This window comes from Microtus oregoni, unplaced genomic scaffold, assembly GCF_018167655.1.
Source record: "Microtus oregoni isolate MIOR12 unplaced genomic scaffold, Mior012 000026F_ref0000081, whole genome shotgun sequence".
Taxonomy (NCBI): Eukaryota; Metazoa; Chordata; class Mammalia; order Rodentia; family Cricetidae; genus Microtus; species Microtus oregoni.
Genome location: NW_024543085.1, coordinates 15,497,709 through 15,786,066, shown reverse-complemented (window position 1 = coordinate 15,786,066; position 288,358 = coordinate 15,497,709). Strand labels below are relative to the sequence as shown.

The 288,358-nt window shown below is 35.5% G+C and overlaps 1 pseudogene; it reads left to right on the top strand.

Annotated features, from left to right (window-relative positions):
- Window positions 1-122,235: 122,235 nt before the first annotated feature.
- Window positions 122,236-227,219, top strand: LOC121463266 (annotated as a pseudogene).
- Window positions 227,220-288,358: the final 61,139 nt, after the last annotated feature.

The window sequence follows — 288,358 nt, the reverse complement described above, 5'->3', positions numbered from 1 at the left end:
GAACATTCAGTTAAAAGAATAAGTTCCAGAATTCAATAGAACAAAATTGTGAGCCCATTGAATAAAATAAATTGCATGATGGGAAAAATACTAAATATATGGGATTGAAAACATTTTGTGATAAAACCCTAACTATTTAAAAGAGAAGTGTAGCATTCCCAGAAGACAAAAAAATAATGACAGTGCCTCTGGTTTTCAAGTTCTAAAATGTATTTAAGGGCTTAGATATCATTTTCTCCTAAAATATTAGCAGAAATATTCAATCCCAGGTAATTATTAAAGTTCTCTTTCCTAAAGATTCTACATGTTGAATAATGTCTAATCATTAAGGAAAAACTCTGAAGAAACAAAAAACTACTCTCTTCATTCCCAATAGCACATATATTGGAATATTACATTAATAGGATAATTTATTGATATACACTAACAGATATCATCCGTATCAGAAAAATTAGTACATAATTAAAAAACAGTCATAAACTAATAGGAACTGTGTCATTATACACACATGAGTCAAATTCAGTGTCAGTCAAATAATCGATAATGACAGTAAACCATCAACAATAAATTGAGAGAAACAGGAAACAATCATGGAGTTATTATAAAAGTATAAGAAGAACATTCAGCATGGATGTGAATGCTGATTGCCTTCCACATGATGGGGGAGTGTCATATATCAATCTGTTGATTTCATTGGTTAAGCAATAAAGAAACTGCCAGGCCCATTTGATAGGCCCACCCTTAGGTGGGTGGAGTAAACAGACGGAATGCTGGGAGAAAGAAACTGAGTCAGGGAGTCGCCATGGTTCTCCCACTCCAGGCAGAGGCAGGCTAAGATCATTCCTGGTAAGCCAGCTCTTGGGCTACATAGATTATTAGAAATGGGCTAGTCCAGGTGCGAGAGCTAGCCTAGAAGAGGCTAGATAGAAATGGGCCAAGTGGTGTTTAAAAGAATACAGTTTCCATGTAATTATTTCGGGGCATAAGCCATATGGGCGGCTGGGGTGCTGGGGACGCAGCCCCGCACGTGGATATATTACTACATCCACATTGTCTTCTTCCTTCCTGGAAACTTTGTAGGAGATATTTTCCCAACTTAGCTAATAATAGGAGTTTTTTGAAGATCTCACACCAACTCATTAGACATGTACATCAAACACTCCCCATTGTTCTTTTCAATTGTTTTGCTTTCTATTATTGCTATTTATTATGTCACCAAGCATCAAATTGAGATCTAAAGATACAATTTCGTAGTCAAACTGTGGTTCTTAGAGTACGGAAATGGTGGATGGTGTTTTAGTTACTTTTCTCATGGCTATGGCAAAATAACTGACAGCACCCCTGAAGGGCGAAGGGTTCATTTACAGCATGAGTTCTGACCATTTCCGTCCATCACAGCAAGAAAGGCATGAGATGGGAGAATGACGAGACTGCTGATGCACATTGCAGCAAGCAAAGAATGCAGGCTGGAGCCAGGGTAAAATATAGTCATCAAAGTCTCTGCCCCTATTGATCTGACTCTGGACACTGCCACAAACTGAGGTCCAGGTGTTGGAATCCGTGAGCCTAAGAGAAAAATATTAGATATAAGCTGTTTTATTGTATGATGATAGTTATGTTGTGTTTGCATTTTAGATGGTATTTACTTCTGAAAGTGTGGGTATATAGACAGAGAAAACAAATATATATACATACATATATATATATATATAGTAAAACAGTTACACAATGCATATATATTTATATATGTATATACACACATACTTATAGGCATACATACATACATACATAAAATGCACATACATATATACATACTTATCCTATGGGGATGTACTATCATTGGTAAGAACTCCAATGTACCTTTTACTTCACCGTAACCAGCTTGTCTTCCTTTCACTCTTCTTTTCTAAATGGCTCTTTAGTCAGCTTCACTTGACTTAATATTTAATTGTATTTTCCATTGTTTCTATTTAAAAACTCCAGGTGACATAGAGTATAATTCTGTTTAAGTTTCTCCTCCTTTACCTAGTCCCAGTAAGTGTGTTTAAGATTAATATGCACAGAAAAACATATGTCTCTTATCCCCATGTATTTTATGACTAATGGGATTTTGGCTGATCTCTTCAGTGACCCAGATGCTAACCTTTAAAGCTTTTCAAATGTCATGGCTCATGCTCAGATATTTTCATATTTTAAATGTGCTCTACTTTCCTATCCATGCAATGACCCACTTGTTCCTCTATTAAAATTGTGCACTGCATTTCTTATCCTCTATTTAAATATTTTCATGGATCTGCATCTACCATTATCTAGTCTATTCACATTTAGCAATCTTTCCAATTTCTATATTACTTTACATTACTGGGCTGGCTATGTTATATTGTTCTACATAATTATTTCATTTCATTAAAAACATATCCCAGCATGTTTTACAATAACATTATTAAATATTTCTAACATTCTCCTCTTTGTTTCCTGGCAGATTCTTCCTAGGATAATTTATAGTCAATTTTCTTTGAGGTAAAGTAATGATGCCTCATAACAAGAGAGTGGATAATTGCAAATTTTGTCATTATATAGAATAGTGCAAAAAGATATATGGACACAAAGACTAGTTGAGCTGTTTTCACAATTTTGAGGACAGACAAATATTTCTTTATCTTTTCATTTCTAAAAAAGATGTAACTCTTGGCAGGTGATTTGTGTTTTGATATTTTTAAAGTTATACAGTTTTGAGAAGTTCTGTAACTCCTTGAAATAATTGACATATATTCACTTAAGTAAAGTGACAAACAACACCCTGATATGACATACCAGCTCTTGAGCTCTCTACTCTGGGTTCTATTTCTGCAATGCTTATATCTGTTCTAGATCTTATGTTAATAGAATATACCATTTGGTAATAGGAAGAAGGTGGTTCAAGATTTTAGTCAAAGATCAGCAGAAAACTCTATATTCTAACAATGGAAATTTCCGTACTTGTATAAGCATATTATGACCATACTCCATTTGATTCTTTTCCCTTTTCCCCTTGCTACACTCACTGACTTTGACGGCCAGTTGGACATCCTTCTGCTTCCATGCCTTCTGGCTTTGCTTTACAGATCTTCTGTAAGTGGTCCGCGCTGCTGTGTTGCTAAAGACATGGCCTCATATCCAGGAAAGAGGTAACGATTAGTTTTTCATGATCATTGTAGAAAAAAATCATTATCATATTAGAAGAATCTTGTGTGCATGAGTTTCTATGTGTGTGTGTTTGTGTGTTGTATTGTGTATGTTTTTGTATGTTGTGTTATGTATGTGAGAGAGAGAGAGAGATAGAGACAGAGAGAGACAGAAAAAGAGACCCACTGTACATATTTGTGTATTTGGCTTGGTATGTATTGAGACCATGACAACATCTGCTGTCATTAACCAGTCTTACTCACCTTGTGCTTTGAACCTGGGACACAAATAATCTAGGCTGATCTTGAATGAAGCTCAGTTATCTACCCATTTCTGATTCCCCAGATCTGAGATTATAAACTTACAACACCGAACTTGGCATTTTTACATGGAACCTGTAAAACAAAATCAAATCTTCAACTTTTCTAGCAAACAGTGTTAAACTTTCTCTCCAGTTCTGTGCATAATTCTTTAAATGGCCAATTGTGTTCTGTTAAAAATAATCTAGTGTTTGAAAAACATCATTTTTAATTGATTTTACTTTTGAGATTATATACATGTGTTTATGTGTACATGTGTATGTGTATACACATGTGTGTATGTGTACATAATACCTCCAGGTAGCCAGAAAAGGATGTCAGACTCCCTAAATCTAGAGTTATAGGCCATTGTCAATCTCCCAGTGTGAGTATCAAGAACTGAACTTGGGTCTCTACAAATCTGCAAGTACTCAAGAACTGAGCAATCTCTCAAGTCCCAGAAAGCAGTCATTTTACTATTGTAATGCTTTTTATATTCACAATAAGTTTTGACCTACATATTTTGAATTTTAGGTAAATTATTATTAATTATAATTAAACATTGTTGTAGTGTAAAATGTGATGATTCCATGTATGTGTACAGTAAAGGAAGGTGTATAACATATCAATCATCTTACTTATTGTCCACTTTTTAGTGAGAAATTTGAAGTCCCTACCTTACTAAACATTAAACCTATAACATTTATTTTTACATGTATAGATTAAATTATTCCAGTGATATTATTTGGCTATTAAGTCCTGTTCCTTTCTTGACTTCTGCCAGTCTCCAGAACTACCATCATCCTTTCTATAAAACGTGGTCACTCATATGATAGCTTCATTTCTATATTTTCAAAAATCTTCCTGAAATTTCTCATAAAGTTACACCAATAAATATTCTCACCAAGATTCTAAAAGTATTATTTAGTCGATGTTTCATCAGCACTTAATGTACTTACATTTAAATGTCTGAACAGCAAGAAAAAAAATTCAAATTTCTTGTGATAGCATAGTTCCATAAACTCATTCATTTTTTGACTATGTGATTATTAATTTTCAAATGTGGTTTTTATTATTACATTTTAAATAATTACACCATTTTCTCCCGTCACTTTTTCCCTTCCTCCTCTCATGTCTTTCCCTTCACCAATTCAAAGCCTCTTCTTCTTGTACCATTTTGTTTCATACAATACATATAAATGAATAAACATATAAATACAACCTGCTAAGTCCATTCAGTCTTCCCATTGCATGGATCTTCCTAGGCCTCTTGGAATTGGAAAACCAATCAGAGGACTCAAACCTGGTAAGATTAATCCTCTGTCTCTCTAAAGTTGTTAATTGGTTCATCAAGGGGCAGGGCCCTGTGAGATTTCTCTCCTCTAAGTTGGGGTATCAACTTCTGTTACGTTTTAAAGCTTTCACTACAACCTACATTCTACATCTCTTAAAAATATGAAACTTTAAATAGTTTTTGTTGATATGGGTGTTTGGCTTTATAGTATGGATTTTTATTTCAGTTTCATTTTAATAGATTTGTTATATAACTGACTTTTTTCAAACATCTCATGCATTTTAATACCTTGAGATCTCCATTTAAGATAAAGAAATTACATGTTATCATGTATTAAAATAACTTTTAATTGAGAACAGAAATTATTACAAATGTCACTTAGAATATATGGACATTGGACAATCAATCAACACCTAACAATTTTATAATAGTAGAACATTTATTTTATGAGAAAATATCCCAACTCTCTCTACTTCCTGTAGAATAGTGTCTTCTCTTATTCAGTACATCCTGACCAGTTTCACTCCCTCCATTTCTCCCAGCACCCCCATTCACATCTACTCTTCCACTCCCACTACAAACCTCATCTGAAAAGAGCAGGACTCCAAGAGACAACAAACAAACAATGAAAAAGCAAAATACAATAAAATATGGCAAAAGCCCTTATACCAAATAGGGATGAAGTAACCTCACAGGAAGAAAGAGTGCAAAGGTCAGACAAAACAGTGAGAGAGATACATGATCCCACAGTTAGGACTCCCAAAATCTCAGTACATAGAATATAAAAGTAATGGCTGTAACAGCAGTAAAATTAAATATTCTTAAAGCCTGATTTGTAAGATTTAACTCATAACAAAGAAGAAACAGAATTTATAGAATAAGAAAATTCACAAATTGACTAAAAGTGTGAAGACCTTAAGAAAGAGAGACTGCTAGAAACAGAATTAGAGTTGATGAGGGAGCCATGGAACTAGAGATCTGAGCATATATAACATAATAAAATACATCTGATACTATTCCTTAGAATCATCTGTCATTGTAATTTTTAAATTGATTTACTTTGTAAGTCAGTTAATAAAATTTAATAAACTAACAACTATACTAAAATAATACAAATCTCATTAAGATTAAAATTAATCTTTCAATTATTAGAATGAACTTGATAAACTCATGACAAAAATCTTAAGAAGTGTGTTATTGCTTCATGTGAAAAATCTGAAAGCGTCTGCAATTTTATTGACTAATAAAGTTTTAATTTTTTTTGCATAAAATGAAGATAAAAATAATAAACATTTGGCTAAAATATCATTTTATTACTCTGACTTATTCATTGTTGCAATTAAGTTTCATACCTTTTATTTTAATATAAACAATTGAAATATGAAAAAATCCACATAAATAATCAGAATTTAACCATTTTTGAATTTTGCATAATACATCATAGTTAATAAATCAACTTGGGTTATATTGAATTGTCCATTTTCCTAGACAGACATGAAGTCTATTTGCATAAAAAATGGTTCCACTAAACAAATTAATCAAAAGTCTATTTTTCTTAACTGTCATGTGATCTCCCAAAGCACGCTATTCCTAAAGCTAAAGATCAGTCCTGTTTTAAGGAAATTGAATGTTTTAGACTTAAAGTAGGAGGCATTTGTAAACCAAGTTATATATAAATATTGTAAGTCTCTTTTTTCATTCAATCAAAAAATCAAAGACATTCATAGCTTAGAACATATCAAATAGTTTTAAAGTAGTATAATCATGTGTTTAAATGCTCATTTTCACACTTTAGTTTATTACAAACAAAAAACTTTTTCTTCAAAATCACAATTTTCTATAGTACCTGATAACAGAAACATTATTATTGAGTACATGAGATACATAGAAGAGGTGTGGTCATTTTTTCAGATATGACAAGCCTCTGTGTTTGTCTCTAATTGGCTACATACTTTTCATCATTGACTGAAAAATAATGGCCAGATTTTAAAATTGTACTCTTAGAGAAAAAAATACATATTTATAGAGATTTTGTGATACAATGCATCTGACTCCCTGGTAATAAGCTGAAACATTTGTAAAAGATTACTAAATAAATCATCTATCAATGAAGAATAAATTTTAGAAGAAATGGATAAATTTCCAAAAATATAAAACTAAAAAGAAGAAAGAAAATTTGAACAAGACATTGAATGAAGAGAGTTATTAGCAGTAAATAAATTCTCAAAACAAAAAGGCTAATGCTGAAAGGTTTTGTAGGAAAATTTTGCATAAATAATCATTAGCACAATTATTTCTCAAACTCTATAAGAGGAAGGAACATTTCCAAATAAACATATAATATCAGTACTAACTATAGAGTAGAGTCATTGGACCACGGTTAGTAATTTGCTTGAATATGATAAAAGAGAATATATTTGCATAACTCAAGAATAGTGACTTTTATTTATTCTTTAAAATTATAATAAAAGATACAGTGAAGTCTACCACATGCCATAAATGATCAGGAAGGCTCTCTTGGGTAGAAGAAATTTCTGATCTACTTGCCTTACATGTGTCACAGTTAAAAATCTCAAGAACAGCCAATGTTGGGATTATACCCAACATTGAAAAATGTAGGTTGTTAGGACACAGCATTAAAAGGACCACCTGCTTCTAATGAGAAAATGAAATAGACTTTTGGTAAATCTAGCATGTCTCTTTTTACCATCATGGGATATTACCTTCTTGCCACTTGATATGGTATAGTTATTGTTGATATGTACAATTAAGAATGAACAAGAATGGGGCTGGTCCAAAGTTTAGAGAAATATTCTTTGCTATCTTGTACAAAAATGAACACTGAAATAACATATTTCTGATCAACACACAAGAAAAATTCCACAAGTAAGTTCTTTTTATGTATGTATGTATGCATATATGTATTTATTTGTATATTACCTACTAATCCCAGTTCCCCCTCCTTCTTCTTCTCCTGCCCCCTCTACTTTCTCCCTATCCCAATCCCAATCTACTCTTCAGGGAGCATAAGGACTCCCCTGGGAAGTCAACTCAGTGTGTTCAATCACCTTCTTGAGAAAGGACCAAGGTTCTTCCCCTATCCCCCATGCCTAAGATGAGCAAGGCATCTCTCTGTTGACTTGACAAAGTCAGTTCATGCTTTAGGGTTATGAACTAATACAATGTCATGGTAAATAAATTTGGATTCATGCTTACCAATCATGAATGTTTCAAAATGATATACACTTTAGAAACCTGAGGGCCAATGAAATGTCTCAGTATTTACATGTAAGTACTGAGGCATCCTAAGCAACCTGAGCTTGAAAACTGAGAACCATCTTGTGGAGAGAACAAAATTCCACAAAGTGTGCTCTGATTTATACATGTGCTTTGTGTCTCAGAGATGCTGCCCTAACCACTAACAAATATACAAATAAGTTTAATAAAGATAAGTAAATAAAAATGTCACATGTTAAATTGAAAATAGATGCATAAAATACACCCAGAAGACTTCAACGTCTATGATGTCTCAGGCTGACACAATGCTCAGTGATCAGTTCTTTGGTATCAGCTGTAGTGCCTATTCTTCCATTTATGATCTTATTGATTTGTACATTTCCACTTTGTTTTGATTTTCTGGATGTTTTTTTGGTCTTGTTGTTTCATTTCAGATTCATTTCTGTCTTTTTTCTTAATTTCTGTTTCATTTGTATAAAATTGAACCTTTATTTTTTCTTTTATTTACTGATGATGACATCAATAATCTATTTTTTAAGGTTCTCTAGAGAGGTGATGTAATTTAACTCATGATTTTCTTTTAATTAATCAGTTTAATTAACAAACAAAATCTGTGTTTGCTTGGTGGAAAATATAATTTTCTGGTATATGTACACATTAAAATGACTAAAGTCAACAGTACTTCATATACATATTATTTTTATGGTAAGTATATACAATATGTAAGCACTTTCATGTATTGAAAGCATTGTTATTAAGTACAGTCTTTATATTTTTGACTCTAGTTTAATTTATTAGTAACTGAAATTGATTAACTTTTGACCCACATTATGCAGTTCCCAGTTAAAACTTCATAAACACCACTTCCCTTCGTTTTCTGTTAGTTTTAATCATTAGAATGTGATTATTGTCATTGTCTTTCTTTGCTTGGCAAATCTCATTACCATAATGTTGTCTAAAAACATCTCTCTTACACGGTTGAACACTGTTTTGTAGGCATCATGTTTTCTTTATACATTCATTTGTTGACAATAATTTAAATTGATTGAATATCTTAATCATTGTGAATAATAATGCAAAAAATGTGTGACTACAGATATTACCTTGACATTATAATTTCATTCCCTTTGGATATATACCCAGCAGTCAGATGTCAGAAACATACATTGGTTTTGATTTTATTATAGGGTCCATTCCTTTCCATAAAGATGACACATACTCAAATCCCTACATACAATTTTAAGAGATACAGGATACATTTCTTTTTGTTGTGATAGAATTCCTAACAAAATCTAACCACAGAAGGGCTTATTTTGTCTCGCTTTTCATCTCATCTCAGTAATATTATTCTAGAAACTTACTCAGAAGATTGTCTCCCAGAACCTATTAAGGTGACAATAAACATTTATCATCATGTATTTGTACATTATTACAATTATTATATTATTAGCTGAGTATGTGAAAGGAAGGATAACATAGGAGTTGTAGAGGTAGGAGGGAGGGTTAAATAGCATTAAGCATGTTTCAAAAAGACACAGGTAGCATTATTTTATACGCTTACTAAAGTTTACATTACATATATCAATATGAAAACATACACATACATATTTGTAAAGGTGCCATGTTACATTAGGTGCTTATGTTATTTTCAACACACACACACACACACACATATATATATATATATATATATATATATATATATATATATATCAGCAACAACCTTGAGGGCAACATGGGAAACCTCTCCTTGAGTTATTAGTTAGGGGAAGACTAAAACAGATTATTGTCATTTGACCTTCGATGCCTTCTTCAACTTGAAAATCAGACCTTATTACTGAAGACACTATAGACTTCATTCAGAATATTTCAAGGAATAGAGCTGGATCTGATCTGGAACTTTTCTCCCTGAAAACTCTTTTCCTGATATCTGAAGATGCTACCAGTGAAGAAGAGAAATTGGCAGTCCTACCCTGCTGTAAAGTTTATAAACTTCAGCAATAACTGGTTGGGTAAGATACCCCTAATGATGCAATACTGATACTTTTATTTTGGAAGTTATTCTCCAATGGAGACATTCTCAATGGCAGGGAATTCATGCCTGTTTTTGCAAACCTAACCAATTGCCTATGGTTGTTGAATCCTTTCTGAAGGATTAACCACAATGTGAAGAACTGCAGCAAGCTATGGACTGCTGAGTGAGGGAGAATCAGATGCTAAAGAGGGTGTCCAATCCCAAGTGGTCAGCACAAACATAGAAGCTATACTCAGTGGACTCAGCAGGTCAAGCACCCCCCACACACACAAACACACACACACACAGACACATGAAAAAAATGGTAATATAGTAGAAAAATCTTAAGATGTGTCATTTAAATTATAAATAAACTTAATATAATACTTGGCTGTTAGTTAAGTGTCAGCATCTCCTGTGAAAAGAAATCAATTTTAAATTATGGAACCCATGGACTCCCTTACATCCACGGTGTGACATAGCTGGCCAATGTGGTAATACGCATAATGATGTCCATAGTGAAACTATGATCATAATGACTTATTGAAAACTCTCAGTCTCACATCAGTTGAGAGTTTTCCAATTAAATAAATAAGCAAGGAGTTGAGAAATGTGCACATAAATGTTATCGCACTCTCTGTTCCTGATGAGGCCAGAAAATGAGTTGGACGACAATACAATAAGAAAGAAAGATGTTTGTGAACTACTGCTCAGACTCAAGCCAGTTTTTGTTACTACAGAAACTGGACATAAGACTAGGTCATAGTAAGGAAGTATCGGAAGAAAAGTGGCGATCTGAATCCCCTCTGACTTTCAATTCTGTATAATTGGGTCAAGAAAGAGTAAGACAGAGTCAGTTGGGATCGCATATGCCCAGAGTTGCCAAGTTTCACTCCCTACCTTAGAGGATTCTAAAAACAAAACAAACAAACAAACAACAACACAGTCTGCAAGGATAAGATAGTAAGAACAGAGAGACATCAGAGAGTTCTGAAAGTTTCTAGACATTGCAAACCGTTCAGAGGGTGTTTAAACACTGATTGTCATCAAGTAGCATAGTCATATCAATATATGAGTACCATTGTTCTACCTACCAATTATTTTGCTATTCGAAGGTCAGCTTTTATTTCAAATATCCATTTTGAAATCTTCATTGACAAATCAGAATTTATTTCCCTATTCAAGAATTGTAATGATGAGCTTCATAGCTATCCCAAATCTGAAATGCTAGTTATTGCAATGTCCCATAGACTGTGGTGACTGGGTCTCTGAGACGGCGAGCAATGGAAGATTAAGAAAGACAGACAGGAATGGTGTAAAGCTGAGATCAGGTGGGTTGTGTGCTCAGATGGAGACACATTAATATCTGGGAGATTCAGAGTACTTATTACAGATAACTTGAAGGAAGAGGTGAGTTAATTTTTGCAGATGGTTTCAATAGGATAGCTGTCTTGGGGAGTGAGAGTAATTCCTGGATGAGTTAGCTGTGGCCAGTACTTTTTGCAATACTGTCTTTAGCTAAATGTAATCATTCATCAACAATATCCTTACTTGGACTAAAAAGAGGATGTGCAGTTCCCATGGGTCTGAGGCATGACATCATTGACATGGCTTGCTAATGTCATGAAAGCTCATTTACATAAAGGTATAATCACTCCTCACATTAGAATTTACTTCATTAGTCAAGAATCATGATAATGAGGCTTCCAGCTGCCATCCCAAATCTGAATTCCAGTTCTGTTTCTTTTGCTGTTACTGCCATGGAAACCATTGTCAGTAAAGCTGGCAATTTTTACGCCATTGGCAACATTCACAATTTCCATGGATTGAAAAGAAAAATTATTCCTTTAAAAAATGAATATGAACTAAGTTTTCATATTTGTTTAAAAATAACTCAAAGTACAGACCAAAATCGATATCACATATCATCCACATAATAGTATGATTGACAATAGTTATATTGTCGATACACTCCAAGTGTTCATATACAGGTCATTAGGTACATAAATGATATAAAAAATCCCATGAAATACTACTGAATTATAAAAATGACAAAATAATGACACTTGTTACAGAGATGAAGACATTGAAATTGTTTAATTAAACCAATCCAAAAATATTAATATTGTGTAATCCTGTACCTCTGAAGTACTTAAGCAGTCAGTTGCATAGACATGAAAAGTTAAATAATGGACAGATGGAGTAGGGGAGAAGGAACTGAGTAGTTAGTGAACACAGGTTTTCTTGCATGGGACATAATTTCTGGAGGTAAATTGTCACGGCACACACAAACAATATACAATCTCCCACTCATACGTGAGTGCGGCAGGCATGCACACACCACATCACAATAAAAGAAGGAGAATGAACTTTATGGTTTATATTCACAAAGTTTAAAGAGAACTCTTTGCTGCTGGAGACTGGTAATTCAGTCAGCAATACAGTTCTTTCACCGGATGGCCCAAATTTGAAGTTAACATCTCAGGCTGTGTCCCATGACCACAGAAGCACAACCTCTGCAGGGAGGCTCCAGTGTCTCCCTTACCAATGCAGTAAAGATTTCCTTTGCCCTTAAGAATCACAGTTCTTTCAATTCACTGTTTTATACTTGGGAGTTTTGCTGTGTCCGAACAAACCACTCAGATTTATGGTACAATTTATAAGTACCTAAGGACGTAAGCCTCTTGCCAAATGGGCTGACTTAACCACATTGCACTCTTTTCATTTCTTCTCTTCCTTGGGCATATATTGATCATGATAGTATGCAACTCATGGGGAAAATGGATCTGAAATATTTATCCCCATCTTTTTTTTATTAATGCCTATGATGGAAATGGGGGATTGAGAATCTCTCCAAAAATATCCGGCCCTAGTCATAAATGTGCACAACATGAGTCTAAGAGCCTCAAAAGTCTAGGTTCTAGTATTTTTAAATGAAATTTTGTAAATTTCAGAGTGTAGCAAATATGCAAGGTAGAAAAATTCAGATAAATTTGTTACTAGATTTTATTATAACAAGATTCACCTGCCTTCTTTTAATTCTTGTAATAGTTTTAATCAATACCCATTTTGTGCTTCCATCCATCCATTCACCCATCCATCCATTCATCCATCCACTAATCATAGAAGCTAGTCCCACCTTCCCCTATTGTATCATGTAAGCCACAGTATTTTAAATTTAAGAAATGACATCAAGAATATAATGATAAATAGAAACATGCAATAAGTAACTCAGTCTCTTAGGCCTTCCCAAATGTAACTTGTCCACTAATGCCAATAAAATTGTGTTGATCGTTTCAATGGGTCATTTATATGCACACTTGTTCTCACTGCTGAAGTATTTACCTTATAACTGTGCTGATCTTAATACACAGCAATACTGGAGATTTATTGGACAGATCCTGGTACTGATAGGATGTGCTGAGCTCAGCAGTTTGCCACAAAAAGCATAATATGAAGGCAGCGTGTTCCTCCATACAAAATATCTAAGTATATATCCCTGCAGAAATAATTTCCATAGATAAATGAATAATAAATATTTCTACAGATCAGTAGTACTGTCCATTCCTGGACAGACAAGATGTAAAAAGTGCATCATAAATAAAATGCAGCAGACCATGTGACTATCATCTCTAGATTTCTCACAGCTTTTCCTCTCTCCTTGCTATCTCTCCAAAGTTTACTGACTGAATGCTGACAGATTTGTTTTATTTTTTTTTTGTGCCTGAACTAGTTAAGAATAAAATATACAGGGGCTGGAGAAATGGCTCAGCGGTTGAGAGCACTGACTGATCTTCCAGAGGTCATGAGTTCAATTCCTAGCAACCACATGGTGGCTCACAATCATCTGTAATGAGATAAGGTGCCTTCTTCTGGCTTGCAGGTATACATGCAGACAGAACACTGTATACATAATAAATAAATAAATCTTTTAAAAAAAGAATAAAATATACAAATTAAGCATGTTCTAATTGACTTTGATGTGGACAGGATAAGGTATCTGCATTTGTGGCTAAGAATGAAGCACCTAAGTCGACTTCTACACTCATAAGGGTACCGTCTATTTTTAAAGTTCTTAGTGATGTTTTGGGGTGACAAGTTGACAAGGGATGGGCCTGTGGTAGTTAATTTTACTCCCAACTAATTTGAATTAAAAATAATCATGACATTACTGGATAATATCTTTGGTTTTATCGGTAAAAGGAATTCAGAAAGAATTACCTAAAAACCCAATTGCTCATGGGCAGTGCCAATGATGAGCAGGGGTTGTAAGTTGATTAAAACATGGACAAAAGGCAGAATCTAGCAAGTGGTATCATCCTTTTTTCTCTGCTCTTACAAAGGTCCCACCAAGGATCAAGTTGCTTTTCTTACTACACGTTGACTCCCATTACAAGCTGCATTCTTTTGAACCATGAACCAAAATAAACCTTCCCTCCCTGTGCTGCTGCCTGTCATTTATTTTTTTCTAGAGTTGAATAAATGAGTGAATAGAACTACAAATTATATGTCTCTCAATTATATTTCTCCTGGTGGTAGAGCTAGCACTAGAAAGAAGGGCACTCTGGGAGAGTTATGTAACTACCTTAAAGTACAATTTATAATTTAAAGTCACTTAGTGAAACTCATTAATTTTTAAAACGTAGGTACAACTGAATCATTTGTAAATGTATTTCATGAATATTGATAGATGATGTTAGATTAAAAGCAAAAGGAAATGTCAAAGTCATTCAGCCATAATTACATAAGACACCAAAAATTTATCTACAGTGCCTACATGCACCAAACACAGTAAATGCTGAGAAAGTGATTAAATGTGTCATTATTCTAAAATCACTGAAGAAATTTTTCTATAATTTAACTGTTTAGCATGTTGTGGTAAAATATATATTTCCCAACAGCCAACAATATTATCTGCAACTATATCTCAAAGATATCAGCTAACTTAGGTGAAAGTCTAGAAACAACTCTCTTCGTCTCTAAAATCTCATTTTCATATATTTAACTTTTACTCAAACATGAAAATAATAATGGGAAAGGATTATATGTAAATTTGTAGTTCATATTTAATGAGACACTTTGTAATCTATTCAAAATGTACCTAAAAATTATTTTCATAAACAAAAAACTGTTATTCTTGTAAACATTTTAGGTCTATATTCAGATTATTTTAACATTTGAATTGATACACATATAAAATACGTCTCAATATATATGTAGTTATTCATATGTTGATATCTATATCTACATGTTTATATTTGCAGATGTAGGTATATGTGTGTCATCACTCTGATTGAATATAAATATATAAAATATTTTGATGTTGTACAATAAATTACCCTATTTCTGTTAAACACAATAGATTTATATTTTATATATTTATATTTATTTTTTTAATTTTATTTTTTTAATTTATTAAAAATTTCCACCTCACCTTCTCCTCCCGTTTCCCTCCCCTTCCCTCTACCCCCTCACCCTCCCTCTCCAGTCAAAAGAGCAGCCAGGGTTCCCTGCCCTGTGGGAAGTCCAAGGTCCTCCTCCCTCCATCCAGGACTAGGAAGGTGAACATCCAAACAGACTAGGCTCCCACAAAGCCAGTACATGCAGTGGAATCAAAACCCAGTGCCATTGTCCTTGACTTCACAGTCAGCCCTCATTGACAACCACGTTCAGAAAGTCCGGTTTGATCACATGCTCCATCAGTCCCAGTCCAGCTGGCCTTGGTGAGCTTCCATTAAATCAGCCCCACCGTCTCAGTGGGTAGGTGCATCCCTGGCAGACCTGAATTCCTTGCTCATGTTCTCCCTCCTTCTGCTCCTCATTTGGACCTTGGGATCACAGTCCAGTGCTCCAATGTTGGTCTCTGTCTCTATCTCCGTCCATCGCCAGATGAAGGTTCTATGGTGATATGCAAGATATTCATCAGTATGGATATAGGATAGGTCCAGTTCAGGCTCCCTCTCCTCAGCTGTTAAAGGAACTAGCTGGGGGCATCTCCTTGGACACCTGGGAACCCCTCTAGAGTCAAGTCTCTTGCCAACCCTGAAATGGCACCCTTAATTAAGATATATACTTTCCTGCTCTCATATCTACCCTTTCTACCTCCCAACCATCCCCTTCCCCCAAGCTCTGCACATCTTCCCCTTCTCACTTTTCTCTCTCCATCAGCCATACCCCCACCCCAACCCCACTCCCTAGCTCCCAATATTTTCGTGGCAATCTTGTCTACTTCCATTATCCAGGAGGATAACTAGATGTTTTTCTTCGAGATCACCTTCTTATTTAGCTTCTCTAGGGTCACGAATTATAGGCTCAATGTCTTTTATTTATTTTTGTTAAGCAATCTATGTCTGCTGTGAATTCTCTGTTTGTACAAACTTCCAGGCCACAGAACTTTTGATCTTCTGGTCTAAGGTGAATGATGTTATAACTCTGCAGAGTTTTTTCATGATGACCAAGAGTGTTGTAGGTAGGCCCACTTGTTTTTTTCCTGGGTGCTTAGACCAAAATAACCACCCAGAAACCATATTATTTACAATACTTTTTGGCCAATGATTTAATCATATTTATGGCTAACTCATATCTTAAATTAACCCATCTCTATTAATCTGTATATTGCCACAAGGCTATGACTTACTAGATAAAGTTCCTGCATCTTTCTCTGGCAGTACTACATGGCTCGTCCCTGACTCTGCCTTCTATCTCCCAATATTCAGTTTAGTTTTCCAACCTAGCTCTGCTCTGCTCTGCTCTGCTATAGGCTCAAAGCAGTTTTTTTTTCTTTATTAACCAATAGTATTCACAGCATACAGAGGGGAATCCTACATCACCCCCCTTTTTCTGTTTAAATAAAGGGAAGATTTAATTTAACATAATATAATTACATATAAAAAACAGGTATCAAACCTTACAGTTTCAATATTTATATCTACTTTATCTTTTATCATACATAAGGAAAACTATAATTATAACTATCCATTCTTCAACACCATCAAAGTTTCCAGAAGGATATAATATTACCTAAGTTAACAGGAAGTGCATTATAAGCCACTTCCAAAACTCTACAATTGACAGAGACATCTTACTTCCTGGACAGTCACTCAAAGTTCTTCTGTAATGTTGGGGCACCCATGTTCAACCTACAGACCCACTGTGTCCAGCAGAATTTTCCATTAAACAAGAAATTTCAAAGGCAGTTTGTCAGTCACTAATGTCCAGTTCATACAGCATAGTATCAAGCAGTCCAGGAAAGAGGAGATACTTGTCCAAATGGCTAGCCAACACCATAAGACATCTCTTCGGTGCTAATCATCCTCTTGATGTTATTGGTGCTGCCAGGAGCAAATGCGTCTCACTGTCATGAAAAGTCCTAAATTTTTAAATATCTTAAATGCCATATTCTAAATGTCTCTGAAAGATATGAAGAGTACCTCTTTAAATGAAATATATCTCTATATATCTAGAAAATCTAACAATCATGACTACAAGCTTGACTATTATAGATGATTACCTATTAACCTTTGATTTAAACTATACATATATGTTTAAATTGACTGCACAAATACAATACCTTAATCAAGAGCAGAAATATACATATTACAAAATTGACCTTAACCAATGAAAAGTATCCATTTCTATAACACAAGAGCATATATTTGATTGATGAATATTTTAAAAATTATTAATTCATTTTTCATTTTAATTTTGAGAATATAATATAGTTATGTAACTTCTCCCATCTCCTTCCTCTCTCCACACCCTCTAATCTACGCACCCTGGTGTATTTACAAATTCATGATTCTTTTTTTATTAGTCATTACAGTCATATCTTTTAAAGCAAAAGAAAAATTAAAATTCTTTCCTTTTGCATTTTCCTGGTGTCTGTTACCATTCTTCCCATTTCCTATGCAACTTATACAGCAGGAACTATCATAACACAGGTGATTCTCAAAAAAAATGCTTCAAATAATGAACTTTCTTTTATAGACTAATCAATCACTTGTGGTAAAACACTCTGGTGATGCTGGGTGATAGAATCTGGTAGCTAGGTGAGCTACAGCTTCAGGTCATCAGCTCAGTATCTTAGGAGAACAGTGGCACACAAGGCCGGCTCTACAGTGTACTGTGTTGCTAAGCTGCAATGATCTGTAGATGAGTTACATTAAGTGCATTTTTCATTTGGGATATGTGGTCATCAGCCATCAACTCCACTGTAAGTCAGGAACATCTGCATTCTATTTTAAAATAGCTCGTATTAATTCACCAGGCTTGCATTATTGTCTATCACACCTTCTGTCTACTGTAGACAGATCTCATCCTGCCTACTGTAACCTGATAATGTTTTTATCACCATATCAGTTTTATAAAACTTATAATTGTTAATATTGTCTCTTTATATTTGAAGGAGTAACTGTTATCCTCCTTCCACTTTGACTATTCTTCCAATTATGTAGGCATTATCTCTTTGATGAAGGAAGAGAAAGCCCTTGACCCTAACTCATTTTGAGAGTATAGAACCTTAATCTCAATATGGGACAGATAGTAGATCAAGTCTAGCTTATGCTGATCCATATTTTCCTTGTTCCCTTTAATATTATTTTAGGTACTAACTCACCTCAAAACCAAAATCTTAAAAATACTATCCTCATTGTTTTCTCAGTGGAGCTGAGTTTAATGGCCCACCCACGAAATCACAATCTTGAATAAGGTTTTATTTTTTAATTATATTTGATAAAAAATATTTTTTGCTTTTTAAAATAGATTCTTGAACAAAAATTAGCTTCATTCTAACTGAATGAAAGATGAGGAATAAAACATGTATATTATGTAGTCCTTATATATGTAATAAAATATTTGCAAGATGTCACATGGTAGGCAAAAAAGACCTGTACTTCAGAAATTTAGATTTAGATGAAGAAAATGGCAGAACTTGAATACAAGCTTAGCCATTTAAGGGTAAACCCTGGAATTGCTTTGATTTCATCCAAGCTACTTTAGATTCCTTTGATATTCAGCAATTGAGAGAGGAGGGGTCCAAAGACCAAGACAGGCACACAAAGATTCCTGTCTTGCCTAAAAATGGCTCATTAAAAAACACTTCTAAACAATGCCATCATGATATATGAGCATATACAGGATAACCAAGTGATTATAAATCAACAAACCCAAACCTCTCCCAATGAATAATTTTAAATCTTAATAACAGTACCAGAACTATTATCCTTTTTTTCTACTTCATTTTAAACAGGGTTGCACTAGTCAACAAAAACTATTGAAAAGTTAATGGCCCAGGAGAAATCATTGATGGGCTTGTAAAATAAGAATACTCCCAAGTTTGGTCTGGGTAACATAGATCTATAATCACAACTACTAAAGAAGGTAGTGCAAGAGGATGGTATTTTGAGGCCTGCTTGGGCTATGGAATGAGTTGAAATCCAGTCTGGAGATCCTAGTGAGGTCATGTCTCAAAATCATGAAAAAGGAGAGCTAAGTATGCATCTCAGATACAGAAAATTTCTCTAGCTTCTTTTTTTTTTGGGGGGGGGGGGCTCTGGGTTTAATTTAGAGAAGTACAAAACAACAAAACAAAACAGGCAGCAATAGTTATAAGAATTGGAAAAACAAGTTCCCCAAATGAAATCAGCAGGGAATGGATACATTGGGAAACTGATACCAATATCAAAGTGTGAAGCGAAGGAACACAAAATTATAAGGCTGGACATTCCAGGTAGACAGTCATTGATTTCACAACTGCATCTAATGCAAATGTTATGGAATTCTGTTGAAATACAATACTCTGGACAGGTTATTTCCAACCAGGATTACTAATTTGAATATTATTCTTAGTTTGATAAAAATGTTTATGTATTGAAATAAGTCCTGTGGATAAAACTTGTTTTGACTTTAACTGCAATTTAAATTTTTATATGACTTAATGAATGTAGATTCCTGGAGTAAGAAAAATATGCAGGAGTTACACAGTACAACTACAACATTAAAAGAGAGAAAGAAACAAATGGAAAGGAGGAGAAAACGATTTAGCTGCAAATACAACACGCAAACCACAATGTAGTAATACGAGCGGCGGGGCTGCGTCCCCAGCACCCCGGCCACCTGCTAGCTTATGCCCCAAAATAACAACACACAAACTGTATTCTTTTAAACATTGCTTGGCCCATTAGCTCTAGCCCTTACTGGCTAATTCTGATATTCTGATCAACCCATCTCTAATAAACTGTGTAGCACGGGTCTTACTGGGAAAGATTCAGCATGTCTGACCTGGCGGCTTGCTTCATCCCGTGCATCTGCCGGGGAGAGGGGAGCATGGCCTCTGAGCTCACTTCCTCTTCCTCCCAGCATTCTGTTTTGTTTACTCCTCCCACCTATATTTTAACCTATGAGGCCAAGCAGTCTCTTTATTACTTAACCAATGACCTTCCTCCATCACCACAAATTGCATTAATTAGAAGTAGGCATACCTTGTTATATTATAATATATTATATTATAACCATGTTAATATTGTGCTATATTATAATGTTGAATGATATTACTAAAACTGCCAAGACAACTATCACACATGTTAGAGGTTATTTGCTGCTTATATAGGCAGTCTACATGATTTGATATAGCATATATTGTATACATCATAATGTAACCACAGAGAGAATTTTGTCATGGAATCTAGTGTCCATTTGGCACTTTGCTTATTTGTTATTTACAAGTTTCATTTTAATATAAGTGATATTGTGAAAGTTAACTTTAGCAAAACCATGTTACACATTTATTTATAACATTAATTATTTCTTAAAATAAAGTCTTTTGTAGACCATGTGAAGGCCTGTGCGAAGATGTAAAATGAATTTCTATTTATTTGAAAACTCAGCCATTCAAGTTTTCCAGATCAACTATCTACTTTTTCAAGTAAAATGAATAAATCATTACTTTTTCCTGAACTTCATCTAATATCTACTTCACAGAATATAATATATGCATTTCTTTAAAGTTTGTTTTCTATTAACCACTTGTGACTTTATTGAAAATTATTTATGTTTTACACATGGGATTAAACCTGGCTTTATAATTCAGTGTAAAGTTTCTAGAGCTACAAAATAAACTATTTGTACATGAAGCTTATGGGAGTTGTTATTCATACCAAAAATTTGACATTACTTAAATGCCTTATAATACGTGACTGATAAATTCCATTATACTGCATAAGGTTATCTAATCATCCAAATTTTATATTTTAGAGTAAGTACATCATGATCTGAGAATTGCTTATAGCAGATGGTAGAGTGAAAAGTCAGGCTATAGAATAATAAGCATCCAAAAGACTCCAGGCCAACATGTCACAGAAATACTTACACATCAATGTAAGGATAGATGAAATTTATTTTAAATGACTCATTACCTACTGACTTAAATAAAGTAAATCTGATTAATTAAAAACTGCCGATTCATCAGCCTAAACAAATTAAAAAGGCTTTTGGCAAGATTTACCCACATATTTGTTTTACATGTTTAAGTGTTCCATTCTATTCCACTTATTATCAATTCTTAAATAGGATATATCACATTCTCTCTCTTTTCTCTTATGTGATAGCTTTGACCCTTTAGACATGTATATTTCATTTGGAATATCCACAGTAATTAAAAAACTGGTAAGAAACTTTGGGGAAGGGGGAGTCTTCCAAGGAAAAAGGATAGAATTCAGTGACATAAATGGGAAATGAGGAATAATGGAATAAGACAGATAAAATGGCAGATTGAAAGGCAGGCAAGGGAAGAAATATGGATAGAAGTAATTAAATCTGAAGAAATTTTAAAGTATCAGATGAAATCCTACCACTGTTGTACCTTCTTACAATACATACATATGGAACATATATAACAAAAGTTTGAATGGTGTTATCCTATAACAAGGGGACAATACTCCAACTAGATACCACTTGTGTGAGAAAATAAAACCCAGAGCCATGAATGTGTTGTTGGCAAGTGAGGTGCCATACCTTCAAGTACTGAATACTGTTTCATTGTGCATATTTCAAGTGATATCCATGTAACTGAATAAAAACGTTTTCACCTGTCTTACCCATTTGGCAGCCCTGTGATTACAATAATGACTGTCCTGATAAGAAATATTCACAGGTACTAATACTGGTATTAATGATATGAATGTAATCAACCTTTCCGTGACTAAGACCTGCTCCATGAGATGCAATCTATACCTATTACCATCACTGAGACCAAGAACCTGTGTCTAGACAGGTTATAAGGGCTAGGATTGAAACTGTTTCTCTTATTCTTCTAAATATACTTTATATTAAAATAATTGTGAATGACACATTCTTCTAGGTCATAATAACCAGGTATACAAAGTCAAAATGTGACACAGTAAAGAGATTACCACCCTGTAGGGGGATCTTACTAACAAGGAGAAAGAACTGTAGCAGAAAATAACATACAAATTCACAATATGGGTAGACCAGGATGGAATGAAACAAAACTGAACTGAAATGCAAGGATCCTGCACGAAGGATTATAGCACATCCTGGATTGGGAATAGGGAAATCTGCGAGTAGTAATGAAAACCTTCCTAGGTTCTTAGTTTATGCTTTTAGTAGAGCCTTCCATAAGCAGGAGGAAATGAGTATGAAATCAGAGACTGAGCAGATTGGTGACAGTATGAGCTCTTACTTCTGAGAACTAAGTGCACAAGTTGAGAGACCAGGTGAGAGTAGTGTACCCAAAACTGGAAGGTCTAGTGTCTCTGAATTCCCAGCCAGTCTATGCACTCTCCTCTGGGCAATAAAAGATTTTGTTACTCTTTAGAAGCTAACATGAATGATTCATTAACTTTCCAACAGGAGAAAGAAGCAGCCATTGGCATCTATCTCAGGCTTGTGATGAGTGTATTATCCCTCACAAAGAGCTGAGAAAAGTTTACACACACAACCCAAACACACACACACACACACACACACACACACACACACATACACACACACAGTCACAAAGAAGAGATCTTTCCTATAATGCTATCCCAGACTAATCAGTAATGTCTCATGAGAAGGGAACTGATGTATTGTCATGAAAGTTAGGGAATGATAACAGTTACTACTCTTATGATCTTTTCTGTTAAATGCCGACAAATGTAAAATATCTAACAAGAACCTAGAACTATACAGAAATATACAACTCTGTGACATCTCATTAATAAGATAATTTTGAGGGTTGGATAGATGATTAAGTGGTTAAGAGTGCTTGCTCTTCCAGATGATAAAGGCTCGATTCCCAGCACATGCAACTGGGTCACTGTAACATGAGGGCTGGCTTGTTGGGGTTTCTGTCCCACCCGGTACCACACAGCCGGAAAGTTCCAAAGAAAATCACACAGAGATCTCCATAAGTTATAAAACTGATTGGCCCATTAGCTCAGGCTTCTTATTAGCTCTTATAGCTTATATTAACCTATTATTCTTATCTATTTTAGCCATGTGGCTCAGTACGTTCTTCAGTGGGGCAGATTACATCCTACTGCTTTGGTGGTCTGGGAAGGAGTGAGAAAAATGGGTTTCCTCCTTCCCAGAATTCTGTTCTCATTGCCCCGCCTCTACCTCCTATCTGATTGACAAACCTATACTTCCTGCGTGGCCAATCAGCATTTATTCAAAATAAACAGATTGATAAAATACAGACAATTCTCCTGTACCAAGTCACCATCATCCATAATGGCAGCCCCAGTGGTCAAAAACTATTCTAGCTTCTAAGAACATGTTACATAGTTATACAAGCAAGTGAAGTGTCCATATGCATAAATTAAACAATAATTATAAACAAAGTCTGAGTGGACTGCTTCAATGGGATTCCTAATGCAACATGTTCATTCATATATTATTTTTCTTCACACTAATGTGTCACTGGCACAGATTCAATCAGAATGTCAACTCAATAATTATTTTAAAGAAATCACATAAAATTTCATCAGAACAAATAGTAGTATGGAATGTTTTAGAAATTTTGATAATGAAGGAATTGAGTTTCAGAAAATCAAAATATGGATTCTATTGCAAGAAATACAAATAGTAATGACATAGAAATTTTATTGATTAAAAAGTGTTTTTTTAGATCATAACTTCATCATTCCTCCCTTTCTTCTCTCCAAACATTTCTATATACCCATCCTTTCTCTCTTTAAAATCCATGACCTCTGTTTTTATTAATACAACCTACTCAGTCTATAACATTACTTGCACATGTTTTCAGATCTGAATATTTTGTACTGGAATTATAACTTGTTGAAGGAACATTAAGGTTTTCTAACATCATAGTTTTGTGATCCATGTATAAGATATTATGTCTTTATAAAACTGTGCTAGGTCCTCTGTATATATGCTATGCTTGAGTTTGCAGGACTGGTAACAGTGGAGATGTTTCTGAGCCTCTTTTTCCAGATCTTGGGACCATTTTACTCCAACTTGGTTGCCCTATCTGACTTGATATCAAGGTTTGTATCTTGTCTTATTACCTTTTTGTATTGCAATGGTTGGTTAATATTACTGAGAGTTGTGATCTTTTCTGAAGTGAAACAGGGAAGTAGTAGATCAGGAGGGAGATAAGAGGTGGAAGGCACTTAAAGGAAAAGAAGCAGAGGAAATGATCATAGGGATGTATTGTATAAGAGAAGAATGTATAAAATGGCAAAAAAGAAAAGTATTCTGTACCTTTTTCATAGATTCTTGTTTTACTTTTCCCTGAGTCCATTGGATTGGAATTGTTTTCGTGGTCTCCAAAATACCAATAAGGAAAGCTTTTAATTAATAAGAGAATGAATGATTTCTAAGGGACAAATAAATATTCATAAACAATACCTGTAATAATATTCTGTGCTTATCCAATAAAATTCATAGTTTCTGAAATAACCAAAGAATTTAAAAGCATACTTGTACTACCAAACGAGGAACAGGGATGAAGTTGCTGTGATGTCTGTCATTATGGAAAGTATATATTTTTTTTCAAGAGTAGCTTTTATGAAGAATCACAAACTAGTAATAAAACTGAAATAAAATAAATACACTACCTCAAAAACCTAGAGGCTATCTACTGAGATCAAGGAGTCAGCTCACCTAGAATTTTCTTTAGGCCATAAAAATGATCTATTTCATGCTGGCTTCCTGATTTTAATGGTTTCTTTGTAATTTTTAGTGTTCACTCAATTTAACTTCATGATTGATTTTTTCCTTCTTGTTCATGTCATGTTTCTTTGTTTATATCTATTATTAAGAGCTCCCTTTTCACATAGATACTAGTCATATTGGCTAAGAGGATTGCTGTTCACTGGTATGACCCTATTTTAACTAATAAAACATACAGAGATCCTATTTCCAAATAACATTTTGAGATCAAATAATTTCAACATCTGAATTCTGAGAGAGGCAAAACAACTCATAACAGTGAACAAGCAATTGCAACAAATGCAAATTAAATATTTTTACCTCTAGTTATATTTAGTAACACATACTGTTTAATATTTGTAATCAATTATAAGTATGTGATATATAGCATGAACTATGTCAATCTAAAATCTCCAAAAGTCCTTTGTTATAACTCTTCTCGTGCAGACAAGTGCAAATGACCATTCCAGCTCTTGGTGGCAAGAAAGTAAAGTCACAACGATGAATGACTGTTTTTATACTCTCCTGTTGGACTTGCTTCAGTTTATAGAGCTGAAATAAACATTGCTTTTAAATACAGCTAAATGATTAAGCTTGTGAAACAGCTGTTCTTCATTTCCAGGATTTCTTGTCTTGTTTTCCACACAAACTGAGAGCATAACACTAGAAAGAGGGATATTTAGTTATTCTTCTAGAACATGTTGTGGACCCAAATACTCAAGATAAGAAAGGATATACTTGTTTGTATTTTGCTGCTTTTGGACAAAACATGATTACTAACAGTACTTAAATTAGATTCAGCAGTCTGAATAATCTTAGATTTTTAAGATCACATGACCAATACTTATTAATCTGCAACAATAAATTCTTCTCTTGCTTTTATAGAGTCTGGATGAATGTGCGAATATTCCTGGAGCTCATTCTTCTGCCAATCAATTGACTTTCCAGTTCTCATTCCTGCCCTCACTACCACACATTAAGAGTTAAAAGAAATTTACATAGTGATAACTGAGGACTTGGAAAACCATGTGGAGATCTGCACCCCCAGAGCCATAAGTGTTTGCTTGTTTAGAAAGGGGTCCTTGCGATCAATCCGACACCAGGGCAAGATCAGTTTAGAACCCCTCTCCTCTATTGTTTAGGGCCTTAGCTGGGGTCATCCTTGTGGATTTCTGGGAATTTCTCTAGTGTTAGGTTTCTTGACTGCCCCATAAGGCTCCAAATGCCACCACAGAGCCTTCATTTCTTTCCAAGAGTACCAAGTGAGGAGAAATAGAAATCCATACATCACAATATATACCCTGCAGACAAAAGTTTACCACTGCAGAGACTTTGAAAATCAAATTTTCCTTAGGAGGCAATACACAAAAAGTAGGCTTTGCTCACTGTAATACACTAGGATGATAGATATAGAGAATATTTGAGTAAGAATAAGTCACTCAGCATAATAAGCCAAATACCCAGATTAAAACAAAAATTACTGTCTCCCTAATAACACTGAAAAGAACAACTTAAATGAAAAGCCACAGAGAAGACTCAAACCAAGAAGGTAAATTTTGCGTAGTAATATCTGCCTGCTTTTCTTTTAGAGACACAAATTTGTTGATGTCAATACAAAATTTCTATAATAACCTGGAGCAAATTTTGAAGAATTACAAATCAAAGGAAGTAAATTCAAGTGAAAACCTTTGTAAGCAAACTAAATTGAATAAAGACAGTCAAAATGTATCAAAATAAAAATTAATTCATCTTTTAGTAAGTATCACTGTAAGTCAACCAAGAGAAATGACAATTTTAAAGTCCATGTGTTTAAATTTGTCAAGTATGTGAGCCCACTTAGAGTTTTCATCAACTCAGAAAAGAGTTCTGTGTTGAAAATTCCTTTTCTCTAGATTAAATCTGTACTGTACGTATATGCATTTTATATACATTTAACCTCAATTGTAAATAAATAATCATTAATCCAATATTGCACATAGTTTCATGAAATAGAGTTCCATACAAAATGATTAGAGATAGAAATGTAAGAAATCAAATTTATAAATTAAAAGTTAATTTTAAGACTAAACATAAAAATTAATTAAACAGCTGTTAAATCAGTTATAAGTGAATAAGTTAAGGTTTGCAAACAAAAGAACACGTGCATTTACATGCCAGGCTTTGACCTGGGGCACTGCTAATATGTCATAGTCTAGCAATTCCAGAAATGTTTTGCTATAGAACTTCATTTCCATAATGAAAAGAGACCAATTTTTGTAGTATAGAATCCCATCCTATAAGATTTATAAAGTAAAAAACTAACAAGTCTCAGGAAGTCCATGGAACTTGCCATATTCACAAGGCTTCTCCTAAGTAAACAAGAAAAACAAAACAAAACAAAACACTCCAGGGAAAAGAGAGCAATCTTTGGCCTGTGGAGGTGCTTGCTTCCTTTGATGACAGCGTCAAGAATGTAGGTCTCCTGAAATGGCACCAAGACTGGAGTAGGCTTTTTGGTGGCACATTTGCTTTTGAGCCATGCTCCTGAAAGCATGACTTACACACACCCCCATCCAACCCTCACTCACATCCCTGTAGGTAATCCTAATTTTGTTATTTATTCACAATGATGAACTTGGAATCATTTTTTTTATTTAAATTTGGTAGAGGATTGTTAGTGTTTCTCCAGGAAAAGTAACATAGCAATAGTATAGGTAGCAATAATTGCCTCAGCACTATACTAATAGAATTATAAAAAACAAAACCAATAACCAAAGAAAATCTAGTATATTAATTAGAAAATGAGAAATTCTCACAATAAAATTAACAAATAGGTTACATAAGTAAATGCAATAAATATGATAAATAGTACAAAATTAAGCATTTCTATTATCATAGTCTTTCAAAAGCAATAAAACTAATTAAATTATATCACAAAAATTAGAAATTATAGCTTGAGTTAGATAAATATGACTACAATATTATCTCTGGCTTTTAATAGAAGCAGGTCTTCTCCATATGAGAATTCTATCATTGATTAACCTTTAAATCAAGAAAAATGTTAGTTAATTATGGGCTCTGATTCTTTGCTAGACATAATCCTGTGCATTTGCCCTGTTTCACATTATAAGAGGATGGTGGCAGGGTTCTCCACTGTGACTTTTCTTTATGTAATGAGTAAGTTCTTCTCACAAATAAAACCACAGTCAGTTTTAATATGTTTACATCCCAACCAGCTATTTTTTATAACTTTCTTAGTTTTTGATGTGCGGGATTTAGAGAACACATATAGATTACATTTTCTATTTATTAATTCCCACAAGGCAGATCATTAATCTTCCACAGATCATTTCTTGAGCTTCCAGAGCCAAGTTTTCAGGCCAGTGTGTTTACTACATTCCATCTGTAGGAGCATAATAAACAGCATGACATTTTCAGCCAGCATTCTGGTTACTGTTTTCTTTTGGGCATGTTGTCTAGTTAAGTGTTCATAACACTTGCTTTGTCAAACTGTTATCTACAAGTCACTTGGCTGTATTTCTCTGAAATTATATCTCTTCTAAGCATACCATAGGGACCAGTAAGTTTATCTCAATATGTCTGTGTTTAACAGAGACAAATTCCATTTGTTGTGAGTACTACTAAACATTTGTGTTTCTACATGGATCTCCTTTTAGGTGTTCTGCCCAACATTGTCTGTAACACGAGGGCCTGCTTGTTGGGGTTTCTGTCTTGCCCAGTTCCCACAGTTGTTAGGTCCCAAAGAATCACACAGAAGATCTACATACGTTATAAAACTGATTGGCCCATTAGCTCAGGATTTTTACTAATTCTTAAACTTACATTAACACATTATTCTAGTATATGTTAGACACATGGCTGATACCATAATTTGGTGTTACAGCAACTATTTATTGCATTCAAGAAGCTTTAAATGGTTTCTCTAGACTAAAAGGCAAAGAGATGCTTTGTCCTTTGTGCACATGGACTTGCAAGTACCTGTAGACTAAAGGCCTAAAGAAGCCCCAGATCCTGTGAAATTGGAGTGTGTTGGGAACTCAACTCAGAACCTCTAAAAGAGATAATTTTTCTTAATTACTAAGTCATCTCTCTAGCGCAAGTGAACACTTTATAGAAATCTAATAAGAATAAAAAGAAAATGCATGTGTTATTAAGATAACAGATCTCTATAAATTTATAAAATTTTATTTTACCAACTGGAGTAGCACCTTACCTTCACAAATGGAAAGACTTAGCTGTGCAATAATGATAAACTTTCTCTCAAAATTACATTGAAGTTTAGTAATGTCTAATTAAAATCATCAAAAATATCATTTAAAATGATTTGGCATACTTATATATGAATGAACTTGTGAAAATAATTGTTTCAGATGAAGAAAATAAAAGGTAATTTGATTTGGTTTAGGAGATAGAAAGAATATATATATATATATATATATATATATATATATATATATACACACACACACACACACACACACACTGTGGGAAGGATATTTTAAAATGTTGATTCTTATAATTTTATTCTTATTCTTATATTCTTCATATCTATTCTATAATTACATAGTCTTCATTACATTGTGTCATTTAATCAATCTTTATGTTTTGATCCCCACCCATGCAGATCTGAATAATCAGAAACTATATTAATTGCCACACTGTTTGATCTATTAGCTCAGGTTTCTTATTAACTAACTCTTACATCTTAAATTAACCAATTTCGATTAATCTGTGTATCAACATGAGGCTGTGGCTTACTCTAATGATCTGGCATCTGTCTCCTACAGCAGCTCCATGGTGTCTCCAACTCCACATTATTCTCTCTATATATCTCTCTTCTCTGCTCAGATTTCCCTCCTGGCTTTACTCTGCCAAACCATTGGCTGAAACAGCTTTATTCCTCAACTGATAAAAGCAATACATATACAGAAGAACATCCATATCATTTTTCAGTATTTTAAACCTCATCTTTACATTAAGTCTTTTAGCATCACACATCTTGTTATGATATCTTTTATTGAATCTTTGGTCTCCTATTACTTTATAGTGCTTCACTGGAATTGCTGTATATTTTGGGGAAAATAAGTAAACAGGACATAAATTTCTAAACCCAAGGAATAGTAATTAACATTGACCCTACAGATGGTAATGCCACTATGACTCAAATGAGGTCATTATCTATTTCTTCATAAGGGTATCATTTTATAATATGATGACTCTTACATCATTCCTACCTCTTCATAAACTGGTAGCATAAATCTTCCCTTATTACTCCTCAGGGAAGGAAATTAAACCCTCAGATATAGACTATATCACTACTGTTAAACCAAAGCCATTTATCAAAATTTTTGCTAGATGTAATTACAAGGCATGTAAGAGTCACATGGCACAGAGCAGAGAAAACAGATGCCTGAATGTCAAATCTATAGAAAAGGGCACTGGATTCCTAAGGAAAATCTTGTATCCCTGCCTGTTTTAGAAGATTTCAGATGGAATCCTTTTTTTTTTCCCATTTTTTTATTGAGAAAAGGAGAAAAAAAACAAGTTTCCACCTCCTCCCAGCCTCCCATTTCCCTCCCCCTCCTCCAACCCTTCTCCCTCTCCACCCACCCCTCTCCCCCTCCCTCTCCAGTCCAAAGAGCAGTCAGGGTTCCCTGCCCTGTGGTAAGTCCTAGGTCCTCCCCTCTCCGTCCATTTCTAGGAAGGTGAACATCCAAACTGGCTAGGCTCCCACAAAGCCAGCACATTACGTAGGTTCAAAAACCCGTGCCATTGTCCTTGGCTTCTCATCAGCACTCATTGTTCGCCATGCTCAGAGAGTCCAGTTTTATCCCATGCTTTTTCAGTCACAGTCCAGCTGGCCTTGGTGAGCTCCCAATAGATCAGCTCCACTGTCTCAGTGGGTGGGTGCACCCCTCGTGGTCCCGACTTCTTTGCTCATCTTCTCCCTCCTTCTGCTCCTCATTGGGACCTTGGGAACTCAGTCCAGTGCTCCAGTGTGGGTCTCTGTCTCTATCTCCATCCATCACCAGATGAAGGTTCTATTATGATATGCAAGATATTCGTCAGTATTGCTATAGGATAGGGTCATTTCAGGTTCCCTATCCTCAGCTGCCCAGGGAACTAACTGGGGACCTTGGCTTGGGCATCTGGGAGCCACTCTAGGTTCAAGTCTCTTGCCAACTCTAAGGTGAATATACCCAAAAGATGCCCTATCATATGACAAGAGCATTTGTCCAACTATGTTCATAGCAGTATTATTTGTAATAGCCAGAACCTGGAAACAACCTAGATGCCCTTCAATGGAAGAATGGATGAAGAAAGTGTGGAATATCTACACATTAGAGTACTACGCTGCGGTAAAAAACAATGACTTCTCAAATTTTGCATGCAAATGGATGGAAATAGAAAACACTATCCTGAGTGAGGTAACCCAGACCCAAAAAGATGAATATGGGATGTACTCACTCATAATTGGTTTCTAGCCATAAACAAGGGTCACGGAGACTACAATTGGTGATCCCAAAGAAGCTAAGTAAGAAGGTGAACCAAAGGAAAAACATATAGTTGTCCTCTTGGCTATGGGAAGTAGACAAAATGGCCGGGGAGAAAATTGAGATCTTTGGGGTGGGGTGGGATGGGGGTAAGGGGAGATGGGGAGAGAAAAGGGAGAAGGGGAGAATGGGGGGAACTTGGGGAAAAAGGAGGATTGGGATAAAGGAAGGTTGGATAGGGGAGCACGGAGGCAGATGGAATCCTTTAGTGAGGTCAAGTCATAAGTAAGGACAGCTGCCAGATTTCCAAGTAGGGCACTGAAGAATCCAAGCCTTCCAGGGTTGTCAGGAAAACAGTCAGATATCTTTATTCTCCAGGATGTAGTAGAGAGATGGCCAAGAAAGAGAGGTGGAACCCTAAATAAAATTTGGCGACTGAACAAAGTAAGTGTAGGTAGTGAACTATGACAACTAAGTTAGATAGACTACCAAACAGATGCAGATGCTAATGGTCATCACTGGGGAAAATAAAATCGCCTGTAGACCCATAAAACCTCTCAACAAGCAGAAGAAAGAAAACACAGTTTGAATACTGCACAACTGTTAGACATGATGCACATATCAGTAAATCTTCTAAAATAAGAAAAGAAATGCAAAGGAGAAAGAAACCCCATTCTTTGGCATACCCAATCGTCTTGAGTGAGGCAGTAACTAGTCCTCAAAGCAGGTTTTCATTTGTTACACGTCATTGTTAATCCTAAATGCAATGCTATTAGGGAAATCTCCTCTGTTCATTAATTTGTTTTAACCACAGCATAACTAGGTATCTCTTTGTTGGGCTTGTAGCTCAGTTATACAGTGCTTCTGCAGCTTGCTGGTAGTCTTTGATTAGATTCCCAGGACCACGTAAATCTGGTAAGGTGTTCAAACATATAATCTTAATACCTGGGTAATACAAACTAGACAGTAATAAATTGAAAAAGTTCAAGTAATCATCATCTACAAAATAAGTTTGTGGTCAGTATAGGATAAGTAAAACTGTCTTTAAAAATAAAGTTTTTTTTTTTTGTTATGGATGACATATTTGGTCACCAATACTATTTGCTAGTTTTATGTTGCTATAATCAAAATAACTGACAAAAACAAGCATAGAAAGAGAGAAAAATCATTTGGGCTTCTAATTTCAGAATGTTTTGGTCCATTATGTAGTTAAAGGTTTACATCAGCAGTTCAGTTCCAAGGACCTGTGGCAGAGGCTAGTTCCCATAAGGCAGACCAAGAAGCTGAGAACAAGGCAGGAAGTCGACCTGGCTGTAAGAAAAGCCAGGTCCAAGTGACTTACTTCTACCAGCAATAACTTTCCATCAAAATTTTCGTATTTTCCCAAAAGAAAGACAGGAGATGGAGGAAAAACTTTAAAATGTAAGTTTTAGGGCATGTTTAATAATCAAATCATAAAATGTGCTATATGTTTTAAATGATTTAATTTCAGGTAGATGGCACCCCGGTTCCTGAACAAGATGTATCCGTATCAAACAATTGAAAGGTATTTATTGAGATCTTTTAAATTTTCATATATGATTCAGAGAGGAAGACATCATTTACAAAAGCAGTATTTTTTCTCCCTTAACCAGCCCTAAGATAAAGCAGTGGGACTTCAGAGGAAGGAGTGGGTACTGGAGAGAGTATTCACCTCTTTGCTTTCAAGAAGAAAAATCAGACTTTTCCTTTCAATTTGTATTAGACCTGAGCCACTCCTCTTTTTGTTACCATAAAATAATACCAGTCCAATTTTGGATGTATCTCTATTGCTGAGACTACATACCTCTTGGCGAATGACTGCAGTCCAAATGGGTAACAAAATCATAATAAAATACAAAACAAGGAAATCATTAGAATTGCAATAGGATATAATTTAAAATTTATATTCCAGTGCTTTAGGGAAGAAACTTATGTATATCATAGAGCAATGATGAATGATTAAATTAGATTCTTGATAAACAATGCATAAACATTTTTCTCAGTGATACATTAGTTTAACAAATGGCTGTTCTTGTTGTTTTCTTTCTAAATCATTCATTAAATACTTTTTTTTGTAGTTGCTTTAAGTTTTACGAGTCCAACCTTTAAAAGAAGCCTAATTGTTGAGCATGACATTTTAAAGCAGTTGATGGTTTTGTAAAGCCTGGTAAATTCCTCCAGATTCCTCAATTAATAAGTGACAACATGCCTTCATGATGATTTAAGCCCTTTAGTAACTGCGTCATCCTTTCAAATACTGTTTTTCAGGTACAAAATACAAAGATGTTCATAGTTAATATCTATATAAAGTTTTATTTAGAGACACTTTTACAGGCATACACATTAGTAATATGCAAGACCCTAACTACTTCAGTTTCAAGTCCTTCAGAGCCAGGGATGGGGAGATGGCTCAGTGGATAAGAATACAGGGTGCTCTTCCAGGGGACATGAGTTCAATACCCACCAACCACATGGTAATTCACAACCATCTCCAATGAAATAGAGTGCCCTCTTCTGGTGTTTAGATGTATATACAGACAAAGCACTCATATTTAAATATATTTAAATAACTAAATCTTTTAAAATAAATAAGTCCTACAGATCTGACCCTCTCATGCTACATAACACCACCACCCCCTTTAGCAACCCCTTTAACTTGTGATCTTGGCCTCATAGAGTAAATGAATGCAGTAGTTTTGATAACCTTGATAGATTTGGGGATACAATGCTTTCTGAATGCAAAATTCAAAAAATAATTCAAAATCAAGCATTAAGTGAAACTGAGGTGTTTCTGTATAATCTATCTCATGTTGCTGCATACAAAATGCTAAACTGGTTTTGAACTCAGCATGTACAATTTACATGACACCTGCCACGAAGCCACACACTGTGCTAAACACACTTCTGCCACTATGTAAATGTATTCTATACATAAGCATTGCTGATTATAAGTCCAAAACATTGATCTTCTCTGAAAAAGAAAGGAAAGTCTACATTCTACAGCATCAAAAGGTCATCCAAATTGTTATTATTTATTCAAAAATGAAAAGTTACATTGATCTTAATATTCATCCAAACTGAAGAAATATACCTTCTCAGCACCTCATGAAACTTCTCAAAAATTGACCACATAGTCAGTAACAAAATAAACCTCAACAAATACAAAAAATTTGAAATAATCTACCGTATCTTATCAGATCACCATGGCTTAAAACTAGAAGTTAACAGCAATACTAATTCCAGAAAGCCCACAAACACATGCACACTAAACAATGCTCACATTAATTATCAATAGGTCAAGGAAGAAATAAAGAGAGAAATTAAAGACTTCCTAAAATTCAATGAAAATGACCACACAACATTTCCAAATTTTTTTTTTTTTTTTTTTTTGGTTTTTCGAGACAGGGTTTCTCTGTGGTTTTGGAGCCTGTCCTTGAACTAGCTCTTGTAGACCAGGCTGGTCTCGAACTCACAGAGATCCGCCTGCCTCTGCCTCCCGAGTGCTGGGATTAAAGGTGTGCGCCACCACCGCCCGGCCAACATTTCCAAATTTATGGGACACAATGAAAGCAATGTTAAGAGAAAAGTTCATAGAACTAAATGCCTAAATAAAGAAGCTGGAAAAATCCTATACTAGTGAATTAACAGAACATTTGAAAACTTTAGAACAAAAAGAAGCAAACTCACCCAAGAGAACTAGACAGCAGGAAATAATCAAATTGAGAGCTGAAATCAACAAAATAGAAACAAAGAAAACAATACAAAGAATCAATGACGCAAAGAGTTGGTTCTTCAAGAAAATCAACAAAATAGACAAACCTTTATCCAAACTAACTAAAAGACACAGAGAGAATATCCAAATTAACAAAATCAGAAATGAAAAGAACATAGCAATAGACACGGAGAAAATACAAAGAATATGTAAATTATTTTTATTCTTAAAAAGTGCTTAGTTGAATTTCAAATAATGATTGTTAATTGTGTTTCTGTTGTTGGAGGCCACTTGTTCATATCCTGGCCACCTAGACCCAAATAATCACTTAAGCATATTGCTAGCTAGCTCTTATATCTTTAGTTAACCCATTTCTATTATTTTATATTTTACCATGAAGCTCATGGCCTACAAGCAAGGTTCTGGCTCATCTGTCCTTGACAGCAGCTTCATGGTGTCTCACTCTGTCTTCTTTCCCCCAGCATTCAGTTTAGTATTCCCACCTCATTCTATTCTGCCCTATCACAGGCCAAAAGAGCTTTTTTATTCATTAACCAATAAAAGCAACTCATATACAGCAGGACTTCCCACACCACCTTTCTTTATTCTTTCTCACTAGTAAATATGTCAATTAGTAATATATTTATATTTTTACATCTTAAATAACTAAAATCAAGAGTTGAGTGAAAATTTCATGAGTAAAAAGGAGTCATTAGAAGCTAGAAATTGCAAAATTGGAGGGCCCATTCATGCAACCAGGTTTAAGACTAAAGGGCAGAGAGTTCATTGGAAAAATCTCTTCTGTGAGTCTGAGTTCAAAGGCCTAAAACCAGGAGTCAGATTTCCTAAACATGACAGGCCAGTGGCTTTCATATTTACATATCGTGTGAATTTCTCTCCTCACCAGATTTGTTCTACTCAGGCGTCCAGCCAGCATGTGGTGTTGCTCAAATCTGAGTGTTTTCTGCCCTTGTTTTGTAGACATATATGTCACTCTTCTCTGGAAAAATGCTCACAGACATATCTGGAAGTGTGCTTGGCCAATGTTCTAGATGTCTTACAATCCAATTGCTTTGCAACTGCAATTAACCATTATATTTGCTGTTTATTGTCCTTGTAGGTAAATGAAACTTATGTCCATTTATTTTAGTCTTTATTTCTAATCAAATAATTTAACAATTTAGAGTTCTAATCCATAAACACACACACACACACACACACACACATATATATATATATATATATATATACACAGAGACATATGTACCATATTTATACAGATGTTTGTTAGATAGAGACAGAGATCCTATTAAATTGACAATATTAACTATCACGCCAATAGTATATATTGTCTCCATTTTTATACATCTATTTAATGAGCTTTGTGTTTGTCTGTTTTTGTTTCTTATTCTAATTACAGTAAGCAGTTACCTCACTGTAGTTCTGATGTAGAATTCCCTATATATACATGACACCCTCTGTACAACTTTCATTTTTTCAACTTATCATTTGTAATTCCTTTTCCTTATTTTGAGATTGTTTGACTTGGTTTTCTACTTTGTTATTTTGCTACTATTGTTTGGGAATTTCTAAAATATATTATGTAGGTGTTTTTTTTTTTTCCTTCCTGATGTCCCTTACTTTTTTTTTTTTTTTTTTTTTTTTGGTTAACAGCAAATAGCATAGAAAATGTAGCCTCCCCCCCATCTTTACATTTAACTCATTTGTGTGTATAACAGTTGCCAGGACCCACAAGGTTTGTTCCTGCTGAAGGAATGAAGAGAAAAGATGTGTCTGATATCTGATGGAGTTATCTAAGGGTACCACTACACCTCAATCTCAGTGCTTATTAGGTAAAGCTCAGGGGCAGGAGGGAATTTGTCTTCAAAGGAGGTCAATAAGTAAGTAAATCCAGGCTGTAAACATCCTGATGAGAAAGCTGTAGTTGCTACGCTTTGCCACACTGATAATCATTCATAAACACTCAGTTTTAGACTCCACATGAAAGTTTTGCCACCACTCTTCTTAATCCTGGCCCATATTAGTAACTGCTTTGCCAATTTACCATGTGCCAATAGGTCTCTGAGTCTTTGGCAGACATTGCCCACCTTAAAATATACATTCCCCCAAAACGCATTCACTCAAGGCTTCCTTTGCTCCCTAAGTAGTTCAAAATCCTTCCCTTTAAAACTTGGAATGTATGTCACTAATTTCTAGAATTTAGTGTCAGGATGTGAATTAAAGTTATTGATATTCTTAAGATATTCACTGTCCTCACTCTTCCTCTCCTCCCTTCCCTGCCATCTCTCTTTTAATTTCCTTCTCTCTCTCTCTCTCTCTCTCTCTCTCTCTCTGTTGGTCTCTCTCTCTCTGTCTCTGTCTCTCTCTCTCTCACACACACACACATTGCGTTTTATTTGTTCTTCACTGAAGTTTGTATTCCAGATTAATAATTCAGTCCCTAACTATAGTTATACCGCATTACTATTGATGTCCCTCAATACCTCAGTACCTCAGCAAACAGTATCTGAATTGTGTTGTTCTTATTACTTTATATTCAATGTACTTTCAATTTTGAACATTATTTTAGTCTTTAGTTTGCTTTCCTAATTTTTTCTCTTTTAATTTTCAAGACAGATTTTACTCCTTTTTATTTTCTTTCTGGTATCTATTGATAGTTGTTATAATGTATTTTAAAAATGTAAAGAACAATCAGTATTTCAGACAATCTTTTCCACTTAGATTCAGAGTGGTGGTGTCTAAAACAGTTTTTGGGAGAAGTATTGAGGTGACTCCGAAAATGAAAGCACTTGTAGTGCAAATCTTATGACCTGAGCTGGTTCCTGGACCCACATCAGTACTGAAGGAGAGAACTGGCTGCAAAGCTGTCCTCTGATCAGCTCATGTCTACATATTTTGGCATACATGTGCTGCACCTTAACTCACTTGAACACATACATACACACACACGAACACACATGCCTGCATCTTCACACACAAAGGGTGAAGCTGAGACATACACATTTAGACAGAAATGGAAAAATTTGGGAAGTTCAAACAGGAAAAGTTCTCAGAATGAGTAAGAAAATTCGGCAAATTGACTTATTTTTTTCTCCTTCCTTCTTCCCTTTCTCCTCCTTCTCCCTTCCTTCCTTTTTTTATTTCTTTCTAATTTTGAGCAAGCATGTGTGGAGAAGTGCATGTGCCAGAGTATGCCTGTGGAGTCAGTAGGCAACTCTCAGGAGTCAGTTATCTCTTGGCAGCTTGTGGACCTGGGTGTTGAGTTCGGGTCTTCAGCACTACATGCAAGCTCCTTTATCCAAAGAACCATGATCTCATTGGACACATAATTGATGATTTATTGATGGCAGAAGAAATAACATTGTCCTACTATTTATTGAAAACTATGACTGTATACAATTAAATTGAAAATTGAACATGGAACTTTAACAATTGCTGCTACTTAAATCTTACCCCACAAGCAATGATGTAGTTCTGCCCTTTAGTTGTTCATTCTTGCTCTCTCTCTCTCTCTCTCTCTCTCTCTCTCTCTCTCTCTCTCTCTCTGTGTGTGTGTGTGTGTGTGTGTGTGTGTGTGTGTTGTTGGGCCTCGAACTCACTGTTTCATACCTTTAAGCATCCTGGCACACCCTGAGTCACATACTCAGTGCATTTCTAGGTTATTATCACTTCCGTGATTATGTTTTTCCTCGATATACTATGCATTCTGCTGAATGTTTTCACTTCTAGCAGACACTGTTTGAGGTTACTGACCTTTCCACCACACAATTCATATGTAACTCTCTGGTGAAGTCTCGAGACCAACCACTACTGACATAGGTTGCAGAGCAATGAAGCAATGATGCTCAATACTGAAGTAACTAAAACAATCTAATCATGTCTTTAGGTTAAAGGGAAAGTGTTCAATCGCTAGAAGTTCTCTGTGTGATTCTTTTGATATTAAAGACAAGAGTATTGTGTGAGAACACCTTACGATTATACCACTCAGTATTTAACATGTATAGGAATTGCAGGCAGTATTGAGAAAGCAGATGCCGGTTACTTAGGCTTTTGGCATAAGGTTGTTCTATCCCCATCACAGTCTGTGACTGTGCTGCCAGTTGGCTGCTAGTTGTCAAGACTGTAGACCTTATTGTGGGAAATACTAAGTCCAGAGGTTTGTTTGTCATTATTCTGACCCCCTGGCTATATATTACCTCCAAATTTCTTAAAAATTTTGTTTTAGAAATAGTACCTATCCCTTCTATTTTTAAATTCTGAAGACTTGTTATTCCTTTCATTCACAAACAATAGCAACAATAAAAACTGTAACTATAGCTTACTTTTCTGTCCTTTAAACAGCATTTGAAAATGTAAAATTCCAAATATCTGTAATTAATTAACTACCTTGAAACAGAAGACACAGTGATTAAGTAAATATCAATCTTTCCTTTTCAAAAAAAATTTTTTAACAAATGTGTGCATCTCTATAAAAATCTAAACGATTTTATGCAGATTTTTTTCAAGTGAAAATTAAGTAATTATTAGAAACTTGGAGATAAAAAGGGGTCATTTACCTTTAGGGAAAACTAAGATGAAAAAGGCACATATGGAGAACTGATCTTGCATATTAAAACTTAATTAAAGTTCTAAATTGGCATCGAAATGTGCCAGCTATACAAAATAAGATACTGTGTAGATGTGCACTACTTTAATGAACTTGTTCGTTAAAGAAGTCAAACCATTCTATCTATGTCCTGGGGATATGTTATTTGCAAATTACAGAAACTCTAGTAAAAAAAAAAAGAGAGAAAATAGAGTTTGTTAGTTGATACAAAAAGTCTATATGGCTTAGAATGCAAAATATTATAAATGCATGGGGAAGTATCTGAATCTTATGAGACAAGATTAAAGACCAAAGTTTTACATGTCTAGCTTAATGCAGAATAATTCCAAAGCACAATTAGCTTTCTTTGTCCAGGCATTTTGTTCTCACAATTCCGAGAAGCACTTCTCAATCTGTGAATCACAACCCCTTTTGGGATCACACTGCCCTTCCACAGGGGTCATATATCAGGTATCCTGCATATTAAATATTTACATTATGGTTTATTTTAAGTGTATGAATATCTTTCTGCATGCGTGTCTGTACACCACATATGTGCAGTGCTCTCAGAAACTGGAAGAGGGTGTCAAATCTCCTGAGACTGGAGTACCAAATGTTTATGAGTTACCCTGTGGATGCTGGAAACTGTACCTGTGTCCTCTGCAAAAGTAGCCAGTACTGTTGACCACTGAGCAATCTGTTCAGCTACAATATTACAATTAATATCCGTAGCAAAATTACAGTAATGAAGTAACAAGAAAATAATTTTTTGGTTGGGGGTGACCACAACATGAGTAACTGCCATTAAATAGTCACAACATTGGGAATTGAGAACAGCTGATTTGGTGGAAATGACATCAAACTGTCATGACACTATAAAAGTCTTCCAATATATCCCTAAAGACATGTTAGAGCAGAAGTGTATTTTTATAAACTTAGATAGGGACGGGATTCTTAAAGTGCATCAGTTCTATAGTTTCCATAATGGAATCACAACATCTCTGAAAAGTAACAAAAACATTTGGGGACTAGTAAGACTAACAACAAATAAACGCCCTAGGGCTGGTAGCTAGCATGGAGACCAACCAGGCATCCTGTACTCTGAGTTATATCCTTTTGTCGCTGGGACTGCTGAGGTGGTGGTGTTGAAAAGCCCAAGTCTCAGAGTCTAGGTCCTGTCATTCACTTTTAATTCATGCTTGAGAAGAGTTTAAATAACTTTCTCCATTTAACTCCAATACCAAGTAACAGAACCATTTACAGATTGACAAATAACAGTTGACCAGTATCTTGCTTTCCCTTCAAAGTGGAGTTTTATCTTCCTCAGGTAGTTCACCTGCCCCATCTCAGGAGTTTACTGAAATTCAGTTTCCCGATCTCACCCTGAACTACTGAGTCAGGATGGCTAGATATGAATCCTGAGAATTAATACATGAAAGACTACTTTTTTGTAGATTAAGATAAGATCTAGTTAAATTTATCAGAAAAATTCTCAACATTTTAAAATTTAATCTAACTTTTATAGAAACCAGAGTTACTTTAAGAAGTCTCACTTCAGTAAATCTTCCAACAATTTCATGTGATGTATATATTTATTATTCTTACTTTATAATGAATGAATACATGTTAGGTTTCACGTAAATATACACATTCCTATAAGCCTTTAATGCTACCAAGTGTTCAACAAGGTACTTCTAGTTTGCAACCAAATATTCTTGAAAATGATCCTTGATAGTTAATATCATGTAGCTTATTGACTTATGTATTTACAGGTAAACTTTTTTTATTTTTTTTTTATTTTTTTATTGAGCTATATATTTTACTCTGTTCTGCTCCCTTCTTCTCTCCTTCCCTTTTACCCTCTTTCATGATCCCCATGAAGATCTTGTCTTTTTATACTTCCCATGTACCTCAGATACCTGTATGTCTCTTTTATGGTTCTCTTTATGTTTTAAGTTCTCTGAGGTTGTGAATTTTAGGCTGCATTTTCTTTGCTTTATATCTAAAAGCCACTTATGAGTGAGTCCATATTATAATTGTTTTGCTGGGTCTGGGTTACTTCATTCAGTATGGTGTTTTATAGATCCATTCATTTGCCTGCAAGTTTCAAGATGCCATTTTCTTTTTTTTGCACAGTGTAGTATGCCATTATGTAAATATACCACATTTTTCTTATCCATTCTGCAATTGAGAGGCATTTAGGTTGTTTCTAGGTTCTGTCTATTACAAACAATACCGCTATGAACATAGTTGAGAACAAATCCTTGTGGGATGGTTGAGTATCCTTTGAGTATATACCCAAAAGTGGTACTATGGGGTCCAGAGGTAAAATAGAAAATAGAAAAATGAAAACATATCAACAGATGGTGCTGGCATAACATAATATCAACATATAGAAGAATGAAAATAGATCCATAATATCACCATGCACAAACTTAAGTCCAAGTGAATCAAAGATCTAAAAATAAAACCAACCACAATGAACTTCATAGAAGAGAAATGAAAGTACATTGAACACACTGGCACAGGAGACCACTTCCTAAATATAACCCCAGGAGCACAGTAGCATACTGGGAGCAACAATTAACAAATGGGACCTCCTGAAACTGAGAAGCTTCTGTAAAGCAAAGGACATGGTCAACAAGACAAAATGGGAGCCTACGGAATGAGAAAAGATTTTCACAAACCCCACATTGGACAGAGGGTTGATTTGCAAAATAGTCAAGGACCTCAAGATACTAACTGGTCATCTAAATAACAAATAATCCAATAAAAAATGGGGTACAGACTCAAACAGAAAACTCTCAACAAAAGAATCTAAAATGGCTGAAAGACACTTAAGGAATTCCTCAACATCCTTAGTCATCAGAGAAATGCATATCTAAACAACTTTGAGATTCCATCTTACACCTGTCAGAATGACCAAGATCAAAAACACTGAACAGTTTATGCTGGAGAGGATGTGAGATAAAGGTAACACTCCTCCAGTGCTGGTAAGAGTGCAAACTGGTACAGCCCCTTTGGAAATCAGTATGGCCATTTATCAGAATATAGGTAAACTTTTCATTTGAAATATTATTTTTAATTTTTAAAAATTTATTTTATTGCTTTTAAAGTTTGTGCACATGTGTATTTGTCTGTGTGGCATCTCTGTGTGAGGATACATGCAAAGGTTAAAGGACAATGTCAATTCCCATGGAATTAGAGCTACATATGGTTGCAAGCTACCTGAAAAGCTAGTAATGAACTCAGTTTCTCTATAAGACTCTTAAGCACTGAGCTGTTTCTCCAACACCCTTTTCTATTTTTTTTATAAGATTACAGGCCCACAGTACATTTGTGGTATGTTATTTCATAGGAGAAACTAAGTATAGCAATCTGTGATGTGAACCAGAGAGGGCAGGTTTATCCAATGAATGAGTCAAAAAGGCCTGGACTCAAACCCCTTGGGTAAGCAATAAATTTCATCTTTTCCAATGGAGATCAATTATCACATATCTTGGTACCAAATGGTTAAATCATTCCACCTTCTAAGAATGTTTACAATACTGTTTCTTTTTTTATTTGACTAAAATAAAGTATATATTCATATAATTTATTATCTTTTATTTCCACAAACTCAATAATTTTCAGGAGTTTCATGAAACCTTTTCAAAAAATAGTCAGTGGTGACCTAATACATGGTTTCAAAAGGATCCATAAGAAGTTCTGTACTAAAAATATGTAAATTCTAAACCAATGCTATTTAATAAGAAGACTTCTTTGCTAACCATCTGTATGACACACAAGAACATATATATCAGATAAATGGAAATGTATGGCTTTCAAAACATGCCTGATCACTTGTACTGGAGGATGACTTTTAACTGACCAATTCCTTGAATTCTTTATGCTAGAGACTCTTATTTGGTAAAATGGAACAACACCCAGGAATTTCAGTAACTATAGAAAGACATCTGATAACCCCACACCTGCATAACCAAAACACTACTACCAAAAAGTAACCAGAGTTAACAACCACTGATTACTAATATTGCTTAATATCAATGAGCTCAATTCACCTATAAAAAGACACAGGCTAAGAAAATGGATACAAAAACAGGGTCCAAACTTCTGCTGTTTACAAGAAACACACCTCAACCTCAAAGACAGACACTACGTCAATGTAAAAAAAAATGGGAAAAGGTTTTCCAATGAAATGGACCTAAGAAACAAGCAGGTGTGGCTATCCTAATATCTAACAAAATTGATTTCAAACTAAAATCAATCAGAAGAGATTGAAAAGGACACTTTATACTCATAACAGGAACAATTCATTAAGATGAAGCCTCAGTACTAAATATCTATGCCCTAATACAAGATCAACCACATATGTAAAAAAATTACTAAATCTTAAATCACACATTAATAGTAGGAGATTTCAACACTCCTCTCTTGCCAATAGATAGGTCAAGCAATCAGAAACTTAACAGAGAAATATGAGAACTAACAGATGTAATGAATCAAATGGACTTAACAAACATCTATAGAACATTCCACCTAAACAAAAAAAAATATACTTTCTTCTTAGCATCTCATGGAACCTTCTCTAAAGTTGATCACATACATGGTAACAAAGCAAGCATCCACAGATACAAAAAAATTGGAGTAACCACCCCTGCCTTATGGGATCACCACGAAGTAAAGTTAAAATTTAACAAAACTTCTTTCAGAAAGCCTACAAACTTAAGGAAACTGAACAGTCAACTACTGAAACACCCCTGGGTCAAGAAAGAAATAAAAAAAGAAATTAAAGTCTTCTTTAAATTTAATGAAAATGAAGGCACAACATATCTAAACTTATGGGACACCATGAAAGCAGTGCTAAGAGGGAAGTTCATAGAACTAAATGCACACATAAAAAATGGAGAATGCTCACATTAGCAACTTAACAGCACACCTGAAAGCTCTAGAAAAAAAAAAAAGAAGACTCCCAGGAGGAGTAGAAGACTGGAAATAATCAAATTGAGGGCTGAAATCAACAAAATAGAAACACAGAAAACAGTGCAAAAAAAATCAATGAAACAAAGATCTGGTTCTTTGAGAAAATCAAAAAGATTGACAAACCCTTTTCAAAACTAATCAAAAAGTGGAGAGAATATCCAAATTAACAAAATCAGAAATAGAAAGGGGGACATAACAACAGAAACTGAGGAAATTCAGAAAATCATTAGGTCTTACTGCAAAAACCTGTACAACAAAATTGGAAAATGTAAAAGAAATGGACAAGTTTTTTAGATAGACGCCATTACCAAATTAAATCAAGACCAGGTGAGCAATTTCAATAGACCTATAAGCCGTGAGTAAATAGAAGCTGTCATCAAAAAACCCCCAAACAAAAAAAGTCTAGGGCCAGATGGTTTTAGTGCAAAATTCTACAAGAACTTTCAAGAAAAGCTAATATCTATTACTCAAAATGGAAACAGAAGGGTCATTGCCAAATTTTTTTATGAGGCTACAGTTACCCCGATACCAAAACCAAACACAGACTCAACCTAGAAGGAGAATTACAGACAAATCTCACTCATGAACATGGAGGCAAAAGTTCTCAATAAAATTCTGGCAAACTGGATACAAGAACACATCAAAAAAATCATCCATTATGATCAAGTAGGCTTCATCCCAGAAATGCAGGGCTGGTTCAACATATGAAAATCTATCAGTGAAATCCATCATATGAATAAACTTAAAGAAAAAAAACATATGATCATTTTATTAGATGCTGAAAAAGCATTTGACAAAATTCAACACCCCTTCATGATAAAGGTCTTGGAGAGATTAGGGATACAAGAATCATATCTAAATATAATAAAAATAATACACACCAAGCTGACAGCTAACATCAAATTAAATTGAGAGAAACTCAAAGTGATTCCACTAAAATCAGGGAAAGACAAGGCTGTCTACTCTTTACATATCTCTTCAACATAGTTCTTAAAGTTTTCAGAATAGCAATAAGACAATATAAGGAGATCAAGGGGATTCAAAATGGAAAGGACAAAGTCAAATTTTTGGTATTTGAAGATGATGTGATAGTGTACATAAGTGCCTCCAAAAACTCTAGTACAGAATTCCTACAGTTGATAAATACCTTCAGTGATGTGGCAGGATACAAGATCAACTTAAAAAAATCAGTAGCCCTCTTCTACACAAAGGATAAAGAAGCTGGGAGGGCAATCAGAAAGCATAACCTTTCACAATAGCCACAAATCACATAAAATATCTTGGGTAACACTAACCAAGGAAGTGAAAGACCTATTTGATGAGAACTTTAAGTCTTTGAAGAAAGAAATTAAAGAATACACCAGAAAATGGAAAGATCTCTCATGTTCTTGGATAGAAATGAGCAACATAATAAAAATGGCAATCCTACCAGTAGCGATGTAAAGATTGAATGCATCCCCATCAAAATCCCAACACAGTTCTTCACAGACCTTGAAACAACAATAGTCAACTTCATAGGGAAAAACAAAAAACCCAGGATAACCCAAACAATCCCATACAATAAAGGAATTTCCAAGGCATCACTATCCCTGACATTAAGTTCTATTACAGAGCTACAGTAATGAAAATAGCTTGGTATTGCATAAAAACAGTGATGTTGACCAATGGAAGCACATTGAAAACCCTGATGTTAATCCACACAACCACGAACATTTAATTTTTGACAAAGAAGCTAAAACTATGCAATGGAAACAACAACAACAAAAAAAAAAATCTTCAACAAATGATGCTGGCAAAACTGGATGTCAACCTGTAGAAGAATGAAAATAGATCCATATCTATCACCATTCACAAAAGTCAAGCCTAAATGGATTAAAGACCTCAATATAAATCTGACCACACTGAACCTGACAAAAGAAATATTCGGAAGCAGCCTGTAATGCATGGGCACAAGAGACCACTTCCTTAACATAAACACAGACAATAAGAGCAACAATAAATAATTGGGACCTCCCAAAACTGAAAGGCTTCTGTAAAGCAAAGACATGGTCAATAACACAAAAGGCAGCCTACTAAATGATAAAAGATCTTCACCAACCCCACATCAGACAAAAGACTGATCTACAAAATATCAAGAACTCAAGAATTTAAAATTCTAAATATCCCAATTAAAAATGGGGTACTCAACTAAACAGAGAATTCTCAACAGATTTCAAATGGCTAAAAGATAATTAAGGACATGTTAATCTTCCTTAGCTATCAGGGAAATGCAAATCAAAACAACTCTGAGATACCATCTTACACTTGTCAAATGGCTAAGATGAAAAACACCAATGATAGCTTTTGCTGGAAAGGATGTGGAATAAGCGGAACACTCATCCATTGCTGGTGGGAATGCAAATTTGTGCAACCACCATAGAAATCAGTATGAAGGTTTCTCAGAAAACTGGGAGTCAACCTATCTCTGGACCCAGCAATACCACTCTTGGCAATATACTCAAAAGATGCTCAATCATACTACAAAAGAATTTGTTCAACTATGTCATAGCAGCATTATTTGTAATATCCAGAATTTGGAAACAACCTAGATGCTCCTCAACTGAAGAATGGATAAAGAAAGTGTGGCACATATACACATTAGAGTATATTACTTAGCAGTAAAAATCAATGACATCATGAATTTTGCATGCAAATGGAAGGAATTAGAAAACACTCTCCTGAGTGAGGTAACAAAGACCCAAAAACATGAGATGGTATGTACTCCCTCATAAGTAGATACTAGCCATAAACAAAAGACATTGAACCTATAGTTCATGATCCTATAGAAGCTAAGTAAAAAGGTGAACCCCCCAAAAAACATAAATAGGCCTACCATGGATTTTGAAACAGACAAGATTGACTGAAAAAAAATGAAAGCATAGGGGCAGGGGGTAGAAGGAAGGGGAGACGGGAAGGTTGAGAAGAACTTGAGGGAATGGGATAGTTGAGATGGAGGAAAGACAGATATGAGAGCAAGGAAAGAGATATCTTGATTGAAGGATCCATTACAGGGTTAGCAGAAATCTGGCTATAGAGAAATTCCCAGGAATCCACAAGATTGACCCTAGCTAAGACCTAAAGCAAGGGAGAAAGTGTGCCTGAACTGGCCTTGCCCTGTAGTCAAACTGATCATTATCTTAAATATCACCTTAGAACCTTCATCAAACAACTGATGGAAACAGAGGCAAAGACCCACATCAGAGCACTGGACTGATCTCCCAAGGTCCAGCTGAAGAGTGGAAGGGGTGAGAGTATGAGCAAGGAGGTCAAGACCATGAAGGGTTCATCCACAGAGACTGTTTACCTGAGCTAATGGGAGCTCATCAACTCCAGCTGGACTGAGAGTGAATGAGCATGGGATCAAACTAGTCCCTCTGAATGTTGTTGACAATTGGAGCAGACTGAGGGGCCACTGACAGTGGCACTAGAATTAGTCTCTACTGCATGTACTGGCTTTTTGAGATCCTATTCTCTTTTGATGTAAACATTGCTCAACCTAGATGTAGTAGGGAGGGGGTGCCTTGCCCTCTCTTAGGATTGGCCGGGGAGGGGTTGGAGGGTGTTTGAAGGGAGTGGGATGAGGGGAAGTAATGGAAATTTGGATTCGTATTTTTTAAAGTAATAAAATAATAAAAAATAAAATAAAAATGATCAAGTGATGCTGAATGTACCTCAGATGTGGTAAAGAATTGCCCACGTGACATGAAGTATATGAAGAGTTATCTTTCCAAACTTCCTACTTTTATTCTTGGCACAATTTTTTTTGTTGAGAGGATACCACTATGAAAGCTCTTATTATATGTTTACAATCACATTTTCTTCTCTCAGTCATGCTTGACAACAAAATCAAGGCATAATGAATAATTCTAAACACAGACAACTGAAATTCTTAAGGGTTAGTCCTAGAAAATATCATTCTTATTGACCTTAGGAAGGAATATTTTAAAGCCATGTGTGGTAGTCTGTGCTTTTAATCCCAACTGAGCAGAAAAATCATCTTGTTTTCAGGAACAGCTGTGTTAATGACAAGAGCACAGCCAGCATGAGCGATATAGAGATGATCCCTTCTCTACTGTAGTCCACAGTGAAAAAGACAAGTGGGACTTTTTTGTTTTTAATACAATGTTCTGTATAAGTTAAGCATATTATTTAACCTTCTCACTGAGGTAACTTTAAGGCCTGGGGCACAATATTCTATAATAAACCCTACTTATTTTCTATCATGTGGCAATGCAAGATAAATTTCTAAATCAAATTCAATACCTATCTTTTTTTCTTTTACCATGTACAAGATTAAATATTAATTAGAATTTTTTTATTGAGTATACAGTGGCCTCAAAATCCTTACAGAGAAGGGCAATTACTAGCAAAGACAAAGAGGATTGATGAGTAGTGCAATAAGGATAAGACAGAGGAAGGCAAGGCAAAAATATAATTAACTATATTCCATACATGCTTAGATGAAAGATCACACTGGAATTCATGATTTGATTTTGCTCATTAACATCAATAATTAATCTTAATAAAACTTTCTCCTTAGGGGTATCAGTCTCTCCACTGTCAAAGATGAATGAACTTTTGGGGTGTGTGTGTGTGTGTGTGTGTGTGTGTGTGTGTGTGTGTCTGTGTGTGTCTGTGTGTGTGTGTGTGCTATCTCTGTATATTTTAAAACAAATAATGATAGTTAATCCTCCAAGTCAACTTGGCAGTATTTAGAATCAACCTAATCAACCTAGAAAGTAAATCTTGTACTTAAGGGCCTTTCCAAAGAAGTTTAATTGGAATAAGAACTTCCACCCTAAATGTTGGTGGTACCGTAGGATGGCCTGGAATTCTGAATAAAATAAAAAGAAGTAACGATTACAAATATTCATCTCTGTACTTCCTCCTTATCATGTTATGATGTGAGCAGTTACCTTAAGCTCTTCTTTCTGTGCATTCTCCACTATGAGGACCTGGCACATACTTGAGAAAGGTTAACCTGTGGGACATGAATGAGAAGCCCCTCATGCTAGAATCTGGATGAAGTGTCTTGCCAGGAAACAATAAAGATGAATTTCACCACAATTAACAACTGTTTATGACCAGCAGAATGGTGCAGTGAGTAAAATACTTGTCATAAAAACCCAGCAACTTGAGTTCGAGCCATGGAACTAATACAAATATGATAGAAGAAAACTAACTTCACAGGGTTTTGCTCTGTGGCATTCATGGCCACCTACACACGTCATAATCTCACCCAATACTAACAAATTAAAATTTCAAAAGTAACTACACAGTTGATAGTCTTTATTCCTTTCAAACTCTAACCAGTAATTTTCTAAGAATTTCACCAGAAGTCACATTTATAGGAAAAGGCAATGAACTATATCCTTTTTCTGATCTAATGTTTCCTGGTTACCTTACCCAAGTCCAAAGTTACTTCATATATCTTCCTATTGATACTGAAAAGGATATCACACAACAAACATTTTTTTTTTAGAAATTTTTTGAAGATGTGACTTGAAAGCCTCCAAGAGATTATACACACACAGAGACAAACACACACACACACACACACACACACACACACACACACACACACACACACACTTCTATATGTATATATATGTATACATACATGGTTGACATATACATGTCAAACATGAAGAGCCATGCACATTCTCTCACATGTATCATATTTTTCTCTGTGCTCTTCTCATTTTTCATCCCTCCTGCTTAAGCCAATAGTAAAATTTCTTAAATTCAAATTTCCAAATCTCCTTTGTTGTGCCAGGTAACCTTGAAATTCTTTTCAACAATGTCAGGAATTCCAGTTTGATTTGCATCTGGGTCCTTGACAGTCTGAGGAACTTCTTTGGCGCCTAAAGATGGTGGTAGGCATGGAGCTCAGAAAATCCCCCCAGCTACCCACTGCTCTGTTTTCTACTAATTGGGATCAAGTCTCCAGGATCTCGGCTCTTGTGTAAGATTAGAGCTGTCTCTCTTCCCTTTTAAATCAAGTCTCAGTTTTGTGAGTGAGTGTGTATGTACGAGTGTATGCTATTTTCCTTTGAAATTTTGTAGATAACTGAGATAGAAAAATCAGATAAATGGAAAAATTAGCATATTATTTTAAAATGACTAACATATTAATTAGTATAACTTCCAACAAGTAGATGAAGCAGTACCAAGTAAGACTTTGTGTTTTGGGTTTATGTCATTTGAGCTGAGTTCTCCTTCTGAGAACTTAATTACATCATTTTGTTGAGCTTAAGCTTCTGAAAATACTGTGCTTTTGAGTATAAGAAAATTATAATGAAACTTCCGAAACATTTCTTAAACTAAAAATGACGTATTAATTATACATTTACCGCTGCATATCAAATTATTACAAAATTGATGGATTAAACAACACATTTGCCACACAATAGAGCCTGTGGGTGAGAAGTCTAGCTCTTGCTTAGTCAGCTTCTTTCTTTAGTTTTCAAGATGACTGCATTAACATGCCACAAAAAGTTGATGGCCCACCGAATAAAGCATGGGGAAGTTTCTGCATTCTGTGTATGATTGTTTCAGCTTTACCTTTCATAACTGTCAGGTGTACAGAAGTTTGCTTCTTTCATGAACATAATGTGTTGAGATTCTTCACTGTTAATTTACTTACATCATAAAATTGTGCTATCTTTTATGGACATACCATTTCTGTTAATCCTTTCAAACTGCTATTTGGAATGCTTCCTTTGAGGGCTGTTATACAGGATCTATGTAATGAATATGTAGCTTCTCTGTGGACAGTTTTTTATCATTTCTCTATGGCAAGTATTTTTTTTTGAAGAATGTTTGCATAAATTTGCCGGGACTTTGGTTAACAACTGTTTCATTGCTTGATTCCGATCTAGTGCCAGCAGAAATCAAGCCCTTATTAGAGGGAACATCCACCATGATATTCTGCTGCCATGAATTTGGTTTTCATGGCTTAGTTTTTTTTTTATGGCTTAGTTTTTTTTATTAAAAGTGATTCATATGTAGAATTGAAATGAAAATGTTATATTGTTGGTAGAAGTAATTTCCACATAAATGTGAAAACATTTCTTCCTTCAAAGCAGAGTAAATGTTGTTCTGCAGCATTAAAATCAGCTGATTTTTAAGGCAAAGACAGTAGAAAAATTGAACACATAGAAAATTAACCAATAGAGGTTATACATTAGTACAAGTCACATTGAGATCAAATATTAAATTACATTCAGTTTTCTTATTTTCAATAGTATTAAAATGATTTTGTATCAAAGATTGAAAAACACATTACTGATAAGGAAACTTTCTTTACCATTTGAATTAATATAAGAATAAGATTTTATTAAATTAAACTTCAACGATTCAGAACTTGAAAGAATCTAGACAAGAATAAAAATGTAGCTTAAATTCAAAGCATTCATTATGAAAAGGTTTTTAAATATAAATGTAGTATTATATTTAGAATGATTGTTCCCTGAATGTTTGTGTCTCCCCAAAAGCTATGTTTGTATCCTGTCCTACTGTAAAGCAGCAGTTGAAGGCAGAACCTCTAGATAACAATGAGATAAGAGATTCCAATGGGTTCCCATGAGTGGATGAATAACCCTTTAAGGAAAACAACGTTTGTCTTTGACTCTCTCTCTCTCTCTCTCTCTCTCTCTCTTTCTTTCTTTCTCTCTCTCCTATGTTAAGACATGGGCAAGACTATTGCCAAAAATATAACAATGAAGATTTCAGATTTCACTAGAAGTTGTACCTGCTACTCTCTTTATCTGGACTCAAGTGAATATCCCCATATTTGCATGTTTGTGTGTCCCTTTGGAGGTCAAATATTAGTTATCTGTATTGCTCTGGGTTTCAGTTTTCAGACAGTGTCCACCAGTGAACTCGGAACTCTCCTATGTTACTAACCCGTCTGGTCATCAAACCATGGGTCTTAACGTACCATCCTTCCTACTATTCTCACTTTGGGGATTATAGGGAAATCCATAACCCCTTCTTATATGGAGTTGGAGGTCAAGTTCAGGTCCCGTTTTGCATGTTCAAACATTTTGCCATCACAGTCATCTCTCTAGTTTGATCTGCTCATAAAATTTTATGTATTATTGAAAATTATTTACTTTCTCCAATCCATACCAGACACGGACTCAAGTAGTTTACACTCACTCTCTTTTATGTCCTCTCTGAGCATATGCATAGTAAGACCACCAGCCCTGTAATGACATGATCGTAGCTGCTCCTATCCCTACCTTAGCTTCATTTACTGGAGACTCCAGCTCTTGGTACAGACTCAGGTTTCCCCTAGAATTTTCAGCCTTGTCTCTCCTGATTATTTTTTTTCAATAGATCTATTTATCAATAGATCAACAGATTGAATTAAAATATAGGATCTGTTTATTGCTTTATTCAAGAAACATACCTTACCTCAAGGAAAGACATGATCACATGGAGAAAGATTGGAAATATATATTCCTAGCAAATGGAATTAAGAAGCAATCTGGTTAAGTCACACATTAGCTATTATACCGTGATAGTTGGAGACATTAATACCATACTCTTACCAATATATTGGTCGTCCAGACAAAAGTTAAGCAGAGAAATCCTGGAGCTAAATGTCACCATAAATCAAAGGAAACTAGCAAATATTTACAGAATGTTTTACCCAAATACACACACACACACACAATTGCCTTCTTCTCATAACCTCATGAAACTTACTCTAAAACTGACCACAAAAACAAAGCAGGTCTATATAAATACAAGAAAATCGAGATCTGACCACCAGGGTTTAAAGTTGAATAGCAACAAGAGAAACAAAAGAAAATCTAAAGTGACAATTTATTACTGAATAAAAATGAGGTCACTACAGCAATCAAGAAGAAAACTATAATCTTTTTTTGAATTGAATGAAAATAAAATTATAACACACCCAAACGAAGTGGTGCACAATTAATTGGTTTTAAAATGCAAGTTCGTATCACTGTCTACATAAGAAATGAATAAATCTCATATTAGTAACTTGACAGCACATAGGTTAAAGAGTGGGAGAAGATATTTACCAATTATACATTGAGTAGAGGGTAAATATTAGAAACTTATAGAGAACTTAAAGATTTGACATCAAGAAACAAATGACACTTTGTTAGGGCTTCAAAATAAGTAGAATTTTCTAAAGACGAAACACAAATGGCCAAGAAATTCTAAAAGAAATGATCAACATCCTTAGTAAATGGATAATGGAGGATTAACACTATTTTAAGATTTCATTTTATACCAACCAGAATGGCCAAGATCAATAAAACAAATTATAGCACAGACTGTTGAGGATGTGGGGTAATGTGAACACTCTTCTACTACTGGTGGTAATGGAAAATTGTACAACTGTTCTGGAAATAAATGTGCTAATTCACTTTTGGGTATTTACCCAAAGGATGTGTCATCTGACTACAGAAACTTCATCAACCACTTTCATTATAGTCTAGATGTCTATCAACTGATGAAGCATGATTAATAAAAACTCAGAAACAGAAATTGGGGTCCAACCTGAAGATGCAAAAAGCAAATCAGCCAGCCACTGACTCTTACCTTGACCTTAGTCTGAAAATGGTGACCCTGTCTCTAGGAATCTCAGAATGAGACTGTCTGTGAGTTGTCTCCTCCCCTCTTATTTTCCTCTCTAGGGCTGGGATTAAAGGCATGCACCACTTGGATTAAAGGTATGCTCTGTCCAGTTTCTATGGAAAACTAGTGTGGCTACTGGGATTAAAGGTGCGTGATACCATTGTGAGGTTTGTAGGGCTTTTAAACTCTCTGATCTTCAGGCAAGTTTTATGTATTAAAATACAAATAAAATGCCACTACAAAGTGATAAATAGATAATGAAAACCTTATAAATATACAGAACAGCGTATTATTCAACGTTTAACAAAAACAAAATAAGGAAATTTTAGTTAAATGCAGGAGTTACCCAAGTAAGGTAACACAGAGCTCAAAAGGCAAATATTGTTTGTATATCTTTTAAGTGGATGCCAGTTTTGAACATTCAATAAGCACGTTACAATCTGTATAACACAGTTCATATTGAGTAGGCAACTAGAGGAGAGGGGATGTTCTCCCAAAGAAGAACGTATTGGGACTGTAACTGAAAAATTAAAAATTGTTGGAAAAAGGAGCCCCATGGGTGCTCCCAAAGAATTCATGCTATTGCCATAGCTACTGCTTGCTCTACACAAACTGAGAGCTGATCCTATTGCTGAAAACCGTACTTGTTTATCTCATTGAACACAGAAAAGTTGAGCTGGTGTCCCCCTAGAGCCCTCACCACTCCTACTGACTGGTATTCATGATATCTGAGGTTACTCCTCATGCCAACAGAGGAGAAAGGCAACCACTAACCCATCTACAAATCCTGTGATCTGTAACAGTGTCCTGATACAAGATAGGTTGGTGTGGTAGGGGCACAAACACTACTGGACTAACTACCACTACTTGATTGGATTCAAGATCCACTCCATGAGATGAAACCCATGATGTTTGGGTAGCAAAAAGCATGAAACTATGTGGGTAATAAGCTGGGGGATGATCAAAATACTTTTGTTCTGACAAAGGAACACAGAAATAAAATGTCTCCGATCCACATTGTGCTTTACCCATAGATCACTATCTGGGCCAGTCATCATCTTGCAGTTGCTGAGAAGAAATAGAGACCTACAAATGAACAGTACACATAGACTGAGAGATAGTTTGAAACACTCAGTACTACATGGGTATTGGCAGGTGGTCAATTGAATTAACCAGACGAGCTTTATTATAAAATATTCAGCTTTAGTAAGGGTAAGAAAAGGGGGACTTACAAAGCCAGAGTTCCCTCGAAGCACAGGAAAAACAAAGAGAGAAAACAAGAGCATATCAATGGTTTTATAGGCTATTTGGCTCCCTGGGGTACACACCCCACAAACAAGGTGATTGGTTGAGATTCCCCATCACATAGGAAATCTTCTTTAAAGCTTTCTCGTAGGTCTCAGGAATCTATGCAGAAGAGGAAGCAGAAAGAATGTTAGAGATAGAGGTGGTGGGTGACACCAAGATATCTGTGTCTGCAAGACAAAATAAAATTGTTACACATATGAACTCATAGAGACTACAGAAACATGCCCTAGGGCCTACACATATTCAGGTCAGATTGGGCCCCAGTGCAGACAGAATGAAGGAACTGCAACCCCTCATGAAGAAGTTACCTGCGATTCCATCAAACACAAAAGAAAAATTGGTTTCCTGCAATCGAGTCTCATTGTTGATATTAACTCCACTAATGAGAGGCCCCATTCCTACCAATATATGGCAAACAAAAATGAACTCAAAGGTATTTTTGTAGACTTGTCTCATGTCACTTTTTTGGCACTTTTCTTCTTCTTACTGGCCTTTTGTTGTATATTATGATTTATGATTTTGTATTACTATAGTAGGTGTATATTTTTGTTAGTTGTGCTTTCTCTTTGATATTATTTTGTATTTGGATATTTTCATTTCTGTTTCTGTATGAGGAAGAAAGAAAGCATGGAGTTGAGTGGGTATAGAGAAGAGGAAAATTTGGAAGAAACTATGGAGAAAAATTATGATCAATCTATATAGCATGAAATTAATTTTCAATTAAAAATATTTTTAAAAGATTATTTCCGAGCCAGACATGATGGGTCAAAAGGGAATTGACTATAAATGAAATTGAAGGTAAAAAGGATACTTCATTAAATTGTTGATTTTCTTTGCTCCTATGTTTTGTAAGAACTGGATGTGGTAGAATGTATAGATGGAACATGAGTTAAAATGCTAGAGAACAGGGGAAATACTTTTAGATTCTGTTTCAAAATACCCGCTGCTTATGGTACTTGAGACAAAGTGCTTCAAGTAGAATAGAAAGATTGGTGGTCAGTGTTGTGTGTATGTCAGAAATGTGAACATGAACCAACATAATGACACAGAATATCTGGAATAGAAAAGCTAGATGAAATTCTTCCTGGAGTGATTGATGGTTACACCCTCTTGATAAACCTGATAATGGAAAATTAATTCACAGTATAGAGTAAAAAAAGCAATAAAATGCTGACTGCTTCTACCTGAAAAAAAATTGTTGGTCAAACATCATTTTCATCATTATGGGTGTAACCCTGACTTTCTATTCTGCTGACTTGTTCTCTAAAGTTGTTTAACTACTGAGGTAGATTTTACTCATTTCTTTATTGATCATAAGATGTTTTAAAAGAAATATTTTCACCTTAATAATTTAGACAATTGTATGTGATATACTTTAATATATATCAGAATACTTCCTAATAAGTTTTTTATTTTATTATTTAGAACTCAATGTATATAACAAACAACTGCAAGTGAACATTATGTTTAGGTAAAACATATTACTATTTATTGATTCATAATGGCTTGTCATTACATATTTAAATTTACCTAGTACAACCCAAAAGCTTATTAAATTATGTTATGAAGCAGATTATATAAAATTAAGAGGTTTCATTTATAAGTAGGAAAATAAGAATCTTCTATCCCCTCCCCGACCTCTTCTCTGACCTTCATTCACTTCTTCTCAGACTAAATTCAGAAAGGAGCAGGCATTCCATGGGTGTCAACAAAGCATGGATCATCACGTTGAGGCAGAACCAAGCTCCTACCATTGTATCAAGCGAACCCATTATGAGAAATTCACCCACAAAAGCCAGCTCAAGGGCCAGGGACAGGCTCTGTTCCCCCTTATATGAACCCCAGAAACAGAGAAAGCAACACAACTATCACATATGTATTTATGTGCCCAAGCCTACATGTGAAAAGCAGGAACCAAGCTTAGGTAATCAGGCTTGGTGACAAATATGGGTTACACATTGAGCTGTCTCACTTCATCTCATACTATTATAATTTTAATAAAAATATATCATCCGTCATTTTAAAATTTATATTCACCTCAAAGATATTGTCACACAATTGAACTTTTTTTGTTGTTTTTTGCTAATTTCTTTGAAGTCCAAGTTCTTGTCTATGAAGTACATCGGCAGCAGTGTGTTGAATTGCATAGAAAAACAATCCAAGGTCTACTATCAATAGTATATTTATTCATTCCTTCTTGGGTGAATTTTTAGAATTCCTTTGTACCTGTATTTTTTGTGTGTGTGTGTGTGTGTATTCATGTGTCTGAGTTGGGTACATGAACATCAATACAGTGACTATAAATGCCAAAAGAAAGCATCAGGTTTCCTGGCTTGGAATTATAGCTAGTTGAGTGCTGAAAATCAAGAATATTGGAATTGAACTTGGACACTTCTTCTATGGCTTTTTAAGATCAAATTAAAAATTCTTGTTTTAAAAAAAGAATTGGAGTGTTCTTACTTGAGAAACTGAAATGTGTTTCCCAAAACCATACAAGAAATGTGGATTTCAAATAATGTCATTTCATTTTAGGACTGCTATTCTTTGAATAATGAATTTTATAAAAAGTAGAAAATTATGAAGGTTTCCAGTTCATGCATAAGTGTTATATCTATAGTTGCAGCCTACCAGCTTTAACAGTAACATGATAGATAGATAGATAGATAGATAGATAGATAGATAGATAGATAGATGATATAGATAGATGATAGATAGAAATATAGATATAGATATGCCAATATTTCTCAGAAATTTGATAGTTGTCAAATATAGTTTTCCACAGTGTGATGTTCAACTAAAAATATAAGCAAATTTGTACAGCCTAAAAGATTTATTGATTTAGAATATTCACAAGTAAAAACTGGAAATCGTAGGTATCTTTTATAAGAAATTCTAAGAAGTATCACACACAGGTTTGATATTGAGCAGGTTGTTTTACTTATTAATGTTCAATGTCATTTGAAGTTTATAACTAATAGGCACTGGTAAAGCTCTATGTGTTGCATCTCTACATCTGTCCTAAAATTATGTGAGAGGTCCTTCTGTCTATGTGTTGCTTTTATTGGTTAATGAATTGAAAATTGCTTTGAGCCTTTGGCAAGGATGAACAGAACTAGGCAGGGAAAGTTAGGCTGTATGCTGGGAGAAAGAAGGGCGGAGTCAGAGAGATGCGATAGAGCCACTGCCAGAGTCAGACATGCAGAAACTTTGCCGATAAGCTACTGCCTCTTGGTGATACACAGATTAATAGAAATGGGTTAAATTAATATAAGAATTAGACAATAAGAAGCAAGAGCCAATGTGCCAAGAACTGATTTCATTAATAAAAAGATTCTTTGTGATTCTTTCAGGTCTAAGCTAGCTGGGCATCTGGGAACCAACAAGCTACCTGTCTCCAATCCTAAAATCTTCTGCTTTTTATAGTCTAGCACTGAGTTCACATGTTTGACCCGATTCCCTTCATCCCTTTGACAATGTTCAGCACCTTTCCATAAATAGTTTATTCAATTGTATAATAAGTCTGAAGACTCATGCAAAATATAGCTTAATAATAACCCTAACCATAACTCTAAAATTGTACTCTGACTTAAAGTTGATTATTATATTTTATAACAAGATTAAGATTTTGATTATCTTAATACAGGTAAAATTATAAAGAAATGAGTAATAATTCAAATATCAATACTAATACTAGCATCATAGTTTCTCCTTTCTAGAAAAAACATTTTATTTAAGATATATTTAGATATTTTAAAGAATATTCTCTGATTAATCTGTAATATTGATAATAAAAGCTCACTTTACATCATCTAAGTTTGTTATCACTCACACAATAGTATTTACTCTAATTCAATTAAGAAAAACATTGGTCATGTGACCTATTTCTTTTAACACAAATATTTTAAAAATGAAATATTTTTTCTGTGTGTAGTAAAGCCATTTACAGACTCCATCAGCTTTTCATTTTTCCAGTAGCTGAGACAATGGTCTCTATCCAGACATGAAATCAGCCCCTCATACTTTATCTAAGAGTACTTCAAGCTTTACTCAAAGATCAGAGGATATTTACCTTATCAAGTTGCTGATGTGATGAATTAAGAGAAGAAAAATGTGTCCTACATCAGATATTTTCAAACAGCACTCGTTTCTGGGTCACAATATTAAAATTTGCTAGACACTAATACATATTATACCAACGTACCATAATTTTACACTGAGTGATATATACCATTCCAAAAAAGTCTTTTCAGTTATATGTGAACATAAAATACTGATTCTCATTTAGGGAATCATTTTATTCTTGTCATATATACATTCACACACATATTAATTTCTGATCTGATGAACTTCAAGGAAGAGATATGTGCATTTATCTATGACAGAATTCCACAGAATGAGAAAACTAAAATTTATTGTTTGGTACAAAATGTCCTTGAAATTTATTCAGTGTACATGCAACATATCAATTAAATTCATACAAATTATTGCTAAAATGGAAAATACTATAGGTATTAAAACATAGATATAATGGAGACATTCTAAATATAAAATAATGTGTTTGCATCCATTTGTGTTTCAATAGATCTATACAAATTGAAAATGTAACTTATGTTTAAAGCTTCAAAGCATTTTGATGTATATGAAAATATTTTTTGTCCATTGGATCCTAGAAAGTCAATGACAAATGTTGGTGTCTTCAGAACAATTATGTATTTCACTGATTTATTTTAATGACAATTTCAGTATGTGAAATGTGTTTTTAATGTACTATATTGAATCTGATTTTCCCAAACAATCACCAAATAATTCTCAATTTTCAGCTGAATTTTGTTTTGTTTTTGTTTCACAAATATACCAAAACTAACTAGTGGCATACATAGAATGCTCTTTTTTACATTTTCAAATTCACTCTTGGCTGAATGTTGATCAGTATTAATTATCCAAATGTGAAATACATGTTTACATAAAAAACTTTTTTTTCAATTTAAATGAAATTCAAAACTGTGTGTATATACATATATATCGTCTCATGTCTAATTTTTAGATTACACCCAATCTCAGATTTCAAAATAATTTAGAACTAGTATTCAGGTTATCATTAATGCCATATGTAACATAATAATTCTAACTTTTTATGATTTTGTTCTTTATAACACTTTAATTTTTGTGTTTATAATCAGAAGACATATAAATTAGTTTTCTCAAATAGTATACACATGACTATCTTAAGCTTTTCATAGATCTCTGGATTTTTTTTTCGTTTTCTTTGTTAGCTTGTTTTGTACCCTTATTAACTTAGTATCAACCAAAGCAATCTTAAGTAGACATATTTTTCCTTAATAATGACCCAAATTCAATCTTTTCTTCAGGCTTCTCAATCCAAAGTAAGAATGCCTGGACCTCAGATTTTTAGATACTGTTTCCTCTTTCTTCTAGGACTGTACATATTATGCCTCTATCTGTTCAATATTTCTGCTTAACTGTCTGATAAGAATTCCACCTTCATATGCTATAAAGAAAAGCACTTCTCCCCTTTAAAAAAATATGCTTTTTGTACAATCCATTTACTTTTATTGACATCATCAGCATACTCAAGCCTTAAATTTTGGTGTTATCTTTACTTTTACTTTACCGTGTTCTACCTTATGCACTGCATCCAATATCTTTGACAAATTATCCTATTGTAGTTTCATTATAATATGACTTTGACTAACAAAACTAGCTGTTGTTTTTTGATGCAACCATAATCACACTTGAATAATCATGCCGTTGTTTCTTCAACCTTAGCACCAACTATGATTTAACCACACATCCAACATGTCTGAATCTGTCAAATTATTCCCATTAGACTAGAATGAAGAGCAGTATTTATATGAAGAATTTAAAAATGAGTGTCATCTACTGCTTTGAAATTTCTGTCCCTTATCACAGTCTTGCGAAATCAAGCCATGTGCCCTTTCTCAAAACACAGGAAATGTTTCCCCCTCAATACTACTCAGTAATTCCTCACAATTTCTTGTGTTATTCCTTGTTTTGCCTTCTTCCAAGTGTACCATTTTCCCTCATTTTACTCAAATCTCTGCTCAAATATTGCCTTTCTCCAGAAGCTTTGCATGATTCTCTCTCTTCTCAAATACACTGTTTATTATTTTGTATCTTCTTGCTCTATTTTTATATTCTCCTTCCACTGGTATTTTGATGGAGAAGTTAATTTCATTGGTTAATAAAGAAACTGCCTTGGCCCATTTGATAGGCCAGCTCTTAGGTAGGTGGAGTAGACAAAACAGAGTGCTGGGTAGAAAGAAGTGAGCTCAGACATGATGGAGCAAGCCGCCAGGTCAGACATGCTGAATCTTTCCCGGTAAGACACCACCTTGTGGTGCTACACAGATTATTAGGAATGGGTTAAGCAAGATATGAGAGTTAGCCAAGAAGAGGGTAGATATAATGGGCCAGGCAGTGTTTATATGAATACAGTTTGTGTGTTGTTATTTAGGGATATAAGCTAGCCAGGCGGCCAGGAGCTGGGTGGCAGAAACGCAGCCCACTGCTCCTTCTACAGTATTTAAATAATGTTGGTTTAGTGTGTTTCTTCTCATTTCTTGCTGCCTCCAGTGGCATAAGTAAATCCTGGTAGGGAAATGTACCAGGCTTTTTCTTTTGGGTCACCAACCAACTTCCAAAGCGTGACACAGAAATTTATCATTAGTATTCAATGCTCAGCATAGCTTAGGCACATTTATGTCTGGGTCTTTTAACTTAAAATTACCTCTTTCTCTTTATTTACCTTTTGCATCAGGACTTATTAACTTTTTTACTTCTGCATATTTTACTTTCACTGATTCTTTGTGTCTGGCTGTCTGGCAGCAAATGCCATGTTTCTTGTATCTCCTTTATTTTCTCCTCCATCTCTTGTTCTTCCATATTGCTCAAACCTAGGTTTATCCCCCTACTCATTCTCTCTGCCTACCATCCCCATCTATCCTTTCTCCTTCTAGCTATTGTATCTTTATTAGAGCAATTAGGGACATTAGGCAGGCAAGGTGAAACAAATGCAAAACAACTTATAATAATTAAATAAATGCAACATAAATGAATATAACTCAACTTTCTACACCAAAAGTCATATTCTGCAACACAAAAATGCAATATATCTTTGCTTAATTAAAGTAATATTTGACATTTCTGCATTTTGACTAAAATCAAAAATTTTAACTTTAATGTATCAATGCCTTATATACCATGAAAAATTATTAAACAATGATTACATTCACAATGTTCAGTCCCTTTGTATTTAGCATATCCAATGAAAATATTCCGTTATTTATCCTATCTTTGTGAGACCAAAGTTTTGTACCTAAAACACCTTCAGAACTAAGGAAAATTATAATTATAATTACATGGTGTCCGTCAAGGACCTCAGAAGGATATAATGTTACCTCAGTGAACAAGGAGTAAAATGAAAGCAAATTTGAAATTATAGAACGAACAGAGACATCTGGCGGCCTGGACAATCACCCAAGATTTCTTTGCAACTTTGGAACATCCTTCAGTACTTATTTTTTTGTGTGTGTGTCCTTCAGAATGTCTGGCAGATTTTTCTATGAAGCAGGAATTTTGAAGAACTGCCCAACCTTGTTTTGGCAAATTTCAGCAGTCTATTTCCTTTGTGCCCTGGCTTTTTCAGTTTTTACAGCATACTGTCAGCAGTCAAGGGAACAGCAGTTTCTTGCCCACATGACTAGTTTTCAACACAGTGAAAACAAATTCCGTATGTAGTTTGTTCCATGCCCATCATCTTCTCTGAAGGAAATTGGTACTGCCAGGAGCAGACGTGTCTTACTGCCAGAAATAGTATCAGGTTATTAAGCATCTTAAATGCCATATGCTATATACCTTAAGTATTTGAAGACTATGTATCTATCTAATTATACCTGTTTAATCTTGAAACCATAACTAATACAACACATTTGATTATTGCAGATGAATAAATATTACCTTACATTTCTTAATTATACATTACATTTTTAAATGATCTCCATAAGCACAATATCTTAAACAAGAATTGAAACATACATACAGTATAACAGAACAACTTTAAATTTGTATCAATATAACAAAATCTATACCAATGAAAGATAGTTAAAATTAGTAAATGTCTTTTTTATCTTTATTCATATATTGGCAATAAATAATAACAAATGCCTACAACCCATCAAACAATAAAAATCACCCACTTCAACTTTTGGGATCTGAGAGTTTTGTTCTATAGACTGCTTTCTGTTGTCTGGGCAGCATGACATCTTTAAGAAACTTGAGAAAATTTAGATAATGGTCAACTCCCAGGAAAACCAGCTATAACATACATTGTTCAATCTCTGTGCAAGAGAAAAGCATAAGGCTTATCTGCATTTCTTGCTAGAATGGTTTGTGAGGTTGGACCTTCTCAGCCAACAGCCTTGGAGCTGTTCTTGATGCAGAATTTTGAAGAAGCTGCAACAGGGGCACTCTGAGAGATTGAATCACCTGACTCTCCTATTTTCATTGTTGCTAGGTCCTTTTGCTCTGAAAACACTCAAACTTTTAAAGATAACATGTATATTTGCATTAACACAAGCATGGCCTGCCTGTGTGTTGTACACAAGTCAGCAAAAATGATTGTTTTGTTTTATGTTTGAACAAGTAAAGTGCATTGTATCTATGTTGTAAGGGTTTTTTTTTTTTCTTGGTTTGTTTCTTTATATCTCTAATCAGAGTTTTCTGGGGGTCTTCCCTGATCAAATCTAATCTATGTCTAGAATCAATCCACAGCATTTTGTTTCCTGTAGAAACAAAAGAATAACCTCTTCCCCAAAGCCTCCTTTTTAAAATTAAGGCATTCTTAAAGTATCTAGGCTGGTTTATTTCAAAAGTCCCTTGAATAGTTCCATGCCTCTAAGCAATAGGTATTATCACCTCAGCATTCAAAACTTTCAAAGACAACACAATATCATACAGGATCAAGTCTCCCTGTGTATTTTCATCTTTATATGGCTGATTGTTTTTATATTAATTTACTTCTTCCTTTAAAAACCTTAATTTTTTCTTTCAAGATAGTGTTTCTCTGTATAACAAGCAGGGCTTTGTGGAATTTGTTTTGTAGAATAGGCAGATCTCAAAGTCACTGAGACCCACCTCCCTGTGCCTCCAAAGAGTTTGAATTAAAGTTGTGTGCCACCACTGACAGGAAACTTTATTATTTTTAAACTACTCTTTTCCTATGACTATCTATAATATTTTTCTGATGGAGGAAGGTCATTGGCTAATAAAGGAACTGCCTTGGCCCATTTTATTGGTTGAAAGATATGTGGGAGGAGGAGACAGAACAGGACGCTGGGAGGAAGAGGAAGTGAGCCCAGTCTCGACAGCTCTCCTCTCTGAAGCAAACGCCTGAGAGAGACACCATGTCCTGCTCCCGGGATGAAGCTCCGACCCAGGACGGACATAGGCTAGAATCTTCCCGGTAAGCGCACCTTGAGGTTCTACAAACAGATGATTAGAAATGGGCTAAATTAATATGTGAGAATTAGGGCCAAGAGTATGGGCCAAGCAGTGTTTAAATGAATATAGTTTGTGTGTTGTTATTTTGGGCATAAGCTAGCTGAGCAGGCAGCCAGAGTGCTGGGGACGCAGCCCCGCCGCCCTTATTACTACATTTTTCTTTTCTTTCTTATACATATTCACATTTTAAAACACACTATAACCTGTTTGGAGTTTTTTTTTTTTTCTGTATGAACCTGTTTTACTACAAATCTCTAGCCTCTTTTATTTGCACAAGCTAATCAAACTGCTAAGCTACCACTGGGTTCTCTGCTGCAGCTTTGATGGCTATTTCTGACCCCTTCTCTGCTCTATGATAGACAAGATCTATACCCCAGAACTAGCCAAGAGCTGAGATTTTTCTAATGTTTAATTGCATTCAATTGCTCCAACTCTGGGATGCATGTACTTACTGCATTTTTTCCAGCTTTATTTTTTCTTCAAGTGAAGAAGACTGTTTAAGAGCTCTGCTACAAGGCAGAGTTTCTTAAAGGAGTTGTATCAGTTTTTTTTTTTTTTCTCATCCTTCTCATACCCTTGTTGGAAATACAGGTCTCATGTTGAACGCCAAATGTACCAGGCTTTTACTTTTTTTTAGGACATCAAACAGCTCCCAAATCCTGACATAGAGACTTATTATTTTTTGAATGCTTTGCCTACTTAGGCACATTTATGGCTAGCTCTTTTAACTTAAAATAACCTGTTTTTCCTTATCTACCTTTTGCCCTAGAGCTTATTACCTTTCTTACTTTTGTATAACTTACTTTCACTATTTCTCTATGTCTGGCTGTCTGGTAGTGGCTGACTAATTTGATGGTCCTGAATATCTCCCTCATTCATTCTCTCCTCCTCCTTCTCTTGTTCTTCCTTTTTCAAGCCTAGATTTTTCTTTCTACTTATTCTCTATGTCAACCAGTCTGACTTCTCCTTTCTCCAGCCTAGCTATTGGCCATTTAGCTCTTTTTTAGATTTTAGGTAGGTGAAACAAAAGCAACATATCTTGTCATAATTAATCAAATGCAGCATAAATAAATGCAACACATCTTTACACTCTGAAAGTAATATTCTGCCACATAAATAAATGCAACACATTTTGCCTAGTTAAAATATTTCACAACAAATTTGTAAGTTAAGTTTCATATTTTTATATCAACATCTAGAAGGTCTGATAGCCAGAAGTACATGTAATATGTTGCCCAACATTCAATGGACAGAGAGATGACTGTATTTTATGACCTCTTATTTTTTGAATAGTTGAGTCAGCATTTTCTCTCTAACTACACATATGCTTCTTCAAAAATTGCTGAATTTTCTTAGAATTGATTGTGTGGTTTTATTGTACTATGCATGTCTGAATAAGCAGTAAAAACATTCATCATAAAATCATTTATCTTTTAGATCTTTCTAGTACTTTAATCTGCCGTTTAAAAGAATACTGATTTAAGAAAATTATTTGTTTATTTTCCTAAAATTTAAAACAAAAAAGTAAGGTAAGTATATTTGTCATTGGCCATTACTCTTTGCTGGCTGATCAAGGGGTTGTAGTGAGCCTACAAACAATGGTTTTATGGAATAGCAGAACAAATGTATATGTTATCAGTTGACATTTAAGTGGAGGTATTGAACAGATACTTGCAATATTTGTACAGTTCTAGAATGAAAAGGTATCAGATTCTAAAAATTTGAGAGTTAAACACTCTTATCGTAGAGCTCTATTCTAATGTATATACTGCCTTTAACTTTGGGATTTTCTTCTTATTTATTTGTGTTACTCAATGTTTCTACCTTGCCTATGTTTTCTATGTCTTTGTTGTGTGATGTTACATATTTCTGGGGAATATGGCTTCCCAAAATAAAACTACTGCTATGTTTTTAGGAAATTTGAGATTTTTTTTCCTACATTATCTTTGAAAACATTGTGATAATAGGGTAAGAACAAAGGCCCAGGGGCTAAAAACACTTTCTGGTCTTCCAGAGAATCAGAGTTCAGTTTTTGACATCCACATCAGGCAGCTCACAACCACTTCTAATTTCAGCTCAGTGTAATTCAAACCATCTTCTGGTTATACATACCAATCCAGACTTGTCATTTCTACTCCTCCTACATATTCATATAAGTAAAAATATAAAAGTCTATGAGAATTAGTAGCAGTGCTTAATGTAATTCTAAGGTGTTTCCATACATTTGAAGACAGGTGGACCTATGCTAAACTAGTATCATTGCTTTCATTCTTTTCCTATTTTGAATTATTTTATCTTTAAATAAGATTTTTAAGTTCCAAAAATCCTGAAACTGTACCTCCATACTGAAATTTTTTATATTATAAATACACAAGCCAATCATAGCCAGATCATGCATGTAAACAGCTCTAAAGAAACCTTCCCAGAAGTCTACCCCCAATCTCAGAGATTCAGGACTGTCCAGCAATTATCAGCCACCTCGCTTTGACCTCAGGTCATCTACGTCCATGTCTTTCACATCTGAAGACTAAAAGAATTAATTATATTAATTTTAAAAGAAAATGTATCATTACTGGAAATATCCATTTCAGTCCCTTTGCCATTATTATTATACAATAAAAATTAACAAAAATTTAATTTACTTGTATGAGGCTTTATAAATAATCTAGCCATGATGTTAGGAAAATATTTAGAAGAATATGCGTAAGTTATAAAAAGATGACGCACAGCTGTACGTAAGGCATTTGAGCACTGTACATTTTGACATTTACAGGCTTCTCCATGCTGAAACCTGCTATATTCCATTAGAGTCTAGCAAGAGCCCTAAATTTATTTTTTCTAAGAAACATTTCCCATTGCTTGCTCTGTCTTCGAGTCTCTGCCAAATGCAAATTCTGGTGGCTGATTTTCTTGCTATGGCAAGTTTGAATCAATAGCTTTTGTTTATTGTCATTTTATAGCCATCACTGATTTCTACATTTACATTAGTCACTTACACTTACGCAAATACACTTCACTTACTTCATTTTGTGTATGTATGGTACAATTTAAGATAATTTCTCCTGTGGATTTTACATTTACGTTATTTATTAGCTTCATTAGCTTTACTAGTAGAAAGTGGAGTATGCATCCCTTTAATATAGCTTCCTGGAAAATAGATGGGTTTGTTTAATAGCATTATATTCAAAATAAGATAGAAGTATACCTATCATACATGGCTTATAGATTTCATTGGTAACATAAAAGTACATAAATGTTTCATTACTGGCAGCACCTGTTTCTTTAGATATTATGTCTGTTGAGATAAGCTCATGATATACAATGACTATAGTCATACTCCTAAAATTACCTAGTAAATGAGTTGAGAGTACCTGTAAGGTCAGCATTTGGATGGAGGCAGAAGCATTAAAATTCAAAATCATCTTTCGCCTACATAGTAACTTTTAGAACAGCATAGGCTGCATAATCTCTGCCTCAATATAAATAAAAATAAACAAATAACAACAACAAAACAACATAAAGAATAAGTCTAGTTAATTTTGACCTCTGGGTAAGACTACTTTTGTTTCTAAAACAATTTCAACTTATCCTAGTAATTTTTCTGTTCAGTGAAGAGACACCATGACCAAGGCAGCTTATAGAAGCAAGAGTTTGTTGGGAGTTTTCAGTTTCAAGGGTGAGTCTATGGCCATTAAAGTAGGCAGACAGGCAGGTATGATGCAGCCGCAATAGCTGAGAGCTTACTTCCTATATCCACAGCAGAAAGAAGAGAGAGCCACTGAGTGTGGTTTTTGTGAGCTTGTTGCTCCTTCCTGTTGTGTGATCCCTATTTCCTAAGGGGGATGGTAGGGGGTGAGAAGCCACAGAGGCAATGACATAGACTCCCAGATATTCCAATGCAAAAGCTCTTTATTGTAAAAAACTTTTTTATTTTTTTTAAATGGGGTTAGGGAAATTAAGCTGCTGCAGGAATATTTCTGGTTGGTTCTTGAAACTGGCAGTCACTGCTGGTGAGTTGTAATTGGTTATGAGTAAGCATCATTAGTTACCATGCTTTTGGCCTGCTGACAGGTTCTCTTGCCCAATTTTACACACTCATTGTGAGTTTGCATGCACTTTCTTGTGTTTGTGTTATTGCCCTGCCTCAACTAGAAATGACTTCTGTCTTTAAAAACCTCAGAGCCTATCCTCAATGACACATTGCTAACAAGCCCATAATTCCCAATCCTTCTCAAGAACCTCCATCAACTAGAGATCGATCAACCAAATACATAAGCCTTCGGTGGACGATTCTTATTTAAATTGCCCATATATACAAAACTTGAAGGAAAATCACATTGACGAAGCTTGTGTGACTAGTCGGCTGCAATAATATTGAAAGTATGAGATGTAGCTCTCAGTCCTACTACTATTTTTCGAGTTCCTTTCATATCCAAGCATAATCATTGATCATGATTATTAAAGTTTTTCTGAAGTATATGTGTTGTTCCTTGTTACAATCAATTCACAAAAGTTTAAATATGTTTATACTGTAAGAATAAATCAATGATATTCAATTGCTAAATTATAGCATTTTATACAAATTATTACAATGGTGTCAAACATTACAATATAATTCTTGAAATACTAATATGTAAAACAATTCCTAAGACTTTTCTATCCAGAATCTATCACCCCTCTTCATACTGTTTTCAGATGATGATCATATTTCATATTTTACTGAGAATATGAAGGATACAATAAAGTGCTTCCCATGTTTGTATAATAAAATCTGCAAATCATTTATGCTTAATATATTCTTTTTTTTAAACATGGAGAAAACCATCATCAGCTCCTGCTCATGGCTTTAAAATCCCATCCGTATTTATCTTTTCAGAAGTTTAAAACCCTTTTTATTATCCATATTCTATTCTATATCATTAATCTCTCACTGATTCATTCTCATTTACACACATATTAATAAAGATTGTTGTTAAACACACACACACACACACACACACACACACACTCATGGTAATACCCAGATTAGTGGAAATGGATTAATTTAAGATATGAATTTGACAGAAATATGCTTAAGCTATTGGCCAAACAGTATTGCAAATAATAGTTTCTGTGTGGTTATTTTGGGGTTGAGCAGCCAGGAACAAACAAATGACCTCCTACTACATACTTGTGAAAGACCCTCCAAGAGTGTCTTTCCTCTGGGGAGACCCTTCCCAAGGAACAGTGAGACCACTTGTACAGATGCAAACAGCAAGAGGTTTATTCAGACACACAGGTACCTGGGGCGACAAAGTCTCTCAGAGCACTTGTGCACTTTTACGTCGGGGTAATGGGTTTATATATGTTTTGGGGAGCAAAAAGCGCGGTACAGAAGCGAGAAGCATAGTTACAGGGTTTTCATTGGTCAGTTTGAATGTGGCTGAGTTCAGGTCGGGACAAGGTCTCTAGTTCCCGAGAATTCAGATATGGGCTGCCTTGGCTCTTATCTAGGGCAGACTTCACCATTCCTCCCCGCCTGGGACAGATGGTGCCTAGCCATATTCTCGGTATTCCCGTCCCTCCCCCGGCCCAGCCACAGGTGTCTCTAGCTCGTTTTGGCAGCTTTTAAACTGCCCTTTGTTCAAACCCTGAATATTCAGTACAAGCCTTGTAAAATGGCGTTACCGGTGCTAAGTTGTTTAATAAACTGGGCGGGGGGGGGGGGGTCTTTCACTTGTAAATGAAAATAATGCATTAAATAAAAAAACACAATGAGAGACATGTATTTTCATTTTTGGACATTTAAGGAGGGTTAGAGGAGTCTTCTGTTTGATTAATAATTTCTTTCTTATCCCTCTTCAGGAGCCTCATTCATGTTTCTGAAATCTTCATCTTATAAAAGAGACACTTTAAAAAAAATTAAAAAGAAAAAACCAGATATGTAGGTCTATGGGAAGCAACTCCTGATCTTGCATAGACAATTCCTGTAAAAGAAATTGGCAAAGCTCTAGAATAAGGGCACTGTGCCTTACCACCAGATGCACATGACTGTTGGCAGCTTAGTAATCACGTGTACCACATTTGTTGCAGTGAATGTTATATATCAGGAGAGGTGATGATTATTGATCTCTGAATTCTCTTAGCCTCAGGAAAGACATTTCTTCTCTTAGGATGGTATCTATTTGAAAATTCATTCAAGAATCCTGCATTGGTACTGGACTTCACATTCTAGATATACTGTCTTTTCTAGTAGAGATAATATGGTAAATTTCTCAGTAACTATTTATCCTTGGCTTCATAGTACTGGCTCAGAAGTCAGCCCATGAAAATAGGATTGTGTAAGGACAGAGATAATTTCTTCAAAAGTGTTGGACTTCTGGATAGTCACCTTATTTATATGAGGCAAAGCCACCTATGTACAGACACAAAATCTCTGAATTTCCATTCTATGCCATTTAAAATTAGCTCAATTTTAGGAATCAAATGACCAAATGCATGTTAACTGGAATGAATTCTTAGACAAATCTCTTTCTCTACATACCTGTCATTCAGCCCACAACTTCTTAAACTATGTAGGATATAGACCCTGCTTAAGATTTTATCAATGAGTATATGGAGTATGAAAAACTCAGCAATGGTAAGAAACTTATGAATGCACAAATGCCAAAATAAATTTAAAAAATGCATAATATATCCCATGTGTTCCTGGCAGTGTTCATTTGAGTTGCATTATACAGCTTAATTATAGTCTTGAATCTGAAAACAAAACATATACACTTGCACAGTGCATCCCATAATTCCATGGAATGGTCAACAAATGCTTATTGAAATACCTCTGCTCATATTTGAGATATTGCATAATATCACCTACAGTTAGGTCTGTGTTTATTCAGGCATATTAGTTTATTTCGGGAAAAAACATTTTTAGTATATACTAAGCATAATTCTTTACCATATATCAAATTAGTACATAATCTGTCAAAGATTGAATAGCTATTTTTTTCCATTTTTTTTATTGAGAAATGGAGAAAAAAAAAACAAGTTTCCACCTCCTCCCAGCCTCCCATTTCCCTCCCCCTCCTCCCACCCTTCTCCCCCTTCCCCCACTCCTCTCCCCCTCCCTCTCCACGAGGGGTGCACCCACCCACTGAGACAGTGGAGCTGATCTATTGGGAGCTCACCAAGGCCAGCTGGACTGTGACTGAAAAAGCATGGGATAAAACTGGACTCTCTGAGCATGGCGAACAATGAGGGCTGATGAGAAGCCAAGGACAAGGGCACGGGGTTTTGAACCTATGTAATGTGCTGGCTTTGTGGGAGCCTAGCCAGTTTGGATGTTCACCTTCCTAGGAATGGACGAATAGCTATTTTTTTATACTTGTTCATCAGGGAGTGACACTACTTCAGAAGGATTGGGAGGTGTGACCTTGTTGGAGTAGATATAGGCATTTTGGAATAAATGTGTAAATGTGTGTGGGCTTTAGGTTTTCAAAAGTATACACCAGTTCCCAAGTCTCTCTCTCTTCCTCTTGCCTGAAGATCCAGATATAACATTCTTAAGCTACTTCTCCAGTACAATGTCTGCATGCATACTGCATGACCTGCAACGACAATGAGCTTAACCTCTGAAACTGTATGCCAATTAAATGTTTTCCTTTATAAGAGTTGTTATAGTCATGATGAGTATTCAGAGCAGTAGACACTAAGACAGAAGTTCATACCAGGGAGCAGAGTAATGCTTTGACAGACCTGACCATGATGCTTACTGATGGAATGTGGACATCGGGTTTTGAATTAGAAAAGTAGTTCAATGCTTTTTAAGCAGAGTTTCTGGGCCATCCAAGCAGTAGCATAGCAGACAGTGCAGAGGGTCATTTGTGCTTTGGGGAATGAACTCAAGAAGTGTTGAAATAGGAGCGGTGGGCTGCGTCCCTGGCACCCGGCCGCCAGCACGGCTAGCTTTACCCGAAATAATTACATGGAAACTGTATTCTTTTAAACACTGTCTGCCCCATTGGTTCCAGTTTCTTATTGGCTAGCTCTTACATATCAATCTAACCCATTTCTAATAATGTGTGTAGCTCCACGAGCTGGCTTACCAGGAAAGATCTTAACCTGCATCTGTCAGGAGTGGGAGAATCATGGCTACTCTTTGACTCAGGTTCTTCTTTCTCCCAGCATTCTGTTCTGTTTACTCCACCTACCTAATTTTATGTCCTATTAAAGGGCCAAGGCAATCTATTTATTTAACCAATGAAATTAACACAAGCCAGAAGACTGTCCCCAATCAAAGAAGTTTAAGGGGGAAGTAATATTAGTGGCCTAGAATCTATTCTTGTGATGTTTTGCCAAAGAAGGTAGCTGTATATTTCCCTTGTCCTAAAGATCTTCCTGAGACTAAACTGAAGAGGTTTGGAGGACTAAAGTTGACAAAGAAGATTTCAAGACAAAGGGAGATTTCACAGCCCATTTCTTATATCCTTGAATCTAAACCCAGAATCATGGAGGGCCAAAATTGCCAGGTTCGACTGCTTGCTGGAACTAAAACTCACCCCCTCACTCAAGGGTATTTTCACCAGCTCTCTGCCTTTAATTGGTTCTTTCACTGCTTAAGTTTTTTTTGTTTATTTTTTTTTTTCAATTTCAAACCTGATCTGATTAGGGTCTTTCATTGATGTCACAACTCCCTTCATTCCATTTAGGAGCAAGCTTTTCTATAAAAGTTCATAGCACTGAAATTGCTCTACTGCCTTTCTTTTTCTTCTCAAACTGTACATTTTGTAATTTTTTACTTGCTCAGCAGCTTTCTCCTTTTTATTTTAGATCTGCATAAAAGTAGCCACCAATAAGCAAAAAATATGGTCAATATAGGATTTTATTGGGAGACTCCCAGATGTTGGGGACGACAAAGTCATGGGATACCTGTAGAACTAGCTCAAGAAAAGAAAATGCATTACATACAAAGCTGAAATGAATTGGAGACCTGGAGAGCTCTTTACCATTAGACAAGAGGTGCAGATTTGAGAGTTTATCCTGCTGATTTCAGGTCTTGCTTTGATCATATATTCCCTCACTATGCTCCTCTTTCTCTCATTCTGAATGAGAATGTGCATTCTGTAACATTCTATTGTAAATGTAATCTTTGTTTTAATTTTAAAGGGGGCTAAGTCATTACCATGAGTCTCATAACAGACTTTGAATTTTAAATAGTCTTAAGACTGATGGACTATGGGAACTTTTCAAGTTGGAATAAATACATTTTTTGCATTATGATCTGGGGGCTAGCTAGCCTATGGGGACCATGGAGTAGAATATGGTACTTTGTAAAAGAATGCCCTCTATGAGTGAGTATATATTTGATTTGCCTTTCTGTGTCTGAGTTACCTCACTCAGTATGATGTTTTTTTGATCCATCCATTTACCTGCAAATCTCAAGATGTCATTATTTTTCTCTGTTGTGTAGTACTCCACTGTATCAATGTACCATATTTTCCTTATCCCTTCTTCGGTTGAGGGGCATTTAGGTTGTTTTTCAGGGCTTTTAGACATAAAGCAAAGAAAACCATCCTACAAATCCCAATCCCAGAAAACCTAGACAACAATGAAGACCCTAAGAGAGACATAACATACATGGATATAATCTACATGAGAAGTAGAAAAAGGGAAGATCTCCTGAGTAAAATGAGAGCATGTAGACCATGGGAGAGGGCAGAAGAAGGGGGAAGCAAATGGAGTGAGCAGAGAAAAAAAAGGGTATAGTTCAGTAAAATCAATAAAAATATTTTTAAAAAAGGAATGGCCTCTATCGAGTCATATATTTGAATGCTTGGTCACCAAGGAGTAGCATTACTTTGGTGGGATTAGGGGGAATGGCCTTGTTGAAGTAGGTGTGGGCTTGTTGAAGGAATTGTATCACTGGGGTTGACTTTGGGATTTCAAAAGGCCATGCCAGTCCCAGAATTTGTTCCTTCCTGCTGCCTACAGATCTAGTTGTAAAATTCTTTAACTAATTCTCCAACACCACATCTGACTACATGCCACCATGATAATAAACTAAACCTCTGTAACGTTAAAATAAACTCAATTAAATGCTTTCCTTTATAAGAGCTGCTGTGTTCAAGGTATCTTTTCACAGATTCACAAAAGCAGACACTACGACATTAGTAGATTGTGTTATAGTAAAATACTTGATTGCTAATTTTTGTTTAAATATTATTTTTAATTTTCTGTTTGCTTCTTTGTGTCAAGAGAAGGTCTCATGCATTAGAAGCTGTTTGTTTTGATTTTTTTTTTACCTTGTTATGTAGTTAATGATGATCGTGCACTTTGGATCTCCCTGACACTACCTCTGTATTAATTGTGTGCCAGAAGCCAGAGGCCTTGAACCTGGCCAACAATACATTACACACAATGAACACTTGCAAGTGAATCTGTTTGGATAAAAGGGCATACTGTGTAATATACAGCAGCTCCCAATGCCTCTATGAGGAATGGAAAGGTGGTGGAGAGGTATGAAAGATGGGAGTAAAGTGATTATTTTTGGTGGTATTGTGATATAGATATGAATAATTTGAATTGATATAGTTCATGGTTTATTGGTACAAATTAAAGGTCAATTCTGTTATATGTATATGCATTTCTGATCTTGATTAAGGTATTACATTTGTGTAGCTCGTTTAAAAATGTAATGTATAATTAAGAAATATAAGTTAATAGATAATCATCTTTAATATTCAAGCTTGTAGTCATGTTAGTTTGATTTTATAGATGTATAGAGATATATTTCAGCTAAGTAGGTATTCTTCAAATCTTTCAGAGACCTTCAGATTATGGCATTTAAAATGTTTAAAAACTTAAGACTTTTTATGACAACGAGACACATCTGCTCCTGGTGGCACAGGCTGCTTCAAAAGGAAAATGGGCATTGAAGAGGCTCCTTATGGAGTTTGCTAGACATTTGGGCAAGAAATTCCTCTTGCCTAGACTTCTTAACTGGACCTGCAAGACCCGCAGAGAAATGATTGCTCGCCTGAAGGTGAGACAGTCCTTTAGGGTTCCTGCTTCATGAAAGAGTCCGCTAGACATTCTGGAGGACACAGAAAATAAAGTCACTGACAAACAGTCAATAAAGGGAGAAATGTCTTTGAAATTTCCTACTTCATAGGAAAATCTGCCAGCTGCTATGGGCCTGTAAGATGAAGATGGATGCCTCAATGATACAAAAAAACTTTGGGTGACTGTCCAGATAGTGAGATATCTCTGTCAATTCTGGAGTTTTGAAAGTTGCTTACAATTAACTTATTGTTTACTTAGGTAATATTATATCCTTCTGGAGTCTTTGATGGAGTTGAAAATTTTATAGTTATAGTTACAGTTTTTCTTAGTTATGATAAAAGTTAAGTAGATATAAATATTGTAACTGTAATTCTTCTTTGATACCTGTTTTATATGCAATTATACTATGTTAAAGTTAAAACCCTCCCTTTTATTTAAACAGAGAAGGGGAGATGATGTGGGAGTCCTTTCTGTGCTGTGATTACCATTAATGAATAAAGAAACTCCTTTGGACCTATAACAAGGCAGAATTTAGGTAGGTAGGCAAAGATAGGCTGAATGCTGAGAAGAGGAAGGGCGGAGTCAGAGAGAAGCCATGGAGCCACTGGAGACAGATGCTGAGAGCTTTAGCCAGTAGGCCACTGTAATGTGACAATACACAGATTAACAGAAATGGATTAAATTAATGTAATAGCCAATAAAAGGCTAGAGTTAATGGGCCAAGTGATGATTTAATCAATACAGTTTCTGTGTGATTATTTTGGGTTAAGTTAGCTGGGTGGCCAAAAACCAACAAGCAGCCTCCTCAAACAGTATTGTTCATTTTTGTTAATTTGTTTTTATTTGCTTGCTCGCTCAATTAATATTCTTATTGGTATTTTTATTTGTTTTATTTTTATGATTTGTTTTTCAGTTTTCCTTTTATGAGAATGCTACAAGGGTTGGAGGGTGGATACAGATGGACTGGAAATTAATAAGATTGGGGTTCATAATGTGAAATTCCCACAGAATCAACAAAAGTTTGTTTAGAATAACTCATATACCTTTTTTTTTTTTACAAAGTTCTGGGAATTGAAACCTGGGTTTTGTACAAATATTCTAACAAAACAACTATGTCATATTTCCAATCCTGACTGCTTGATATTTAAAATTTGTTGCTTGAATCACTCACTTGAATGTCACTAAAAATCATTCTAAGTATTTTGATTTGCATTAAGAATAGAATTTCCAACATAGTTCAGTTGGTAAAATACTTACCTAAAATGTATGAGGCCAAACATTCTATCTCTAGCAACATGTGATACCTGGTGTAAGGCAAATCCCAGGTCTCAGGGAGCAGAGGAAGAAACAACATTAATTCAAGATCCTACTCACATGTTTAAGGCTAGCTTGTACTACATGAGACCATGAGAGAATCTGTCTTTTTTTTTCTTTTTTTAGGAAATTTCATATATTTAATCTCATTTAACCATGAAAATCACTGTGACAGTATGGTGTTTGTTTGTTGATTGGTTTTTATTGATTTTATTGAGCTATACATTTTTCTCTCTCCTCTCCCTCCCTCTCTCCTCCCCTTCAACACACTCCCATGGTGCTCATGCTCACAATTTATTCAGGAGAGCTTGTCTTTTTCTATTTCCCATGTAGATTAGATCCAAGTCTCTTTTAGAGTCCTCATTGGTGTCTAGGTTCTCTGGCTTGAAAGAAACTATGAACAGATAATAAAAACAACAAAGAAAATCCAGTCTCTCTTCCCCTCTTTCTTATCCCCTTTTATATATTTGTTAATTTATGTTTAGATATTGCTCTCCTTTGAACTGCAGTTTTCTGTTATCTTTATGATAGAAACAGACCAAATTCTATAAATGTAATCTTTACTTCTCTACATCTGTGAATGATAGGTGAAATGTATGTATTCCATAATATGTACTATTATGTGATTTATTGCCTCAATAATCCATTCATTGTTTACAAGTGTTTCTTAGAAGAGCAAACATGCATGCACATGTGCACGCACACACACACACACACACACAACACACACACACACATTTGCATTGTAAGCAGTCCAAATCCATTTTTCTGATCTTTGCGTGGTATGTGAGTTTACTCAGAGTCTGGGTCCAGAAATAATATTTAGATTTCACTTAATAATTTCCACTTAGCAGGTAAATTCATAAGAGTCCAACTGAAATATAAACCACAAGATTTTAAATAATATTTACTAAAAACAGAATATGTTTTAAATGAGTCCTAGTTATAAATTTATTTTCACATTCTTTGTAAATTACACATAAACCTTTATTTAAAATTTGAGTATACATGAGCTGAAAAATATCCAATGATTTGGGGTTTAAAGTGACCATTAATTTCACTTGCTTAATCCTTAAACCCAGGAACAAATTTCTGAGTATTATGTGATTATATTTCTTGATGTAACACAAAGTATATTCTAGAGATGGTTGCTACTGAATGCATCTCTTTACCAAGATGTTAGTCTGACAGACATGGAAGTTCTTGGAAGACCTTCAATAACTCCATGTTGTAGCTTGTAGAATTGTCATTCTAGCTTTGAAACTGTACCATTGTTTTACTGCTTTTGCTTATGAACTCATCCTGGAACTTTTATGCCCATTGTTCTTGACAGACCTCAATTCTCTTAAAAATTACAGCTACAAAATCACAAGAAACAATTTTTTATTTTCCTAGAAGTGTTTCTGACTAACTATTGCTGATTTAGACTCTTTTTTCCTTTTAGGTTCTATGAAAAAAATTCCTCCTGCAGGTAGAGAAAGGGCTTCTCAATTAAATTTGATGCATCAGGAGCTATGGTTGATTTTCTTTCATAAATAACAGAAAACAATTGTCATTTGTATGCTATACCAAGGCCTGTCAAAACATGAAAATTTTAATGACATATTGTTTATGCATCATTATTTTTCTTTGCATTTAGTTGATTAAATAAAGAACCATATATATATATATATATATATATATATATATATATATATATATATATTGCATTGTGTTAAACTTTAAGGATTCAGGTAGTTTGGTCATTATAAGCCATGTAGCCAATAGTAGCTATATATAATGTGTGTGCATGTATGTATTTGTTTGTTAGATGTTATTATTGATTATTTAGAATAATTGTTGTGTAAACCCAGTGACCATTTACAATGCCTTAATCATATTTCATATGATTATTTTTATTTAGTGTTTCATACTCCTTGATTCTTCTCTTGTAGAAATATTTGTTTATACTCAATTTGCTATTGTTTAACTCCATTTGCTTAGTTGACTCTGTTTTTTCTCTTCAAACGTTAATCATTTAAAATGAATAGATTCTATTTTGTTTATATTTTTAGGTCAGTACCTAAAAGATATTTAGCATAGGCTAGTGGATTCATTAATACATAAATACATGAAGTTAGATAAACCAAATATACATGAAAGTTAGGAGGTAATCACAAGATGAATTAGAGTTTATAAAGATATATCAAAATACCTATAGTGAACCAGTGAACAGTAGTGAGAGTTGAGAAGATAAACAATAAATCTTAAGGGCTATTTTTCTACACTGAACAGTAGGATAGAAGATACAAATTTTTCTGTGTGTATGGTTTTATTTTTTAGTATCCTATTCTAAAGATTTCTATTGCAAGATCTCTTAACACCAGATTACTGGTTGCTTGCTAATATACCTTGGGTCTGAATCTGCAATTCTTCACCTAAAGGTAATATTGTTTAAGTTTTCAGAGGCAATAGCTCCAAGGAAGATAAAGATACCATTATCTCCTTTCTCTTGCATCATTAACTTTCCTCATGAGTGGCACACATTATTTAATCCCTCTTCTTCAGGTAGCTCAGGTGGAAAATTAGGTGGAAAACTATAACTGATGGTCCACAGGAATTGTGTGATTAAAGATGCCCAAGCAAATTAAGTGAGACTGAAGTTAAAGGACCCCGGAGACGGGAATGAACTCAGACTAAATACTTCACAAAGTTGTCGAAGGGTCTGTAGCTCTCAGAAAATTACTGTATTTCTCTTGAAGTTCCATATGTTACTAGGATAAAAGCATATTGATAATGTCAATTTGTTTTCCTGAAGGATGCTCTGTCTACAGGTTTTTTTTTTCTTCCTGAGAAGCTCTGGGTCTCTTGCTTTACATATCACGGCAAATCTGACATAACCAACTCTTAGTGTGTTCTCTGGTGATTTCAGGTTTTCCCGACTCTTGCCTTTCTTCTCATCCCCTCTCCTAACATTTTCTATAGATTCCTATTGTAAAGGCCTTTCCCAGTCACTTTCCCTTGCTCCCTCCCTATGCTGTCCTCTTTCTTCTCTTTATTTATACCTCCTCGTCGTCTTCCTTTGATGTCATTTAACGTTTCTGTCTTTTATGCAGACATTATATTTAATGACTATAAAGCTAGAAAAATAATAAATTCAAAAGCGTGAATATTTTTAAAAATATAGTACATCATCTCTTTCCACAGCTGCCACTAAAGGAAAGGCCCAAGGAAAAAAAAAGCAAAGAAAAACCGGTGAAAAAAGCCTAACAAGATGGAACAAGTTCATTTCATAAGTTAAAGACAGTCAAATTTAACACCTTATCTTTCTTTTTTTTCTGAAAAAAAACCTTATAATTATTATACTTTTATCAGAGATCTCAGATGACCTTTTTTTAATTAAACATATCATTTTGGCTGGAAATGTGAATGTGTTATTCTGGCTTTGTTAATTACTAGAAGTAGAATTCAGTAGAGACCTAGAGAGTTGCAGCCATGAACAGCTCAGTGCATTCATTAAACTGAGTTTAAAAGGTAATTGTATATTTAGATTTAACTTTTGACAACATCTCAGCATTTCGAAAGTTTACTTTAACTTTATGTGATCTTTAAGCTGACCACGTTAAAGGACACAAAGGGCTTAAAATAGCAGAAGTTTCGATTAAGGGCAAAAAAACATTTTGCTCTAATTAGGGTGTGTGACTTGGCTTTGTTTTGTTTTTTATCACACAGGCTATCTGACTTTATTTTCACTTCTATGGTTAAACCCTATGCCTCAGTGTATCTCCTGACATGGATGGAAAGATATTTATTTAAATGCAACCTCACACATAAATTTCAATAAAATTTATACCTAGACTGCTATGAATACAGTGTAATAAAACACTTCTCAGATACCTGGTCCCTTGGAGGCTTCTGTAAGTATTTTGTACAGTAGTATATCCTCATATGATTTCGTGACTATCAAGCAGTTATTTGAGAGATTTTTAAATGAATGACATCAAAAAGATGTTTCCAAATTCGATCAGATCTCGAATAAAGCAGGTAAAACGATAAGAAGATATGGGGATGGTATCAATATAAAGGCACTGTCCAGATAAATTGTTTGACTCCTCAATTTGAATGTCAAAGACATTGTATATCTGTTTTAGGGCCTAAAATATTCTTATTGAAAAATATTTTAGAAACAAATATTTCTGAGTGAGTTTTTTTTATTTTTTTTATTGAGAAAAGGAGAAAAAAAAACAAGTTTCCACCTCCTCCCAGCCTCCCATTTCCCTCCCCCTCCTCCCCCCCTACGCCCCCTCCTCCCACCCTTCTCCCCCTCCCCCCACTCCTTTCCCCCTCCCTCTCCAGTCCAAAGAGCAGTCAGGGTTTTCTGCCCTGTGGTAAGACCTAGGACCTCCCACCTCCGTCCATATCTAGGAAGGTGAACATCCAAACTGGCTGGGCTCCCACAAAGCCATCACATTACGTAGGATCAAACCCCCGTGCCATTGTCCTTTGCGTCTCATCAGCCCTCATAGTTCGCCATGTTCAGAGAGTCCAGTTTTATCCCATGCTTTTTCAGTCACAGTCCAGCTGGTCTTGGTGAGCTCTCAATAGATCAGCTCCACTGTTTCAGTGGGTGGGTGCATCCCTCGTGGTCCCGACTTCTTTGCTCATGTTCTCCCTCCTTCTGTTCCTCATTGGGACTTTGGGAGCTCAGTCCAGTGCTCCAGTGTGGGTCTCTGTCTCTATCTCCATCCATCACCAGATGAAGGTTCTATGATGATATGCAAGATATTCGTCAGTATTGCTCAAGGATAGGGTCATTTCAGGTTCCCTATTCTCAACTGCCCAAGGAACTAACTGGGGACCTCAGCTTGGGCACCTGGGAGCCCCTCTAGGGTCAGGTCTCTTGCCAACCCTAAAGTGGTTCCCTTAACTAAGAATTGTGGTTCCGTGCTCCCCTGTCCAACCTTCCTTTATCCCAATCCTCCTGCTTTCCCAAGGCCCGACCTCCTTCCCTTCTAACTTTTCTCTCCCCATCTCCCCTTACCCATATCCCACCCCACCCCAAGATCCCAATTTTCTCCCCGGCAATTTTGTCTACTTCCCTTAGCCAAGAGGATAACTATATGCTTTTCCTTGGGTTCCCCTTCTTACTTAGCTTCTTTAGATTCACCTATTGTAGACTCCGTGACCCTTATTTATGGCTAGAAACCAATTATGAGTGAGTACATCCCATGTTCATCTTTTTGGGTCTGGGATACTTCACTCAGGATAGTGTTTTCTATTTCCATCCATTTGCATGCAAAATTCGAGAAGTCATTGTTTTTTACCGCTGAGTAGTACTCTAATGTGTAGATATTCGCCAGGCTTCCTGCACGCTCCTGGATACCCCCCCCCCCTGCTCCATTCATCCAGTTGCTGAGTGAGTTTTAGTAGGTCACATAATAACACCATTTGATTCTTGGTAACTTGCTACATTTTTCTGACTTAACTTACTTTATTGTGGATGAATCAAGTATTTTCTGTGTTCTTAATTATAAAAATGACAATTTACTCAGCCTGCCAAGTTTTTATCTTGAAGTTTCTCTTTCTTCAATCCATCACTTTTAGATTAAGTGAAACCACAATTAACTAGTTTTAATATTCCTTAAATCAATTTCTCTTCATTTTTTTCTTTGATATTCTTCTAGTCAGTGACATTTTCATAGCTGTTTTGTGCTTACCTCTTTCTTTGTGACTGTCAGTGCTGAGGTTTTGCAGGCAGAATCCTACTGATTGTGCACTATTAAGCCAAGTGTCCTATTACCAATTTCAATTTCACGCTTGCTCTCTCTATTGCATGTCCTATGGACATAGCAAACATTTGATATTTTGTTTTATGCATTTTTCCCAAAGGACCTCAAAATAAAAATAGTTTTTGAGAATCTTTTCTTGATGGAGGAAGGTCATTGGCTAATAAAGGCACTGCCCTGGCCCATTTTATTGGTTAGAGGATAGGTGGGAGGAGTAAACAGAACAGGACTCTGGGAGGAAGAGGAAGTGAGCTCAGACTCCACAGCTCTGCTCTCTGGAGCAGACCCCTCAGCAGAGAAGCCATGCCCCACTCCCGGGATGAAGCTCCGACCCAGGATGGACTAGGCTAGAATTTCCCCGGTAAGCGCACCTTGGGGTGCTACACACAGATGATTAGAAATGAGCTAAATTAATATGTGAGAATTAGCCTAGAAGAGATTGGGCCAAGCAGTGTTTAAAAGAATACAGTGTCCATGTAATTATTTCGGGGCATAAGCTAGCCGGGCAGGCGGCTGGGGTGTTGGGGATGCAGCCCCGCCGCCGCCCTTACTACTTCATTTTCTGCCTTCCTTTGAGGAGTTAACAAAGGTTAATCTAAGCCATTACAGAAGAAATCTAGATTCGTGCCAATATATGAGCTCTAGAAGAGACCTCTTCCTTTATCATGAAGCTTCATTTATTCAGAAGTCAAGAAACTTTCTACATATGCTAATGCTTGGCAAATGCATACAGTGGGAATCTTGGTCCCTTTCCTGGGGAAAATTGGTTGAATAAAATTATTTCTGACCAAGCATGTGGCCAAGAGAGCAGGGAAACTCAAGTGTGCATCCACTCCACTGAAAGTTTCCCAGCAACATTGCATTGTCCTTTTGCCATGTGTTCAAAGTCCATCTTTCCCTTAACAACAAATATTTGCCATTCATAGAAAATCGTACCACTAATCAACAAATGCTTTCAACCGTGAACCAGAGACCCTCCCTGCATTACTCTACCCCCTTTAGTTCCATAGTATAACAATCATCCTATTCAATAAATTAAACAGTAAATCTTAACCAGCTTTTTGTCATCCTCTCTACTGCATCCCTATGCCCATATTCAGCACCATTGTTTCTAACCGTAATTCTTACAAAAATGTCTTAACTGGTACTTGTTTTCTAGACTCCCCATCCTCAGCTCAGGTTGCAAGCAACAAAGGTTTATAGTCTAAATATAAACTCTGTGTTTCTTATGTTAAAAGCAGTCAAACCACTATTGTTAAATTAGTATTCATATTATGGCATATTAAATTTCCATGTGAACTCTAGTTTTTTTTAAGCTTATTTTATGTTCTTCTAGCCATCTCTGAACCTCAGCAATTTTTTTCTTCTTTTCCTTGAAAGTGTTGCATGCTTTCCTATTGGCCTTAATTTTCATTCTGTTGCTATGATACAATTCTCCAGATATAAGCAACCTCAAAGAAGGAATAATTTTAGCTCAAAATTCCTAGTTACAATATATCTTAACAGGAGAGTCAAGGTGTGATGTGGGACAATGGTCTGCATTCTATCAATTATATTTTAAATAAACACTGATTGTCCAGTAGCCAGGCAGGAAGTATAGGCAAGACAATCAGACAGGAAGTAGAGGTGGGTCAAGGAAAACAGTAGAATTCTGGGAAGAGGATAGCTTGGTATGCAGTCCTGTCCCAGCCACAGAAGAAGAAAGATGTGACTGCCTCGCCGAATAAGGTATCAAGCCATATGGCTAACATAAACAAGACTAATGGGATAAGTTATAAGAGTTAATAAGAAGGCTGAGCTAATGGACCAATCAGTTTATAACTAATGTAAACCTTTGTGTGATTTCATTGGGACTTAATGACTGTGGAAACCAGGAAGGACAGAAACTTCAGGACAACAAAGGTGTCAGGAACTAAAAACAGCTGGTCCCATCATATCCATACTCAAGAGAAAAGTTACATGATCACATGCACACTTACTGACCTGCTGACTTGAATGGGCCAAAACCTGAGAAATAGTGCCCCACAACTGGAAAGGTCTTCCCACACTAATAAATTTCTCAAAATACTCCTTCACACACACGTCCAGAGTCAATATGATCTAGATAAACCACATGAGACTTTCTTCCCAGAAGACTTTACACTGTGTTAAATTGACAAATTTCACCATCATATTACTTAAGCATTTCCATGTAGGCTATCTTTGATATTGATAAATATGTCTACCCAAGAGCACATACTCTTGGCCATTTGCTGCCACTCACATATTTCAATTGCAAAAGTGTTCATTAATGATACATATTTTAAAAAAACCCATTTTAATAAGACACTTCCATAGTTATACTTTGTAAATTATGTTCTCTTTTAATTTTTAATTTTTTATTAATAATTTCTGCCTCCTCCCCGCCTGTGCCTCCCATTTCCCTCCCCCTCCCTCACCCCCCTACCCCTCCCTCTCCAGCCCAAAGAGCAGTCAGGGTTCCCTGCCCTGTGGGAAGTCCAAGGTCCTCCCCCATCCATCCAGGTCTAGGAAGGTGAACATCCAAACTGGCTAGGCTCCTACAAAGCCAGTACATGCAGTAGGATCAAAACCCAGTGCTATTGTCCTTGGCTTCTCAGCGGCCCTCATTTTCCACCATGTTCAGAGAGTCTGGTTTTATCCCCTGCTTTTTTAGACCAGTCCAGCTGACCTTGGTGAGTTACCTATAGATCAGCCCCATCGTCTCAGCTACTATTCTATTTCAACATTGTTTGATTTTTTTTATTAGTAAGTATGTTTGGATATAGTATTTGTCCACATTTTTTTTCATATTCATTCACTGGATTATAAGATCCATGTACTAATGTCTTACTCAGAGTTGAAAATTTATCGTCATATAATAAAATATATTTGTAAATAATTTAAATGATTAAAGGTCTGCTTTATTGTAATATGCAAGAAGTCATGAGTAGAATACTTTGACAAAATTTAAAACTTGAAAGGTTATTTACGGTACACTATCAAATAAGATTTTCATTAGTATCATTTGCATAAAATTATCCAAAACAGCATAAAAGAACATTTTACAAGTTAATTCCAATAACCCTTTTTTAAAATGGAATTATTTGTAGTGTTTTCACTTCCTAAAAAGCATTAATCTTAGTCTATGTGGTTTCAAATATTTTCAGGTATTCTCTGAAGATGACTCAAATGTTTCTTAACCAACTTCATTGTTAATATACAGAGAAAGAAACCCCAGGGACTAAAATAAAGAGGTCAATCTTTCTTTTATTTGCTAATCTGTTCAAGTTCCTCTCTATTATCATGCTCTTTGGACTCTGTTGTAAACGATGATTATTACAAGAAAATAGGCACTCAGTTTTAGTGAAAATTTACAACTGTGTTATTTTCTATATCCAGAAAACTATAAAGACTTCATGTTTATCCTCAGTATACTACTGTTTGCTTGGCTTATACAGTTTCATTTTGTTTTGATTTATCTTGTTTTATTTCCTGATTTAAAACAGAGACTTGTGATGTAGCTGGGACTTACCCTGTACTCACTGCATTGCCTGGGCTGACATTGAACTCATGACATCCCTCCTGTCCCAGCTTTCCAAGTACTGGAATTTCAAGTGTCCTTCACTTTGCCCTTATATGTACTTAATCTTACATACTCTGTCAGTTTCCTTCTTCAGCATGGCTTGGGCAAAGTTCTTTTTCTAAAAGACAGAAAGAATGCAAAGTTCAAATGTTTTCAGATAAAAAAGATGTATTGTGCAACCTGATCATACTTGACATTGCTAATTCACTGAGTTCTGATATGATAATATATATCCAGAAAAACTTTACTTTAAAAATAAAGTGGTTACAACAGTTGACATTTGCCACCATAACATATATAAAGGTGCCACTCATTTGACCACTAGAACTTCTGCTAAATCTTTTAACTACTTGTTGACTAATGATATCATTCAGCAGATCATAGCAAGTAAAGTTATATTCAGAGGAAATGTCTGTGTTCCTTTCATATCTCAAGTAAAAATTTGCTACTCTTTTGAAGAAACCTGAAGGATAAAATACTGCTGCTATTTTTAGCTCGTGGACATTACAAAAGAGCAGAAACACAGGCGAATTGTGGCAGAAAAGATGAAAGAAGGCCTTTATCAAAGAGTAAGTGATCACTAGAGGCACTTAAGTAGAGTGCTCTGGAAGTTAACCTCCTCAGATGTAGTCATTGTCAACTTCAAGGCTACCAAGGGCAATTTAGCTAGATCTTGCTTCGAGATACATTTAACTGATACATTTACATGTAACTCAGTGGTAGAGTCCTATATCCTGGATTCAATCCCAGCACAAAAATGAACAAACACACAAGCAAGAAAATAATATAAATAACACACATAATATCTCTAAAATACATTATATACATCTGTAGTATAAATGCACACATATTATACATATATAGTATATATTATATACATAAACATGCAAATGCTTAGGCTTTGAGAATCAGTCTGAAGTGCTATAAAAATGTTGGTTGAAAGAATTACTGAACCACAGTAAATTAAATTTTTTAGGACATTTTAATACCCAAGCTGATGTCACTCCGTGCTGCATTTTACATAGGGTAAAGCATAGGGTAAATGATCATTTTAATCATTTTTAAGAAAATATGACTCAAATTAAACTATCAAAAACTTTACTATTTCTATTAAACTCTGAAACTTTAGGAAAGTTTATTGCAAATTACACTACTGAATTTCATTTTATTTAGTGTTTTTTTTCCTCCAAATAATTTACCTGGATTTGCAACTTTTTATTAAGAAAAATTTTTAATACAGTCTTTTCTTTTTTTACATAGCTATCCCTGCTACTGCTCCCTCCCCTCCTCCTACCCCACAGTTTCCCCTACACCCCCCATTCACTCCTTAGAAAGGGTAAGGTTCCCATGGGAAGTCAACAAAGTCTGACACTTCACTTTGAGGCACGACCAAGGCCCTCCCCCTTATAGCTAGGCTGAGCAAGGTATCCCTTCAAAGAGAATGTGCTCCTAGATACCAGTTCAAGCATTAGGGATAAATCCTGGTCCCACTCCAGTGGCCCCACAGGCTGCCCAAGCCTCACAACTGTTCCCCATATTCAGAGGATATAATTTAGTCCTATGCAGGTTTGGCACTATCAGTCCAAAGTCAGTGAGCTTTCACTAGCTCATGCCAGCTGTTTTTGTGGGTATCACCAGCATAGCTTGAACCATTTGCTCATATTACTCCTACTTCCCTTGGACTGGTCTCAGGTAGCTTAGCCCAGTACCATCTTACCCTGGCCAGAAAGGCTAAAATAAAACAAAACAAAACAAAACAAAACAAAACAAACACTTAGGTTACTTAATGCTAGGGAGATGTCGAGTAAGGGGAACACTCCTCCATTGCTTCTGGGAGTACAACCTTGTACAGCAACTTTGGAAATCAGTATGGCAATTTCTCAGAAAATTGGGAATCAGTCTACCTCAGTACCCAGCAATAACATTCTTGGGCATAAATGCAAAGGATGTACACTCATACCACAACTTTTAAATGTTTATTTAGAGTTTATTCCAAGAATATTTCATGACTTTTTTTTTCATCTTTTACTGAGATAGTGTTGAGAAGATACTGTGTTATATACTTTCCTGTATGAATTTTTGGAGTCATGCTTGGTTTTTGTATGGTTTTTGGTAAAGGGGATTTCTTATCTTATACCATAAAGTAGACTGAGAAATGTATTTATCTTACCAAAACTGCTGCTGTTGGAGACTGTCTCAGGAGTGACTCTAGAGATAATAGTGTGTCCATGCTTTAGAACAGTAATTCTCCACCTTCCTAATGTAGTTCCTCATTAATACTTATTAGTACAGTTCCTTGTGTTGTTGTGACACCCAAACATAACTGTATTAGTGTTGCTACTTCATAACTGTAATTTTGCTACTGTTATGAATCTTAATGTAAGTAGTTTTGGAGGTAGAGGTTTGCCAAAGTGTTGGCAATCCACAGACTGAAAGTCCTTGCATTAGAGCCTCACAGGAGATGTCTGCTCCAAAGGGAGCGGTGTAGTTTGAAAATCAAGGTAGTTTCAGAGTCAGGGAACTGGATAGTACAGGGTTGATTGGCAGAGGGAAAGCAGGGATGTAACTGATGCTATACCTGGGGTCTAGAGCTGTGAATATAGAATAGAAGAGAAAGGAATCACAGGGAATGATACTAAGGAAGATAACCCAGATTCAGAAAGATAGGTACCATGTACTCTTCATATGTGAAACTTAGTAGTAAACATTTGAATATGCAAACTCCTGTGGGAGTAAACCTGCATCGATATTAGGAAAGTAGCAAGGGGCCATGCTAATTGGAAAAGAAAGCTTTAATTAAAGTGGTTAGGGAAGACAATAGAACAATATGGAAGGGAGGAGATAGTCAAGAAGATGAATGGGAAACAGAAGGGAGGAAATCAAGCAAAATTAGAAGTACATATGGAAACCTATTATTTCACAAACTATTTTTTTTTGTAGTCTGTATTGTTTTTAGGATTTGTCTTCTCCAAAAATATGCACTGCTGGTATTTTGCCATGCTTACTCTGAGAGGTGATATCCTCCAAGCCCTGTACTCCTGTTGTGTACTCTGTTCATCTGATAGACTAGGCAGACTTTAACTGACTACAGGCTTCTTGGAGCACCCTCTCCCATTCTCAACCACCATGATTGTTCGTCAAATGAATTTTCTTGTTATTCCAATTAGACTATATTTAAAATGTGTCAGGAGCCAATTTCCTCCTAAAATCATTACAGTAACCATCACCCTGGGGAGTCTGCAGAGAACCCCACACCCCTAATTGTTCTATTGACAGAGCCTACTCCACACCCAAATTGGCTGTTTATGGAGAGCTATCTGTTAGCGGAACCCATCCCACATTCCAAACTATCTAAAGATCTAGGTGTGTCAACTCGTGACTTCTTGGCCTACAGTGACCTGACCGAAGACAACCTCCTGCCTACGGGACCAACTCAGACCATGTGACCAACGTGAACCACGCAGCAAGAGCCCAGGCATTTGTGCCCACCCCCAACTCCTTACCCTATATAAAGCTGTACCCCATCTCTAATAAACAGAGGCTCTAACAAACTTAGCATGGCCTTCTTCCTCTCTCTCAGCTCATATCTTACAGATAGTGCCTCTCCGGGACCCTGGAATAACTGACTACAGGGTGGGTTACAACCCCTAGACTGAGTAGCCCACCCAAAGCAGTCAACAAAAATGTCTGTTAATAATGAAAATGATAAACTATTAATTAAAGAAGAACTAAAGTGACACAGCTCTTCATACCCTTTAGAACTATTGTTATTGTTTGCAAACCTGGAACAAGTCGCACTGGGAGAACGCATAATCCCTGTGCAATGCTTGGGAGAAAGAAAACTAATGCAAGGATACATAACAAATATGGGATGTTCTTAAAAATCTGAGACTGTATGACCATATATATATATATATACATATATTATCCAGCAAATTCAATGTTCTCAGAAAACCATGTTCATAATGTCTTCATGTTTACTTAGATGTAGGTATGTATGTGCTGGTATATATGCATGTGTAGGTGCATAGATATAGGGCCTGGAGAACAACCTTGGTGCTGTTCCTTAGGAATCATCCACATTATTTATTTGAATTTATTTATTTATTTATTTACTGTGAAGCAGGCTCAGTCACTGTCTTTTCACTCACCAAGAACAACAGGACAATATGTCACGAGCCCTAGGTATTCTCCTGCATCTGTTTCCCCAGCATTAAAATCACACATAAACTTGTCAATATTGAAAAAAAAATGTTTTCAAGAAATAGCTGTTCATAATCACAGCAGTATTAGTCATAATAGCAAAACCACACACACACACACACACACACACACACACACGCATACACATTACAATACTGGACATTATACTAATTAAAACAGGAAGATCATAAAGGGATTAATTAGAGTCATCGAAGATACCTAAGACACTCAAAGTAATCAATATAGAAATCAGTGTCTAAATAAAATCCAAACTCTCACCCTAAAAGAAGTATGAGATTTATTCGGGAAACATTTTGAGTGACCAAGGTCTGGGAACATTTTGAAATCTGCATTTAAACATAAAAGAAATTTCATGAACTTTTAAAGTTTAACACACAAAAAAGTCATAAATCAAGACAATTTTAAAATGTTTTGGAGGGCACATCAGAGATACAGTTACAGCAAAGATGAGGGCAGCTTTTCCAGAGGCCCCTGATGCTATCTCATGATATAATTTGTTGCTTCTGGATTGATAGAAGCCCCTGGTCTCCTAAGAAAATAGATTTCAAAAGGTTTTTATTTTTTGGTCACAAGATGTTTGCTCCAGCACAGAGGAGGAGCGGTATAACTATTCAGGAAACCAACATTAGCCCAAGATGAGGTTATCAGCCTCTGACTTGCAGAATCCCAACCTCACCACATCACCGTGGTTTTAACAAGCACATCATTTTTGGCAAACAGAGCATCGTTCTAAGGATTCTCATTCACGGTGGAAAAGTGGCTGCCAGGTGCTGGAAGCAGAATAAGTAGCATAATGTTAACAGAATTTTGGTTTTGCAAGATGAATAATATTGTCTCAGGGTTGCCATAACAATATAAATATTCTTAACACTAATGAATTCTATACTGAATAATTGAAATGCTAATTTTATGTCCTGTTACGTTACCATAATTAAGAACATAAAAATAAAATACAGAGCCATGATTGAAAAAGAAAAAAAAACTACTTTATAGCAAGTACACTGTACAGTGTGGAAAGTATAATAATGTAATACTGTACTTTTGAAAAATCACTGAGTAAATTTTAAATATTTATAACTAAACACCTAAATATTATAGCTGAAATATATCATTTACATGTGTAATTAACACTTTATTCAAATAGTATAGCTTTTCTATACTTAAATTACATTTTATTCTCAAAATACATGTAGCAGGAATTGATCAATTTATTATTAAGAAATAAAAATCTTTTTAAAAATTGGGGAAAGTTGGCATGGGACTACCACTACAAACTGGCATTCCAATGTGTGCTAGCTAAATTCACAAAACCTGAGAGGTGGCTTGGAAAGAAATTCTACACACTAAAAAACAAAGTTTAGCCACGTTCTTTGTTCAGGTGAGCTCTGCTTGCTGGCAGCATGCTGCACCTCCTCTAAGAGAGGTTTTCCTTATTGAGTGGTAGCAGGAAAAAAAACCCTGAAGTTTTGAAATGATGAATTCCTAGGCCATGTTGTCAGCACTAACTCAGTCTCTTTCAGGAGACTGAGCATTTAAATGGGTTCTGTAAGCAGAGTGATACAACTTGCTTAATGGAAACATAGACCCACTGTGTGCCTAAATATAGGGCAATGTACATGGCTTTCAGAGGGAGCTAACAGCTCTGCCATGGTGGACTGGGTGGAGCAAGCCGGCAGGACCATGTTGATGATGGTACATAGTAATAAAAAAAAATGCCCTTCTGGTTCACAAAATAATTATAGATATACAATAAAAACATTTTCAGATGTAAAAGTCCTCTAAATGGGTCACAGTAATGGATAAATGTACGTAGACTTGGGAGAAAGGAAGAAGAGTATAGAGAGTTATGAAAGGAAGTAAATGGTTTTTAAAAATAAATCAAAATCTTTAAAGGGACAAAGTAAACTTGTATAAAAATTAATAGAGTAAAAAAAATAAGCCATGTAAATATGGAATATACACAGATAGTTTGAATTATGTATATTATTGTGTTTTCTTTGAATTTTTTGACTGGGAAGGCACTAAATACAGAGAGACATTTCATTGTATGGTCTGCCAAACTAAACCAACAGATATACTTTAGAAGTATCTTGATTTAGAAATTTGGGTCTTAGGATATGTATGCTGCTTTGGAAAAGAGGTTCTTCTTTTGTTTCCTCAAAAGATGAGAACCTATGGAATCCTTCCAGACTCCTGAGGTTTTATGTATGAAACCCGCAAATTACTTTACCCATAAAAAGCAGGAAGCAATTTGAAGAGAGCAACACCCAAATTCCTAAAATGCTTATTAATGTTTGCTTACATTTAAAGGGGAATATGCTATAAAGAATTGCATTGGTATGGTTCTTTGTGTAGCCTGATAAAGTAGTTATATACATTAAATGTAAAAATTGTCAGGGATGGGCATATGTTAATTATGTTCTAGTTGATATGGTAGATATAACTGATTATAAAGGCATCGATGGATTAATCTATTGGGGAATTCATAGGTGAGCTGTGATCTAATTGGTGTTAGTGGGCCATAATAGAGGCAACTGGGTTTGCAGAAGATGTTTGTCACATATTGTTTGACATAGTAATCAAGATTTCAACTAGACAGATTGTGATATAATCTTAGACTTCCTGGAAAATTTAAACTAAGAGTAAGATACTTCATAGCTACCAAAATATAGACTATATATCATTTTACATCATTGTGAAAATATACCTGACAAAAAATGATTACAAGGATAAAAAGGTTTATTTTGGTTAAAAATTTCAGATTAAAATTGTTTTCTCCTGTCTTACAGATCAGTACATAATGAGTATTTATGACACAGAAGACTTATTCAACTCATGATGTCCTGGAAGAAAATAGAGGAAGAAAAAAATGGAAAGGATTGCATTAACAATTCAAGGACATGCCCCAAATAACCTCTCTCCTACTGGGCTACTTTTTATCTGCTCCGTAACTTCCCAGTATACTATCAGCAAATGACAAAACCTTCAACCCATGTGACAAGCCTTTTAGTGTACATAAAATATTCAACCTCTAGCTGACAAAACTTAAGAAACTAGTTTCAATCATCTACGTGTTCAATACAGAGAAAGAAATCATTCAAGTTTTGACCCTGTATATTTTGACATTTGGGCTAAGAAAGAGAGATGGCAATAGGAAAGCAGGAATAACTGAAAGTAATGCCTCATATAGTTGGACAGACTGAGTCTAATAAAAGCATGCTTCCCTGGAAGGCAAGTCGAGACTGATGTCTAATATGTAGCTTACTGAGTGAGTCATAAGTCCTTATCCAAGGCTATATATTCACAAGAAATTTTTTTTATGAATTTTATGTAGCTGTCTTATTATAGAGAAAAAATGCCTCATTGACACTAACATTAAATGGGCATTGCATTTCAAGTCAAAGTTAGCGTTTTATATAAAATGCTGCCTACTGTTAGTAAGCTCATATTTATTTCTTGACCACTGTTTTTGGATATATGTTTGTGAATCAGAGAAAAAGATAAAAAGTAATAAATATGGTATAAATATGAAAGAATGTTTGTTTTAAAGAGCAACAAAGAAAATGGGGATCACAGAGACAGATAAAGGACTCAATAGATAACAGAAGATTATGATTGTAATTGATATGTAAAATATGGTCTAAAGAAAGTAAGGGAAAAATTGTGACCCCTGAGCACTGAAGATGCGATGAATTCTCAACAAAATTGAAACTGTAGCCTTCAAAAACAAAGATGGGCATGTGGTCAACAGTACCATAAAGAAGACTAAATTTATGTATTTTTAGGGAATAGCATATACATGGTTTTGCAATCCCATGGAAGTTGTTTTGCAATAATTTTATTTTCTCAGTAGAAAAGCTATTGAAAGTCATGAGCTGAGTAAAATGAGTTAGGAGTTTATAAAGGTTTTATTAGACAGAAAATATGAAAATACTTTCCTAGTAAAGTGGAAAGTGTATGCAATGAGTATATTTATAGACCTACAAAAGTTACTAGCTGTAAATATAAAATGATATCAATATTCATGGTTTGGTTCTTCTTCAAAGGCATATTCATCTGCCTTGGCTTACACACAAAGTAGATTGAATGAGATATAGTCAAGCATATATATATATATATATATATATATATATATATATATATATATATATTGGACTGACCACAATTATCAATTTTTAAGATAATTAGTGATATGCTAGAACAGTTATGAGCACTACAGGAAGCATAGTAAGAAATTGGAACTTTCAGCGGCCAAACACTTTCTGGAGCTAAAATGTTAGAAATATCAAGATTTGAGGTGTAACTTTCAGTTGATAGAAACTTGAATGGTGGGCCTATATAAATAACCACCTTGTGATAGTCTTGGTAACTTTTATTCTAATTCATTAGATTGAGGTTTTGACACAAAGAAGCAAGGGCAGCATGTGCACAGTCAACAATGTGAGACAAGTGAAAAAGACTGATCATTTTAGGAGTACAATTTCAAAGAATATAGTCCACTGAATCATCTAAGGAGGACTTTCATGGGCTTACAATGATTTAAGTGGCAAGCACAAGCCCTGCATAGGTCTGCACCATGTCCTCTGAATATATGCTGTGACTTGGAGTTTTTCTGGGACTCCTAACTTTGGGAGTGGGTAAGTCAACGATTCTTTTGCATGCTCTAGGTACTCTTTTCTTCTATTGGTTGCCTTGTTTGGCCTTGATATGAGGGCTCTTACCTTGTCTTATTTTATCTTGTTTTATCCTGTTTTGTTGATGTCTCTTAGAGGCCCTTTCTTTCTGAAAAGAAAGAGAAGGAGAGTTGATCTGGGGGAGAGGGGAGACGGGGGGGGGCAAAGTTGGGAGGAATGAATGGATGGGAAAATGTGGCTGAGATGTACTGTATAAGAGAAGAATCTGTTTTCAATTTTAAATAGTGTACAAAAAAGAATTCCCTTTTCCTGACACTGCCTTAAGAGAGAAAAACTAAGAAACCTGGGTTACACTTGGGTCTATGATGAACATGGAACATTTCCATAGGAACCAAATCTTGCTAAGCCCCCTTATACATCAAATAAGGACAAAGATTTTCTATAAGACAAGGATATATACAAGTTTTGGCAAGGCATTTAAATGAGTGGAGATCAACGTATTTCAATGTAACTGGAGAGTAGGAAAACAGACAAGAAAAGACAATATGTTAATATCGCTGGGAGTTATAGTGTGAAAAGTTGAGTGACTTATCTTCAGGCACTATTTCTCAGGAGATGTGAGGAAATGTCTATTCATTCAGAAAGAAAAAATGACTACAGACCAAAGTACAGATAGTTCCAAAGCAGCTCGATACAGCAATGTGTTTCATTTGGGTTATTTTCAGAAATATGCATGAGGGGTCACTTAAAGGAACAGAAATAACTCAGTGATAGTTGAACCACCATAACAAACCACAGCAGGAGTGACAACATGCAAAAGTTTGAAACCTGGAATACAATATGTAGCCTTTAAGCAGTCCAATGGGTGGAGAGTGTCCTTAGTAGATAGCTCAATTTGTTGACTCTCTTCCAGGTGGCTCATCATGGCTGGTCTCAGTTTCTTCTAGGTCTTCTTGGCAGTGTGTCTACCTGAGAATGACTCTGATCAGTTCTTCCTATTGATATATGATTGATGAGAAAAGAGTTGGCTAGTGAATCAGACCATTCTCATGGACTTTATGAAACTATTTTTAGTTACTTCGTGTCTTAAAGAGATCTCTGCAGAGTGGAGCCTTTCATCTTTCTATAAACATTCTGTTTTTAAATATCCTGTTGTTTCAACTTCCCATTTATAGCTTATTTCTTATGAAGTTTCTTTCCAATACAAAAGGAAACTGCTCCACAACAGGACTGATGGCAAGAAAGTTGGATGAACTGGGGCAAGATGAGGCTATTGTAAAACTTAACAATTTAAATCATGAAATAGAGTACAGAAGAGAAGTCTTAAAGTTTAAGAGTGTTCAGATGCATGCTGGTACTCAATTGATCTCTCCTTTCTGGAGTCCAGACCAGGCTATAGGGACAGTGATGACAATGTTAAGAGTGGCTTCCGCACCTTCCAAGTTTTTAAACTCTATAACAGACAAGCACAGAGGTTGTCTTCTAGGTGATCGTATATCCTGTCGATTTTACAGTCAATATGAACTAGCATAATGCCCATTAAATATTAGTGAGTTTATAAATAAATAAGAAATCTTCAGAGAAACCCTCAATACACCTACCCACATACACACCCACACACAATTTGTTTTATGCTTGTTACATGCATTAATTAAATGTAAACCAATAAATATTAACAAACATGAACAGGCCTCAAGGCAGTACACTTTTGTTTTATGTCTTCAGTAGCAATAATTTCTATTTGTTCATAAAGAGAAAATCCATAAATCAAATGTGCTGGAGCTTTTGGCAGGATGATATGTGTATTATTCCTATCTTCTTAAATCTTACACAAGCTTTAGTCTAGCATGCACAGCTGCTAAATCATTATCCTTTGCATGAGTAATTGTTGCAGATGTTCATGCTGATTAATGGAGAACAGCTATATTTATGGTGGTTCCAGTATGGAAAGTACACCATTATGACTGCTTAAAGCACAAAAGCTACTGTGCTGTGATGCTCTGTTGTGAGGCTCTGTGTGGAGGCCATGAGTCACTACCATAGATCTGCAGGGCCGCTTTCCAGTGCTGTGCTTTCCTAACACTGAAAGGATCTTACTCTCAACCACACATATTTTATAGAAGGACTATGTTATGCTACTTTAAGTATGTTTAATATTACAGATAAGTTTTCTTTTTTCTTAAAACTTAACCACAAATGCAGTGATAAAACAACCACCAGTAAATGATCATTTCACACCTTCACTGTTATGTTTTTTTTTAACTTACTGACAAGACAAACATTAGGGAAAAAACAAAGTGTTAGATCAGTTAGATAAACCAGGAGACAGCATAGTGTACAATAAAACACATTTTTAAATCTTTTTGCTTTTAATTTGCTTCCTTATATGTAGTTTTGGCTCTTACTAGTCATTGAGTGATCAGTTCTCCCAATTGCCTTGAGATTAATGGAGTTTCAGGGTAAAGTGACTTCTCAGAGCAAATTTGCTCATTCCTGAGCAAATTCTTCGACAATAACAATATTTCAAGATGTTACAAGTGTTCTACAGACAAGTATTGATCATGCACAACTTTAACCCTACTATTTGGTCAGGAGAGATGGACTGCACTCTAGAATTGAGAGAGAGAGAGAGAGAGAGAGAGAGAGAGAGAGAGAGAGAGAGAGAAAGGGGGGGGCGGAGAGTGGAAGAGGAAGGGGGTACCAGTCTAATCATGCAACAGTACCCAAGGACCAGAAGATAACTCCTTGGTTATGGTCACTTTGGACATTCAAATAAATGTTTTCTCCTCCCTACAGTGAGGACAACCGATTTGCAGCTATGAAAAACTACAAGCAGATTATAAAGCAGAAAGAAAATAATATAGATCATACTTATTTGGAAACTGCCACCATAGTCCACTCATACACCATAACAGTCACTAGGATGCTTCTGATTCACAGGGAAAGGCAACATGAGGCAGAACTCGCACAGAGTGGAATTTAGGAAAGGAAACAAATATAGCTTGCCATGCCCCTGTTCCTTCAGAAGGCTCTGGGGCTAGTAAAGACAGAAGGCAGGTACTGTCTCCATGCAGTTGTGAGTAGCAAGGATAATCCTGAGAGCTTGGGGCACAAAGTCCCCTCTACAGTAACTCTCTACTGTATTCAAATATGGTGGGAGACTGTAGGTAGTGAGAATTTCACATTGAAAATCCCTTAATAATATATAAAGTGACCCTCCCCCCCCAAAAAGAAAATAATAATACAGGGTAACATATTGTACTGGAACCTGGTCTAAAATGTTCATAGTGATAATTAGGAAGTTGAGGAAGTGGAAAGGAATTCATCCTCCGTTTTGTTGACAATGAGGTTTGTAGCAGAAGCAGCAGCTGCTTCAGTCTGCAGGGATCCCCCTAGGGGACAGGGTTTTGAAGAACACTGAACACTTCCAACTGAGCAGTGTAATCATTTAATCTAAACCTGATCCTGGATACCTGGATCCTTGCCGTAGATCAAGCAACTGCCACTTGGCAGTTGTACCTGACGTGGTTGCCTGCTGGGTGCTTTCCTGTGTTATTTATTGTCCCTGTTGTGGGCTTGGTTTGCTGGCATCCTTGTTGCTCAGCATAAGCCCTGAATTTGATGTCCTGGCCTCAAATGACAATGTCTGTAAATTTGGCTGAAAACATCTCCAGTTTACAGATTAGGAGTCTATGAAAGAGGAGGAGACGGGTAATTGTCATCACTGGGTAGCAAATGAACAATTTTAAGCAAAGCTAATAGTTCCTTTGGCAGCATGTTAAAGTCCCGAGACACGCTGGCCAGGTAATAATGCAAGCCACTGCACCTGAGCAGTGACATGTTTGTAGGTTTGTGAGATGCATTGTCTTCTTTCTTTCTTTCATTCTTTTTCTTTTTTTCTCAAAAAGATGTGTTTTTGTCTACAGCAGTTGCTTGCTTTTAACTTCATAGTTTCGGTAGAGTAAGAAGAAAAATGTGTGTTTATCGATTGATTTAGAGGTTTACTGAAGTCTTGCAAACTTAAATTAAAAGCAAGTCAATTGAAAAATGATGTGTTTTGGCATAGTAAGGGTAATTCCAACGAATGAGGAGATGCTGAGTTACCAGCACGAGGGCTAAAAACAGAGGCTGGGGTAAAATTCGAACGGTAGGATGGAATCCAGTTTATGCTGGATGAGCTGTTTGCATCTGTTCATCTCCCTCTATCTACCTCCATTTCTTCACTCTTACATGGTGGTAACAATTTTAGTAATGGCACCATCTATTTTAGTTTATATGTTTAACATAGTTAGAAGGTTTAGTTTGGTTCCTCTACCTAAAAACTGTTAGAGGGATATCTGTATCTTAGTCAAGGGTGCTTATTCCTCAAATTTACTAATTATTTGTTTAGGTGAATCTATTTTATCACATTACTATATCAACTTATAGTCAATGGATACTGTTTTTAAACATAAAAGAGTCCTCTGTCATGATCCAGGGAGTATTTTAACTTATGAAAAAATGTGATGTGACCTATGACCTGTGCATCAATTACATGAAAAAGTTCCTCACTCCTTTTTAAATTCACAGTATTTTCTGAAAGGCCGAGCTGGATATATACCAGTATGGGAAATTTGTGTGGTGCACTTATTTAATTGCTCCAAATTATTGGTTTCTAATTGACATGAACATGCATTTCACATTATCAGAATATAACATCACAAATCATTAGGTAAATACAAATACAAATCAAATGATATACTGTCTCACTTGAGTTCAACAAAAAGACCCAAAATGTAAGAAATATCAGTGAGGACTGACGGAAGGAGAGCACATATATATTTGGCACAGTTATAAATTAGTAAGACATCACTAATGTTTCCTGAAAAGATTCTATGCACTTTGATACTCTATTTATGTACTTACTAGCATTTATGTGTCTTCTTTGATAAAGAAAGGTCTATAAGGACCATTGGGTATTTTTATTAAATTCTTTGCTTTTGTTTGTCTGTGGAGTTATTTGTATTTCTCATATATTTTGTATATTAATCCTTCACAAAATAAATAATATATAAGTGTTTTCCCCATTTTTTAACCTGTATCTCTATATTATTCAGTTTATTTTCTTTGCTATAAATAAGCTTCTGAAAGTCAAGTGTCTGAAGGTATGAAGACTTATGTCTAGATCTTCAGCTCTAATTCCTATGTCATGTTTTCAACTCTTATGTCAATAGATGATTGCTTTTATTACTATCGCTCTGTGGTATAACTGAAAGTCAAGGATAAAGGTGATCCCTCCACAGCTCTTTTATATTTCAGTATTGCTTTAACTACATTAAGGTTTTTGAGTTTACCTATTGTTTAAGATTATTTTGATAAAAAACTGTTTGAAAGTTTTTTTTTTAATTTTTAAAAATGGATTTCTTTACATCCCGACCATAGGTTAACCTCCCTCTTCTTCTCCCAATAACTCCCCAGCTCCTCTCTGCCCGCTCCTGTAAAAGATACTTAAAAGAAATCCCACACTAACTCAGAATTGAGAAATAGGTGGTTATTTATTTAGGGGTAAACTCACAAATCAGAATCCTCTGCTGGAATGGAGATCAGAAACCAAAATCCACAACCAGAATTGAGAGACTGGAAAAGAGAGGGGACACAGGCTCTTCATCAGCATATATAGTAAAAGAGGCCATGTCCAAGTAGGTGGGTAAACACAAGCTGTAAAAATTCCTACAGCACCACCCCCTTTTGTTTAAATAAGAGAGTTTTAAGCCTAATACAAAACTTTATACAATAAAACAAGTATATTTAATAATTATCCTCTCCTTACTAGCTTAAGTCTTGTATAATAACTTGGTGAAGTCATGAAAGGAAAGCAACTACAGCTATGCCCATATTCCCAAATATTGTTTATAAACATTCTTTTACATTTAAAGGGGGAATGATATAGATATGAATAGTTTGCATTGGTATGGATCTTGGTTCATTGATACAAATTTAAGGTCAATTTTGTTATATGCATTTTCCTGCTCTTGATTAAGGTATTGTGATTGTGTAGTTCATTTAAAATTGTAACATACAATTAAAAATGTAAGTTAATAGATACTGATCTATAATAGTCAAGCTTGTAGTCATGTTAGTTAGATTTTCTAGATATATAGAAATATATTTCAGTTAGACAGGTATTCTTCAAATCTTTCAGAAACCTTCAGAATATGGCATTTAAAATGTTTTAAAAACTTAGGACTTTTCATGACAGTGAGACACATCTACTCCTGACAGCACCAAGCTACTTCAAAAGGATGATGGGCATTGAAGGGGCTCTTTATGGAGATAGTTAGCCATTTGGACAAGAAACTGCTCTTGCCTGGACTGCTTCACTGGACATGCAGGACCCACAGAGAAATGACTGCTAAACTTGCTTAACGGTGAGATGATCCTTCAGGGTTCCTGCTTCATGAAAGAGTCTGTGAGACATCCTGCAAGATACAGAAGAAAGTGACTGAAGTGTCTTTGAAATTTCTGGTGGATACTATGAGCCTGTAGACTGAAGGTGGATGCCCAGTGCTATAGAAAAACTTTGGGTGACTGTCCAGGCAGCAAGATGTCTCTGTCAATTTTAGAATTTTGGAAGTTGCTTGCAATGCACTTCCTGTTTATTTAGGTAATATTGTATCCTTCTGGAGTCTTTGATGGAGTTGAAGAATAGATAGCTATTATTATAGTTTTCCTCAGTTATGATAAAAGATAAAATAGATATAAATATTGTAGCTATAGTTTTTGCTTGATACCTATTTTGTTATATGTAATTTTACTATGTTAAAATTAAAGCCTTCTATTTTGTTTAAACAGAAAAGGGGAAATGGAGTAGTTGTTCCTTCTGTTTGTATGTTGTTTTCATTTGTTAATAAAATAAAAAAAAACTGATTTGGCCCAGTTTATAAGGCAGACTTAGGTAGGCAGAGAAGACAAAACTGAATGCTGGGAGGAAGAAAGGCAGAGTAGGAGAGAGACACCATGGAGCCACCAGAGACAGACATGCTGAATCTTTCCCAGTAAGCCACTGACTGCCACATGGCGATATACAGATTAATAGAAACAGATTAAACTGAGATGTAAGAGTTAGCCAATAAGAATTTAGAGCTAAGGGGCCAAACAGTGTTTTAATTAATACAGTTTCTGTGTGGTTATTTTGGGTGTAAGCTAGCTGGATGGCTTGGATGAAAAAGCAGGCCCTTCTCCCTAAAACACGCTCCGCTCATATATTCACCTCCTCTATTTCTATTAAAAATAAGGGAAGGCTTCTCATAGATATCAACAAAACATTGCATATCAGGCTGCAGTAGCATAAAGAACCTTCCTTGTACTGAGGTTAGGCAAGGCAACCCAATGTGAAAAATAGGATCCCAAAAGCCTGCAAAAGGCTCTAAGACAGTCCCTCCTCCATTTTAGAAGTCCCACAAAAAGACCAAGCTATGTCACTGTCCCTTATCTGCAGAAGGCCCAGGAAGTTCCCACGCAACCTCCCTGGTTGTAGATTCAGTCTCTGTGAGCTTCTAAGAGCCCAGATTAATTGATTCTGTGGGCTTTCTTCTAATGTCCTTGAACCCTCTGGCACCACAATCCTTCCTCCAAGATTCTCTGAGCTCATACTAATGTTTGGCTATGTGTCGCTGTATTTGTTTCCAATAGATGCTGGATGAAGCCTCTCTGATGACAACTGTGTGAGGCACCAATTTATGAGTACAATAGAATATCATTAGTCATCATTATACTGACAATTTTCACCTCTTTTAGTAGGGATTACAATGAATCTGCAGGATGCTTTTAGTAGTATGACTATTTTCACAATATTAAACCTACCAATTTATAGCACAGGATGTCTTTCCATCACCTTATGTCTTCTTCAATTTATTATTTTTACAACAAGATTTTTATTACAAAAGTCTTTCACTTCCTCAATTAAAATGCTATAGCAAATGGTGTTGTTTAACAGATTCCTTTTTTCTGTATGTCTTCCATTTATATTAAAAAAGGCTACCACTTTTTGTGTATTAATTTTGCATCCTGCTATTTTGCTGACTATACTTATCAACCCTAGAAATTTGCTGATGGGGTCTTAAGGGTCTTTTATGTATAAAATGATATCACTATAAAAAGAATGCCATGTTTTGCCAATATTTCCAGAACTTCTGACAAAGTGTGTAAATTTATCATTGTTAAATGAAGGATTAGAAATTACCAGTGGTTATATATTTTTCCCCAAGTCTTTGGTACTTTCACTTAAAAACATCACAAACAAACACCATTTAGTTATTATACATAGTATTCTTACTCTGTTATGACTGTGCTTTCCTATGAATTCATTCAGAGAAGTTTATATATAGACAGTCTGTAGGCTGATACAATCATATTTTCTCATTTTGTTACATATATGCATACATGTGTGTTTGTGTGTGTGGTGTGTTTGTATCTCTGTCCATCTTATTTTCTTTAAGATGTGCTATATTTAAAATATACATGAGAACATTGAATTTGCAAATGTATTTATTTAAAATGGAAAAGAACTCATTACATTTATATACTATACACATGACTGAAAAGTATATATTTGAGGGATTATGTTTCAGTTAGAAAATATAAACTAAAATAAAACTTCTGACATCCTATACATCTTCATATATGTGAGCTTCTACTATAGTTTGTTCAGCCTTGTATGTATAGCAAACATATATGTGTTAAAATAGATATGACTTTTCTATTTTGAGATTAGCATTTAAAAGCTCATATTCTAATTCTACTTGCACTTATCATGTGTGTGAGTTGATAGAGTTTAACAAAAGGGCTCGAAGGTGAGTTTTACCACAGTGGACAATGAACCAAGAAACAGTGCATTATCAGAACTTTTTAAAAGATGTATTTATATAATTCCAGGTCTTGGGCTTCAGAATCATGCCTAGACATGGTGAGGGAATGAAGAAAGGACATATACAAAGAGAAAATTGAAGCCAGGTGGGCTTTGCTCTTCAATGAAGCAGTATGTACTACTTCTAGAAGCTAGAACCTCACAGCTTTTATTAGCTCTGGAATAGGGGAAAGGCTGGACTAACTTTAGTAAGGAGATTTCTTTCATCATTCAGCCCCCGATTGTAAGTATCCAGAGAGATTATGCATCTGCAGTTACTAGATTTTGCACACATGTACACAAACTGACCAGTGCATGTAAACAAGTGTCTGGGCAGAGTCAGGCTTTCTCTTCTTGAATCAGACCCATATGGAAAATTGCTTTGCCAATTTCTATGGGTTCATGTACTTGGGGCCCTCAGCATGACTATGCCAATACTTCACTTTACTTAGTGATTTATTCACTAAAGGTTTCTTTCACTCCCCTCAATGTATGAAGTATTAAATTTGACTAAAATATATTTTGTCTATATGTTTGGCTCCTCGGAGGTAATCTTTACATACTTGCAATACTATGTCAGAGAAGAGTAATTTTGTTTACTTCTGTTTACCTGGGTTCTTTGGTTTAGGTAGTGTAAGGGAATGATTTAGAGATGACTGAAATGTAACATTAACTCTATTTTGGTCAATTGTCACTAAAATTTTTGACACTGTGCCTATAGCAAGTTTTCCTGGTTAGAATCATACTATGTGCGTCATCATACCAATGTTAAGGAATCAGCTCTGCCCAGGACAAGTTGGGGAAGACAAGTGGAATCCTTCTCCAGTGGAAATTTCCTTGACTCTGCTGAGTGTCTTTCTTCTATCCATAACTTTTCACTAGAGTAAACTCCATTCATCGCCAGAGCTCCCAAGGTCCATACGAAGGGCAGAAGGAGAGAAGAACAAGGAAGTCAGGACCGCAAGAGGTGCGTCCACCCAGTGAGACACGGGACTGATCTAATGGGAGCTCACCAAGGCCAGTTGGACTGGAACTGATGGAGCATGTGATCAAACCGGACTCTCTGAATGTGGCTGATGGTGGAGGCTGATGGAGAAGCCAAGGACAATGGCACTGGGTTTTGATTCTACTGCATGGACGGGCTTTGTGGGAGCCTAGTCTGTTTGGATGCTCACCTTCCTCGACCTGGGGGGAGCAGGGAGGACCTTGGACTTCCCATAGGGTAGGGAACCTTGACTGCTTTTTGGACTAGAGAAGGAGGTGGAGGGGGAGTGGGGGAAGGGGAGGGAAGTGGGAGGAGGTGAAAATTTTCAATAAAAAATAAAGTAATTAAAAAAATAGAAAATTCCATAATTACTCAACATTGGCTCATTGAATTTACATAATTAAAGCATGGATAAGAGCTTCTTTATAAAGATGTTTTGACTTAGAATTAGTTTTAAAACAACTGAGGACAATTTTGGAGGCTGCTCTGTAACCTTCCCAATGTTTTTTTCATACTTGTCTTTGCAATTTTACTGCTGAAAATCTTCAGAACATCAGTCAAGTTCAAAAAGATAATCATACATCTTCTCTCACATATACAAATTGAAAAAAATGACATGAGAGTAGAAGAGGAAATAATAGGGATTGATAAGGGGCTGTGGGGCAGGAACGAACAGGAAGGAGAAAGTAGAAGGACGGGTAGACATGATCATTGTATGACATATGCATATATGTAAATGTCAAAATAAGACTTAATAATATGTATAATTAATACAGGTTAATAAAAAGATGGCCTAAGCATTCTCTTTCTATGTAAGCATGTCCTATATAAATGAGAGTTGATGCATTTACAAAAAAAAAAAAGATAATTTAGCTTTTGCCTGGTGATCTTGTCTGCTTCCAATTGGGAGTATGAGGGTGGGACGGGAAGAAGAGAGGGGAAGAGAAAGGGGAGAAGGGGAGGGTTGGGGAGAGCTTGGGGTAGTGGGATGGTTGAGATGGAGGAAAGACGAATATGGGAGCAGGGAAGAAGATATCTTAATTAAGGGAGCCGTTTTGGGATTGGCAAGAGGTTTGGCTATGGAGGGGTTCCCAGGAGTCCACGGAGATGATCCCAGTTAGGACCCTGGGCAGTGGAGGAGAGGGTGCCTGAACTGGATTTGTCACATAGTCACACTGATGACTATCTTGAAAATCATGATAGCCGGGCGGTAGTGGCACACACTTTTAATCCCAGCACTCAGGAGGCAGAGGGAGGCGGATCTCTGTGAGTTCGAGGCCAGCCTGGTCTAGAAGAGCTAGTTCCAGGACAGGAACCAAAAGCTACAGAGAAACCCTATCTTGAAAATCCAAAAAGAAAAAGAAAATCACCATAGAACCTTCGTTGGAGATAGAGACAAGACCCACATCAGAGCACTGGATTGAGATCCCAAAGTCAAGTTGAAAAGCAGAAGGAAGGAAAATATGAGCAAGGAAGTCAGGACCACCAGGGGTTGATTCACCCACTGAGACAATGTGCCTGAGCTAATGAGAGCTCACCAGCTCCAGCTGGACTGGGACTGAACAAGCATGAGATGAAACTGGACCCTCTGAATGTGGCTGACAATTGGGGTAGACTGAAGGGCCAAGGATAATGGCACTGGGATTTGTCTTTACTGCACGTACTGGCTGTTTGAGATCCTATTCTCTTTGGATACATACCTTCCTAAGCCTGGAAGTAGGGGGGAGGGCCTTGGACTTACCACAGAGCAGGATACCTTGTCCTCTCTTAGGACTGGAGGGGGGTTGGGGGGAAGGGAGTGAGGGGGAGCGGGTGGGAGGTGGGAGGAGGGGAGGAAGTGGAAATTTTTATTGATATTATTTATAAAGTAATAAAAACAAAATTTAATAAAAATATATAAAAGATAATTTAAATACAACTATAGCTGTAGAAATTTTTTGATGGTCTTTGTCACAGAAAATTCTATTCAGAAGGATTTGTAGGAATTCAAACATCAAGACAATGCAGTTCTTTTGTTTCTTTCTGATTTTCCCTTATGAAGGAAAGTTAAAAGAAAACATGTTCTTCAAATCACCTGAATTAGAACTATGAGCCTTCAGCTGTAAATAGCAGTGAGGATTTATTTCTCATAAAGTATCTGTCTTTTCTTGATGATCACTGTTGTCCTTTGCTTCACACACATTTTTATTTTTTTTTAAAAAAAGCATTTTTCTTTAGCCTGTATTGACTATTTTAATAGTGACAAGAATTTAGAAGGAAATCCTGTTGTTTTCTTTCTAAACCATGTTTGCTGTTCTTAGGCACGTAACACGTCTTAAAAATAAATAAATGTGCCCTGTCATAAAAAGGGCCAACTTCATGCTAAGTAGATTTTATTTCTTCACATTAGGCTTTTGGCAACTAAAACAAACACTTCATTGATTTTATGTCACCATCTCTCAGACAAGAAAACAATGAGAACATAACAATGTATGTAGTCTTAGAAATCAGTGTTCTAAGCAGAAGGATCAGAAATAAAGCCAGGAAACTCGTTTATTTTGAATCAATCCATTTTGATGTCTTTTTCCTTTATAATTAAAATGATAATTTAAAATCACTTGTATGAATTGATTATAAATACGTTTTATACTGTTCTCAGAATCTAGTATCTTAAATACAGCAGTAATTTATATGCTGCTGTTGTGCACATAGTGTGTTTATATACATATTAATTTGCTATGGTTCCTGGAATAATTATCAGAGTTCTGATGAATGAATACAGAAGAAGTTTCTCATCTCACAGCTCAACATTCAGATGTGTGAATTTACTTTTCATGGCTTGAGAGTGCAATGAGTAAGATTCTTCTTATGATTTTTATGGGAGTGTCCTCTCCTCATTTCTTTTATCTTTTATTTTTTAATAGTGAAATATCTATTTTCTCCATATTATGACTGTAATGCATCTAAGATGTTCTTAGGTGGTGCTTGACTACTCAGCTCAAGATCCTTGCCATGAGCAAAGTATGAAGAGAGAAGCTAATATCTGTACACTAGGAAACCCCAGATAGGAAAATCATGAGTTCAAGTCTCGTGTTCAGTCAATAAGTGTTAGTAACATTGATGGAGGAGGGTCATTTGTCTATGTGTTACCTTCATTGGTTAATAAAGAAACTGCCTTGCCTTTGATAGGACAGAAGCTTAGATAGGTGGAGTAGACAGAACAGAATTCTGAGAAGAAGGGAAGTGAGGCAGACACTATAGCTCTCCTCTCCAAGATGGATGCAGATTAAGATACTTTTTGATAAGCCACCACCTCGTAGTGCTACACAGATTATTAGAAATGGGTTAATCAAGATGTGAGAATTTGCCAGTAAGAGGCTAGAGCTAATGGGCCAAACATTTAAAAGAATACAGTTTATGTGTATTTATATTGGTTAATGCTAGCCCGTGGCTGGGAGCCATCCCTGGGTAGCAGGAAGAGGCCCGCCGCTCCTTCTATATAACATGACTGGCCAAGGATACACGAAAGTTAGTCTAAAACCAGCCACCAACCAAACATACACACCAGGTCCTCTGTGTGTATATTATGTCTTCCAATTTAGTGTTTTTATGAAATTACTGAATGTGTGCATGAGTGACTGTCTCATTCCTCTGCTTTCTCTTGGAGGCTTTTCCTTCTGTTGGTCTCTTTTGTCCAACTTTGGTGTGATAGTTTTGCTTTATCTTAGTATATTTTATTTTGTTCAAGTTTTAAAACATGAACAAAAACACCTACTCACTAGGGTAAAGGTTAACAAATGAACTGTCCTTTATTTCTACTGGGAGAGGCAAAATTAGTTTTCACCAAAGGAGTGATACTGGTTATATCAAACATTATAGGTCAGACCTCATGTGCACTAGTAATTGACCAACATGCAATGGACTGCATAGATTTGTTTGTTTGTTGGGTTTTTAGTTTTGTTTCATTTAGTTTGTGTGTGTGTGTGTCTTTGTTTTCTTATTTTAGGGAGTTTATTACTATATGGAGTTGTTTTTTTTTTTGAGAAAGAGCTTAAAGTTGGGTGGGTAGAGAGGGGGAGAGGATCTGGAAGAACTTGGGGAAGGGGAAGAATATGATCAGAATATATTTAAATTTAAAAACTGTTTTACATAATGAAAATATGATTAAAAATAAAATAAAGGAAGAGGGAAAAGACAGAAAGGAAGGAAGGAAGGAAGGAAGGAAGGAAGGAAGGAAGAAGTCTATTATTCCATGTCTGCTGGCATGAAAATAAAAAACATAACCAACGAACAGACACAAGGCAGGAAGATTTTTAGGTAAAGGAGCTCAAGAAAAATACACTTTGGATGAAATATATTTACTTTCTGTTTATTATATGTGTGCATGTGTTTCTGAGTTTGTGTTTACCATGCTTGTGTGGGGGTATGTGGATGTATGCATGTGTGTGTGTGTTCTGGTAAGTGAACCCAGGCCCTCATGTTTTCAATGCAAGTACTTTATTCAACTATCTTCAAACCCACACATTTTATTTCTTATACAAGATTTAACCTTTTAAGTTCAAAACTTACATATTAAAATATATGTAACAGGATTTCATTTTGAGGTACTATTTAACTGTAGAACATTACATGAGCTATCTTATTTCATCAGTCACTTAAAATGTAATTATATTCTCAGAAAATATTGTTCCCCAAGATCACGTCATTTGGTATAAATTGAACTAAATTTAGAATTTAGGATTAATTCTTACATGTTAATTACACACATATTTAAATACTTGACATAAGAAAATATTTAAATCACTTACCCCAGTGTGTTCAGTCATCCTTCTATCAAGGAAACCTGTGAAAATGAAATTAAGTTGTTCTAAGATTGAAATAAAGTCAACTAAATTTGATGTATAGGCATTTATGCTCCAGTTTTTCATTCATAATTCATATTTTGAAGTAGTTATCTTTCACTACACCAGTATTTACGGAGCAACAGCTATTTGGAAGAGTATGTAGGAGCCACCATGGACCAGTTTTATCAAACCTTTGTGATGAGTTTATTCACAGGGCTTTGTTTGACACCAAGGGGAATTTCAGGGTGATTGCACATGTGTTACTGAGTCACACATTTTGTGACAAGTTTGATCTGAACTTCACTGTCTGTAAAAATACAATAAGAATGCCAATGTGGGGTTTTTCTAGAAGTACAACATGTATTTAAGCCAAATTTATTTCATCTTTTGAAGATCATTCATCTACCACATAAGAAAGCAAACACTTCACAGAACACTTTTAAATAGTTTAGGATAGAGTATCAGCATTTCATCTTCAATAATTTTAGTGTTATAGCTATGAAGGTGTGTGTATATATATATATATATTATGTATATATATAAATACATATATGTGTGTGTAGACCTACTTAATTTTGTTTATTCTCATTCACTTATTATACTTATAATAGTTCTCACAGATGCTTTGACACAATAGATGATCTGCAATTCTATTCTTTAAAAAAAATCTCGAATTAATAATAGATAATTATTCTGTGATGTTGTGCACAGACTGGAAATAACTGAATGGTCCATTTAATATTCATTCTAATACAAGATAAGTTTCATTTAATGGAGTATTTGTAAGTAGCTCAGAAATTTCAATTGTAGTTTTAAGAAAGTATCCACAAAGTGAGTTTGTACAGCTTCTTGTAAACACAGGAGGATTTAAAGTGACATTTGACTGTTGCTTTATAGAAGATGTCTTCACTTATAACACTATACTAATATGTAAAAAGGAATAGAAATTTGAGTATTTTGGCAAAAATCATTATGAATAATACTATCATATGAGGTAAAATAATGTTTGAAATATATTACTTATAGACCCCCTAATTGAAAATCTTACTTTTGTTAAACTACAAGATGTTCTCTAAGGCCTTTCCTTTGAACCCAAACCACCTGATTCTTACTAGACATTCTGAATGAATGCTCAATTTTATGTGGATTTTGGAATCTCATAATGGTAGAGCAGAGAATGAAAATATTTTCTGTCGTTTGAACAACTAATGAGAAAAAAAAATCCCTAGTTTTCTTTGTCTGTTTTAGTCAGACTTCCATCACTAAAGTAAAACATGACAAAATCAACATCTTATATGGAATTATTATTTTAGGCCACAGTTTTGGATGTTTCAGTTCATGGCTACAAACTCCTGTTGCTTTGGGGCTCAAAATAAGTCATAATAAGAGTGCATGGCAGAGTAAGTTGCCAACTTAGTTATTTCTTAGGATATTAGGAGAAAAATAAAAACTCACAATCCAGCTGGGCGGTGGTGGCGCACGCCTTTTATCCCAACACTCGGGAGGCAGAGGCAGGCGGATCTCTGTGAGTTCGAGGCCAGCCTGGTCTACAAAAGCTAGTTCCAGGACAGGAACAAAAAGCTACAGAGAAACCCTGTCTCGAAAATACAAAAAAAAAAATAGGAAAAAAGAAAAGAAAAAACTCACAGTCCACTTAAGGGCAGGAACCCAATGATCTGAAACATTCTATCAGATTCAGTTTCTTAAAGATCCACCTCCCCAAAAGGACACTCTGGGAAGTAAGATTTCAATAAATGGGCTTTGGTGATATTTAAGGTTAAGATTAAAGTGCAATCTGCTCTGTATGACTATTCCTGTTCCCATCATCAGTTTTGTTTGCTTGTTTCATTGACTAAGGTTATATCCTTATTGTAGGTTGAAAAATGTGGATATACATACATACATACATATCTAAATACTTTGAGAAAAAGGCCTAAAATTAACAAGAGCAAGTTCTCCTTTTGGCAAGGCCTCGGACAATTTTACCCATTTTTGGCAAGGTCAATGGGTGTTTGCCATATAATTCTGGGCATGACGCAATGAGCATGTGTGCTACCTGCTCTCCTTGCTATCTTCACACAAGTTCCTGCTGGTTGCCTTTAGTTTCAAGTTTTAGAGCCATATATGAAATGAATAGTCTATTAGGAAAACTTTCGCCTAATGTTTCTCCCCTGGGTAAACCAGAGTGGATGTTCTTCAAAATATACATTGGATATAACTTAGCCTCTAAAATCTTTAATGCTTAAGGTGTGTATCCATGAATTTAGGATTCTCAAGAACAGGATGTTGTCTTTCCAATGCACCTGTGCCTGGCCTGAAAGAGTCACAGAAGATCATGACAATATTATAAGTTTGCATAATTATTCCGGAAAGAATTATTTTAACCACAGAGTTTAGGAGAGATGTTAATAAGTAGATGATATCAAGAGATAATGGAGCAGTCTAGGAACAGGGAATGAAGCAGAACTATGGAAACCCACAATACCCTCATCTGCATAGCTGTGCCAATACTGTAGGTGCGAATACTGTAGGGTGCTAAAGGGAAGGGGATATGAGTTAAGAGATAAATAATGCTAACTATTAAGAGTAAGCTTTTAAGTTATGTAGTTTATAGAATGCTAGGAGAAAATTGGATATATCCCCTATAAAAGATAAAGTAGTATAGGCTGAAAAATGGATTGATTCAGCCTTGGCTGATGAGTGGATTGCCAGAGTTTAGATTTGACCAGAGGTAAACATTAACCATTAGAAGTAAACATTCACTTTGCATAATGCTGTAACCGCAAATGCTGCCAACTGGGCACAATGCTCCACCTGTAGGTGTGCCTGGTTAGAAAATTTCCTTTGTTGCTTGCTATACTGCTTATGCTTCTAATATCAAGGCTACAAATCAAGAAGGTAATGATTACCAGTGGGGAAGCTAAGGTAGGGAATGAGAAGGAGATAAGAGAACAAACTGACAGTTATTATAATTGTTATTAGACACTTAAGGAAACAAGAATGATTATAAAAACTCTTCGTGCAAACTATTGAAACTGTATAAATAAAAATGGCTTGGGCTTTCCGGGGCCACTTGTTTGAAACAGATGGTCAGTCTTTTCTTTGTTTCGCTGACTTCACATATCCTACCTAGGACATTGAACCCATTAAGAGCAAGGTTCTCAGCACACACTATTTTTCTTCATTTAATCTTCATCACGTTTTCATTTAGGCCCCACCTCTTGATGTGTTAGATTTCCTTTTATTACAAATTGTCACATGCTTTATTCTTTTAGACAAGAAACCTGTTTTTATTTTATAACCATAGAGGTCAAAGTCAAACCTGATCTTCTGGGCTACAATCCTGTTGTGGATTGCCTATTTCCCTTTATGAATACATCAAGATGGAATTTCTTTTCTTCCATTGATAACATTTTTTTAGTTAACTACATCCTTTGTCTCATGAGTTTCTGTATCTTCAAAGCCAACCATGGCCAACTGACTCTTACCATGATCATAAACAAATCTTTTGATCTGACACTTCTACCCTCTTCCAAATATAAGGATGTTTGAAGTTACAGTCACCTCAGATATCAAGAATAATTTATTAATGTCAGACTATTAAAATTCCACATTCCGTATTTTCCTTCTCCTTATCCATTTAACAAATCATGTCAATGTATACTGGTAGTCACGATAAGGACATTTTGGGGGACACCTTTGTCTAATAATTATAGGTGGCCTGCATGATTAATTACCTAATACAAAACATTGCTTTTTTTTATTTCAAGGCTCTGCCCTAAGACCGTCAGTCCCACTATTTAGTAGTTACCTTATTTGTCAAATAGTGAACTCTTCATAGAGCAAGTAGGATCCCCACGGTCATCTATGTGTCTTAAGCTTTTATGAGAGTGAGATATACTTTAAGTGTTGTACACAAACTATTACTTCATCTACTTACCTCTTAAATTCATATGTTAGGTAATTTCTGAGTAAAGTCTTCAGATATTAGGAAAAAAAATTAAAACAAGGAAACCATCTCTACGGCTGTCTTCACGTTTTAAAATTCAAGGTGTAAATATAAGTGTCAAACATATCTGCAACCATAGAGAATTCTTCTCCGAGAAATGCATACATTGAAAATCATTTTCATCAGAATTTAGTCATATTACTTAATCTTTTATTTCATCCAATTTGTCTGTTTTCTTTATGATGATGGTTTTTCTACATTTTGTTTATTTTCCTGCTCTCCTCACTCTTTCTCACTATTGCAAGCTTTTCAAGAAAGGATATAATCAACCTTCCAAGAGAGATGAAACCATGTATTATCTTAAGGAAAGAGTGAAGGAGAATGTTGGTGCATTCAGTTTATAGACAACAAATGAATATCAAGGCCTATTTCCTATGTGCTCAAGCTAAATGTATGGGATGTAATCTGGAAAACTTGAGTTCTTGAAAACTTCCTGTGAAAAGGACCTTTTCAGGTTTTATGACTTGCATAGTTTGGGCAGTGGATGTTTGGAGAGAAGATGTTTGATGCTTATGTACATAGGAATAAATAATTATTATATTTATATATATTATAGTGAATTATGAATTCACTAGATATGTCCAAAGGAAATCTCTAAAGTGAAGTGTCCCTATTACCCAAAGATCACACCACATGAGTCACTAACATTCTTAGGCTACACTTTGAAATTTTCCGCTTATTTCATCCTTTCTCCTTTCTCCTTATTTACCATGTCACATTCAATATGCAAAAATCTGCAAATATGTCAAAAATCTACAAATATAAGTATTTCTATCCTCACATTACTCACACTGGATAGCTAGCCCATGAATCAGTTATTAACTCTGAGTACTAGAAACAATGACAAATTTCTCTTAGCCTAAATTAACTGAACTGAATACTAAAATCGTCTGACATATGACAGAATTTATATATTGGAAACATAAGCATGTTACATTGAGAGACCTTTTACTAATTATCTTTTTTAATGTTCCATTTCTTCAAATAAATACATTTTTTCCTGGGAAAATAAAAATTACAGTTCCTAAATAAATACAATTTTTTCTGGTAAAAAAATTTAGTCTTAATAACTGTGAGAAATCAAACAATATAGTCATAGGAAAGGAAAAGAATCCACATGAGTTCAAGTACCTGAGAATTATTCTTACTAACACAGTAAGGGCATTATTATAGATAAAAATAGTACATGCAGATGTTATAGAAATTATTATATTGCATTTTTTAAAGTATAGGTTCAACATTGTGTTATTTGATTTTAACATGAAAATTTTAGAGACACGAGATTAAATAATAACAATAATGAAGAAAGGCAATGAATCTTAGGGACGTGTTTCCTTATGTTAAAAGGGATTATTTTGAGACATTCCTATTTAGGAGAATGAAAGCTTCATAAAATTTAGGTTAGCAAATTTAAATGCATTTTAACAGTTTAATACAATATTTTAGGTACTTTACCATTACAATTATCAAAATTTACTCTTCCATACCTACTATTATCCTTTACTATTCCTGCCATGAATGTCTGAAATATTTTTATATAATTCATTTGCACATTGCTTTTTTTCTTTGTTTGTTTGTACAATAAATCTCCCCATTCCAGGTGGTGAGTACTCCTTTATTTTAAATTTATTAACAGAAAATAAAATGAGAGGCTTCTGAACAGCAAATGAGACAATTAGTAGAGTGATAACACCACCTGACAGGATTTTAATCCTATTTAAAATAATCTTACTTAACTATATATGAGACTGTGTATTAATATTGTCTTTGTTCCTTTTCTGTGGCTGTGATATGACCAAGGCAACTTATAAGAGAACTAGTTTATCGGGGACTAACAGTTTCAGAGGGTAATTCCATGGCCATCATGACATCAAACAGGGCAGCAGGCCCTCAAGACAACCAATAGAATCCGATCTCAGTTCGAAGGTCAAAATCCACATTCAACTGGCCTCAGTGGACCAGAGAGTTCCCTGGCTGATTCAGGGGAAGTTCTAAGTGCACAATGAGGAGGAAGTGGAGGAGCAGGCAGTTGAGCAGCCTTTTCCATCTGGGAAGTGGAGAAAGAAGGGTGATTGTCTCTGGGTCACTCCGTTGAACTCTCAGACCTCGAGTTTTGTTTTTCAATAAAATAATTTCAAAAATAAGCTCAATATCAGGCCATCAACACACCACCTCTAGAATCTCCTACTGCTTCTCCAAAATTTCCATCAGCTATTTAGGGGGGAAGTATTTAAATATAGGACCCTACTGTATCCTTTACCATTCAAACCACCATAAATATTTAGGATATATATTTAAAAAAAAGAACAAAAAACACCATAAAATTTCAGTGAATAAATGAGGAAATGTAATAAATCTACAGTTCTCAAAGGAAGAAATAGAAATGGTGCATAGATACTTACCTGTTCAATCCTTATACATCATAGCAGTGCAGAATAAGGCTGTCAGAATGGTTATCATCAAGAATACAAGTGATATAAATGCTACAGTGATGTGGATGAAATGGATCCCTTATTCATTGCTGCTCTCAATATAAACCTCTGCCACTATTTAAATCATTAAAGAAGGTGATCAAAATAAGAACTGCAATGTGACCATCATATATTCCACTGTTTATATGTGAAGTGCTAAGACAACAGGGTACAGTGATATTTGAATATACATGTTGATAACTTCACTATCTATAATTGTCAAGAAATTTACATCTGACTAATTACCAATTCACAGACTGACAGATAAAGAATATGTATAAATACAAAATGAAATTTGTTTAGATGTAAATCAAAGTAAAATCACAGCACTTAGAGGAAAACAGATGTAACTGGAAATAAGTGAAATAATCCCAACACAGGAAAACTTCAACTTCCCTAACATGTCTTGCTTTTTGTTTCCTATACCTAACCACTTGAATTGTCTAGATTTAAGGTATGTAAAACTAACAGAATTTTAAAACCAAAACAAATTATGAATTTGAGTTTTGATTTTGCTATTTGTTATAATGTCATCTTTTCTTTTTAAAAATTATTTTCCTTTACTGTTGCATTTAATGTATTGTATGTTTTACCTGTATGTATATCTGTCCAGCATATTGATCAGTGCCTTCAGAGGACAGAAGTGGATGTTGGATCCACTGAAACTGGAGTTACAGACCATCAAGGATGCTGAAAAATTGAACAAGTGTTCCTAGAAGAGCAGGCAGTAGTCTTTTTGTTGTTTTTTTTTTTCTTTTTGATATTTGAAATAAGATTTCTCTGTATATCCTGCTTGTCCTGGAACTCACTCTGTAGGCCAGGCTTGCCTTGAACTAATAGAGATCTGCCTGCCTCTGCCTCCTGAGTGCTTGGATAAAGGCATGGGCCACCATGACCTGGCTAGGCAGTGCTCTTAATTACAGAGCCATATCTCCATGCTCTTCTTTATTTTTATAAATATTATTTAGTGTAAATTTTGTCATATCAGATAGATAGTGTATTCCCCATCACCTGTTGTAATTTGTGTTGGATCACTCAGTAGGAGTACAATAGGAATACTTCACAGGTTTTTCGTGATCTTTCTCATTTCAGTAAAGCTTCACAAATTTGAAGGTCCTATATCTTAACTATTTTAGAGCAGAATTATACATGATCAAGTATCACTGTATCTCTAATTACTAAACTTATCAATCACTTCTAACCATTCTTTAATGAACCATCAAAATAACCCTTCTGCATCACCCCTAAAAGGGATTTCATACAAAGTCACGTAATTCTGTTCAAATATTATTATGCAAACAACCACAGCAAAATAAAGTGTCTCAAAGATCTTCAAGCAGGACTTTCAGTTTTTAAAGTCTATGTCTAAATTTGCTACTTGATAGTACTACCAAGAACCATTTCATATATCAATTATATATCAGTTAGTAGAAAGTTAATGGTTTATGATGCCTATTACTGGTTATACTTAAGCTAAGAAAGGTCCTGTAGTTATTCTCTTATTATATCTGTGTGAAAAAAAATAGAGCTAAGAAAGGGTTTGAAAACTAAACACTGTAACATGAGGGCCTGCTTGTTGGGGTTTCTGTCTGCCCAGTTCCCACAGCCGGTAAGCCCCAAAGAAATTACACAGAGGTCTATATTAATGATAAACTGATTGATCCATTAGCTCAGGCTTCTTATTAACTCTTATAACTTATATTAGCCCATTGTTCTAGTATATGTTAGCCACATGGCTTGGTACCTTTTTCAGTAGGGCAGGTCAAATCTTCCTTCTTCAGTGTCTGGACAGGACTTCAGAAAGAGCTTCCTTTTTCCCAGAATACTCCTGTTCTCACTTCCCTGCCTCTACTTCCTGTATGGTTTTCCCACCTATATTTCCTACCAGCATTTATTTAAAACATTATTGACAGAATACAGAATTGTCCCTCACCAAAACATACCAGTAGAATTGGAACGGAGTAGATATTTCTAGAAATGATACAGTGAGCTTCTGTAATCAAGCACTTCTGATTAAAAGACTCAAGAAGCAGTATGAAAATGACAACATTGCAAGAGTTACCTCAGTGTTCAATTTTTTACACTTGCATTCTTTATATTTAGGATACTAAACTCAGAGAAATATTTGATTTAGCTTGAATGGCAAACCTCTTTCTCTAAATATTACAATGCCATTTATATTTTTCAAGGTTTAACAGTATAAATTTTTCTGTTCTAAATTAAAATTTCATTTCTGAATTTTCAGTTCAGAAATAGAACACTGTTCACAATTTCTCAAAACATTTTACTTTCAGGTTTAAGAATTCAACAAATAGTTATGGAGAAGTAAAGAGATTGCTGGTCAGTGAATCACCTAGCATCCAAGAGATACCCATAGGATCAAAGGATTATACATTTGCACACCTATATACATTCAAACAGAAAACAACAAACCTTTCTACTCTTGAGGTGGACTCTGATTAGTGTGCATTGTGGATCTGCACACACTGTAGGAACAATCATACATAAAAGCAAAGAATCCTTTACTTAACATCTTTGCACTTCTCCAAGTTTCTTTGCACAATGCATATGTCATATTAAAGAAAGAACATTAATTTGTCTTTAAAGAAAATTCAAACTTTGACATATTTTCTTTCTAATTGTCATTTCTTGAGTTTTTGAAAGTACTTGTGCCATTTATAAACTTGATCATTAGGCTTTCTGATTAAATGGACATACGAAGGTAATATTTCATTGGCTACATGTTCTGGAACTTTAAAGTTTTGGTCTCGATAGGCAGACGTCTACATTTTCTTCTATAGGCCTTGTAGATAGCACTTGGCAAAAAGATATTAATATTTTACTTAATTTATAGATTTGCTAAGAACTAGGTCCCACTCTGTGTGTCCACTTAGTCTTCCTTTGATATTTTCTTAAACTACTCACAAAATTTAAGTCTTTATCTAAGTTCCGTTGAGGGTATACAACTGTTTTAATAAGTTCTTTTTCATTATATTAAAAAGAATTGTCAAGCATTTGAGTACTATTCATTTTTCCTAAGGAACCAATTTTATTTTTCAGTAACAAATAGAAAGAATAGAGAAAAGCAAGATTAGGTGCCTTTTGTCTTTGCCAAATTGAGTATCTGGGGATTTTCTTTGTCATGCATTCTTCCTGTATCTTCTTTTCTTCATGTATTAAAGGTGGCAAGATTTTAAATGAAGAAATAGTAATGCTTCCTGAAGATGTGAATTGTATTCTCTTATATTTTAAAGCAAAGAAAAGTTGTTTTTGGTGAATTGATTCATCTGGAATCTGGATAAAGTACCTACATGAACATGAACCACCTGTTCTGAAGAGGGCAAATAACTTGATATTATTATTATGGGTCTCCATTGAACTTTTATAATTCTCTGCTACATGTTTTTTTACACTAAATTCGTTCTCACATAAAATAGCAGAGAATGAGATAAACAAAACAATGTTTACAGCATTTTTACAATGAATAAAAATGATTATTTAACAGAGACAAAGAGCCAAGAAAAAAAAATGTTCTCAATTATGTCCCAGCATTTGTTTTTCTGCTTGATTTTTAATGTATAGATCTTAAGTTTTCACACTCCTCAACAACTACAATTATTTTCATCACTCTTTTCTCCCATTAAAATTTTCAATCATGGGTATAGAATAATACTAGCTAGATTATCTTAGATAAAGAGAGGGGAGGACACAGACACACAACACACACACACACACACACACACACACACACACAGAGAGAGAGAGAGAGAGAGAGAGAGAGAGAGAGAGAGAGAGAAAGAGAGAAAGCTCTATCCCCATAAATGACCCCTGAGTCATACAAAGAGAAGCCAGAAAATATATGGCAGTAATAACATTTTGCTGTTAATGGGTATAACTTCTCAAGGCTAATTTGATCCTGGTATTCATGCGAAGATATCAATCAAACACCTACTACTTTAGAACATTTTCATTTGAAGAATTGTTTGGAAGAGTCTGAACCTTCAAGCCAGAAAAATTTTAAATCAACATCAAAATTGTATTTAATAGCATTTTTGTCAGAGTCAATACTTCTCAGCTAATAAAAAGTTTATTTGTGTTGTTAAATATTAGCAACTCTAAGAAGAAGATCACAGCCATCTTCAAAGCAGTGGAAAACAACTGGCAAAGAATATAGATTTTGTGATTGTTTGGAAGTTTACATTTTCCAGTGGTGATTTGTTTTTGTGTTTATTTTTCATATAAAAATTGATGGTGTCATGTATTTCCAATAAAGATCCACATTCTGGCAAATTAAAGTTATTTAAAAGTTCCTGAAAGCAAATATTCTAAATAATTGACCACATAATTTTTTCTTCATTTGATTATCATTTATTAAATCTGTAGTTTTTTGTGCAGTTGATTTCATAGAGTTCCATATCAATTAACATTTATTTTGTACTTTTAAAGTCTACTACCTCAATTAACTATATTAAAACCAAATTTAAAGTGCACACACACACACACACACACACACACACACACACGTGCAGACATGTACAGGCATCCATATTCAGACCAGGGCTTGTTGTAACAACTATCCACTTTGGCCTTTTGAAACAAGGTCTCTCAAAGGACCTGTGTTTATTAATAATCTAGGTTGACTGGCCAGAAAGTTTCACTAATTTACTCTCTGCTCCTGCCTACAGCACTACAATACTACCACTTTGTTATATTTTGAGTACTGGAGATCCAAATCCAAATCCAAATATTCGTTTCACAGGTAAAGTACAAAGCCCTCAACCCAATGAGTGCATTTTTCATACACAAGAACTATTCACTTTATTCATAAAATATCCAAGAGATTTTCTTCAGTACTTATCCCATTGCTATGTTAAAAACACTTTAACAAGACCTCTGGCCTCCTTAGATTCTACTGTGGTCAGCTTTTGCATTCTCTGTGAGTGGTTCTGCGGCTCTTAATGTGGTTTGTTCTGATAGAAGCTGCCATTTCATAAGCTTAAAGATGGTACCCATCATTGTGAAATGAGGTGAACAGGAGGATCTGGTGGTGACCATACTTTCTGAAGATGATACTGTGCAAGACCAAAATCCATTTCTCAAGACTCTCATAAGAGTGTTCCTTGAACACCAGAAATTAACTTAAATTTAAAGGCAAACTCAGAAGAAATGATGTTAAGCTTGTAGCTCTCCCTCTGAAACCACATATTGAAATCATGATGGGAAGTTATGAGAAGAGATTGGTAGACATTGTATATTGTTCACCTGACAACGATGTCATCAACAACATTGAAATTAAATATTGACATAGTTAAAGCAGAAAATTGGGGAGAAAACTTACTGAGGATCTTACAGAGTCAAGAAGTGCAAAGTGGAAATACTAAACTGCTCAGGGAAGAGAAAAAGTTTCTGGTGCTGGATATCAATTATACATTATTTGATAATAGATCTTGTGCGGAGACTGGGGTAGAGTTAATGAAACCATATCTCCAAGAATTTCTAACATCTGCATATGAAGATTATGACATTGTTATTTGGTGTGAAAGAAATATGAAGAGGATTTTAGCTAAAATGAAAGAACTGGGAGTGACCATAAATGCCAATTATAAGGTTACTGTCATGCTGGTCGGAGATACTATAACCTTATATATTCTAAGGAGAGAAGAGTCACTGATGTGAAGATATGACATCTCTTGGTGTCATTTGGGAAAAACTGAGTTCTACAGCAGTGTGTGTGTGTGTGTGTGTGTGTGTGTGTGTGTGTGTGTGTGTTTGATGACATAGAAAAAAATTATAATGGATCTATAGAATTAAATGAAGATAAGGAGGCCTTTCAAGAAAGCTCATCTAAATTGAAATAAAGATAGAAAACTGGTAAAACTCATTCAGTATCTCAGGGAGATAGCCAAGCCCTATGACTTTGTGTAGTTGAATCACAATACTGGGAAAGGCACCTTTCAAAGAAGCGAGGAGAACTGTATGTTTTTGTTTGGGTTCACCTTCTTATTTAGCTTCTCTAGGATCGCGAATTATAGGCTCAATGTCCTATATTTATGGCTAAAAACCAATTATAAGTGAGTACATACCATGTTAATCTTTATAGGTCTGGGTTACCTCACTCAGGATAGTGTTTTCTCATTTCCATCCATTTGCCTGCAAAATTCAAGAAGTCATTTTTTTTTTTTACTGATGAGTAGTACTCTCATATGTATATATTCCACATTTTCTTCATCCATTCTTCCATGTAAGGGCATCTAGGTTGTTTCCAGGTTCTGGCTATTACAAATAATGCTGTTATGAACATAGTTGAACAAATACTTTTATAGTATGATCGGGCATCTCTTGGGTATATTCCCAAGAGTGGTATTGCTGTGTCCAGGGGTAGGTTGATCCCAACTTTCCTGAGAAACTGCCACACTGCTTTCCATAGTGGATGCACAAGTTTGCATTCCCACCAGCAATGGATGAGTGTACCCCTTACTCCACAACCTCTCCAGCAAAGGCTATCATTGGTGTTTTTTATTTTAGCCATTCTGACAGGTGTAAGATGGTATCTCAAAGTTGTTTGATTTGCATTTCCCTGATCACTAAGGGGCTGATCATGATCTTAAGTGTCTTTTGGCCATTTGAACTTCTTCTGTTGAGAATTCTCTGTTCAGTTCAGTGCCCCATTTTTTAATTGGGTTAATTAGCATTTTAACGTCTAGTTTCTTGAGTTCTTTATATATTTTGGAGATCAGACCTTTGTCAGTTGCGGGGTTGGTGAAGATCTTCTCCCAGTCAGTGGGTTGCCTTTTTGTCTTAATGGCAGTGTCCTTTGCTTTACAGAAGCTTCTCAGTTTCAGGAGGTCTCATTTATTCAATGTTGTACTTAATGTCTGTGCTGCTGGGGTTATATGTAAGAAGTGGTCTCCTGTGCCCATATGTTGTAGAGTACTTCCCACTTTCTCTTCTATCAGGTTCAGTGTGTTCAGACTGATATTGAGGTCTTTAATCCATTTGGACTTGCGTTTTGTACATGGTGATAAATATGGATCTATTTTCATTCTTCTACAGGTTGACAACCAGTTCTGCCAGCACCATTTGTTGAAGATGCTCTCTTTCTTCCATTGTATACTTTTAGCTCCTTTATCAAAAATCAGGTGTTCATAGGTTTGTGGGTTAAAATTCAGGTCTTCTACTTGATTCCATTGATCGACTTTTCTGTTTTTATGCCAATATCAAGCTGTTTTTAATACTGAAGCTCTGTAATAGAGTTTGAAGTCAAAGATGGTAATGCTTCCAGATGTTCCTTTATTGCATAAGATTGTTTTGGCTATCCTGGGTTTTTCTTTTTTCCATATAAAGTTGATTATTGTCCTCTCAAGGTCTGTGAAGAATTTTGGGGGGATTTTGATTGGGATTGCATTGAATCTATAGATTGCTTTTGGGAGAATTGCTGTTTTTACTATGTTGATCCTCCCAATCCAAGAGCAAGGGAGATCCTTCCATTTTCTGGTATCCTCTTCAATTTCTTTCTTCAAAGACTTAAAGTTCTTGTCAAATAGATCTTTCACTTCCTTGGTCAGAGTTACCCCAAGATATTTTATGCTATTTGTAGCTATCATGAAAGGTGATGCTTCTCTGATTTCCCTCTCTGCTTCCTTATCCTTAGTCTATAGAAAGGCAACTGATTTTTTGGAGTTTATCTTGTATCCTGCCACATCACTAAAGGTGTTTATCAGCTGTAGGAGTTCTTTGGTAGAGATTTGGGGGTCGCTTATGTATACTATCATGTCATCTGCAAATGACGACAGTTTAACTTCTTCCTTTCCAATTCGAATCCCCTTGATTCCCTTATATTGTCTATTGCTAGAACTTCAAGAACTATATTGGAGAGGTATGGAGAGAGTGGACAGCCTTGTCATGTTCCTGATTTTAGTGGAACGGCTTTGAGTATCTCCCATTTAATTTGATGTTAGCTGTCTGCTTAGTGTAAATAGCTTTTATTATATTTAGATATGATCCTTGTATCCCTACTCTCTCCAAGACCTTTATCAGAAAGGGATGTTGAATTTTGTCAAGTGCTTTTTCAGCATCTAATGAAATGATCATATGTTTTTTTTTCTTGCAGTTTATTTATATGATGGATTACATTGATAGGTTTTTTTATATGTTGAACCAGCCCTGCATCTCTGGGATGAAGCCTACTTTATTATAATGGATAATTTTTCTAACCTGTTCTTGGATTTGGTTTGCCACTATTTCATTGAGAATTTTTCATCTTATGTTTTTGTCTCATCTGCCTGAGTCTCAGACTAAACCTATCTTGAAACTAGCTAGTTTTCCCCCACTTAAAACCATAAAGACCCAACCAGCTTTGAAATAATAACCCAGTTTGTTATGTCTCTCTTCAGTCATCACATGAAACACAGTTGAAAACAGGTATAAATAATAAGTGGCTCATTTTTAAAACATACTTTGACAAAACCAACTTAAGGTAAAGAAATTTATTTTGATTGATAATTTGAGGTTCTAGTCCATCGTAAAGAAGAAGCCACAAAAGCAGGACTCTGAGGCAGCTGGTCACTCACTGCCTGTGATGAATGCTCATTCTTAGCCCTCCTTTGTTTTTGACATAACCCAGCATCCTATCCAAGGGATTAGCACCACACACAGTGGACAGATATCAGATTGTTCCACCTCAATTGGCCTAATTAAAATAGACCTACACAGACATACCCAGAAAGCTATCTTTTCCCCTCTAGGTTACTCTAGCTCATCACATTGACAATAGACACTATTACAGATGCTATAATCAGTACATAACTGATGCTGATTTTCTCAACTATTCTCCAAATATTTTCTCCAGGAGCATTCAATAAGAATGGGAAATTATACTCTGAATAAAAGATGACTGCAGAAATGGTGTAAAACTGAGGAAAAATAAGATTGATATATTATTGACTCAATTTAGCACCATGAAAAATATCTTGTTTATTATATTGTTTTTGAAGACATTTTAATAGATTATTTAGTGAATATATAGCATCATTTTGCATTCTAGCAAAAAACTACACAATATGTGTGTGTGTGTGTGTGTGTGTGTGTGCGCGCATTCAAGATCTGAGATAGATTTCTATGTGTAATTTTAAAAACAATGTCTTTTGGAATTTTAGACTGCTCTGTTCAAATTGGATTGTGAAAATGAGCACTGTTGATAGAATTAGAGTAATAAAAGAAAAATATTTAACAGAATGAAATTTTCAGCTGGCATGATGGCACAGATGTCGCAAGGGGAGTATCTGGACGGTCAGTTTACTAAAACTCTCTATCAGAATAAAAATTATAAAACAAAATGGCACAGGGTTGTAGCTCATAGGTAGAGTAGTTGTCTTACATGTAAAGACCATGGTTTTAAGTCCAGGACTGACAAAAAACAACAATAAAATGTGTTCATTTATAAAGAAAATTGCTATTAAACTGCTAATTAAATACTACAATTTTGTAGTTTTATTGTTTCTTTTGGTTTTCATAACTTAATTACTTTCAATGATTTTTTTTCTTAGTGTACAACAGAAAAGAGAAAAAATTAAATTAAAATGCTTATAACTGAGGGTTGGTAATTGACCTACATCTACATTTAAAATGTTGTCTGTTAAAATTTTCCCTGACTCTGACTTTTAAAGTTTATGTCTTACAAAAATTGAAATCAGAATTTATTTTAATTGAAATCTTAGAAATATCTGAAACCAGTTTTCTATAGCAAATGTGTTCTCTAAAATGCAGAAAAAGACCACACACCAATAGACACACATAAAGACATGAATATGAAGATAGATAGATAGATAGATAGATAGATAGATAGATAGGTAGATAGATAGATAGATGATAGATGATAGATAGATAGATAGATAGATAGATAGATAGATAGATAGATTCTGGAAACTGAACTCCAATATATGTCTTAAAAATGGAAGGGTAACCATGTGAAAAAATAAACGAAACTAAGAAGAGGAAAGAAGAGGGAAAAAGGCTGAGGGAGAATCCACTCAAACTAATGAGATATTTGAATAAAATGTCATTCTGAAACCCAACTTTTGTCTAATGAATATACTACGGTTAAAAATAGCATCTCACTTTAAAACACCCTACATACATTTTGAAATTTTGAATGACAGATGTTTTTTTGGATTTTTGGAGTAATAAACACAGTGAGTGGATTCATTCCAAGTTCATAATGAATAAAATTTACAATAGTTTTATTGGCATGTTTATGTATATGGGCAGAGTTGATATATATGATTTATAATATGAACTAGTGAATCAACCACTGATCATGGAAAACAATAAGATGCCTATTTAAATAGTGACATGTTGTACATTACTAAGCTATAATCACATGCTTTATCAAGCAATATTTTAATAGGCCTCATCTTCAACTTCTTCATTTAGTTCTTATACTTAGGAATTATATATTGTGTTACCATCATTATTCTTAGAATAAAATTTTTTGGGGGGTCCTTTTTGCTTTGTTTTTCAAGACAAAGTTTTATGCAGCTTTGAGCCTGTTCTAACATTAGCTCTTTTAGATCAGGCTGGCCTTGAATTCACAGAGATCCAACTGTCTCTGCCACCCAGGTGCTGGGATTAAAGGCATGCGCCACCAGCAAATGAACTCTGCTCAGCCGGATTAATTGTAACCAGTGCTGGACCAGAACTTCTAGAGTCTGGCCCAGATCATTTTACTTTAGATATATTTAAGCACAGCACAATTTTCGAAAAAAATATTCACATAACTATTAATTCAGTCCCAAGTACACAACAATTTAAGATATGTTTCCATTGAGATTCCTTACAAAGTATATCGGACTTTTTTGCAAGACTGGAAATTCTTTTGACCCTAAGTGTTCTTATTTTGCCAAAACTTACTTTTCATGCTATTCTTCCCATTAGTTATTTGAACCCCTTTATAATCACCTCATTTAACGGTTTGTGGTTGTAATGAATACATGGATGTCAATACCTGAAACTTCAGCTTTTGAGAGGATTTTTGTTGTTATTGTTGTTGTTATTGCTTTACTTTGTTTTTGTTTTGTTTTTTGTTTTGTTGTTTGTTTTTTTTGGTTTTTCAGCTCAAGTGGACCAAGAAAAACTGTGGCCCAGCTGTTGTTCCTCTTTTCCATTGACTTTTGAATGAATGAAAGAAAAATTTGGAAATTTCCTGCTTTCAAATACAAGTGGGAATAGTGAGTTTTAGACTTCACTGTTCACCCTCTCACATGAGAAGCATCTTAAAAATAAAACCAAATATTCTGGAGAGACGGCTCAACAGTTCAGTGTCAGGTCTGCTCTTCCAGTGGATGGGAGCTCTGTTCCCAGCATCTGTATTGAGTAGTTCACAGCTGCCTGAACTTGGGCCTCAGGCTTCTGTATGCAACCTCAAATATTAGAAACACACCCACAACAGACACACAAACATGCACATGCTTGAAAATAAAATAAATAAATAAAACCCAGATATTCTCAACCCAAACCCAAAATTTCTGCTTCTCTACTCAAGAGATAGATTTCCCCAAGTAAATATTTTTATCAAATTCTCAGAGGTGGGTGGCTGCTATAATCTTGAGAACATGAGAAACTGCAACTTGGTGTCATTCTGTAAATTATTTTTGATTCTTGCCAGTAGGAGTCCCTAGACTCTCTGGGAACTGCATTGACTAAAAGGCCAGGATTTGTTTTTCTCCCTGTTCTAAATATTAAGTCTATCAGTTCATCTGCTAATTGGTATGCATACCTTGAAAACAGATTATTGGTGACATTTGTCTCTTGTCAGTTACCTAGCTGCCAGGTTTTAATTGGAAGCCAGAACTTCATGTTATACCCAAGCCAACATTTTTAGCAGTTTTCAAAATAACAACTTTATTTAATTATCTGATGGGTTCCAAAAGAGATTCCTCCATTACTGCTTGGTTTATGAAGGAATCAGAAGATAAAGAGGAAGTGAGAAATGCGTGCTATGGTTGCTCACCTTAGTGTTAACATTTGCAAAGGTGCAGCAGAAATCGTGTGCACAAGAGTAAAGTACATCCTTCCACACACTAAAAGGCAGCGCCATCTCTGTCTGACAACAGTAGGCTTCTTCCTTCCTAGAATCCCAGCGTTCTGAAGTGAAGAAAAACTGCTCTAGACCAGAGATTGGCTGGTAATCTGAGTTTCAACAGTGGCCAAATCTAATCACATGTCTTGAAAATAAAAATATATTTTCTTTGGTAGTAAGCTCCCGTATTGCTTGTGCATTACTTCCAGGCCTTTGAGCTACAGTGACAGATTTGAGAAGTTATGACTGAGAATGTATACTGGACAAGTCTACAATGCTTATTATGTCACCCACTAAAACTTGTTACAGGAGCATTATGTAGTCCCTAAACCACCATCACCATAATCACCCGAGGACCCATCCAAACTGAGATACAAGGTCTAACCTGATAACCACTAACTTTCAGCTTAACAGATAAGGCCCTTACAAGGTAGATTATGAAAAGATCGCTAAACAATGTAGAATTAGCTCAATGTTTATGATTATTGATACATAACATTATAATTGATAAAACATCACTCAAAATAAAATATATTTTATAAGACATGTGATGTCTCCCTTCTTGTTATGTAAAATATTGGCACAGCCAAGTACTGAATTAATGGTAAACTTTACAATGCAAGTCAACATAGTCAATAACCTTTACCCCAAATGTCAAAATCTGAAGCTGTAGCCTTACTTTCCCAAAATTGTTGAAAGAAAATTGTGCCTCAATTTGACCTGAACTTACTTACATTTTCTTTCATTTAGTTCAAATAATTGGGTATTTTGGTGTGGTAAGAAGTCATTTATTTTGCATCCAGCTCACGATGATAAATCTCAAATAGAGGCCTCTTCATAAAAGATGCTGTTCTGAGAGAGGATGAAACCCATGTCTACTGCGCAACTCAGAATGCTTTTCTTTCCAGTCCTCATAGAAATGCAGATCTGTGCACACCACCTTGTACTTAATGAGTTAAAATCTCGCCTATGTCATCTGGGTTATGTCCTGAACTTCTCAGCAGAATGTCAAATGAATTTGGAACCAGAAAGACACAAAATGAATGGAATGCATTCATGTATCAAAAAGAAGTGGAAATCAAAAATGATTATTCCATTGTTTCACTTTTTATATGAATTCAAGAGAATAAAATACTGTGATTAGTCAACTACTCAAATGAATAATTAACTCCTTTTCAAAGTACAGAGATCCTATAAAATATCATCACACCAGTTGAAATCTTTACTTTGTATTCAATCAATAAGAATATTCACAGTGTTTTAAGTCACAGCTTAGACGCAGATGCCTAGCACTAGTTATCAATACTCTAAATAAATGAAGCATATTTCACTATTCTCCTTTGATTTGCCTACTATTGTTGCATCTCTGTCTCCATATGATTTATGGCTGCCAAGTCTTGGAGGATTATGACCTCTATATAAGACCACTCAGCATACAAAGGGAGGGGTTCTGAAAAGTTCACTTCATTTCTTCTGGTCCTTTCCTTTATCATAAGAAAACCTGCTATTCAGTGGATATCTGGAGGTATTACTGATAGAAGTAAGTCCTTGTTAGCTCTTTAATTGCTTTTTGAGAAACGTATTAAGAAGACCATAACTGATACAACTATAGAATCACAGATGTTGACTTCTAGGTGGGCAAGGAAATGCTGCCATCTGATGTAATCATGAGCATTAATAAATTATTAAAAGCAATGTATTATCTAATGACTAAGAATGGTGCTGTGTTTGTCTCAAATTTTCCATAGCATTATATCCCAGTGAGATAAAAGCTAAATCTAAGACATTGTATTGATGTGTCCTTACTTCTGTTTGTTCAATGTCTCCATCTTTACTTTTCTAATTTTTCTTCAAAGACTGTCAATCAAAAATTTTAGTTTAAAAAGCTGTGTTTGGTATTTAACTCATAAAGAAAACAATTTCAGAAAACTAAGACATTTATTTAAAAACAAATAAATATACATTTGTATCAGTAGATATGTATTTTGGACATAAATATCTCAAAGTTCCTTCAGAGTATTTCAAACATCATTTATCCAGTGTTATGAGACTATTCAATTATTGGAAAATACTGACTATTTTTATATTTGAATCTCCAAATTCTTTGGAAATATTTTAACTATTTCAATATAAAAATAAATTAATTTATAGAAATATTCTGCATTTATGATAATTTTATTCCACATTAAAACTTAAGGTTTTATTACTTACCTTAAAATTACTCAAATATCAGAAGGGTGAAAACTTAAATATTAATGTTTAGCCCCACGTGAGAATAGGATCTAATGAGTAGCATTACATTTGTTGTTTTTTACCAGAGGGAAACATTTGCAGTAAAGATAGCTTCATTAAAAGAGCAATGTAGATGATCCTCAATGAAAACAGAAATGACATTTTTCATATAAATCTCCTTAATAACTTTTCTTTTCTGATGACAATCAGTTTATTGTTTGTTTCTTGGAATCTAAAATAAGTGAAGAAATTTCTCTCTTTGGAAAACAATCTTTATATATACTTATTTTGAAAAGTGACCTTTCTCATCAAGAAATTTGCTCCAGTCTCACTTGTAAGAGCAAATTCATAATTTAATCACTGCAGGAACTTACTTATGAATGCTAGAAGAATTACAGTGATTTGACACTAAGTTGTCATCAGATATAGATCATGCTCATGAATGTACCTGCTCTATAAATAGGTCAACATCAGAGCTCTAACTACAGTTGTATTTTTATCTTTTTAAATAATTTTGAAGTTTTTTTTCAAGTTTTACCAACTTGAAAAATTTTAAAATGCTAATATGCAATTTGCTAATTATGAAACTGATAGTCATCTCAAAATTACTATTTTTAAAGTGTTTATTTGTGAGCATTTCCATTCCCTGCTTCCGTAATAACAGGAATTAATGAGCATGAACAAGCAATCAAACATTACTGTGTTAAAGCATAAAGTGGAACATTGTGTCTCCTACTATACATTTTCCTGTCCATATGGTGGAGGTACAATATTGGCACTGAAGCCTGAAAGTCCATCTGGACTAATGCTAATTTTTCTGGATAAAGCAAAGCTTTCTAAATCAAACCATCTGTTTGTATGCCTTAAAAGGACCTGTAAATAAAATCAAGCAATATGTACATGTGAGAAGAGAGAGCAGGGTGAGCTTGACACTCATTACCCCAATATAAAGCCAATCTGAACACATTGACATTGCTGAAGGCAGTACTTTTGCTGCTTTCAACTAATAAATGTTACTTATGGTCTATAAAGACAACTCATTCACACATTAGTTATCAAGACTCAAAGCTCATAAAACTAACAAGACCATGGCATTTGTCAGTCAAGCCAGCTACTCTATTTTGAACGCTACCAGAAAAATGGTACCTTCTTCTTTTTGTTGTTGTTGTTGTTGTTGCTTCATTTTTAAAAACTTCCAGAAAAATTTATCAGGATAAGAATCAAAGTTTATGAAAGATAAACTTATCCCTTACATTTTGTTGTTTGAATAGATTACCTTGTGAAAAGATGTAGGAAGAGAGTTTTAGAAATTGTCATATTTACCTAGTATGAAGACATCTGATATATTGTAATTGTGAGATTCTAACATGGCTCCCTTGTGGTCACTTATGGGAACTAAGTATTAATCCTGTTAATTACATTCACTTCACATGGCTAAAGTTGCTTTTCCCAATATTCAATGCTAAATTGACCTTAAATAGTCAGCTTTTTAGATGTTTTTAGGTGTCATATTGTAAGGTCCCATCTCTGTGGGATCTCAGAAATAACAGCAACTGGTCAAAAGTTATCAAAAGAAAGACCAAAATAGGAAATTTAGACATGCAATTCAGAATCCATAGCAGACAAAAACACTTGGATAACATGCTGATTAAAAGCTGAGCAAGGAAACCATTTGTATCATGCTTGAGTACACAAAAACTGTGAAATCCCTCCATGTTAAGACTGCTATTTATGACGATTTGATGGAATGTAATTGAGAACTTGTGCAGTTATTTTTTATATGGTTTTCTGTGTTTTGTTCCGGAGACTTCTAGTAAATATTTGACTGTGTTGTCACATAATATATTCTTTCATATTAGAAAAAAATAACAAGTTTTGTCATGTGTAAGACAAACATTTGAATTAGACACAACTGTATGATGAGACTGAACAAAATAAAACAATAAATATTCCTCAATTTCTTTTTTGTGTAATTATTTGAGAAGAGAGTCTGTGGGAGGTGAGGGAAGAGGAAATTTGACAACATAGGCAAAGAAGATTGTGAGTGTGTGTGTGTGACAGCTTCAAATGAAATACATAATTTCACAGAATGAATATATACTAACAAGAATTACTAAAAAGAAGAGCCAGCAAAGATTACAGATTTATCAATATGGCTTGATTTTAGTAACAGAGAGAAATAAAATTCACATGGAAAGAGTTCTTAGTATTTCAAAAATGCATATATTTTGAATTATTACGGACAAAGCTTTGATTGTAGAATTGAATGATTAATTTTACTATACTTTTTAGAAACAGTAGAAATAAAACAAAGTACAAATTGTAATACATGTTTCTCTTTTACTCTAACATCAATGCAATGTTAGAGCATATCATGTCATATATTATGGAAATGGATGGACTTCGAATCCACCATAATTTTGGATTTGAACATAAACTGACAACAGTAACCTACTCCGCTAGAAATAGGTCACTGACCTAAAGCTGTATATGCAGCATCAATAAGCATATGTGTGTGTATAATATACACTGTAAATCATGTGAAATAATCAATCTGATATCCAAGTAGGTATATGTATAATAACTACTGCCAACCATGCTGTTAAAGCATAAATAGAATTTCATACTATTTGTCAAACCTCAAAACAAACATAATTGTCTAATTTTCAGGTTTTGTATATTTATTTGTAGAAATATATCACCAATTAACATAATAGTTTCTGCAAATCATTTATTTGTTCATACTTATCATAATAATTAGAATATTAATAATCAATGCTTGTGTAGTAGTACATATCTGTATACAGCACTGCGACATTAGAAGCAGGAAGAATCAAAAGTTCAAGAACAACTTACAGCCCCATGATGAACTTAAACTCAAGTGAGTTTAAGGACATGATAATCTATATGAAAACCTATATGAAAATCATAAATGCATTTTAAAAAATGATGATCATCCTAGCAGCAGATACTGATGATCACAGACAATTGGATTCTTCATTGCATTGCATTCTCTTGACTCCCAATGCTGTCTCCCTTTCTAATTAACTCCATCTTTTCCAACTTAGCATTTTATTCAAGACATCTCCATTTTGGGGAATAGTTTTCCTGGTCCATTTGGGGAAAAGAGTTGTGGGTCTTTAAGAAGTAAACACTAAGAGATAAATGATTTCATGGATAGAAGCAGCAGATGAGTTTTGTAGTACAATATAAAAAGGAGAAAAAAATCCTCTTCTTCTACTACAAATTAATATTAGAATCAGACATGAGCGTGCATGAGGCATCTTTAACTGCCCCACTAGCCTAAACTCTACAAACCAATCAATAATTTCATGAGATAGTTAAGAAGACAAACTCTCAGTATAAGTATTTTTTTATATCAGGATAAGGATAATTAAATGAATATGTATCATCAAAGAATCTATTCTCTCAATAAGGCAAAAGGCTTGCAAGCCACCAGGGTGCTGAATTGTAGAAAGCAAATTTGATTAAAGGTGATGAGAGACTAAAAAGGTAATGTCAGTGACTCTGAACAAATCACCTCACTCTAAGTGCTTTAGCGAATTGCTACCCTATTAATTTCAATTTGTGTAGGAAACAAAGGTGAATTCAAAGGGTAAATAAATGTCAGAATTTTGCAGACCCATGTGCCTGGGCAGTTTGTACAATGCTGTAGCTCACAAACAGCCTACCTTAACTACAGCAGGCAGAGGCAGCAAGTGTGCACTGCATACAGTCTTCTAAGGTAGCCATGGCTGTGCGCATTCTTATGTTTTAAAGACAGTAAATCATCCATCATTTTTTATGCAAGTAGACTCTGTGGCAAATATTAGTAATATAATTTTTGGACGTGTTCTTTGACCATAGGTCTACTGACCAGCTCTTGTGACTTAAAGGCAGACAGGAGACAGACAGACAGACAGACACACACACACACGTACATACACACACACACACACACACACACACACACACACCAGTGCATGGTCTATGAAGAAAAAAGAGTGATTATATTTCATATAGCTAACCCAAGGATAATTGAGCCCTAAGCCCTACCTGTTTTATTTATTAAAAAGCTAGTCAGCCTCCTGTATGTATGGTGAACATGAGCGACCCAAGAGAATGTTAATGAGGGGTGATATATATTTTGTTTTGGGATGTGGAAATACTGTGGGAAAGTGTTTTAATTTGATGACTCCTGTGTCAACCTGTAAAATGGGAGACATTATAAGGTATTTTAATAATTCCCAAGAGAGGCCTAGGTAAGCAGCCTACAGACCTTCCCTATTCTCTGTTTCACCAGACCCAGTTCTCAGGTCAGCCCTTACCACTGAAAGAGAATATCAACTACAGATTCCCTATATACCTTCTCTATACCTCCTTTGGATCTCACAAAACATCCCACCCTGTTTTTCCCTTCCTACTTCGTTGTTCCGTCCTAGACTCACTCAGTTGGACAGCTCATGCTCAACCACATGTCATTCCTTCCAAAATAGCAGGTAGTCTTCCTGTGTGTCTTGCTGACTTTCTGATACCCCAAAATCAATTTCTCAGGGACACTCCTGGAAGAGAATACCATGGGTAGTTTTTACTCACCCTGTTCATACCTCCAGGGGATCTCTCAAACAATCTTCCCATTACATTCACTCTTTCCTCAACCAGCAGCAGCAGCAAGCATTCCCCTTGAACCCACCACCAAAGCAGTCTAATGCAACAGGCAACTTTCAACCAACATACTCTCTGAATATCCAGAGAGGAAACAGAGACCAAGTACTAAAACTCCCACCCAACCAAGACAATTTCAGAAATCAGCACCTAGACCAATCATTTTCGGAGGTCAGGAAAATATACAGCATATGGCAATTGATAAATCAGGTATTGACTCACAAAACCCTGGTGGAGATAATCCTGTATAGCAAGACATAAAGGTCCACTGACTCTAAAAATCAGTTGCTTGTATCTGTAATTTCTCTCATGTGACAATGTGACACTTCATTTCTTCCCTAGAGTTTCTTTGGGTTTCTTTTTCACAGCTTATGTGCTTATCTCATGAAAATATTCCATATGATATATATATATATATATATATATATATATATATATATAGTCAAAATAATAACTTTTCATTTAGCTATATAGTTTTGATATAGACTACATACTAGGACATGCTTCATAACTGGATATTTTTGTCCCACAAGGACTGACACTTAACAGCGTGCCTTGTTTCTTTTGCTCAAACTAACAGCACACAATTAGCTCACTTTCACCCCAGAGCAAGTTCAAACCAGGCTAAAAGTCCTTTTGTAAATAGATCATAAATTTGAAACCTTGCAGCTATGTACAAGGTCAGAGCCACAGATCTTCAGCCAAGATTACTTTTTAAAAAAAGCATGCCAATTCTTCACTTGCTAGTCCAATAACAATGGATCTGTCTCAAAGATGTCATTGGGCACTTTGTCCTCCTCTGTCTGGTCACAGTTTTGCTCCTATGGCCTTTGGACCTTATGTTGCCATGGCAATGTCTCAGCTCCCTAATCACATATCCTAGCAATGTGCTCTTGATGAGTGGAAAGGTGGCTCTTGTAATTTCTTTATTGCTTAGAGGCTATTGTAGAAGTAAAGTTTTTAGAATAGAAGAAGAAGCTATAGAAAGAAGCTAGGAGCAATTAGAAGTAGGAGAAGATTATTAGAGTAGAAGCAGAACAATACAGAAACATGCAGAAAAGTATATAGTGGAGAATTTATTTGGCCATCAGAACTTTTTCAGTTAGGTCCCTCACCAGAATCTTAACTGGACCCTGAAGAAGTCTAAGGGGCTGGTTCCCGAAGAACCTCAATAGAAAATCACCTCAAATCGAGATGTCTAGACAGCAGCATAAGAAAACAATCAAAAATAGCCAAGTAGTAAATCTTCAACAGAATCTAGTTATCATATCACAACAGGTCCTAAATATTCCAGTAGAGCTGAAGCATAAGAAAGGGACCTGAAAAATAATTAAATGAAGATAATAGAAGTCTTTAAAGATGAAATGAATTAATTCTTAAAGAAATTCAGGGAAACACAAGTAAATTATTGAAAGAAATAAATTCTTCAAAGAAATCAGGGAAAACCTAAACAAAAAATTAAAGGAAATGAACAAATCTCTTAAAGAAAGACAAGAAAAAATTGAATGAAACATATAAGTCTGTTCAAGATATTAAAATGGAAAGAGAGGCAATAGATAAAACATAAATGGGGAGAATTCTGGGCATAAATAAATCAGAAATGTGAGCCAAAACAACAGAGGCAAGCTTTATCCACAGAATACAAGAAATGGCAGAGACAGTCTTAGATATTAAAAATGGAAAAAATGGATTCATTGGTCTAAGAAAATGTTAAATTTAAAAAATCTTGGCAAAAAACATCCAGGAACTCTGGGAAAGTAAGAAAAGACCAAACCTATGGATAATAGGGATAGAGGAAGGAGAAGAATACTAGCTCAAAAGCCCAGAAAATATTTTCAACACAATCATGGATAAAAATTTTCCTAATCCAAAAAAAAAAAAAGATACCTAAAAAACCACCAGGCACATACAGAACATCAGATAGATTGGATCAGAAAAAAAGCCACATTGCCATATAATAATCAAAATATTAAACATACAACCAAAGAATGTTGAAAGTTATAAGGTAAAAATACAAAGTAACGTAAAAAGACAGACCTATTAGAATTACACCTGACTTCTCAATGGAGACTCTAAAAGCAGAAGGGCAGGGACAAACGTGCTGCCTTTTCTAAGAAACCACAGAAGCCAGCCCAGATTACTAGACCCAACAAAACTTTTAATTAACATAGATAGAGAAAATAAGAATCCAATTATATAGAATATATCCAAAAGTCTAGTCATTCTTTTTTTAATAGGGCTGATGAGAAGCCAAGGACAATGGCAAGGGGTTTTGAACCTACGTAATGTGCTGGCTTTGTGGGAGCCTAGCCAGTTTGGATGTTCACCTTCCTAGATATGGATGGAGTGGGGAGGACCTAGGACTTACCACAGGGCAGGGAACCCTGACTGCTCTTTGGACTGGAGAGGGATGGGGAGAGGAGTGGGGGAGGGGGAGAAGGGTGAGAGGAGGGGGAGAAGGGTGGGAGGAGGGGGAGGGAAATGGGAGACTGGGAGGAGGTGGAAACTTTTTTTTCTCCTTTTCTCAATAAAAAAATGGAAAAAAAATTAAAAATTTCTGCCTCCTCCCCACCTCACATTTCCCTTCCCCTCCCCTCATTCCCCTCCCCCTCCTCCAGTCCAAAGAACAGTCAGGGTTCCCTGCCCTGCAGAAAGTCCAAGGTCCTCCCTGCTCCATGCAGGTCTAGCAAGGTGAGCATCAAAACAGACTAGGCTCCCACAAAGCCAGTACATGCAGTAGAATCAAAACCCAGTGCCATTGTCCTTGGCTTCTCAGTCAGCCCTCACTGACCTCCACGTTCAGAGTCTGGTTTGATCCCACGTTTTTCAGTTCCAGTCCAGGTGGCCTTGGTGTGCTCCCATTGGATAAGCCCCACCATCTCAGTGGGTGGATGCACCCCTTGCGGTCCTGACTTCCTTGCTCATGTTCTCCCTCTTTCTGCTCCTTATTTGGACCTTGGAAGCTCAGTTTGGTGCTCCAATGTGAGTATCTGTCTCTATCTCCATCCATCGCCAGATGAAGGTTCTATGGTGATATACAAGATATTCATCAGAATGGCTATAGGATCGGGCCATTTCAGGCGCCGTCTCCTCAGCTGTCCAAGGAACTAGCTGGGGGCATCTCCATGGACACCTGGGAACCCCTCTAGAGTCAAGTCTCTTGCCAACCCTAAAAAGGCTCCCTTAATTAAGATATATACTTCCCTGCTCCCATATCTACCCTTCCTCCATCCCAACCATCCCATTCCCCCAAGTTCTCCCCATCCTCCCCTTCTCACTTTTCTCTCCCTATTTCCCATTACCCCCTTCCTACCTCAATACCCAAATTCCCAATTTTTGCTAGGCAATCTTATCTACTTCCAGTATCTAGGAGGATAACTATATGGTTTTTTTTTTGGGGGGGGGGGGGTTCACCTTCTTATTCAGCTTCTCTAGGATCACGAACTATATAGGCTCAATGTCCTTTATTTATGGCTGGAATCCGCTTATGAGTGAGTACATACCATATTCCTCTTTTTGGGTCTAGGTTACCTCATTCAGGATAGTGTTTTCTATTTCCATTCATTTGCATGCAAAGTTCAAGATATCGTTTTTTTACCACTGAGTAGAACTCTAAAGTATATATGTGCCACACCTTCTTTATCCATTCTTCTATTGAGGGGCACTTGGATTGTTTCCAGGTTCTGGCTATTACAAATAGTGCCACTATGAACATAGTTGAACAAGATTGGGTATCTCTTGGGTATATTCCCAAGAGTGGTATTGCTTGATCCTGGGGTAGGTTGATTCCAAATTTCCTGAGAAACCGCCACATTGCTTTCCAAAGTGGTTGCACAAGCTTGCATTCCCACCAGCAATGGATGAGTGTACCCCTTACTCCACACTATGAATGTCACATATCAAATATCTTACATATCATATATTTATGTCATTATTAATAATAGTAACAAAATTACAATTATGAAGTAGTAACAAAATAATTTTATGGCTGGAAGTCACCACAATATGAGGAACTCTTCTAAAAGGCTACAAGGAAAAATCTAAATAAAGGGGGCTAATTCATGACATACATGGAAATACAGGAAATCAATGGGCTTGCATTATCAAATTCAGATGAACAGAAACACACACACACATACATACACTCCACCACCACCACTACCATCACCATCACCACCACCAACAACAAGATAACAAGAAGTAACAATCTCTCAATTACAGTGGTCTCAATTCCCCAATAAAGAGACACAGATTAACAGAAAAATGGATATGAATATAGGATTCATTTCTTTGCTTCATATAAGAAACTCACCTCACTACCAAGGATATACTTTACTTCAGGTTAAAGGGTTGGAAAAAGATATTTTTGAAAATGGATCTATAAAGCAAGATGATGTATTCACTTTAATATTAAAAAATAGAGTTCACATCAAAAATCATCAAAAGAGATAGGAAAGAACACGTCACACTCATCAAAGGAAATATCCAACAAGATGACATTTCAGCTATTAATATCCATGCTCCAGATACAAGGGAACTCATTTTTTGCAAAAAGAGATATCATCTTATAGCTTAAACCACATATAGACCCTAAAACATTGATAGTGGAGACTTCAATATATCACTCTTATCAATACACCGGTCATCCAAACAAAAATTAAACAGAGAAATTCCAGGACAAACTGACATTATAAAACAAATGAACATAACAGATACTTATAGAACATTCTACCCCTATAAAAGGAATATTTCTTATTCTCGGCACCCCATGAATTTTCTCCAAATTGACCATATACTCCAACATAAAGAAAGTCTCAATGGATATTAGAAGATTGAAATAACCCCCAGAATCTTATTAGGTGACCATGAATTGAAGCTATATCTTAACAACAACAGAAAACTTATTAAAAAATGATAAACAACTCTCTACTGAATAAAAAATGGATCAAGACAGAAATAAAGAAACTAAAAACTTTTAAGAATTCAATTAAAAATTAATATAACACATAACCAAACTTATGGGACAATGAAAAGAGTGTTAAGAACAATGTCCATAGCATTTAGTCCCAACACAAAAAAGTGGAAATATTGCATACTACCAACTGAACAGCACACCAGAATACTTTAGAATTAAAAGAAGTTTGCACATTCAAGAAGAGTAGATGACAAAAATTTCTCAAATTGAGGGCTGAAATCAATAAAATAGAAACAAAGACTACCAAGAAGATAGATAAACACCCATGCAAACTAATAAAAACAGAGAGCTAGCCAAACAAAAGCACAAACAAAAGGGGACACTGCAACACACACTGATAAAATCCAGATATGATAAGGAAATATTTTACACACTTATACTCTATCAAATTATAAACTCTCAATAGATGCAAAAGTTAAATCAAGTTCAGGTAACCAGTTTAAACAAATCCATAACCCCTAGTAATCGTATACATCTAAAATCAGAAGATTTTAGTGCAGAATTCTATCAGATGTACAAAGAAGAGTTAACACCAATACTCTTCAAATTATTACATCAAATAAAATCAGAAGAAATATAGTTCAGTTCATCTTATAAAGCCACAGTTACCATGATAGCCAAATCACATAAAAACTCAATAAATACATAGAATTACAGACTAGATTCCCTTATGAACATGGAGGCAAAATATTCAGTAAAATAATTGTGAATCAAACCCAAGAAGACATCAAAAAGATCATATATAATTATCAAATAGGCTTTATCCCAGAGGTGCAGGAATTTCAACATACAACAATCAGTAAATGTAATCTACCATATAAATAAACTAAAAGAAAAACAAGCAATCCAAACTCACATGATCATCTCATTAGATGTCAAAAATTGGGGCTGGAGAGATGGCTCAGAGGTTAAAAGCATTGACTGCTCCTCCTGAATCAATTCCCAGCAACCACATGGTGGCTCACAACCATCTGTAATGAGATCTGGTGCCCTCTTCTGGCATGCGGGCATACATGAAGGACGAACACTGTATACATAATAAATAAATAAATCTTTAGATGTCAAAAAAAATGACAAAATTCAACATCAGTTCAGGACAAAGGTCCTGGAGAGATTAGGGATACAAGGGGCATATATAACACAATAAATGTTGTTTACAACAAGACTTTAGCATACATAAAATTAAATGGAGATAAACTCTAAACAACTTTACAAAAGTCAGGAACATGACAGTGTTGTCTACTCTTTCCATATCTATTGAATATCATACTGGAAGTTTTATCTAGAGCAATAAGACACCATGAAATCAAGGGAAAAAATGGAAGTAAAAAATAAGTAGAGTTATTTGAATATGATATAATAGCATATATATGTGACCATAAAATTTCCTGTAGGGAACTCCTAGAGCTAGAAATCACTTTCCACAAAGTAGCTAGATACAAGATTAACTCAAGAAAAATTAGTAGCTTTCTTATAAACAAATGAAAAATGAAATGAAAAAGAGAGCAGGGAAATAACACTCTTCAGAATAGCCTCTAACATTATAAAATGTCTGGGTAACTCTAACTAAGCAAGTAAAAGATGTGTATCATAATAACTTCAAGTATTTAAAGAAAAAAATTGAAGAAGATATAAGAAAGTGGAAAGATCTCACATGCTGATGAATAGGTAGGATTAACATAGAAAAAATGGTCATCCTACCAAAAGCAACATACAAATTCAATACAATCTCTATCATATTTCTAACACAGTTCTTTTTTTTTTGTTGTTGTTGTTTTTGTTTTTTTGAGACAGGGTTTCTCCATAAGCTTTTTGGTTCCTGTCCTGGAACTAGCTCTTGTAGACCAGGCTGGCCTTGAGCTCACTCCCGAGTGCTGGAATTAAAGCCACCACCCCTAGGCTTCTAACACAATTTTTTACTGAACTTAAGGCAATTCTTAATTTCATATGGAAAAAGAAAAAACTCAGTATATCTAAAAAAATCTTGTACAATAAAAGAACTTTTGATTTCCAGTTGTACTACAGAACTATAGTAATAGAACCACATGATACTGGTGTAAAAACAGTCATGTAAATCAATGAAATCAAATTTAAGTCACAGGCAAAAATCCAGATACCTATGGGCACCTGATTTTTGATGAAGCCAGAAACAGACACTGAAAAAAAAAAGCATCTTCCACAAATGATGCTTGCTAAACTTGATGTCTGCATGTAGAAGAAAACAAATAAAATCATACTTATCACTCTGCACAAAACTCAAGTCTAAGTGTATCAAAGACCTCAATATAAAGCCAAGTGTTTCAAAGACCTCAACATAAGACACTGTAAATGAAAGAAGAGAACGTTTGTAACAGCCATGAACACATTGACACAGAATACATTTTTTTTCAGAAGAGAAGACAGATAATATAGGCGCTAAGATCAACAATTAATAAATGGGACTCCATGAAACTAAAAAGCTCTGTTGCAAAAGGACACCATCAATCATATAAAGAGGCAGTCTAAAGAATGGCAAAAGATTTTTTACCTTCTTCACTTCTGACAGAGGTCTAATATCCAAAATGTATGCACAACACAAGAAATTAGATACCAAAAAAAAATCTAACAATCCAATTAAAAATGGGGTACAGCTGAAAACAGGTAATTTTCAATACAGTAATCTCAAATAGCTGAGAAACACTAAGAAATGTTCAATAATTTTAGCCATCAGGGAAATGCAAATCAAAACAACTTTTAAATTCTCTCTTACACCAGTCAGAATGGCTAAGATCAATAACACAAGTGATGACTCAAGAGTGAGGATGTGGAGCCAGTAACACTCCTCCATTTCCTGTGGGAGTGAAAACTAAATGGCCACTATGGAAATCAATACGGCACTTCCTCAGAAAATTTGGAATCAATATAACTCAAGACCCAGCTATATCACTCTTGGGCATATACCCAAAGGAAACTTCATTTGATCATAAAAATACTTGTTCAACTAAGTTCAGAGCAGCTTTATTCATTATAAACTGAAACTGGAAGCAACCTACATATCTCTCAGTCAAAGAATGGTGAAGAAAATTTTGTGTCTTTATACAATGGAGAATTATTCAGTGATGTAAGAAGAATAACATCATAAGATAGCCAAATTTAAGCATCTTTATAAACATCTTGAGTGAGGTAATGCAGTCCTAGAAAGACAAATATGATATGTACTCACGTACAAGTGGAATAACTATTAAATAAATGTTATTCAAGCTATAATCCATAGACTTAGAGAGGTTAGGATAAGAGGAGTCCTGTAGGGAGAACACATAGAACTCCCTGGGAAGGGGAAATGGAATAGATTCTTTGGGTGTACTGAGTGTTTCTTGTTCCAAATAATGTTGCCACTGGCTCAATAAGCCCAATTAAGTCAAATTACCATTGTAGCAACAGATTTATTAAGAGAAAAGTGGCTCCCAGGAGAGTAACTGGTCTCAGAGAACTAACCAAAGATGCTGACCTCCAATCCCGAGGCAGAGAAGAAAGGTTTTATAGATTGTAGGTGAGCGGTGATGACCTGCCTGCCATAATCTGGATTTGTGTTTATGTATAGTCAAAAATTGAGCTGTTAGGAAATGTCAGAGAATAGGCAATGTAGGGATAAGCTTCACATTCCAGCTGCACACAGGGGATAGGTATAAATAGTAGTGGGAAAGATCAGGTTTGGGGATAGAAGGAGATAGTGTGGGTGAGACAGCTGGAATTGTGGAGAACTTAAGGAGAAGTGTAGAAAGCAAGTGCAGTAGAAATTTTCTGGAATAAATGAGGGTGACTCTAATGAAGACTCCTAACAATGAAGGATACAAAGTCTGAACTGGCCGTTTGTAGCCAGGCAAAGCTTCCAGTGGTGGGACTGGGTTGTGTTCAGTTGAGTTGTTGACCAATGAGGTCCTATTGAGATCTCTGAACAACCCCGACTGATACTAGGACTTTAGTTCACTCTTTAAAAATTAATAATTGGATCCCATAGCTGGGAACAACTTTTAAAAGCACATGAATCATAGAGAGGTCAAGCTGGTTTGGGCTTGGACCCTCCCCTCTATGCTCTATTTTCTTTGGGGCATGAAGGTACTCTGTTTCCTATACCAAGAAGAACACAGACAGCATCCCATCCAGAAAATATCCCACCTACAATTTGCTGTTCAGATGTGCTGGGGCGATGGTGGAGCAGAACTTGAAGGAGGGGCCAAACAATGTTTGGTGTAACTTGAAGCCCAAGTCATGAAACGGAGGTTATGACCTACACTGAATGGCCAGAACTTGAAGGGTCGATAACCCAAAGACAAAGGGTAAAGCTAAACCCAACCGGCCATGGAGAGATAGGGAAGAGGGAGACTGAAGGAGAGAGAGAGAGAGAGAGAGAGAGAGAGAGAGAGAGAGAGAGAGAGAGAACCTTCCTAGAAGAAGGAAGATATATCTCTTTTAAAGGAGGAATTTCAGAAGAGCCCTTCCACCCCTCTTTTCTTCTTATTTACGTAAAGAGAAAGAAGAAGGGTAAAATAAAGAGGGCAAGGCAGACATTTTATAGTCAAGATCTCTTCCGACCATTGAAGCTAAACATACTGTTTGCTTAAGACTTCTAGAAGGTCAGAGAGTTTAAATATTAGCTGAATGAATCATACGTGGGGAAATTGTGTTCTGACTAAAATGCCAGTTCTAAAACAGAAATTCAATACAATGCAATTTAAAGTAATTATGGAAGAAAATAAAATCATTTCAAACTGAAACTCTGCCATATTTTACTGATTAAAACAGAACACAAGGTCATTCATGAGCTTGTTGCTTTTATAAAGAACTTTTAGATATAAATACCCACTGTGTTAAATGATTCAGATATCTGACTATTAAAGATCATTGTATGTTGACCCTGTTCAGGCAGAACAGTAATATGAGCCCTCAGCAGGTCACAAAACAGGAATGCATAGATTCTTCCTGTTGTCTGAAAGTCTGTTTACTTGAAGGTAAGGAAGATTTAAAGGAAATGCAAAATGGAATTTAAAAACTAAATGAACATTAATAAATTTTTCAAATAAGCATGGAAAATAAACATGTGAACAGATAAATGACTGAAAAAAAATCACACTTTCTAATCATTCTTTTAAAATAAAGTTTAAGCTATTTGCTTGGTGTTCATGAGGTTTACATGAAAATATTAATATTTTGGTGGATTTAGTAGATGAATTGACTGTTTATGATTAAAAGAATATTTTCAAGCAACTCCATAAACTTTATTAAGTCAAAAATCTACATTTAAACTCTTATATTTATAACATAACGTCCCTCTTCAACTCTAAGACGTTGGACTATTTTCTCCTCTTATATGTTTACATTACTTTGTTCAGTTATTCCTGCACATGAGTTCAGAAAATCCAGTTTTGTAAAAATGTCTTAATTATATTTTTTTCTGTCAAGGTACAAAGCCTTGAAGCACATTATTTTAATTTTCCTTCATGTTTTTTTAATGTCTCTGCTTTTGCTGTTGAGCAGTAAAGATTTGGTGTCTCTTGCCTCAGTTTGTAGCTTGTACACACACATCCCTACTTCAGTAATGACAGTTTTATGTATAATTGCTAAAGTTCAGAGATGATTTTCTTTAAAGGTTATGTACTTTGTTTTTCATCTCTTAATGTTTTTAAAACAAACAAACAAACAAAAATTCTCAGATAAACCAAACAGGCAGAAAATATTAAATACAGGACAATTAGATTTAGATTCCTTATTGAAAAAAAGCATAGAAGTTTTAGCGGTTAGTCATGTGTTTTTTTTTTTTTTTTTTTTTTTTTTTTTTTTTTTTTTTTTTGCTTTGTAAGCTAAAGTAAATATCAGACTCCCAAGTATTGCTTCTAATATTTTCTGAGAATTTTCAGAGTTGAAACATCCGGTTATTTTTTACAGACCTGATATCACACAGTAAACAGAAGTGTACAGAAGATCTTTTTCCTGTTAAAGTGGCAAAGCTCTGTTAAAGAATTGATGTTGGACATATAATAATAATGAAAATCAAGAATTATGACCCATAGGAATTATTTACTAATATTTTTGTAAAATGCTTCCATAATTTGTAAAGTTTTTAGCTAATTTAATATATGAAGCAAAATATATACACATTTATATCAATATCAAACAGTAATAGTTCAATAATAGCAATGAATGCCTATCCACATATGTTTTGTTAGCTGTGGCTTAGTAAAAAGAGTGTCAGAGCAATGGTGTTTAAAGTTGTCCATCTAAACCCAATGTGATATTAAACACAGAACATAATTGATCTGAATGTCAGATACAATTTACAAAGGGAAGAATCACAACCCTTTAGTTTTCATTTTACATGAAAGTAAAGTTAAAAGAAACCACACAATGAAAATTAAGAATGAAATTTATTATATTTTCTCTGAGTATTCCTTTTGCCTTTATCATGTTCTGGTTTGATGGTTGTTTATTTAACCAAGATTACAAGTTGGGGAGTATTTAATGATTTCATAAACCTACAGTTGCATATTATATTTTATTTTGTTGTTTCAGAGATGAAACTTAGGTCCTCAAACACAATACATAAGTTCTCTGCCACTAATCTGTGCCACCCAGTCCCCTGTCCTTTAGGGTGTAATTTGCTTTTTTTATTGTTGTTGTTTGTTTATATTTATCACAGTACTTCATGCAAGAGATTGTTCATGTCAGATAAAGCTATATTAACATTCCTATTGAAGAATGGACACACATACACACACACAAAGGAAGACTGAAATTAAAGGGCTGGTAAGGCAGCTGTCAGTAAAATGCTTGCCACAAAAATATGAGGACCTGAGTTTGGTGGCAAACTCACATGTTAAAATCTAGGCTTGAGGAAACACACTTGTAATCTCAATGATTGGGTAGTTCAGGCAATTCCTGAACTCACTGGCCAGATGGTCTAGCAGCATTGGCAAACCCAGGTCACAATGGGAGACCTTGCTCTAAAAGATGAACCTTTCTTAGGGGAAAATATCTCAATCTGACCTGTGGCTCTCTCTCTCTCTGGCTCTCTCTCTCTGTCTCTGTCTCTCTCTCTCTCTGTCTCTGTCTCTCTGTCTCTGTCTCTCTGTCTCTGTCTCTCTCTCTCTCTTACACACACACACATACACACATACACACACACACACACATACACACACACACATACACACACAGAAACACATACTCTACATATAAAAATACTTTACACATAAAAGAGTATAATTTAAAAAGTCATCAATAAGTTATTTCAATCAGACTATCTTTACGGCTATACTTCAGGTAATACTAATTAACTTTAATTATTTTAATAATATACTAACTATATACTCAACCTCACTTTTACAGTTGAAGGTTAGAATTTGTAATGTTGGGAATTTGGGTTTAGACCTGCTATATTGTCTTCCTGGTAGAGTCTATTTCTTTCACCCTAAATAGAGAAACAACAATAGACCAAAGAAATTACGTCATCTGAGTCTGATTTGGTGAACGGGTGAATTTCTTGAGAGTGCCCTACAGGATCATGGGTAATGGGTTATTTACACTAAGCTGGATGACTTGGGCAATTGAATCATCATACTGCTGCCCAGCAAAGAGCGAGCACATGAAGCTGCATTTCTGGAGACCCTGCGTGAATTTCAGACAGCTATACCCATGGAAGACACACACACTCACACCAATTGTTTTCCACATAAGTATCTTTAGTAAGATGTATTGTCAACTTATTGTGCTTACTGAGCCTTCTGTGCCTCCTTGGTAACTCCATGAATTTCACTCTGGATTTAAAAAAAAAAACATGTACAACCACATCAGAGACCAAAATATTGAAATTATTCTGTTCTTATCTATGGTGAAATGAAGTAAAGCCAAACATAATGACATATGGCTGTAAACCTTCAGTGATTGAGAGTGAAAATCATAAGCTCAAGACTGACATTGGCTGCATTTAGATATTGTCTCAAAAACAAGAAAGAAAGAAGGATAGGAAGAGACAAGGCAAAGCGAGAGGGCTTCAATCTGTGTGAAGACTTGTGCATCTCTTTCACAATGCTGCAGTACAGTTCTGACATGTAGATCATAATAACCTATCTTCTTCCATTGATTAAACACAAAGTGGTAAAACATGAGGTCACCTTTTACTTTAGGGCTAACATAATTCAATCTCTGTCATAAAGGCACAGGGGATAGCTCTCATATATACACACATGTATAAGAGATTACATGTACATATTACATATATTATACAAACCCAAAGTTTGCATAAACACACACCTATGTGAATATAAATCTTGATTAAAGAAACATTGTTGTCTATCTTCCAAATGGTGTGGCTATGAGTTCTTGGACCAGAGTAACTGTATGACTCATTGAGACATGAAGGTTACTGCACCACATACCTCCTTTATCATCCTGACACAAAGCATAATTTTTCCAAATACAATTTTCTGAATATGTTTGGATTTTCTATGTAGTCAGCACTTGTGACTAAGAATAATTTAGATGAGACTTAAAGTCCTTGTCCAATACTCGCACAAACAGAATGTAACTAGAAAGTGATATTGCAATTAATTTAATCAAACAGATTAGATAATAACTAATAGAAAAAATAGGAATTAATGTCATTTCCCAAAAATCTACAAAAGCCCTGCAGTAAGAGACTAATTACAGCTGAATCATCATGCATGGAGATATCTTAGGTGCATGAAAAAGACTGGGATAATAATATGAAGCAGTGTGGTGTTGAAACTGAGCTCTGAACTCTATGTTTGAAGGATCATGGATGGAACCTCAGGAGAACCTGTCTCATATGCAAGGGTGATGGTGACGTTAAGAGGGAGATCATCTCATAAAACAGGCTTGTGTAACAAGACACCAGTCAGGAGAGTTTTCTGAACACCACAAGTACCTAGGACAGGAAGGCATATGTGCTCTGAGATTCAACTTTCTCATCTGGAATACGAAGTCCTTGGTTCAGATCACAGATAGTCACTTGAAATGCCCAGCACGATATAGAGAATCTGTTTAATATTCACTTGCAAAATAGGACTTCTTATCTGTCTAAGGTCCTGATTCTTGAAGACCCTGAGAGCTTTGGTTTTAGGTATCTCTCTAAGACATTGGGATAAGAATCTGTGGTTTGGGGATATGACAGCTGTGGGCACATTCATCCCAAGGTTATATGATTTACTCTGGCAAGTCGGGAAATGCTGTGGTCTTTCTTCATCTACTGCTCAAATTAGCTGCATCATTTGGCATTATCACGGTGCACTGAACCCTGAAGTAAGTAAAGTTTGCCTCTCCACTGCCCCTGTTAATTACAGCCTTGGTTTCCTCATTTATCCTAGGAAGAGTTCTGTGTTGGAAAAATGCCAGTGAAGCCTTTTCGACAGAGTGATGATTAATGCCAGACCTAGAAGTCTTGAAATTTCTGATTTAGGCATCACTTTATCTTTCTGTTTATCTCACAAAGAAGGGAGATTTTCTCTTTGCTATATCACCGGCTTCTTTTTTCAAACCCTATTTTTCAGAGTCAGAAAGGAGAAAATGTAATAGAACAAAAGTATTCTGTGGATATATTGAAGTGTATAACACATTTGAACTCCCAGGAAGAAGAAAACCATGTTGGCAGACTCAGAACTTAAATAAAAAATTGAAAAGAATTTGAAAACTAAAGATCTGTTTATAGTTCAGGGCCCAAAAAACCATGACCTGCCAGCCAGATACATCCCACTGGCTACTTTCTTAATGCATGTTTATTGGAATATAGAAACCCAAAAGTGTTTATATCATGTCTTTGGTACTGCAACGGTAGATTTCTTAGCTGCAGATTATTCCCTAATTGCAAATATTTACTGGCTATCCCTTTTAAGAACATGCTTACCAAACCTGCAGTAAGCTTTTTTTTGCACTGTTATACATTGTTGCAGGAAGCTGTGCATAGCATATATTTGTAGCAATTATGAGAACTGTATCTGGTCTCTTACTCTGCAAGCAGAGTAAGGCTGAAATAAATGTAAGGGAGATGTCATTGGCAAATGTGTTTGGGCTGCACATAGCAATACTGAGATAACTAGAATACTTAACAAGAAACATTATAGGCAGATAAAAAAAGGGTGATCTGCAAAGAAAGCTCAGCAATTATTGCAACTCTATAGCTATAAAAATCTATCTCCAACCTCAAGGCAATGCATTGTAACTTCTTTATACGAATCAGAGGGCTTCAAATATCTATTGTGATGACCTCAGGAAACTAAAACATAAGCATCCTCAGAAGGTAATAAATGGCTTCCAACAAAATTCCAAATGATCTGGAAGACCATACAATACTCTAAATCAATAACAAATGTATGCTTTGTTTTTCACTACCCACTGGAACAGATATGGTGATTTATTTGGTATAGTCATAACATCCTGCACATTTTCCGATGAGATTTCCTGCTGATTTTATGAGAGCTGTTTTCAGAAAAAGCTTTGTCAACATATTCATAGACCTTTTTATTAATCTGCACATTTCAAATACATTTGTACAGTCCCAGATATGCTGAGTTTTCTTCTTCATCAGTTTCAGTGTGATATAAGGTACCTCTCTTGATGATTCTCTTCCTACCAATCCCCAGACACATTTAGAATTTAAAATCAATGCTACTTCATTCATTTTTCATCAGACCATAGCAAACAAAGGACACACGATGTCCAGTTTGCTTTGACACTCAGGATTATAATGGGAAATGTGCTGATACAATCAAATAAACTAAATTTGGTTTAACCACAGGATAAGAAATTTCCCTCAAATCTTGTGAATTTCAGCTTGACAGAGCTGGTTATATTCTGGGTGAATGCATGATATTGCTCAGCCCAGTGGGTACAAACAGTAAAGCACTGGATAAAGAAAAGGAAATTGGGGAAGTAAACTGTACAAAATAAGACACAAATTTGAATTTTAAAATGACATCATTGTGAACAGACCTATAGAAAAATTTCCTCTATTATTAATGAGAAAACACACAAGATGAGGAACAGGTGAGATGCCATGCAAGGAATACCTTTAGGCATTTGTGATTATAAAATTATCTTTGAAAGCTATGGGGTTTAACATATTTATAATAATCAGAGGTTGTCAAATACAACAATCTGATCTCAAGGAGTTCATTTATATGAGAGACATTACATGCAATTACAGAAAAGTATTTCCTTCTAACCTGTGTAATTTGGCTTGATCTTAATGCAAACACTAATCTACTGTTCTTACCTGTGGCTCAGTTCTACTTATTTTACAGCTGCTGCTTACCCTCAATCTTAGTGCCTGGCCTTCTTTAACTTATTCCCCAGGGAATGGTGAGTGCCCACTCCACAGCCCCATGTTGCAGGACAATCAGATCCGCAGCCCCATGACACAGGACAATTAGATGTGATAGGGAGTCAAGTCAAAGCAGAAACTCAGTTTATCACTGTGAGTGTCAGCTTATATAGGTTAAATGACATTGTGTGATGTGGGGTATCTCTAGCCAATGAGAGACAGCCAAGCCCTCCATCAGAATGGAGGGGTGTCTACCTAGATTTTTCTGTCTCATCCTCCCTCAGTAGCTTTGAAACACTTCTTCAAACTTGAGCCAGGCTTTTCTCTGTCCTACATGCCTTGATGTACAGTCCCTGACATAATTTTGGTCCAACACCTTAGTACATTGCTGCTAGGAGATACTATCACTGTTAAAAGCCAGGCAAAATGCTTGGAACTTGATTGCTGCTTCAATGGACCCTATTAGGAAGTCCTTAAATGAGCAGAAACACTACTATTCCAGACTTTAAAATTGTGGAAAATGAGTCTTTTACTGATTTTTAATTATCCTTTTTCCTGTTTCCCTCTTAACTTTTGTGAAACACTTGTTGTTTCAAACTCTCACTTAAGCCTTTGCTTTCTATTCCACTGGTTGGGTAATTAGCATTATTGTGCATTACCTAATGTATGACCTATTCTCTATTTGTCTTACTCTGTCACAGGGTGACTTGCAGGACAATAAACAAGTCACAAAACACCTGTTTATTTTCTATATGTTTCTTAGCTTCCTTAACATTTTTAGTTTTGACAAAATAAAATAAATAAGATAAAGAAAAAACATTGTATCAAAGGTGGACAATGCAACTCAACAAAAGGAAGAGTCCCAAGAGCAGGCAAAAGAATCAGAGACCCATTCGTTTTTTCACACTCAGGAGTCCCATAAAAATATTAAGCTAAAAGTTAAAACATACACAGAGGGCCCATTGGAGAATCGTGAAGGCCTTGTGAGTGCTGCTTCGGTATCTTTTGGTAGCCTACAGAGTACCAACCCACAACAAAGAGATTAGGAATAAAGGCCTCTTGTAGGTACAAGCTCAACTTCTGCATGTTCAATGAGTTGTGTGGACATTGTCCTCATCAATAGGGACACACTGTCCATTTGTGAAGAACATCCATTGTCTTAGAAACAGCCTGGGTTGTTTGGGGATTTTCATGGAAACTCATAGGCCAACATCGCAAACAATTGAATACAAGCCATCCCACCACTGGAAAACTCATTTGGTGAAAATACATAGACATCTCTCCCATTATTAGGAGATTTTATTAGGATCATCTTCATATATGGTAGGAAGTTTCCACTACACTAGGTTTCAATATCATCCCTCAAATGCCCCTCAATCCAAACTGTCTCTCCCCATATTCATTCTCTTTACATTAATCCCCTCCCTCTCTACCTGATCCTCTCAATCTTGTTTTCATCTGCCCCCAGTACACCCAAATAATCTATTTCATTTGTCCCTTGCTAAGGGACAGGAGGAAAGAGAATACATGAGTATCAATCCATTCCCTTCTTGATTATATGGAGAAGTCTACATGAAGCAAAGAAGTGTAAGGGTTCAATGATTGCTGAAGAAAGACCTCAGACACCAATAGTGTGCAAGCGCAAACAGCATTTATACTGAAGAAATAGTCAGCAAGCAGGGATCAATCATCCACACAAAATGGTGATGACAACCCAAAATAAGGTGGACAGTCCTTTTTAAGGAGGGGAAGCTTGGGTAATTCTAAGTATCTCAGTTTCTGTTTGGCAGCAGGGGAGCTGTTATATGAGGTTCATAATGCTTGAATGGGGTTAACTGCAAGACTAGCATTAGTCATATACGGTCAGTAACTGCTCTATCCTGTAACTCTGAGAACTTTTGCCTTACAGGCTCAGGTTCTAAAACTATTTAGCTGACTGGTCAGACTTGGCTAAAGGAATTTCCTGATTTGGGGTTTAGGTCATTAATCATAAGGAGTTGTCCATGTCTAAAGTGGGGTCATATTTCAGCCCCTTTCAGAGGTGTACTGGTGAGTTTTCCTTGTCAATTGAATAACCAAGTGAATAAACTAATAATGTTCCTCAAGAAGAATAGTCCAAACTCCTGAGATATATTTATCAATATTTCTCTATATAAGGATTACTAATTTATATGACCCCAAGTCTACAGAGTATTGCTTTGTAGGGAAGCTGGAGGCCTGATGGTCTCTCTCAAGACAAATTGAAGAAAATGAGTAATTAAATACTCCTCAAAGAATAAGTTAGTCTGAAGATTCTTTCCTAAAAAAAGTATTCTTACACAAAAGGGAAAAAATCTTGGGGGAGATATTTGATACCTCATATGTTCACCTGAGAATGATTCTGGTAATCTATATAGACTTTAGTAAAAATTAATAGGAGTGTATTATTTGATATGATTTGATGATAAGATAGATGACTCAGTATTTTGGACTTTTTGGAACCTTGCTGGATGTTAAGTCACATTCTTTCAATTAATAATTATAATTTGAGATACCTTGCCTAATTTAAATCTTTCATTCTATTAATGTTTTCAAACTTACATATTGATATTAAATAATTCTACCTAAAGTTATCATTAGAAAAAATAACACAGGTAAAACAGGTACATTTGTGTCAAAGTATTCAAATTCAAATTTTGTTAAGTACCATTTAGTATAACATTTTCATTTTACATTTCCTATAGTATCTTAGACTTTTATAAGAATTTTTCTCTTGTGACAATGCACTAAAGTTTAGAGACACATTAGTATAATCACAAAAAGAAGGCTGAGAGTTAATTGATCATTCTGCATTTCCAAGTCATAATTTTCATCTGTTGTAAAATGTAGTTATTTATAATTCTTTCATATCAATTAATTTCTAGAATTATGCTACTCCAAATAAGATTACCACCTGTTTCTACCAGATTCTGAAAAAGACCATGGACATCCAAATTTCCATATCTTTCAAGATCCCTTGATAACTATTATTTATATTAAAGACTGAAAAATACACCCAGATCACAAGCCCATTCTCACAACACAGAACTGAGGGTGCTCAGCATTTCCTTTCTTTAGTTTCTTTTTCTCCACCCAAAGATTTGACAGAGAATGACATTAGACTCAATAATACCCTTCTCTGTCAGAATCAGTATTGCTGTGAGTTTTGTATCTTCCCCCATAATGTCATTTGACTTGATAAGTTTTAAATTTATAATCTATTATGATTATTCTAGTGTATATTAATTTTAATAATCATAAGTTTTCAGTAAGTTTAAGGTTTACTCTTTGTGTATGTATTGAAGGCCATTTCACTAATACAAGAGTACTGATAGTGGGAGTGGACATGATGAAATATATCTCTAATTCCAGGACCAGAAAGTTGGAAACACGAAGGTCAAGGTTCTATGTCCGTAATCACTAATTTTGAGGTCAGTGAGACATCATGAGACTATACTTCAACTCTTTTCCTCACTAGAAAAGAGGAGAAATAAGATAGAGTGAAAATAAAGGAGGAATTTTAATAAGTAGCATCTTTAATTAACTATTTACTAACAAACTAATCACTTAAACTAATGAAAATAAAAAATAATGATTCTGTCATTCATTTGATGGAATGATGCTAATTTCAAAGTGCATAGCTTTATTATCCATGGGACCAAAACAATTATTACTATAAAACTGATATAAAATGTAGCAAAACTCTCAGAAAGACAAGTGAAACTTGGAGAAAATAAGAGAAAACCACAGACTGGAATTGACCATAGTTTAAATGGATTCATGCAAAATTCAAGAATTCCTTGTTTTTTACTGCTGAGTAATACTCTAATATGTATATATTCCATACTTTCTTGATCCATTCTTCCGTTGAAGGGCATCTAGGTTGTTTCCAGGTTCTGGCTATTACAAACAATGCTGCCATGAACATAGTTGAGCATATACTTTTGTTGTATGATAGGGCCTCTCTTGGGTATATTCCCAAGAGTGGTATTGCTGGATCCAGGGGTAGGTTGATCCTGAATTTCCTGGGAAACCGAAACACTGCTTTCCAGAGTGGTTGCACAAGTTTGCATTTCCACCAGCAATGGGTGAGTGTACCCCTTTCTCCACAACCTCTCCAGCAAAGGCTATCATTGGTGTTTTTTATTTTAGCCATTCGAGAATTCAAGAACAATCGCATTGGGTTTTTGATCCTACTGCACATACTGGCTTTGTGGGAGCCTAGGCAGTTTGGATGCTCACCTGGAAAGAGGTGGGCAGTCCTTGGGCTTCCCACAGGTCAGGGAACCCTGATTGCTCTTTGAGCAGATGAGGGAGGAGGACTTGATCGGGGGAGGGGGAGGGAAATGGGAAGCGGTTGCGGGGACGAGGCTGAAATCCTTAATAAATAAATAAATTTAAAATAAAATAAAAAAATAAAATAAATGGATCCATGCTCAAAAAGGTGGTCTAGACTCTTCTAACATTCTAAATCAACCACAAAACACAACTCTTGTATAAGGGCAAGAACCTTATCGTGAGAACCTATTAAATTCAAATGGATGGGAGTTTTAACTCATGGGATCTTGATTAAGGATCACTGTTATGTGTTTATATGAATGGTTGCGGAGAGGAATGAAGAGAGAGTAGCTTGCTGTCATAGAAGGAGGGGAGAAACTGCTCTTGTGAGAAATATATGACGCTCAGACCAGTTTCTTCTAACTTAATGAGTGAAAACGTTGAAAAGCTCAAGGAAAGGCACTACAATAAAAGTATATTATTTGATATTAATTCTATTATATGAATAAATTTCCCGGGAAAATCTTCATTTTAGCTCAAATTTGCTCTAAGTGTTAGCAAATACATTATCATAAGGGTTACTATATGTCTCATGTAACTTTGTAGTATCCATAAAATGAAATTAAGCATATTAACTTTTTTCATTTTTTATATGTAAACTTCTTTATTAGACTGGCTTGCATATGGTCTGGATAATCTAGATAGTTTCTTGGCTGTCTTCATACTGGGAAGACTGGACACTCCACTCCACTAGGGTAGGTGACTTTGGGCATCTATAACATTTACCCAAGTTTGTGTTCTGTATTTCTGCTAGCTGTTCTCACATTTCTCCTTTCTCCATTCTTTTGTGTGCTCATATTGACAACTGAAGTGTAGGTCATTCACAAGCAAAGCTGTCTTCAAATGCAATTCGCAAATGCTTATATTCCAATAGCAGCTATTGTTTAGCTTGTATGCACTTTATTTAACTAGTTTAAGCATACTTGATTTGGTTTGATGTTTGTTGACTCTGGTAAATTACCAAAATAATATCAAAACACAAGATCAAGACTTTGTTGACTCCCCCATGGGAAGCCCTAATTTTTCTAAAGAGTGTATGGGGGCTTGAGTAGGGAGAAAGTGAGGGGAATTAGGAGGAGGGGTTGGAGGGTAGAACGGTGGTTGGTATGAAAAATGAAAATAAAGCTTTTAAATAAAAATTAAAAAATAATCTTCACAGAAGCTGTTTTATATCGCAAAGAAAAAAGAATTTTGCCTTTCTATGATGTTTTCCAACCATCTCTTCTACATAATAGACAAGAATATTAATAAAACTTTTTTATTACAAAAATGTCACACAAATTCTAGACATCATCTATCATAGTCTCAGGTGTATGATTTTATTATTTTTTTAATAAAACAATAATTCAAGTCCTTAAGAAGTGCATGTTAAAAGATACAGAAGATACAGAGTGAAAGAAAAGATGGAAGAAAAGATGTATCATGAGGGAGCCTGGCTATTGGGACCATAAAGATATTCATCCAGAGGCATCTTTGCACAGTTTTCAATGCTGGGCAAGTACCTGATATCTAAGTTATTGTAAAGAAGTCAGGCGCAAATGTGGACTAAGCAGGGAAGTCAACAATGGAGGAATTCCCCCTTAAGTAATACCTTGTAAGTAAACAATTATTTATAACTAGAGGGAAAAGATGGGAAGTACTGAAAGACTAAAAAATAAGAGCAATCATTATGATGCTTAGGACAGTTCACTGCTTAAAAATGGAAGATATTAGAGGCTATCAACTGATAAAATATTGTTTTATATATATGTATATACACTTATGAATCTGTCAATAAATAACTTGTGATTTAACTAAAAGTTGATAGTCACTGATTTTTAAGGCAAAGAAGCTGAATGTCTGCAACTTTTGTAAGTTTGTATCTTTGTCATTGACTTCCCCTCCCCCCCCTTTTTTTTTTGCTAAAATTGTAAGTGGTACATGTGAGATACCCTAAATTATCAGGCTAGGTTCTGCTTTATTTTATTCATTGAGAAAAAGATGGTGTGATTTGAAATTTTATGTCTGGCATAAATAAAATATAGATATTGGGAAATAACATATCAACACTGCTTATTGTAAAATTATTATACATGTTCATTAATGTGATCATCTATAGATGTATTTTTTTTTTTTTTTGGTTTTTCGAGACAGGGTTTCTCTGTGGTTTTGGAGCCTGTCCTGGAACTAGCTCTTGTAGACCAGGCTGGTCTCGAACTCACAGAGATCCGCCTGCCTCTGCCTCCCGAGTGCTGGGATGTAATTTTTATAGGCATGCCAGGTTTTTTTTTTTACCTTAATTTGTCTTTAATCATAAATTATTTAATTATTCACTTGATGCTTAACTTAAGCAATAGGAATAAAATGAGCTCTTATTTAATTCTAAAAAATTTAGTTTATCTTTCAAGACTTTCCAGACAATTTGAATCCTACCTAGACCTAAAAAATATCCTTCCACTATCAATATTAGTATCAAGCATATAATAGCTCAGTTTTCAAAAACTTTCTTATATCTGCCTTAGAACACAGAAGAAATAAACTGAGAGAAAATAGTTTTGCTTGGCTCTCGGAAACAAATAAAACTTGGAAATGTGCCTGTTAAAATGGCTCCAAGTATTTAAGGAGTGTTGTTCCTTTTGCGGACTACAGCTCCCAGCATCCCCCCTGGACTGGAAGCCGCAAAGGCACAGGGCATTTCTCCCAGATGCCCTTGTGTTCCCTGTTAAAAGTGGGGGTTGCCACGAGCCCTCTCTCTCTCCCCCTCTCTACCCCCCTCTCCTTTAGTCTCTGCACACCCATACCTTACTCGTTGTTACCCTCCCATTAAAGTGCACCCACATGGGACCGCCGTGTGTCCGTGTCTCCTTCCTAACCCTGCACCACCGTGTGTGTGTCTCGCATAATGTCTCCATTCTCTAACCACAGGAACAAGAAAGACAGGAACAAGAATAACAATTGTTGCCATGACTGTAATGGGAGTGGGCGTGGCTTGTCCCTTAAAGCGACAGAAAAGCACAACAAGGAAAATAAAAGAAGTATATGTTAAATCAAATAACTTGTATTTGGTAACTTATCTGTATTTGAGGAATGCATGCCAAGGCGGCATATATAAACTGTAGAGAGCTGCATGGAGCTTCCGCCCTCCATGATCCTGAAAGTGAGCACTCTCTGATAAACAACTCCTTATTTGGCTGAGGCTGGACCCTTGTGATCATCACCGGATGATCACAAGCTGCTTGTGTGAACATGGACCAATGCACGGCGCCCACGTGGCTATCCAGGGTTGGTAGCCCAGGCCTACTTAAGGGCTGGGAGAGGTTTGCCTGGAGAGAGAGAGTGATTTTTTCGATTGTCAAAAGTCCTGAATAAAACTGCTTGTAAGAAGAGCTCCTGTGTTGCATCATCCTTGCTGGACGAGGCGGTCGTGACAATAAACTAATCCTGTTTTCAATCTGAGAAATCCTGAGAACACCCTTTTAACTTTCACAGCCTTGCTGTGAATATATAATCTTTCTAGAAAATTCAAACTTAAAAATACATTAAGGTACTATAAGAAACCAAATATTTTCGAATTTTGTGTTTTTAGGTCCTCCCTAAGGTTCTCAGTGGCATATAAATACTGATAATTGGCAAAATCTTTTTATTCGAAAGTCTTTATAAGTGATATTCTCACAAAAATAATTTCACAAATTATATATTTCACAAATTATATAATTTTTCTAATTCTGAAAGCATCCTTTACTTTCCAAAATACATTGGGTTTTGTTTGATATAGCTTAACAGATTCATTAAACAGTGTTCTATTGGCAAAGTTCTCCACTTTCATACAGGTTGTGTGAATATACTTGGTATCACAAAACAAAATATACAATATGTGAAAATTTAAGTTAACTAACATTTGAAGTGCATTGGCTAGTGATAAAATAAACTTGATCAAACAGCGTCTTCGGCCCCCTTACCTAAATTTTTGCTTTAGCACTTCTCTGAAAGCAGTGTCTTTTAGTCCTGCATGTCTCTGTCCTTGGATCCATCTTTTGCCCAAAGATGTTCCTATGGGTTTTATCTCCTGCTCACAGCTTTCCTCAGTCACTGGGCCATGTCTGAGTTAGAATTTGTGCTTGAAATAGGAACTACAGATCATCTAGATCCCACACTGATGGATAATGAGAACCAGATGTGATCTAATAGTGGATCAAGTATAAGAAGAAAACATTAGATAAGGTCTTATAAGTTTGATTTCTAAACACGTTGTTATAAACACATAGTTTCTAAGAGAAACAGACAGGTAATGTCCCATATATATTTTTGAAATTAATACCATTGTAGTAATAACTAATACTCTGTAAGTAAACAATTTTATTTCTACAGTGGTGAAAGAAACTACTCAAACATTTTTAGGTTAGTTCCTACAAAGCAAAGACTAATAAAACTGTATTGTTAAAAGCTATCTGACTTCCCTCTTCAAGGCTTCAGGTTTCTGCTTTCATACAGAAAATGGACTTCCAGTTTTATTCTCAGAATGTAATTGTATTCACTTATTTTACTATATTTATGAAAACATTGTGGAACCCGATGGAAGAAATTTACTAGTCCTTGAGACAGAAAACAGTCTCATATATAATTAGATATTGTCATAATTCCTAATCAAATCGTTAGACGCTATGTGTATATACCATTTCAAAATATGTGTTACATTTCATTTTTCTTTTGAAGTACTCTTTAATTTCATAGTCATTTCTATCACTCTAAGTTTGTGTGTATGCTTTTGTTCAACTCAATCTACCTCCTCAGCATCTTCCTGAGCACCCATTGCTTTACTTTCAGCTGCTTGTGCATTCTGTATCTTTGCAAGTGATGAGCGCGAGCTTGGTGTGCACCCCAAACAGACCTTAGTCAGAGTACTATCAGGTTACCTCACTGCAAATAGGCCTTTCTGAGCCAGACAGTTTGAGGTGTTTCAGCCCTTCACCTCAATAGTATATGTCATGGTAAGAATATTAATTAGTGTGAATAGTTCCAACCGCTCCCCCAAACTGTGACCTATTGAACGGCACATATTGTGAATTAACTATGTATGCAGGCTCAGTGTAGAGAACTCAATACACTAAAAACCAGTTTAAGAAATCTGTACAAAAAGGAGATACTGGATTGGTTGCTTTATTGATAGGCGAGTTAAAAAAAAAAAAGACTGTAAGTTGATTCTTTACACTTCAGTTCTTTCTTTTACTAACATGGAAAGTGCTGTTTTAAGTAGTTTTGAGGTTCATTCTGAAACATATAACGTTACCATTTAAAGTAACTTTTGATTTAGCTTATATATTGTCTGAAAGGCAGTACAATTCATCTGTATGAGAATCATCAAATTTTTTTGACAGTGAACATCACTTGGATAAACCTTCTCTCATTTTCAGCTGCCAGACATAATATGCTAACAGATATTTATATGTACTGTCATGGATCATAATTGCTTTGAGAAAGATCTGCTATTTTGGTGAAAAAAGTCAGTTGGCTGCAGTTATGTGCTGAATGTAAATATGTGTATGTTCATTTCCATTCAGTGGGCAGAAAAGAGATGTTTCATGTTTTATATCACTGCATTGAGTGATTTTCCACATCCGTTTGAAAATAACTATTCTGTACTCTTTCCAGAAAGTGTACATATTTCAGATTCTAACTGTTTTTAGAGAAGTAATATGAATACACGTCTCCCTTCAACCTGAAACAAAAAGACTGCTTATCGCACCCTGTGATGGACGTAAGGCCAACTCCAACCCAAGTCTAAATAAATATGCCTTGTGTCATGTAGCAGCCTTATTTGTTTTCTTGAACAGCTTGAACTGGTTTCCTGTCAATGTTAAAATACTGCTTATTCAATAGAATAAGGTCACTAGTTAAGCGTGAAGAAATTTCAAGCTAGCTCCTATTAACATTTTGTTTCCTTATCTTTCTACAACAAATTATTTTTCCTTAGCCCTTATAATTGCATTTTCTTTCCTTTTGAAATTATTTGTATTAAATTGCTATAAACCTGTGCTTTGTCTATGAAAGAGACAATAGTCCATTAACAAGAATAAATGTTAGGTGATGTAAATGTAACTAAGCACAAACTCTATTGTATCTTATGCTTTCAAAGATGTAGAACGGTATTTCTCAAAGCCAATCCCATAAAACAGTAATGTGTTTGTAATATTTGAGTACTTATTTAATGATCAAATGCATTATAAGTATTGACTTTTTCATTCTTGAATCTTCTTACCTTAAGTTTATTCAACTTATCTCTTTTCCTTTTATTAATGATACATGTTATTCGACCTACAAAAATCAAAATGTATACACAAGTATAATTGTAAAAACTTTCCCAAGTACACCTTGACTCTTCCCACTCAGAGAGTTTCAACACTGCCAATTTTATCATTTTCCATGTTTCCTTTAAGAATAGATTAGGCAGAGAAAGGAATGGGAGACACATGAGCAAAGGAAACTAAGGTAAGTGGAAGACTTGTAGCACGTTCCTGTTAAGTATAATTATTATTAATAATAACAGTACAGTACAGATTTCCAGCAGCAAATAATACTGACAGTCATTTTTCATTTTTTTAATGAAAATAGATTTGTCTCTTATACAACATATCCTCACCACATTCCCCTCCTTCTACTCCTCTGAGATCCCTGCTTCCTCCCTTTTCCCCCATATCTACTCCTCAGCAAGATCCAATAAGACAAGGCAAAAACCCTGAGACTGGAAAAAAAATAAACAATCGATGCTTTATGAAATGAGCATGTTTAAACTGAATGAAATATTATACAATTAAGTACATAACATACCCTTTAAAGTGAACAATTGTAATGTTTCTTTATGTATATATTAATGATTTTAATTGAAAATTAAAAATTAGTTAAAGATATTATAGATGATTAAAATAGTAATACACAAATTAGAATATTTAAATACATAACAATTCAAAAAGAGTATTTTATAAATATTAACAAATCTGTATCTAGGTAGTTTCATGTATCTGTGTTTGTACAGTTGTATACAGTTCTGTCCTATGCTACTGATCAGTAATTTTGTATGCCTAGGAAGAGGTTTCTTAATAATGGAATTCTATTATTTAATTCTTGGGATCAATTCTTGTGCTACTGAAGCTTTGTCATTAAGTCCCTTCCTATGTTTATATCTAGGAAATTGTTTTCCCTGTGCTTGTGTCTAGCAGTTCCAAACTTCCAGGCTTACATAAAGATTTTTGTGCAGGTAAACCAAGGTATTCTTTCATTCTTAAACGTGTGAAGTTACAATTTTCTAGCAACGTTCAGTGTAAATGGATTTCTTCATATTTCTAGGCCTTGTCAATTATGTGACTGCAGGTATGTGGCTTATTCCTGAAAATTAGGTGACTGCAGGTATGTGGGTTATTTCTGAAAATTAGGTGACTATAGGTATGTGGCTTATTATTTCAAAAATTAGGTGACTCGGGGTATGTGACTGATTCCTGAGCCTTCCATTTCACTGTTTTCCCGTCTACTTTTGTGTCAGCGTCATATATTCCTTATGAGAGCTCAAAAATATTATTTGAGGTAGAGTGCTGTGAGGTCTCTGTCATTGCTTTGTTGTTGTTTTTATTTTGTGGGGAGACAGGACTTCGCTGTGTAAGAGCACTAGCTGTCATAGAACTAGCTGTTATAGACGAGGCTGGCCTTGAATTCACAGAGATCCACCTACCTTTAATGCTGGGATTAAAGACATGCACCACCACCATCCAGCATGTCAATGTCTTCTTGCTTGAAAATGCTTTGACTATTTGGGATCTTTCAACCTTCCATATACATGTTAAGAATGTTTTCTACTTCTCTGAAGAATTCCACTGGAATTTTTATTGGGTAAAATTTTATCTATAGATCATTATTTTTATACAATCATTTTTGGAATATTAATTTTGTCAATCCATGAGCATATGGAATCTTTCGTTGTTTGATTTTCTTCAATATTTTTTAGATCCTTACATTTTTGTAGCAACCTTTCACCTCCTTTATTAGTTTTACTCTGATGTATTTCTGCATATTAGCTAAGAAAGATATTCTTCCTCATCTTTTCGTGAATTCCTTACCCTTATATCGAAAACCTACTGACATTTATATATCGAGTTTATATACTGCTATTTTTCTGAAGATGTTTATCAGAGATGCGAGTTTTATGTATGGGATCATGTCTTCTGGAAATACAAGTAATTTGGTTTTCTTCCTTTCCTGTTTGAATTACTTTTATTTCATTCATGTTTTACAGTTATAAGATAATTTCATGGAATAAGAATTGAAATAGTGGGCACCCTCACTTAGTTTCTGTTATTAGAGGAATTGATTTGTTTTTATTTATGCATCATGCATATGTTTACCATGAACCATCATTTTTAATTTGAGGTATGTTCCCTGTATTCATAGATTTTGAATAATTTTGTGTTTGTGCTTGTCTGTGTACGTTTGTGTTTGTGTGTGTGTGTGTGTGTGTGTGTGTGTGTGTATGTTCCTGTAGCCTAGCATTTTTTTTTTTTTAGGTTGGAGGAAAATATTAGGTATCAGCCCTACTTTGTTTAAAGCAGGGACTCTTTCTTTTTTTTTTTTTGTTTTGTTTTTTGTTTTGTTTTTGGTTTTGGTTTTTGGTTTTTCGAGACAGGGTTTCTCTGTGGTTTTGGAGCCTGTCCTGGAACTAGCTCTTATAGACCAGGCTGGTCTCGAACTCACAGAGATCCGCCTGCCTCTGCCTCCCGAGTGCTGGGATTAAAGGCGTGCGCCACCACCACCCGGCTGGGACTCTTTCTTTTTTTTTTTTTTTTAATTTATTTATTTATTAAGGATTTCTGCCTCGTCCCCACAACCGCTTCCCATTTCCCTCCCCCTCCCCCGATCAAGTCCCCCCCCCCCCCCTCATCTGCTCGAAGAGCAATCAGGGTTCCCTGACCTGTGGGAAGCCCAAGGACTGCCCACCTCTATCCAGGTCTCGTAAGGTGTGCATTCAAACTGCCTAGGCTCCCACAAAGCCAGTACGTGCAGTAGGGTCAAAAACCCACTGCAATTGTTCTTGAATTCTCAGTATTCCTCATTGTCTGCTATGTTCAGCTAGTCCGGATTTATCCCATGCTTTTTCAGACCTAGGCCAGCTGGCCTTGGTGAGATCCCAATAGAACATCCCCATTGTCTTAGTGTGTGGGTGCACCCCTCGTGGTCCTGAGTTCCTTGCTCGTGCTCCGTCTCCTTCTGCTCCTGATTTGGACCTTGAGATTTCTGTCCGGTGCTCCCGTGTGGGTCTCTGTCTCTGTCTCCTTTCATCGCCTGATGAAGGTTAATATTCCTGAGGATGCCTATGTGTTTGTCTTTGGATTCACCTTATTTAGCTTCTTATTCGCTGCAGTATATTTCAGGCTTTCGAGCTTGTGAATTTCCATGGATTCTCCTAACTGCCAGAGGAGAACTGGGATTACAGCACTACCACACCTGGCTTTCTTTACATGGTGCACTGACTGGTTTTGTAGGTCAACCGGATACAAGTTAGAGTCTAGATTCACCAGAGAGGAAGGAACCTCACTTTAGGAAATGTCTCCATGAAATCCACCTGTAAGGCATTTTGCTAATAAGTAATCAATGATAGAGGGCTCAGCCCATGGTGGGCGGTGCCATCACTGGGCTGATGGTCTTGGGTTCTATAAGAAAGCAGGCTGAGGAAGCCAGGGGTAGCAAGCTAGTGAGCAGCATCCTCTGTGGACTCTACATCAGCTCCTGCCTCTAGGTTCCTGCCCTGCTTGAGTTCCTGTCCTGATTTCCTTTGAAGGTGGACTGCGGTGAGGAACCGTAACCGAATAAACCCTTTACTCCCCAAGGTGCTTTTTGGTTATTGTTGTTTTGTTACAGCAATTGCAACCTTAAATAATACACATGGATTGTGGATATTCAAACACAAGCCTTCATGCATGGCATCAGGTAGTCATTGATCCATTACTCATTGACTCACTACTCCTCTTTAGGTAATTTTGTCTTCATTGTGGTGATGGTGCACGCCTTTAAACCCAGCACTTGGGAGTCAGAGACAAGCGGGTCTCCATGAATTCGATGCCACCCTAGTCTACCAAGTAAGTTCCAGGACAGGGTCCAAAGATACAGAGAAACCTCGCCTCAAAAAACCAAATAAATAAAATAAAATAAAATTATTAAAGGCCTTTTCTATATCCATTGAGAGGAATGTGTTTCCTGCCCCCAAGTTTATGATTATTATGCTACCTTTGAATCGCATAAATTGAAAATCCCTATATACCTCTAGAGAAATCAATTTCGCTTCAGCTTATGAGTTTTTTTTTTAAATCATGTTTTAAAATTTGGATAGCAAGAATTTATTTGAGAATTTTGCATCCATGTGAAAGAAAAAAAATTGCCTAAAGATTCTATTTCATTGTATTCTTATTGATTTTTGGAATTCTGGTTAATAATTGCGATATAGAATGAGTTTTGTAGTGTTCATTCTCTTTCTATTTCATAGAACAGTTTGAGAAACATTAGTGCTAGCTCTTTTCAAGATTTGTTAAAATTGGCAGCAAATCCACCAGCTTCTGAGTTTGTCAGGAGACTTACCATGACTATTTCAATACCCTTGGTTCTTGCAGATTTGATGAAGAGGTTTATTGTTTCTGTCACTTAGGTAAATTTAGGTAAGTTGTATGTGCCCAGAATTAATTTTTTTGTCAGTTTTCCAGGTTTTCACAATAAACATTTTAAAATTTTCCATCTAATTATTTCCTTTATTAATATTCAATCTTATGACTAATTTTTAAATTTCCATAATCTTAATATTCTTACTGATTTCTTTCACATGTTGCGGATTTGTTCATCCTGATTACAGACTTTCTCATTAATTTTTACTTTTCTCTCTCTATTGTTTTGCTTTCAAGGTTCTAACTTAAATTAGTCTTCCTTCTATCTTCTCTAATTTTTTTTTATCATTTTTATTTCTCAGAGTTTTATCTAAGAGAGTAAGGATGATGACTCAGCAGTTAAAAGTAACTGTCAGGCAATTCTGATAACCTGACTTTAATTCCACGTAAAAATCCAGATTTGGTGGCAAGTACCTGTGTTCCTAACACTTCTGTGGCAGGATGTGAAACAGAGACAAGGGAATCAATCAGACATTCATGTGCCCGCTAACTGGAACACTTAGTGAAGCAACAGAAACAAAAGAAATCCTCCTTCAAGGTGGAAAGTGGGAACTGACTCATGAAGGTATTGCCTTAAATCCGCACGCATGCTGAAGCATGTGTGCCCAACCTGCCTTCCCCCTTACATAGGAACACACAAAAATAAATTTTTAGATCTTTATCAGGCACATTTCTCACATCTGTATTTTTGAATTCAATAGTTGAGGAGTTATTTTCATGTTCTTTCTGCTTTTATTTGATTGTTTCTTTTGGTGAGTTGTATGTGTGTGTGTGTACTTCTGTTAAAGTTGCACTTTAAGCATGTTGTGCTTTGAATATTTTTTTCAGTGTTTATTTAGAGATCTTATTGAGGGGCATAAACTTGAATATTAAATTCCTAATATCATAGGGCAAAACAAACTGAGGTTTCTTTTTCCTCTCTTCTGCTGTGAGCCATGTGTATGAACCTTAGTTTGGCTGCTAGTTTCTCTTTTACTGGACCATACCAAAGCAACATCGTCTTACCATTGAACCCATGATTCAATTACTGTGTTCTTTACTACTATGGTAACTACTGGACATGACAGACAGTATTGTATAAATGCTTAATAAATGGGTGAAATGTGAAAGACAAAAATGAATCTAACTGTGAAATTATTTTGAATTTGAAAATTACTCAAATTACAACAAAGAAAGTAATAATTGCATAGAATTAATAAACTGAAACTTTCAAACCTTAGTTGATTTCCTTCAATATACATTTGATAGGTCACCAGGCCAAGAAACACTGAGGCAAACCAATAAACCACAACATTAACAGAAGTGAAGTTAGAAAAATGACTCATGATTTTTAGTCTAATTTTATTTATATTATGCTATAGAATTGAAAGTAAGCATATGGATTTTTGCAATTTTGAATGCTAGGTATTTTGTATAGAAATAAATGTATACATTTTATGCATAATAATATATGCATTATGAGAAAGTATGGAAATGTTTCATGATTGCCTATGGTCATGAATTATGTCATTTGAAAATATGAAATATACATAGGGAGTTGATGTGTTATGAAAATACTTGTTATGTGAAAAAGCTTTTATCTAGATGTACATGTAAATGGAATACAAACTACCTTTTCACAAATAAAAGAATTTTCCCTCCACGCGATATTCTGTCCCAATAACTACTAATGCAAAATACAAAGAGTAGAAAATCAGGAAGTTTATCTATTTACTTTTAAATTTCACTATGGTGGATTAATCTGAATCTTAATCAATAGAGTCTTCTTCCTTGACCTCCTTAGATTTTACATATCTGTATCTATATGTCTATGTGTATTAATTTTTTTCTTGACCAGGGCATATTTAATAGCTTGTACTCATAAAAATGACAGAACAAATTTCATCTATTTAAATTATTTATGCTATAAATGTCAGTCTACTAAAGCCAAAGTTGAATAAAAGATGATATCCATATTTATCTCATGGAAAATATTAGAGTGTTTGCATAAAATATCACGACTCCTGGCTGTAGTTCATTCACTGTAACTACTGTGCCATTCCATGATTCTATTTGACAATGTTGACCTACTCTGAGCTCTGGAAATTAGGCATGCTTTCACCAATCCCGTTTGTGCAAAGTTCATGATGGATTTGGGAGTAGATGGATAGCTTGTACCATTCAAAGACATCTGATATTCTGGATATATCTACTTTCACACTGTGTAATTATTTGACTTGAGAAGGGTAGAAGCAATTAGTGAAGTACAGATTTTCTAATTCATTTATATATGTATGCATGGACATTATTTATTATACCTATACATGCTATACATATATATTTCATTATTCCTTTTAAAGATTTATTCATTTATTATACAAACAATATTCTGCTGGCATGCACATGCCAAACGAGAGCACCAGAACTCATTATAGGTGGTTGTCAGTCACGATGTGATTGCTGAAAATTGAATTCAGGCTCTCTGGACCAACAGCCAGTGCTCTTAAGTTCTGAGCCATATCTCCAGCACAACATATTTCATTATTCTTGAATTTTGGTAAAATAATGTAGTATTTTATAATGAAATTGATGGTTATATATAAAAAATTATTTCTTGTTGAATATTTGCTACAATAATATAATGTTCTGTAGAAGCCAGAATCATTTGAGGAAAGTCAAGACTCATGTTTTCTGTCCTTTTGAGCTACTAGATTTTCCCACATAACTGAATCAAATGTTTTGTTATGTTCTGCTATTATTTATCAGGAGATTTCATTATTTCCCTGTTGTTATAAGTACACTGTTTACACATTTTCTGAAAATTAAATTTCTGTAAAACTTAAATTTACCTTGCCTAATAATGAGCTCTTCAAAGAAATTGCTACTTCTCTGTGAGTTGAAATTTGTAGAACAAATAGAAAGTGGCTTAACACAAGTGGAGATACTGGTGAAGTACATCAAATATTTTAGGAAAAGAAGTTATTTTTTAAAAGACTTTAATTATAGGGAACCAACATGCCCCTAACACTAAACCAGAAAGGATAAATGAATGGCAAGGAAAGAAAAGTGCAGACCAGTATTTCTCAAATATATGAGAAAATTCAGCAAGAATGCCAAATGCAATCCAATTGTGTAAACAAAGATTGTGACCGGATAGGGTTTATTCCAAGTTTTTGAGTACAGTTTGACATTCTAAAATCAATTAATATAATGCAGCTGATCACATACAGAAATGTAAGAACAATATTTGTTGTAAAACCTTTCAGTATATTGTAGAAATCTAAGCACAACAATATGCTCTTCATTTGGGATATTCAACCTCTATCTATGAAATAAAAGCACTCACACTCACTGGAATGACTAAAATCCAAATGAGGGAGAACACCATTTCCTGCCAAGAATATGGAGCAGCTGGTCCTCTGGTCCTCAGACATTGAGGCTTGGAGATATACAACCATATATTCAATCTAGAAAATAGTTTCCTAGAAAATGAACTTATTCTTGCCATATGATCCATCAACATTATGCTTTGGTATTTGCACAAATGGGACTAAATATTTAATTCATGTGAAATTCACACTTTATAAGTAGAATGTATGTCACTTTCAAAAATTAGCAACAACTGGGTGTTGTCAGCAATTAAAAAGATAAATAAACTGTTGTGTTTGTCATACTGTTCAAAACTAAAAAGAAATGAACTATGTAGACAAGAATGGCCTGAGAGTCTGATTGTTCTACCAATCCTTCCATAGTGGGATTAAAGTTGTATACAACCAGACTCAGTTTGATTTTTACAAAATAAAGAGGTCCATGTAGATACAAACACAACTATCAAGGGAAACTGTGCAAATATAGAATGTTTATACAAGAATTCTCCACCATTTCTAGAAATTTTCCTTTCAAGGATTCTAGCTAAAATAGCCTGCTTTGTTGATTCATTTTATTTGAAAATTTTCTACATGTAAAAAAATATATTATGCCCTGCCCTCTGCTGTCTACTTCTCATCCCTAGGATCTACCATCCTCCATTGGTGTTAGTCACAAGATTGATGCCTTTGGATTAGTTTCCTGATCCATTTAGTTGAACCATTGGACTGGAACCATTGGACTGGCTTCTAGTGGGGTCGTCAGTGGCTCCTCAATTGATGGAATAATTTTTCCTGTCTCCAAGTCTACCAGTAGTCAATAATTTTTCAGTGAAGTGTCGGGTCCCTGAAGACTTAACTATGGATGCATATATTTAAAAAAAATGAAATTTATCTTTTTAAATAGATTTTTCTCATACAATATATTCTGATTACAATTTCCCATCATTTTACCCTTGTTTTTCCATACTTTGTAATGGTTTCATTGTGATGTTTGTTTCTGCTACTAATTAGAAGACAGAGTAAAATAGTACATGGATTGCATCCTCTATAAACCATACTACCTACTCCTTTGGTAAGTGTATTATTTAGGGTTTCTATTGCTATGAAGAGAGACCATGATCATGGAAACTCTTGTAAAGGAAAATATTTAATTGCAGTGTCTCACTGACACTTTCAGAGCTTCAGTGTATTATCCCATGGAGCATAGAAATGTTCAGGCAGATATGGTACAGGTTAAATAGCTGAGAATCCTACATCTTGCAGGTAACAAGAGTTGACCGATATACTGGATGGTATCCTGAGCATAGGAAACCTCACATTCTGTCCCACAGTGACACCCTTCCTCTAATAAGGCCATAACTACTCCAACAAAGCCACACTTCCTAATAGGGCGGGGCCACTACTTATGAGATTACAGTTACAATTACATACAAAGTACTACTCTCAGGCCACCATAAGCAAAATGCATTTAGTCCAATTCAAAAGTCCCAATAGTCTATCATAGTCTCAAAAACGTTTTAAAACCAAATTTGAAAATCTCTTCTGGGTTTCATGCATTCTCTTAATGGTAATCTCCTGTAGAATCAAAATAAAAAAGCAGATAATATATGTACTTATATAATGGTGCAGGATATACATTACCATTCCAAAACATATAGAAGAGAACATAATGAAGAAATACTAGACCAAAGCAAGACTGAAAGGCAACCTGGCAAACTTCAACTCTGCATCTCCATATCTGATGGCAAAACACACTTCTGGTCTCCAACACCATTCAGATTTATTGACTGCAACGCATTTCTGTTTCCTGGGCTGGATCCATTCCCTGTTAGCAGTCTCCTAGGCAAGTAACATGTGACTCTGGCATCTCAAACACCTCCAAGGCAATCCAAGCTTCAATTTCACAGCTTCACAGTGGCCTCTCTAGGCCTCCATTCAGAGACATCTCTGACACATGCCTGCCCTAGCAACTTTCCTTAGGCATGGGTGCAAATTTCTTAGGCCCTTTCTTCTATCCTTGATGCTAAAGCCAGAATCACATGACCAAGTTCTGCCAAGTTCTGCTGCTTGCTGGGACTGAAACATGGCTCCCTCATTGAATTACATCTTCATCACCTTTTTGTCTTTCACAGCGTAAGCTTGGTTGTTCTAAAACTTACTTTGTAAACCAAGCTGACTTCAAGCTCAGAGGTCTGCCAGCCTTTGACTCCCAAGTGCTGGGATTAAAGACATGTACCAGCACACGTGGCTCTAAACGTTTCATTAATTCCTTTTGCTAAGTTGGAAACTTAGCTCCCTGGGATCTTTTCTCTTCAAACACAGAATTTAACTCCATTCCATTTCCTGTGCCGCTTAATCTGTACGTTTTGTAATTTACTCTTGCTCAGCTTGCTCCTTTTCATTATAAATCTCTATTAGAGTTACCACTAATAGCCATACAACAGAGTCTATGCCGGGCTGTTTTGAGATTTCCTTTGCAAATGGAATTAATCCAAAACTCTTCAGTTTAGCCTCAGATATACTTTTTGGACAAAGGCTAAAAGCAGTCACATTCTTCACCAAAATATCACCAGAATGACCTTTCAGCTAATTACTAAAATTCCTGAAATAGCCCCACAATTCATCCAAGCACACTCGGTACCACTGTCTTCCATGTTCCTATTGGTATGTCCCATAAGCAGTACTAAAAGCATCCAACTGTTTAAAAAAAAAAACAAAAAACAAAAAACAAAACCAAAGTACTAAAATCAAAATTCCTCCAAAAACCAACCAAAAAACATGGGCAGGACTATCATAGCAATATCCCAGTCTCTGGTACCAGTTCTGTTTTAGGTAGAACAAATTGATTGCTGTGAAGAGACACCATGACCACAACAACTCTTTTTTATTTTATTTTACTAAGAAAACTATCAAAAATAGTTTTATATTTACATGCCAAATTTATTTCTCACTCACTCCCCTCCTTCTGCGCCCTCCACATTCCCCTACTCTCACCCCCATTCCACACCCCATCCACTCCTTAGAGAGTGTAAAGCTTCCCATGAGGCATCAACAAAGTCTAGCATATTACTTTGAGGCAAGACCAGGGCCCTCCCCACTATATCTAGGCTGAGGATGGCATCCCTCCAGAGAGAATGTGTTCCAAAATGTCAGAAAAAATCAGTAGGGATAAATCCTGGTCTCTCTGCCACAGTGGCCCCACAATCTGCTCCAGCCATACAAATGTTTCTCACATTCAAAACTTAGTTTGGTCCTATGCTGGTTCCTTTACTGTCAGGCCGAAGTTGGAAGGCTTCCATTAGCTCAGGTAAGCTGCTTCAGTGGGTGTCCCCATTATCGTCTTGACCTCTTTGTTTATATTTTCATTCCTCCCTCTCTTCGACTGGACTTTGGGAGCTCAGTCCACTGTGGTTCTCTGCATCTGCTTCTATCAGTTGCTGGATGTAGGTCCTATTATAACATTGAGATAATCATCAATCTGACTACAGAACAAGGTCAATTCAGGCATCCTCTACCTATTGCTTAGGGTCTTAGCTAGGGTTATCCTTTTAGATTCCTGGGAATTTCTCTAGTGTTCGGTTTCTTGCTGGCCCCATAGTGGTTCTGTCAATCAAGATAATCCTTTCCTTGTTCTCTGTCTCTGTATTTCCCCATCTGCACCATCTAGTACCCTCTAATTCTCCACTCCTTCTCCCCTGCTCCTTCCCTTCTCCCCCCCACTCCATCCTCCCAATTTTCTCAGGAGTTCTTGTCTATTGCCCTTTCCTAGAGTCGTCTATGTATGTTTCTCTTAGGGTTCTCCTTATTACTTAGCTATTCTGGGTACGTAGACTATTGGTTCCTTTTAAAGGAAAAAGCAAAGCATTTAATTGGGGTGGCTTTTTGCAGTTTCAGAGGTTTAGTTCATTATCATAATTGTGGGAGCATGGCTACATGGTGGACAAGTAGCTGAGAGTCCTAAATCTTGCAGGCAACAGGAAGTTGAATGAATCACTGGATGGTATACTGAGCATAGAAAACCTCAAAGCTTGCCCCCACCGTGACACATTTCCTCTAGCAAAGCCATATCCACTCCAAGAAAGCCACACATACTAAAATTGTCGCTTCCTAGGAGCTTATGGGAGCCAATTACATTCAATCTGCAACATAAGTTTTGCTTTATGACAGCATGAGTTAAACGTACGCTGCTTATCACGCTTCTTACCTCATTTCCTTTATGCATCTCATCTCTCCTTCATACTCAATATAGTTCTATAAAAGTTAAATTTATTTGGAACACAAAATTACCCAGAAGACTGAAGTAATGGCTTGTAAAATCATTGAAATCAAGCTATATCTTGTGTGTTCTTGCTTAGATTTTCATTAATGCTATCAAAAAATTCAAGAACCTTAGTGATAGGTATATCTTTTACAGAATGCAGTTGTTTTATGAGTGATATTCAGCTTCTATAGTTTTTCTTCTTGTTTCCAAAGTGGTAAATGATTTATGGATCATGCTAGCTCTTTACTAAAATATTTCAATCAATTTCTTTTTGAAGAAACCTTGTACTCAATGTTTTATGAGTAAAATGGCAGTGATTTTATTGCTTGTGGCCTTCATTTAAACATCTGCACAGTTGAATACTCTCTTTATACAGTTTGGAATTATGATGTGGGTTGAATTGAAGAAGACGACCTTTTCATTTAAGTCTTTGTGTAAACTGTTACTTCTTTGCAACAGCTGAGCCTACAGAACAAAAACGAGTCATTCAGATGCTTATTTTATAGAACATGATTATAGAAAGTGCATGTGTCATGCCATAGGCATATTTTCTTGTGAAAATACACTTGTTTTATGTAACTATACATTACCCAGGACATTTTTGGAACACAATTTGGTAATGGTAGCTATTGTTGATATTAGTAGGCATTTGCTTTCTGAATTTGTATATTAAACCTACAAATAACTATTTTTCAACAGATGATGCATGGTTACTATAGATAACAAGTTATGTTCATCAAAGTGTCAATACAGTTTGCAAAAAATGGAAGTTTGTAAAAAATGTGCACCTTTTGGAGATAAAGTGGTAGAGGGCTTGTGAGTCTATAGTGTAGAGTTATCTGGGAAAATACAATCATATTTTTGTTACTTGCTTTGTCTCATTTGAAAGGAAGTAAATGTTTTTGTGACTCCATGTCTTGAACTGTCAAACAAGGATAATATACCACGAACATCAGAAGTTGATTACAGTATTGATATAGGTCTGGCAGGGTGTAAACTAGCTGTCATGAAGTTATTGATAATGGTGATTGTGATAATGATGATGTCAAGGCTAATAATGTGGGTGACAATAATGGTGGTGGTCATAGAGATGGTAGTGATGATAATGGTGATGATAAAAATTGTTACTGTTCCTGGAAATAAAATTAAACATATCACTAAAGAGTTACATGTGGACAGCTGCTTTTAGAATCATGGATATTTTGTTTAGTAAAAGTAAAACAAGTAATTTGAACAAAGAAGATAAAACTATATATGTATCAAATTCTGCTGTTTCTTTTAGTTCTGTATTGGTAAGTGTGTTTTAATCCAGTAAAGATACACAACCAGAAATAATTTTTATTCTTTATTTTATTCAAATACATTTGAAAGAAATGGCAATTAAATATAGGAAAAGATATCTAGGATGTCATTTAAACACCCTCAGCTTCACAAGCGTTTTAATCTGTTTTTATACTGTATTGATATAGGTCTGGAAATTAGAGCTTGAATTTTATTACTGAAAATAGATAAGACAGACTATGAACAAAAGACTTCTGTTATATCTTTTAAAGATATTCTGGAGAATGAACTTAAGCAAATGATTAAAAGTTATTATTTATACTTGAGTAAACATTTTGGGAAGGTTGGAAGTTTAATTCCCTAGCACTATTAACTATCATATTAGAATAGCCCCTGAAATACTCTGAGAACAAACAAAGTTCTTTAGGTCTCAAGCAAAAAAACCTGTTTACTCACAAAATATATTAGCACTGTTTTTTCTACCAAGTGACATATCAGGATACATGTCATTCATGTGCAGATAGTTTTTTTAAAAAGTTAAAGAAACATTAGAATTACCAATTTCAGAGGGTTTTTTTTTTTGTAGGGATGTTGTATAATTTCTTTATTCTTCTCATCAAATAAGAAAGAGACATTTGTTCTCTAATCTCATTTAGGGAAAAAAGGTCGTTAGGCTATGATAGAATTTTACAATGTAGGCAAAAGACTAGGATGGTTATTTTAATCATAACCTGAAATGTGGCTAGATGGAGCTAAGAAGCTAAATCAGCCTTAGATGTTGAATTATCTTTCACTTTCAAGTAACATTTTCCATTCATTTAGTCTTCAAGCAAAGTTGTCAGTCATTCTTCTTAAGACAGCATTGATCATGCAGAAACATGAAAAAGTTATTGTTACACAGCAGGCATTCAGTGATCACTGCCTGATTGGAGATTGCTTGACAGAGCTAAAGTTTGCTGTTGTAGAATACATAGACATTGATGTGTTTATATATAGATGAGTCTTTTCTCACTCTGACTTAATGATCACAACAATGGCATTTTCTAATAGTGAACATGCATTTTATATTCTAGCCAAACTGGTTTACCCATCTTTTGGGGTTCATTGAGTTTCTTCTGACATTCTCCTGATTTACATATTTAGTCCCTGGATGTGTCATGACTATTTTCAATCTAATAAAAATTTTTATTCCTGTGTGAATTCCAGATTTTTCATTACAAAGTTGGTTGCCTTTCCTGTTTGTTCACACTGTGCTCTCTTTAAATCATAATATACCATCGATATCTATCAATACTTCACTGGCAGAAATTTAAAGTTTTACTCACAAAATTAATCACAAAGGAAATAAGTGTGGTTTTCCTAGATCCTGCCTGTGAATTTCTCTGAAGAGTTATAGCTTGGGTAGCTTTTATGGTCATATTTCTTTGTCATTTTTAAGCAAATCTCATGATCTACAAAAGACTAGGACAATTATGTACAACCCAAGGGACTACGTTAGTACTGTTAAGTAGAAGACAAAGAAGAACAATGGAGTTGGGTGAGGGAGTCTACAAGAAAGCCTTACCATCTGTGTTCCTAGCCAGTCTTGGAAAAAATTCTAAATCCCTGATTCATGATGCATCACTCTCTAAATAGAAGTGTCTTTACCTACAGATAAAAGGATAGTCTAATCAACTAACCATGATAAGCTCAAACACAAGGCTTTAGAGAAAGTTCAATAAATAATTTCTAACCCTTACCAATTCTGAGAAAACATATTTGGAGAAATGAGAGATACTTAAAGCCTGTTAATCAGAAGACAGATGATATAAACTACAACTAATAAAATATACAAAACTAAGAGACCAATGACCTTGAGTACCAAGTGCACCAACATCCTGTCTCTGGGGTGGTCTTCTCCTGGTGGGGTCATATTTCTATTTACATTTAATATACGATCTTTCTTTCTTCTTACAAATTGCCCTAACCCCTTTGTGTGCCTGCTTGTGTGTGTACAGGTGTCTCTGTTTGAGTTTGCGTCTATCTGTCTTTTTGTGTTTGTTATAGAGTTCTTCTTGATGAAACCAAACTAAGTAAAACACAATCGCCTAACAACATGGTACACTATTCATTAGTCAATTTCTGTAATATGTCAACATCCTCATTCTATTTTACTCTAAACATATTACATTTTATTCACTCAAAATAACCCCAGAGTATCTTTTCTTATTTGATTGAGTGTATGTATGTGTATGGAAAGAGCCTATATATGTATGTATTTGCATATGTGAGTTCATATGGAGGTCAGAAGATTATGTTGGGCACTTTCACTATGTATCATGTGACATGCCGGGCTACCTATTCAGTTTATTAGACAGTTTATTTATCTTTATAGTGTCATACAACAGGAAATATAAGAAAGATAAGGTAAACTACAGGTTTACAAGGTAAATTACTAAGTTTAAAAGTAAGCCTACCGTAATTGAGAGGAAAAACTGATATACTACATATTATCAAGAGCCTCAGAATCATATAATGTAGGACTAATTACCATTATAATAATAAAAATGGAAATGTAAAAACATATATCTAATCACCAAAATAAGTAAGAAAAGCAAAGGACCCAAAGTTTTAGTCCACTGTGTAGAACCAATGAAACTCACATATAGCCCTTATGGCACTGTGATATTTTCCCATTCTTTACAGAAATTACAACAAAGTTGATAGCAGTTAAAACCTATGATACAGTATTCCATTGTAGTTATATAGGCAATGCAAATTTGATATATGCCTAAGATGATCGTGTCTATTATAACACTATTTCGCAGCAATACCAATTTAAGGCAAACCAGATGTTCATCAACAGTAGAACGTACTTAGAGGATGATGAAATATTCAAAAGAATATAATTAACAGTACTAAAGAACACAAATGAGCCTTTACTAGGGATATCAGCATAGACGTGTCTCACAGACAGAATTTTGATGCCCAAAATTGTCAGTCCAAAAACAATACATTGCATGACTTCGTTTACTGAAAATGCTCTATAATAATAAAAATGAGAGTTGTGATCTTTCTTGAGAATTTACTAGCAAGATTTGTCTCATCAGTAGTGAGACAGCCTTTAAGAGATAAAACTAGAATAAATATGGTAGGAATAAAGCAAATATAAATCAAACTTATAGTTGGTTTTCATGAAAAATTAAGACTGAGCCCTAAAGTCTAATATCTTTATTCTCATTTAATGTTATTTTTAAAGCAGTTGTTCTATTGATGTTCACATTTTTTGTATAGTATTTAGAATCATTTAACATAATATCCATTGCAAATTATAAGTGCATTAATATGAGAAATCAACTTAGAGAAAATTGAAAGATCCAAAAGGCATATGTATCCTTTTTTAAAGTTTTTATCATTGTTCTCAAAATTACATATATGAGGCATGGGATTTTCAAGTACCAAAGATTGGTATTTTATAATAATTCCATTAGATATTTCTTGAAAAAAGTTTGCAACAGCTAGATATTCTTCAGAAAAAAAAATGATAAAAATAGAATAGCTCAAAGAATCTAAAACTGCAAAATTTTTGCTTCATTAAAAAATGGAAAACACCCTATCTTCATGACACCCATAGTAGGTTTTAAGAATATTTTTAATTTAGAGATGTTCATCCAAAATTTGTGTTTCTAGGGTATAAAGTAATTCCAGGTATTAAGCAATTAAGTGATCCAAGTAATCCAAGATATGAAGTGATTAAGTAGTAGAGACTTATAAGAATATCTTAAGTCATAAAAATATATCTAAGTTGCATTTTAATGAAGTGCATCTATATATGACGACATTATAAAATTGCTTTTGTTATTTGCCTAGGAAATTACTTAATTTCCTTGTCTGACATAAATTTCATCAATGTTTAAAATAGTATAAAGTTTTACATTCCCTAAATTGAAAAGCAGTGATTCACTGACCATAATCAAAATAATTTCAAATGTAAAACTTTTTATTTGAATTGAATGCACATTCCCTCATTCAGTGACATTTCTGTGCCCCATTTCCTTTCTCTTCTCCCTGTAAATACTGTTGTTATCATTAATGTAGAGCTGCTGCAACTAAATCTCTATTGGTTATTAATTTTACTAATGATTGCACGGGTGATGAGCATATAAAGACTTGTAACACTGTGAAACAGTGTATTTATTTGAATTGAATCAGACAAGGGGAGAGGGAGAGCTGTAAATACAGTTCATATTTTTATATTATTACAAACTTAAATGAAGGGATATTCATGTTATTTTATGCTGTGTATTGTAAGTATATGCACAAGTATATATTTTGTTAGGAAAAATTTCAATAATTTTGGAGAGTTTTAAATTGTGCTAATTTTCACAGGTTAAATATCAGAGTTTATGAAGCTATATTTAATATCAAAATACTATTATTAGAATTGTCATATTTGCCTGATTTGGGGAGGGAACTGTATATATGCTGATAATGTGATGCTGAGCTGAGAATGATTAAAACATTTCCCTTGGTTCTATGCTACTGAAGATATGTGTTCTCACTTTTTGCCCAACAATCCTGTAGAAGAAAAAAATTACAGATAATTCTATGAATGGTGTAATAAAGTTAATATCAATCCCATGTGAAAAGGAGATCCAGAAAATAGAAGAAACACTCTCAAGTTAATTTTATAGCCCGAGGACAAACCATATTTCCTGAAAAACAAAAACAAAAAAGCTTTATAGCCAAAATATAATTCTATAAATTAATACTAGATATATGCATCCAGAAGATTCACCCCTTGTCTCCGCAAAAACATGCCTTTTTAAAGTTGAAAATAGATTCTTCTCTGATACACTACATCCCAACCACAGTCTACTTCTCTCAGTTCCCTGTCCTTCTCCCCTCTTCCCTGGATCTATTTGCCTGCATTTCCACTTAGGAAAGAGATGAGACAGGCAAACATGACAAAGCAAAATACAATAAGACAAGGCAAAAGCCCTCACAAAGATGCTGGACAAGGCAAACCAATAGTTGAAAAAGAGTCCAAAGAACAGGCTGAAGTGCCAGAGACACAATCACTCCAACAGCTAACAGCCATAACCCCATGCTCCGCTTCAGACTCTGTGAACCCATGTGAGCCCTGATTAGTTGATTTGGTGGCCAATGTTCTGATGTCCTCTATACCCTCTAACAACTACAGTCTGTTCTTCCCTCTTCTGTCAGATCCACCTGTCTCGGAGAGAAGGATTTGATGAAGGCCTCCAACTAAGACTTTCGCAAACATAATGTCTGTCGTTGGATCTTTGTACCCACTCCCATCTACTGCTAGAGGAATCTTCTGTGATGACAACTAAACAAGACACTGATCTATGACTATAGCAGAATATCATTAGGAATCATTTCATTGATCATTGTTTTGGTTTTGTTGTTGTTGTTCGTTTGTTTTTGCTTTTTGTTTGTTCTGCTTTAAAATTCCCTTTGGGACTACCCTAGGTCTCTGAGCTACCCAGTTTCCTTTTCTTTTTTTTTTTTTTTTTTTTTTTGAGACAGGGTTTCTCTGTAGCTTTGGTGCCTGTCCTGGAACTAGCTCTTGTAGACCAGGCTGGCCTCGAACTCACAGAGATCCGCCTGCCTCTGCCTCCCGAGTGCTGGGATTAAAGGCATGTGCCACCACCGCCCGGCCAGTTTCCTGTTCTTGGACTTCCAGGGAGTGTCGGGTATTGGCTCCCACTGGTGGCAGGAGCCTCAAGTTAAATCAGACATTGGTTAGCCACTCCCACAAGTTCTTTGCCACCATTGCCCCAACACATCTTGCAGGCAGAACAGATTACAGATTGAGCATTTTGTGGCTGGTTTGGTGTCAAGATTTCTCTTTGTAGCCTGCAGAGTAGCTTCCTGCACCAAAGAGACTAGAACATAGGAGTGAGGTTCCGTGAAGGCATCAGATCACTTCACAATCAACCGGCTGTGGGAATGTTATCCTCACAAATGGGGAACCCGCTCTTAGTTTTCAGGGAAGAGACCCTCTATTCTACCATCAGACTTGGTTGTTTAGGGATTTCTACAGGACCCCATTGGTCAACAGCTCAACCGAATGTTACCCCTTCCTACCACTGGAAGCGTTGCCTGTCTAAAAAGATGACCAGTTCCAACTCCTCATTCTCCATTACTAGGACTCCTCTTCACTATGGTCACCCTCCTAGACTCCAGGAAGTTTCCACTACACCTGTTTTCCACAATGGCCCCCAACATACTTCTTAATGTAACCAGTGCCTGACTTTCACAGTTAAACACCTCTTTCCTGGTTTCGAACATTTTATGTATGTAACAAATAATGACATTGTTAGTTCTTTACTGTTTCCCTTATTTGATATTTTATTGTGATATTCTTATGCATATTTATGTAACTATATTGAACTTTAGCATAATTTCAAGTGCCTGTAAATATTCTTGGCCATATCCACTGTTGTCCATAGACATTTAGATTTATTAGGCATTAATTTACAGGGCCACAGTATATACATTTATTATAGTCTGGAAAAGACTGCCAGATTTACAGAATTATACAACTGAAACGTATAAATTTACTTTGCTTCATGTTCTAAGCAATATGTAATATTCATATATTTTGAATTTTTGTTATTTTGGTGAAAAAGTAATGATATCACAGTATTATATCAGAGAATGACTAATTCATATTTGTTTTTTTATCTTCAGTGGTCATTTAGATGGATATGCTTTGGTCTGTTAAGTACTAATTAAAGTATTTTGCTCATATATCTGCCAGTTTGTATATATTTTTCTCATTTAATTTAATATATATGCTAACTTATCTTTTCTTATTTATTTTTGAATGTGTATAGGAATATGAAAATATATGGAAATTTAATTTATGAATAAATCTAGGAGTATGGGTATATCATTATTTGTATACAATAATTTATATATATATATTAATTCATGTAGATTCAGAACTATAGATGAGTAAATATGTACTTATTACTTTGTCTGCTATTTTATTGACTATCTTTTCCCATAATGTGATTATATTTCTCAGTTTTAATATTCTTTTGGATCAGTTGAAGTGTTTTGTCTTAATGTAATCAATTTTTTAAGTTTTATTCCTGATAAGAAAACCTTGAATAATGGATTGTTTGTAATTTTAAACAACTACTGATTATTAAATTTGGTGACCTTTTGTATCTGTACTAGTCATTTTCATGTGTTTTTTATACAAATGCTTCTTCAAAATGTCAAAATTTTCTATTGTATTGCCATTTTTAAAAAGTTTAAAAAATGTTTTGAGAATTTGATGTATATAATTGTTATATGATCTTTTATCGCTATTATTCCCTTTAAACTCCTTCTAAGCTTGTTCTTCTTTTTTAATCCATTAAATCCAATTCCTGCTGTCCATATATGCAAGTGTATGCGGCAATCCCACTGGAGAATGGGCAATCTACCAGTCCATATCCTCAATAAACTGTAATTCTCTTTACTCAGCTATCTACTTCCAGACTTTCCTCAGTAGGAAGGAGTGGTCTGAAGACCATCTGCACCATTAATACTGGAACTGGGGCTAGTTTGCTTTCCTGTAGGTCTCAAGTCAGTAACCATAGCTGCTCTGGCATCATGAGAGGATAGCAAAGACATATCCAGAGAACAGCATTTTATTGTACTCTTCTTCCCTATTTTCCTCCTCTTACGTTCTTTCTGCCTCCTCTTCCATAAGATGTTTGTGCCTTTATGGTAGTGACAATAACACAGATGCACCATTTAAAGCTTAACAATTAATATCCTATTCTTAGCACTTTGACCAGTATTCTTTTGTCTATTGACTGCTGTACACTGCAAATAATTATTCTCTGACTAATATTGAGAGCAACCTAGATCTATGGGTACAAATATAACTATTTAGAGGATCTTGGCAACATGACCAGTTAATACATTCTATTGAAGGTCTATGAGATTTACAACCATTGGCATTTACCATGATCACAGTACAAAGTGTGAAGTTCCCTCCAATGAACAGATTCATACTCAATCAAAAAGCATTTAGTTACCCCATAAAAATCATTCCACTGGGCCGTGCGATGGTGGCGCATGCCTTTAATCCCAGCTCTCGGTAGGCAGAGGCAGGTGGATCTCTGTGAGTTAGAGGCCAGCCTGGTCTACAAGAGCTAGTTCCAGGACAGGAACCAAAAACTACGGAGAAACCCTGTCTCGAAAATTTAAAAAAAAACATCATACCACTGTTGCACCAGGAATCACATTTTACCTGGAGCTCGTGGTTTCAGTGCTTGATAATAACATTGATGTTGATGTCCTTTCTCATCCAGCAACCAGTAAAGCACCTTCAGACTACTAAAGCTAGGCATAGGAAGAAATTTTCCCAGTCAGTTTCAGTATAAGTGCGTGTGTGTGTGTGTGTGTGTGTGTGTGTGTGTGTGTGTGATCCTGCACATGTCTGTGCTCTCACACATGCCTTGATTTTGATTTTGCTTTTGTCCTTGTTTTATCACTGCGGTATTACAGTTATGACTTTTACCAAGAACAATGGCAATAACATGTGTTATTCTGGAGAACTTTGAGGCTTCCCAAACCATTAGCTTTTTAGTTAATAAGCTATGGCTCCTAGGACTGATATCATCCACCCAAGAAAAAGAATTTTGTTAAAAATTTTAAGTGTGTCTGCACGTGTGTGTGTGTGTGTGTGTGTGTGTGTGTGTGTGTATTTGTCCCAATACAAGATTTTGAAAATAAAAGAGAGAAAGAATGGGCAATTTGTTGTGTGCTTTGTGTATTTTTTTTAATCTACACTGTCTTTTTGCTTAGTAGGATTTCACCAGTTTAAAAAAAAATACAGAAACAAACACACCAAAACTTGGGGACAAAAGCATTTATTTTGGCTTATGGTTCCAGGGGATTAAGAATTTCTAATGGCAGAGGGGGATGGACAGCAGAAGGCCAGGGCAAGAAGCTGAAAGAGCACAATATAATTGCACACAGGACACAGACGCCAAACTGTCTGTTGGATGATTTCATAAAATCTCCAATCTGCCCTCGGTGACGTGTTTTATCTACCAAAGCTCCATATCATAAAGTTCCACAACTTGTCAAAACAGCACAACCAAACTAAGATGAATCAAATGTTTAAAAATAAGAGCAAATAGAACACACATCTATTTCAAGCTATCATATAGTAAGAATTATTTTACATAGCACTTTTTATTTCATTGTATTAAAATAAAACTATCTTTTTTATTTTACATACCAATCCCTGTATCCCAGTTCCCACTCTCTCCCCTCCTCTCATTCCCTCCACTTCAAAAGTACATTTTTATTTCATTAGTCTCATTAATCAAATGCTGTGCACGTGACAATAGAAAATGCATATCAGCTTTCCTTTTAATTTTTAGTTTTATATCCTGTACCTGAATGGCTACCATGTGATTACAAAGTAAGATCAATAAATATTGGTAGGTGGAACTAAAGTACATGAAGACATCAAAGTAATTCAAAGTGTGTGCTATTCTGGGTCTACTTATTAGATTGAATTTATCAGAAATTGAAGGGAAAAATCTACATATTTCCAATTTTCCTCTCCTGTGGAGATCTCACCTTAAGACTTAATATTACATCTTACCTTACCAACTAACACCAACATTTGAACTTAGTGTAAAAAAAGGCATGTTTGTGCCCATTGTAAATTAATTCAAATCAGTATCAATTTCCCAAATCTCTGCATGGTTTGAAAATATCATTTCCTCCCTTTCTTGGTATTCTACTAAATGAGTACAAAATTCTTTAGGACTTGTAGAAGAAAATTTTAATGAATTAATGTGTGGTCAGAATAGAGTCATTCTTCCCTGACTTTAGTGAAATTCAAGGGTCACGCAGTGGATGGCTTTTGTTATTATAGGTATAGGCATTGCATGAAATGAATAAAACAGTCTGGTAAATCATCAGAATTTTGTGGAACAAATTCTTTTTTTTTTAATTTTTTGAGTTTTTGAGGCAGATTTTCTCTGTTTAACAGCCCTAGCTGTCCTGGAAGTAGCTCTTGTAGACCAGTCTGGCCTTGAACTCAGAGAGATTCACCTGCCTCGGCTTCGCAAGTGCTGGGATTAAAGTTGTACACCACCCTGCCTAGTGAGGAACAAATCCTTAAGGTTTTTCTTACTTTGGGTGAGCTTCCTTCTAAATAGAAGTCATATTTGTTCCCTGTAGAAAGAAAAGTCAAATATTCACTAAGATGCATATCATGATTTTTGATGTGCATCTGCATCCGGTTATAATGAATGCACTTATAATGTCTGTAAATGAAGTGCTGCCATTGCGTTCTTCAACTTATCTAGGGAGATTATCCACACTCCCACAATCAGGTCTGCCTTGCACACAAGAGAAAAACTAGAGTTCTTTAGGAATGAGATTTTTCTCTTTATGTTCTTTCCAACCTAGTAAATCACCCTTTTAGTCTCGCCTTCTTTGGTTTTAGGTTTCTCGTGTAAATGAGGTCATGTTATAATTGTCTTTCCACCTGAGCGTTATCCTCAGTCATTTCCAGTTGTACTCATGTTTTCACAAATAACATAGTTTCTTTCCTTTTATGAATTAGTGGCACTAAAATGCATATATTACCACATTTTCTTTATAAATTTATCTACTAGTGAATTTTTATGCTATTTGGATTTCTTTTCTATTTTAAATTAATTAATGAAATGGATTTTTAAAAGGAAGTTCTGATATCTGCTTTTAGACAAAATAACAGAGACATAAAATTTACTCTATCAAACAGTTTTAGTTAAGTAGAAATTGTGGATCTGCTTGGTCCCTACTAAAAGTATAACCAAACACTGACAGTGTTTCAGTCTGTTAGTGATTCATTCTGATTACTGATGTGTCACTGTTCTCATTTAAAGAATTTGTATATGTGGGGAGGGTGTCTCTGTTGATACATGTCAGTATATAATTTTTTGCATTGAACACACATAGACAGAATCCTTATTAAAGCTAACAAAGGAGAAACAAGTGGATCTTCTATTTCTTCAACTTACTACCAAAAAAAAAAGTTTCCTGAATTCAGGAAAAGTATGAAACTTTAGCATCTAGTCAGTCACATTAAACTGAAGAGAATGCCTTAGAAGATGAGATAAACCATCACATCTATTGTACACAGGGCCTAGAAACAGATAAAGGAGAGACACATTTGGTCAAAGGCAGCCTCTCAAATCTACAAGTTGCCCTCCCTCTGTATTTAGATGAGTGACGTTATATCCAGCACATATGTAGAAGAAAACATTCAAAGAAAAATAACCACCCAAAGAAAATAATGAAGAGTGTTTTTAAAGATTTACTTCATGTCCCTACCAGCCAGAAAAGTGGGTCCTAAAATTCTCAAAATCATGTTATGTTGTAGATCAGACTACTGTCTCAGGCTTTTGAAAGCTTTGCTGGGATCACCTTTTCTTCTGTTTGGATCCTCGTCCCAAAAGACACCCTAGTTTATGAATGTCAAGTGCTATGCTGCCATCTGGCCATCTTCTAGAATGCAAAAATGATAACTATTTCCTGGCCCTCCCAAATAGGTCTTTGCAATATCTCCTTAACATGGTTTGAGATTCAAGTGATCCTAGGAATTAACCCAATGATCACAATACTGCTTTCTTATATCAGTTGGCATGCCAGTGACTTTGTGATTTTGAAGCACTCTACCTTTGAAAAACTAGTTGCAGTGTGAAGATTTTACTGTGTTTAGTCAATTATTACCATATATTCTGATTATGATCAATATAATATAGAATTTCAGTAGTCATTTTTTTAAAGATTATTTATTATGTATGCAGTGTTCTGCCTTCAGGCCAGAAAACGGCACCAGATCTCATTACAGATGGTTGTGAGCCACCATGTGGTTGCTAGAAATTGAACTCAGGATCTCTGGAAGAGCAGTCAGTGTTCTTAACCTCCGAGCCACCTCTCCAGCCCTTCAGTAGTCATTTTAAAAATATCTAAGATTACTAGTTCTATCAACTATTCAATATCGCCTAGATACACAAATGATTTGACTCACAGAATCTACTGCAGATGGTTTCGAGAGTAGTGTGTCAGCAAAAAGGCATGTACCATAATGTCTGTAATTTTCTTTTTTAATGATTCTCTGAATTTAAAGCAAATTGATTGTCTTCCAACTACACAATGGATGGATACTTTATGGTGCATTTGTACAATTGACCATTGTACAATAACAATAAGGAATAATTACTGATGAAAGCAATCATGGATGCAGCAGTCGTCCTGGTGAATATCTCTGTGGTACCATATATAAGTGACACTAATGTATGGTAACAGAAGTAAAATATAGCTATTATCTCTGGAGCCTATGATTTGAAGAGTCAAAATGGGAACTCCAAGATTTGGGGAATCATACAGGAAGTGATTCTACATTATATTAAACAACAAAGAGGCATCATGCTGTTCATTTTTCCTCTACCATTTATTTTTTTAAAAAGACAAAGTCTTGGATCCAGAACATCCACAGAAAACAAGTTTTGAACACTTACCACATTAATGGTATGCCATTCAAGGTAATCACTGAATACTTGCCTGAGTTGGGAACTAAATGGCTCAATGGTTAAGAGCGTTCTATTCAAATATGAAGACAAAATTTTGAATACTGAGAACACACACAAGTCTTGGGTAGTTGAGGCATCTTTCCCACAATTACAGAACCAAAATACAGAGAAAGGGTATCCCTAAAAAATTTAGCTGGCAAGTGTAGTCGTTTCAGTGAGCTTTGGGTTTACTTGAGAGACCATGACTCAATTATTAATGTGGAAAAGTGATAGACAATTGTTCTCAACATCAAACTAAGGACTATCCTAGAAGGTAATAGAAACACTAATATATGAGGACCAGATGGTGGAAATGAATCACAGGGGTAGAGTCTTTATGGTTTATAGCAATTCCTGTTTGGGGAAGATTCTCTTCTTCCTGATGTAAACAATATTTGCCACATGCTCCATGCCCCAAAGCTACCCACTGTTATTCCTTACCCAAACTTAATAGACTATATGCTTCTATTCAGTGAGACAAAATTAACATGCATCATGTTTCTTCTGGCCAATACGCTGCCATACCATTATATTGAGGAATGAATAAACCAAAACAAAGGTAAAAATTACTGTCTGTGGATTGGAAAGAAGACAGTGGTTAAGAGCACTAATGAATGGTGCCCAAATGCTTGGCAAATATTTCCACATAAATCTTGAGAAAGCTTTATTAAAAAAAAGGATTTTAGATAGACAGGAACAGAGTCAAGTGCAGTTTCTTGGTGGTGACTGTCTATTCTCCAATAGACTCTGTTTACTGGCAGCAAACAGAGGCTTGGCTTCTTTCTGAGAGGCTTCCTGACTCAATTTTAGTGGCAAAAAAAAACTCAAAAATCTTTTAAAAGGCTCTGCCACCAAACATTTAAATGGTGTTTATGAGCAGTCAGCATCAGGCTTTGTGGTGGCAGCCTATACCTAGAAACACAACAGAGTTGTGGCAATAAATGTGGCTCCCACCAGTACGTCTGCCATGAAGCTAGACTCTCAAAAGGCTAAGGAATGTGGTAGAGCCAGTAACCAAAGCCAAACCTTTAATCCTAGTCATATTGCTTAGGAGATTAAAGACTCATGTGCTCAGAAGAAAATAGAGATATACAGTAAAGATAGATTCAGATGAAAAATAAGCCTCTAAACAGTTTAGAGTGTGCTTAAAGGTATAAATAGTTATTGGAGAGAAAATTAAAAGAACAGAGAAAGTCCTTTTAAAGAAGAAATAGATTAGCTGAGCATGGAGGTGCACACCTTTAATCCTAGCTCTTAGCAGGCAGTGGTGGGTGGATCTCTATGAGTTCAAAGCTAGTCTGGTCTACACAGTGAGATCCAGTACAGCCAAAGGTGCACAGAGAAACCCTGCCTCAAAAAAACAAAAATTAAAAATTAAAATAGAATTACAAAAAGACATGCAAAGATGGAAAGTACATAGTCTAGATATTGTATGTTACTGTGTTGTCATTGAATTATTTGACTGCTGAAGAAGAAGCAACAGCTGCCAAAGAACATTTGATTATACTGATTATACATGCTGCTGGATTAGTCCAACCTATAGTTTTTGGAAATGCCTTGACTTTAAAATTTAAGTCAAAAGATATGTTACTTTGGAGGAGAGGTTTGACCAAGGAAGACCTTTTGAAAAATCTCCAATGGGAATGAATGTCCCAGATTATGCAACATTTCAGAGCATCTCTGTTGTAGTTTCTTCTGAGTTCTATATCCAGAACAGCTTCAAGGTGACTACTTGAGTTGATCCAGTCTCACAATATACTCCAGTAAAAATTTGACCATAATCCTACATTTTCTCCACATCCCTCAAAGATTGCCAGTGTCAGTAGTAAGTAGCCTAGAAAACTATGCCAACATTCAGAAAATAGGGATTATAGATGTTTGTCTTTGTTTACTGTGTTGATTACAAGTTGTTATGGGCAATGGTTAAGAAAAATGCTAAACAAAATGATTAGATTTGTTTTGAAGTAATTGTCTTGTTTTGAAAAGAACAAAAAAGAACTGTTATGAAATAATGCTTTTGTACACTTTAAAAGTTTGTTTTTCATATTGGTTTAATAAAATGCTGATTGACAAAAAGCAAGACAGGAAGTATAGTAACTTGACTAAGGGAATTTGGGGAAGAGGAAAGGTGAGACACAGTTACCCACCAGATGCAGAGGAAGTAAGATGAGGATGCCTAACTGAGAAAAGGTACCAAACCACGTCGCTAAACATAGAGAAGAATTATGGGTTAATTTACAATGTAAGAGCTAGTTAATAAAAAAACCCGAGCTAATAGGCCAAACAATTTATAATTAACATAAGCTTCTGTGTGTTTCTTTGGGAATGAATGGCTAAAGGACGAAGTGGGACAAAACTTCTGTCTACAAACTGCTCTTCCAGAGGACCCAGGATCAATTGCCAGCACCCACTCATTGACTAACAACCATTTGTAAGTACAGCTCCAGGACTAAGGACTCCCTTTATAGCACTGGCATGCACTGCATGAATGTGCTGCACAGGAATACATGCAGGCAAACCTATATAATTATTACACACATATATAAAAAAACCTACACAAACCTTTCGATAACTAAGTGCTGTAAACCTAGGTGCTGTCTTTCTGTCTTAATAGAGATCTGATTTAATGAAATCATTGCACATGGTATATTCTATTCATATCCATGAATAGCACTATAGAGTTCTTTCTCATTCTCATGGTGGGTAAGAAGAGGTTACTCATATTAGATACTCTGAAACTCCTTTAGATTATAATCTGCATTCAAATAGAGTATTTCCTTATTGCTTATGTTATATCTATTTCTGTAAGACTCAAAAAAAGATGATACCAATTCCTTCTAAAGCTCTTCTATTTAAAAAACCAAATAGAACAGGTCAGAGAAACTTCTGAGTAATCTTTTCTGAACTGTGTTCATGTGCCTGTGAGCAAAAAGTGATATGATTATGTTTAATGGTTTCTTTTTATTGTTTAAATGCAAGAATTGGTCTCCTTATCCAGTAACTATTTTGAATGAATGTAATTAAGTATTAAGATCTTATTATCATTGGGTTGTCTCAATATCTTATATACCTGAACTTGTGTAAAAAGCAAAGCTAGCCATTCCTTGCATGAGTTCATAGAATTTCCCTGTCTCTTTTCCTGTTTTTAAGCTTTCCTTTCAACTAGAGGCAGAGGCACTTGTCGAGAAACTCAGTAAATCATGCTGGTAGCTCAGCCTCATCATTTTATACACTTCCTCTTGAAACTTTAAATACGTACATAGAAATGTGTATAATCAAATCAAGGCACTTAAAACTTGGTGTGTATTGTTCAAAGATTAATTGTGTTTCCCATGCAACAGAAACTTCGTGGCTGAACAGGAGGACATACTTCAGGGGAAAGAAAGGGTTGGGACCAACTCTAGTTTACAGCACTCAAACTCAAAGTTGAAACTCTGACAAAGATATTCTGTTAAATCCATTGCTTTTTGTGAGTTAATTTTCCCGGGAACTTTGTCGACCAAGAGAACTTTGTAGCTGACACTGAACAACAGAATAACACTCAAGTTCCTTTATGCAGGAAACAGCAGCTTGATGTAGGATATTAAAATAAGACACAAAGAGTCCCTTGGAAAGTATGTGAAATACAGTGTTATAGAATATTAAATCTACTGTAGATAGCCAGCAGCATGGAAACAATATTAAAACTGAGTTGGAAGTTACAGACTGGGAAGCATTAATTTATTTCCTGTTAATGCCTCCTAAGGGACTTCTTTGAGGCCTTATATATTTTTTTTATTTTTTGAATAATGTTATTTCCTACAAACATACCATCCATCCACTAAATTTTTAAAGAAAAATCTCTTGGAAAAAATGTTCTTAAGAAAATGGGGCTCTTTCTGACAGCTGCTTCTTTAGCTTTATTTCTGTTTTGCTAAAACAAATACCCCAACAAATACACCGACAAAGCAAGGCAGGTGACAAAGTTTGATTTAGCTCACAATTACAGGGTACATTCCATCACATGGGAAGGCAAGACAGGAAATTAAGCACCGACCAACATAGTCAAGAAGAAAGAGAGAGATATGCATCCTTGCTCTCTCGTTCTCAGTTAGCTTCCTCCTCTATTGAGTTGCTCAGCATCATCCCACTGATGTGAAAAGTCCTTCTGTATATGGGTTGCTTTTATTGGTTAATGAATAAAGAAGCTTCTTTGGCCTGTGATAGGGCAGATCATAGCTGGGGGGGGGAACTAAACTGCATGCTGGGAGAGAATAGGAGAAGTCATTGAGAAGCCATGTAGCCACAATAGGAGACAGACGCCTCTACTGGAGCCCACTGAAACTTTGCCTATAGGCCATGACCTCGTAGTGATACATAGATTAATGGAGAGGGGTTAGTTTAGGATATAAGAACTAGTTAGAAATACACTTAAGCTATTGGCCAAACAGTATTGCAAATAATATTGTTTCTGTGTTATTATTTTGGACCAGGGTGGCAGGAAATGAACAAACAGCCTCCAACAGCAGCCCACTGTCTACAATGGGCTGGCCCTTGAAGCATTAATTAACAATTGATGCAGTTCCACACAGACATAAGCACTGGCTAATCATTTCTCATTAAGAGTCTCTTCTTGAGTGATTCTTCTTTGTGTCAATTTGACAATTAAAATTATTCAGCTTAGCCACTTTCTGCTCTCGCATCCTGAGTTCAAAATACTGTATACATTAAAAAAATTATAAACCTGATGTAAAGGGAGACACCAAGAAAATGTTTTTGAATTGTATAACAGAAAGTTTCTGAGTTCCTACGGGCACTGGATTAGCTAAGAAAAGCTATTACAAGTGTTAGAACCATTCACACAAATGAAACTACTAATATAAATAGAACATCTTCTCCTCTGGGTGCAGGATCAATTTATGTTACCAAACATTTTTAAAACATCAAGGCAGACTGAATTCATAAAGTCAATTCATTTATTTTGAAAGGAAGGAATATTAACATGGGTGCCTAGGGAATAATATTTTATCATTGTATGCATGGTGACATTCAGAGAACCTATTTTGTGATGCACTATATAAGCTGCTTCAAATATAGTGAAGCTTTAACTGAAATCCCAGTGTTAAATCCAACTGCATGTTTCTTTGTTGTCAACATAATACTAGCCTTTCTGCAATTCCTATAGGACCTGTGGCAGTGCTTATCTAAATTTCTCTAGAAGCTGCACCACATCTTATATTCAAACATATAAGCATGGATTTAACGTCACGAGTGAATTATCTAGACTGTATCTCAACTATCAACACTTGTGGATCTTTGGACAATCTATTACCATAACAGTAAGAATTGAATTTAAATTAAATTATCCCACTGTTTTGTGTAATGTTACTTTCATGGTATACAAATAGATAGATGATAGATAGATATAGATAGATAGATAGATAGATAGATAGATAGATAGATAGATAGATGATAGATAGATAGATGATAGATAGAAGATAGGATAGATAGATAGATATAAAGTTATATATGTATATTATATATTATAGTTATAAATAATTTAACATGGATATATGTAGTGTCTATAGTGACACATTTAGCTTTATATTAATGAAACCACTAAAATTCTAATACTTCAATTAGCCTACTAGCTCACTGATCAGAATCATAATATAGATTCCAAAGTTTTGCTTTGTATTTACTTAGATATAAAAATGTAAACCAGGCAGTGGTAGCACATGCCTTTAATCCCAGCACTTGGAAGGCAAAGACAGGTGGACCTCTATGAGTTTGAGACCAACCTTGTCTACAAGAGATAGTTCCAGGACAGGTACCAAAGCTGCAGAGAAACCCTGTCTTGAAAAACCCCCAAAGACTTTGGGAGCTCAGTCCAGTGCTCCAGTGTGGGTCTCTGTCTCTATCTCCATCCATCACCAGATGAAGGTTCTATGAAGATATGCAAGATATTCGTCAGTATTGCTCAAGGATAGGGTCATTTCAGGTTCCCTATTCTCAACTGCCCAAGGAACTAACTGGGGACCTCAGCTTGGGCACCTGGGAGCCCCTCTAGGGTCAGGTCTCTTGCCAACCCTAAAGTGGTTCCCTTAACTAAGAATTGTGGTTCCGTGCTCCCCTGTCCAACCTTCCTTTATCCCAATCCTCCTACTTTCCCAAGGCCCGACCTCCTTCCCTTCTAACTTTTCTCTCCCCATCTCCCCTTACCCCCAACCCACCCCAACCCAAGATCCCAATTTTCTCCCCGGCAATTTTGTCTACTTCCCTTAGCCAAGAGGATAACTATATGTTTTTCCTTGGGTTCCCCTTCTTACTTAGCTTCTTTAGATTCACCTATTGTAGACTCCGTGACCCTTATTTATGGCTAGAAACCAATTATGAGTGAGTACATCCCATGTTCATCTTTTTGGGTCTGGGATACCTCACTCAGGACAGTGTTTTCTATTTCCATCCATTTGCGTGCAAAACTCGAGAAGTCATTGTTTTTTACCGCTGAGTAGTACTCTAATGTGTAGATATTCCATACTTTCTTCATCCATTCTTCCATTGAAGGGCATCTAGGTTGTTTCTAGGTTCTGGTTATTACAAATAATACTGCTATGAACATAGTTGAACATATGCTTTTGTCATATGATAAGGCATTTCTTGGGTATATTCCCAAGAGTGGTATTGCTGGGTCCAGGGGTAGGTTGATCCCGAATTTCCTAAGAAACCGAAACACTGACTTCCATAGTGGTTGCACAAGATTGCATTCCCACCAGCAATGGATGAGGGTACCCCTTCCTCCACAACCTCTCCAGCAAAGGTTATCGTTGGTGTTTTTGACTTTAGCCATTCTCACAGGTGTAAGATGATATCTCAAAGTTGTTTTAATTTGCATTTCCCTGATTGCTAAGGAAGTTGAGCATGACCTTAAGTGTCTTTTGGCCATTTGAACTTCTTCTGTTGAGAATTCTCTGTTCAGATCAGTGCCCCATTTTTTAATTGGGTTAATTAGCATTTTAAAGTCTAGTTTCTTGAGTTCTCTATATATTTTGGAGATCAGGGAGAACATGAGCAAAGAAGTCGGGACCATGAGGGATGCACCCACCCACTGAGACAGTGGAGCTGATCTATTGAGAGCTCACCAAGACCAGCTGGACTGTGACTGAAAAAGCATGGGATAAAACTGGACTCTCTGAACATGGCGAACTATGAGGGCTGATGAGACGCAAAGGACAATGGCACGGGGTTTTGATCCTACGTAATGTGATGGCTTTGTGGGAGCCCAGCCAGTTTGGATGTTCACCTTCCTAGATATGGACGGAGGTGGGAGGTCCTAGGTCTTACCACAGGGCAGAAAACCCTGACTGCTCTTTGGACTGGAGAGGGAGGGGGAAAGGAGTGGGGGGAGGGGGAGAAGGGTGGGAGAAGGGGGCGTAGGGGGGGATGAGGGGGAGGGAAATGGGAGGCTGGGAGGAGGTGGAAACTTGTTTTTTTTTCTCCTTTTCTCAATTAAAAAAAAAGTCACAGAATCTAGTTAAAAGGAAATGATTATTGATAGTTATATGTAGAGGAAACAATAGGTTTGAGGATAAAATTATATATTTCTTCAAAATACAGCAATTGTGTATCACTTCAGAAAAAGTCAATAAGAGTTTAAGAGATTAATGTATGCTTCTTGTCTTGTTCCCCCCCTCCAGTTGTATTAAACCATTTAGCAATGTTTTGACATTAATAGCTATCTATAGAATTGAATTATCTGATTGGATTATATTAAATTTTTTGGTCTTAATGATGCTTATCAAATTATTTCATTAAAAAATCAGGCTAAATTTCAAAGTGCAAAAAAAAAAAACCCAAAGAATCAAAATGTATAGAAATATACCATGACTCCCTGTCTTGTATATAGAAAGAAATGCATTATCTTGAGAAATTTGTAATTCATTTATACATAATCACTATTCACTATAATATTTTAAGATCCCTTACCACCAAAAAACCAAATGAATTTTCAATTGTGAAATTTAGAAAATACAATTTGTTTTCTTATATGCTACACAATCCTCTAGGAAATAGGAAAGCTCCTTGATGAAGCTAACTTCTCTACATTTTCTCCATAAAAATAGCATCTTATTATATGTGTCTATTATGCGAGATGTATTCTACATGTTTTAATAATTTAAATAATACAATACTTAGCACATTCCAACCTATTTGGGAATATTAATATTCACATAGGAAGGATGACAAGATGCAAAAAAGTGAGCAATATCCAGAAAACAAGGTGAGTAGAAATTTGAGTAATGAATATATAAAAGACTCAGTTTGCTTTTAATGATTACATATTTTATTAAATATGCTTTATTACATATTATTATTATAAATATTTTACATGTGTTATTGCCTTTCCATTTCCCTGACTTCTCACTAGAATCAGCTAGGAAAATTTTTAAGTGCTATCTGATTCCCAAAGATCCTGTTTAAATTGTTGTGAGATGTGAACCAGGCAGGACTATTTTTTTAAGAAGATCTTATATTGATAATAATAAATTCTTGCAAGATTGAACAACCCTAGACCTGGAATAAATTCAGTGTCCCTTCTCCAGACACACAACACACACACACACACACACACACACACACACACACACACACAGAGAGAGAGAGAGAGAGAGAGAGAGAGAGAGAGAGAAATGATATTTCACAAACTATTCACTACAAAATGCATAATTATAAACAGAGATAAAATATATCTTCCATCCATTACCTTTGAATTGTCTATATGATATTAGCTATTTTCTCATATTGTTTCTTTTTTTTCAAGAATCCTACTTTGCTGAACTTTTCTGACTAAATGTAATCTAATCATATGCCTTGTGCTTAGGTAATAATTCTTGTTAAGATGTAATATATGCTCTTTTTTTTCCATTTGAAGACTTAGTGTTTACTTTCATAATCAGAATTGATGGCAAGGTGAATGTTTTTAGTGTTATAATTCGAATATTTTAGAATATTTTACTTGGTATATTGTAATGTTCTCTTTATTCTTCCATCCATCAACCTTCTTTACCTCTTCTGAATGATTTCTGACCTATTTATCTTGGTTTGAAGGTTATTTTGTGGCTAGTGTCCATGGAGTCACTGATGCATCACATTTTCATCCATTTTATTATTTTAATTAAATATGAAATAACATATTTTGGAATATTTTTCAATATATAGGAATAAAAATCTATTCTCAATAATCCTATTCTAAATCAGTGTTGAAAATGATTTTTCTATTTTAATTACTTATTGACCCCATTATAACTCTTTTATTCCTTATCTTCCAAAGGACCTCCGTTTCATTACATCGATGAACTGGCTACTAGCACATGCTACTGAAGAGATGAAGGGATGAGTAGCTATGGGACAGCTCATGGAGCACATTCTCAAAGAACTATCAGCTAATCAGAAGCTATGCTTTATCAAAGAATAAGTAAAGACAATAAAACAATTGGTCCAGTATAAGTCAAACACAGCCCTTGAACTCACTATTATTGCACATCTGTACATTTCACATCTGTGATCGTATGGAAATTTCTTTCCTATGTAAAGTTGTAGGAAAATGCTCTATACTGAGCTATGGTAAGCATTCCTGTGTATGTGTGAGCTTTCTATGGCTGATAATTACACACCTGACCCACCCAGCTTTCCTGTGGGCAGAGTGCACACAAATGAGAATTGTTTGAAGGGATATGAAGTAGTTTCACTTCTTAAAATCCAGATGTTTCATCAACTTGTGTGTGCACATTTACATATATGAGAAATGATAATGGCTCTTTGTGTGCACCTATTATATGTGTGTAGTGGGAGTATTCCATCTGAAGTAGGTGTTGCACTCACTTCTGGATACATGAGTACAAGATGAGCTCAGTGTCTGTCAATATATTCCTCTAAGATTATTTACATTATTTTTTCCTGGAGCACTGCCTATCACTAAACCTACAATCATCCCTTTGGCTAGATTGGCTGGCCACTGACCTATAGGATCTGCCTGTATTTGTGCCCAAGTGCTGGGGTTACAGGGGCTCACTGCATTCCTGATATTTTACATGATTGCTGGGTATCTAAATTTAGGTCTTCAAGCCTGCACAGCAAGCACAAGCCAATCAACAATTTATCTGCCCCAAGTCTTTTAAAAGAAAGCATGATAATCCAGTCCTGCTATACTTAAGAATTTACCACAGATTTTAGCAATTGTCAGTGATTATCTCATACAACGCTAGTACAATAATCTAACAGTTTCTATTTCATTCTATATTTCTATATTCTCATATTGAAGTTACTGAAATGAATACTGTCACATCTTCATTTTATCCACTTGGTGACATATTTTTATGAATTAAAATTATTTGTTTCATTTGAGGGTGGGTGGTTAGTATTATTATTTGATTATATTCTGCTGCTCAAATTTAGGGCTTTGAGCATTAAGCTCTTGTTTCTTGTTAGTATGTTCCTTTGCTTTTTATTTTTTTATTTTTTATTTTTATTTTTTTGGTTTTTTGAGACAGGGTTTCTCCGTGGTTTTGGAGCCTGTCCTGGAACTAGCTCTTGTAGACCAGGCTGGTCTCGAACTCACAGAGATCCACCTGCCTCTGCCTCCCGAGTGCTGGGATTAAAGGCATGCGCCACCACCACCCAGCTACTTTGCTTTTTATATATGCCAAATAGTGCTGAACATTTTTTTTTCTGATTTTACTCTTTGTTTTCTTGGCAACATAATATAGTTCAAGTCTTATTTTATGCTTTCTGCAAAACCAGGAATAGAAGAAGCCTTTCCCCAAGAAACAATATCCCTTTGTTGTAAAGGTATCATTGTTGTGAAGTCCTTTAAGCAGACAGACCTACCAAGCATTTGTCTTCATACAAAATCAGTTATACACGTATATCTCTTTCTATTGGGTAGCACTATATGCAAAATATTAAAAGAAAAATGAATTCTCACTTTTCTTTCTGGTTACAATCCAGTGAAACAATACCCATTCTATCACACATCTTATTTTTCCTTCTAGAAGCAATTGTTGACATTCATGACCAAAGCAGACATACGTGAAAACAGTTTCAAAAAGTGTGACTGATAACCAATTGAAGCAGTTTTTACAAATTTAGTATGAAATTTGCAAGAAGAATGCAGGATTTTTCACAGTTCTGTTTAGCTTTAGTTATAGGCCATCCAGAGAAACATCTTTCTGAAGAACTATAGGCCAATTCCTTTATACTGGTGGTAGACAAGCCTGTTGGCTGTTACAGTATCAGATCCATCTTGGATTTTTTCATAGACATACTGTCAGCCATCAGATTACAGCAGCTTCATCACATTTTGTTTTTTTGTGTTTTTTTTAAAGATCTTTCACTATATGGCATATTTTGGGGGGATGCTTTATTGCAAGTTTCAGTGAATCTTTTTAAAGTTCTTTTTCATATTCACACAATTTATTCTTTTTATTTGTTTTGCTCTATGTTATTTTTCCAAACACTTGAAATGCTTTCTAGCTCAAATTGCTTTTGTGATTTTTCTGATGTGATTTTCCTCAATGATATGATTTCCCTGTCAGTCATTTTATGTCATTATCCTTTATGCTAAACACTAGCCCAAATTTCTGCATCTCAACTTCACAATCCTCCATAGAGGATGATTTTACTGGAATTTTTTTTTTTAATTTGTGAAGAAATCATTGCTTAAAGTTTCATCTGCAAAGTGATTCAAACTATTGATTTATTCTAGTAAACATATTTGCTTTTATCTCATTAGAGAAATCTTCTATTAGTGATTTTTAATTACTGGCCACTGGATGATGAGTTCAATCTCCCTACCTCTCATGCTCTAAGCCTTGGGGGTAGATTAAAATTCATGATTCCATTAGCCTCTTTGTATCAGTTGCCATAAAGCAGGAGGTGGGAGATTAAAAAACACTGACTTCTGCAAATACTTTTTTTTCTTTTTATTTGTTCTTCTCTCAGACAATGCATTATTTCTCACCTCTGTTCCTTCCAGCACTCCCCCTACACACACATGCACACGTCCTCTCTCCCAGGTTCGTAGCTCCATTGTTTATTCTTTTCCTTCAAAACAGAGCAGGTCTCACAGGGTTATCAGCACAACACAGTATAACAAGATGCCTTAAGACTAGGCTCAAACCCTCATAACAAAGCTGGATAAGATAACCCAGTAAGATGAAGAGCATCCCAAGAGCAGGCAAAGAGTCACAGATGTTTCCCTCCCACTCTTAAGAGTCCTTCAGAAGCCTCAAGCTAAACAATCATAGCATATTTGCAGAAGACCCAGTTCAGGTCCAGGCAGGCTCCTTGATTGGTGTTTCAGTCAATGAACTGAGCTCCTATGAGCTCCACTTAGTTGATTCAGTGAATTTTCTTTTTTTTTTTTTTAGCTCAATACAGATTTATTGGTGCTCCCATATACTCCTGGTAGGTGGGAAATACCTTAAATAAAAATATACATAACATTTAGCTCTGTGGACCTTGTAGCTTAGCAGTAGACATGACCATCTGTAGAGGTCTTTCTTCTCATCAGAGGGCAGAGGGCCACGGTTCCCTGCTGCTGCCTGGATTCTCAGAGAAGGTCAGACTCACTATTAGCCCTGAGATAGCTCACAATGCAGAATCTAACAAATGGTTTATTCAATATATCACGTTGGTGTAGGGGAGATGGGGAGAGAAAAGGTAGAAGGGAAGGAGGGGGGACCTGGGAAACGGGAGAATTGGGATAAAGGAAAGGTGGATAGGGGAGCACGGAACCACAATTCTTAGTTAAGGGAGCCACTTTAGGGTGGGCAAGCGACTTGACCCTAGAGGGGCTCCCTAGTGCCCAAGATGAGGTTCCCAGTTAGCTCCTTGGGCAGCTGAGGATTGGGAACCTGAAATGACCCTATCCTAGAGCAATACTGACGAATATCTTGCATATCATCATAGAATCTTCATCTGGTGATGGACAGAGATCGAGACAGTGACCCACACAGGAGCACTGGACTGAGCTCCCAAGGTCCCAAGGAGGAGCAGAAGGAGGGAGAACATGAGCAAAGAATTCGGGACCACGAGGCGTGCATCCACCCACTGAGACAGAGGAGCTGATCTACGGGGAGCTCACCAAGGCCAGCTGGACTGTGACCGAAAAAGCATGGGATAAAACCGGACTCTCTGAACATGGCGAACAATGAGGGCTGATGAGACACCAAGGACAATGGCAGGGGGTTTTGATCCTACTTAATGTGCTGGCTTTGTGGGAGCCTAGCCAGTTTGGATGTTCACCTTCCTAGATATGGACGGAGGGGGGAGGACCTAGGACTTACCACAGGGCAGGGAACCCGGACTGCTCTGTGGACTGGAGAGGGAGGGGGAGAGGAGTGGGGGGAGGGGGAGAAGGGTGGGAGGAGGGGGAGAAGGGTGGGAGGAGGGGGAGAAGGGTGGGAGGAGGGGAAGGGAAATGGGAGGCTGGGAGGAGGTGGAAACTTGGTTTTTTGTTTATGTTTTTTTTTTTTCTTCAGTGAATTTTCTTATTTTGTTCTTGACTCCTTTGGCTTATACAATCCTTCCTCCATGTCTTCCATAAGGTTTCCCAAACTTCTCCTAAGGTTTCACTGTGGGTCTCTACATCTTTGTGTCTTTGCTTTTTCCAAAAAAGGGTTTCACCTGACTGCCCTGGAGGTCACTCTGTAGGTGACTGTGGCCTCACACTCAGAGGTTTACCTGTCTCTGTCTCCTTGGTGCTGGGATTAATGGTGAGTGCCAGCACCATCCAGCTGGAAATATGTCTTTATGGGTAATATTTACTGAAATCTCAGAGTTGTTGATCCCATTCAATAAAGAAGTGCCAGCAATCTCTGCCACATTCAGTTCCCTTTCATTACATTGATGGCCCCTGGCAGTTTGTATTTCTTACTTTTACAAAGTACTTTAATGTCGATAATTAGTGAGCCCTGATAGTGGTTCAACATAAAATTTGTTTAACTTGCTCACAGACAGTTTGAATGTAAACTTTGCATATTCTACCTTTATAAATCTGAATTTGAAATCTACTGCACATTGAGTCTTAATAGCAGCAACCAGTACCACACAGAGAATTGTAAAAAGAACAAAATCCTCCTTTTTACTGTACCCATGTTTAAATTGTATACGTGGCCTTTATATCAAACACATTTCTCAGAAACTAAAATTTGTTTTAAATCACTCTAAACTGAGAGTCCATAGTTAGGGACTCAGCATTTATTTTGTAAGCAAGTAATTATTTGACTTTGGAATAATCTTCTGTTCCGTCTGGGCATCAGTTTGTTTGGGGTTTTGTTGCTGTTGTTTTTGTTTTTCTTTACTGGCTAAAGATTTTGTCTGGTATGTATCAAGTCTCTTCCAACTGCATCTAATATTATGTTTTCAAAATCTTTTCAGCACTCCATTATATTACTAATCTTAAGATTAAATTTTACCCAATAATCTGTGAAGCCGGTTGTTGGCAACACAATTTCCCAGCTTTACCATGGGCAATTAGTCACTCCATTGAAAACCCATTACATCCACAAAATTTGCCTCTTCTTCCCCAGAGATGAGGTCATTTTTTGTCTCAGGGAAGTCTTTCTTAAGTATTTAATGCACTTAAGTGAACTTAACACATTGTTAAAACTCAAGCAAATAAAATCATAGCGATTTCTGTTGTTTTTCATATTTGTGTGCATGATTTTGCTTTAGATTGCAGCTATAAATTGAATGTGAAAACATTCTATGACAAATGCAGGTTCATTACCGGATGAAACTCACTCACTCCCCCTGAACAGACACATATAAATATGCAGGGTGTGACTATAATTATGATATATATTTTCAAAATAAATGAAATTTAAACTCTGGAATTGATACGTTTTGGTTAGAGTGAGAGCAAGGCAGAAATGTGCTACTTTGATTAGCAAGGCAAAGAGATTATTTGAATAGTAACCTATGTGTCTGAATTATCTAGGACTGTTTCAGGTTACTTTCTGGAAATGCTGACCCTATTTGTATAAAATCAATGGGAAATTATTATTTTGGACTATCAGCTCAAGGTTGAATTTCTGTTTGAAACAGCTGATCATTTCTGTAGGTCTTTTGCTCATCTCAGTAGCTTTTCGACAAACCCAGTATCAGAATCCAGTTCACATTAAGATTGAACCTACTAGTAGGTACCACATTGGATGTCCGTCACTGACCAATCCTTATTAATAGCCCTTATTTAGTCAATAACTGTAATTCTTATTAATTTACCATATCAGGCAATAGTACCAAGAACATGTAAAGTTGACCAGGCCAGCTGACCAAATTAGAGATTCCTCAAAGCTCATGACACTTTGGAATCTCACTAAAGCTTTTTAATCAAAAATGCAGTCAATTGCAACAATTGAATATATGTCATCAGACAATTTGTATTGTATTTTCTGTATTTGAAGGTCACCTACTTGGTGAAATACATATGTGCCTGTGATGGCTATTCTCAGTTTTCAAATTGACAACATCTGGAATTAACAAAAACCATGCACATCTGGGCACACCCATGAGGGATGTTTCATTAACTAAGTCATTTGAAGTGGGAAGTCCCACTTTTAGCTTTTAATCTCTGTTGTTATACCAAAGAGTTCCACAATGGCACGGAAAGGAGTAGAACAAAGGTTTATTTATTTGATACACTCACAGTAAGGGTAGCGATCTGCAGTTCTCTGTTTGCACTGGGAACTGGAACCAATTCCAAGAAAAAAAAGAGTTGCATATGATTTTTGTCTGCACTTATAGTGCATGAGACCACACCCAAAGAGGACTAGTAGCTTAAAGGCTATTGGCTGAAGGAGTTCTCACAGCATTTACCCCTTCTGTCTAAATAAGAGAGTTCTAAGCATAACTACATGTATAAGTTCTATACATAACTATATACAATAAGAAAAAATATCAAGTATTGTCCATGGGAAAGAAGAAGCAAAAACCTACAAAAAATTAGAATTACCAGCATGAACAACATCAAACAATAAACATATGCTAAAAATTTCAATATTTATCTTATCCTAAGAAGTCTATGTCTCTTATTAAAAATGGCTTTGCTAAGTCATGAGAGGAAATTAACTATGACTATTTAGTCTTCAATCCCATCAAATACCTGTAAAGGGAAATAACATTACCTCAATTACCCTAATAAACAGGAAGTGTAACCAAGCAACTTCCAAAGGGTGCAAGACTGGCTATCTAGGTATTCACCTAAAGTCTCATATGCAACATTGGGGCAACCAACTTTGGCTTAGGTCTAGAGTGTCTGACAGGCCATTTTCAGAGGCAGGAAAGTTTAAAAAACTGTCTTAGCCTGTCTTGGCAAAGTCTGACAGACTGTTTGCTTGTATCCTGCAAAGGTAGAGGCAGTTCTTTGCCCAATGGCATGTTTTGACAAGAAGAAAATTATCTCCAAGTGGGGTGTTTTTTGTGCCCAACATTCTCTCTAGAATAGATCAGTGCTGCTAGGAGCAATTGTGTCTCATGTCAACAGAATCCTAAGTTATTTAAATGCCATATTCTGCAGTTCTTTGAAGGGTTCGAAGATTACCTACCTATGTGGAATATAATCTCTATAAATCTAAAGAACCTGATTAGTCTGAGTATGACAAACATGGATGACTATTGTCCTGTAATTAATAATATTTATATAGCTTAAGTCTTCATATAAACTTTGACTTCATTAAAAATTAAACAATCTTTAAACAAATGTGCAGCAAATGAAGACAATTACCACATCAAAATGTAAATGATGTGTGTGTGTGTGTGTATCTTGATCAGTGGTAGAAATGTTTAGTGCAATATGATAAATATATCCTAAAATTTCATCAATATATAAAATATCTTAAGGAGAGGTAAAACCACACATATAATATGACAAAATAACTTTTCATAGGTACACAAATATTGTACAGAGAAAAAGAGCTTATTCACTATAACAAATATAATTCAAATTTGTATCAATAAAAAGCCAATGTAGACTGTTATTAATAATAGCTCACAAATAATCTCACTATTACTATTATTACTGTGAGTAAGCTAATAATAATTAGTAGCTAAGGCCGGGCGGTGGTGGCGCACGCCTTTAATCCCAGCACTCGGGAGGCAGAGGCAGGCGGATCTCTGTGAGTTCGAGACCAGCCTGGTCTACAAGAGCTAGTTCCAGGACAGGCTCCAAAACCACAGAGAAACCCTGTCTCGAAAAACCAAAAAAAAAAAAAATAATAATTAGTAGCTAATATTGTTGGATGCCAGAGGGGTAGTTCAGCTGTATGGGATGGGAGAAGGCCACAGGCAGGGTTCTTGGCAGAATACAGCAATGGTGTGGAGTCAGGACACATGGGGGCCCATTTATTGTCATACCAAAGAGTTCCACAATAGTCTGGAATAAATAATAAATGTTTATTTATTTGGGGATAAAGTCACAGTAATGAAAGTGATTCACAGTCTTCTGCATGTGCTAGAAACTGTATCAAATCCAGTAGCAAAAAGAGCTGAGCACACTTTTCATCTGCATTTATAGTACATGAGACTATGTCCCAAGGGTGTTGGCATCTTAATGGCTATTGGCTGAAGGAGTTCACACAATAATTCTGGATCATTTCAAGTAGAAAGATCCATCTTTAATTTTGATCTTTTGAGATGGAAAGAGCCAACTTTAATCGAAGGCTGACCTATTGCTAGCAGTCTGTATAAAGTACTTGGAAAACAAAGCTTGTTCTCTTTGACTTTTTGTACTCACTCTCACTGGCAAGTACATTCATTTACTGGCATTACTGAAGAACAGTTGAGATACACAGCCTCGTGAACTGAAAAGTGATAGATTCTTGAACCTTCTGTTGGTAGACAGCCATTGTTAGAGTGACTGTATCACAGCCTGTAAGCCATTCTAATAAATCCCAAATATGTCTGTGTGTAAATACATGTGTGTGTGTGTGTATATATATATATGCATGTATTCTATAAGCTCTGTTCCTATAGAGAACCCAGATTGGTATATCATTTGTTTCCACATACACATTCAGCACTAATACTGTATAAAGAGTACTTGTAAGCATAATTAAACAAGGTATATTTCTTGAAAGACACAAGACTTGAAGACATGTATACCATTAATATGCCAACAGTGTTTTACAGAAGAATATTATATGGTGCTTCAGCAGGCTGGAAGTGTTTTCAGTCATGGGCTTCTCTGTAAGTACATCCCTGGACATGGTTGTGTATACCATGTTATAGAATGGTAGTCTTTTCTTTACATCTAAATTCATAGTGTCTTTTCTTAAAATGATTTTGGTAGTTCTTTGGGGGGGGGATGCTGCAGGGATGAAGAGAGGATATGGAGGAACTGGGAAGGGAGTGGGATTGCGGCGTCTGTTGTGAAATTCCCAACAAATCATTGAGATATTATGTTATAAGAAAAAAGAAGAAAAAGTGAAATTGGATGGTTATTTTGAAATATACTACAATTTTATAAATTTAAGGTGTAAAGATGAAAATAAATTTTGAAATAAATTTATGTTTTGATAATTATTTTTATTATATAACTGACCAAAACAACACATTTTATTATACATATGACTATGACGTAGAGCTCAGGTGTCATTTTTATTGCAGTGTTGCTTAAGCATTTGTCTTTCCACTTTCCCTTCAATTTAAACTATTCAGTAAGGCCTCCCTGGATGATGGTGTTTCATAAGTCATTGCTATGTATTTAACTTTGAAATAGAACTACCCATGAACAAACCTATACAAATAATTCACTTAAATTATCTTTGCTGTATACAGCTGTTTAAAACATATTTTTGCTCAAGATTTATATCTCTACTTTTCTGTCTGAACCTTCTGGAACATAGAGCTAATAAAACGCAAAGCTGCCAGCCACTTATACTTCACCTGCTGTGTCTGTGAAATATAATTATATTGGAAGATATCATAGGGGAGTAGAGAATTAATGTAAAAAGTAGAATGAAGGAAGATCAAACAGAAAGCAAACAGACCTTGTTGTCATGCATTCTGTTTTTATTAAATATTTAATTAATATTCCTTCTCTTGTTAAACATTGTTCTTTTGATCCCCACTCAAAAAAGCATATTAGACAAAACTGAATTTTCCTAATATTAATAAAATTGATTCAAAACTGGTTTTATCTAAACTAATTATCTATATTAAGAATGTGTGAGTCCACATCATGTTTACAGTTAAATGTACAAATATCAGAACATAAAACTGAACTCTCATCTGGTCAATTATCTCTAACTCACAGATATAGAAAAAACCTTGAAGATTTCTGTAACATAAATATAAATACTTATGAGTATCTTAGATGTTCAAATTCCCTGAAATATTATTGACTCTATAAGGATATTTAGTTGAGATACAAGTATAGGAAAGAGTTTTAATCGTTAGTGTTTTGATTATACAAATAATTAAATACTATAATAACCATTAACATTTCCTTTTTATTTTAAAGTGGTCAGTCCTGTCCCAATTTCATTATCCATAACATAATATCTAATGGTTTTCTAAATAAATTCAGTATTATTATAAGCACTTAAAATAGTTCCTATCTTTATCATCAATGATTTCTTTCACTTAAAACAATGACTATTATTTCATCTTTAATAACCCATTCAATATTGCATAAATAAAGAAATATCAGTTTGGAAATCAGTATATTTACTTGTGAGAAACATAATTTTACAATCAAACACAAAAGACTTGCAATTCTAAACTGTATTTAATTTACAATTTATTTCCATTCATTTCTATTAGCCAACTGTTCACTAAAGTCTGCGTGTACTGATGAGGACTGATCAGCTTCATGTTCTGGTGGTGTTAATGATGATCACAGTTAATCTGGCATCAATATTTGAGTCACACAGTGTGCTGATTCTTCTAGCACGAAATAAAGATAATTTTCAGAAGAGTTGATCACAAAATAAATACCATGCAATTCTATATGCTTAGTAGAAATATTTTTTTTGTTTTTAGTAGAAATAACAGGGTTTTTTTTTTTTTTTAGAAAATTCTGTAAGTAAAAATTTGGGGTTAAACTTATCTACACATTTACTTATTCTTACTACATTTGATTGTCAATGACAGTGTAATTCTAGTCACATCATGAGTGTGTAATGAACAGTTTCTCTCCATTTTATGAAAGAACTATTAAAGATTTTTAATTTCTGTAGTTGGCTAGATGATACATTTCTTTTGAAAATTGATTTTAATCGTATTTCAGCTGCTTGTAGAATAACTTTGGTTTACTATTTTTCACGAATCAGTTTGCCTTGGTTATATGTATTTTTGTTTTGAATTAAAAATTTAATTCAAGTTATTGCAGTGCATTTGCATTCTTCAAATCTGAATGTAAACCTGTTAAGAATGGAATTGATTACCGGTTTGCATCGAGGCAGCTTTTAAAGTTGATCCTTGTCAATTTCTATATGGTAGTGCCCATTTATAATCCCATTATTCTGGAGGGATATGTAGAGTCTAAAATGCATGCTCATGCTCAGTCCGGCCTACATAAGATTAAGTGTCAAAAAACAACCTAAACAAGCAAATGCAGTAAGGCCTATAAAGCAGCACAGATTTATAACCTACTAGTAATCTATATAATCTATACCTAAACTTTCCAATAATAGCCTCTAATATGTGTTTGTGTATCCACACTCAATAATTTATTTCTTTAGTTGACATAAGAATATGTCACTTATTTTGGAGTCTGGAAACATCAGGTCCTACAGAAAGCTCATTTCTTACTAAGTGTTTACAGTATTGTAGAGGTGTCACATCATCCTAGCACAATTGCCATTTGGCACTCAATCATTTATTATGAGAGTGACATGAAAATGTTAATGACACAGGAATTATTAATTTCTTAAAATATTTTCCCTTAAAAATGCCCATGTTATCTGCCTTGTTATGTCTTTTATAAGTGGTATAAATATTTGCAGCACATAAGTGCTTCTCTGTCTACACAAGTGGGAGCATCTGTTTTCTGTCCGTTCTGATATTTACAAGAATCTGCAGTGTCAGCCCAGTGCTCTGTTGCGCATCTCTGTATCTGCAACCAACAGTTGCTGGATGAAGGTTCTATGATAACATTTAAGATAGTCATCAATCTGTCTAAAGAGCAAGGCCAGTTCAAGCATCCTCTCCACAGTTGCTTAGGGTCTTAGCTGGGGTCATCCTTGTAGAATCCTGGGAATTTCTCTAATGCCAAATTTCTTGCTAACACCGTAATGGCTCCTTCAATCAAGATAACACTTTCCTTGTTCTCCCTCTCTGTCCTTTCCCAACCTTGGCCACCCAATTCCTTTAAGTTCTTCTTCCCCCACTCATTTTCACCTCCTCTCAAAGTCCAGGTGAAGAGATGGAGGATCAAGATTACAAGCAATGGGGTCAAGGTCATGATGGCCTTACTCACTGAAACAATTTACCTGTGATAATGGGAGCTCATCAACTCTGGACTGACAGCAGGGAACTAGCACAGAACCAAACAAGGCCTTCTGAATTTGGGTGACAGTTTTATGTCTGACACAGACTGCGGGGTCCCTGGCAGTAAAACCAAAATTTATGCCTATTGCTTGTACTGTCTTTTGAACCCATTCTCTTTGGAGATATACCTTACTAAGTCTAGATATAGTGGGGAGGGCTTTGGTCCTGCCTCAAAGCAATGTGGTAGACTTTAGTGACTTTTCATGGGAAGCTCTACCCTCTCTGAGTAATATATGGGGGTGGGGTGGGGGAAAGATGGAGGAAACGGGAGGAGGGGAAGGAGTGAGAACTGGTACTTGTATATAAAATAAGAAAAATAGCTTTTTAAATAAATACATTTTTTTTCAAAATAGCAGAAAGAAATAAAATGAATATACAGTGTAGAATGGCAATCTAGAATAAAAGCTTGAAATACTGTGGAACTACAAAAAAAGAACCCCTCCTCCCCTTAGCATCAACGTTTCTTTATCTTTCAATATTTGTATTTCTATTGAGTCCTCATTTAAGCATCTTTAAACTCCATATATTTTAAAGCACTTCCTGAATATTATGAATTCAGTTGTGATCCCTGAAAGCAGTTGAGTTTAAGTTTTAACACTTAATGGAACCTTTAAAGAGGCATTTAAAACCAAGAGAGGCTTAAGAATAGACTCTTGCAGGATGGGGAAACCTCTTCATCTTTGAATCTACAACGAATTCACTTACTCCCCAAAAGGCTCATCAGTCACCAGCTGTGGGGCTATTGGCAGGTGGTAGAACATGTGAGAGAAAGAGCCTAGCAGAAAGAATTTAGGATTTTAGGGTCATGACCTTGAAGCATGCTTCTGCTAGCGCAAGCTTACCTTACCACAACAACGGAGAATCCAACCAACCATGCACTAAACGATGAGACACAGATTAGTCACAGAGATGAAGGAGAGACTCCAGGTTTCCTCAGTTGTGCAGAAAGAAAATGTATTATGAGCACACAACAAGAAGATAACAGAGTGTATACCAGAAGAAAATCTGTCCCACTGACACTTGGATGTTGGAAGTTCATTTAACAGAACTATGGAGTGAAGATTAGCTGTCCAAGATACCCAATCTGTTTCATTTTTTTTATGTCAAACTGATCAAACTAACAAAATAAGATATGTGATAAAAAATAATACTTCAACTAAATCAAAATTAACGAACTCTTTTGTGAGGAATTTCAATGTTAACTACTTTACCACTGCTTTGTTAGAAGGTATTGTGGGTGACTATTGCTAAGGAAAACTGAAGCAGCAAATGTTCACTACATCTCTGTTTTAACTTGCTTTGCAGTATCTACATATGTGATCTTTTATCATACTTTGTATTGAATTACTCAAAACCACCCTGCCAATTATGTTTATGATTTATTTTAAAAGTGAAAATGAAGAGGTGGAGTCAATGAGGAGCCATGTAGCTACCACAGGAGACAGATACCAGATGTTGGGTGGAACCTTACTGGTAGGTCACAACCATGTGGCAATACACAGATTAATAGAAATAGGTTGATTTAGGATGTAAGAGCTAGCTAGAAATATCCTAGAGTCATTGACCAAGCAGTGTTGTAATTAATACGGTTTCTTTGTGGTTACTTTGGGTCTGGGCAGCTGGGCAAAGAATGAGCAGTCTCTGCCAATACCTTAGAGCCATCCATCCTTGGTAGCTCTTACAGGATTTCTTCCACCTTTTCTGCATAGTTGCCAGAACCCTGGTTGATAACAACATCACAATTACAGCTTAGTATTCCAAAGTCTCCAACTTTGTGCACATTGTTCACTTGTGAATTTCCTTGTGATTTACCATTTGCTATGAGAAGAAGTATTTACTATGCTCTCATATATGATTATAGCAGTATGTCATTAGGTGTCACTTTATGATCATGCTCCTTTTGAAGAATAATAGTACTAGCTTTTCCCCTAGTGTCTATGACCTATATTGTCTCAAATGCTTGACCGCTTTAGCAGTGTCATGTCTGTGTTCCTTCTTGGATTTAAATACAATAAAAGTTGATTGGTTACTCCCATAACATTTGTGCCACTGTTGCACCAGTATATCTTTCAGGCAAGCAGTTGTTGTAGGTTTCAGTGTTCGTTCTCAAAAGAGGAAATAGTTACTGCTTCTTGAAGGTGAATAGTCTCATTCTCCATCTGTATTGCTATACAGACAGACTAGCTGAACTTGAGATTTTAAAAAAAGATTAAAATGTATCATTGAGTAAAATAAACATCTAAATCAAAACCTACAAGACAACAGTTATACAAATACATAAACAAAACCATCCATGGAGAACAATCCATGTGTCACCATTGGGAACAAATGCCTAGAAAATCTCAAGTAAAGCTTCCACCTGCACAGATGCGCCTAACCTTTCAACCAGAGAACACATATCTCTATATTAAATATTTTAGGCAATAAAGAAAAAACATAGTGAACAATGTATTAAAAATGGTTATGTTTAACCAAAATCAGTTTTGTTCTTCTGGTGTTTAGCTTAGATTAGTTTTAGAGTTTGTCTTGGGAATTAAAAGCTAGAGATAAATTAGGTTTTGAGTTTCACAAAGCTACATTGTGAACAGGGCACTGGAATGTGACCTGGTTGTGACAGCAAAATTGCTCCTAGGTGGATGGATGAAGAAAAGCACAGAAAATCTTTCACTTACTCTTTCTGTTTATAAGCTGGTTCAGCTAAGATAGGCATTGTTCCATAATTTGTGGTGGTCAAATTAAGTGTTTACATATAGGGAATGCTTAGAAGCAGAGCAAGGACATGGGCGACAGAAAAAGAACCAAAGATGAGGGAATACAGAGAAAGGATACAACTAAAGCTTGAGTAGTCACCTTCAATTATACCCCCAAATCTTAAGAAATTATGTCTTTAGACATGCCTATATACAAAACACATTAAAAAAATGTCAGGCTGTGAGGTTACACTATTGTTTTGTGTTTTCGAATTCTGAAAATTTAATAAAACAAAATTTAAAAAAATCATATTTAGCATAAATAGATCCTTCCTTGATTAGCATGCCAGCTAGATAATGATCATTCTTTTCATTAACTCATTAATTAGACACTTTAACAAGGGAGTTGTGCTTGACCAAGTGAAGTAGCAAACATTATTGGCTTACTGGACTTTTCATAAAGCACACTAAAGAGTAATAATGACTAGATAGATATATTTTCTCAGTGACACATCTGTATACTTTTTCTATGTATAATCTGCTGTGATTTGAGTATTTTCTTGTGTATATTGGACAAAGAAAATGTAGGAAAATATTATTGATAATTGATAATTATATGCATATTGTTTATTTTAAAATTAACTTCTTAACAAATTTTGTCTTTGGTTTAGGCCTCCATATTTTATTTTTGGATATTCCTCACCTGTCCACACTAATACACACAGTGTCCAAGAAGCTGCACATTCACAACACACAGCTACTAACTGTGCCAACATTTCTGCGGGGGTTATTTACGAAAAGTGTTATGAGTTTATAAAATTGGTAGGGAGTTATAAAGCTTCCAGACAGTGTGAAAGGACAAAAAAAGGAAAATACATAAAGAAATATGAGATTAGATTCAGGTGACATAATCTCAAAATCATTAGTTTTATGATATCTTGCTGGTAGGGAAAAATTACATTAGACTCAAATATAAAGGTGACATATTTTGGAATATAAAGCTGTCATCCTGCTTGCAAGGTAGGCTTAAATTACTTTTGTTTATAGCAATCTCAGTTATTTAATTTAATGATGATCTATGAAAACTCTTATTTGCTTCTGCAACCAGTTCTGCCATCTGCCACAATGTGAAAAGAAAACTGTCGGTATGAAGGGTTTACATTTAGGGCTGGAAAATTTTCTCTCCAACAAACTCATTGATTGGTGTTGTTCTTAACTCTAGGAAGTCTCTCATATGAAACAACTTTTATACTTTATATTATGGTGAGCCATTACCTAAGAAAGCAATAAGAAAAACAACAGGAACTTTCTCTGACAATCTCAACTGGTCATTGAAAGACTGCAATGGTTTTTCATATCTGCAAACCTTTTTGTATTCATTGATACACTAAGGATTATGCAAATTGTACCAATGAGGATCAGGCGAATGGTTATCTAAGTAAACTTATCTCTATTTGATCGAATAATACTTTTATTTAAGATTTTTTACTCTCTAGAAAGCTTGAAAAGAATTTAGTTGATCCACTTATCCTACAGGTGGATGTCACGCCCAGAACAATGTGGCATCCCTTCTTCACCTAGGACTTGAGTGATTGATAACTGGTTGTAAACCTTACCATTAAGCAATATCATATATCCATTCTCATTTGCATATAGATATGCTGGTGCACCTGCAGGACTTAGAAAATTAGTAATGTGAATGTACTGAATTGCTTGATAAGTATACTGTAGTATTTTATATATTCCAAACTCACTTTAATCCAGTAGATATGGCCATAATTTCAATATTTTGCTGCCTTGACATATCATAATTGTTTAAAACCCACTAAAAAGCTAACTTACGTTTTAAAGAAGACTACTCAAATTTAGTATAAAACAATTTTGTCATTGATAACCTAGTAACATTGAAACAACTGCTATAAACCTGACCAATGAGACTCTAAGCTGGGTAAATGCAGTACATATTGTGATAATGTTTCTATAAACACGAAATTGTGGCCGTTTCTCTGCTAAACTAGTAATCTTCCCTATTTTTGACAGAACCCTTTATTTGTTTTGGCTTGATTTTCAATATTCTGCAAAAGTATAAGCATCAGAGTCTTAGCCTCTTACAAGATCTCTGCATGCAGTAGAGTCTTTAAGTAGTGGCAGCCAAGCTGCCTTCCATGGGAATTGTGGAAGCCTTGTTTCTTCCTTTTGCTTTTCTGTTCCTGACTATAAGGCTTTAATTTCACTTGACTATACCCTTGTGCCATGATAGATTGCCTTCCTAGGGACTGAAGTGCAATTAAGTAAAATCAATTATAGACTAAAAATTCTAAGACAGTGATTCAAAATAAACTTTTCCCTAATAAGTTCATTATGTCATGTACTTTAATAGCCATGAGAAAGTGTATATATATATATATATATATATATATATATATATATATATATTATGTGATTGCTAGATCACATGGTAGTACAGTGATTATCAGAGTTTCTATACTGTTCCCATAGTGAATATGCCTCTTACAAGCCTAACAATTTAGGTAACTTTTATTTTTTTCCACATCTTTTTTTTTCATTTTTCTTCATAATTGTTTTTATTTTTGCATAAATATATTTCTTATTTTTTTCCATTCAAAAATTTTCACTTCCTCCCCTCCATTTCCCTCCCACTCCCCCATTCAATTCTTTATATCTGCTCTAGCTAGGTAGGATGATGGCTCAACACATTGAAGTTTCAATTCCTATTCCCCCGTTAGCTAAAGAAAATGTGGAAGTTAGAGATATAGCTCAGTGGTGACAGAGTTCAGTGTCATGTTTGATCGCCAACACATGCAAAATAACGCTTCCTATGCATCTGACACGGAGAGCATAAAGACATTCAACCAAAAGAAAGCATTGATTTACAGATATTCTTCCTCATAAGTGGACACTAGCTAAAAAACTTCTTTGTTTTATATGTTTAATTTGGAGTATATGATAAAGACAGAAAACTATGAGGGTGAAGGACTTTAGAGAGCTCTTTTGTGAATTATAAATGTCCTGGTTACTTTTTATGTCAACTAGACATATTTAATGTCAACTTTACATAAAAATTATGTAAAGCATGACTGTTAATCAAAAAATTGCCTTAATCAGAGTAACCTGTGACCATGCCTGTAAAAGAGATTATCTTGATTGACAATTGATGTGAAAGGGTACAGCCCACTATGGGAGGTGCCATACCTAGGCAAGTAAGCCTGGACTGTATAGTAAAGCTACCTGAGCCAATGAGAAAACAAGCAAAATTTTTCCATGGTTTCTAATCCAGATTCCTCCCTTGAATTCCTGTCCTGAATTCCTTCAATACTGTGGGGCCTAAAAGTATAAGATGAAATAACCTTTCTGCTTGAATTGTTTTTTTTTTCCATAGCAGTTTTTACAACAACTGGGTGGAAAATAGGGCAACAGATAACATTAAAGTAGAAATCAGGTGGCAGAAATTTTCAAGGATAAAGGAGCACGGAGGCTGGAAAAATGAAGTGTTGAAACAAGACTTGACCCCAAAAAGGTTTCAGGAAAAGCTACACAGAACATGTATGAACTTCTAATCCATGGGGAAAATTCATTTAGGGGAGTTGGTAGAACACAGGTACATGACAGATAGCAAGTCCATGACTGGAGGATTATTATACAAATGGGGGATAATAGGCTACTGGGGAATCTACTATTGTTGCTTTTGTAAATGGTCATGCTCTCAAACCGTGTTCTAGTATTCATACCCATAGATTTATGCTCTCACTTCGGTCAGAGAAGCTTCCTTTTGCAGTCAGTAGCAGTTGGTGCAGAATCATAACTGGCCACAGTGCTGAGTATAAAGAACACTGCATGCTCAGTTGTGGATGGGAAATATATATCAACATCCAAAGCTCAGTGGAGTTCAAGGAAGAGGGTCAGAAAGAACAGAAAAATATAGGAACCAGAGGACTGGGAGGATATGTAGAAAGAGGACTTTAGGTCATGACATTACTGTTGCACACAAGTCAAATCAGGTGTAATAATTTACACTAGAAAAGCAGAATATATTTTCCTTCCCTTGAACATATTTTTTTTCTCACATAGTATGCCTTAATTATGGTTTTCTCTTCTTCTGTCCCTCCCTCCAACTACCCTCGCATCTCCCCTCCTTTGTAAACCAACAGCCTTTCCGTCTCTCTTTAGAAAACAAACAGGCACCTAAGGAATAATAATAAAATATAATATAATGAAATAAGATAAAGAAAATACTAACAAATTATTAGAATTGAACAAAACAAACAGACAGAATGAAGATGATCCAACAGAAGGGGCAAGAATGAGAGATCCACCCATTCACACACTCAGGAATCCTATGAAAATTAAACTGGCTGTCATAATATATCTGCAAAGGACCTTGTGCAGACCATCAGGCTCTGTGTATGCTGCTTCACTCTCTGTGAGTTCATATGTGAAAAGCATCACTTCAAGTCAATCAAAGTTTTAGGCATGGATGGTATGAGTACCTTCAAGATCCAACTCTATCACAGTAGGTATGGGTAACTGAAAGTTGCTGAGAGGAGACTCACTTTTGCTTAAGGATGTGGCCACCAGGAGGTTGCTCATGAACAGTCACGCTGTCTGACTCTATTCTAAATATTTGTGATTATACTCACATGTTTCTGTTGCTCTCCATTTTGATCAGGAAAGCTTCTGAATGGGTAGTGTTAGAGACACAACTTTTCAAAGTACTGAGTATATATAACTGAGTGTCAGCTGGGGATGGGACAGCTATATCAACCATGTCCCACCCAAGGCTCAGGGAACTTCAAGAAAGATGGGATGGAGAGAAGAGAAGAGCTGGTGGATAGAGAGGAGAGCTGTGAAATGCCGACCACTGAACTTGACATAGTTGATGCGAACATCGATTTAAAGTATCTATGGCTTTGTGGTTGCTTGGGCAAGACCTACACAAGCTTGAGGCAGTAAAAAAGGCAATCATGGATAGGAGAGGGTCCTCTCCTTAGAAAAGAGCTATGGGAAGCTGATGGCTGCTAAAGGAACAAGAGTCCCTTTCTTTCGGGATTTGGCCACTGGTGTGCTCATCCTTAGTGTACACACATATTGGAGGCACTGTTTGGACTTGCGGGTTAATAATACCAATTATAAAAAAATTACATATTTTAAGGATGTAAAAAGAGGATCTCTAAGTATCCACACAAAAGTATAATTGAGAAGATGAAATGCAAATTATATTGATTAGGATATTATTTATATGTATTATTGTTAAAATGTAATATTGAGTCTGGCCTCGGGGTACATACCTTTAATCCTAATACTTGGGAGGCAAAGGTAAGTAGAACACTGTGAGTTCCATCCCAGTCAGGACTATATTGTGAGACCCTGTCTCAAAACTCAACCAAATAGACAAAAGTCACATTATGTTCTGAAATGTATATAAATTGCTACGTGTTACACAAAAATTATTTTCAGCCAGGTGATGGTGGCACAAGCATTTAATCCAAGCACTTGGGAGGCAGAGGCAGGCAGATCTCTGGGAGTTTGAGGCCAGCCTGGTCTACAAGAGCTAGTTCGAGGACAGGCTTTAAAGTTTCAGAGAAACCCTGTCTCAAAAAACCAAAAAAAAAAAAAAGTAAACACATTCCAGGCAATAAAATTTCTTCCTATCCTGATGTGATTATTATATATCACATACTTCAAATGAATTGTCAACCCATAAATCAATTTTTTAAAGTAATAATTTGGATACAAACTCATAGTACCTTTCTTTTAAATTATAAAACTACAGGAAGCAACATAAAAGAACAAATGTTTCTTGTGTGTTATTTTTAATCATTTTAAGTAAGCATCAGTAATATTACAACAAAGCAAACTGCAGGTGTTCACATCCTGTCTGCTGCTCCCTGTAACACTCACAGCTGCTGCCTCTCCAGCCACCTGACCAGGACACTTCCCCTGGAACACTGAGGTTAAGAAAATCATCCTGTTAAATGTTTACACTTGCAGCTTACCATTTTGTGTTGAAATTTTCCTCCCATGATAACATGCTGAATATGATCAAAGTTTCCTTAAAATTTTTTTTGATAAAGTTCTTCAAGTACTTAATTTTGAATTACAATTTGACATCAGGCATCAGTAAAGTAGAAGCTGGACGTACCATTCTTTCAGTGATAATTGGCAGATATTCCATGGTAATTTATTAAAATGTAATTATAGACAGAAAATAATTCTCTTATGTTGATCTATTGGAATCAGGGAGAGAACAATAAGAAAACAACAATTAACAAAATCGCTGAATAACGTACCATAGTTTGAGTAGATTTCTAGACTTGCAGGATTTTGAATTTGAATATAAACTGGCAAGGTGGTTGATTGCAGTATAATGTACTAAATTGGTCATCTCATTTTCTATGCTCTTTTATCCAAAATTTATGTATATTTTTTATTTTAATTCTTTCTAATATTTCAATGCCTAAGAACTTGTAAAGGAACAAACAGGATATCATTAAAAAGTAATACATTTTCCAAATAAAACATATTGAAAAATAGAAATGTTTAAAATGATTATGCCTTATCTATCTATGTTAAAAATACGCAGGAAATAAATTCTTGACTTTAAAAAAATAATAGTATAACATATACTCTAAGTGTCAGGAAAAAAAAAAACACAACTATAGCATCTTCCTGCTATAATGCTTAGTAGGTGCCTGAAGAACATGGACTTTCAAGATGCTTAATACGACTTTTTCAGCAGTACCTTACCTTGTGTGTTTCTGTCAATATTTTATGTGTTTTCTGCAACTGTGCAAAATACCGACATGTGCAGTTGTTCACAGTGGAACAAAATTCTATATATAGATGAGGGTAGCTTTCTGAGAAGAATCCTCACAGTACAGTGACTAAAGTCTGAGATCTGGCTTCATTTTGAGCTGCACTGCATTCTAATACCCACTGGTTCTCCAAGCTCGACTTAAAATATTTGTTTATCTTTTCTACCTATTTCTGTATCTACAAAACTGTCAGATACTCTTTGGTTAGTCAGGAACTTTGAAAAATATTTCAGCTAACCATTTTCCAAAGGAAGAGGATAAAAAGTACACCAGAATCAATGTTTTCGAAAGGGCACCCGCATCAATTGCCCAGACTCCATCATTAATTTGGCTTGGGCTATTATCAGTGGAGCTGGATGTTCATCACTCCAGGAAGCAATTCAGGTGCTGGTACAACAGAAAACACCATGCTCATTTTTCTTGATTTCAGAATGTCTCCTGAGTCACACATGAACAGAAACAGAGACAATTTGGTTTGTTCAGTCATTCTCAGTAACTAGAAAATCATCAATATTCTTCGAAACAGAAATAGTTTAAAAGTAACATGATTATCACAGTGTAATATTCAACTCATCTATGTTTATTGCAAGAAATCACTTAGTCAAAATGTCTGATTTCTCAGTTGCTAGGAGCACAGTTACCTGAGTAAAGGGTTGAAGATACCTCAATGAGGAAAAATGAGGAAACCATCTCAGTGTTTTACTGCTCCTTTCCTTGAAATCTGGCCTCTCCTTCAGTCAGCAATTCTCAAGTTTGAGAGCTATTGCAGGGTTGAAAAAACTTACTGTAAAATAAAACTTGAGTACTGTTCTCCATTATTTTGATCATTTATTCTTAATTTTTTGGTGGAAATTAAACTGATACCTTTATTGGATTTAGGCTCGTGTTTTGTTTTTTTTTGTTTTTTTTTTTTTTTTTTTTTTTTTTTTTTTTTTTTTTTGGTGGTGAATTTTTTTGTTTTTGGTTTTTCAAGACAGGGTTTCTCTGTAGCTTTGGTGCCTGTCCTAGAACTAGCTCTTGTAGACCAGGCTGGATTCGAATTCCCAGAGATCTGCCTGCCTCTGACTCCCGAGTGCTGGGATTAAAGGCTGCGGCACCAGCTACTGGCATGGTTTTCTTTTCTTGTCAATGTAACCAAATACATCCTAGAAGAAACTTAATAGACGAAATGTTTCACTTGGGGTCAAAGTTTGAGCATAGCGTCCATCATGACAATAAACACTTGGCAGTAGACTGGCTCTTGGCTGTGTCAGCAACTCACATTTTTCTAGAAAGAGATGGGAATGTGTGTGGATCTGTGCTGTAACTCCTAAAACCTTCAACCACCTACCACACACACTAATCCACTTACTTTGGCTATATGCATTTCCTCTCATCTTTCCACACCTTCCCAGACATTGTTAACAACTCAGCACCAATTACTTATACACAGAAGTCCCTGGAGCCTCTCTCACATTCAATGAAAAAAAGGATCAACAGCTTAATTAAGGGTATTGTGTTTTTTGAGTAATCACTTCAGTTCACAGCAGGAGAGGAAATGCTGTCTTCCCAACCATGTGACTCTTTAAGGCATTTGTGTATACCCACCATTGTTCCCATTTACTTTCTGTCATATCACTGTTTTTCATTCCCTCTTGCAACCACAGAGACCTCTTTGAACATTTAATATCTCTTACCACCAGGTTTAACAACATATTATGTATTGATAGTCAGTAGAATTCCCTGAAATTCTCATGTCTAAATCTCCTTACAATGCAAATTAATCTACACTAGGAGCTTATGTAGACTCCTTTAGCACATCTCTAAGATATGACTGAAAATTTCCTTTTACGATTTAACATGCCCCTTAAGGTAAAACCTTTTATAGATTGAACTGATCTTTCACCTAGCTGACATAGAACTTTTTGGGTGAGTATGTTTAAAGCTTGTTCATTGAGGATTAAACTACTGCAGTATACATTATAAGGAAAGTCTGAACACTTTTCCATTAGTTCTATCATGGTCAGAAGATTCTTCCACCTTTGCTTCCATGGGGATATGGTGGTGAGTTGAACCCTAGGTGAATATTCAACCATTTGTGCAGAAATCGAATACCATTTTGGCCATTCCTTGATGATTTAAGGAGGTTTGGATGATCATTTTTTCAAGGGATACTTCCTTCAACATTTTTTCTTTGTCTAAAAAAGACTGAATGATAATTGAAATTTGGAAACTAAGGGCCACTGAGCTACACAAAGGAGAAAAGATTTTTAAATTATATGTCGTCTAGAATCTTTATTAAAGTTTCATCTTAGGTTTGAAGATTGCATTTAAAAATCACCTCTGTTATGTTGGAATAAGATGTCAAAGATAGTGCTGCTGAAACCATTGCTTTTCTTTGTTTGCAGTACTAGGGTCTGAATCCAGGCCTCACACACGTGTGAGCCAATAGGTCTGCCATTGAGCTGCCATCCAATCCCACACGTCATGTTTTTAATGAAGCAGTAAGTTTTTAAAACATTGCAATGAATAACATTTCAAAAAATTTACTGTAGGAATTCCAGGTATGCCAGAAATGGACTTCTTATAGTTTGGGATCTCCTTTGAAGAAAACAGAAAATATGAAAATAGTCCTTGTTCAAAGTAAATATTTTTATAGAATGAAAAGTTGAAAGCAAACATTATTTTATTATTACTGATGGCTTAGAAAAATGCCACTTTCAACCTGTCTACTTATGCCTGGTAAAGTTGTATAAATTTTTAGGACTTTAGGAAATTTGTAATAGGTTTTATCGTTTTCTTTTCATTTATAGGCTGCATAATATCAGGTTTGAAGTTTCTTAACACACTCATTCATCAGCATCTCAGTGTTGTGAGCATTCTGTCCAGGAGATTCATTACTTTTAGCAGCAGGCTTTGTCTGGTCAAATGCTATACAATTGGAAAAATGAGGTTAAACATATTTGTTTAATAATGTTAGTGAATGTCAGAGAATGAACTACTTATGATCAATTTCACAAAAATCAAGAAAAAAAATTAATGCTATTTTTAAATGATAAATACCTGTTATTTGAGTTTCTAGCAGATGTGTAAATAAACACAATACTGTAAATATCAACCCATTTAAGGCAGAACTTCTTTACAGAGAAAAGGAGTGGCTTACTCACCCTTATGTTCCTGTGAAGAGACACCATGACAATAACAACTCTTATAAAGGGAAGCATTTAATTGGGACTAGCTTGCAGTTTCAGAGGTTTAGTCCATTATACCATAGTGGGGAGCGTAGGTACATGCAGGCAGACATGGTGCTGGAAGAGCACCTGAGATTTCTACATTAGATCCACAGGTAGCAGGAAGAGTCTCTAGCTTGGCACAGGATTTTAAAACCTCAAAGACCATTCCTAGTGATACACTGCCTCCAACAGGGCCATACCTTCTAATTATTTTAATTCCTTCAAATATCACCACTTCTTTTTAACTAAACCTTCAAATATATGACACTATAGGGGCCATTTTTATTCAAACCACCACAGTGAGTGCATGTAACTTTGGATTATGATGGTAAGAAGTAGAATTTAAATGCACATAGCTGTATAACTGTTGTCCTACAGAAAAATCAGTAACTCTCTTACACTTTATACTTTCTCATTATTTGAGAGATTGCTTTAAATGTACCTCAGAAGAAATAAATCCTATTCATGATATTTACTTTAATGTGAATTCAAAGGAAAATATGTAATTAACTTACAGTTTTCTTTTTGCTTAATAATTTTCTATAACACAAAAAACCAAATGGAAAAAAAAAACATGATTTTAAATCATTGATTGAATACCTGCCTTGGGACCTTGAAACAGACAACAGAAATCCTCAAATAGAATATCTACAAAAGAAGATAAAAGCCACATAACCAGAATAAAAAGAATAAGGCTTGCCAGGTCTATATGCATGTATTTATAACCAAAATAAGAATTAGCAACATTTTAGTAAATATTTCAGCCTTTTGTGCTAGCAGATAAAGGGTGCCAGTATCTACTTGCCTGCTGGTTTGCTTGTCCTGGTCGGATAATTCTTTCAGTTTTAAAAGAGTACATTGAGTACCTGAAGTCACTAACAATATTGTGATGATTTAAAGATGTCTATATGAATCTGATCATTCAGATATTTAAGAATATCTAGTACTATATTGTCCAAGTATTGCTGTGTATAAAAGTAAAGAAGAAAAGTGCATAGTTAGGAACTTCTGTTGGGGTATGATGAAATGGTTGGAATTCATCTCCCATTTTGAGTTTCCCACCATATGCAGAACTTCCTGCCCCATTTTGGCCTTGAGTTCTCTGCCAGTCAGAAAGGCTCTTCCAACTAGTGACAGGCAGAGTACCAGTGCAACCAAACCAGGGATGTACTTACATTATTGCAGGAACCAAAACAGAAGAGAATTTATTATTTTTTGATAGTCTTCCTGATTTGTTCTAAATCTCACCTTATTTATATAAATATGGACACTCCAGAACTGCAGTAAAAAGAAATGATGAGAGCTTGACAGAGGAGGAAGAAAAGGAAAAGCTCCGTGGAAACTCATCAAGATTCTTAAGTGACTCCTTGCATCTGAGGCTTCTAATGGGCAAGAATTAAACTCCAGCAGTTCTAGAATTCCTGGAGCAGCTTTGATAATGGGAACTCATTCCCGCCAAAGCCTCGAAGTCCCACACTGGGAGTTTGTTTCTCCAAGGACTTGTCACCTTCAAGGCCTGCCAGATATGGGCGAATTGCCACTTTCCCTATTCTTATATGTATGTAACCTGCTTTTTGCCCATTTGCTCAGTGAGGGTCTGCTCTCAAGTGGCCCCAGAAGTCCTCTGAGAACGTTTAGCTGTGACGCTTCTCCAAGTTGTAAGGGCTCTCTGCTAGTCTCCAGCTGCTATGGAGTTGTCAAACATGCCTTTGTTTTGTCAAAGCCCAGGTGGCAATCTGTTTAAGTTCAGTTGGTTAGTACTTTTAGTGAAAAATAACCACCGGTTTGGAATTTTTACTCACTATGATTTTACCCTATTCTTTAAGAAAGATAAGACAAGAACCAGGCTGAAGGAGATATTCTACCAAATTATTTCAATAGTATTGCGAGGAAAATAATATCCAACACAGCAAACTGAAGGCTAGATCCAGTTAGATAATAGAGATACGCCATGTCTTTGAAAGGTGAAAAAAACCAATGGGTGTGCTTTATGGACTGGGTGAGTGTTCTCCACTTACTTGCTTGGAAATACTAATGTGTTTCATTTGGAGATATCCTCTGTAAAAATCTAAATGAGATCATAAGCATAGGAGGGTCTAATAGGATTCTCCATTTTATAGTAAGAAGGTGGCTTGATATTTTTTTCTGTTGTGGTGATAAAATACTCTAACAAAAAAAAGAAAATGATTATTTTAGTTCACAGTTTCAGGATACAGTCTACTGTGGCTGGGAAGGCATGAGATATATTAATTGTGTCACTTAAGGTGAATACAGAATATTACCATGGTACAGACAGCAGAATCAGGAGAGAAGTAAGGTTTTTTAATGTATGACTAATATACAATGTGTACAAGATTATTTTTTTCGACAAAGTATGTCTTGCTATTAAAAGTAGAGAAAGAACCTAACAAAATATTAGGGATTAAAAGTGAGGCATTAACCATGGGGAAGATTTAGTACTGCCACACTGAATAAATGCCAAAGTAGGGACTCAACAGAAAATATTTACATAATGATTGTGGGGCATTTCACTTTTCTATTTCCATTTAAAATAGACATGCCATATCACATAATGCACTCTCTCAACTGTAAATTGTACTCTCTCAAAAAACATTTTTCAGAGGTAGATTTTGAAAGTATGCTATAAGATCTAGTAAGGATCGTACCTCCCAACCATTATTTTATATCAAAGTGTACAGAAAATGGGGAAAGCTTTAAGTATATAGATGAAGTAAACTTTGGCTATGGACAGAGTCCTGGGACTGAAAATCTCACCATTGCTGCAGGGTTTTTCAATAGTACCCACCAACCTCAAAGATGAGTTTAATTGGAGACAAAAATATGTATTTTGTCTTGAAAACAAGAAATTAAGTCAGTTTTACTGGGGTAGCTTCAAAATTTGAATTTCTAGATTTAGAAGGCAAAGTCTGAGTTCTGAAAACTTAATAAGACTACATATATGGAAAAGAAATAAATTGTAGATATGAGTAATTTGAGGTACATGGTTGATATGATACCAATGATGATTAATCCTAGATTTAACAGGCAAAAGTTAATTATAAAAGCACTGAAAACAGACACAAAAATTGGGAGTGAATATATTAACACAATTACTAAAAATATGAAGGAAATACAAGCTCTAGAAAATAACTTAGGGAATATTTAAAATGTTTGAGATAAATATACAATAAATTCCAAATAAAGTTATAAACACAATAAATGACGATCAATAAAGATGAAGAAGAAACATAATACTAACACTCTGAGTTTCTGTTCACTAGACAAGAAAAAGGAGACTACTGTGTAAAGGTAAAATGCACAAATCAGGAGAGTAGATGAATGAAAAGGTCGAGAGGTAGTAATCAGTTTCCATTGTTAAGAAAGGCACTTTTGCTTATTAAATACAAAGAGAAAGATATAAAATCATTTATAAATTAGTCAAAACTATATAAAAAGGGATACAAATGAAAGTACAGAGATTGTTGGTCCTGCATATAAATTTCTCTGGGACCATAAAATCTGAACTTGCCCACAAGGAAAAACAGATCACGTTCTAAAACGGACCAACTAGAAGTGGAGGAGGCTGAATATTCAAGCGATGTAAGTTTACGAGAAAGTTCTCGGCCATGTCCATGTGTCAGCCACCTTGGCATTGGAGTAAGAAATGCATGATTAGGTATTTCAAATTCTATAAATTGGTTTTGACCCTAAATGGTAAACAGCAGTGTGATATGCAAAGGTGATCTTTGTGTGAACCATATTTTGTAAACATTGTATGAACAGAACTGTTGTTAGAAACAGTCAAGCTACATGTGACCCTGCCATTTAGTCCAGAGTGGGGAGAGGTCGAAGCTAAAAAGCGAACATGTAAGGATGATAGCACTCCACAACTGAAGCTACCCACAAATGAATATAAACTTCTGGATGCTCAAAATGAAGAGCAGCAGTGAAGGCAAGTGAATACAACCTCTTGAATTACCAGGATGTCTTCTAAAATTACATTTTAAATTTTATGTTATCATGGCCTTCAGGCTATGTTCTTATTCTGTTGTCCTGCTATAACACAGAGGTAACAATGCTTATCATTGACAGGATTATTAGTGATAGTCATTGTGAGGATGTGACATAACCTGACACTGTGTGCTTAATAAACAGAACACTTGTGGTCACCAACACCATCACAATAGGTGTTGAAGATAAATATGTGGAAAAAAATGGAATATAACCCCCTCGTACAGCTGATCTATGCTTTTACAAATCTTGCTGTTGAATAGAAAATAATACACTAAGGACTTGTTACCTGCCCCTAAAAACAAAAGGCCAGATTTATTGGTCAGAGTAGAGAAATCACTGCCAGTCTGGAGCCATATGTATACTGATAAGTTAGTTTCACAGCTCACCTTGCCTTCTTCCAAACCTTGCTCTGAAATATAAATAGTATGTGTCTCCGGGTAGAGGACAATAAGATACAGTGTGTCTGTTTCCTGTGCATTTCTTACCATCCTGCAGACCTTGAAGTAACTAAATCAAAAGACAAAAGAAACTGAAAAATTACTAGATGACACAAAGTTTATTGGAAATTCAAGATATTAAGTTCCCTATTAGGTACAGAAATTGGAGATGCATGATCTAAATTAATTTTGTATCCAAGAATTTTATGTATTATTAAAATAAAACCTATCATATCTGGTATATAAATTACCATATATTAAAACCAACTAGGGAATGTGCTGCAATAAGCATAGGAAGGCAGAACAGAGATTGTGTTGCTTTGGGGAAAAAAAAGGAGCCTTCAAGGTGTTCAGAGGGAAAAAATTCTTGGAATATTAATGGGAAAGTTGAAAGAGAACAAAGAAAGATGATTTTTAGAACAAACTTTTTGAGCTCTGGACACGAAGACAGCAACGGCAGTTAGAAGTTCTAAAATATTTCTCACTTTAAGTGACTAATATTCTATCATGAAAGACAGAAATGTTAACTACAGAGTTGGTGATGGCAATGTGAATATGTAGAAAGCACATGGAAAGAGTAGATTGATGAATAAGTTTCACACAGATCTGAGGATATCACCTGATCATAAGATGTTAAAAGGAGCTATGCCAACGGAAGTTTGCCTTGAGCACAACCTAATTGACCTCCAGTGTCTATTACAGCCTCACTGGCCCTCTCCGTCTTGATTGAGTTGATACACTTTTGTCTTCTCCCTGTAGAAGCTGTACCTTCCTCAAGAACCGCATTTCCAAGTCTTTCCTCCAGGATGATCCCACAAGGTTTTTTAATATGATGATGTCCTGGGTTAATTGTCATAGTCTCGGAATCAGAACAAGTTTTCTTTAAGTCGTTACAAAATGTTGACCTTCACTGAAAACACAAAATATGATATTAATATGTTGCTTGCATCCATGGAGCTGAAAACTTTGAAAGTACTTTGTATCAGCTTCTCAGCATTGCTTTTGATAACCATGGAAGGGCATGAGCCTATTCTCATGAAAGATCACTGCCTTTTGAGCCCTATTACAATGTTATGGTTAAATTTGGTGGCCACTGTGGATGTACAACAGAAACAAGTGAGAGACATGCCAATGAACTTGCCCCAGGAAAGCTTTTCTTGAGTAGATTATTTGCAGTGGGATGATGGTCTCTAAATATGGAGGTTCATCCTACCAAATAAAAGTGGCACAGAAGGGAAAGCTTGGCATTTGGCTTGCTGGCCTTTGCTTCTCAGTGGTCATTTTATCTACCCCATTGCCACCTTCACTGATCTTTCTGCTGCAGCTGCTACATCCCTTCCATTATACCATAACTTAATGTCTTTGGGCATTCATCATGGTTAAAGATCTTTGGTTCCACATGAAGCCTTCAGAGATTCAATAAAATATTAGGGCTGTTAAGGTATCCAGTAGCTTGGACTGAGCAGGCATGAGGCTCTTATCTTTTCCAGTGTGAATACAGTCATAGTTGGATTTAACATACAGTATCATAAAAGTTAATGCAATAATATATACTGTATTGGTTGTTCTCCTTAAAAAAAATCCCGACGCATGCACATTACAAGAATGTATTTTCATGAACAGCACGAGATTAAAAACCATACTCACAATTACATTTTGAGCTGCCTGGATTTGAAAGAGAACATCTCATTGAGGCCCGCAATTTGAGCTGACAGTAGTTTTTCTGCATTCCCCGTTATGCATTCATCCTTAGTAGATATTTGTAAGCCACTTTAATGCTGTCACTATATTATACCTTTTATCTTCAAGGAACATTCAGTCTGTAATCATCATCTTTGGTACTTGTGAGTCCTCTTTGGTGATGGAGCCCTACCTAATTATTATGGTTATTACAGGCTCTTGTAATACCATATAGTATCACAAACACTTTTGTCTATTCTTTTATAATGTGAAATCTTGAGGGTAAAGCATCTCTCTTATTTGTGAGTACGACCTAGTGCAGACTCAGGAAGGCAGTTTGGGAAATTTGTATACTATTGATAATGTCAACACTGTTATTTCTTTATAGTGCTTTAAATCAAGCTAATATTATACTGAACTTTCAGGCAAACTTTCCAGAAAATGTGCTCTAAATCTAACAGGAAATTCTCTGTTCTCCTTCATCAAGAGTTTTATAAATATATGCAGAATAATACAACCATACAAAGAAAAGCATCTGAATTTTGTTCAAGTTGACTGTCAGTTTCCAAAGATTCTGGCAAACACAGTTTTTGAAGTTTGATATTTGGGGACTGAAACTGGAAAGTATCGATTAGAGTTCCTCCTTCGCCTGTCCATCCACCTAGCCCTCCTTGCCGAATCACTCATTCCCGGGGCATTGCCAAATTATCATGAAATGAAGAACCTACAAGACGGGCAGCTTTCTCCTTCACAGTAAGGGCACATGTCTTTTCTTTCTAAATGTTTGCTACCTTCACCAGTGCTTCAATCTATAAGTCTCCTCCAGGAACTCACAACGAAGAAGATCACAGAAGGATGAATTTTTCTCTGCTTTCTTCTCTGACTCTAATTTCTTCTTGGATAAGAAGGGGGAAAAGCTGACTACCTTCTTGAACTGGAGTAGAAATGTGAGGTGCAGAGTGGATATGACTTCCAAAATCAGGTTGAAAATTAGTTGCCATTGTAGCAGTTCTAAAATAGGGGGCTGAGTGGGAGGTGATTAAGTCATACAGTATCCAAATTAGTAAATGAATTTATGTTGTGTTCTTTTTATATACAGTTCTCTGCCATGTCATGATACAAGAAACCAGCATTAAATGTGACTTTTCAGCCAAAGGTGACTTCTGCAGCCAAAAGAATTTTTAAAATAATTTATTCAGTCTCTCTTACATCTTACAGCTACAGGAAACAGGCTAAGACATCAGAGAGACAATTAAATGCAAAATCAGAACGACTCATATGTAATTAAACAATTATGAACATAAATTTGTATGTGCTAAAATGGTGCTTCAGAAATTAATAAAACAAAAAATAACTCATAATTACTTGGTAGCAACTTGTACCATTTCAAAAGGGAACACTATACCCATTATTTACTATTTTTTAATCCCTTCCAACATACAGTAAACAACAACTAATTTTTTAATCTCTCTCAGATTTCACTTTTGGGATATTTAATAAAAATGGAATATAGTCTTTATTACATGCTCTTTTAGTTTAACAAAGATGTTCATGTTTGTTTTGGCATTGTTTGAAATTTCATTCCTTCTTAAGACTAAATAACACCGGAAGCCACATTGAGAGAGTCCGGTTTGATCACATGTTTGTTCAGTCCTGGTACTGCTGGATTTGGTGAGCTGCCATTTGATCAGGCACACTGTCTCAGTGGGTGAACCAACCCCTCGTGGTCCTGACTTCTATGCTCATCTTCTCCCTCCTTCTGCTCTTCAACTGGACCTTGGGAGCTCAGTCCATTGCTCTGATGAGGTTCTCTGTCTCTAACTCCATCCATCGCTGAATGAAGATTCTATGATGATATTCGAGATAATCATCAGTGTGATAGTGGGACCCTAGTCTATTTGGATGCACACCTTCCTAGGCCTGGATGGAGTGGGGAGGGCCTTGGACTTCCCAAAGGGCAGGATTCCTAGCCCTCTCTTAAGGAGGGAGGGGGGAAGAGGATGAGTGGGGGAGTGGGAAGGGAATGGGAAGAGGGGAGAAAGTGTAAATTTTTGAATGAAAAAAATAAAAATAAAAAATAATCATAATATATAAAAATAATATAGAAAAAGACTAAATAACATTTCTTCATATGAACAAGCTACATTATATTAAATTTTGCTGATTTAAAATTAATTGCATATTTCCCACTTCTTTCAATTAAGACAACTCCTGCTCTAACCATCTGGGTACACTTCTCTTTGTGAATGTTTTCATAGTGCATGAATCTATACATAGAAAAGAAAGTGTTAGTGTAGTGACTTCATGTTTAATTATCTGAAAAATTTCTCAGGAGTTTTGGAAAGAACAGGGCCACTGTATTCTCTCTTGGTGAGCTTATGAGAGTGTAACTTCTGTAAGCCTTCACCCTCTCTTGCCTTTGCACTCCTCTGAGGCTGACATTGGAAATTCTGTGAGTGTCATCTCAGGATGGTCTTGAATTCCGTTGTTCTGATTAATTATGTGTAGTTTATTTGTGTTTATTGACTACTTGCTGATGCTCTTCAGTGAAATCCCATTTCAAATACGTGTTCATCTTCAAAGGTCATTGTTTATATTGTTGCCTTGAGTGATGGGTTTTCTTTATCAGAAAATCACATATCTGAATTCGAAAGTATTCATAACCACCTTTCCATCTACTTTCATCTGGTGTGAACAGCTATTCATGGGAGTTATTCTTCTCTAAGTTTTCAATTATTTCTTATTTTTTTAAATGACTAATTTTAAAAATCAGACTGTGAGTTTGTTGAAATTTAACAGGGAGGAACAGGAGTACAGATTGGGAAAATGCACTAAAGAGGAAGCGGGGGTAAGAAAAGCCAGGGAGCCAGATCTCTTGGGCTGCTGACAGAAGTGTCCGACAGGCTGGGGTTATTAATTGTGGCTCTGTTTTTTCTCGTGGTTGGCTGCTCTGAAGACAGAAAATCACTTTTAGTCATCAGAGTCCTGTGTGACATCCCTTTGTGAATGCAATTAGTTTATTTCAGCAGCGTTTAAGGAGACCACAACAATTCCTTTGGCCATTTTTCTGTTCTTGTTGAAGATCATGCTGTCACTTTAGTCAGAATCAAAGAAAGACCACAAGTTTTCCAATTAATGATTTTTCATTTTCTCCCGATAGCATCCAAAATAAATTAGACCCATTGCCGACCTGAAGCTCACATCAAACTCATTACACTGCAGTATTTAAATAACTTCAAATATATCCCCAGGGTTTCTCCGAGGTTAAATTAACAATCCACTTCCTATCATATAGTCTTTTACGGGGCAACAAAGATAGCCTTCTAATACTCCACTTCAAGGACTGTTTCTAAAAGGTAGTGTCTATTAAAATGTACTAAAAGACTATCCCTAAAAGCTAATTCATCACCTATAGTCAGAACTTCTAATTCCCAGAACTTCTAATTCCACAGACAAGGCAGAGAATTCTACATTTCAATGAACCATGAAGAAGATTCTGAAACAAGAAAGAGATCCACAGAGACCCACATCCTTTCATGTGAGAGACATGCCGTAGGAGATGAGCTTCCTCTTTATAGAATTAGGGGTCTCTGCTATTTCTCGGTTTTTCTATCAGATTCAATCATTTTCCTATTTAAAAAATAATAAAAATCAACCCATCAGAATGTTATAAAATACTTTTATATCCTCTTCACCTTCCCTATTTGCCTATAGTTTCTATGTCTGGTTTTTATTTTAAAGTATTTCCTCATAAAATAAATTTTAGATCATATTCTTTCCCCTTCCCCAGCTTCTTTTAGATTCTCCCCACTTTCCTATTAATCAAACTTCAAGTTTTTCTCTTCCAATAAATAAATAAATATAATCATGAAAGTAAAACAAACAAAAATACAGTAAAAACTACAATAAAACAAAACGGTTTTCCATATCCTATCATTTTTGATGCATTTTATCTCATTGATTATGTGGAAATGAATTTATTTTCCAATTTCTATCGACTTCATGTCATCTACAGTTGTTCCTTCTTTTTATGACCTAACCACTTGCCTCTGACACTCACTAGGATCTGCATACACATCTGTTATGCTTTTCCAGGTTGTTTGGGAAACAACAGCTTATGTGAGTTTGGGGCTTTCTGGCTCTCAGTATTGACTGTGACTACTCTTGCTTTTTGCTAGCTCCTTGCTACAGAGTGATTAATTGCTAAGCCACAGAATCAGAACAAAGTGCTGAATCCCTTGGGAATTTTTTTCAGGTTTCTTGTAATTTGGGTGTTGTAAAAAGGAACAGTGGGCTGCGTTCCTGCCCGGATCTAGTTTACCTGAAATAATTACATGGAAATCTGTATTAATTAAATTACTGCCTGGCCCATTAGCTCTAGCCTCTTATTGGCTAATGTGATTAACCCACTTCTAATAATCTGAATATCACCACATGACTGTGGTTTACTGGGAAAGATTCAGCGTGTCTGACCTGGCAGCTGGCTCCATGGTGGCTCTCTGTCTCTGCCCCCTTTCTCCCAGCATTCTGTTTTGTCTACTCTGCCTATCTAAGCTGCTGTCCTATCAAAAGGCCCAGGCAATTTCTTTATTTGACCAATGAAAGTAGCACATAGACAGAAGACCCTCCTACTCCATTTGGGGCCACTTTTTTATCTACATATTTTTCTTAAATGTAAATGTTAGTAAGATAAGTTCAAAAGTCATGGAGTTGATGATTTATTTCCTTAAAAACTTTTTCTACCTTATCTTTCTCACTTCTCTCCTACATTCTTTTCCTTCTTCTCTCTCTCTTCTCTTATTACAACGAAAACCTAAATAGCCCTTATAACTGATAGCAATATATGACTAAGTTAAAGCATGGAAAGGGGATTTTAGTCCTATTTCCAGGTGGAACTGAGTTTTGCAAAGAACTCAAGTGAGCTAGATTCTTAACCAGAATAGCTTGATATTAGCCTGTGAAACACTAAGAAGAGCCCAGTTATATTTGGCCACATATACAATGTTTAGGTGTCAAAGTTGTTATAGTTTTGATTTCAGTTTAGCTAATACTAAATGAAAATATTTCATTACTCCTGTGTGGCCTCCCCTGAAAGTTACTAGTATTGAAAAGTCTAAATGATGGGGGATCTGGATTATGTATCAGACTCTCAAATCAGCTCCTCAGAAGACTGATCACAGGCCTATAAATGGTGACAATTGTTTTGAAGAAGATACTGATGATGAGCACAGGATCCCCTCCCCCAGACTTGTCTACTTCGGTGAATATCTGGAATATCTGTCCTTGCTTGGGCAATTTTCTTCTGCACTCAATCAAGTTTTAGTAAATTGTGTCTCTTTGTTGAATTGATGCCTAAAGTAATACTCATGTCCATACACCTCATTCTGTTTCAACATAGAAAGTGTGAATACTAATTTTACATATAGTGATTCAAGGTTTCTCTGATATTCATAAGGGAATACTGAGGTATCTTTGGGGCCTATAAAACCTTCTTCAGGATGCTAAAGTCCTGGACACTTACAGGCCACCAAAGCTCCCTTAGACCAGTGGCTTTTGCATCTCTCCCTGACAGTTGTTCCATCATGTCTTTTTAAAAATTGGATATAGAAAACTAGTCAACTCATGTAAGCATACATGTGCACTTTATTATAATATTTTAAATTTCTAATAAAAAGTCATAACAGGAGCACATATATAGCCTCAGGAGAAGTTTTGGCTCAGGATCCCCACGACAAAGTTTTCAGCACAAAGATTTATTTGCCCTAAGGGACAAAGATAAGGAACAAAGGTGGGAGACAGAAGGAAAGGGAGAATGGGAAGGAAACCAGGAAAAGGGGGCAGATAATTTGTTTCAGAAGGGCAAAGGACTGATAGAAAGGAGACAGACCTGGCACTGATGTGGGAGTGATTTCTTATTAACAAAGGAACTGCCTAGACCCATTTGATAGGCCAACCCTTAGGTAGGCAGAGTAAACAGAACGGAATGCTGGGAGAAAGAAGCTGAGTCAGGGAGTCGCCATGGTTCTCCCACTCCAGACAGACACAGGTTAAGATCATTCCTGGTAAGCCAGCTCGTAGGCTACACAGATTAATAGAAATGGGTTAGATCAATATGTAAAAGCTAGCCAATAAGAAACTGAAACTAATGGGTCAGGCAGTGTTTAAAAGAATACAGTTTCCGTGTAATTATTTCGGGTAAAGCTAGCCGGGTGGCAGGACACAGCCCACCGCTCTTATTTCAACATGGCACATAGAAAAATGTCAGTTTTTATAAGGTAAAAGAGGAAACCCCATGTTAGGATGAGGCACTTAGTTTTTATTAGGCATGCTAATTAGGTGGGTGAAAGAGGCTTTTGATTGCTAGACTACAGTACTTTGATAGTGGGACCTAGGTAGTCAGCCTCAGGAGGAGGAAGTGGACAAATAAGGGAAGAGACCCTAGTGATTAGCATCAAGGATGCTTTCTAACAGTGTTTAGCAGGGCAGAGGTAATTGGGGGAAGGAGAAAGGCCTGCCAGAGCATCACATTCAAGTCAGTCAGCATCCCATCACATGGTTTTGTGCTTTTGAGCCCCACATAAACACCTTTTAAAGTATGTTTACTTTTAAAGTAAATTCCCTACATTTCTGTTACAATATACATTTATTTTATCTTGAAATCTATTCAAAATGAAAACAAGTAAGATCATCTTAAGGAATGAGGATAGATGTGTTGATACAAGCTGAACTGAGAACCAGGAAACATCCTTGTTCCCAGACTCTCCATTCTGACTTAGGTTTTCTATAACTAGCTGCTTAGCACTAGGGAAGCAATGAGTTCTGGCACATTCAAAGGCTATGCCTGTCCTCAATATAATGATTCAAACAGTTGATGTTTTGCAACATTTGCTTTTGCTTTGAGTTTTGTCCCAAGTTCTCTTCTGTACAATACCCCTGGGAACCAACTGGATCCTCCCTAAGAACCACGTGTGCTCTAACCTTTGGGAGATCTCTCCAGATTTCCACTGAACAGTTATTGACATGAAAGCCTCAGTTGGGCTGAGAAACTCCAGATAACAGGACACTATGATAAGAGGAAGCATACCAACCTCAGCTGGCAATTGCCACTTCAAGATGGCAGGGGTACTAAGCAGCCAATGGATGGAATCCTCTATCACCAAAGTTTCCTTTAAAACCCTGTAAAACCCCCAAGCCCTCTGTGCCATGTGCTACAGTGCTACAGTCTCCTCTGCCATGGAAAGACTGCATCCCTTCAGCTGTTCTGATTAAAAAGCAATTCTGCATCTGAAGACATGTGTCTTCTCCTTCATTTATTTTCATGTCACCTAAGTTAGCCCCCATATAATGCCTATTATGGAATTTTACAATGAAATGTATTTCAGTAGATTCTTGCTGCTCATCTTCCTACTCTGCCACCACTGATTTCCTATCTAAGAACCCTTCAGTTCATTTCTTCTCTCTTATTACAAGTGTGCTTTTTCCCAGTCCCTCATTCTTTTTTATCACACATTTTTACCTTTTCTTTTTCTCCTTTCTAGCTTGTTTCATCTTACATATTTCAAAGTCTATTTTGCAGAGCTGGAACTGGAGGAAGCAAACATATAATCTGCTGCCTGGATGGACTTGATCAGGTAACCCATGTATGAGGCTCACAGGAACAATGGTACAGCATTCCAGACTGATCTATCATATGAGAAGACAGAGTACTTTGCCAAAGTGCAGAAGACATTTATTTTATGACTATAACAGCTTGAGCTGAGCTTCATACAACAATATTTATCTGAGGGAAGACAAAACCTTTAGAAAATTTCCAAGAGGCCTCATGTGATATGTGGATTGATATAATTATATTTATTTGCACCAATGATATGAAAAAATCCTAGCAAACAAGTAGGTGAAATGAAGGAGGTCTGTCAGTTTATGGCAGGATCTCAGCATACAGCTTAGAAAAGGACATGGGATGGTGCTGGATTTTAGCATTTGAATAAAAATAAGAGACCTTGCATTCATAAGGTGAGATGAATGGGATTAGACGGATATTTCAATAGAACATTTTTATTAATTCTTTGTCAAATTCATACAATGTATTTTAGTCATCTTTGCCCCAAATTTTCCTCCTAAACTCACAAAGATCCACCCTTACCTTACTATTGCTATATCTGCTTTGCTCACTTTAACTTTACTTAAATTCCGTGTCTTAAAGATGCACACTATCTACTTTATTTCTAGTTACCATTATGTCTTTAGAAAGACTGGTTTAGAATAAGAATTGTCTAGGGCTATATAGGAAATAATCAGAAGGAAAAATTCACCAACATGATTGCCTAAACTTGAGTTGAAAGACAACAGTCGATATGATAAAGTGGTATGTGGTATGTGTTGGGATGGGGTGGGGTTTTCTGACCATCCACAAAGAGCTACAGGCAACTAAAGAACGCCAAGAGGGTGAGAAATTGTTTTTCCTGTGGAAGATCACACACAACTGGTTATCCAATAACAAATGACTAGCCCCCAAAAACAAACAGACAAGTAATATAGACAGAGCAGAGTGAATGTGTATATAATATATATATATATATATGTGTGTGTGTGTGTGTGTATGTGTGTCTATGTATGTGTGTTTGCGTATATATATATATATATATATCACACAATGTAACAACAATTATTAAAAAAAGAAACAATAAATTGAACAGAGCAAGAAGAGGTAAAAAGAGAAGTATAAGAGTCATAAAGTAAATGGTAGGAGTAAAATTATGTAATTATGTTCTCAAAAACTAAAAGAAATATATACTTTTTGAAAGTCTAACTTTTAGAATATCCAAATAATGTGTTATCAGTAAGCTGTGAGCTTTATTTGGTTTACTTTTAATATGAGACTATGTGCACGTAGTATATACTATGTCTATACCTACATAGGTACTTGTGTCTTGCTTTTTATTTAAACCTTGATTTTATGTCAAGAAAGAAAAATCCTAAGATAAAATGGTGGCCACATTAAATAAACCTTTTTTTCTTATTCCTTTTTTCTTTTAATATGTACTGTTTCCAGATGTAATGATTGCCTAATTTGTTCTAGTATGATAAAAACTTGGGAGTCAGAAATTGAGATAAAGATTTAAAAAATTAAAGAAAAGGGGAGCGATTGGCTGACAATCTCTCCACATTTTTCTGAACTACCATTGCTGAAAAATTCCCAGAACTCATCCTCTTCACTTCATGTTTTCTCTCAACCCCCTCCTAAGTACTCCAAGAAATTTATACTTCATACTGGTCAGCCAATCACTGACCTTTGATTCAAGCATGCTTTGTTAGCCCAGTACACTGGCTCTACAGACAATTCTCTTGCAACACTTCTCCCATTTTGTCTAAATAAAAAGGAAAGGTTTTAACTCTAACAATGCAAAACTATAGAGAGCAAGAGCAATTATCAAGGAAGAAATACAATCACAATGTCCAACTCATTAGTATTTGACAAATTCAGAGAAAATATTCATTATCTATCTTATCTTGGTGAGTTCAAAGTTTTGACCTAATTTACATTCTATTATAACTAAAGAGAACTCTATCTGTCTGTCTTCAACCCATCAAAGACCTAAGAAGGATATAATATTCCCTGAGTAAACAGGAAGTACAGAGAAAGCAAGTTCCAAAACCATAAGAAATAACCAAAACACTTTGCTCCCTAGACAGTCACCCAATATACCTTTGTAATATTTGGAGCATCCAATCTTTTGCTTACAGCCCTAAATGGCCTGACAGACTTTTCTATGAATTGGGACTGTTAAAGGACTGTCTCCCCTTGTTTTGACTAAATTTCAGCAGTGTTATTTCTTTGTGTTCTGCTAGTCTAGTGTGTACCATATAGTATCACCCGTCAGGGCAAGGGCAGTTTCTTGTCCAAATGTCTAACTTTGCCAAAATGAAAGCAACTTCTATAAGGCGATCCTTTGATGCTCATCATCCTTTTATGAAGTAGATTGTTGCTGCCAAAAGCAGATGTGACTCACTTTAATGAAAAATCTTATTTTAATAAAATGTTTTAATTTTCAATGTCTGTAGGTTGTTGAAGTCTTTGAAGACAACCTATCTATCTTAACTATATCAATGTATGGCCTTGCAAATATATCTAAAATGACTTTAAGTTTTATTGTATAGATGACTATTAACCTGTATCTCTTTATTTCCCTAAATAGCTTTCAAGGACTAGACCTTTACATTTTAAATCAGCTAAATAGGTATAATATCATAAACAAGAGACATAAACATAGAACACAGTATAACAAAAGTAACCTTAAAGTTGTGTCAATATAAAAAACTTAAACAGTAGGAATATATATATATATATATATATATATATATTATAATAAAAATAACCTTAAATATAAATATACCAAAATCCATACCAATGTAAAACCTTTGAGACAAGTAGTGTTTTTTGTAATTAAAAGTAGATACAATAATTTACCCTTTTTTTCTATTGTTTCTCTATTTTCTTTTTTCTTTTCAGAAAAAGTACCTGAATCTAATTTTCTTTGCTTAATTTCCCCTCTGACCACGATTGTAACATGAGGGTCTGCTTGTTGGGGTTTCTGTCCTGCCCAGTTCCCACAGCTGTTAATCACCAAAGAAATTCACACAGAGAGTCAATATTAATGATAAACTGATTGACCCATTTCCTCAGGCTTTGTATTAGCTCTCATAACATATATTAACCCATTATCCTTATCCATGTTACCCACATGGCTCAGTACCCTTTCTTATTGCCCCACCTTTACTTCCTGTCTGGTTGTCCAACCTATACTTCCTGCCTGGCCAATCAGCATTTATTTAAAACGTGAAGGTCAGAATACAGACAATTTTCCCACACCACTCCCCCCTCTTTTTTTTTTTTTAAACAATGGAAAATAGCCATAGTCCATTTTGAGGGAATGTGGGCATAGTATTCCAGACTACTTCCGACTGGTTGGGTGCACTGATAATCTTATGGGTACCAAAAAAAAAAAAAAATAGAGTTATGATCAAGTCCTGAGTGGAGAATCCTTTGAGGCTTGACCATCTCTATTTCTTTTATTTTTACTTTTAACTTTTGGCTTTTTGAGACAGGTTTTGTGTATCTTTGTCCTGGAACTCTCTCTGTAGACCAGGCTATCCTTGAACTCACAGAGATCTGCCTGTGATAAATAGAAGGAGAAATCTGGGGGGAACACCTCATTATCCACAAGCTATATGAAATTTTCAAAGTATTTAAAAGATGACTATGAAACTAAAATATGTTTAAAGTATGGAAATGTAAAAATTTTAGCTAACATTTGTCAAAGGTCAGCCTCATGTGGAACAAAACTCTGTCTCTTCCCTTGTTCCATGCAAAGTAGTTTTAAATCAAGTACATTTAAAATATCATTAAAAAGTATAAATCTTTGCCTTAAATATTACTGAGAATCCAAATAACAGAGTTCTAGTGCACAGATAAGAGTTATAAAAGTAATAGAATTCTGTCAAGAAAGCAACTCACTGCTGATTTCTCTGTGTATCTCTTAGTATTTCTGGTATGTAAATAAGTTGTAAATGTGAGAATTAAACCCCACTACTCATTTTTTAAAGACTGATAAGACTGAATTTCTTGATGGTGTGGGAAGTCATTCTGTTTATGTGCTGCTTTTATTGGTTAATGAATAAAGCTTTTTTGACCAGTGGCTTAGCAGAATAGAGCTAGGCAGAGAAACTAAACTGAACACTAAGAGAAAGAGGGCAGAGTCAGGGAGAAGCCCTGAAGCCACTGCCAGAGACAGACACCTCTGCTAGGGCCTGCCAAAAGTTTGCCAGTAGGCCATGACCTCATGGTGATACAACTATTCATGGATATGTGTTAGTTTAGTATATAAGAACTAGCTAGCAATATACTTAAGGTATTGGCCAAATGGAATCACAAATAATATAGTTTCTGAGTGATTATTTCCTGATCTGAGCATCTGGGAATGACCTAACAGCTTTCAACAACATCTGGAAATCAAGCAAAGAGGAATTAGAGAGCAAATTCATGGAGTATAGAAGTGCTCAGATGATACCCAACCAGTACCATTTACAGTCAGCCAGGTGTGTCAAATTAATGAGATCACTTGGAAGATGCCCCTACACTTCTGGTAAGTTCCTTGTCCCATTGTCCTCTTGTCCTCTTGATTAGAATGGCCATAGAAACCTTCTTGATAGGGCTAAAATAAATGCACATCCTGCTGAATGTCCAGAGAAACTGTTAAGGAATTCTCTGCCTTTTAGAGATAAGAAAATCTGTTTTAATAGCATGGTCAGCAGAATGAAAACCTGCTTTCCATAACAGAAGGAATATTATACATAGAGTAAGAGAGCTAGAAACACTCAGCCCTAGATGGGATATCTCCATTAAATCCCTCCCCTCAGGGCTCAGGAAACCCTGGCATAAATGAGGCAGAAAGAATGGGGAGGGAGAAGCAACTGAAGATACCTACTTGTTGACTAAGGATTCTGTCCTGCCCTGTTCTGCAGTCATTCAGTCACAAAGAAACACACAGAGGTCTACATTAATTTTAAGTTGCTTGGCCCATTATCTTAGTCTTCTTATGAACTTATATAAGCCTGTAATTCTTTTTAGTGTTAGCCACATGGCTTGGTACCATTTTCGGTGAGGTAATCACATCTTGCTTCCTTTCTGTCTGGGTGATGGCTTAAAACTGAAACTTCCCTCTTCCCAGATTTCTTGTTGCCCTGCCTCTACTTCCTACCTGGTCATCCCACCTATACTTCCTGCCTTGCTACTGGGCAATCCGTGTTTATTTAAAATATAAGTGACAGGGTACTTACATTGTCCCACAGCACTTTATCCCCCCTTTTTTTAAACAAGAACTCTGAATTGAATCTACTTTGTTTAGCTTTTCACTGACCATTATCCGTAAGAACTTGTAACCAACATTCTAAACAATGGCAAACATCTATAATCCATTTTGGGGGAATATGGGCATAGAAGTGCTGTGGGACAATGGACTGTACCCTGTCACTTTAAATAAATGTGGATTAGCCAGTAGCCAGGCAGGAATTATAGGTGGGCCATGAGAACAGGAGAATTCTGGAAAAAGGTAAGAGTCAGTCTGCAGTCATTTTTCAGAGACAGAGGAAGCCAGATACAGCACAAGCAAAAAGTAACTGCCTCACTGATAAAGGTACCAAGCCACATGGCTAACACAGACAAGTATTACCAGCTAATATAAATTATAAGAGTTAATAAGAAGCCTGAGCTAATAGGCCAATCCATTTATTATTAATGTAAACTTTTTATATTTCTTTGAGACTGGAAGACTGTGGGACTTGGTGGGACAGAAAACTCTCAGTCAATACCTACCTACCAGATCTTGTACATTATCTTGCACATTCGAAAGTCAAGGATAACAAAAATTGTGCTATTATTGAGTTGGAAGAAAAGTAATATGTAGATGATTAAAAGGAGGAAAAATTATAGTTCTTTTAACTAGGACTCCAGATGTGACATGAAGTACCTCTAAAGGCCATTTGCTTAATAAATGCCTTTTCAGCCTCTCACTAGAGCATGCCTGTGCTAATTTTTTTTTTTTTTTTTTTTTTTTGGTTTTTAGAGACAGGGTTTCTCTGTGGTTTTGGAGCCTGTCCTGGAACTAGCTTCTGTAGACCAGGCTGGTCTCCAACTCACAGATATCTGCCTGTGTGTTGCTAATTTTGACACAACACTGTTGTTATTTTAATAGTTTGGCAGCTACATAAATCTTCGCCATTCAATCTCATCTTTATTCCTACTTCATCATCTTAGATAATGGGTGATATTGACATTGTTAGTTTCATGCAATGCTTTCAGTACATAGGTCATTCAAGCTGAGAGATCCTCCTAAATTGTGTGATGTTGGATGACAGCATAAAGCACATAAGAAAGAGAAAAGGAGTTTCAAGACACTTTAGTGGGGATAACTAAACAATAAGAACTCAAAACTGGATCTAAAGAAAGACTTTAAGTCCTGCATCATCTTTCATATGGTTTACCCTAAGAAAAGCACCATTGACTACCATGCTCACGAAAAAAAAATCTTTAGTGTCCCAGCAATCTTCAGTCATGACTATGGCATCTTAACCTATAAAAAGATAATATGCCAGACAGAACATTCAGATACTACTAGACTATGAACCATCTGTACTTTCAGGGCCACTAACCAATCTGGATTTAATGTGACTCCCCGAATTGAGAGATGACATTAAATAGAGACATACTCTTGTTAAGTCTTTACAGTGTGTAAAAGGCCAATGAGTTTCATTTTCTACTATCCTACCCTTTACATGGGAGTTAAAGAAGCGTGATGTTTGGTGTCTGGTTTTATCTACCAACAGAATATCAAAGCAAAAGGGCATGGAGTAAGACGGGTAGAATAAATAGAGTCAGCCATAAAATCAAACAAAAACATCCTTATTAACATGGATGGTCTAGATTCCATAGTCTCACTGGCTCTTTTGAGAACATACCTTTATACTGTTTTAGCAACCTGTTATTTTGGTATAAAGAAAGAGTCACTCTGATACTGATTTTTCTTCCTATTTAGATTACCTGTAAGGTGAAAATACAAGTGTACATATATAACTTCCTTAATGTCATTTTGTCATATGTACTTTTTATCATTTAATCTCAGTCTTCATACATGTAAGTTGTTTAGCGAGTCACTGCTGTGTAGAAGTCAGATCTCAGATCCTGGTCCTGATTGATAACAGAAGTTATATCAAAATGTTTTTTTTTTTATTTAGGCTGTCTGGGTCTATGAATTGTAGCATAGGTATCCTTTATTTTGTAGCTAATTTCCACTTATAAGTGGGTGCAAACCATATTTGTCTTTCTGGGTCTCTCTCTAGGAAGGGGAAGCAGAAGAGATTTTGTGAGTGGACAGTGGGTTGGTGGGAATGGGAACATGAGCAATAAAGCTAAGGGAGCATGGAGGGGGAAGAGTCCTGAAAGAGACTACTGGAAAGAGGGGAACATTTCAGGATCAGGCAAAAGGGTGGTACAAGGGAATCTCCCGGGGATCTACAAGGATGATGCCAGTTAAGAGTCCTAGGAATAGGGAATACATGGCTTGATTTGACCATTACTTTTGACTTGGGAAGACATCACATATAGGGAGTAGGAAACTAACCCAGCCACATATCCTTTGACTACATATAGTCTGCCATGCTGATGAAATGTGCAGGGCTTATGGTAGCCTAGATTGAAGGAGTGGCCAACCCATGCCAGAAGAGTGAGTTCATCCCCTGACATTACCTAGAGCATCAGAACCCACAGGCTGGATGACATAGTGACCAAGAATAAAGCCACACATGGCTGGAGAAAAAAAAAAAAAAGGTCAGTGCATTGATGCCTATTGATATTCTGCTATATTCATAGTTTGGTGCCTAGGCCAATTGTCACTAAAGAGGCTTCCAACAGCTGTTGAAATAAGAGTGGCGGGGCTGCATCCCCAGCACCCGGCCGCCCTCATGGCTAGCTCTAGCTTTATCCGAAATAATTACACGGAAACTGTATTCTTTTAAACACTGCTTGGCCCTTTAGCTCTGGCCCTTACTGGCTAATTCTGATATCCCGATCAACCCATCTCTAATAATCTGTGAGCACCGGTCTTCCCGGGAAGATTTTAGCCTACATCCATCCTGGGTTGGAGCTGAATCGCATCTGTCTGCCCGGGAGCAGGGCATGGTGTCTCTCTGAGGCATCTGCTCCCGAGAGGAGAGGTGTCGAGTCTGAGCTCACTTCCTCTTCCTCCCAGCATTCTGTTCTGTTTTCTCCACCCACCTGTGTTCTAACCTATGAGGGCCAGCCAAGCGGTTTCTTTATTTTTTTAACCAATGACCTTCCTCCATCACAACAGCAATTTATGGAACCATTCAGAAGCCATTAAGAATAAGACTCCATGTGTAATTCTTCTGGGAGCTGGGTGGCAGGCCCCCCAAAAGAGTCCAAAAACTTAACATCAGATAGTACACTACTTATACTGGGTCATCTTGTCCAGCCTCAATACATGGGGAGGTGCTTAGTCTTACTGCAACTTGATATACCATGTTTTATTTGATATTCAAGGGAGACCTGCCTTCTCCAAAAGAGAAATGGAGAAGTAGGAGTGGTTTGAGGGGTGGGAAAAGAGGTAGGGTAGGGAGTGGAAATGGAAGGAGAGGAGAGGAGGGAAATTGCAGCTAGAATGTAAAAAAAAGAAAAGATAACAAATTTATTTAGTTATTTATTTTATGGGTGGTGGTGATATAAGCCTTTAATTCCTCTTCTAAGAGGAAGAGACAGGCAGATCTCTGTGAGTTTGAGGCCAGCCTGGTCTACAAAGTGAGTTCTATCATGATCAAGACTTTGATACAGAGAAACTGTCTCAAAACACCAAAATAAATAAATAAGTAAATATGCCCCCACAAAAAATTTTTTGAGTGGAGTGCCCAGAAGTCACATAGACATGTAGACACCTTCATTGTATCATTTCATTCTGGATCAGCTCTTTGTTTTATAATGATTGTCACTCCAAAATTAGCATCAGGAATTTTTAAGAGAATATTGATGGACACCTATTTAATAAATTCTATGCAAATATTCATAAAAAGATGACTCCAGACTTCTAGAAAAGACATCATGTTCTACAATCAAATTCCAGGGACCTCTGCCCATGATATTTGATATATTGTTGAAGAGACCTTACTATATATTTCAAGCTTTGTTCCACTTATGCTTCCTGATGGAGGTGGGTCATCTGTCTATCTGTTGCTTTCATTGGTTACTTAATAAAGAAACTGCTTGGCCCTCTGATAGAGTATAATTTAGATAGGTGGAGTAAACAGAACAGAATGCTGGGAGAAAGAAGCCGAGTCAGGAGTCGCCATGATTCTCCCACTCCAGACAGACGCAGGTTAAGATCTTTCCTGGTAAGCCACCTTGTGGTGTTACACAGATTATTAGAAATGGGTTAGATTAATATGTAAGAGCTAGCTAATAAGAAGCTGGAACTAACTGGCCAGGCAGTGTTTAAAAGAATACAGTTTCCGTGTAATTATTTCAGGTATAAAGCTAGCCAGGTGGCGGGAAGCAGCCCCACCGCTCCTACTTACAGCAGCTTCCAAATGTCTCTCCTGCTCTTTTTACCCTTCTAATTCCACACCTCTTTGTTCTAATATTTTATTGGCATCTGAGGACAGTGAACTGTGAACTGTATGGTTACGATTTTTGAGAGTTTCTTACCTAGCACAACTTGTGAAACCATTTGGTCTCATTCCCAAGTAAAATAATGGAGACTAGAAAATACACATTACAGTGAAAGTTACACATTCACCCAGGAGTTCACAACTAAGCTGATGACTGCAAAATAGCCAAATTTGCTTATGTTTAACTTTGGGAATTATTGCTATGGGATAATGCTCTTCTACATTGTAAAAATTTGGCATTTGTATAAGTTTAATAAAATGCTAATTGGCCAGTAGCCAGGTAGGAAGTATAAGTAGTAAGACCACCTTAAGAGAACTCTGAGAAGAAGAAAGGCAGAGAGATGCAATCACCAGCCAGACACAGAGGAATCAAGATGAGAATGCCTTATTGAGAAAAAGTACCAAGCCGCATGGCTAAACATAGATAAGAATTGGGTTAATTTAAGTTGTAAGAACTAGTTAATAATAATCCTGAGTTATTGGCCAAGCAGTTGACAATTAATATAAGCCTCTTTGTGCTTCTTTGAGACTAAATGGCTGCAGGAGCTGGTGGTACAAAAACGTCCACCTACAAATTAGTACTCCTCAAATTGCTCCAAAATAACACTCAATTTGAACTGAGAGAAGTTTCCAAATGGCATACCTTCACCCTTCAGCACCATCAAGGATGAAAAGTAAACATAAAAGGAGGATGTTTGATATGGTGAGCAGTGCCTGAGTGACCTAGTTTAATTTCTAGTCTACCACAATCATAGTGACACTGAGAACAGAATATTCTACGCTAAATTCCCTCTTTATATGAGCTAGATGGAAGTGGTTAGAAGAAGAAGGCTCCAGCCAGGCGGTGGTGGCACACTCCTTTAATCCCAGCACTCGGGAGGCAGAGGCAGGCAGATCTCTGTGAGTTCGAGGCCAGCCTGGTCTATAAGAGCTAGTTCCAGGACAGGAACCAAAAGCTACAGAGAAACCCTGTCTCGTAAAATAAAAAAAAAAAAGAAGAAGAAGAAGAAGGCTCCAAAGTGACCACCAAAGTCCCTACCTTCATTACAGTCCCATCTTCATGTTCCACATCATATTCTCTATTGCAAGAACAGTTGGTAGTTGCCATGGTAATATCTGCTGTAAAGAATGTAAGAGAAGAGTACTGTCACATAAATTTCTAAAATCTCTTTCCATTCCCAGGGAATATATTAATATTTCTATCATACTCTTATTCAGTCACTCATTTCTTTTACTCTCTTTCTTTAGCTTCCTAATCACTGGGGGTTGAGAAAATGGTTCATGAGTTTATCTCTGAACTCTATTCTTGACTGTGAGTAAGGATCTTCACTTTTCAGATGAATCCTATTATTCATTCTACACTTTAATAAGAAAAAAGACTACTAGCTTGTGAACAAAAAATGGAAAAAAACTACTTAACAAATTAATTAATTAGATAACCATAAAAATGCAGAGGTAATATAAAAAATTAAGAAAATGTTTAGAACATATAAGTGAATACTTTTAAATAGTTCACAAATATCAAATTTAATCTACATATATTCATAAAGTTCACAGTACTTAAGATGCATCTTTTCATCACTCTTGATATAGTTGTACACTACTAAACAGTGAGGGAGAGAAATGAAGTTACGTGAAAATAAAACAGAAAATCTCAGGTAAATTGTTTCCAAACAAGGATGCAAATTACATGTGGTGATAACCTAAAGATATCAAATTGTCCCTAAATATATCAAGAATTGAATCAGAATTAACTTGCAATAGATAGTGCATGCTATTGCTTGATCAATAGCTTATGAATATTTCCAGCTAGCTCTTACATCTTAAGTGAACCCATTTCTATTAATTTGTGTATCACCATGTGGTTATGACCTATCTCCTGCAGCGGCTACATGGGTTCTGGATTCTCTCTGATACCACCTACTTTCTCCTCTATTTCTGCTTGGAATTCTGACCTTATTCTATTCTACCCTGTAATAGACCCAAAATAGCTTCCTTATTAACAATAAAACATATTCACATCATACGGAGGAGAATCCCAAATCAATAAATTTTCTTTTAAAGAAATTGATATCACAAATATCAATTATACTAAAGAAAAACTGAATGAAAATGATAGAGTTCAGTTACATTTCAACTCTAGTAACTAAAAGCTGAGCTTGAAATTCGATAGGATTTATCTAAAAATTTAGGTTGAAAAGAATTCTTATTATCAGGATGTTAACTGTCCTAAGTGAAAACTTAGCTGAAGATCTGAACCAAAATAACTCAAGTTTCTTCACAGTAATTGGTCATTTGGAGCCCAGTGAGTTTTGGGGATTGACACTGAAAAATTAAAAGGCTTTTGTTTAGTCACTGGTGTTTAAGGGACAAATGGCAAAATCAAAGTCACTCTTATTCAGTGAAAAGAAATAAGTATCTCTGCCAGATTTTACAAACTACTGTCCCTACAAAATATGGGATGTTTTATTACCTGTTTCATTTTTCTTTATTGAATATATTATAGTCACATAACATGATACCTCAGTATATAATAAGACAATGTTTAATTCAGATTACTAATATTGCCATAATAGCATACAGATTATATGCTCTTGCATGTATGTTTTTGGTATGAGTATGTAAAGTCTACCAATATATGTTCAGTTCTCACAGTGTATGATATTCCTAAAGAATTCTTCAGCCCTTATAACTTCACTTTTGTCTCCTTTGATTTTTAGCTTTTTGCTCCACCACACCCCCCAAATCGTGTTGTACCTTTCCTTTCATGCCAGTTTTAATTTGTTTAACTCATCTAAATTTAATCATGTTGATATAAATGGTACATCTCTAGATGGTTAATTGCCATTGCCACCTTGACAGGATGGAGAATTAAGAGACACAGCTCTGAGCATATCTGTGATGGCATTTTCAGAGAAGATTCTGTGGGAAAAATGAAGTAGATTTTGTTTCTCACAGTAGAGCCATCTTTATTTTCTTAAGCCCAAACTTAAATATAACAATTTTGTACACCAATTTCTGCTTCTAAATTTGTTTGTGGGTAGTAGGACCTCCAAGCTGTGGTGACACTAAGCCCTGAGTCCTGGATAGAATGAAAAGACAGAGAAAAAAGAAAATTTCTAAATAAACCCTTGTATTCAACTCTTCCTGTTCTAGACAGAGATGCAATTTAACCTCAGGCTTCTACTACCATGCTTCACTGTATGATGGACTATATGTTCTCAAATCCTGAGCCCAAATAAATACTTTTACCTTTAAGTTGCTTGGTGTCATAGCTTGATCACAGTAAATAGAAAAGTAACTAATATTTTGAATGATATCATTCTAAGATACTGTGTACATATATTTTACATATGAATATATATTAAGAATTTGCTTATTGTTTCAAGTATTATAAAACAGTATGTTACCATGCCTTGGTTCAAAACTCCTAGAGTGTCGATCATGAAGAAAACAAGAGATAAGAAGTGCTGAGTAGAGCAGAAAAGAACAACTTGAATCTTTCTGGTAGTAGTTAAATCCATGCAGCCATTAAGAAAACCTTACAGAGATGTCTCAACAGTCAAAAATGTACTCATCAATTTTTTCAATAAGTTGTCTTCTATATCTATGAAAGAACATGGAATCATCTTTTTGCCAAAAATAGACTTGTGTTCCTTGTGGCATTTTTTTGCTGTGGTTTGAAGACAGCAAATTATAGTTAGCCAAAGATGGAAGATAAAGGTATTAAAGGTTTTCTATTTCAATTCAATAAGAACAATATTGCATTTCTATCATTTTTTTTTCTGTTCAAGTAAGAGAAAAATGCAAACCTCACAACAGGTGACATTCTTGAATTATATCAACTTGAGTAGTATTAAAACTATACAAGACTTATTGGTTTTCCTGATTTATTTTTTTATTGAACTATATGTTTTTCTTAGTTCTTATCCCTTTCTCCCTTCTCCCCTTCCACCCTCTCTCATGATCCCCATGCTCCCAATTTACTCAGGAGATCTCATCTTTTTATGCTTCCCATCTAAATTAGATCCATGTATGTCTCTCTTATGGTCCTCTTTGTTGCCTAGATTCTCTGGGATTATAAATTGTAGGCTGGTAAATCAATGCTTCATTTTCAAAAGCCACTTACTGAAGCATGTTTAATAAAAGCTTGGGGTTTAACCTGAAGACCCAAAAGGCAAAACAGCCATCCACTGGCTTTTACCTCTACCTCAGTCTGAAATGGAGATCCTGCCTCCAGGAATTTCAGAATGAGACGGTGTGTCTGAGAGCTGTTTCCTCCAATTTTATAGTCCTTTCTAGGGCTAGAATTAAAGGTGTGCATCATCATCATCAATAAAGGCATGCACTACCCAGTTTCTATGGTAACTAGTGTGGTTACTGGGATTAAAGTTGTGTGTCATTATGCCTACTAAATTAAAGGTGTGTGTCATTGTTGCTACTGGGATTAAAGGTTAATGTTACTATACTCTAGTCTGTAAGGCTGACCAGAAAAATAGTTTTAGTTTTTTTTAGATCTTCAGGTAATCTTTATTCATTAAAGTACAGTTGAAATGCCACAACAATTTATGAGTGAGTGGATATTATATTTGTCTTTCTGGTTCTGTGTTACCTCACTCAGTGTGATGTTTCCTAGATCCATCCATTTGCCTGCAAATTTCAAAATGTCATTAATTTTTTTTTCCATTGTGTAGTATTCCAGTGTGTAAATGTGCCACATCTTCTTTATCCATTCTTCAGTCAAGAGGCATTGAGGTTGTTTCCAGGTTCTGACTATGACAAATAATGCTGCTCTGAACATAGCTGACAACATGTCCTTGTGGTATGATTGAGCATCCTTTCGTTATATATCCAAAAGTGGTATTGCTGGATCTTGAGGTAGGTTGTTTCCCAATTTTCTGAGAAATCACCATACTGCCTTCCAAAGAGGCTGTACCAATTTACACTCCCATCAACAATGCAAGAGTGTTCCCTTTATCACACATTCTCTCTAGCATCAACTATCATCAGGGTTTTGATCTTGGCCATTCTGACAGGTATATGCTAAAATATCAGAATTCTTTTTATTTACATTTCTGTGATGACTACAGATATTGAGCATTTCTTTAAGTGTTTTTCAATTTTCTGCTCCCTCCTATTAGTCCCCGTTCTGGGGTCTTAGTGATAATAAACTGCTCATCAGTTATGAGATATTCTTGAGGATTATTTTTTGTTAAATACAGCCTTTTCTTTTATTTTCTTTTTTAATTTTGCATCATGCATCGTATTTCTGTCATTCATTCAACTCATCTCCCTGACCCCTTGCCTCTGCCCTTGTGATTTCACAAAAAAAAAAACCACAAATTTTACAAGTGTAGCCTAAAAACAAACAGAAAATAAGTAAGAATATTTTGGCATGAAAGTTGTAGTGTAGCTCAGTGAGTAACACAATATACCCCTCAGTCCTTACATTTTTAGTTGTACATGTTCTTTGCAGTGGATCATTGGTCCTGCTCGAGATCTTTGGCTTCTGCTATTCTATCAATATCAATCACTGGGACTCCTCCTCCAAATCCAGATTTCTAATAGGCTGCTAATTTCGATCCTATTAAAAATACTTCCCAAAGCAATTCCATAGCTACTTCAAGTCAATATCTGTACCTCAGCATATAAGCCTCCATTTTCTATATTTTTTCAAATGCAAAACAACACCATTAATAACACACTTGCACACAAGAACCAACTGGGTAGAAAATAAATTAGGAATAATTTCAAATATGAAGGAAAGAAAACCTAATATTTCAGTAGAAGCTTTAATTATACACTAATAAAGAATTCTGATGAACTTTGCAACATTTAAAAATAATACTGCTTATTATTACAAATATTGCATATTTTATATATGAATATTTGCAGATACATCTATGGATTGTATGATAAGTGTTCAAGTGTGTGCACAAATGCATGTTTGTGTGTATTGTGTTGTGTGCATATGAGGGTTTATGTCAGTGTGTATGTGAATATATCCCTCTGTCCTTATTTGTTCAGTTTTCATAAAATTTCAATTTAAAATATTTTTTATGAAATATTCCAAAGTCTCTTATAATTAGCAGGTAGTAAATGCCAAACCACTCTAACAATTACAACTTTCTAATGATTATTCTGCGGGAACACTAAAGTACCTGTGAAAGGAATGTTTCCCTCATGCTGTGACCCTTTCTAATATAGTTTAATCTGTGAGATATTTCTAAAATTTAAAAAAAATTGTTTTGGAATGCATTGCCCTGTTGGAGTCTGTCAAAGACAGACAGTAGCAAATATGTCAGAACTATTTATAGCACTGTTTGGTATGGTGATCTTGCTCCAGCCTCCACTCATGAGAACATCTATGCTATGTTCATACCTTGTGCTTTGTTGTTTCCCTTATGCCTTTTACTGTAATGTATCATAGACACAACATTGACATATTACCATCTGTCCAATGTGTTGTTTTCTAAACAAATACTGGAATCTCCCTTAAAAGCACCTTGCTACCAATATATATTAAAATAGTCTGCTTGTATGTCTGACTTCTAAAAAGGTGATGAATTTTTTTAATTAATGATTAATCTTTGAATTCCTAGTAGTTAGCAGTTTATCAGAAGAAAGGAAAGAGAAACAGAGAAGAGGGGAAGGGGAAATTGCAAACAAAAGATTTTTACCTAAATGTCCACTAGATTCCTCACTCTCAAAATCAAAGTAGTTAATTAGTTTTTGTTAACTTTTTAAAACTGGTTTACATTGTGTTATTTTAACCAAGCATAGTTGACATTTTACATTTCTATTACTTTCAACAATCTTTATCTCTCCAGTCTTTAGCCTGCCTTCTCATGGGTCTACCTGCAGGCCCTGCAACATTTAAGCTCTCCAAGTCTTCTGGAACTTCAAGACATTTTATTCATTTTCTTTAACTTTTGCACCTAGATTTTCATGTGTTAGGACTTATTATATTCACGTTTTATTTTTCTTGAAACTGTATTTTAAAGATATATATATATATATATATATGTATATGGCATGTTCTAATCATTTTACATTTCTTATCTGCCGTTCCTGAAAGAATTTCATATAAATGTAGGTCACTAGAAAATGATCATTAGAAATGAAAAAAAGTAAAGGAATACTTCCTGTGGAACTAGGGAGTAGATGTGTCATCCTTTAGACATTAAGTTAATTTATATATTTGTTCAAGAAAATAATTAAAATGAAAGTGAGTTCTATGAATAATACAAACTGTGAGATTATTTACTTTTTTTCAAATTTAAATATCTGGTATCTGTAAGCGTGATTTGAATCTTAGGAAGGATGTCAAGAAACGCAGTTGGGAATAGCTGAGTTTCCCTTTGAAATGTCGGCTTCTTGTTAACATAACATATAAAAAATGAAGGAAGTAAGGAAGAGAAAACATAATTCTGTCTTTGAACTTAATTTCAGAGAGTGCATTGCTGTCAGTGTGAGCAAAATTCTGTTTTCATTAAAGGAAAAGAATAAAGAAGTCAATTAAGTTAACTCTTGCAAACAGGCAGAATCAAGGGGCTTCTGTCTCTGCTGCAACACTCAACTTCAAAAAATAATTATACAATTTTATCACAATATATAAAAATACATTCAATACATGTACACCCAATTTACAAACACACTGTGGGTAAATAAAAAGCCTTTACTCAAATTGAAAAACAGAGTATTGGTAACCTGCTATGTTTCTATGACAAAATTTGCCATCCCTATACAGACACACCCACATAACACTTAGAGTTCAAAAGTTAATTTTAGTGCACACACATAGTGCAGGATAATGTACAAAATCATGCATTGAAATGGTTTGATATTACTCCTGCATTTGTGAGATTGTTTTGAAGTGTTTGAGAAAACTGTCATAAAAACACAATCAAGAAACAGTTTCCCATTTTTTGAAATGCAGACTATTTATCCAGCATAAAACATACAAAACAAAGGGAGTGCCAAAGAAAGCCTAAAATCATTCTTATCCTGAATTTATTTTTAGTTTATTGCATCCGAGGGAAAGAAAATCAGCTTCTTATTTAAAGAAGTCAATAAAAGAGTAGAGTAAGTAAGTCAGCCTATTATGGAAACAGAGATGAAGCCCAGGGGCTTCATCGCTTTCAGTTAAAAGCTTAATTTCAGGGAAACAATAAGTTCCCATCACAATGCATAAAAGCTCGTGCAAAATCTCCTTATTAAGCTGTTTTATAATGCCCTCTCCATGCCACAAGCATTTTCCTTTCCATGATGGGCCTAATGTCAATGACCAAGCCACTCATGTCAGGTTGCTATGGTGAAACCCCACATTGATCACTGCTTCCGGGAGCCTAAATAACTGAGCATTTTGTCAGTTTTTTTTTTTTTTTTTTGAAGAGGAGTGTGGGAATTTGTCTCACGTGCTGAAACCTTGCTGGACTCTTCAACCTGTCTTCTCTGAATATAACCTGTGGACACAGAGGCTGAAGACTGAACAAATGTGCATCATCATTTCCAACACCTAGTTAAAAATTGATTGCAAATATGATTTTCAAATGAAAGGAACATATAATTTTTATAAGTGAATAATATATTTCTAGGTAGTAAGAATTTTAACTAGCCAAGCAGTGATATTTCATGCCTTTAAAATCCCAGCACTTGGGAGACAGAGGCAAGTAAATCTCTATGAATTCAAGGCCAGCCTGATCTACAAGAGCTAGTTCCAGGACAGGACAGGCTCCAAAACACTGTCTTGAAAAAAAAAAAAAAAGCTATTGAATATGCTTTGATTTTTACAATACACAAGATATTTCAGTTTGAGTCTAAACTAATTTTTAAAATAAAATCAAACTTAATTTAAAGAAGAAACGTAAGAATAAATAGAAAAGACAACTGATAGGAAATACATATTTTATAGAAAATTGTAAATTAAATAAACATTCTATTCTAAACCAGGCTTATCTCTAATTAAATCGCATTTTCTGTGACTCATCCTTTGTACATTTCTTAGGATTTTCCTGTTATTTGATGTGGGCAGTTTTATATAAGACTGCAGCCTACTGATTGTTCATAATGGGGACACATGCAAGTCACAGCACTCTGACCAAAAATAGATTATCCTCAGCATCCAGGAAATCTTACCCTAAGCTTTCCCAATTTCCAAACTTTGTATCACAGGACTAACTCCCATTTATGTTTTGTGCGATTTCAGTCACATACCTTGAATTGCATCATCAGACCACTTGCACTTAGCACTGCTTCTGATGTCGTGACTATTGCATGCGCATTTTAAAATATGCTTTTGGAGAAAATTTTAATGGTGATCAAATCTTATATGTTCTTTTCCTTTCATCTCATTTATGGAGATCATATCTATCCTATGATATGAATTGAATTGTTTTTAGAAATGCTTCTCAGCACTTCAGTAATGTCCCACAACTTCTGAGTTCCTCCTGTTGCTACTAAGAAGTCCACTCCCAAAGTGATTGCTTCAACAGTAAGAACACACTTCATTCTGTTTATCTTGTTTTTTATTTGTCATTATTTGACTGTAAACTAGGTGTGGTTCTCATTTTATTTACTTTTTTTTCTATTTGAGTTTGTAGAGATTCTGAATCCTGAGCTTTCATATCTTAAAGCATTTGAAATAATTTTAGACTAAGGTGTATTTTTCTATATATTGTTCTTCTCTTCCTTACTTTTCACTCTGATCTCTGTCTCTTGGCCTCTTTCTCTCTCTCTCTCTCTCTCTCTCTCTCTCTCTCTCTCTCATGATTTTCTATTTCTTTTTCAGTTTGAATATAAGCTATTGATTTATTGCTCATTCAATTATCTTGTATTCTGCTATAATTTGCCTATTAAATATGTCGTGAATTCCATTGTCCGTAATTATATTTTACATAAAATTTGCATTTAGTTTATTATTTTAGAAGTGTCTAGTGTAGTGAATCTCTAAAAACCCATTCTTCATATTTTATATTACTATAATGTAATAAAGTGTGGAAGAGAACTTTAGTTAATATTCAAAAGATCTCTGAAAGAGATGAAAAAAAGACATACAGAGAATTAAAATTTCCAGTCACCTAAAAAAGGAAACTTAGTTTTGTCAAGTCTGTAGCTTCAATTAGAAAGAGGAATAAAAAAAAAAACTGTCATTATTTAGGCAATCAGCTCTCAGATAGTTCTGATTGGACAGCAATAGTCTCCTTGAAATTAAATAACAATTACAACTGTAGTGCCAAGTAGTCTCAATAGTGGCTTCATCCAGTCTTAAGGGGGCTGCACTTTCCCATGACAAGCACAGTTCACAGAGTGAAAAGCACAAAATAGAACATCCTCTTTGTTTCCTCACAAATAAGTTCAGAGGCAGAGAACAAGGAATTTAATCAAGCCAATGAACCAGGGTAAGTTTCAGAAAAAAAATAATCTAACATATATCATATAATTAAGATTTAATGAGTAATTACTGGAGTTTTGACTAATAATCAATCCTTTAATGCTTATTTTACTTTTTACTTATGCGTATGTGTGTGTTTATATAGTATGTGTATGTGCAAGTGCCTGCAGAACCCCTAAGAGAATCAGGTCCTATGTAGCTGAAGGAACAGGCTCATGTTAAATCCTCAGCTTTGATGTGGGGAACTGAACTCTATTCCTCCACATGAGCAGCAAATGATTTTAACCACTGAGCAATCTCTCCAGACCCCTAATGACTAATTTTTCTTAATGTTTGTATTTTAACTAAAATGTAATACCATCAAGAAGAAAGACACTAAGAGGGACACAAGGATTGCCCTAGAAAGGGGAATTAGATGAGCTCTCCTGGGTAAACTGGGGAAGGGGGGGCAGTAAAAGGAAGGAGATGGGAGATGAGAATATGAAGGAATGGTATGGTCCAGGGGGAGAGGGATGGAGTGGAAGAGAATAAAAAGAGATCTTGATAGAGAGAGCCACTATGGAGTTAGGAAGAAACTGGGTGGTAGATAAATTCCCATGAAACTGCAAGGATGATAACCAGTTAAATCAACTAGAAATAGTGGAGAGGGTGTCAAAAATGGCCTTCTCCTATGATCAGATTGGTGAATACTCTAGCTATCATCATAGAGCCTTTATCCAATAACTGATGGAAGCAGATGTAGAGATCCATAACCAAGCACTAGGCCAGGTTCCAGGAATCCAATCAAAGAGAGGGAGGAAGGAAAATATGAGCAAGGGAGGTCAAGATCACGATGGATATGAAGAAATCTTACAGAGTCTGCTGAACCAAGGTCATGGTAACCTGTGAACTCTTAAGAGAAAACTGAGGAGCCTCCATGGGACTAATCTAGGCCCTCCACATGTGTGAGACAGTGGTGAAGCTTGGGCCTCAGATGTCCTGGCAGTAGAACCAGGTCTATCCTGGTGTATGAGATAGCTTGTTAGTGTCCATTCCCTATGGTATGATGCCATACTCAGCCTTAATGCAGAGGAAGGACTTGGTCCTGCCGACTTAATGTGCCAGTCTTTATTGGCTCCCCATGGAAGCCTTTACCTGTTGGGAGGAATAGATGGAAGATGGGCTAGAGGGGAGATGATATGGAACTACCCTCTGCATACTGTGAATATGTTTTATTACAACTGTTTAATAATAAAGCACTTCTGGCCAATGACTTAGCAGAATATAGCCAGGTTTTTAGTAGGAGGCTGCCCAGCCCGAAATAATCACACAGAAACTGTATTATTTGTAATACTCTTTGGCCAATAGCTTAAGTGTATTTCTGGCTAACTCTTATATTTTAATTTAACCCCTTTCTAGTTCTATTGTGTTGCCATATGGCTGTGGCTTACCGAATAAAGTTCTATCCAGCTCCAGGAGGGCAATATGGCATCTTACTGACTATGCCTCCTTTCTCCCAGCATTCAGTTTAAATTTTCCCACCTAGCTGTGTTCTACCCTATCAGGCCAAGACAGTTTTTTTTATTCATTAATTTTATTCACACCATACAAAGGGGAATCCCACAACACCTCCTTTTTCTGTTTAAATAAAAAGGAAGGTTTTAGCTTTAATATCCACAGAGGGTGAGAATCTGTGAATTCCTTTCAGGCTAATGTGGTTTTGATGGAAGAAGAAAATTCATATGGACTCTGTAAATCCTACAAATATTTCACCTAACAAACAGCTGGAATCAGTTTGGAAGAAAAATGCCTAAATTCCCCAAATAATTGTTTATAAATGTTTGTTTTCATTTAAAGAGGGATATGATATAGCGATAAATACTTTGCTTTGGTATGGCTCTTGGACTACTGGTACAAATTTAATGTAGATTTTGTTACACTTGTGTATATATTTCTGTTCTTCTTTAAGGTATTGTGTATGTGCAGCTCATTTTAAAGTTTAATGTATAGTTAAGAAACACAGGTCAATCTGTAATAATCAGACTTTTAATTACTTTAGTTATGCCTTCTAGATATACAACAAATATATGATTTTAGGGTCAAGAGGATGATATTAATAATGATTAGAGAGCTCATAACTGGGGAAGATTAATTCGTCCTCTGTCAGCTATCTTTATTTGCCTGTAGTTCTTTGTCTAGGGATGAGGACTCTTGATATTTCCTTTGATTATATGATTGATTATATTAATATGTGTTGTGTGATGTTTTGTTTATTTTTTGGAAAAATAAAGATTGCCTAGAGATCAGAGGGTTGCGCAGTTAACCACATAAACTGGGCAATACTGGCACATGCCCCTAATCTAGCACTCAGGAGGAACAGTGAGGAAGTGATATGGTGGGGTATAGATGGGATCTGGAACTTTGGAATGAGGAATGAGAGAAGTAAGCTACTAGTGGCTGCTCCTGATTCTCTAATCTTCTAGTTTTTCCCTTTGTATTTGACTACCAAGGTTTTATTGCTAAGATTAGTTAGACTAAAGCTTTGTCTAAGTATCCAAATTTTGCGTCAAGAATCCACAAAAAAAAAAAAGCCCTTTGCTTGGGACATTCAGTTGAGGCACAATCAAGCACTTTACATCAAAACTGAGAAAGGCATTCAATGCTGACTCCTTGTGGGAGGCTTTACCACCTTGTCCTTTCTGAGCAGTGGATAGGGTTAGGTTGAGTGGAGGCACAATGAGAAGGAGGGAAAAGAGGCAGAGCTGAGCTGTGATCAGTATGTAAAATGAATGAAAGTAAAATAAACTATAAGAAAAAAATCACTTGCCCATGACTTTGCTGCCACGACACACACTGGAGCTGCTCATGGCATCACATGCAAGAGTTACAGCCCTGCTCCCCCAATTAGTTTTCCTTTTTCCCCCCAAGACCTCTGAGCACGTCTGTAATTTTTTTGTTGCTGCCCCTCTATGGCAAATACCACAGATTCTTAGTTTCCAAAAGCCACAGGAATTAGTTGCTCTTGCACATTCCCCCATCCCATGCGCATGGCTGACTTTTTGGCCTCCCCCTACCCCCAGGTGGGTTGTGGGCTTACCCTGAACTTTCTCCTTAGGCTGCTAACATACAAACAGTGGCAGCAATCCTCAGCCAGGCTCTTTACTGCCTGTGTTCTCTGTTCAGATGTGTTACGCCTCACATTTTACCCTCATCATCAGTAGATTTGATGAGACAATTGGGAATTCCTAAATGAGGGAATTAGAATTTAAAAAGTGAGAGAGATAGTTTTTCTAATGTGGAAAAAAAAATGGGAAACTCTGTTATGATGGGGGGAGTTAGATCTCTGTATGATTATACAATGAAAAGTTTTAAAAAGGAACACTTAAATGAGAGGATAATTAACTTAGATGGGATTTTTATAAACATTTCATTTGATCATTCTTGTTTTAGCCCTAAAAATGTTTGCTTAAATCAGTGCTAAGTTGGTAGACATGACTGCCAAGATACAGGTCTTAGAATGTTACTAGAGAAAATAATACCATTTTGACTGATGTTACAAGCCTTAATAAATATACAGACAATGACATAAAAATTTAAAGGAGAACCAATGTATTACATTACAAAATTAGAGAGGAACAGCCCAAGTTGAAACAAGCAGTCTTAATTTATTCAGTCACCTCTACAGAAATGACTATGAAATGACAGATATCCCCAAAGCTACTTAAGTGCTGACTGGATTCCCTTGGAAATGATAGATTTCAGGAGACTTAAAGAAGCATATAGTATGCATATAGTAAAGAAGTGATAGTCTCATACAGTCTGCATTTACCTTTCATGAAACAGATGTTAAATTTAAAGTCAACTAGTAACAAAATTGTCTCAAAAGACTGGAAAGGCCTGTTGACACAGTATTAGAGCCTGGTCCTGAACTGCAGTGGAGGACCTGGTAGAAAGATCAGGCTAGGACCATTGAACAATGAAGTAGGGCTAAAGGCATTGAAATCTCCCAAAACCTTCTTCTGGAAAAGGATAATTATGCTAATGTACAAATACAGTCTTTATATGATGACCATGCCTTGGCTCTATGCCTTGCAACGGCTTTGAGTGCTTGGATCAGAACTGAAGAAGCTGGGAAGCGAACTAAGTCATTTACCGAAGTTATACAAGGCCTAAAAGAAACCTTCACTGAATTTTTAACCAGGATTGACTTCAGCTGAAAATAGAATGATACAAAATTGAGAAGCTAGTCAAATAATAATTGAATCTTTATTAATTTACAAAACAACAGATAATTAGGTCTTTAAAAGGAAGATCAATACCTACAGAGGAATGGATCCAAGATACAGTCAATATTGAATCTCAGAACTATGATGATGATAATTGGATAGGACAGTTGAATTTTAGAGGCTTGAAAGAAAAATCAGAATATTAGGTGTTGTAATTGTGGCAAACAAGGTCATGTAAAAGGGGCATTCCTAGAGACAATGTTTTTTCTAAGAATAATCTAAACAAAAGGACCGTCATTTCTTGAGTATGCAGAAGGTATGTGTCATTTCTGGAGTTGCAGAAGGTATGTAAAAGTCTGACATTGGACCAATAAATGCAGATCAACAAGGGGCATTTATTTGGTAACCCTTTGCCATTGGGAAATGTCTTTGCCATTAGGAAATGCCTTGGGAGGCCTTTCATGGGCCCCATGTCAAATTTAGTAAAATCATTCACTGTGAAGGAAACTCCTACCCAGAGTAATTAAAGGACCTAATGACAATCGTAAAAAGTCATACTTCTCTGGATGATAGAACAGCTTTAGAAAATAAAATAAAAATTTCAGGAAAGTCATAAAGCAAATATTATAAAGATTAGATTTTAGCAAGAGAGAACTCTTAATTAGAAGAAATGATAGTTCATCAAACTATGTGGCCATTTAATCTAAACTAACTAATAAGATTAATAAATACTTTTTATTTAGTCAGATATAACTTGCCAAAATGGAAATTTCCCGAAATGAGGTTTGGGACAGGGTTTTCATTTTATCTTTCCAGGAGAATGAAGGCAGTCAACTAAGAAATCTGAAGACCACTGGACAAATAAAACATCTGAAAATAAAGGACGAATCTTTCAGAGGTAATGTCCCAAGCAAATAGAGTAAATTGGCCTATTGGTATATCACATCTCCAACAGGATAAAATTTCATAAATTTTTGCAAATGCTTGTTTCTGCTGTTTTCTAAAGACACAAAATACAAATGGACTTTTTATAGTTCCTGTTCAATTAAAAGTTAAAGCTGACTTTAACTTTGTTGGAGCATGACTCTATCCTTCTCTAAACTCAAGCAAACTTGTTAAAGTAAATCAAGAATCTCAGTCTTATGTCAGAAAAGTCACGTAATATGGGACAGAAGTAAAACCAAAATTAAGGACTATTGCCACTCATTTCACAATTCCTTAATTTTATTTTGACCCTTTAAAAGTTTTATTAAGCTATAATATTATCTCAAAATTACATATATATATATAAATTTTATAATTTAAAGTTATTTTATTACAACCTACTGTACATGCATTTATACTCTTGTTCAAGGTAATGTACCTATATAACATATTTAACTTCATAATAAAAATTTCTAGTCCTTGAAAGTTATTATTACAAACTGTTTAGGATAATAAAGAAAAGAAGGTTAGTAGTCATCTACTACAATCAGTATTGTAATCATATTAGGTATCTTTTCAAGGTCAGAGATACATTTTAAGTAGACAAGTGGTCTTCAAATACTTCATAGTTATACAGAATGTGACATTTAAAATGTTTTAGTAACATAAAGACCTTTTTTAAAAAAATGACATAGAGACATGTCTGCTCCTGGAAGAACCAATCTACTTCAGAGAAGATGATGGGCATCAAAGAAACTCCATATAGAGTTTTCTTTATTTGTGGTAAGAAACTGCTTTTGCCACTGACAGTGTTCTGTCCAATTAGACAAGAAGGATGCAAAAGAAGTAATTGCTGAACTTTGCCATGACAAGGTAGGACAGCCCTTCAGAACATCTTGTTTCACAGAAAAGTATGTCAGACATTCTAGACTTGTAGACTAAAGATGGATGTCCCAATGACATGAGGAACATTGGGTGACTGTCCAGGTAGTAGCTGTTCCTCTTATTTCTCACATTTTTCGGAAGTTGCTTACATGCCTTTCCTGTTTTCACAGGTAATATTATATTCTTCACAGTTCTCTGATGAAATTGAGGACTAGAAAGTAATAGTTATAGTTTTCCTTATTAAAAAATTCAGACAAAAAACTAAAAACAAGGCCTAAATTGTATAAGGTTGAGAGACATGAAAAGGTAGTTTTGGGTCGGTAATGCTGGTAATGCAAAAATAGAAAGTGAATTAGGACACTTTGGACTCACCAAGATAGAACATTTAATGAAGTGTTTTCTCTGAATTTGCCATTGTTAAAATAATCATTGTCTGCATATAATTGTATATACTTATTTATTTATTGAATATCTTTTGTATTAGTTAAAAACTTTGCTTTTTATTTAGACAAAAAAAAGAAATTCTGTGTGATATTTAGTTTAAGTTCTGGCAAATAAAGCTTTTCTAGCTATCACAGGGTGAAGCTATCCAGTAGTTACCCATAGAGGCTAGGCAGTGGTGTTTCATACCTTTAATCTTGGCCCTCATGAGATGGAGAGAGGAAACGATAAGGTGGAGTGTAGACAGGATCTCAGACTTTTCAAACAGGAAAAAGAGAGTAAGGAAGCAACTGGAGGCTGTTCCTAGTTTTTTGATATTCTTTTTTTTGAGAGAATGATTTTCTTTATTGTTTATGTAATTTATAATTTTAATTTGCTATAATCTCAAAATATTAAATATTTATTATTATTATTATAAATTTTCACATCCTCCCCTCCTCCCATTTTCCCCCACTCCCCCTCCCTCTCCAGTCCAAAGAGCAGTCAGGGTTCCCTGCCCTATGGGAAGTCCAAGGATCTCCCCCCTCCATCCAGGTCTAGGAAGGTGAGGATCCAAACAGAGTAGGTTCCCACAAAGCCAGTACATGGAATAGAATCAAAACCCAGTGCCATTGTCCTTGGCTTCTCATTCAGCCCTCCTTGTCAGCCACATTCAGAGAGTCCTGTTTGATCACATGCTCCATCAGTCCCAGTCCAGCTGGCCTTGCTGAGTTCCCATTAGATCAGCTCCACCATCACAGAGGGTGGGCACACCCCTCGCAGTCCTGACTTCCTTGTTCATATTCTCCCTCCTTCTGCTCCTCATTTGGACCTTGGGAGCTCAGTCCAGTGCTCCAATGTGGATCTCTGTCTCTATCTCTGTCCATCGCCAGATGAAGTTTCTATGGTGATATGCAAGATATTCATCAGAGTGGCTATAGTATAAGGCCAGTTCAGGCTCCCTCTCCTCAGCTGCTCAAGGAACAAGCTGGGGACATCTCCTTGGACAACTGGGAACCCCTCTAGAGTCCAGTCTCTTGCCGACCCTAAAATGGCTCCCTTAATTAAGATATTTACTTCCCTGCTCCTATATCCACTCCTCCTACAAACCAAATGAACCATTTCCCCAAGCTCTCCCCATCCTCCCTTCTCACTTCTCTCTCCCCATCTCCCCTTACCCCCGTCCCACCCCCACCCCCAAGCTCTCAATTTTTGCCCAAAGGAAAAATATGTAGTTTTTTCATATTCTAGGTTTCCCCCCAATATTTGACACCTGATTCTTTCCTGGTAAGATTAATTACAATAAAGCTTGAAATACATCTATTGGCATTGGCATTATTTGAATCTTGTTTCAGCAGTTGTATTGCTGTGCTATGAAGGGTATAGTTTCCCTTTAATTTCTCAGGAATCTCATAGAGTAATTTTGATTCCCTTGCTCTTATAATTTTTCTGCTTCCAGTTCAATATTCTTTGAGCCTATTGTGCTTAGACTGGAGAAGTTGAACTTAGACTGGAGATGTATTAGATGAACTTTGGAACAGCATGATCAATTGTTTTCTATATTTTGAGAAGTTGTTGTTTTTTGTAATTGTCTATCTCCACTGGAAAGGGAGCTTCTTTGATTAGGTGTGAGAGCAATACCTACCTGTGGGTGTAAAGTTAAGTATTTAGAAAGCTGCTAGGAATTATGCTGGTCTTATTAAGTGGAGGTGGTAGGCTTTTCTAGATAAATTTTGCCATGGTGAATTGTTTTTGTTTATGTGTTATAACTGGTAGGATTATTATTTGCTTTCCCCCTTTAGCATACTACATAGCACCTGCTGGTATCATGAAAACTATTCATTAGGTAGGAGGCATAAGGTCAGATCCAACTCAGATATTCAGAGTCCTATATCCAAAGTACACAATATCTTCAGCAATAGGAAATTGCTTTCAACTTTTGGAAGGCAACCACAGAAACAGCAATGCCCTATATTGTTTTGGGGTTCTCTAAAACTTTCAAACTAATATGTGGTTTTTAAAAGCTACTTTTAAGGTTCCAAGTGTAGCATTTCTTTGGACTGCACTGGTTTTTCTTTCAACAAAGAGAAAAATTCATGCACCAGTTTATTCCCCCACATGAGTAAGTTTTGAGATGCAGTTTTATGAGGTTTCTAGTGTTAAATGCAGTCACAAGGGTATTTTATCTAAACACCAAAAGTTTTCTCTGTAACTATAAGTACAGAGAAAAGACCTTCTTACCATTCAAAGCTCCTATTACCCTTTACTTCAGACTTTCAGCTCCAAAACCAGTAAAAAGCCACGTTTTTTTTTTTTTTTTTTTTTTTTTTTGGTTTTTCGAGACAGGGTTTCTCTGTGGTTTTGGAGCCTGTCCTGGAACTAGCTCTTGTAGACCAGGCTGGTCTCGAACTCACAGAGATCCGCCTGCCTCTGCCTCCCAAGTGCTGGGATTAAAGGCGTGCGCCACTACCGCCACGTTTTTGTAGTTTATTTGTCTTTGGTTGTGAAAATCTGATTTGACTACTAAAGTTCCATAAGTTGGGCACTGTTTTTTTCTGTGTTAAGGCATCATCTCACTCCTATGCTAAATGTAAAACCCAAGTTTTTGTCTTCTCTTATTACCCACACAAGGAACTTAGTTTAAGGAAAACATGCTTGACTTATTTATTGGTTTGTTTTTATTACTGTGGTTCTTTGGCAACATGTAAATAATTGTTCATCACTGGAAAGACTCAGGCTGTAAACAAACAAGAGATAAAAGAAGGAAATGAATTTAACCTCCTGGGCAGAGATTTCAGGGGTTAGGATTGTTTTCTGTTTTACCAAGCAGCTCTCCATATTACTTACATTCTAACTACACATATACCCTATTCCTTTCTAATTCCTACTGTAATGTAAGTATCAATGTTAAACCTTATGTATGGCTTATAAATTATTAAGAGAAAGGGTCTTCTATTTTCAAATGAACAAATTGTCATTCTATGTTTATTTGCAGCATGACTAATCATCGATCAAGCTCTGTGCGTGTAGAAGATTCTTGAAATTTGTTCTCACTTTTTTTTTTTCTGGTGGTTCATATTTCCTAGTGTCTAATGTCTATGAAGAGCCTTCTGTATTCCTCCATTATTGTACTTTATTGAATGCTGTGGAACAATGGTCTCTTATCTTGCCACTTGTATTATGTTCAATAAAACACTGATTGGTCAGTAGCCAGGCAGGAAGTATAGGCTGGATGACCAGGCAGGAAGTAGAGGCAGGGTAAGGAGAACAGGAGAATTCTGGGAAGAGAAAGATTTAGTCTGCAGTTGTCATCCAGACACAGAGGAAGCAAGATGTGACTGCCTCACCAAAAATGGTACCAAGCCATGTGGCTAACACAGACAATAATTATGGGCTAATATAAATTATAAGAGTTAATACGAAGCCTGAACGAATAAGCCAATCAGTTTGTGGTTAATATAGATCTCTGTGTATTTATTTGGAACTGAAAGACTGTGGGATCAGGCAGGAGAGAAAGCTCTGTCAACAATTGAAGGCACTTTACTTGCCTTAAAAAATACTTTTATTGATTAGGGAATTATTTCTATTTGCACACATTTTTAAAATCCCAGAGTCAACAAATATTATACAGCCTAGGAAAGTCTTATACTCTTATAGTCTATGCTATGTCATTTGTAGACTGAGAGCTAGTAAAGTTAAACAGCTTCCAGAATTTAAGAAGATATGCAAAAATTGTCAAAAAGTTGTCAAACATTTATCACTCATTTATATTCATTTTATTTTGTCTTCTTGTCAATGTACTGGACTCAAATACCAGTGCCCATAGTGGTGTTAACAAAACAAAGTGGGTAAGACATTTTATAGGTCCATAACAAACCTTTAGGCAGATTTAATTTTGTCATTCTGTATTATTCAACTCACATAAATTATAAAGACATTTGACTTGATATATTTAAAACAGCAACCAGAGCTTTTTTCTCAAAAATTTCCATTTTAAGCTTAAGTTTTCCAAATCACATTTTTAAGAATACAGATACAATTGATTTCTTAATAAAACATTAAAGGGATTCATTTAAATAGAAAAATATTGAATTAGCCTTTCCATTTAACTATTGAACAAAGTCCAGGACCATGAACAGGCACCTGACTAATTTTACCTAATTCTCAAGTTGAACCTAAGCCTATTACTCTCTCAGCAATCTCTGTACTTTATCCCAGGTGGTTATAGACTAATTTCTCTATTTATAATGTATACATGCAGAATCTTGTGCCAGATCAAGACAACCAAATAAAAATTCGAATAGTAGAAATATTACTCCACTTTGAGACTTTAAAAATTTATGATCTCTTAAAATGTAACAAAACCACAAAGGTACTGTTTATTAAATACAGAAACACAAACTTTTAATTGCATCCTATTGATATCCAGATGTTTTTCTATCTTCACTATATTTCTCTGAGTTTTCTCCATTACTCAATAGAAAAAGAGCTTAGTAGATACTACAAAAGTCAATTACAATTTGTCCACTTTAGGGTGCCAATGAGGCATAGAATTAACCTCTGACTAATTTCCAAAGTCATTTACCAGTTGATAGTTTCGTACATTGCCACCACAGGCACAAAGCACTTCGGAATGCCTACAAATGTCTGATTTAGAGTACATGGAATGTATCTTCTAGGTCATGATAGAACCACAAGATGTATTTATTTATCTCATAGCCACAAAATCCCTTGAGGTCCAGGAGAGACACGATTTGATTTCATTACTAAATAAACCTCCAAAGTCAATAAAAAATTCTGTGTTACAATGTAAAATGAAAATCTCCCAATCACATAGTAAAATTATTGTGTGAGGCACAAAACTATTATAAGATTTATACACACTAGTAAGATTGTTTTTTGGAGTTAGTTTGATTATGATTAGCAATTGCTTCCAAGTATTATGACATATTACAGATGATGAAATTTACTAAAATAGTTACTGCTTATGGCCAAAAAAGAATTATAATGACTGAATAGAATCTGTAGTCTAATTGCCTTCCAGGTTGAAAATATTGGGACAGATAATAATGAATAATGCCTCTTATGAAACACGGTATTTAATGAATTTAAAATTTATCCAGAATTTATTTTGATAATGTTCTTATTAGTTCTTTGAGAATTACATACAATTTATTGTGTTCATATTCATCTCCCCACCCAATTCTTCCCAAATTTCCCTCACCACCTCCTACAATTCAGCTTCACATTTTTTCTGTCCTTATGAATACAATTTGTTTTTCTCTTTCAAATTTATCTAGTAAAGTTTTGCACTGGTTGAAGAATTATTTTACAGGTTTACAGATAATCATATTACTAGAACTTTGAGCCCGTATATAAATCTGAGAAAACCTTATGTTCTGTATTTATGCACCGATTTACTACTCATATTGGGTTATAAATATATTGCTTTAAGTGAAAATATTAACTAATATAGACTAGGAAAAACACTTCTCCAAAGATGCCAAAATTATAAAAAGGGAAAATGCATGCTTGTTTAGTATGCTCATGCCTAAGAAAATACTCCCTTTACATTCTGACAACAAATTTAATGGACTTCAGCCTGTCTGGTAAATATACTAGTAAAGATGTAATATTAAAAGTAAGTTGGAGAAAGAGAAAATCAAATAAAGCATCTATTAGCTGAGTTTCTCACTATTCTTTCTAGCACAGATGATCAAACGAGACTTAAAATATTGGTATTTTCTTAAGCCTAAAAGACATGGTATTATTTTTCTCCAGCTACAGTCTAAACAGATGTGTTTCCTAATTCAGTCTTGGTGATATTTATCTCATTAATTCAAAGGCTGTTGACTTCTAATCTTGTGCCATTTAAAAAAAGAGTTCTTATGACAGTCACAACATTAGATCAATATATTTAGAGAACTCTGAATTCCAATTGGCAATGCTGATAGAGAAAATAAGCATTCCAAAGATTTCTCAAAAAGCTTGTATCCACAAATACTTCTACTCCAAGGAAGCTCATGGTCCCTGTTTCATTGTAAAATGGTTAGTGAATAACATACTTCACTAAACTGAGAAAATCAATATTACAGTTTTGAATGATTAGCACTCTATGGGCTCTGTGCCATGGGGCAGGTGTCTGCTTGAGCAGTGACATGAATAAGATGCTTGGAAGGTAAAAAATAAGATTCTAAAATAAGAAGGTAAGAAAACAAAACACATCTTCTTTCAGCATATGTCTTTACCATGCCTTATGATCTCATTTTTCTCTAAAGAAATAATAATGGTTTAACTATCATAACATCTACAAAGATAATAATAACCACAAACCATACTGTGATTATTTATTATCCAATATCCAAAAGTTGCTATTTTCTGGATATTGTACTAAGTATAAGCTTTAGGATATATTTAATAAACAAGAATTTTTAAGGATGTGATACAGTAATTTCAAATAATGACACTAGCAACTTTCAGGGAGAATCCTTACGCTTGGTGGAATACATGTTCTATTTCAGGTCACAACAAAGATTTCAAAATACATTTGAATACCGAATGAGATTATTTGCTTAATGTTATCACCCTGTATCCCATTAATACATGCTCTTGTACTGCGACTAAGTGACAGTTCTGACTATTAATGCTAACAGAACTAAACTATGTGTAGTATCAGTTAACCAGTTTTAAAGGAGTATTTACCCTGTAGCATTTATCAGAAGTATATGCTTCATACATAAAATTCATACCCTCATACAATATTCTTATGATATCTCCGTACAACCGTGTATAAGTAATTAACCCTTATAAAGTTGTGGTGGTCTACATCTGAAATCCCAACACTTAGAATACAGATACAGAAGAAACAAGAGTATGAGGCCAACCTGGAATATAGAACAGTTCCCAATATCACCACAAACAAAAGAAAGAATGAAATGGATAGGAGAGGAATTACAGCGTTATTTGCAAAGCCAGAAAAGTCTTCAAGGATATTTTATCATAAATAATCTTCCCAGAAAAGCAAACGGTAATTTCAAATTAAAACAGAAGAATTAGTAAAAAAAAAATTGTCTTTGACTCTATCTCAAGTATAAAAAAAAAATTGAAAAAACAAAGAGATGGTCACAGATTCCACACTTGCCATCTTAGATCTATCAATTGCTTCCATTTTATAACTTTCTATACATTAAAAAGTGTTAATAAGGCCTCAGTGTTTAAAAGTAATTTATGTTCTTGCAGAGAACTGTATTCCATTCCTAGCACCCATATCAAGATTTCCCTACCACCTGCAACTCCAGCTCCAGATATTCAGTGCCATCATCTGGACTCAATGGGCACCTGGACATACATGCTTATACATGCACATAGACACATACATGCACACAAATAAAACTAAAAGTAAATCTTTACAACATTTTTCTAAGAAAAAGAAATTTTTAAAAAGTAAAGTCATTTTTTTTTTCTTTTTTCGTGGTCCTTGTGTATGCCACTCTCGTTTTTTTTTTTCAGGTCAGATTTTTCAAATAAAGAATTTTGAAAGTATTATATTTTGTCATAATGTTAGAATAGCTAAGATTTGAATGTCTATTTGCACGTGCAAATGTACAATTAGGTAATTCTTTTTAATTTTTTTTTTTTTTTTTTTGGTTTTTCAAGACAGGGTTTCTGTGTGGCTTTGGAGCCTGTCCTGGAACTAGCTCTTGTAGACCAGGCTGGTCTCGAACTCACAGAGATCTGCCTGCCTCTGCCTCCCGAGTGCTGGGATTAAAGGTGTGCGTCACCACCGCACGGCTCATAATTAGGTAATTCTTTAGGAACCAAATGAATAAAATTGGATGTGAAAGTGATTTGGTTGTAACATCTGTCACCCCAGAGATAATTTGGCAAATCTTGCTGGCTAAGAAAGTGCCCCCTTCAGAAGGATACACACAGCTCCAGATGTGGCCCTCTGAAGTCTCTTGCTTATTCAAAGAGGAACTTTCCTGGCTGAGGGACATTATTCCTTTCCCAGGTTATGTGTTCCTTTCTAGAATCCCCAAACATGCACTCAGGGCAGAAAATGAAATAATTCCTTCTCTTGACTATATTTATAGTATTATCATCTACTCTACATATCATAGCATCCTAAATGGTCAAATACTTTCAAAACAACAGATTGGCACATTACTGCTCCTCAGCTTTATTTCTGGAATCCCCTCTAGTTAGGTCTCATGTGGAAGCCTCCTCTGTGAGTTTTTGTGGACTTGTCAGCACTATGACAACTTCAGTATTGATTTCCACCACTAGCTGATGGCTAGTCTATTTGTATCTTTCTTCCACGCTTTAAAGCCACATCACCAACACCATGGCTGAAGACTCAAGGACATGATCTCTACTGTATCTCATTGGAAGCGTATTTACAAATGCTAAATCTTCAGTCTGTTTATTATCTGTGGTGCAAGCTTTAGACCATACAAGAATAAGAACAATAATGATCTCTAAGTAAAATAATAGGTTATCTTTATCTCTATATATTTTAAATGTCTCATTAAGATTGAGGGTTAACCAATTTCATCTCACACTTTATGAAATCAATAGAAACTATGTTACTGGAATACCTAAAATGGTTTGTCAGTTGTCTTGCATTTTAATACTTAGAATTTTAAGTACACTCTCTAAATTAAGTAGGAAAAGGTGCTAGTGTTCTGTCCTTGATAGTGAGCAGGTTTCTAGGAGCCAAGTGCCTCGATCCTGATTCCCTGCTGATGCTAGAAGTTGCTTCCACATTGGGCTGTCACCACCACTGAGACACTACACCTCCAGAACCTTGTATTATGGAATACTTTTTGACAAACCCAATTTCTTATTCTTCTTTATTTGAGGGAAAGGCTGACCAGTAGTTAGAAACTTATTCTGCCAGGTGAAAACCATCGCCTTAGACATATTATTGAATTTCTCTGAGGCTCTATTGAAATGAGAACATTTTCTTCTCTTATTTTTCATAACAATTCAATGAGAAAAATAACACAAAACTGTATTTAAAAAGAACATGACACATAGATTTTTGAATTTTCCAGGTGGATTCAGCCTAAATTTTAGCTTTAATCATCCTTTCCTGTCCTTTCTTTTCTGAAAATGTGGTCATCTCTAAAGCTCAAATCAAATGAATTATTTTATGCTTAATTTATTTAAACTTATTTTTGGTTTCGTTTGTCATCCATATTTTTTCTAGAATACTCATTAAAATCAAAGTAGGTCACTTATAATTATGTCCGGTATGTTCATGATACATCTGTTCCAAGTCAAAGTGAGAATTCAGACCTGCTGACGGATATTGCATTGTTTCAAATGAACTCAAAATCTCAAAAGTTAACTGTATTATCTTTTTTGTATAAATACGCTGTCATCCTGCTTATGTTGAAAACTAAGTGATTGAAGTCATCTTTGACTGACCTGATATGTCACCTTGACGATGTGAAATTATTGCCTAAGATTTCATTGCAAAGCAGAGCTCTTATCAGTGTCTTATTTCACATGCAGACTTTCAAGGTTCATTTTGCAGAAGAGTTCATGGAGCCCTCCTTGTTGCTTTCATACCCCATATTCTCCCATGCATTTCCACAATAAATGCTATTTTATATAGAAGGCCATATTGAATTCGAGTTATTACTTTTCTCACTCTGGAATTTTCTACTATTCACTTTCTGTTCTTTCTTCTTATGATAACACTAATCCTTTCATTTCTGTCCAGTCTATCGCCTTGCATTCATCCTTCTATCCAGTTATTAAATATTCCTACTAGGATAAACTGTTACTCACATGTAATATGTTACAAAAAATGATGTCATATACTTTCATTCCAGAATCGTATAATTTGTTATTGAAAACTAATAGAATATCATTGTTATACTTTATACTTATTTTAATAACTTATGTAGAATACAATAAGGAAGATATTCTAACTAGTGCCAGAAGTTCTTAATCTTAGGAATATTTTAGGTTTTTACATAGAGGTCTTTGAAAAGTAGTAAGAATATTGAGGCTGTTTTCTCTGGTCAGGAAACAAATGCAGTAATATTATTGTATATCATTGTTTCTGGCAAGTCTATCTGTGGGAAGAAAATAAGATAGATCAGACATGATGCATTTACAACTGAAAAAGAGTCCATTTAACTTCATTTTATTATTTCAAAATGCAGATGTGTTTCCATAACAATTTTGTGATTTTTTTATACTGACGCTAAAGTAATATTCAATCCTCCCAAACATACTCTGAAATACAATTCTGATTTTTCCAGAGCTAGAGCCATAGCTCCCTGTCAACTATATAAACATTACAGGGATAACCAGCTCTCTGCAATGCTCCCTGTAGCTAAGCCAGTATGCTATCCATCTCATGGTTTTGAACTGGCAGTACTTCCCCTTACCATAAACTTCATTAAGTATATTTCCATCATAGCTAGAGAAGTATCTTCATATACTCTAAATCCTATAGGAATCCTTGATGGAAATATAAAACTGTAGTTTTCAAAAAGTAGCATACACTGAAAATTTCTGTTGGAATAAATTCACTCAGGATCTCCCACCGCACACCACTCCCTGTGTTTCAACGTTGCTGCCATCTTTCTCTCTCCTGACTCACACCTCCCAGAGGAAGCACTTTGCTGTTTGCATGTCAGTGAACTTGCGCTCTTTAGGTTGCCAACACTTCCTTATCCTCAACGCAGTTGAAGAGCAGTCATATTGGACGCTATTTCCAGATTGTGATGTGTTGTTATTTTTTTGTATTTAAAGCCATGACCTTTTCCAGTCTTTCTTCCTCACAGATTTATCACTGGCCCCTTCACCAGTTGCTTATTTTTCTGACTGCCTTTTAATAATATGAACGTTAGAGGACTCGAGTTTGGTCTTTCTCTTTTCCTCTGTATGTCTAAGCTACCTGGATCTTTTAATTCAATTTCCATGAACTTATAAATTATCTTCTGTGTAAATTTAATGATTCAGAAAACAATATTTCTTCCTCATATTTCTATTTATATATGTAGTTGCTGTTGAATGTTTCCACTTGAACAAGCCAAAATGGAAAATTAATTCAGAATTTTGTATGTAAAAGGTGATTCTTATTCTTCTTTGTCCCTCAAAAGTGATCTCCAATTCAAAAACAAGCCCACCTATCAGCACATTCAAACAAATGGTCAAACACCTACATGAATCTTTCAATGTCTTATTGGTCAGTAACTTATTCTTGTCTATGATCCTCTTCTTTCAACATTTTAATTGTTACTACCAGTTTTTATTTTAATCAATACGTGTGATCCTTAGCATATCTCCATTTTCATTATTAACTAACTTCAGTGAATTCACTTAATTATAATAGAAAAAAAAGGATTTTTTTTAAACAAAACATTTATCTTAGCTCTCTATATCCCTATAAGGCCTTTCAAAACCTTCTCAAAACAGCTTTGGATGATATGGGAGGAGACACATGTTTATTAATACTACCCCCAAGGCCTCCAGCAATTGGTGTCTTCCTCACACCCTAATTCTATGATGTCCCAATCTCTCTCTTCTCATTATATTCTCGTCACACTATTGTTCTTTCAATTAATTAGAAAGCTATGTTCTTTTCCAATTCTAGCTGTTGCAATGTGCTGTTATGCCTACCCAAAGCTATTTTCCTCTTATGTCAGAGGCTTAATTTTTCTTAATTTAGATCTCAGATGTCTTATCCCTAGCGATTCTACTTAGCATCGGTTGACTTCTCCTTTCTCTTTCACATCTAACTATTTTATTATTACTAATAGCACTTTAATTTGTATTTTATTAGGTTTCTCACTTTTTCTGTGTCCATAATTAGCAGAAAGCTAAATATGGGCAAATCACTTCCTCTCTGTCTTGAGCATAATAGTTAATTCAGTGTTTCTGAGGCCAGTAGCAGACCTACCTTGTGAAGTGACATATAAAGCTCAATGAATATCTATAACTTATATGTCATTTGAGATGAAGTTATATGAATGTCACCACCATTAACAGAAGCAAAAATACTTCTATTGAGAAAAAGATAGAATGTGCATCCATGTTCTATAGATCAATCTATATCCTTCCAAAATATTGCTAATGGATATAACTATCTACTAAAGAAACTATTGAATGAAACAATTCTGGTGGATCACATAGTTGTGTCATGAGAAATGAATAAGTATTTTTAAGTTCTGATTAAATATGTGCATAATGAAACACTTTGCTAAAAACTAATTTATGGTTTTACAATTATTTTACAAGTAATTGATGCTATTAATGTATAATTTCTTTAGAATATATACATATTCATCAATATAGAGACATACATGAGTATAGTTATATGCAGTATAATTACAATCAATTGGTGATGGGCTTCATTTATAGTAAGACTTGTGTCAAAAAGATTATATTGTCTGGTGGAATCAGATGTTTCATTTATCATTATTTATCCCTGTGATTCAAAGGTGTGTGTGTGTGTGTGTGTGTGTGCATGTAAAACATAACAGAAACTATATCAGTTCATTTTGTTACATCCACACTGCAATGATGATACATATTGTACACTCTATTCCATATCCCTCTCTACAGTGATACAAACTAGAATTATTGATCATACTCAGGTATCTCAGGAAACACAATAAAACTTAGTACACTTTTCTATCAAACTGGCTGTATTCACAGAAGCACTACAATGCCAAGTGTAGCTCATAGTTATCTTTCTGGCCTTACCCTTAAAAAGATTCTTGACCCAATGGTATAAGCTTATAGATAATTCTGTGTGTCCTTATAATAGTGAAGCTACTTCTCATCACTAAATAATTTCAACATATAGGCCACTGCTTTCACAATGGCTGATAGAAAACTGACAAAATGTATGAGGTCCTTCTTCTCATGCACTGAATATAGGTAGCAGAAGGCTGTTAAGACTGCGAGAAGAGAAGGACAAAAGATCACCACACAGTCATTTTAGCTTTCTCCTGATAGAACGTTTAGCTCTAGCAAAAGGCAGAATAAAGCAAACATACCGGGAAAATTTAACAGATAAGCGAATAAAGGAAGATAAACTCCTATTTACGTCATATTAAAAAATTAACCCCAATGAATCATAAATCAAAATGTTATAGCTCAATTAATAAGTTTTAAAACACAGAGATAAATCATGACTTTGATTATAGTAAAAAAGTCTCATATTTGACAGCAAAAGCATGAAAACCAGGAGAAAAAAATGAAAATTTAGATATCAAACTAAAATATGTTTGAGGCCTGGGGAAATAAATAGTGAGTAAAGTGCTTGCTGCATAAGCATTAGATCTGAGTTCTATCTCCCATAACCTACATTAATTAAAACCTCAAAAAAAGAAAAAATAAAAATGTAATAGTAAGGTATGTATTTTTAACACATGTGTAATTCATAACCACATTCTAAATACTTATCCTTATGCCCACAGATAAATGCAGCTCCCACCTCTTGTCAAAGATGCTTTCTTTTACAGAAGACAGGGATCATTATGGAAAACTACAATGATTCAAAAGGCAAAAACTAACTGAGCATAAGACTCTCAACCCCAACTGATACATATAAAACACCTTTTTTGCATCTAAGATTCAGATAATATCATGCAGGACTGTAAGAGCCAAAGGAAAAGGAAGCCTGCCTTCTACAATCTGCATTGTACAGTAGTGTCAGGATGACACAACCTTAAAATCTCATGTAGGGCTCATTTAATAGAATCTACAGAATGACAAGAGTGGGCAATGTATCAAAGTAGATAGGGAAGTATCTCTTCAGGCCTCACCCCTAGATAGATAAGGAACTACAAGCAATTAGAAACTGCTGATAAAGAATTAGTCTCCCACAGGAAGCGAAATATGTGTTTCAGTCTAGAAACACATACATATAGGCAATACTGAATGGAGTCAGCAGATCATTTTTATGTTCATTCATTTATGTGCATATGAAACAACAATGCTTAAAGAAGGAGAGATTATGACTTTTAGGGTGAGGGAGGTAGAGAAGGCAGACATGACAGAGGTAGAAGGAAGAGAGGGATAGGAAAATGATGTGATATTATTTTAATTAAATTTAAAAATCAAATTTGTTTTCAATAACCCAGCATGTCATCACACACTTGTTATGTCAATGTTGGAGAGATGGAGCAAGGCAGATTCCTTCAAATGAATTATTGGACAGTCAATCTATCATATTCAGTTAGATAACTGTTGAAAATATAAAGAAAGGATAAACAGTGGTTCATGCATGGCCTCCATACACAATTGCACATACATGTACCCACTTACCCACATATCTATCCCCAACAGACAAATGTCGTGATTCAAAAAAATCATGAAGTAAATTAATTTATACTATTCAGAAGAGTAAATATTTGCAAATATGTTTACAACATCATTTTTATCTAAAATATATAAAGAACTTTCATGATTTAGAAATAATAAATTTGACAAGTTAAAGACATAAGCCAAGTATTTGAATAAATATAACTCCTAGCAATTTTTATCATTGTTAACAAATGCACACAGAATAATATATAGTATACCATGTATGCAGTAATGACTTTCTCTGAAACTGGACTTTTACCTCACCTTTCAAGCAAGTTAAAAATATGTTTTGAGAATATTTAAAATCATATAATCAATCTGTGTCCCAATTAAGTTAGTTTAAATTTAACCTGTCTTTAAGAAAACTATGTAATCAACATCATTATGCTTTGAACTTCCCCATGTAATCAGATTTATACAGTCAAAGTCAAATGCATACCTTCAGTCCTAAATTATGAACATCCCATGCCTCTTACACAGAGCAGTGTGTGTGTGTGTGTGTGTGTGTGTGTGTGTGTGTTGTGTGTAAGGGGAGGAGTGAAAGACATGGTAGTTAAATTGAATATAATTGACTGAAAGCAGCAGACATTGAAAGCAGTGATTTTCCTACAATAAATGTTAGAAGCAACAAGTGGGTATGGGGTGATAATTTCAGCTTGTGGTTTTGTTTGCTCTTCTGGGTCACTCAAGTAACTTCTTTCCTTGTAAGTCTCTGGAAAAACACAATCTTTACAGAATGATTCTTCATGTCTTTCCCATACCTTACTTTATGTACTGTCCAATAAATAATGAGTGCAGACTTTGTTAAAGGGGGAAAAGGGAGAAAGATACAGAGCAAGCTGTATATGTCATATTCAATGACCCCAATAGATAGATTTTTGCCTTGCTTTGGTTTTGCTCTTTTAATATAATACACCCACAATCATGAGTCAAAGCTAGAAAATATGTTGTAATTAAGTTATGTAATCGTAAGACAGCAACTTCAGAAAGTATAAGCGAAACATGACTCAAGAAAGCTATTAAATTATTTAATAAAATGGGAGGAATTGTGGAAGCCCAAAAATGTGAGCCTATTTCCATGTTTACCAAAATCATAAAGTTGGAGCTTACCTCTCTGTTGAATGGAGGACACTTGTTTTGTTCCTGGCTGCTCAGCCACAGAATAATCACAAAGAAACTATATTATTTAAATCACTTCTTGGCCCATTAGCTCTAGCTTCTTATTGGCTAACACTTATATCTTAATTTAACCCATCTCCAAGCTTCTGTCAAGAGAATTTATCTGCAATGAGCTAATGGTTAGCAACCAGATAATACTTTATGCTATGCATACTTCTATGGCTATAATATCTCCCAATTAAAGGAGTGGAGGATCACCAGGGTTTGGAATGCCCACTTTGAATTAGTCTAGAGTGTATCTTAACAGTATTAGGCTGTATCAAAATATAAATTTATCTTATCAAAGATGTCAAATTCAAGAATTCATTGATAATGTCAAACTTTTCTTAGACAAGTTCTAATCTTTTTCTAATTATTAACATCATATAGTGAACTAAAGCATTAATAGGTCAACACCATAACACAATTTGTCAAATCATGATTCTCTTAAATCCATTCTAACCAAAAGACAAGAAAAGGAATTTGTAATGGATGAGAGTCCAAAAACAATGCTGCTTTTAAGCAATTGTCTCAGTCTCTGAGCAGCAGCAAAAACACCTAAGGCTACCTTCCTCATATCTGAAGAGGGTCCCTAGTCACTCCTTGTAATGAATCTTTTTTTCCCCTGAGATGAAAATTGAGGTCTCAGTTCTCAGGTTCTTTCAACATTTCAACAGCTGACTGAATACCTCACTGGCAAACTAAGTTCAGGATCACAGATTCAGGAACCTCTTTCTGCTTCTCCTATGGAGTCATCAGTGGCCCTGATGTCATCAGAGCTGGTACTCCTCTGTTGTATACGCAGTCATATGATCCAGGCTTTATTTTCTCCCTTTAAAAAAGTACAAGCATATTCTTGACCTCTAAATTAATACAAAGTTGACTTCTTTCCAAAATCCAGTGCAAGGATCTTTTCTCCTTCCCTTAGCAAAGGTCACATTGGTACCATCATGAGAAAATCTGTCCACAGCAGATTGCTCATGGACATTCATATTCAAGTAGTTTAGCATAAAAAATGTTTGGCTCAAGGCATTAAGTGGTGTTTGAGGATATAATTCTCCAGTTTTTATCTTTTGTAGTTGTGTTTTCAAGGAGCCATGGGCATGCTCTACAATTCCTTGTCCTTCAGGATTATAAGAAATACCTGTCTTATGTTCAGTATTCCATTGGGAACAAAATTGGTGAAATGATTTACCAACATATCTGGAACCATTATCTGTCTTTATGATTTTGGGGGTTTTCATATATAAGGACCATTTTAAGCAATGAGTTATGACAAGCTTATTGGCTTCTCCAGTTTGTACTGAGGCCATCAAGAATCCTGAATATGTATCAATTGTCACATGCATATATCTTAATTTTCCAAACTCTGCAATGTGAGTAGCATCCACTTGTCATAAATGATTACAAATTATTCCTCAGGGATATACCCCCAGTGAGGTACAGGCAAATACTGTGAGCATATATTATATTGCTTAACAATTTGGCAACCAACTTCTCTTGTTAATCTAAATTGATTCTTAAACTTATACTATTTGGTGATGCAGAACATGTGATCTCTGAATAAGTTCAACCTGAGATAAAGCTACTATTTTTTGTGAGTTTATCAGCTAAAGTTTATTTACTTTCAGCTAATGGACCAGGAACATTTGAAAGTTCTCTGAAATACCCTACAAAGCATGGCAACCTATTTTGTTACATAGTATTTTGAATCTGCTGAAATAGCATCATAACTTGTTTATTGCTATCCCCAATATGTACAACAGTTTTTAGGACTTGAAGGGCATTAAATATATATTGGTGGTCAGTATATAAATTAAGTGCCTTATTTGCAAACAGCTTAAATACTATAGCCACAGCCCACAGTTCAATTATTTGAGCTGAGGCTGGTTCTGTTTGTACTACATGCCCACCATTAACCACACATGCAGTTCTTCCATTAGAAGAACTACTTCTAAAAATTAACATAGCATCATTAAATGAATCTTTTGCTACAATGTTAGGAAAAATACAGAATAGATTTGTGTGAATTGCGGCAATGGATCATCTTGAAAAAGATTATTAATCTGGCCTTCAAATTGAACAAATGCAATTGCCCAAGAATCACTATTTTAAAATAACCCCTCAATTGGTTGCTTCGTATAAGGAACACTGGTCATAACAGGTTCTCTGCCAGAATATTTGCTAGATTCCATCCTGCTCGTCTGTGCTAAGGAAGATACTGCTTCAAAATTAGGGTTTCATGCCTGGACTGGTGACAGGGGAAGGCACAGCCATAAAAGCAGACCATTTTGCCCGAAAGCTGCTGTAGGAGTAAGTTTTGTAGGTAATATACATGCTTACTAAAGCTGATCATAACGAATACATATTTACTTGCTCTTTCTCTATATCATACTCTACCTGGATGAGTACCTGTCTGGCTGTCTTTGTAAGCTATCTAGTGGAATTCAGATCACTGCTCTCTTTAAGATTTTATTTAGTGGTTCAAAGTCTCCCAGAGGATATTTTAAATAAGGTTTCAGCCATTGGATGTTTTATTAAAAGTCTATAAACTATCTTTCAAATCCAAGTAGCAAGTATGAACATGGGGACGATGAGAAAGGGTAGAAATGGAAAGGAGAGGAACAAAAGGGAGCAAAGAAAAATGTATAGCTCAATAAAACCATTTTTTAAAAGGAAAACACAGAATTAAACAATACCACTAACTAAAGAAAACTTATAAACTCATGGAAATTAAACAATGTGAAATTAAATCATCTCTGAGTCAAGAAAAAAAAATTGATGACTTCCTAGAGTTCAGTGAAAATTAACTCAGAAAATACCAAAACCTACAGGCACTGTGAGAACAGTGTTAAGGAGAAAGTTCATAGCACTAAGTGCCTATACAAAGAAAGTGGAGAAATCTCACACTGGTGACTTAACATGACACCTAAAAGCACTATAACAAAAAGAAGCAGACTCACTCAGGAGGAGTATATGACAGGGAATAATCAAATTTAAGGCTGAAATTGATAAAATAAAATCAAAGAAAACTATACAAAAATCAATAAAGCAAAGAGCTGGTTCTTTGAGAAAATTAACAAGATAGACAAACCTTATTGAAACTAATCAAAAGGCAGAAAGGGAGAGAGAAAGAGAGATCATTCAAATAAACAACATCAGAAACAAAAAGGGGGATATAACAATAGACACTGAAAAAATCCAGAGAATCACTAGATCTTCTATGAAAACCTGCACTCCACAAAATTGAAAAATGTAACAGAAATGAGCAATTTTCTGGATAGGTACCACATACAAAAATTAAATTAAGACCAAATGAAAAATTTAAATAGACTTATAACCTACAAAGAAATAGAAGTTGTCATAAAAAAAAAACCCAGAAGGACATTGCCAAATTCTTTCTATGAGGCTATATTTAACCTGACACCAAAACCAAACAAAGATTCAACCAAAAAAGAGCATTACAGACCAAACTACCTTATTTAAATTGATGCAAAAATTCTCAGTAAAATACTGGCAAACAAAATCCAAAAAGACAACAAAATATAATCCACTATGACTAAGTTGGCTTCCATGTAATAAAAATAATATATATCAAACCAACAGCCAACTTCAAATTAACTGTAGGAAACTCAAAATGATTCCACTAAAATAAGGGACAAGACAAGTCTGTACACTCTCTCCATATCTATACATCATTGCTATTGAAGTTCTAGGTAGGGAAATAGGACAACAAAGGGAGATCAAGGGGATGCAAATTGGAAAGGAAGAATTCAAACTTTTGCTATTCAGAGGTGACATGATAGTATAAATAACTGACCCCAAGAATTCTACCAGAGAACTCCTATAGTGCATAAAAACCTTCACTGATGTGATAGGATATAAGATCAACTGCAAAAATCAGTAGCCCTTCTTTATAAAAATGATATAGAAGCTGAAATAGAAATCAGAAAATCATCACTATTCACAATAGCCACAAATAACAAAAAGTATGTTTGGGTGACATTAACCAAAGAAGTGAATAACCTGTTCAACAAGAACATTAAGTCATTGGAGAAAGAAATTTAAAAAATATACCAGAAAATGGAAAGATCTCCCATGCCCTTGGATAGGTAGAATAAACATAACAAAAATGGCAATCCTACCAGAGGCAATCTACAGATTCAATACACTCCCTAACAAAATCCCAATACAATTATTCATAAATCTTGAAAGAACAATATACAGTTTCATATGGAAAATTAAAAAAAACAGGATAGCCAAAATAATCCTTTACAATAAAGAAATTTTTGGAGGAATCCCCATCCATCCCTGACATCAAGTTCTATTATAGAGCTACTTAATGAAAACAGCTTGGTATTGGCATAAAAACAGACACATTGACCAATGGAATTAAATGGATGACTCAGATATTAATCCACACACCTATGAACACCTGATTTTTGACAATGAGGCTAGAGTTATACAATGGACAAAAAGAAGGCAACTTCAACAAATGGTGCTGGCATAACTGGATGTCAGCATGTAGAAGAATGCAAATAATCCATACATAGCCTCATGTACAAAAAAGTACAAATGAATCAAAGGCCTCAATATAAATCTGACCACACTGAACGTGGTAGAAGAAAAATTGGGAAACAGCCTTCAATGCATGTGCACAGGAGGCCACTTCCTAAATACAACACCAGTAGTGCAGACACTGAGATCAACCATAAATAAAAGGGACCTCTTGAAACTGAGAAGCTTCTGTAAAGCAAAGGACACAGTCAATAAGAAAATATGGCAGAATTCTGACTGGAAAAAGATCTTCACCAACCACACATCAGACAGAGAACTGATCTCAAAAATATATAAAGAACTCAAGAAATTAAATACCAAAATATGAAATAATCCAATTAAAATGGGGTAGAGATCTAAACAGAGAATTCTCAACAGAAGAAGCTCAGATGGCTGAATGGTACTTAAGAAAATGTTCAACATTCTTAGAGTATGCAAATCAAAACAACAGTTAGATACCTGTCAGAGTGACTCAGATCAAAAACATCAATAATGGCTTATGCGAGAGAGCATGAAGAGTAAAGAAAACACTCATCCATTGCAGGTGGGAATGCAAACTTGTACAATAACTCTGGAAACAGTATGGTGGTTTCTCAGAAAATTGGGAATCAACCTGGTGTGGGATTCCCCTCTGAATGCTGTGAATACCATTGGTTAATAAATAACTGTCTTGGGCCTACACATGGAAGAATAGATTCAGGTGGGAAAAACTAAACTAAATGCTATGAGAAAGAAAGAGGAGTCATTGAGATGCCATGTAGCCGCCACCGGGAACAAATGTTTTGAAACCTTGACAGTAAGCCACAGGCTTGTGGCGATGAACAGATTAATACAATTGAATTAAATTAAGATGTAAGAGTTAGCCATTAAGAAGCTAGAGCTAATGGGTCAAGCAGTGATTTAATTAATACAATTTCTGTGTATTTTTGGGGGAGCATAGCACCTGGGAACAAATAAGCAGCTTCCAAATCCATCAACTTACTGCAAGACCCAGCAATACCACTTTTAGGCATACACCTAAAGGATTGTCAACCATACTAAAAAGACATTTGTTCAACTATGTTCATAGCAGCATTATTTGTAATAACCAGAACCTGATGTCCCTCAACCAAAGAATGGATAAAGAAAATGTGGCACATTTACACATTGGAGTACTACTCAGTGATAAAAAGCAATAACATGTTGAAATTTGCTTACAATGAATGGAACTAGAATAGACAAACCTGAGTGAGGTAACCCAGTCCTAGAATGATGGGCATGGTATGTACCCATTCATAGGTGAATACTAGCTGTAGAGCAAAGGATAAGGAGCCTATAGCCCATGATCCCAGAGAAGTTAAGTAACAAGGATAACCCTAATAGAAACATAGCTCTCCACAGTAAGGACAAATAGACAAGATCTTATGAGAACATTAGGAGCATGGAGAAGGGGGAAAGATGGGAAGATGGATGGAAAGGAGGAAGGAAGAAAGGAAGGGGGAAGAAACCTAAAGGGAACAAGGTGGTCGAAGGGGGTTGGACAGAGATGGAGGACAAGGAAAGAGATATCTTGATCGAGAGAGCCATAATGGGGCTAACAAGAAACCTGGCACTTGAGAAATTCCTAAGAATCCACAAGGCTGACACCAGCTATGACCCTAAGCACTAGTGCAGAAGGTGCTTAAACTGTTCTTGCCCTGTAGTAAGACTGATAATTATCTTAAATATCATCATTAGACCCTTTGCCCAGCAACTGACAGAAGCAGATGTATAGAACCACAGTGGAGCATTGGGCTGAAATCTTAAAGTTCAGTCAATGAGAGGGAGGAGTGAGAATACAAGCTAAGAGGTCAAGCCCATGATGATGATACCCACTGAAACCGTTTACTTCAGCTAATGGAAACCTACCAGCTCCAGCCTGACAGCAAGAGAACCAGCATAGGACCAAAGTAGGCCCTCAGAATATAGGTGATAGTTGAATGACTGAAACACACTGTTGGGCCACTGGCAGTGAGAGAAGGATTTATCCCTACTGCTTGTTCTGGCTTTTGGAACCCACTCTCTCTGGAGGGTTAACTTGCTCAGCCTAGACATAGTGGGGAGGGTCTTGGTCTTGTTTCAAAGCAATATTCTTGACTTTTTTTGACTCCCCACGGGAAGTCTTACCGTCTCTGAGGAATGGAGTGGGGGTTTGATGGAGGAGAAGGTGGAGGGAGAGGGAGGAGGAAAGGAAGTTGGAACTGGATTTGGCATGTAAAATGAGAAACGATAGTTTTTAAAAATAAACTATAATAGTTTAAAAATAAACTATAATAAAAAAATCTCAAAAAATACTTTTGCAATCTCCCCAGAATGATCATTCTCCACTCATTCTCTCAGGGTTTAATCAGTGCTGCAATAATAGAGTTATATAGCATTTATTATTCCTACATTGACTAATTCCACTTAGCATAATGCCTTCCAGATTTTCATATATTAGATCAAACAATAGGATGTATTTCTATTTTCTAGGATGTTGAAAATTGGGCCAGAGCATGTTAGGCATGTCCTCTACTCTATAACTGGGTACATCACTAGTAAATTATTTCCTCGAGACTGAGGTTTGACCTAATATATGCCTATCAAAAACTTTGTTCATTTTGATCTTTAATAGATCTTTGTGCTGTATCCATACTCACTATTCTAAAGAATTATTTAGTTTACATCAATGTATTTATATGTCTTAATTTATCCCTACCACATTTTTATTAGAAGTAGATAACAGTGGGACTTGATCCCACTATTGGATCAGAGAGAAGCTCTATTTTTAATTTTCAGATTGGTTTTCTAAAAAAACCTAAACATACATCACCTGCAGTGAACTAAGTTTCCAAAATTTACATTCACAATCATATTTGTTGTTTATAATTATGTTATATACATAAATATGTCAGATATTGAGAACAAATAAATGGTAAAAAGTGAGGTCCAAAAAAGATAATTGCAAAGGACAGAAAACACTGTCATGTTTATTGTTATCATCCTAGCAGATAAAAGTATTGGGATGAGTTAGAAGAGGGTATTGATATTTATGAGATCCTATGTGAACAAAAACAAGTTTCCATCTTAATGTATAGATAAGGGTATTTTAGAAATATGTTTGTCTTCTTAGCTTTAATATAATTATTTGGCTGAAAATAATTTTGAGTTGGAGTAATAAAGATAAATTAAGCAAACAAATGTGCAGATGTGATTAGGTTTGTGTGTGTGTGTGTGTGTGTACACCCGTGTATGTACATATGAAGTCAAGTGAAGAATGTTATGGGAAAACAGCATGAAGATGTATGGGTATTATTTAACTAGAAAATCATGTCTAAAATATAATGAAAAAATTTCATTCATACTTTCTGAATATTTTTAAAAACAGTCTATTTTGTCATTTATGTCTTTTAATTATTAAGTCACATTCAAATGCTAATCACTCATCCTTTGTTGAGTAGTCATTTCCTCTTTGCTAGTACATACCAGGAATCTTTCTGCAGAACTATTAAGAATTTGAATTTCCATTTAAACAAACTGTGTCACTTTATTCAGACTTCATGTTTTTTGTTTCATTGATACATGTAATTTTTCAGAATCATATCAGCCTCATTGGCATGATTGCTTAATGTCTAAAATGTACAATAATATAGTAATAAATTTAGACAAGGATTAGAAATGCTTTCAATCATGTGCGACTGGACTTAGAAACCAGGACCTAGTTGGGATGTAATATATGTTTTTTTTCTAGGTGTCAGACATGGATTAGAAGCTATTGAGAATGAAATGAAGAACATAATGTCATAGTGAAGCTTGACTGACTTTGGAGCTGTGGAGTTCACATAACTGATAACACAAACCAGTGTGACCTCTGAACTAATACATTAAGGCAGTATCATTTGGATGCCTGTAATATTATAAAGTGCTTCTGATATTACCAAGTTCTGAATTCTGAAAATATAAATAGATACTGTTCAGTTTCCTGGCTGCTCAAACCCAAATAATTTCACAGAAGTTATTATGTTAATTATAACATTGTTGGTCCAATGACTTAGGCATGTTCATAGCTAGCTCTTACATCTTAAATTAATCCATTTTTATTAATCTATGTATTGCCACTAGGCTGTGACTCACTGGTGCCAGCATGTTACTCCTTTGGCAGTTACATGGCCTCTTCTTGACTCTACCTACTCTCTATATATAGCTCTCCCAGCCCATCTATATTCTGCCCTGCTAAAGACCAAAGCAGCTTTATTTATAAACCAATAAGAGCAACACATATACAAAAGGACATTCCACACCATGAAAACATTTGCATTTGTTGATTGTTAGTCTGTTAAAATTCTATCATTTCTAGGGGCACAAAGATGTATAACTGTCCACTAGAAGATAAACAATGGAATAATGATTAAAAACAATGACTTTTTATTTCCTGAAAATTCAGCAAAAAAATTTGAAAGACAAAGAAATTGAATATAAAACAAATGTTTTTATACATTTTCAGTCTATTGACACTGGTTAGGACTTAATATGTAATTTGCCCAAACAATATTAGGTATATAGATGTATGTTTCCTTGTTATTTTTATTCCTTTCTGGTACCTAGTACTTATGTAGTGTTTGTTATAGATTGCATAATAAACTTTATGAAGTATAAATATTAAATGAAGATTGACTTATTTTATAATTAAAGCTAACATAATACCCTAGTCTGTACCATCAAAGACCATCTTTAACACTATTTTTTTTTTTATATCCTAGGTCAGGATGACCTGCCTAAGAGCTTCAATACATTTGTTTGCTGTTACTATTTCAGTCTTTTTTACTATTTCTTTTCCATTGGTGCCTTTC